Source organism: Corvus cornix, chromosome 1A (genome assembly GCF_000738735.6).
Source record: "Corvus cornix cornix isolate S_Up_H32 chromosome 1A, ASM73873v5, whole genome shotgun sequence".
NCBI lineage: Eukaryota > Metazoa > Chordata > Aves > Passeriformes > Corvidae > Corvus > Corvus cornix.
This window is the reverse complement of record NC_047057.1, coordinates 21842287-22130644: the sequence shown is the minus strand read 5'-3', so window position 1 is coordinate 22130644 and position 288358 is coordinate 21842287. Positions and strand designations below refer to the sequence as shown.

Here is a 288358-nt window from a genome sequence, read left to right as displayed (position 1 = left end):
TGGCAGCATATTCCTGCTCTCAAACAGGTGGTGTTGCAGAAGTTTTTAAGTAATTTCTCTCTTGATTTAGAGAAGTAAGTCCCAAAGAAACCAGTGGCCTCTCAAAAGGGTGCTCTATTGCTGCCTGCCACTTTTGGGGGCCTGTATGACCACTTGTGCTGGTGTCCATAGCAAGAATAGCTGCTAAAAGTGGGAAGAAGCAAGTCCTGATGACAGTAGTTTGCTGATTGCTGTGGTAACTAGGGGCAATATTTTGTCTATAAATGGTCAAGGTGTAGGTTGCCATCCAGTGCTCCTCAGAGCAATGTTCTTATCATAACCATAACAGGAATTATCTAGCACATCCCAGAATCAGACACATTATCATAGACAACAAATGTGGGGTAGAATTAGACACGTCCATGCTGTATTCCAGACACATTCCAGAACATGTGCCCTCAGCCTATCCCCTAGGAGCTTTTGCTGCCCCTGGTGAAACATTTCTAGCATTTCCACCACTGCTGACTTGCTGCAGCTTCTACACCCTGTTACTTTAACTTGCTGTTGCAATTGAGGGTTTGTACTCAGCACTGCAGCTCAGTGCCTACCACAATCCCTCTGTGCTGTTGTAACATGCTCTGATTTATGATACTGAGGACATTATGAGGGAAAAAATGCATTTTGTTTTGAGAGGAAAAATATGCTATTTCCATTAAAACAAAGACCAAAATTGTTACTAGCAGATGATGAAAGAAGGCAACCAAAACCAAATTTCTAACTTTTCTATTAAACTATATAATGAAACAAGAAACATTTCTGATCCTTTGAATTTAAGACTGCTACTGTTTGCATATAGCTATGGACACTTATTTCTAAACATCCTCATGGATTCTAGAACTTCTCTAATAGAATTTTTAAAAATAGCTGAATGAGGGGAAAGAAAATGTCTCTAATCTATACAAAAAAATGAAGATGTGTAGTGGTTTTTGCAGGACAAATTAGATAAAGCATGAGAAAATTACCCATTGCTCTGAAAGACACATTTGAAATATAAATGTCTTATTATGTTATGAGTAAGTTCTGGGAGGTATTGAGTAATACTATTAGTATTGAGTAATAGTAATAACAAATCAGGTTTGGGGTGGGATAAAGCCTTCCATAGTGATGTCAAGTTAGATGAACCTTCTTCAACATGTTGTTTAAATAAACACTGGCAAATTGGCAGTATCATAGTAGTCTGGAACAACTAAGAAAACATACTCCAATGCAAGTGAAGGAAGGTAGTAGCAAGCAAAACATACTTGAGTTAACTGCTGAATTTGGTCCCTCTACAAGGGTAAGAGGTTTGAACATTATGGGCAGTCGTTTTTACCTTTTTTAGTTTTTTCCAAACAAGATTCTAGATTAATTTAACAGAGATACAGAAAGTTTTTTACAATGCTGTTCCATTTTAGTTTGCAGGGAAATTCAGTATGTTGAATTATCAGTGACTGGATGTTGGCACAAAGAAAGATGAAATAAATTATTCATAACAGCATAGAAGTGTAAAATTTCACAGGAGGGATTAAACTGGAGTGACTCATTCAATCTATCTTGCTGTTTACGGAGGTTTCAATAACCTACTGAGGGTGGAAAAATTTGCCATGAGACTCAGGTCTCAGGTCAGGTAAAGAGATGTTTTGAACGAGTTAATTGTGAAAGCTGTGTTTGAGTAATGTGTTGTCTAAAATAGGGTTGAAAGGTACTAACAGCTTCCATGCAGTGGGTCTTTGGCTAAATACAGAATAACAGGCTCATTCACAGATGGTGGAAGTGTTAGGTCAACGGAACTAGCAATCAAGTCTGTCCACAGAGAGTAACTCAAAACACCACTCAAAGTAATGGGATCACAATCAGAAGCTAGGACACGACACTGCTGGATATCCATACGCATTTGAAGCTGAAGGCAATGGTACAATCCTTCAGAAAATAAAAAGATTTCAAGAAGCAGCAAAAAATTAGAGTTTCTCTGTCCCAGAACTGACAGAAGATTCAGATGTGGCATTTGAAAGCAAAGAAATTTCCCGTTTAATATATGCAAGAAAACACCTTCATGTACATCCCCTGTAAACAAGCAGAACTTCAACAAAACAAATCCAGGTCTTGACATTTGTCCCTCTACCACAATTAATCTCACAAGTGCCTGATCATGAACTAATAACTCTGATTAATGGGGCAATATATATTCAGAAGCAAAAAGATAAGAAAGACGGCATTTTTATAGTTCCATAAGGTCTTAAACATGTGTCTGTATCTGACCATGATAGTTTGAGGTCCTTTCCGAGGTCATCTAATATATTTCTGTGACATCACAGATTTTTTTAGAAGAATTTGAAAGGATGGTGAGATTTTGACTGGAAGATCGTTGTGAAAGAACATTCTGGCACAAACATCAAGCTGAAGAATAAAGTTAAAAGAGAATTCGTATGACTAGGAGGCTATAGCAGGATGAAACTGCTAGTAAGTATTTGCAATTTGTCATGGGGCTTGAAGAGAATTCTCCCTGGAGCTGTGAAAATGTTCATAGTTAAAGCTCAGACTAAGTAAGATGTGACAAGAAAAATTCAATTTCTCTGTAAACATATGCCCATGATTTGAATAAGCATGATTAGTTGGAAGGATGTTTTGTGCAAGACAAATGTTTTGGCCCAATTCTTCAAAACCTAGCAGGTAATTTAAAATTAGTTGAATGTCTATGCTGTATCCTCAGTACTCACTCGTCTTGGATGATTCCTGATGCTTGCAATGATGTTGAACTGTCAGTTTTATAAATAACAGCAGAGTAGCAGTCTCTGTGTAAGCAGGTCTATTTGGCACAGTATTTGCAGGTCTCGAAGTATGGTGAGATTCAGGTAAAATCTCCCAAGGCATGATTTTGCTATGAAGGGCAACAGTCAGAGGAAAACTTTGATGGATAACAAGTTAATGGTTGACAAGACAGGGCCAAGTTCAGGTATTCAGCACCAATTCTGAGAGCCCAGCAGCCTGCTGGGATTTTTTACCAGGATATTAACAGAAATAACTGCCATTTTTGGTTATCAGACTACCTCAAAAACCCCTTAGTTGATTCTGATAACGAGAAAAATTACAAGGAAGTTTGTTTAGTAATGTTTTCACTAACTTCATTTCTGCTCCACCTGCAGTCTGCAGAATCACAGACAGTCAAAATTTCTGGGAAGAAGCTTCAGGATTTAATAAGTGCAATAATTTTTAAGACTGGTTTCCTTGGTGTCTCCTGACCTTTTCTTTTACAGAATCATTTTAGTATCTTTTAAGAATTTCTGCATATCTTTGTGCAAAAAGTGAGACTCACAAATGGACATATATCTGATTTTCCAAAGAAGCTTGATTTCTATGACATGGAAGGATTATTCATTTCTATGGTCTTCTATATAAGCCCTACCTTTCTGTGAATTATTTCAACAACTACTGTCTTTCTCAGTTTGATGGTTCAAGTTGTGACCTCATGAATCAGTATTTTGCTGTTACTTATTTAGTAAGACAGTGCTGTTTTATGAACACACGATGCCCATGTAACTATACTTGTGTTTCCACACTATTTAAAAATAAGAAAACAAAAAAATGCTTCAAATACAGTACAAGCACTTTAATCTTATAAATGAAGGAGAACAAGAAAAGAAGCACAACTGTGATGGGAGAACAGAATAGAAGTAAAAAATCATTAAGATGCATTAGCCTCTGATTTCAGTAAGGATCATGATGTTAAAAACAGAATCATTAAATATTTGCAGTTGAAATGCACCTCCAGAGGTCATCGTCCACTGTTCACTCCCTGCTCCACCTACTCAAAGCAAATCGAATCAGAGCAAATTGCTCAGGGCCATGTTTTCTTGATTCTTGAGCATCTCCAAGGATGAAGAGTACACAGCAACTCTGACCAACCAGTTTTGGACCAACCTCATATTTAAAAAATAATAACATTGTATTGCTGTGTTACAACGAATCACAATTTGCCATGTTCCAACTTGTTTTCCTCTGTTCCTAGGGACAAAGGTAATCTAGTCATTGGAGATGAGGATATGAACATGGAAATAATCATAATTAAGAAGGAAACAAAGGGGCTAATGATCTGAAGATTGTTATTTAATTAAGGTGAGTAGAAACTCATCTAATAGTTTGGAACACTGTGAGTCATGCCGAAGAAGGAATTGTTGAGATTAGTAACAAAGGCTTCTAAAGATAATCACTGGCAGTGTGTTCTTAACGTTTACATTAATAATCTGGGCAGCAAAACAGCACTTTGTTAATGTAATTTGCTGACAACATAAACTTGGAAGATAAGAACAGTACAGAGAGAAATCAGAACTGTGTAGACACATAAATAGATAACCTTAACCTGAACAAAAAGCATAAATGCATCAGATTTAATAATATAAAATGCACATAAATAACGCAGCCATATGCGTCTCCCAAGTTCACACTTTTTGACACATCTGTGGGTCTTGGGCTAAGGCTCAGCCCACTCCCTTGGTTAGGGTTAGGAGAGAGACAAATTTTAGAAAACTGACAAACCATCGTGATCAAAATAATGCCTAGGCCATTTATAGCTGTTCGGGAGCAAGGTTCAGTCCAAGACTAAGGTTCGTGCTAGATTTTGGGGTTAGTGTTCAAAGACACAAAGGTTAGAGCGTCTCTCATAATCTGTTTTTAATTAGAAGTACCACTGCAGTGGGCATGTGTGACAAGGTTTAGGTTGTGGGGTGGGTAAGGGGTGGCTTCTGTGAGAAGTTGCCAGAAGTTTTCCTCATGTCCAGCAGAGCCAATGTCAGCCAGCTCCAGGATGGATCTGCCTTTGGCTAAGGCCAAGCCCATCAGTGATGATGGGATAACAGATACAAGAAATGGAAAATCTGCTGTGTAACAGTGGAGTGGAGTGGAGAGAGGAGTGAAACTACATAGAGAAACAGAAGTGTGTGAGGACTCCTCCTGAGGGGGAAGGAGCAGCAGAGGCAATGTATGATGAGCAGGTCACAGCCCCCATCCCCCACCCCCTACCCCTCTGCATCACTGTGGGAAGGAGATAGAGAATTTGGGAGTCAGGTTGAGCACAGGAAGAAGGAAAAGATGGGGGAAAGGTGTTCTGAAATTTGGGGGTTTTTCTCATTTTCTTGTTCTGATTTGATTGGCAATAGATTCAAATAATTTCTTCAAGCTGAGTCTGTTTTGCCTGTGATAGTAATTGGCGCGTGATCTTCCCTGTCATTATCCCAAACCAAAAGACTTTCATTATTTTTTTTTCCCCTGAGGAGGGGAGTGGTAGAGCAGCTCTGATGGGCACCTGGTGTCCTACCAGGGTCAATCTACCACAACCACTAAACAATTTCTAAGCATTTTCTGAAGTGAGGAAACAAACCTTACTCTCCAGACCAGTGGGTTCATCCAGCCATGAAAGCACTAGTCCTAACATAATTAATATCTGTCACAGCAAATATAGTCTACAAGGGAACAATACAGCTTTTAATTTCCTCCGTACACTATTTGTCTCATCCTGGTGTCAAACATTATCTTGCTCAAATACCACAGAAGAAAATGAAACCTATGTACGGCTAGTTTTGAGCATTCAGCATTGGATTGTACTGATGTGTGAACATAAGAACTGATACTAGTATGTATTAACAGTTTGAGGACTTATTTAAATCTCTTAGCACTGCTGAATTGAATTCACTTATATATATGAGTCTCCTTTTGCTGTACACGCAGGTTCTCCCGACACCCTTGTATGAAGAGCTGAAATATTGAAAGTAGGATCAGGGTAGTGCCAGAAATGTCATGTGATAGTGAAGTCACTTGTCTGAAAAAGGCTACAGCAGAAGCAGGATGGGTAGAAAAGGCTTCTAATAGCATCCAGATTGAATGGATTATTGAGTGCACACTGTGGAAATGGAACTAATTAAGAGGTTGCATAGTATGCTTCTAACATCTATAATCTGATAAGGGACCCTCGCTACTTATTTTCTTTCAGCCATGTAAACAGAGAAAATGAGGTTTGGGAAGATTTTTGAAGAGCACATTACCAGTGTGCAGAAGGGATAATTTCAGTGGTGACTGGGGAATGTCCTGCTCACTTGTACACTTTCGGTGTCTGGGAGTCCTGAATGCACTATTCAGCTTTGACTCCCCTGGGGTCCTACGCTGTCTTACAGTAGAAATGCACACACACGAAATATTAACCTCATTAATTAGGTTAATTAATAACTTAATTAACTCTCTTGTTAGTAATGTGCTAAGTAGTGCAGAGCAGTTTAGATATTGGAAGGTACAGAATAATATTATTGTTCTAGTTATTAAGGGTCACGGCATTCTTACTATTAAAAATCCAGTTTAATACAAATAAATCATGTCATCTGGCTCATGAGATTGGAGAGAAACAGAATTTTTCCCACTGCTGAAGGACTCCCTTAATCAGTTACAGAGAAGTTGTGTACCTGAATATTTTATCAGAGAGCCTTACTCCCTCAGATATTCCTGGCAAGAGGAGAACAGCTGAGAAAGAAAGGGTGTTAAAGTGCCTCAGCACTGCTCAGTGTTAGAGGATAAGGAGGTGGCTTTTTGATATTGCTTACCTGTGTCCTCTTCTCACCTAACACTTCAACCGTACCCCTACGTGCACACTGTCATCACGTTGTGTAGGCAATTCACCTGGCTGCGAACTTCTGTTCATATGAAAAATTAGTCTCTGGTAATTATGAATATGTTGGGAAAGTCAACACTGCTTTCCAGCTCTCAAGGTTATGTGTACCTGTAGGAAGATTTTCACCAGAACTTCATGGGCACATTCACAAGAATAAGTGAACTGCTAATTGTAATTATTTTTCCCGAAGAACTGGGATGCAGGAGTTTTTTCAGGTTAAAATGACACATTATAATTTTCTTTTCTTTTTGGAAACAACTGGATCACTGAACTTGAAATTACAACAAATTGCTTTAGGTTACCATCAGGCCTGGACATATGCTTAAATACTTCAGATTTGGCAACTGAAGAAAGCAAAAGCAGTAGTGTGAATTACAGGCATCATTAAGAGTGTTGCCTGTAGTAAAATAGGACTGTTCATTAAACTATAGTTCTTAGCCAGTTAGACCTTTAAATATGGTGTATTATAAAAATTATAGCAATCACCATAATAATTAAATGAGTCATCTATGATTACACCTGTGCTTAATGTCATGCTTAAGGCAAGAGTGGACAGGCTTTAAAATGTTAATTGACCTTTAGGAAAGAAGAATTAGATTGATGCAATATGAAGGACTACATGGTACGTTGTTCCTAAGTAATAGAGTGTGGGATAATAGGAACCTTCCCTATGTTTCTCCGCGACCTCCTTGGACTTCCATGAAGAAATTTTACCTGCAGGCCTAAAAATTAATTGATTTTAAGACTTTTTGTATTAAGCAAGACAATTGTTCCTCTCTTTTTTGCTCAAATTTTAAAGAATTTAAACATTTTATTAATACTGTTATTAAGAAGAACTTTGTTAGTGGACAGTCCTGCAGACATCATCCATTATTGACTGGCATTTGAACCTGTGGTATTTAACATTTTAAGTTCGCAGTAAAACCAAGTGAATAAAACACTGAGCTTTCAGGAAACATCTGATACTAGCTAGTACTTGGGAGTGACATAGTATTCCTGCATTATACAGGTTGTATAGGGTGAGGCTACCTATATTTACAAGGCTTGAACAGGCTGCAGAAGCCTGAAACAGCCTTAACAGGACTCACAAAGCAATTTTCAGACTAACATTGCACTTATCTGCCAATCAAAGGTAACTGAGATGTTTCTTTTCATTTCTCCTCCTTCTGATGGTTCATGACTGCCACAATAACATTACCTCAGTGTTCCATACTCACCACCTGTGACATTCCTATATGTCACTTCCACCTCCTTTTTTCTCTTCAACTCCCTGTGCAGGCAGAACTAATGCTGTGGCTAAAATGACTGTGTTACAACTACAAGTATCTTCACCTATGGAACCTTTCATTCCTTTTTCTGTTTGTCTGCTTATACTTTTCTTTTACTTTTTGTTATTTCACCCTAAAAATCAGATTGAAATAAAGTCTTTGGTCTCAGCCCTGAGTGAAGATGCAAGAGCTAAAAGAATTCTGATTTTTGTCAGAGAGCTCTGTAAATCTATAACCAAATAAAAGAAACTAATAAAACTAATTTACATGAGGGACTCCCCTATGCTCTCTGCCCTGGGAGTAGGAAGATGACAAACTCCATTAGTTTGCCATCAGATGCCCATTCCAATAAAAATCAAAAGCTATTTGAGATGCTCTATGGTATCTCACATTGCCACTAGCCAGTGATCCAGAAAGGCATGGGCCTTTCACAGGTTTTCAGCAGCTGTGTTTTGTTCAGTCTATTAAGCACCTCTCATCTGTTCCAGAGACAAGTATGTTACTGGTAATTTCAGGTTAAAATCTGTGTTAGTTTTTTCCTCATGCACTCATTTGCTTCTCTGATGGCAGAGAAATTCTGTGCTTCTGTGATGAGACCAGAATTTCCCTAAGAACTCCCTTAAAATAGGACCTGCTGCCATACCCCTCAGGGGCATCTGAATAGGTCTGCTCCAAAATGCAGTCTTCTTCCTACAGAATGAGGTGGGGACAGTACAGGGTTAGTGTTTGTAGGATTAGGAATCTTCAGAAATGTGAATATGCTTCCCTACCTCTGGAAAAGGCTATTTAGATCTATATTGTCTGAGGACCCAAATGAAGGCATTAATACTCAGATGACCCCAGAAAACTTGGAATCTAGATGAAAACCCTCTGCCAAGCGGAACTAAAGATTGCTCCCACATCCCCCTGTTTTACGTGGGGAATTCTGTTAGACAATGCCCTCATTTTAAGCCCAGCTGGAGATGAAACACCACACAGCAATTCAGTGGGATTGGGGAGAAAATTGGAAGATGAGGGGTACATTTGGAGTGATGCAATTACAAAGAGACAGGATACCTATACGGTTGGCAACCCTGAACATCTCACAAATGAATCACCATTTTAGCACCCATTTCCTTTCTATGATTTTTTTGGTTTGTAATTTAAGTAGCTCTTTAGGAAAGACTTCAGGCTCACAAAGGCGGGTCACTCAAGGGGATGTCCTCTAGGTTTACTCCCCGGCTTACTCTGAGCCAAAGTTACTTTGTACACTAGTGTTGTTCTATGTTTCCCCCGGACACAAAAAAAAAAAAAAAAAAAAGAACAAAAAAACCCCAAAAACCAACAAACAAACAAACCCACAAAAAAAATAAACCCAAACCGAAAAACCAAAAACAACCCAAAACAAAACCAAACCAAAACAAAAAAAACCAAAAAAAAATCCAAAAAAGCATAGTCAAAGAGGCAGAACATTAGTAAAAGAGAGATGGCTGACAAAACCCCTTTGGCAGACACTCTCCTGGTATCCACAGAAGTTTGTGGACTAAGAAAGTGACAGCAGCGTTCACATTAGGTGCTTTCAGGGTCAGGAAGGTTAGACAACTGATAAACAACACAAACATGGGTAATTTAGTCTGCACAGCATGAGCCAGAACCTCTGGGGAACAATAAAGCTAAACACGAATTTGTTCTCTGCTTCTAAGACATGCTACAAGTAGGCATGCACAAGACTATGACTATTTTTGCCTTCAGTCTTCAGACCCTTTGTCTTACCTCTCTTAGGATCCCTGATCCTATACAATCAATGATGATCTGAAACTGTGATTATGTAGGAGCCAAGAAAAACACATGGCACATAACAGTGGAAGGTACAAAGGTCCACTTTAGCATCCTGATACAAGACTGTATCATAATACAAACATCAGCTCTCACTGAGGCCATTTGGAAGCTGCTCACGGGTAAAGTTAAGTGAGGAAACACATTTTCTGTGTTTCCTCGCTTAACTTTCCTTTTGTTTCCCTGTTACAATCTCTTGAGGGAATATAACCGGTTAATAGATCGGCTGCCTCAGTTTCTGCCTCTTTCTTTCTTTTCTCCCATGGATTTCTGGTCTCAGAAACCCAACATGCTGTACAGTACAGGCTACAACGCTCTGTAAGCCCCACATCTGATTCTGGTGCCTTGACAGTCACAGAAACATTGTTGTCACAGCTCACAAGGCTGGACTAGTGCCAGCTAAATATAGTTTTAATAGGACCGCACTCCCTGGTGACTGAGGAGGCTTAACTGCCATATGGTCTCTTCAGGATTCTTTCCCACTATGACCACGAAAGTGAATTGCCCTTCCACAAGCTGTACAAGGGGAGATCAAGAAGTAATATTAAGAGAGAGAATATGAAAGTACAAGGTGTCTGGCAGTTTTATAGGCTAGCATAGGAGTAATTCATCATGCAGACTAAGTCCTACTGAAAGGATGGCAGCAAATAAAGGGACAGAAGACACAAAATTCACTCTCCTATAGCACATTTTGCTTCTAATGTGGAAGGTTATTTATCTGTGTTTCTTCAGCGTTTTCAAAACTTCTAAGAACCAAACCTTCAATATAACAGAAATGATCCAGCAGTTTTCAGAGAGCAAGCTTTGGCAATTTCCACAGGAATACAGGGGAAAATAATACCAGCAAGGAGCAGGGATGTCCTGATGAAAGTAGCTATTGACTTTTCATCAAATCCTTGAACTGATAATTAAACGAAGTGAGATAAAGAACAAAGTAGGTGGTATTAAAATGTAATCAGTGATAAATGCAAATGTCAATAATCTAATTAGTGCTATTCTTCCTTGAGAGGCAGTAAATAATAAAACCACAGAGGATTACAGTCTAAGATTAAGACTACACTTAAGGACTTCCTGCTGTATAGCAGAAACTCTATTGCAAAACTAGTTAAGCATTCATACTTGTCCTTCCATCAGCATGGCTATTTCTTCATGGGAGACATAGTTTTACTCTACCAATCCAGAGCTTACAAAGTACTGAGGCTACTAGACAAATGAACTGGCAAACACCTTCATGACTTCACACTAATGTTAGATTTACCCTGACTTCACAAACACAGTCCGAGCAATTGAGTGCCTCAGTTTTACTTCTTTGTTGTTCAGAGTCAGTATCCATACATCAGAGTTCTTTCTAGCTGATGTCCCTGAGGGAAGCACAGGCACTCCCTCAAGAAAGCTGATTTCCCTTGTTGAGACAGACACACCAACAAACCACCATAGCTTAGTGATGTTATCTTTGCCAGTGAAAGCACTCCTCCATCAGCCTGTTTCCACCTACATAAGCAATTTTGCCGGCATAAAGATGTAAAACAGAAGACATGATTTGTTCACACTCCTATGATGGCAGTATGTAGTACCACTGAACTCTCTCAGCTTACATTGAAGACCCTAACCCAAAAGCATGTAAGTTCTAGCCAGGACAGCAAGTGTTGGCTAAGCCAGCATCCCCCCTAGGCGATTTGGTTACATCACCAAATTCCCCTCATAGACCTGTCAAATGAAGAGTGGGCGTTTTCTGAATTTTGTTTAGCTCTTTCAGGCAAACTGTGTGGGCTGCTTGGTCAGGAAAACCCCCTCGTGCTGCTGCTCCTCTTGGCGTCTCCACGAGAGGGCTCTGCTGGCATGCCGACATAGGCACGGCTCCGTGGGACGGGGCACCTCCCGCAGGCTCCCCTGAGCCCTCGGGACTGCCGGCTCTCTCCGGGGCAGGCCCTAGAGAGACAATTCAGTCAGATTGGCTGAAAAAAATTTAATACACAAAACTCAAATCTGGGAAGAAAAAAAGAAAGAGAGAAAGAGAGAGAGAGAAAGAGAGAGAGAAAGAGAGAAAGAGAGAGAGAAAGAGAGAGAGAAAGAGAGAGAGAAAGAGAGAGAGAAAGAGAGAAAGAATGAAAGAGAGAAAGAATGAAAGAGAGAAAGAATGAAAGAGAGAGAGAAAGAGAGAGAGAAAGAGAGAGAGAGAGAGAGAGAAAGAGAGAACAGCAAAATCAAATGTCCACCATTTTTCAGCCAAAAATATTGGTCTTGACCCAATAAGGAGGTGTGCCATGGGGCCTCTTTACAAAATAAGGGCCAAAGTTTGCGGTGAAAAGTCAAAACCTGCCATAGAAAAAACCCACAAATAATATGTCACTAACTTTATTCTCCAATGACTTTGGTTTCTCTTATGTCTGAGAGCTTCATTAGGGTTGATCCTCACTCCATGGCTGCTGTGTCTCCTTCAGCAGTGTAAATCCAGGTGAACAATGTCCATCTCTCTCCTGTCCAAGGGCGTGTAGTGTTTACTTACTTCACAGGAGAAGCTAAATAGTGAGATCACTTTGTTTCTTGTTTGTCCCTGTACAAGTGGCCTCATATTCCCTCATAAGTGAAAAGTACAATCTGTGTAACTGAGCATAGGTGAAAGGAAAACTGAGGCAAGGGCTTTCATCAGTGTACTCTGCATAAAATCTTTCTGCACTGAATAATGAGATTCTGAAACAGAAGTCAACTGTGATGCGCACAGCATCAGGAAAGCTGAACTAGGTCACTGTCATGTCTAGAAATATATTGTATGCTTCACCATAGCAAGGGGTTGGCTTTATATATTGGAAAGTTGTAGAATATTATTAGTTTTCTAAAAATATAAGTAATTCTTACTTTTCTCTCGAATAATTACAGAGGTTTTGCGTGCCTAAAGGTGACTACATGTGAGGTTTTTTTCTATTTTTGTATATATATGAAATAGTGCTGTACTCTGCAAACAGCTTTCAAGATATTCTTATAAAAACAGCTTCAGCAACCTGAAATAACTGTAAACCTAATATCAAAATAACTGTAAGCCTAATGTTACCTTTTCTCAATGTGTCTTATGAATTTGAGACCTCTGGAAATTTATTAAATCTCACAGACATCACTCAGGTGAAGAAAACTGTGACATTCCTGCAGGGATTAGGAGCAATAATGAATGTAAAAGATTCAACCCTGGTCAAGCTCACTACAATCATCTTAGTTCATAGCCTGAGCTGTCAAGTGAGCACAGAGCCCACACACCTGCTCACACTCTGACTCACATCTGGAATGAGACAACTGACTTTCCAGGCAAGAAAACTCATGCCCAGGCTAGATCTGTCTCACACACTGCTTTTGCCCTGGTAGGCAGAATGGGTGCATCCATCTTAAGCCCTAACCCAGCAGACAGAGTCAGAATGAAATGAAATTTGGTAACCACCAAATGTCTCTTATGCTTTAAGTACAGAGGGGAACAAAGCTGTGTATGTGCCAGTCTGTGTCATCCTGGTGCAATGGCAGCATTGTGCTTTGAACTGAATTTGAAAACACAACCAGAAATTTTAGCTGGTTCAAATGCAGAAGGCAGCTGCCTACTGCCTGCTCAGCACATCTCCAATGATGTGCAGCACAGAGCACCATGCAGAGCACCCTGGCTCCCCGGTCATCTGTAACCTATGGCCAGCTGTAGCTCGTGGAGTAACACTTGCCTTTGTCTTTGGCAGAGAATATTTTGCTACTTGCTCTGAGGGTAACAGTGAAGCTCATTTTGGCATCACTGGTAGAATAATAGTTCTGAAAGAATAACTGCTACATGAACTCAAACGGTGGTACAAAAGTCTCACATAAAATTGGATCAAAAGTCTAGAACTCCTTTAAACTACACACTCCACCCCCCTCCCCACCTACATATGCCATTTTGGACTCTATCACAACTACTGAATTCACCTGAGAGCCCTAATTGAACCCTACCTCAGCTGAAATGCCTGAATCTTAGTGGCAGAGTGGTCTCAAGGAAGGGCATTTAACTAACACTTGCATTAACCCATGGTGAGTGGCCTGCAGCTCTTAATTTCCAGACCATGCTGAAACACCTTCCAGTTAATTTGGCTTCTGGTGAAGAACGTTGATGATGAAGAGCAGCATTTTGGACAAAAAGATGTTAAAATCTGATGTTTGGCTTTTTGAATTTTATGTTGTGTCGTTCTGGGTTTGATTGACTTTTAATATGTGTTTCATCCCAAATGCTAAGAGACATAATTTAATGAACTGGAAAATAAAATTGTTGATTTTCAGCATGACTGCTTAGAGATTGGAGTGCTTAGTCATTCTTGAGTCTATGACATTTTTAAATGTTGCACAAGGTTTTCATCACATCCATTCTGCTACAATCCTATCAAATCAGAAACCTTACCTCTCCCCTCTCAGCAACTGATAGGAGGAGAACAGTCATTAGAATCAAAAGACCATGCAGTAGGCTGGAAAGGTAGTGCATAAAGGTTTTTTAGAAAACCTAGAATGGATTAAAATCTTGGTAGTCAGTCTGAAACTGTGAAGTATTTTCCATTTGGCAGGCAACATTCCAGCACATTTGCAGCTAGAAGTGAGTCTAGTCAAGGTATCTATCAGTCCAGGTGTATGTTTTGATTACTTCTGGTGCAAGGGGAATACATGGTATGGAGTAAACCCTATCTTGGTATCCATATAGTTATTTTAAAAATAAAGGAGATAAGCAGAAGAAGAAATGTCAGCATCCATGGCAGTCAAGCACACTACACTCTCTTCTGAGTAAGCAGTCTATGCATCCAGGGGCAGACCCAATGCTGACTCAAATGGAAGCTCTGCTGCTACAAGGATGGTCTGTGGCAAACACCAAGTTGTGGCTTACCTAACCCTTATTCCTTTCCTTAAAATACTAGGCAGGAATTGCAACAGTTGTCGCAAAAGCACAATATATACCTGTAGGGTATGCCCAGCCACTGCCCTGGAGGGATGCCTGCTGAGATAAGGAGGTTACTCAATCTCCCACCAGAACTTCCCTGGAAAGGCAACAACTTTGCAGTTACGGCAAGAAGAAGACAAACCCAGAATCCTCTGGGAGACCCTGTGCAGAACCTTTGTAGCCCATTGGCCTTTACCCTCTGATACCCACCCTCTGTATCCCTATAACCTAGCCCCCTGCCCCTGCGAGGGCAGAGAGATGCTTGTCCCTGGCTCCCCTTCGCCAGACCAATAAAGCCACCTCGTGTGGAACAGCTACACGGGCCTCTCGTCTCTCCCTAGTCTGGCTTGGAGGCTGCCCTGCAGAGCTGAGCTGGAATCATGAGATGACAATCACTAAAGAGCTGACAGCCTCTGCAAGGGCCCTCCTGCCATCAGCTGAGGGAAGACACCGGGCCTCGGGAAGACGATCTCTTTTGGGACCATCTCTCCGGACCGGTCACCTCTTCCTCGGTCAGAGCTACTAACCCTACACCAGCTGCCATATATACCTATTCCCTTTTTGTTCGAAAATGCAATCTGAGGTCCATTTTTTCAATATTTCAAATTCGAAACAGCTTTCTACAACCAGATTCACTAGAGCAGTGTCCTTTGTTTTGAAAATACTATCATGTGGGGAGTTGCCTGCTCTCTGAAATTCCTAGGATAATTCTGCTATGGGTGTTGCTACAAAATTCAGTGTTGAGGATTGTGTTCCATTGTCTTAATGACATGCTTTTCATATTCTTCTGCACCTAATTAGATTCAGATCAAATGAAGTTGTAAGTGCCTGGGGATAAAGAAAAACTCTTAAAGGGCAATTGGCTCAGTCAATGCAAGCCTCTAAGGGGAGTTTGAAGCAGATGCAGTGATTAATTGGTTATTTGAACTTCTTGGGATGAACTGTTCTGACAGGACAGGTATTTTCATGCTGCCTGACTCAATTGCAAAAGCTGTTTGTGTAAGAAAAGTGCAACATCGAAGAGATAATCATTTAATGTGCACATGGGGACTGTATCATCAAAATAACTATATGGAAGCTGTGAATATGTAGTAATTAGTGTGGAGAGGCCAAGAGCCTATTTCTAAGATCTAGGATATGCTGAATAACTCCTCCAAAAGAGGTGATGTTAGTAATGGTATGACAAGTAATAAATATTTAGCTGAAATAAACGGACATCAGTAATTTAGAAGCAACTCTTGGAAAATGTAAATTCTTCTGTATTATTGTGTAGTCTTAGGTAACATGCACCAAGCCAGCACGGCAATGGCTGGGAACAAATGAAAGATTCATAATTGAGAATCCATGCCCTAGCACTGGTACCTGTTGCCTCCAATTCTTCTTGGGAATGACAGGGTTAGGATAACCTTCTAAAATTTCAGTCTGACCCTATTAGCTGGTGTTGAAAAGAAACTTCATACCCTACAGGTTCCAATCAGTCTAACAATGCAAACCCTCAACTTCTGTTTAATTTACTAATTTGGGAGCAAAACACCTTCAGCAAGAGAAGGGATTTCACAACTTTGGCTAAGGGAGTTCAGGGTGTTCAGCCTGGAGAAGAGGAGGCTCAGGGGTGACCTATCTCTACAACTCCCTGAAAGGAGGTTGTAGCCAGGTAGACATTGGCCTCTTCTCTCAGGCAACCAATCAGGATGACAGGACATAGTCTCAAGCAGCACCAGGGGAGATTTTGGAGGAATTTATTTACAGAAAGAATGATTGAACACTGGAATGGTCTGCCCAGGGAGGTGGTGGAGTCACTGTCCCTGGAGGTGTTTAAGTAAAGACTGGATGTGGCACTTTGTGCCATGGTCTAGTTGACATGGTGGTGTTCAGTCATAGGTTGGACTTTACGACCTCAGAAGTCTTTTCCAACCTAATTGATTCTGTCACTCAGTAACTTGGTCCCTTCCAGGCTGTAACTGTACATCATCTTCTCTGGTATAACTTTGACCTTCCATGTCTGTTATTTGGGTCACGTCGTTAAAGTACAGATTGTTTGGAGCTAAGCGACTACCAATCACCTTTGGAGTCTCTCTGGGCTCTGGTATTGGAAGTACTTGCATAAGAGACTGTCTTGTAACTGACCTTTCCCCATCATCCCTCTTATGGCCTCATCTTTTTTACAGTCTGACTTACATCCTGGCATCAGTTCCTTCACCTTTCCTTGTTTTCTTCATTGCTCTCACTTTATTTTCATTTTTCTTTGCCATCCCTTTTCCCTACTGTATGTACTCTGTACAGACACATGCCCTCCCACCCTACACTGGGTTTTGTTCTATTTTTATCTCAATTTTTTTTTTCTTTTTAACAAAACACACACAGAGGCATGTACGATGCTCAAACTAGTAAGACTCCTGAAGCAAAAGAAAAAGAAACACATTGGAACATTATGTTTTGGTCTTGCTTCCCTTTGTTCTTCCCATTTTTTTGATATTTGGCTTGATCTCTTGTGAATAATCAGGCTACATAAATACTTTGCAGTAGGAACTGTATCTTTTATCGGTACCTAACACACTTCTGGATGATATGTAAAAGCTACAATCTGTGGTTAAAAATACTTGCCTTAAGAACTCAGTGATACAGGTACTTAACATTCAGACTAGATTATCTTCCTTTTGTTAGGCAACTGGCTCTGAAATAAGAAGAGCAATAGCAACATAAGGAATTAGTCAGCTTGTATCAGTCAAGGGACTGCACTTGGTCCATTTATATCATGTTTGCATGGAAAAAAAAACCAAGGTACCTTTACTGCGTCTATAACTTCTGTCTGAGAAAAGAATACTCCTACACTCAAGGTAATACTTAATTTAGAGAGGAAGATGAACAAAGGATTTTAAGGTGCAAATATTGCTCAAATTGCATTCTATAACATGGTTCAGTGCTTTGAATTGTCCTGTTTTAAGATAAGATTTTACTGCTATGCACACCGAGTGATAAGTTACAGGAGTGTCCCAGTCACCAGATCGCTTCCCAGACAATCCCGTTACATTCACAGGGCTTGTGCTCCCTTTTAGCATTTCACCTGCTCAGCACGGGAGACACCAGCTCTGTCCACAACTCAGTGGTTAGCCAAATTGTCCAGGATGTTTGTTATGCGGGTCTGAGCCTGTGGCAGGCCTGAAAGACAAGTTTTTTGCCATGCTTGCCAGGGTGCTGTGACCACTCGAGTATTTGCAAGGCATGAACGGTGTTACAGAGACAGGAATGAGGCACTGAATTGTGCTGAGAGGAAAATCAGAGCCCATACAACTGCAGTTTCTAGTGTATACAAAAGAGAGGCAGAACTTAAAGCATAAGTTTCCCTCTGTCTTTTCATATGCTATCCACCTACCTTACAGCAGCTAAATCTTGATTTCTCTACCACTAGCTCTCCTTTCATTGCGCATAAAATTCAGACAGGACTAAACACTGCCAAAAGAACTAGATACCTAAGTGTTAGCATGGCAAAATCAGAATCCTTGAAGCAGACCTGTAACTTTGTAACTGGAACAATTAGGCAGTGCATTAGAAAATTCAGAACGATTTCTTTGATTAGTTGTCAGCTAATAATGGCTTATTTCAATTATTTTTTAATTAAAAATATTAAGGTGCTAGAATAAACAAACCTGATCTTTTAATTTTGTTTCATACTTTTAACGTGTATGTTTTAAGAATGTTCAGTGCAAAATTAGCTTTAATGCATAACCTTTGCAGCATTATGAATAATGCTACCTTATTAAAAGTGAATAAGTCTGAAAAAAACCCCAGTATTGCACTCTTGCTCCTGGCAATGTTTTAGTATTTTATTCATCTGTTGTGATGAGCATAGACCTTCAGGTTATCATTTTCTTCACTCTGGTCTTACATTTCATATTGCAGACAGGATCAAGTTTTAGCAAGCACTGAAGGGAATGTGGTTAAACTCCCTTTTACTATTTTTTCAATACAATTGAAACATGTAAATGAACTTACAGCTCTGTCATTTTTTTCTGATGCTAGACAACAGAGCAAATCTAGGAAAAAGAACCATCTCCTCCTCAGATATGAGGGCTTTGGATCTAAAATTGGGTCATGAAACTTTTCAATTAGGTTGATGCTCCAAGAGTGCTTCAGGACAGGACAGGTTAGCCATGATACCAAATACCTGTACTACAGCACCTCTCTCACTGTGTTACTGTGGAGTGAATACACAGGGTCGGGGAATCCAGCTGATTAGAACCAAAGTAGAAACAAACAATCCAAATAATCAAACAAAACCCCATCTTTCTATGTCGTGTGTCCCACTCATCCCCCCTGACACACACGCCACCACAACCCTACCACATAATCCCCCCCTCCCCAAGCAAACAGTGTGTACAAAATCCTAGTTAGTTTTAATCCAGTTCAGCCATCACATAGCAACATAGGAGAGGTTTCAATTTAGGCTCCTAAATGCACTTGTCTCCAGTGTTAAAATTTAAAGGTGAACCCCTCACAGGGTGTCTGACCCTCCACTACATCCAAGAGAGATGTAGGCAAGAATTCAGGGGGTATCAGCTAATATCCCAGATGCCCTAGGTTATCTAAGGTACTTCCACAGAGCTGGCCTGTCTCTTGGAAGATCTAAGGGACACCTATGCCCTTCCAGGTGGGTAGCTGGACAGCAGGTTAGTTCGTGTAGGGACATGCACAGCATTAGATACTAATTTATGATTAGCCAATTGAATATGAATGTAGACATTTAAAAAATCCACCTGAGTTACTCTCAAGCTGAATCCCAACCCTAAACTCACTTAACCTAAAGCACACTCACAAACATGCCAACCAAGGAGAAAGGCAGTGCAGGATGTAGGTATTGCTCAAATGCAGCAGAAGTGAAAACCTTTCTTACAGCAAAAATACTTTCTTTTGAATGGAAATCTCTTGTGTACTAGAACACAGTTTTTATAATTACCATGTTATTAGTAAAAGCAACAGCAATAATCTTTTACTTTTGCAATAGAAGAGGCCATTAATTCCCCTTTACCCCTACAAAGACCTCTCAGGAAAGAGGTCCAGCTCAAGATGCATCTTCTCTTGACCTGTAATCTCTATCTGAAAGCATATTAACTTATCCTGGAGTATTTTCTGTAATTAATTTGTATTCCTTTGTCCACAGGTTAGAGATCAGCTCAAAGTGCTTCTGGACTCAGCCTGGGGTGAGCACAGCCCTGAAGGCTTAGGATCCACTGGGGCCATTCTGTCTGGTGGTGGAGTGAACTCTGATGAACCAGACAGGAAGAAAGTTGAGGTGAAGTCCCCTCCAATTTAAAGTTCTAAAATAGCAGAAGTTTAAATATGTGTGATCAAGGAAGAACACTGTATTTCAAGGATAAAAACAGTTGCTGCAACCAAGTAAGTGGATAACATGAGCTGAGCAAGAATGAGAAGTCTAATTCCCCTGAAATTCATGAGTTTAACCTCAATGCATTTTTCTGCTAATTTGATCTGATTTCCTCACCTACTCTTCTGTAATATATGTGGGCAATACCTTTGATATGAATATTTCACTTCTAATGAAAACTAGTTTTCATATATCTTCCTGCTTAGGTGGGATTTCTGTGAGCACCTCCCTACCATGGAGAAAGGGGAAAAAACTGTTCATTCTCTATTGCCATTTGGACCTTTCTTTTTCAGAGGTTACTGCCTTTCCCTCTTATCATTCCCCTGAATAGACATTAAAAAAGGAGGCAAACTGAAAAAAAAAAAGAACCAAAGAACATTTAGGGAACACAAAACCCTCCTTCAATATTAAATTTACCAGTAAATCTCATTGCTTAATTTTTACATATATGAATACATACATAGAGCAGCATGTGACAGAGGAGAAACATCATGAAGAGAGATCATCATTACTTAGAGAGATGGATTCAGGAGTTGGGAACAGCCAGCCCATCTCAGCTGGCATGGGAAGAACTTCCTTGGAAAAGTTGTTCCAGCTCAGAAAGTCTACGACTCGGCTAAAACTAAACCTGGAAGCAAGGACGTGCCTGCAGGGAGACCTCTAGGGTAGAACAAAAATTGGATGTAACTCCCTTTTTTTTATTCTATTCTTCTTGACCCATTCATTTTGTATTTTCTCTGTGTAGAAAATTAGATTTACTTGTGTAATAAATACTGCCTTTTATATTTGAAAGTCCCTTTGGTCTTCTTTGGGAAAGTTCAAGTCAAGTTTCCACCCATATTTTGCTGTAGCTACAGAAATTTGCTGAACCTGAAAATTCTTACTATGAGGAAAAGCTCTAGGTTTATTTTAAAGTAGGAAAAGAAAACTTGAAAGGATGAACCTTAATGCTATGGAAGAGCTTGCAAGCCTAAGCATTAATACTCTGACAAGAGATTACAGCATTAAAACATGTTTCTAAGTCAATGCTCAATTTATTTCCTTGGAGCCCTTTATGTTCATGTCTAGAAGTGGACTTAGCTCATGATTTCTAATGTTAGTTCGACAGCACCCAGTGATTATGTTAAACTTGGCATTAAAAGGACCACTTTTAAAATAAATCAAATACTTAGTGCATATGTGAAGACAGAATAGGATTTAAGGAAATCAAGAATGAACACTTGAATGCTGCCAATCAGTCAGAAAACTCTTAAAAGGCCCTTATTCTTCAGATATTTCCTTTGCTTAGTTTGATTAGTCATGTTGAAAGTAACAGGACCTTTTGTGTGCATCGGTGTCTGAAAGACATGCTACAAAATTGGCAGGAGCTACCATATATCTATTCTTAGTTAAATAGGCTGAAAAACTCAAATTCTTCTTTGAATCCTTGACGGTTTAAATTTTTTTTTTCCTCTTTACAGGTAGCTCAGTTCTCTGCTAATTCAGTTGTTTTGGTTGGTTGTCTCTGCCAAATGGAAAACAGCAATTTTCCTTAATCTGCAGCTTTTAAAATGTATTTTCCATTATTATCTGATGTATGGTATTCCTTCCTGCAGTATCTGCTTTGTAATTTGCAATGGATTTCTAGCTTCTTTAGAGTGATCTGCAATAGCAATCCATTAAAATATTTTTGATGAATCTCCATGAATATCTGATTTGATAGTAAGGCTATAGATTTTTTCAAGAAAATGTATCTGACCATAATCAATTCTATATTACTTCTTTATTATATTATTTTAGCTCTATCTTTCATGGACAACTTATACCTGCAGCAGTTACATGTCTTCCTCTAGAAATATTTTTGAAAACCAATACATTGAAGTATCACAAAGAGGAAAATGCATCACAATATTCTAGATTTCTAACTAGTAAAAATTCAGTAGTTTACAAAGGCTCTGTAATAAACTGGTTCTATTTCCAGATGGAAATCAAAGCAATATGTGTTAGGGAATCTAACAAAATTCCTGAGAGAAAGGTTTCAGCCTGACAATATCCAGCTACTTTACACCATCACTTTTCTACATTTGGAGGAGCTTAACTTCATTGTATACCTCATTATTTAGCACAAAATCTCTTAGATGCTCTAATACCTGCTCCTGGAGGGGGAATGCTTATTTTACACCTGAAGCTCTACTGCCTGCTAGTTTGTTCATTCAGATGGGCAGCATTTAAGTCCTGACAGCAGCCTGGAAAGTTAGTTGTGCTCAAAGCTATGAGCTGTCTTCTCCTGACCTGCTGCTGCTCTTTTCCTTTTCACCACCTATCTTTATCAAGATCACAGAATCATCAAGGCTGCAAGAGACCTTCAAGATCATATAGTCCAACCATCAACCTGGCACCACCATAATTACCCCTAAACCATATTCCCAAATGCCATATCCAGACATCTCTTGAACATTAACAGAGATGGTGATTCCACCACCTCTCTGGGCAATTTATTCCAATGCCTAACCACTCTTTCAGTGAAAAGTTATTTTCTAATATCTAATCTGAATTTTCCTTGGTGCAATTTAAGGCTATTTGTCTCAACTTTAAAGAGGACTGCTGATGGGTGAATACAAAACCAAGGCGGAAGATAAGGTTAGGCATGTTCCTGAAGCATCATCCAGTCTTTCCTTTTCTTTTGCTCCCAGAAGCTTAGTCCTCAGCTTTGACCAAGGGAGGTAGGATGCCCTAATTTTTAGACCATGGAATGCCATGAATCCAGGCATTCTTAGAGGATCCATACTTTTTAGACTGGGCGAGCACAGACCCATCACCTAACTCACCCTCTCTTCTGAGCAGTTTTGTTAATAACAAGGCTATTACACTGAAGATAACAATCAGTGCTACCACAAAGCTCTGTTAAAGTTACCAGCCTCAAAAGAGCAGGGGTAGACTGCAACATGAGTGACAGAAAATATCAGCAATCTGAATCGTCCCTTAAACTTGCCTACAGATTCAGAGAGAATTACTTTAATTAAGCATACAGCATTCAACCAGCATGGAATTCATGTAACTTTTTTAATGGCATAGATTCTGAACCTGGAGGAAGCAAGTTCCCATTTGGCCATGGAATAACAGAATTTACTAAGAAAGAACTGAAATGCCTATGTTGCAATACACATCATGATAAAACTATTCTTGTGATAGTGAGAAATGAGGTAACTTATCCCAATGAAAAGATACTTTTTGGATACCTGTTGTTCTTTGGGTGTAGGAACCCAGAGTGCCAAGAATATTTCTCTGCCTGTTTTTAAGGGTTCTTACCCCCCTGAACAACACTGTTTTAGCCTCCAACCTTGGAAAAAATTACCAACGATCAGACAGGAACTAGAAAATACAGTGGTGTGAATTAGGTGATAGACTACTATGTAAGATTGTCACAGGGTGAAAATTTAGAGGTTTTGGGCTTCTCTTTGTAGTAAATAGATAAGAGTAAAAAATATCAAAATGGAGGATTGTTGTTGTTCTCTAAACCTTCTTCTCCTTCTTCTACTACTCCATGTTCTGCAGTAAAAGTAGCTTGGAATGACTGGATAGAGAATTCCGCAGTTCCTGGCCATGTTACTGTATAATTGGTAGGGAAGTAAAAATAATATATGTTTTTAGTAACTATTGGTTAAATTAACTTTAAAAGGCCATGTGAATCTTGATAATTAGAGACTTCTCTCCTGCTTTCTGTGCTCTGTGCTGTACCTGGGTCACACTAGTGGCTCTGTTCCTCTGATAAGACTTAATAAACAACTATCCGGCAGCATTGAAACTCCAGGAAAGGTCTCGGTTTATCTTTGAAACTCCTTGCAAGGACTTTCAGAAAATTCTCTCCCATCAGGAGGGATTTGATTTATGGCATGGTTCAGTGTCATTCGGGCATCATTTTATCTTGATTTTCTACATCTTCTTGCCTTCCTTTCAATTAAGACAGAGAAGAAGAAAGCATCACAACTGTTGTGGCTTGGCTTAACTCCATGGCTAACATGATTACAACAACATAGTTGTAATCTAGAAGTTCTCTGATGTTTGACCTGCAAATGGTGGGTATCACTCTGATTACGGTGCTACTAATCTCGTAGAAATGGAGCTGAATAGATTGTGAGAAGCTCAGGCATCTATTTGGACAACACAGCCTATAACTGGATTTCATTAGTGCTGCACTAATAACTCAGTGCATTAGCAAAAAGAAAATCATATAGGAAACAGGATAGAAGCTGTTATCAGGGTACCTGTATGTTTCCACTCTGGTGCAACAGAGCACAAGAGTTGATGTCTCAGTTAGTGAAGCTGATGTGCAAGAGTAAAACAGCAAATAAATTCAAACCTTTCTTTTTTCCTGATTCATGATGAAAGTATATTAATCCGTTTTTGAATTCTGCAAAGCTATGCATTGTCCACTCACTCAGTGTAGATAAGTGAACAAAATGGAACCTGATTCATGTTATTTGCAAAATTACATTTTTACGTTGAAGCTAGAATGCCATGAAATGCAGGACTAGTCATGATTGTCATGACAAAATAATTTCCTTTTCTCTTAAAAGGTAGGTAACAGGAAAGAAAGAAGGAAAGAAATTATTTTACAAGAAGGATTTTTCAAACAGCCACAGGGCTTACTGTTGCATGCTCTCACTCTGAGTGGCCCCTTTACTTTAATAGAAAGATTATGGAAAAATGCAAGAGAAGTTTACTCACTGGTGGATCCTTCTCGTGTTTTGGGTTTTCTTGTTTTTTTTGTTTCTTTTTACTCTTCTTAATGCTCTTTGCTCATGCAAAGATAATGGGGAAAATTGGTACAGCTGTGGCTGGACTGTTGCGGGGACAATGTTAATTCAGTGAAAAGGAAACCTGTTCTTTGCAGATGCAAAAAGTTCACTTGGCCTCTAGGGGAGAGACAAGCACTTGAAGAGAGGTCTGTTACAGACTACAAAATCTACTCAGGGAGCCTCCTGGACTAAAGATGGTCAGAGGCCAAGGATGCCAGGAGAAGGGTATAGTTCTGCCTTATAATTAGGCAGAAGATCAGAAAAAATGTGGGTATCTCTAACAAATACTCGAAATTCATTTACAAAAAAATGTCAGTTAAACAAATTTTAACTCTAAAAAACTTATTAAGGAAGTCTTCCTCATCTCTGACTTTAACATTGCAATATGTGCCTACATATCTGAAAGTCAGTTCCCTCCTAAAACATTTTCCCCTAGAAAGTTTCATGTATTCCTTTTGTTTTCACTACAGAGATTTCAGAAGCTCAGTTACGTACTTACCGCGTGAAACAATTAAGCAGTTATACGTACAGTTATACGAGCATTAACAACTAAAACTACTACATTCATTTTGTATACAACCTTTTCTATAGCGTGTGAGTGGTCAAAATTGTAATGCTTTGCAAATGAATATGAATAGTCAGCAGAGAGACTGGGCTGTTACATCACACCCAGAGAATTATAATTTAGTATGTACATAATATTTTCATCCTGAAAGAGTTTCATGAGCAGCCACACATTCATCTCCTAAAGATGCCTCAAGCAAAGCAGGTAAATATACCATATCTATTTCTAAACATGAAAGACCAAAAGACAGAAAGGGTAAGGAAGCTAAGTGACTCACCCAAAGGCAATCAATAACAGAAAGTCAGTCATTATCAGAGACATAATTATAAGCCAAGCACACCTAATTATATCTAGAATACATTTAGAGGAGGAGCCGGAGGCCATGCAAGTCAACATGCTTTTGTCAGCATTTCAAACATGAGGTTGTGGTGACCTTTGGAAAAAGCCAGAGTAAGAACTTCTAGATAATATTATCCCTTAGTGCAGCATGCCTGATCCAAACACCTCTATAAATAATTTCAGAAATGTTTCCACCACTTCTTGCAGTATAAAGAACATGCATAGAATTATTCTGAGATATCTCACCAACTCTGCCCTATCAGTGAGTGGAATTTGTTGACAAAATAAAAACTTCTGCTGTCAGCAGTATGGCTTGATCAGATCAGTTAATAATGCAGAGCATGCTGGGCTGAACTTGGTAATTTCCTATCCTGAAAGCATAACGTGGGTGTGGATGCCACCTCTAGTGCTCATAATTCAACTATAAGACTCCATTTTCCCATCCCTGCTCCTTTTATCCTGTCACTTTCATCATTTGGAATCTCTCTCGAAAGTGCAGTCTTTCTTTGAAGCTCACTCTTCCCTGCCCACCCCACAGAAAAAAAACCCCTTTTGCTCATGACCTTATGAAGTGTGGTTTTGACTGTTGCCTATTGACTGTTCCTCATGATGAGGGGGATTCATCTTATTCTCTTAACACTATTCTCATCTCTTATCTCTAGTCCCCATTCACTTCATCACACAAAATTTTTGTAGGCGTTGTACATTTTTCACAGTCCTTCTGTATAGCAACACAGTTCTACCTCATGTCTCTCAAACTTCACTAGCCAATTTTTTTAACTTTTTCTATGCCTTCTATCTCCAATCACACCTGTCCACTTACATTGCCTCTCTCTTCTTTTTACACACACTTTTCTACAGAACAGCTAAAAAAAGTCTTAGTTTCTCCTTTCAGCCTCATTCGTTACACGCAAACCCTCTACATTCCAACAAAACTTCCTTCTCAGTACTATTTCCCTGCTCACCAAAAGCTAAATCCGCACCAAGGATATTAGCATAATTGAGCAACTCAGATGACTGAAACCAGCTGAAGATTTGGGGTTTTGAAAAAACCTGACCCTATTCTGTTTTCTCCGAACCTCAGCCCATCGTCCTCCACCCACATATGAACAACTCCTCAATGATTTAGATCCTTGGTTTTTACATATATCAAACAACATAAGCTGGACTGCTGATGCTATAGAGCAGAGTGCTTGCCTTACTTATTTTTTTAGCACAGTCATTGACTACACAAATAAGAGGTGCACCATCCTTTATAATTCTGTTCCTTTTAATTTACCATCCAAAGGTGGTAGAGTCCAGAGCATCCAGTGAACTAAGTGAAGGAAGGATCTCCTTACCTTGTGGACAAATATACGGAGCTTAGGAATCTCTTTTCTACAGGCAAGAAACACAAGGATTACTAAGCTGTGCCAGGTTACTTATTCACATAAAAACATAAGATTTCAGATTCTATTTCTTCTGTTTTTCTGTACTTGTAGTCAGTACATGTACAACAGTGCACAAATTTACAGTCATCCTCTTTAACCATTAGCAAGCACATTTTAATTAATTTATACTGGGGAGTTTATGGAAAAAATTACAAAGTAAGCTTAAACGGTTGAATTCTCTAGTCTTCAGAAGCACTCTGGTTTTGTTTGCTCTTCCTTTATTGTATAGCTTCTCCTTTTTTAGTTAATGAGGAATAGTGCAGACTGGAAAGCTGAGCTTATCTTTGCTTTCAATGAGGAAACCTTGTCAGTAGAATTTCTTGATGATTGAAAAAAGTGAGCCCACAGAGACCAACTGGTGGGATTATTTTCTGAGATGAATCTTTTCTGTTTGCAGATATTTGCAACAGTTAAAAGAATTCAGTACTGAGAGCCAGTCTGAATGGCTGAAAAACACTTTGCAACCCTTCAGAAATATACAGGAGACAGTATCTCTAGTATTGTAAATGAATGTATCACTCTCAACTTCAAAGGAACTAAGATGTTTCACACCAGATGAAAACCCAATCCCATCGGAATTTCCTGTTGTGCCAGAGTTTGGTTGCTGTTGCATGTCTGGGTTCGGTTGATCTGGATCAAAAAGGTTCCTAGTCCCATGTGCTTCTCACTCTATTCTCTGCAGGTTAACTCCCCTGTTTCCCAAGCTCCCCCTCTGATAAGTGTACATAATTGTTCTCTAACCCTATTCAATCAAAATGAAACAGGTTAGGAAAAAAACCCTACTATTTAAAGTGTATGAGCTAACCTGGATCATTTTGACTGAACTGGGTCAGGGAGTGATTATACGTGCCATTCTACCAGCTGAATAAAAAGGAAGAGAGAAAATCTATTTGCTTGGCTTAGTCAAAACAAGCCATAGGACTGCAGCTTTGTATAAACTTTTATGGTATAAACTGGCATGTGGTCTAAGAGATGTCTCACCAGGCACAGCAACCTTCCTTTTGATGTGGTTTCTGCATAACTGAAATGCCCCAACAAATCCTCTTGAAACCATAGTGGGCAGGTCAAGTGAGCATTTCAGGTCTCCCAACATGCTGATGCCTTGGGAAGTTCTGCCATACACTAAGTACTGGCAAAACCCAGCAACCAAAATGGACAGTGCTGAGGGAGATTCAGGGCAAGAGCTAACATGTATGTCTTTTGAAATTGGCCTGATGGTTTCTTTCTGACAGATAGAGGCAGCCCTCTTCTATTTACTCTGAAAAGAAGAAAGGATTTGCTATCACTATCAACATGCAAATGTTACTGCACCCTGTCTAACAGATTTAAGCATTCTTCAAGTGAAGACATTTAATGTCGACATTTGGGCTTAACAGTCTTTGTCAACAGCTCACTTTATGTAATAAGCCTGTACTCTGCCTGATCTTTTGTTGAGCAGAAGGGAAAACCATAGCAGACTCTACGTGGCCTTGGATGTGTGCTTTTTGGACACACAGAAAGCTCAGTCTTTCCAGTGCTGGGGCCAGTATTATTACTCTGAAGCCTATTCCCTCCTTAAAAGAAAAACAAACCAAAAACCCTCAAATTTTTTAGCTTGTTTGGTCTGCTACACAGTGAAATTCTTCACTACAACTCCTCTTTCTCAGTTCTCCAACTGCTGGCAGGAGTACAATAGCACAGGAAACACTGTCCAAAATAAAATGACCCTCTAGGAACCATCCACTTAACCACAAAGTTCACCCTGGTGTCCCCACCTTTTTTATAGGATCCCATTAAGTACTGGTAGGCTGTGCTAAGGTCTTCCTGGAGCCCTCTCTTCTTCAGGCTGAACAACCCCAGTTCTTTCACCCTGTCTTCATAGGAGAGGCGCTCCAGCCCTCTGATCACCTTTATGGCCTCCTCTGGACTCACTCCAACAGGCTCACATCCTTCTTATGTTGCAGACCCCAGCGGTAAAGCAATACTGGAAATGGGGCCTCATAAAAGCAGAGGAGAAGGACGGAATCACCTCCCTCAACCTGCTGGTCATGCTGCCTTTGATGCAGCCTAGGCTGCAGGTATACATTGCTGTTGTATGTCCAGCTCTTTATTCACCAGTATCCCCTAATCCTTCTCAGCAGGGTTGCTCTCAACCCTTTCACCCCTGCCACCTGTATCACCTGGGTTGCCCCAACCCAGGTGCAGGACCTTGCACTTGGCCTTGTTAAACCTTATGGAGTTCACATGGGCCCCACTTCTCATGGTCTCAGGTGTACGAAGAGGCTGAACTACAACCTTTAGTACTGATGCCCAGAAAATATTAGTAAACATTAAGGGCAGCTGTCAGTTAGTAGTATTTGAAAATCCCGTCTAAGAGCTGTGGTTCACAATACTCTCAAATTCAACACCTCTTCAGAAATGAGGGTTAACTCCAGTTGATGGTGGGTACAACTCTGCCAGAAGCAGACACGCTGCATGCTGTACCCACTCTGCAGTGGGTTGTTAATCTTCCCCACAGGAAAAGGGTGGACAGCTGGAGGCAGTAACCTCTTTTGCCATTGTAGTTAAATCCATCAGAGACTGTGAATCAGAGATCATATTATTTTCCACATGAGTGTTTTCCATTTATGCTCTGATGAAATGATGCATTCAACAGAAAACAAAATGAAGTGTTGAAACCATTAAATTCTTTAACAGTAGGAGACACTGCAAATTTTTGTCATTAATCTGCCATAATTAGGAACTACTGTTAATGTCTTTCATAGTAAATAATATTGAAATGTTATTACTGAAAATGTTACCATGGCATGATATGGTGGGATGCGTAATTTCATCTACACCCAATTTTTCATTGCTGATGGAGAATGATAGTGTGGTGGATTAATATAGGAATAACACAAACATAAACTTAAAGCAATATGATCTGAAATTAAAACTTATCTTAGAGAATTCTCGTGGGCTTTTTCCCCAAAAGAAAATTTTCAAAATATAGAAGGTGTGAGGGGAAGAGCACCTGTTTAACCAATACAGAAACAAAGCCTGGTTTAACTCCAAATTGAGATGAAGTGAGATTTCAAAGCTCATCACAAGCCAAAACTTTGGAGTTTCAGCTGCTCTTGAAATCACAGAAGAAAAGGGATGGGAAATGTGATATCTTTAAATGGAAAGAGGATGTGATTTTCAGGTAACCTGATTTTAGGCCCTACAAGCTGGACAGACTTGTCTATCTCTATCACTACAAACAATTTATTTAGAGAGTCAAGAACAACAACACAATAAAGAGAAGTAATATATAGACGTTAAATATACGTATATAGTACGTTTATTGTCTGTAGGATAGACAGTAAAAGATCTCTTCTTTGCAGAGTCTGTTATATTTAACAGGAAAATGCAAAGCCAATCCTGATTTGCACAGGGATTAATTTTTTTTTTTCAATCCAGTCTGAAGAGAATGCCAATAAACCTCCCCAATATTTTTCATGATTTCAAAAAAAACCCCACCACACAGCACTTAAAAACAAAACTATTTCTCATTTTCTACATATAGGGTCAAATTGAAAGGCCAAGAAATCTGACTTTCCCTTCTTTTCCCTTACCAACAGAAGCTGCTGGCTCCTTTTGGAGCCATGATATTCAAATTCCCTCCCATACACACAAGAAACAGACAAAGGAGAGGTAGGAAGGGCACTGAGGTTTCCCTTCTTCCTGCTAAGTCTGCCTGTGGGTTACCAAGTGGAAGACTCTTTTCAGCTCTGTTTTATTACTGGGTAAAAGCACAAGTGGCAAGGTCCTGCCAGACTGAAAGCTGTGACTTTAGTTTTCTGAGATGAAAATATTGATGATTATGCAAAAGAATGAAAAATTTCTTTTTACCCTATTTCTGTTTACCCTATTGCAACTGGTTTTCATATGTGTCACAAGAAATGGGACTAGTAAATACTGTGAGGAGAGGAAACAAAGTGAACACAATCTCATGGTTATTTGAAATTTTGCACATCTTGATATTTCCTTTCAAGCTGATTTTTAAATGGCAAATTCAAGTTTCTTCTTGTAGACAGAGTGGAAGTAGCATTAGGCGTATGTTATCTTCTATTTTATTGCAAGATCTGTTTCATTCTGCAAGAAAATAAGACCATTCACAACTAATTATCCTGTAAAATCACATTCAAGCACAGAACCTGGCAGCCACAGCAAAACTCTGGGAGATTGTCATTTGTCATTTTTATTATGGAAGCCTTTGGTATTCTTGGCACCGTACGAAACAGAAAAAGCCAGAAACCTCTTTCCTATGGAGTCTACAACCTGTGGGTTATGCTGTGCAATTTAAGACTAGCCTGAGTCTAGAGCAGTGAAGAACTGCACCATGTCCTGGTGTGGGAGCACGCCAGCTACCTACTCTTCTTGCAAAGATAAAGTTTGCACATCTGTATGCTAAGCCAGCTTTGCTCTTTGCTTTGATGCAGTACCATCCCCAGGGATGCTATAAAAATGTGGGATCCAGCAAACCTTTGAGTGAGAAGCAAAGCCACCTGAGGCACAGGTTTTGTGGACAGTTGTCAAGAGCAGCAGATTGCTAGTCTTGCAAAATGGTCAAGATTTTGTCTACTGTGTGCAGGGCAGTCTAGGTTTGGTGCTGCTGGTACCATTGCTCAGAAAGGGGTCAAGGTGGGTGAAGTAATAGTTGCTGCAATGTGAAGCAACTCCAGCGCAACAACTTTTTCCAAATCATTCATTCCAGCAGCAGTGTTGGCCTGTCTCTGGCCACCCACCTTCTGAACAAGAAAACTTGTATTTCCCTAAGATGGCCCAGAAATGGAGAGTACTCTATATATCTGTACAATTTATGCAGTGCTGTGTAGAGAGCTCCTCACCAGGGCTAGATAAACAAATATATTTGAATAGTACAGTGCACTGTCTTGCAGAGATATTAGCTTGGCTCCCAGAAGCATTAATTAATAGTTTTACACTGGGGCAAGTTGGGATGATGCATCGTTCTGACACTGCTATAACCCTGGCAGTTTTTGAGTCAGTTCATTTGCAGACAGTTTGGATATGCTGCACTGCCTGATGTGGATTTATCCTTTGTGATCTCCCTGCCCTCACAGCCTCAGTACTCAAGTAATGACCCACCCCAGGCAGGTCCTAATTTTGCTAGAGCAGTCCAGACAATGAATATACTGAGTAAGCAGATGGTGTACTCAACTCAGAATGCTTTAGATGTCATTTTGTGATTAAAAACTGTGTAGTGAGCATAATTCTTGCGTCAGGCTACTCCAGGTAGGCCTTTATAAAACTGAATATAAGGAGAAGATGTAATGCATGTGGGTGGTCACTAGTGATAGGTAACCTTGGAGGATATGGGAAGACAGACTGGGAGATCGTGTGTCACTTAGAACTGGCATCAAATGGTGGAAGAGTAGGCAGTGATAAAGGATTTGCACACAGAATGAGGAATCTGATGAGTACTCAGAACAGGTTTGAATGTGTAGTTAGTGTAGGAATTTAGATCTTTCAAAGAGGGAGGGAGGACATCTGCCCCTGATGAGAATGCTGCTATGACTTGTCCACTCTACCAGAGATGATTTGGTCACACACTTCCTGGATTTGTTTGCTAAGAAGGTAGACAGCAGAAAAGAAGCCAAAATAATTTTGTGTTTATTACTTTTCCTAAAAGATACAATGTTAAGTAATTTTTAATAGTTTTTTGACAAAAAATTCATGGAGAGAGAAAAAATAGTCTTGTTCTGCATATTTAGCATGTTTTTTTCCATTCTTCCTACTGGAGAAATAGAGGACTAAAGAGGGAAAACAGGATTCTTCCACACTCGTCCCATCCTTGCTGGCACAGATCACATTCCCAGCCATACAACGGGGAACCGCAGCAGCAGCACGTGTGTCCTCACTACCTCTTCTCCTCAACTTTCTGGAGCAAGCCATCAGTCTCCTCTCCCAGCCAAGAAGGAGAAGCTATCAGTTAATCAATTGGAAGGGAAGATTTGAAGTTACCCTGTTACTGGTGTTTTAACTGCTGCATATTGACTGCGTGGGAAACAGGTAGATTCTTCCCTATAGCAACAGAGAGCATGGGAAGATACCTACTTTTGTCATATTGAAGTAGTCCCACACATACAGCTATATATCCCATGCTGCATACTGCACAGAAAGAGTTGTTCAGCATCTATCTAGCTCGTGTTTTATACAGAAGTTTATCAAACTCAAAAACCCCACTGGTCTTTCAGGAGCTGCGTAGGGGAAACTGGATCAACAGTAATGGTTCACACTACACATATGTTTATATGTACTGATACATATCTTGCCCTATCCTCATGAAATTTTATTTTATTTATAGGAAATCATAGTAAATAGAAACAACAAAGTCCAATGTCTCAGTCCCTGTGAGGACGTGCCAGCTTTCTACACATGACAAGGTGTTATGGCAAAGAGAAATTCTGTCTCAGTTCCTAGATTCTTCAGTGACTCAGAGTATCTAAGCTGGAACCTCCAGGAGCTCAGCTTTTTCTGAAAGATGAAATTCAACCTAAAACTGACATAGCCTTAATCTCTAAGAAGTTCTCAAAATATCCTTGGTCTTTATTTTCTCTGCTTTCAGAATGTTTTGATAAGTGTCCTCTAATAAAGGTATCCTTCAGGATCCTCTCCACAGTGAGCACACCTAAAGTAGACATTATTCAAACAAATGCATAATTAGTATCATTTAATATGCCTTGGGCTGCCCTATATAGATATATCTCATTTTTCAGGGACTCATCTACAGATGTTTTATATTTCCCTTGCCTTGAGAGCTGTCAAAACTACAGAGCCCAGTTCCAAGAAAAGGGCCATGAGACTACTAGCATCTTTCATCCTTTTTTATTTGAAGAAGGAGTATTAAAGAAAAAATATAAATTTTAGGATGAGAGAAGATAGGAAGTCAAATTCTGTACAGTTTTCTTCATACAAAAAAATTCAATAAATCAAAGAAACAAACAAGATTATTTAAGGAATTTTGATGTTGAAAATTCATTAGTATATGTAAAAATCATACTACCATTAATTATGTAACTGTCTCAGAGATGCTGGATTTTTCTTCATACAATGAAATTCAATAAATCAGAGAAACAAACAAGATTATTTAAGGAATTCTGCTGTTGAAAATTCATTAGTATATGTAAAAATCTTACTACCATTAATTATGTAACTGTCTCAGATGCTGTTTTAGAGCAGCAGAGATGCTCATTACTTTCATGTGTTTTCTCTTTCATATTCACTACAGAAATTATTATTAAATCGTATGCTGATGAATGAGCACAAAACTATTAATGGCACATAATTTGCAGTGTACATGTCCACTGGAGTATTTAGCAATCCATGCAGATCTTATAGTATGCCCTGTGTGCTTTGATTTTCTCTGTTAGATGATTGAAAAATATTCATTAAGAGATTTCTCTAATGAGCTGTGTTCAAGCATAAAATAGGCCATTCCTTTTATAATTTAAGTGTGGTTTTTGGAATATAAATATCCTCCAATTCCCTATAGGTACCGACTTCAAATAGTAGTTTTGTCTTAACACAGATTTCAGGATCTTTGAAGGGTCTTTGAAGTTTATAATTGAGTCCAAGCTGAAATGTGATGTCATTCACTCAAACATTGGCATTTGCACTGCTTATGTTTGGTAGAAAACATAAACTTTATTTTTTTGAGATATATGCCCAAAATTCTTTGCATAAATACTTAGGTAGAAACCTGAGAGTATATTCACATTATAAAGTCAGTACAACACCCCTGATCCTCTGCTCAGTTAATCCTGGATCCCATTCATACAGTTACATCTGACTTACTCTTTTTGGTTTCCATTAAGCTATTAGAGAGAAAGCTTTTTTGTGCTTTAATTTAGTGTTTTCATTTGCAAGGAACTGAGAATGCTTAGGCAGTGAAATAGGCAGCTTTTAAGAATGCATATAAAGGCCAAATATTATGAAAACCAAAATAGTGTTTTCTCATCCATACAGGTGAAAAGCACAGAGTGGAACTGCCCTCTGAAATAATGAATGTATTGCTGTTGTGCCTGTCCAAAGACTGTTAAAAGTAAGAAGCTTTGTAACATGTCCTGAGATTGTAAACAGATCTGAACTTCTGGCCTCCTGGGGAGGTAAGCCTAGCTGAGGACATCACTTGTCAGAAGTGGCATTTTTGAGCTGGATGAGCTCACTGCGATTTGTTGTCCCTTGAAGAGTTGAACAGTGGCAGACCAGGAGCATTCTGATTCAGTGAAGTTAAATAGCTAGTTATGCGATGAAGTGAGGGGACTGAAGCTCCTTTCCTTTGCTATTTCCTCTTTAGTCATGTACAGTTCATAGCTGGTGCTAAACTGAAAATTCACTTTATCTTCAAGCTCCACCACAGATATTCAACTAGACTTCAAGCTGTATTGCTGCACTCATCCCTGCTTTGGCTTTGTCAAATAGAGACAAAGAAGCCTTCACATGTTGGCAAATAAAAAAAAAACCCAGCCAAACAAAAACCAGACACAAAGACTGGACTTTTTCACAGAAGTCTGGCAGATGTGACACTGGGTGATGGTGCATTATAAGCAAAAAAACCAAATTAGAACAAACAACACTTTGTAACCTGCTGTGTCTATCAGGAATAAGCACAGAACAAGGGTCCCATCGGAAATAGACTGTAATTTTGGAATGAGTGGAAGGTAGATACACTGTCCACTCCAGCTACCAAGACACCTAACAGAGCTAAAGAGAATCTGGTTTCAGGATAAGGATTGCTCTTGAGGAACAAGTGCCTAAGGGCTCTGCTCCCATAGGAGTACTCCGAGCATTAGGTTATAATTGCATTTCTTCATGCCTCATCTTCCTTGGTTCTGTGATCACTGGTGTCCAGGTGCACATTCTCAGCCTCCTCTTATATATGGACGTATGAGTTCAAACTACTCTTCAGCTCAGAAGTCAGAGCAAGATTTCTTCCTTCTCAGGCAAGCACCTGAGAAGGTAGACTTTATGTTAAAGAATAAAACTGCTGTCACCAAATTCGAGTCAGCAATGATTCCAGGTAGCCACCTAAATGAGAAAGAAAAATACCCCCACATTTCTGTAATACGTGCAAGGTTTCAAGATGATTGAAGTCTAGTATCAAGCTCGGTAATTTTCTTCTTTTTCTCAGCTGAAAGACTCTGGGGACACTGAATGTACTGCCACATCATAATTTAATCACTTCTTCCTTTTCCTTTCCTGAAAAGTCATTTTGGAGGTTGTCATCTGTGCTAAATGCTACACAATCAAAACCCCATTCGTTATACTGTCAACATGAAATTCACTAAACTTCCCAACCAAACGAAGGCAATTGTTCTTCAATGTCACTGGTGTGGTCAAAATACTTTTTCAATTAATTTTCACTAAGGAAAAATTTCAGGGTTGGGACTGAGCAGTAAATTCTGCTCCTGTAAGTCATATTTGTTTTTTCATTGCCTCAGTTTATTGTAAAGGTTCAAAGACATAGTTTTCAAATGCTGTAAAGTGGCAGTCTGTTCACTGAGACATATGAATACATCAGGCAATTAGGCTAATCTCAACAGGCATAAATCATTTGTGCCTTTAAACCTGAAATCATGAAAGCTTGCTCCTCGGACCAGAATTCAGAGAAACAAAACAGCCATTTACAATGTGATAACCGGCTCATTTCCTTTTGAAGACACTTTTGATGACTGCCTTCTATTTTTCTCACATCACTGAAAACATGCATGAATTCGGTGCTCCTACCTTAATAAAACTGACAGCTTTACAGCCTGACTAATCCACAGCCGTTCCCAAGATAAGCAGCAATTTTAAAGATGTAGTTTGCTGCAGTAAATACCATGGTGACTGAACTTCTGCTTGTTCTTTAATTCTCATCACTCAGCCAGGGCTTTCCAGTTCCTGCTCACAGACCTGTGTGGTTTACCAACATCCACCATTCATTGTGAAAAATTCAGTGTACTTTAGCCATTGTTCATCCTGGCAGAGATTTATGCTTTGAGAATACTCCATGAATAATCCACTTGGATACAAGCCTTTCTATGGCTGAAAGATACTGATTAAATGAGTACTTCTAACTGAAGAGACCTAAACATTTTTTGAGCTTTTCCAATGCTTGAGAAACCATGCTGCAAATAATTTTTTACAAATATCTGTCTAATATAGAAATAATGGCATTTGGCAGCATTATCACATAAGCCTTATATCACAAGTGTTAGATGGAGGAACAAAACTGTGGAGTGTGATTGGACAAATATGCCATAAAAGAAGCAGCAGCCTGTGTTTGAGGGCTCCTTTTAGCTGTTACACCTATGATCAAGAGAGATATGAACTCAAGTCACTACTAATCAGCCACTGTCAGTTTATATCTCAATAGGAAGAAGCACATGCAACAAGGTTAGAAGGATTCAGTCCTCCTCTAGTTATAAGGATTTTATATATATGCTGTTGAACCGATGGCTTGGGGTTAATACATGAAGAGTAGATAAAACCAATGTGTGAAAGGATGACTGGGGAGCCCATGGAAAGATGGCTGGGAATAAAATTAGAAGAAATTGAGATGTTATATTCACATCCTAACAGAAGTTATAAGGGTATGGAAATAATAGGGTAAAATAGAGTTGCTGCTCCCTCAATGGAATGCAGTTGACATGCAACACAGTGATTCCCCACACAACCGTGAGCACCTGCTAAGGGAGATGGAATGGAGTTGAGTGAGTGTGGCCTGGCTCTGTTTAAATCTGTGTAGGAGGGGAACTCGATGGTACTTTGCAGCTGAGAAACCACATAACACCTGGAGAGAGGGGAAGATGTCCTGCTGCTGAGCCAACAACTGTGGTGAAATCATTCTCCTCAAGTGAACTTGGTTCATTAAAGCCATTCCTTAATGGTAATATAAACACACCCCTCCATCCCAAAGTTACCCATCTCCAATGTACAACCACCCCTCACCGGGCATGTGCTCTATATTCTTTTTGACTGTATGTTTAAAAGTGAAGGGAAAGAATTTTCCACCAATCAGTAACAAAGGAATGCATGACTGGAGTCACTCAAGCTCCACCTAAACAAAAAGAAATAGTATGAAAGAAAGTCAAGAATGGGGGGGAAAGGTCAGGGAAGACCCCATCATAACTGCTGAATCAGTCGATGGGCTGAACCTGTCTTCCCCCACAGGGATGCCTGTCGGGTGAGACCCATACTCTATGTGTGCTGAATACTCTTACTGGGGATTAAAGCTTCTCTGTATATTGTTTTGAATATGTTTTTGCAGTCAGATACTATCACTGACAATCCTCAAACCTTAACCTGTCACAATTTTATATTAATAAAGGGTGCTTTTCCATAAACCACTGGTGTGAGTCCTTCACAAGCGCTGGCAATTGCTGGCAGCAGAAAACATAATTAAAGAGGAAGACCTTCTGAGGGGTCATAAAGTGAGAAGATCCACTGAAAGGTCTCCCTTATGCTGTTGGTGCATTTCCCTGAACGAGTCAGTCAAGCCACCCTCTAATACAGCAGGACTGCTCAGTGAAGGGTCAGACAGGCTGGTCAGGCACAAGGGTCTTCGCTTTCCTGAGGCACTGACAGACAAATCAAATATTAAGGGTGGAGGAAATCTCCCCTTTTCACATGACAGTTCTCCCTTTTGATAACTTTTGATACCATAGTGAATTACTGAATTACTAAGATGTCATGTCTCTGTACTGGCTGAATTGGGTTTATATGGTTTCTGCCCCAAACATGAGAATCTTATCCATTTTTTGAGGCTTTCAAGTCTGGCTAATCTTTCTCCAGCAATGATTAAGCGTCTCTGGCACGTCTACACATTTTTTCCATTCTCCTCAGAACTCAAAGACAGTTCACAAGACAAGTGGTATGGGGTTGCACCTCCTAATGAATCAGCAGAATTTATTGCTTACCACAGGGAGTGTACTTAGTGCTTCTTAGTGCCTAAAAGCTGCCCAAGCTCTTCTGCTCAAGCCTATGACTTGACTGACAACACTGTCACTGTGCTACTTACTCTCTTTTGAAGACAATTTTTTATCTGTGGCTGACGATAAAGTCACACAGAATCACGGAATGCTAAAGGTTGGACCTAAATATGGGACCATATTCACAAGTGTAAACCATGTCCTACACACCTAAATCAGGGACAAGAGAAGGTTCCTAAAGGTATGTGAAGTCCAGTGTTGAATCAGGACATGGGAACTTCCCCTCAGTCTCATGTAGGTGTGAAGAGCTGTTAAAAATGATGTGGTTGGTAAAGATCTTCCTGTGACAAATTCAGTAAGAGCAGGGCTTGGTAGAGTTAGTCCAAATTGGGAAGTAAAGAGATTTGAGGTATGATAAGGGATTTTCTGATCCAAATGTGGGAGGGGTTTAATGGTTTTCATCTGTGTACAGCAATTCTATGGGCAGGAGCAGACCACTAGGGAAAATACACAAATTCGAATAGTGTATCAAGTAACTTCAGCTCCTGCAGGCTCTTTCCTTCTCACCAGCTGTGGAGAATTACCAACTGATGGGCAAATTGCACAAGGACTATAGAGAGGCTTCAGCTGCAGTCAGACACGCACACTCTCCATTGGACCTCACCAGTCAATGAGTCTATTGCTCCCTGAGAACTGGACAGGGTCCATTGTGTTCCCCTGCTGCTGGATAATAAAGATTTCTGTTGGGCTGGCAGTGCAAAGGTAGTGTATGTACTGCAGCTATGTGCTGTGTAGATGCTCTGTGATCTGAAATGACCTGGAAAATGCATTTTGCTTTTCAGATATGTTCTGGCATGCTCCAAAGCATATACAGTCTCTCTCGCAAACTGGAAGGTGTTCTGGCGTACCACTTCAAACAAGCTTATCAAAGAAATACCTGTGGTAGATAGGTCTCTGTGAAAAACACCCACAGTACAGACAATTAAAGTAATGACCATCCTCTGCATTCCCATGTACTTTATACCTCCTTGGAGTTCACAGTGTTTTAGGAATTCTGAGTCGTTAACACTCAAGCAAGACAGGGAAGTATTATTCTCTACTTTGATAGATGAAGAAGCTGAAGCTCAGAGTGACCTGATGACTCACCAGTGTACCTAGGAGTACAACACATCCCTAAAGTTAGTGAGATGAGTTACAAAGCAAGCCTAAAAAGAGTTTCATATACACATATAAGGTGTATCCTGCCAGTCACTTCCACCTGAAAGAACATTTCTCCTTTCGCCCTTTTTATTGTCATTCATCCAGTACTTTTTCTGTACGAATTGTTCAAACCAGATATTTGCCAGTTTTGTCACACATAATATTTTGTACCTGAGGAATCCCAGTTGAATTCACAGCTGAATCTTGTTGTAGATAGTCTCGCAGAGGGCATCTCATAAATTCTTCTACTCTTCTATTGCAAAGAAGCCAAGTACACTAGGAAAACCTAGGTTTCTGGTTCTTTCATATTCTGTGTGGGATTCTCCCTGAATAGTCTACCAGTCCAACTGTTTTCAAAGAAATGCTGTGTTATGGATCTATTTCATTTACAGCTTCCTGAACACCTTTGTGGCTAAGCAGAATACAAAACCTGTATCTTGATTCATTAAAATTTCCCATGGCAGTCCAGCTCTGAAAAAAACCTTTTTTTTAAAGGCTAATACAATACATTAAGTGTCCAAAGAGTTCAATGCTGTTGCCTTTGGATACCACATAATATGGTTACGAAAATATGAGAAAGATATAGAACCAGAAATCTTGCACAGAGATGCACTAATTAGATCATTGCTTATTCAAGAGAAGAGATCTTTCATCTCCAGGAACTCAAGCAATTAGGTGAGGTCTGTCACAGTACACCACAGGGGCAGCCAGCTGATACTAATGAGTTCTGTGCTGTAGTTGAGTAAACAACTGGTCATCACAGTCTCATTAGGGCTCTTCCATTTCCACGTTTTCTTCCCATTTGCTGGGCTCTGTGGTCGGGTAATGTGTTAAGGCCCTGTCATTACTTTGTGTCTGCATGTATTACTGCTGCTTGTTCCTCCTACTCTCTGTCCACACTGTTTTGTCTGCAGTGTGGGACTGGTGCTGACCCTGCCCACTCAGGCCTCACCCCATCCGTATCATTTATTTCATGTCCTAATACAGCTGCCACTGGATGCTCTGACCTGCTGAGATATGTGCCTCCTTTTTGAGGTTAATTTACTAGTAATGAAAATTCCAGTTACAGAGAATAATTCTATCCATTCTGGTCAGGACAGCAGTTGTCACAACAGGATGAGTTTTAGTCTATCTTATAATTATCATTTACAACAAAATATCAAGTTTTTAAGTTACCCTGACAGGACTGTAGCTTCAAGCTATTCAAATACTGCAACATAACTAATTTTCTTTATACCCCTTGAAAGTCTTGATTTTTAAAATATATTAATTAATAATTTATCAATATATAAATAAAATTATCTGCACACGAGAAATAACTAAAGTCTGAATATAAATCAGCTTTGACATTTGCATTCGTAGAGATAGTAAAGACTGGCTAGTAAAGACTGGCTTTAAAAGTAGATACACAAAGTAATTTGTGGACTCTTGGCAGACTGCTCTCCCCAGAGTATATCAACTGTAACTTTATATTCAAGGCAATGAAAACAGACATGTGGTCTGAGAAGCTGTAAGAAGCCAGAAACTGAAAAGTAGAGCTTTTGGGTAGCAGTCAAAAGCCACTCAGAGACTGATGGAATCACCCATTCTGCTGAAATCTAAGACCATGTCAAACTGGATCAGTGTCACTTGTATTTTATTTCCAAATAAACTAGACTACATTGATTATATAATTCCTTAATCAGAATATGACAACATAGCTTCCTTTATGTAGAAAGAGATTCCATCACTTAAACAGAGGTAGCTATTGTCATTTGAGATGCACTGGCTACCAGCTGCTGCTGCAGATAGGACTCCCACAGTTTTGTGTACAATAAATATTACATAGGCAAACAGATATAGTTACAAATATATGCATCAGATGCTTGTATTTAGGTGACTAAATCCCAGCAGCAGTGATTGTCAATAAGTGGGTTTAATGAGTGGATACATTTCAGCATCAGGGTTAACATCCTTATACTTCCCTTGCAATTAAAGATAAAAACAAATTTTCATGTTTTTTGATCCTTGAACTTACCCCATAACATCTTTCTTAAAACACATTTGCTCCACCTTCTGTATTTACTGCTCACTCTGGTACTTCTTGAGCTGTAGTGCATAATATTCTATTGTTTTTAATCAAGAAAAATTTATTTTCACAAACAGGTATCTATAATATCTGTCCTTGTAGACTTCTTTTGTGATTGCTTACCTTAAAAAGAATCCAAATTAACACATTATTCCAAGAGGAAAGTGTTTTGGAAGTAGGTAATGCCAGGAAAATGTGCTGTCTTTCTGTGTAGGTCTGTGCTTACACTTAGACTGAATTCATTTGTCCTGAAAAGATTTTTTTTTTTTAATTACTTTTTATATAATAGATCTATAGAGACATATAGATGTGTATGTGCATCCTATCTCAAACCAGGGCAGTTTTAAGATGCATGCAAAGCCTTAGAAATTTGCACTTAGTTATATGCAACAAGCTTTTTCTTGTCAAATTCTTTTCTTTCCCAACCTTTTCTTACCTGAAGTAACCTAACCCTTTCCAAACAGAAGCCTGCCAGACCACAGACTTTGTTGTCGCAGAGAGAACCCTGGGGTATCACTGAATAGGCACAAAGAACCTAACAGTGCCCAAAAAGTAAAGTATGCTTTATTTAAGCATATTTAAGCAGCAGAACCTGTCTCACCTCTCAGCTTGAACATATTTCACAATAACTGCAGAAAAACTTGAAAGGGTGGGAAAAGAAAATACTGCCTGTTTTAATGCCTTCTGAAATGGTAATCTGCTATGAAATTAACATGAAGGTGAACAGAGATACTCACAAATTGCATGGTAAAAGTACTGAACCACCAAAGTTTTTAAAAAGAGGGGGTTTTGGATTATATATATTCTTTTAATGAAAGATGGGCCTCATGAAGTGGAGCAAAATTATGAATTTTGAATGCAGATTAAGCTCATAACTTAAGTTTCTGCTTTACCAGGAGCTTTTTAAATAATTAGAGAAGTCACCCAGGGACTAAACCCATATGAGGCCTTTAAATTGACCCTGAGGCTTCTGTAACCCATGGATGTGTGCTGAATGTTGATGCAGGTCTCGTGGCTGCAGATGCACAGAGGAGATTCCCGGGTCTCTCTCTCTGAAGAGATGGATCCTGGAGGATCAATTAAAGCAGGCCTGGACTTGACTAACAAATGAAACCCATTATAAAGTGCTGAACTAGCTGATTTCTGGCATGGGAACTCCCAGTCAGCTGAACTCCTCTGCACTTACAATGTGTAACCACACACAGAGAAAGGGATGGATGACTACATGGCTGCATCACCATCCTTGGCTCATATCATCTCTGTAGCCAAAAGTGTTATACTCAGTGCTACACTCATGAACTAGGAGTTTTCTATGCCAGTTTTAACAGAGTACACACTGCAATGTCAGAGTCAAGCTACTCTTCTGTATGTGACTGAGACCACCAATTAATTTTTCCCAGATAATCAAAAATCTGTTGTGGTAAAGATATGCTGTTTCCTACTGAGCAGGGCTACCACAAAAATCACTGACCTGGAACTGGGATAGCCACACAGCTTTATTCATCCTTAGATAAATCATGTGGGTTTAACATATCTTTTCCTAAATAGTAACCAGGAGTTGATATTCAGTTTTTGAAAATCGTTAAATATAATTCCATTCTCATTTACACCAGTGTGAATAAGACTATTGAAGAATCTGATCCACAAAGTAATGATAAATATTTTCTCTGACATGAACACAAAACATTCTTATGTTATGTAATTTGAACTGACTTTTAGCTTTGTCTTTCTTTGTGTTTATTTTTTTGGTTTTTTTTTTCCTATAACTTTAACATGAAAAAGAAAGGGAATTATGGTCAATATAGATATTCCCAAGAGGGAGAGAGAAATTTAATGTTGTGGGTCAGCTAGTACATAAAAAAGTGTTCTCTTTCTGTTCTTTGTCTTTTGGATATTTTTGGGTTTGCCTGTGGTTTAAAAATGAGCTCTTTTTTCTTCAGTGGAAAAGGTCATTGTTCTCCTGTAATTTTCATGCCACATTTATGAAGCACATCCATTTTCTTATATCCAGTCACCCTTAACCCAAGCACCAAAAATTTAAAATACAGCACTGCCTTATGCTTATGTGGAACACAATGAGAAACAATCTAACTACACTCTGAGAATACTGATGTCACAATGGCAAGAAACTTACATATTAATTAGAATAAATGTATTCAAGAAGGACATTTAGATTCTTTAGCTTATATAAAGGAAAATACTTATCCAATTACAGTTAAGATACTATTACAATCATGTGGCTTCCTTAAGAGCCTTGTTTGGCATGCAATGTCTAAATAGACATTGTAACTTTCTATTGAATAGCACTCTAAGATGAAACATGGAATAAAATAAAACCCCACTGTCTTTTTAATAGAAAAAGACCTACAAAGAAAAAAAGACATTTTACAGTGAATATTCCACCTATAAACATTCTTTGAAATGCCACCATTTCTTTAGCTATACTTAAGTTTCCAAAGTGATTTACATGTTAACCTCATTCCTAATTGTTTGTAATATTCTGAAATATTCTATTTTCAGACTCAATGCCGCTGTGTTTTGCCTTAAGTAAATAATATAAGGTTTGTCTTCTTTGTGACCTGTTTTCATTGTAATACGTATGTCTCCAAATTCGTTCTTTCTCTTTTCTGAGTTAAGCTGAAGTGAGTATTAGTACTATGACCTAAAATTATATTCAACAACAAATCTTTGTGCAGCAAAACTCTAAATATGTGCACTGACCTTTAAAGATCATACTAACGAATTTTAAACACACCTGCAATGTTCTGTAAGCCACAAATAAAGAGCAGCTTTTATGAAAAACTGTATGCAGTGATGGGTGTACTTCCTCTGTGAAGGCAAAGCCTCTAACTCCAAATATTGTTACAATTGTCAAGCTGAAAAATAATGCTTTTATATATACAGAAGGGAATACTTTCTATATTTCAGGGTTATTACTCTACCTCCCATTCTGGTGTCTGGACCTGCATCTTCTTGGTCCCGTTCTTGGGCCTTGAGGGCAAATTGCACCATACAGATCATATCTGTACAGTCAAATTATATTTCAATTACTTGCCTCTGTGTCTTTATCTTCTAATATGTCTTTCCAGAAAACAGATTTATCTAGATATGTCTGTGTTCAGAGTTAACTCGTGCTTTGAAAGAGAGTGTAGACCTTCAGGGAAGGATGTGACACTTCTTCCCTGCATGTCTTGGGTACAAGAGAAAAAGACTGTGTAATAGCTCACACCAGCTCCACCTTCCTGTTTGACTCAGCCTGCATATTGTCTGGAGCAAGGATTAAGGTCTTGAATCATCTTTTACCCCCCACTCTCAGACCTGAGTAAATCTTCTCTTATACCAAAAGAATAGCACTGAAGAACATTTGAATCATTTTCTTTCCCTTTTTCATCTTTTTGCCAACTGTTAGTTATCAATGATGTTAAAAATAACTAATCATCAGTATGCAGTAAGCAATGCAGCGACATTTAAATGTGATTCTGAAGGGCCATGAAGCAAATGACTTTTGATTGCTACCATGATATAGTTATGTTCTCATGTAATGTGTTTTTTATAATGGGAAATAAAAAGCATTTTCTATACAATATAACAATTGCTGCCACTAGAATTAATGTCCAAAGCTACATAGACTTAACTCTAGGGGTAGGAGGAAAACAAAACCTTCTTCCCTAGAGTCTCTAATGGAGGTCTGATTCTGAAATTTTTGCACCAACATCAATCACCTTACACAACGTATTTTCTGGCTTTATTCTTCCCTGATTGTAGTACTGGATAAGTGAGATTGGTTTGGTGTTGTTCTCATAAATCAGAATTTATACTTTTCTGCCTAGATAACTCAGGAGTCCTCAAGCATCAAAATCTACCAATGTATTTTCATGGCTCAGTGTGGAATGTTGCCATCACATAGAATTGCAACCTGGGAACAATTCCTTTAATTAGATAATATATCAATGTTAAACGTAGGTCATGAGTGCTCTTAAGCTTTCTTGGTATAAAGAGAAGGAAGCATTTTGCTATTCCTTATCCAAGATTCCCACTCTGGGTTTATTATCAGTAAGCAGATACAAGACTTTACAGTGTTCCCAAAAAATAAATATATATCCCATGTATTGGAAGCATTCACAGATCTAGAAAAAATAATAACACATCTGTCAGAATCCCCCCACCTGGGTTGCCTTCTGTTCAACACTCATTCAATATGCTTTAGTGTCCTCTGAGGAAACCAAGATCTTTCATGATTAATGTGCAAGCTCCCGCCACACTCATGGCCTCTTTCCTACTCTCAAGCAAGGAATGGTATTTCTTCTCTGGATTCTCTCACCTGCTGTGGCTAACTACATGAGTGCAGTTTAGTGATGTGATATAAACTTTGGGGATTGAAAATTTACTAATGGCAAACTCACCTGAAGCATATCTGGCTGCACTATCAGGGGTTTTATAAAAGCATCTTATGAATCACTTCAGTGGGAGCTGCAAAACCTGAATCAGAGAAAGAAATTAAATCCACGCAGTTCATGCTGCATGAGAATGATTTTGAATACAACAGTAGGCATAAATTTGTGTTGTAAGAATTCATGCCCTTCCCTGCTGTCCAGCATTCCTCTGTCAGTGTTAGTGTTCCTCTTGTTCACCACTTTTCACTTATGGTAGTTATCAGTGGCAGCTGTTCTGCCCTTGGAGAAATCCAGCAGTCTCAAATGCTGGTTTGCTGCAGAGCAGTTAGAGATAAGATATTTTTCTCTTTAATTCATCTATCTCAGGCCAAAGAGTTTTCTTTTATCTATATGACCAACCCTTTGGGTACTGCTCTGGTACATAAGCAGAAAAAGACTCACATTCAAGCCAAGGTTCAGTCTGGACATGGCACACATGGGTAGTCCCAAATTCACATCAATGTTATGATCTGCATTTAGACATGGTTCTTATGTGTGGATTAGCATATGATTATAGTTTTTAGATACTTTAACACAGCAGTTTCTTCTGAATAATTAAATGCAAGGTGTTTTCATTACAATAAACACAGACAGTGATTGTTTTCCTATTTATCACAAGATTTATGACAAGACCTCTTGATAACCACATTCAATTTATTTCTTTGAGAAACAGTAAGGAAGTGTAACCCTGTTACATTCTTTTCCAAAATTTTTCACAATACACCAACATTCCTATTAACACCTTTGCTATCAACTACCACTCTATGATTTTTCATACATATAAGCCTTTTCTGTCTGTTTCTGTGATAGACAGCCCTTTTTTTAAAGAAATTAATAATGTGAAACTCTGCACTGGTTTTAGAATATCTGTTAAAAAACTCCATTGCCCATGTGTCTAGATTAGGTCACAGGCAGCTACGTAGATGTGGCTGTGAGTTTCTAACTCATCATAGATTCATTTGCCAAATATGGAAATCTTTTTCAATTTCTTCATTTCATTTTACCATGGTTTAAAGATTTGTTTCTATCAGAAAACAAAAATTGGAATTGTCAATTTTGCCACCATTTTGTATCAAACTGTTTGCTGAATTATAATTACTTCACATATAGACATCAAATTCTTCACAGGTATTATAGCATTATAGTTGAATTGCTCAGGGAGTCATCTGGGAGGAATGGGAAAAACCACAAAAATAACAGGGTTTCATGTATTTCCATTTATACATCAAAAATCATCAGCTTCCCTTTCAGAAAATACTAGTTGACTTCTTCTTATTGGCTTCTATTGACGTTACTTTAAAAAAATGTAGTGGGGATTTTTAAGGCAGATTTTTTATGTTCTTACTTAATCTTCTACATTACTATATTCTACTGCAAAACTGGTTAAGAACAGTAGATATGCCCATACTGAGGAAATACAGTCTCACTGGCAGGAAGGACTTACAGCATCCTCTGTGGTAGTTTTATACTAGAAGGTAATTAGAGACAGGTTGAAAACTGTCATTTAACATCTATTTTTTTTAGTAAACATGCCAATTCTGTGTGATGAAAGGCAGTCCAGCTATTAGAAACACAATACAAAAATAGGTCAGTGTTGGATTACTGCGATGCTGTGGGAGAGCACGGGTTTGCAAATATCAGTCTTTATGGGTCCTTTGAGAAGGTAGCATGAGAGTGATTTTCTGAGCCAAACTGGACACACAGATTTTCTCGATTCAATGTTTTATAGTAAACATACCCCAGAAACAGCAGCAATTAATCTGAGTGACTAAAGTCCACATGAATGTAATGTACTGGCAGCTTCTTTCACTGCTGTCTTTCACTGGTTTTGGCTGAATCCAGGTGCAAGAACTGAACAATGATGCACATGCACTATTTTACATATTTATTAAAAATGTCAGATTGAAGATGGTTTGCCTAATTTTTCTTTTATTTATTTCCTGTTACAGTGGATTTCCCACTGGATACAGTTTCAAACAAGAATGACCAGTTAAACTATGGATTTCTAACGAAGAATTAGCACATACATGTATGTTTTTCTCCTTGTGAAAAAGTTATTTCTATGTTTTACTCATTCAGCTTGGGCAAGAAGAGAACATCACATGATAAGCATGTTCTAGCACTGCTCAGATTTAGTATATTCCTGCCAGCAGTCTACATATAAAAATTATTTACAAGAAGTATCTGATGAATAAATTTGAATTGCAAAAAGCTTTCATTTTAAATTTAAAATAGAAAAAAAGGCTCACGAATCATTTTTGGGTGATTTGACCATAAGAAAAAGCTAAAATAACCAAATTATTAACTCAGGAATACCTACTCAGATTTATCTGAGATATTTTTATAAGTAATTCTCAGTCGGACTGCAGTTCACTTTTTGTAGATTTCACAGACTGTCACTGGAAAAAGTCCATATTTGCATATTGTCAAATGATGGCATTGATTGGTTTCCCAACAAAATACAAGTGTGTAAGTAAAACTAAAATCTTGTTGCACTGTTTTAGGTACTTACACCTTTACTATGAGGATGATCACTTTACAGAAGTCAATGTTTGTATTAAAAGGTAAATAATTGCTTATAAGACCTGTTGGGAGGACAGGGTTAAAATCAGAAAATTTGGTGAGGAGGAGGGAAAAGTTTTGCTCAAAGTGCCATTGCAGCTGGGAACGCTAAAAACGTTGGTGTGGGGAAACTGCATTTTTTATGCCTCCTGTTTGGAGGAGAAAAATTCCTGCGGAGAGATAACAAACACACTCTCACAGATCGTGTGAAGCCTTTTGCTATGGTGAGGTGGCAGGGAGCCCTCCCTGCTGCCCGCTAGGATAGACTGAGGGGAACAGAGCCTGTGTCCCCCCCTTGTGGTTCTGCCACCTGGCATTTCTAGCAAGGTAATGAAATAAATCTACTCTTAGCATTTTGGCTGTGGTTTGATGGTTGCCCTCGCTTACCTGTATGTGCCAATTCACACAAGATCCTTTCCTACAAGACAATTGCTTTTTTTGTGTAAGCCCAGGCAGGCTATACTGATAAACAGCACACCCGTAACTTGCCCAAGCAACTTTCTTGTTTTGCTTCTATAGGATGAGCAACAGGTTTTCCTGGGTTGGGCTGGTTGTGTTTCAGCCTGTCCTGTATAAAGAGTTGATTTCTGTCTCACATAATGTGCTTGAGTGGTTCTTTTTCTCCAACATGCAAATCTTGCAATACCACACGATAAACCAGCTGATCAAAATTAGTAATTCATATCACAACTTGTATAGCGTGAAATGTTACAGCTGTGGTACTTTTATGAATTATTTGAAACACTTTACTAGTCACTATGAAAGAAAATATATTTCTTCTTTGAAAACTGTACTGCTTGTACCTGGGATAGATTTCATTCTTTTCTTAGTAGCTGGTGCAGTGCTTTGTTTTGGATTTAGTATGAGAATAATGCTAATAATGCACTGATGTTATTAACATCAATGCTAAGTGATCATCCTAAATAGTTTCCTGTGCTCTGCCAGTGAGGAGCTGCACAAGAAGCTGGGAGGTAACACAGCCAGGACAGCTGACCAGAAATGGCCAAAGAGATGTTCCACACCATACAACATAATGTCCAGTATATAAATTGGGGGGAGTGGGCCAGGACCCACATTTTTTCCTTTACTTATCCTCCTTCCCATTGGGGGAATACAGGGTAGTGAACAAACTGGTATTCACTCACCATCTGGGGTTAAACCATGACAAAACCCTCACTTTTCTTACTTCTGTGGGGTTTATGGATAATTATTCCAACCAGTAACAATTTATCTCTTCCTTTCTAGAAATGACTCTCAAATCTTTCCAGAATCTGATCATATTTCAGTGCAGTGACTGTCTTGTGTTTTGCCCTCCTTTCACCCAATAATATGGCCCTGCTGTAAAATTTCAGCAATGTTTGACACTGAACACAGGTAATACTAAGAAAGCATTAAAGTAGTGTTAGCTGCCTTTTCAAATTTTTCAGAGAATGAAAAAAAAGTCATTAACTCAAATGAGCACTCATACAGAAATGTACATTCATTTTCAGCATTCAGAAAAAATTCCAGTAATATACTTTACTCTATGCATGCACACTTAGGAAGGGAGTGACACCAGTGTAAGCTTTCTGGCCCAAGCATTCAATATGTTCTCTTAGCTGAGGCCTTGCTATTTTTTCACAGTGTCTCTCAGCATTCATGTAGGATTATTGGCCTTGATTACTTGAATGCTTCCAAGAAAAAATTGAGAGTTAACTCTCCTAATTTCGCATATTTAAATATTATATGTGCAGTGAGTATAGCACATGTATAACACACATATAGACGTCATATTATGAATGAATGAATCCCACCCAAGATATTTAAATATTAAATATCAAAAAAATAAATATTTAAAATGAACATTTTAAATATGTGCTATAAACACATATAGACATGTAATCCAAATTTGTCTGAAGAGATCACTGAATGAGTCTAAACAGGACTCCAGCTGTTGAATACTTGTGCAAGTGACATCTTAAAACAGTTTGTTTTCAATACAGAAATACACTATCTGTCTTAATGGTGCCTATTTCACTCCATTCCTCTTTAAAAATGTGCTAACTTGCTTCTGAAAATTAAGATTTGTCTCCCTTAACTAGAAACACAGTCTAAACAAACTTCTGCTAGCACTGATTGTCAGGATCTTAGAGGTCAAATAATTTGCTCTAACTTCCATGCCTAGGGCCATTTGAGACTCTTTGGTATGTATGAGAGTATATATATATAGCTTGGCAGATGTGGCACAGGATCGATGAGAAACTTTCTGGAGCTGCAGCTGGGAGCCAGGCAGGGCATCTTTGGGCAGCTCAGATGGCAGAAGACAGTAGAACCAAGATCTTGACTTTTACACATATATATAAATATGTGAGAAGAACTCATCCTAAATGTGATTGCTGATTTGAGTCCATCATTTAGTTTTACATTATTTTGTGGCATCTAACACTTGCACAGGGTAAAACCATTGGCTTAGCACGTTAAATTGACTGACTGTTGGATTGTAGGACCTTGGTGGCACCTGTGGCAGCCTGGACATCATCATGTTCTAACGCTGTGAGTTACTTGCATCCTCTCAGAAAACAAAATATTTAAAGATGCTTCTTTAATGGTAAACAACTCCTGATGGAAGTGCCATTAAAACCACTAAAACTTGGATACCTTTAGTATGTACCACCTATATCTTAAGACTGCTACCACAAGGAAAAGATTTTTCATCTTTTTCTCTCTTTTTTTTTTTTTTTGGAGGGGGGGGCAGATGTGTGTTTGTTTGTTTTTGTTTTTGTTTTTTAATTATGCAAGATTGGTTCCCTTTTCAGTTTTCAGGTGTCTGAAAGTGGAGTGTAAGGAGGAACAGAGAAATATAAATTGATGTGGACTTCCTAGGCCTGCTGCAGCCAGCTTTTTTTTGCAGTCATGAAGTATATGTATTGACATATATGAAGAAGAAGACTGGAAGGCACATCTGTGAGCATACATGCGCATCTTCACTTTGAAATGCAACACACAAGAGAAGAGTTGCTGCACTGTCTCAGAAAAAAAAAAAGTTCAGCTGAGGATTGCACTGGTCCTCTTGCTTTTTCAGGAATAAACCCCAAATGGTTTGCAGAGCCTCTGAATAAAATCCATGATCACAGGTCCTCACAATTACCACTCCCCTTAATTGTTGTTATCTTCTCCCTTCTCTGTCTCACACACCTTCTCACCTCACAGCCTATGTTTTTAGCTCTGAAAAAGAACAAATAAAAATATTTAACCACATTAGCTTGATGAAGTTATCATCAAGTTGAATAAGGAAAAAAAGCATCTTCTCTACGTTGGTGCATGTGTAATCATTCTTATATGCAGTGAAGAGCAAGAAGAGGTAACATGCTGGAGACTTTATATTTGGAAAGTGTTTTGTTAGTTTTCACATAGGTTACACTGTTGCTGCCTGTTCCGAGCTTCCCTTCCCCCTCCCCAAGACAAGCCAGGACTTGCCTCTGCCATGTGCTCCTCAACTCCTTCATTCCAAGCAGGGGCAAAACCAAATGTAACTCAAACTCTTTAGCAGTGTCTGATTGGCCGGTCACCCCGGGTCCGCCCCCAGTCCTCCCCTTTCCCCTTCTCCTAATAAAAGAAGGGCCCAAGAGCGTGCCCGCCCTCTTTGGCTTTGCAATCCTTCTGAGAGCATCTGTGTGCTTCTGTCTCTGTTTGAAAGCTTCTAATTGCAGGAATTGGGCAACCAAAAGCTATGTTTCTCCCTCTTTGCTTCTACTGGTGGTATTAGCTTTGCAGCTACCATTTGCCGCTTTCAGAGCTACTGAAATGCTGGATTGCCTGTGCTACCTCTAGGCTGCGCGAGGCTTTTGAAGGCATTGAACTACGAGCCTAGCCGGTAAAAAGCTGTGAGTATATTTCCACATTACACCTCATGTGATTTGGTGGAATTACTTTCCCTCTTTCCCTTTCCATTCTGGGTAACAGTAAAGATTTCAACACTATAAAACATACATGCTACAGCAAGTAGGTTAGAGGAATTCTCTGGTTATAGGAGTTCAACTAACTTTTCTCTTTAATTCATTTTCAAAGCTTTTCAACAACCACTGCTGGCTTGTAAATTCTTATTTACCCTGCCCTACATTAAAACCTGCAGTATTTGTAGACACTCTTAATATACTCGGCTTCTGTCCCATCTCAGCTGAATGAGTCTCTTGCCAGCGATTTTGGTGGAGCTGTCCTTCTTTCAAGCCAGTGAATAGAAATCAAACCTTTGTATACGGGATATTTGAACAAAAGTCCATACATGAGAGAACAGGGCAATGCATTAACAGCTGATAGCTTTCTAGTACTTTTGCTTTCCCATTGATCACAGTGACAGCAAAGCAGATGGACATCTTGTTCAGGTATACTTGTTGCAAGGCTGGAAGGTTCTGGAGTGGGTAGAAATGGAGCTCTGATACACAACCTGGTCCAGATATTTCCTCCTACACACTTGAGTTACAGTCTTCAGCACAGAGATTTAAAAAGAAATGTTTTTATTTTGGTGCTTTATCATAGTTACCTGAATTTAGAATTACACATTAGCGTAATTTTCTTACCTGTATGGATAAAGGATTTTCCTGATTCCCAGGTATTCTTCTAACTAAAGATCCTTTTTCTCCCCCTCAGTGTCCCTGCGCTGTTGTTTATTTTAATATAAAATAACAGTAAAGTATTCCTTTTGTAAACAGGCATCTCTAGCATGTATATTACTTATCTTTTTATAGTTGGATTTCTTTACTAGCACTAAAATTTGCTAAAAATAATACAAGCATTCATCTTATCAGCATCTTTATACTCAAAGCTTTTTAGAGAGGTGAGGACCTCAATTTTCAAGCAAAAGACAGATTTTCATGTCATTTCAAGCTTAGCACTTCTGCTTACCAACCTCTTACCTGAAGCCTCCACTTAACTTTAAGCCATGAAACATGCTTTGGGAAATTCTAGTGCATTCAAAAAACTTTTACCTTTACAGAGCATCTGAAATAGGATATCTGAATTACTTTCTAAAGGTTTGTTTCCAAAGAATCTGGGTTTTGTACTAGTACAAAATAGATTGTGTACCTAGCACAATCTATTTTTAACACTAAAGTTACCTGCTACAAAGCTGAAGCCCCAGGCTCTCAGGAAATCATATTTGTCATCAATAAACAGCTTTAGGATGCCAAATTTGGCAAAGGGCAGTTTTAGCCCACCAAGACAGTTTCTCAACCCAGCCAAATTCTAATCTGAGGCAGGGGGTAGCAGTTTTCCCTGAAATCACTCACCAAGATGACCAGTGAGCCACCAGGCTCATTTAATGCAGTTTTGGTGCATATCCATGAGAAAATTTAATAGCTTTTCCAGCACAGAAAGGGACATACAACCAACATTTGCAGAAAGCCAGAGGCTATGTGGCTTTTGGAGTAGCAGGGAGAAGTTAAATAGACTGGGAGCTGGCTGTAGAAAGAGAGATCGGTTCTTGGATATTGGGATGAAAGGCTCAGAGCTGGCACGAGAAACTATATGTTTCTGGCACAGGGGTCTATAACAGCCATGAAAGAGCCTTGTGGGTGGCCCACTAAAAAGAGGGGCTACAGCTGTGTCTGAAGGAGGCTGGCAGAAGACTGTTCCTGGCTGTTAAATTTGCCAGCCTGTGTATGCTTGCAGCAAGGCAATGACCTAGAGGGAGTTGTCTGGACAAACTCCATGTCTATACCCAGCGGGTACTGCGATGTCTTTAGGGCTGAATGAAGCATGATGATCTTACATTGGTTGCTAACTATTTGTATACACAGAACATGAAAAGAATTTTCCTCAGAAACAAAGGTTGAGAAAGGATACCTTCATTACAACATGATCAAGTGAACAGGGAGAATTCTTCAGAAATGTTTATCTAAACACACCTGTAATCCTCTAGGTATTAAAATTGCACAATGACTATACACTATCTTTTCTAATTCTTTACTCACCTTAAAATTCTAAAGTATTTCCAAAAAAAAGAAAAAAAAAGGAGTAAGTTAATCTATTTACTTTTTGCCCTACCTTCTGTGGACTTGGAGTGCAAACCAGAATTATTCGGCTAAAAAAACAAATCAACACAGAGAACTGTTAGATGATTGGAAGGCTTTTCATGTCCTTTCTCCCTTGTTTAGTTTGCTCATATGTGTGCTAAATATGACCATATCTTTCCAAACTTTTTATGGGTCCTCTTTTATAAAATTCTTTTTTTTTTCCTGGCTTTCTCTAGATTTTCTTCAAGCCCATCTTTCTTAAAATATGATGGCCCACCTAAATATAATATTCCAGGTAAGTCCTCACCAGTGGCAGACACAGCAGAACAGTGACCTTCCTGGCAACACAAAATGATACGTCTTTTTACAACAGCGTGTTACAGTTGATCCAGAACTAGCCTATTAAGCCTTCTAACTTCTAGGCCCTTACTGTTACTGCTGCCAATCAGTTAATGCTCTTTTCTGCATGAAAACCCTGCAATATATTGAATTTCACCTTTATTGAATTTCTCTTTTTTACATGAAATGATTCTTCAACTGGTCAAGATCATATTCAGTGAACCTTGCCTACCATCTTCCCTCATTCAGTTTTTAATGAAAGTTCTTTCCAAACTATCTAAAAACTATTCATCCAAGCTGTTAAAAAATACTGAAGAATTCTGAGCACAGGACAGAGCCCTAGGGAGTGTGACATAATAAGAAATGGTTGACAAATAGCTCTAGAGCAGATGTGTGCTTTTAGCTGTGAACCTGCCAAAGCCATCATGTATACATGACTTCCTTCAGAGAAAGTGCCATATGGAAAGACCTCAAAAGCCAAAAGTCAAGGCATATCCTGCTGTTGCCCCTTTTTCTGTATCTGACATGATTTTCTCTGGAGAAGAAAGAAACTGCAGTGGATTAATGTTTAATTATTTAAAAATCAGTTGTCTTTTTTCTCATTTCATAGTATCCTTTAAATACTCAAAAACTGCTTTTAATAATTTGATTCTGATTCTTCCAGGCATGTTTTTATAATTCTACCATTCTACCCTTTTCAAAATTGGAAATATCTTTGCCATCAGGTTTCCTTGGATGCTGTGATTTCTGGAAGAAAATCACTGCAGGTTTGGGAGTCGCTATAATACACTTCATCAGGAGCTCCCAAATTTGAGAATAACTAAATAATTCTCAAGGGTTTTTGAGCCTAGATTTTTACATCTGTTTTTCATTTTACTTATTTTAACCATATAGAAGAACTAATTTTTTGTGATACCTGAAATAAAAAAACCCTGAATTTCTCTACTCATTACTTCCTTCCCTTTCCTGGTAAGTACACAGCAAATTCTTTCATTTTCCTTTCACTTACTCCTAAGATATAATTTAAGGGTTTTCTTCTTGTCTGTTTTCTCATGTTAGTCACCTAAAGTTAAGCATTCCATTGTATACTCTGAATCAGTTGGTTTTTAAGAACAATTTTTAACAGTAATAATGTGTCTCAGCTAGCTCAGCCTCCTGGCTCAATTGCATCATTACAGCTTGCTTCTACTTTTATCCATCCCCATGGACTTTCAGTAGATTGGCCTTCGGTTTCTTGGAAGCCAACACATTAAGCCTATTCATTTTTGATATATCACATTGTTATATATTATGTGTTTTCAGACTTTACTATTTAGCCTGTTGCTCAGGTATTTACATGAACAAGGTCAGGAGAGCAGGAGATTCTTGTGTCATAAGAAGGTGGTCTCATAGATTATAGTGATTAATCATAAATATCATAAGCATCCTGAAAATGAAAATCAAAAATGTGTACTGCTTTGCAACTTGCTCCTCATATGAAAAGAGAAGCTATCTTGAACATCTCTTGGCACACGCTGGAGAATTACTTTCACTGTAAGCTAAAGTAACTTCCTCCACAGTGAACTGGTCCTCTTTCTCTTCTGTTGAGATTTCCATTCCCATGAGGAAGGAAAGCTGAGTGTCTTTTGTATTCTCCTGTTCCCTGAACAGAAAGCCTAAGGTCTTGCCTGGCATAAAGGAATTGAAATAAGTAGACCGTGTATGCAATGGTGGCCTCTGGGAACGGTTTCAGGACTTTGTATTTCCTAGTGATTTTGTGCTTTTTTGTCAAAGGGTAAACATTTTGAGCTAAATTATTCAGACGGGATTTAGGAGGTGTTTTCTTTAAGTTCTGTGGAATACAAATGTGTGGAGAGAAAGAAAAATCAAGCATTCTGCTTTGGTTTTGTGTTTTTGTTCACTGGTTACACTGAGATCTTTGAGGAGAAGGATTGTATAGATGTCTGGGGTAATCCAGTTCCCCCTCTTCCTGAGTAGGGCTTTCATAGGAAGCCACTCCAAACCACTACTGGAAGAAGTCTATCTCAAGCCTAGTAAAGGAGAGAAAAGAAAAATCCTGGCAAATGAGGAGCCATGATAAAATCTGAGAGGACTTTGCTACCAAGACCAGTGCGTTAGTGGTATTGGTCCAGATAAGAGAAGACACTGAGTACTTTCGAGGAGATGGCATTATGGAAATGTATGGCATATTTTAGCAGTGCAATACCAACACAAGGCCTCAGAGTGCAGAGTGAATTCACTTTACTGAAAAAAATACCTTCTTTACATGAAGGTGGAGGAATATAACTCCTTAAAGGTAGAAATTGAGGTAGAAGCTGTCTGCTTCTGAATTATCACACTGACAATACTATATTTTCATACACATTGATGTTTGTTATTCAAATAAAAACAGGTAATTACTAGAACCGTGGTATGCCCCAGTACGCATAATCTGCATGAAGCCAGAAAAAAATTGTTTGACCCCAATATAGCGAAGCCTCCCCCAAGGACTGCTGGAAATGCCATTTTCCAGACTTCTGCTTCCTGTAGTACACAGCAGCAGATGGCCAGTCAGCACCCTGGGATATGACTGACTATAAAACAGTGCCTTGACTTTATTCTGTTATTTTAAAGACTCAAAATTTTAAATGCATGCATTTTGACAAAGTTGTGAGACTGCTTATATGGGAGGTAAGAGAGGAATAAAAGTTGTTTCTTTGCAAGATATTGTGCTCTCTAGAGAAACTAGGAGCTTCAGGCTTGTTTATGCTAAATAACCTGCTGAGCCCATGTGTCTTGGTTAGGTTAAATAACACTGAATGGCCTCAGTGGGGTGACCATCTTTCTTCAATGTTCCCACAGTGTAGTTTTAGTAGTGAAAGAAACAGTAACCCCAGAAAGCTCTGACCCTCATGGCATACTGTCCCCAGGAGAGCAGAGGCTGCCTCTTCTGAGACTGGGAATTTTGGTACTCTGGCATCCATCCATGTCGAGCATTATTCCACTTATCTGTTGTTATGGATTTGGCCTAATTCTGTGTGATACAGGAACATGTATTCATATTTAAATATTATGCTGACTGAAGTACAATTACTCTTAATAACTGATCCCAGAACAACAACTCTATTTCAAAGCATTGCTCCAGATACTTTTATAATGATATTGTTTCATGGTCCACAAAGTTGTTGGTGACAAGGTGCGGGCAAGGTACCAGAAGTTGTGAAGGCACTGACTTCCTATACATGAGGTCCAAGGGTACATCCTTGTCCTCTGTCCTCTGTCTCAGCATGATCTGTGACATTTTGTGGAACATTTTTCAAGCTAGGACATCTATTTCTGTGTAGGTTTCAGCTACATAAGTGTGAGAGACTAGTTTGAAACCTTTTTGACATTAACTCTATGAAAATAAAGTACTGCAAGGTAGCACTACTCTTCTTGGGCTTAAAATTGAGTACTTGCTTAAGAATCTCACTTACCTGGAGCTTGTGAACAAGGGTCCTCCAAACCCAAATTAACAGTAAAGTACTTATGACAGAGCTCCAAGACAAAACATGGCATTGAAATATAAGGATGAACTTGGTGTATAGAGATGTAAATACATTTAATTCTGTTTATGATACAACATTTGTATGTTTTTATCGTAGGCTTGACATGCTGTAGCAACGTTGAAAAAACTGGAAGAATGTTAGGGATGTCCTCAACAAAGCAATGAATTCCTAATTTTCATAGAAAGGGATGAAGGTAAGGAGAGAGGAAGACCCTGCTGCTATGCATGACTTTTGAACCTTGAAATTCTTCTCCAGAAGTCAGTGGGGAGGGATATGAGATATGAAAGCTTGGTTGGAGGTGAGTTAGTATCACATTTTGCTGTTTCACTTTTTACCTTTGACATTTTTTTTCCAACCATGATATTAAGAATTTAAGATTTTCTTTTGCTCAAATAAGCTTGCATTAATCTTCCCCATCATCTTTCCAGTGCTGCAGTTGAGGCCAAGGGAAGGTGGCTCACATTCTGTCTCTGGAGGTAAAGTCTACAAGCATCAGTCTAATACTCCCCCCATGAGGTGCACTCTGACGGTGCTAAATGCTCTCAGCCAGGCTGGAAGTGTCAGCCAGGGCCTGGGAGTGCCAAGCTCTCTATTGAAAAAGTTGTTCCTGGCAGACACAGAGAACACCCCTTCTTCCAGGATCAGGTAACAAAGAAATACCCCTCACAGCAGACTCCTGGGGAACCTTTCAAATCAGTCCATGGTTTCAAGGGGAAATGTAGCAGCTTCCAGCACAGGAGAGAGGGCTGAAACTAAATTAACCAAGAGAAAATATTGGATAGTACTGATTTGTGAGAGTATGTTTGAAAAAAATATTTATAAACATTTTCTGCAAAGTTGCTACTACCGTAAAATATGCAATAGAAGGTGTCTTCATGAGAATTAAGAAAAGAGGCAGCTCTTTTCATCTAATAAATTCCAGGAAATCAGTTCTCTAGTCAATCCTCTGACCTGAGATGCTGTAAAATACTGGTTTATTCTACCTATTCTGAAAGGTATTGGGAGTTATCTAGTAGTTTCCTCACTCCTGTAGGCATTGCAACTATGCTGTTTTTATCACTTCAGTCCATAAGGCTTCTCTCTGTGCCATCAGGCTCATGCCTCAGGAAAGTCACTGGCAAAAACTACTTGAACCTCTGCTTATAGCCCAGACTCAGGCTTTGGAGAAGCTCATTAATGCTAAGAAGCTGGCTACCAGGGTAAAATGTTTTCATGGAGATTTCATGGAGACTGCAGTCTAAAACCTGATACTCATTCTTTGCAGAGTTAAAAGCTAAACAGGATGTGGGGAGAGTTTCTATTTTATCATCCAAAATAATTGACAACTGCATTGATGTTATTTTATAGCTATTGTTGGATTCTTTTTTTTAGGTTGATAATAAAATAACAGATGCAAAAAATAAGAACATACTGGTAGAGACTGATACAGGGGTGCATATCTCCTCACATTCCCATGTCCTTAAAAATGTTTGTATTCACTCTAATAGGGAGTAAATGTAAAGGAGAGTGCATTTCATTACAAATAACTCAAAGGAACTGTCAGGGTATTCAGTCCCAAGTCAGTGTTAAAATAGAAACATGAACTCTATATTTTCTAAATGTAATGATATGAAATGTTTTCATTTAGGGTGGTCATAAACCAGATATCACCAATACTAGCAAAAGGAGATTCTCTTTATGAGCTTATCTGATATTTTGTGTGGTACTATGAAAAAGTGCACATTGTGCAGTAAGATAAACACTATTGCCATTCTAATTCATGGGGACAAAAGTGGAAACCAGGCTGCAGAAAACTGCAGAGTGCATTGAAAGTACTTTTAAGTAAAGCCTTTCAGAGATTCTGAGAACTGCCAAAACAAGCAACCCAACTTCATTTAGAAGAAACGGAAAGCAACTGTGCAGAAAGAAAACCCATGCTATGTAGAAGAGATTTGAGTGCAGAACACAGATCCAAAGTGATGGTAATTCCATCTTGGAATGGTAAATATCACAAATGAAAAGGCTTAGCTAAAAACAATAGTTCTCCAGGTACAGGTCTTCCAAAAGGTCCTAATTAAGCAAAAGAGATTGCCCAAGAATATTAGCATCAGAAAACAACTCCAGTAACCTGAGGACCCTGGCAATGTAATTGATAAAATATTAAACTGATATTTTTAATCCAGCAGCATCCCAGGCTAAGTCATGAACTAGTGAGTTAAGCATGTGTTAATGAAACATCAGAAGCTAAGTTTTTACTCATGAAATATACACTCACAGAGAGGTTATCATCCACAGAGAAGGCACACACCTACTGAAAGTAGGCAGCCGTGCATGCAAAATTACCTCCTGTCTGTGCAGCGGAAAGGAGCTACTTAGAGCCCTTCTGTGTCTATTAATGGGGCTCAAAGGAGAGACAGCTTGGATACTGTGTATTGCTAATAACTGCAAAAGGTGCACTGGAGCCTGCATAAATAACTGTAACATAAAGGGTTATAGCAATGCCTGTGAGGAATACAGAAACAAAAAGAGAACACTGAGCTGTGAAAAATAGTTCATACCCCACTTCTTTAAGGCTTTTTTGTAAAATCCTAATTACACGTGTGCAAATAATTCATTTATCAGTTTGGTGGCTGAACATAAAAAATACTTTCTAATATGTTTCAGATCAACCTGAACTGATTTCTTTTCTTTTTGCTAACACAAAAAGCAGCATTAACAATATTTAGTGTTCAAGCGCTTCTACATTTACAAAAATTATTTTGTAGCTGCATTTTTGTTGCTATTTTGTTTATTTGGTTTTTCTCTTAATAAATGAAGGAGAATTTGACTTCTGCAAGGAATGATCAATAAATTTTTATTTAAAAAAATAATTGAAATTTGATCCTAAAGTTCACGAATTACTTTGGTAGACCTAAAACTTTTCTTCTCATACAAAATTCTATTTTGAATGCAGGCACAATCTCCATTATTGAAAGCCTTTACTTTTTTTCCTCCTAATTTCACATCAGTAGAATTAATTCTTCTCTCATATAAGTGGGGCAATGTAGCTCTCACAGCCACAGGGTCCTGAATCAGTAAAGAACCTGATAAGGAATAATGATAAGGAACCTGAGAAGATATTTGTATTTCTGCTTGAAAATTAGGTCAACTTAAAAAAAATTAAATTTGCTAAACATCATTTCAGCAGCTTACTCCTGCCTCCTTTTTCCTCTTATAACTGTGCAGTAGCTTCCATATTTTCCCAAAATCCTCTCTGTCCTGTTGAGATTCCCTTAACACACACTGAAGGAGAAGCAATTGAGGGCAGTCTGTAAACTCCCAATCCACACTGCTGGCTCCTAAACTGAGAAGTCCTCAGGCTGCTTCTGATCTCCAAGGCCTAGACTGATGCTTTTGCCACAAGCTCTTTTTATCTTAGGCTTATCCCTGGCTGTCTAGAGCTCTCCCCACACTAATTATTGTGTGCATGAGATCCAGCAATATGGGCTAGATGAGACCCAAGGAGGACTTCGGTGAAGCTTGTAGCTCCTCTAGCTGGGTGAACCAGGATTTCTGAGCATTTCCATAGTGCAAACCTGCAGTTTGAGGAGTTGTGGACCATTCACATCCCACCACCACCCCAGTAGTTAACTCCCTACCAAAAAGTAACTACAGGAGATACATAATAAGACAGTGATTGATGGTGTCAACAATTGAGGAAAATTGACTTTGTCACTTGGGCAAAATGTATTAACTGGAGAACAGGAAGAAAAAAGTATATAAAATAAATAGTTCCTTAGCAATCTTGGCTGCCACTGGTATCAACAGTTCCCAGGACTTTTAAAAAGGGATCGTGATTGCCATACTGCTTCAAGCTGTCCAAATTACTTTATATTCTTCCAGTTTCTTTACATTTTCCTGATTTGAATTGCACATTAATTGTAGCTAAAGACAAGAGTAAAAACGTTTCCCTTTACTTAGGGTGTGCTGGAGGAACCTCGGTTCAGGACATTGAAATCACAGCCAGATCCAGAGTCCTTTGTTAAAACCTGTTTTGGGAGAATCCTGTCCCCTGCTGCTGCCTCTTTTATGTGCTGTTGCCTCTTTTCTGTGCTGTTGCTCTTGGCAAACTGGGCCTTCTCTCCCATTCAGAGGGATACTCATCATATTCAATCTGGGAAATTCCTGTTCCTGGGAAAGGGAGGATGCAGTCCTTGCTATTTGCTCTGCCAGCTCTGTGGGTAGTTCCTATTTCTCCTCTCTGTCCATTCAAGTTCAGGTATAGAAGACCCTTCTAAGCAGAGATGGTTCCTGCCTAAGTGCAGGTCAGTTTAAAACCACTCTAGTCTCTAGAGCTGTTGACTGAAATTTCACTGACTCTTTTGGGAGCTTCAACACCTAGCAAAGTTTTTTACATGTGAACACACAGGTTTAAGTGTCTTAATCTGAGAGTTGTGACTTGACCTTATGAATCTATGGCCTGTTATTTCACAACAGCTTTACTCTGGCAGGTAGGACAGCCCAAGCATTTAGACCCTGTGACTGAAACTACTTTGCACCTGGAATTTAGAGCCATATAGGCTTAGATCTGAAGACTAGCTAGTTTAGGTACGAATCTAGACATTATTTCTGGATGCTACAAAATCTAAAATTGTGTATTAGAGTTATAGTAAGTAGGATCAGATGAGTTTAGGGCAAACAGAGCTGTCTGTGAGACTTCTGACTGAGCAAAAGTCTGGGTGCCAACATTCAACTGAAGTTTCTTGCAGAGATAAAAAGACTTGTATTTGTATCAAAGCCACTCATTCAAAACTACCCCATGCTGCCATGGCCATTCGGTAGTGCCCATGTATAATGATCCCAGTCTAGCTGCTGCACAAGGAGGTTCTATCACTGCAAAGGAGCCATTCAGCTTTCTCACACATAGTTTTTGAAAGGATGTCCAAGAGACACCTGTCACTGATGCTTTTACTCACCCTTGCAAGTAAGGTCTGAGTTACATTCACCAGAGATTGTGTGAGGACAACAAATTGTATCTTTCCAAGGTGTTTAATACATTTCTCCAACTTCTAGATTATCAGTCTGATAATCTTCACTGGAAAATCAATGCACATAAAATGAATACATGCAGAAATGGCAGCAGCATTAAAAGAAACAGAGTGAAAAGACTTTGAAAGAAATAGTACATTATATCTGACAAAAACATCTGTGAGTTCTAAAATGACATTTGAAAAGACATCAGAGGGGCAGGGAAAATGAGGTCTTTTCTGTCTGTTCTGACTACAACTCTAGTGAGAAAATTTTCCCTAACACATAATAATCCTAGCAAAAAATCAGCTCTACAGAGCTGATCAGCCGCACCTTGAATTCCTTCAGTATGATGGCAAGCATTTTTTGCAGGTGAAGATGCAAGTTAGAAAGGTAAAGACCTTTAGTATGAAAACCTGTGGCTTGTTGCAAACAGACTGACATTTTGGTGGGAGAAAAGTATAATTAAGTTGCAAGATTCTTTTCCAAAAGAGAAAGATCTTATTCTAAAAGTGAAATTTACATAAACCAAGTGGTTCATCATGTTACCTTTTAAATCAACTATCAGTAAATTCAACTCCCACTCCCTCCTCAAAGAGTTTAAATCTGAAAAATAAAGAACTGAAACTAACACACAAAAAAACTGTGGTAGGAAAAAGGGCAGCGTCATTACAAGGGTAAATGAAACCATGCAAATCATCAATGAAATCCAGTGTCCTAAATTTACCTAGACTGTTGTACAAGATTTGGGGAGTTCACTGTAGGGCAGGCTTAGCCTCGTGCTGTCCGCCAGAGTGAGGAGGTAACTGCTGATGTTCAAGGCCTGCTGAGAGCAGTGGCAGCACCTACACAAGCTTGGACTCCAGGATTCCAGGTGGTGATGGCCCAGGCTAATTGCTGCCAGACGCCCCCATCCGGAGTCTGTGTCTGCCAGAAAGGATCCCCCTGGTCCAGAAGAGATCCTCTGCACTGAAGCAGTCAGAAGTTTTGAGCTCCAGGGAAAAAATGCAAGGGTGACAAAAGGATTTAAAAATTTTAATGAAAGTACATCTATGAGCCAGGCAAAGTGCAGAGGAGAAAGGAGTTGGGAGAAGAATGATAATGGATAATGAGTAATAAAGAAGAGACAATTTAACTGCACAATACTAAAAGACAAGCATCAACTTAAGAGGAAAAAGACACTTTGAGGACAGGAACATTCCTGCAAGTCATGGGTCAGTGCTGCATGTGACAGGAAAGAAGAATGATTCTTGTTTTGAAACCTTGTTCTTGCCCCTGTCTGAGTCCTCTTCACAGCATAACAGTAGGAAAAAGTTGTTAAATGTTCAAAACAGCTGCTGCTGAGCTCTCCGCTGTCTCACAGCATCCTCTGATCACTAAAATATATAAGCAGAAGCCCAGGTTCATTGCTAAGCAACAGACTGCTTAAACATATACCGAAATTCAAGCATGTAACAAAATTCTGTTCGTGTTAGTATCACAGAGGCTTGTAACTCAGTTTTAAATTCACATGAGTGTCTTGCTGAAGAGCAGTGGGGTACGAGGGTGTTGTGTCCTTCCTGTGCTGGGGACCCCAGAGCTGAACGCAGTACAGTTCTTCAGCTCTCCCTCTTCTGTAAGAAATGGGACACAATTTTTATATATAAGTATATATGTATGTGTGTATGTATACAAGTAACATATGCCATGTATACACAAATGTATGCATTTACACAGCTACTTACTTTTGAACAAGACACCTGAGAAAAGGAAAATTAAGGGATCTTGCTGCTGTAGGACTTACTCTTCCTTACCCAGTGTTCTCCCTACTATTTGTTACGTTCAATTCTCACCAGACCATGAAAATGAGTTTGTAAGCATTTGGAACCTGACAAGTGTGGTTCTGTTCAATCTCTCAAATGAATAAATAGTTTTTGTTGATGCTGAGAATCTGCAAAGAAATTAGTTGCTATAACAGACACTGACACTGTGTTAGAAATTTTGGGAGAAACTGATTCATGATATAAAAGTATCACATGCATTCGAAGTTATTCTGTTCATGTGTACTAAAGTCTACTAAGGAAATTTATAAAAAATCTCAAGAGCCAGTAAAATGATGGCAGTGACAACCAGCTGGCCTCTGGGCAAACACCTTGATGACTGAGAGTGGCACCAAGGCTTTGCCAGCTCCTCTGCAAGAGACAGGAAGAACAGCAAGAAATACAAAATTTCCCACAGATGGGTTCCTCTGCACCTCACTTCAGATGTCTGTAATGTAAATGCCTAAGTTTGAGGTAGCCATCCCCAGGTAATTTTACCTGGAGGTAAGACATCTTTCCATTGCCAGATCTAGGGATCAGCCTGACTCATCAGATGCAAGCAATGTGTAATTATATAGCCTAATTGTGGTTGCAGTTTTTCTGGTTTAACTTTGTTGTTTTAAAGTTTGGAGATCAGTTCACTTGAACCACACCTGCTCAAGGTGCAGTTTTAAAATTTTTCCTCATGCTTTTATTTATTGACATAATGGTTATAATTATCACCCCACTTCAGTTAGCAATGGTTTTGATGTGGCTTCTGAGGGCTCAAAGTTGAGTGTACAGGGAACAATAATCTTTCCAAAAAAATGCTGATTTTGGCTTATGTAAAATATTTCACACAAACATGAATGTCTTTCTGGAATAATCACTCTCTTCTCGTCTTGCAAGTAAAAGATACATCCAAGGAACCTCAATAAGAACAACAGTGTAGCTCTGATCAAAGCTAATCACAATGTAGTAGAAGTGATTAATTTTTTCCCTCTATTTTCAGTGCAATTCCAAAATTATCTAATACTCACTTCAACAGATCTGAAATATATTTCATCTTGATCAAAGGCAAAAAAAAAAAAAAAAGCATTTTCATGTCATCATTTCAATTGTTATCTTATACTAAATATTAATGTGTATTCTATCATAAAGTCCAATCATTTGGTTTTATTAGTAGACATAGCATAGGAATTAGCAGTTTAACCTTATCCACACAAATCATTTCCCATGTATAAAGATGAAACATCTAAAGGAGATCAATTCAAATTTTTCTTTTTTCAAGAATTCTGAAATATTTGGCTTCTTATCCCATTTCATCTCTCAGAATTCCTTGAGAAATGGAAATTCAGATCAAGCCTGGTGAAGTTTTATGAGGGAAAGTAATATTCAGGTTCTCTGAAGTCTACTGAAATTCAGCTACAATCATTTGGATGAATCATGAAGAATTATTCTTTCTAAAAACTGGATGAATTTTTTAAGTTTTGTGACTGTGTCACTCCACTAAAAAATCCATATGATTCAAAATAAACAAACTCCTTGAATAATTGTTTCTTCTGAGAAGGTGTAAAAATGCAGTGTTATTTGCACAGAAGTAAAGGAAGTGATGATGCTTCATTCACATCTTCCATCTGAGTGTCTCAATATGACTTGGAAAGATAATAAATTTAAGTCTCAGAAAGATCAACCCATTATTCGTATTTTCAGTAATTTTAGAAAATGGGAGTGAAAAATCAGTTAAAGGGAAGCACTCAGAACAAAGTACTTAGATGTTATCTCAGACACCAATTACAAAGACCAAAGAGCAAAACCTTCCAGCTATCATTAGCACCACATGAGATCTTTTTACTAAGCTCATTTAAAACATACACGTGCACCTAAATCCCTTCTCATGAAAAACATCTTCTTCTGCCTAAAATTTCCCTGAAGTATAGATGTTGAGGCACTGGTGTGCAAATGGAGCAATTAAAAGGAAGATTAAAAGAAATTTAAAGAATATATTTCCTTCATAGCTACTCATAACTATTCTGAAGTTCCTCAGAGTCTCATTTAATTTCCCCAATGGATTTTTAGTCTTTTTCTAGTATCAATATCAGTCACAATCTCTCCCTGCAGAGTAACACGTCTGTTCTCAGGGAAAAGAAGGGCAGATGGATACAGAGTTTCTTCTAAATCAAGCCAGAACTCGTTATGCATTTTGTTTTCCTTCTTTCATTCCCACAGCCATAGGAAAGACATAGCAGGTAAAGAAGTACTCACTATGGAGAAGAAAATTACCAAGATTTTAAACTACAGTGAAGCTGCGTAGTTCTCATGAAAGTCTGGTGTATGTAAATAGCAGAACTCACATTTACTGGGGGAAAAAAAATACTTTTTTCCAATGGTAATTTAGGACTTTGCCTTTTTTTCACTGAAAGTAGCAAAATAAATAATTGCTTTTAAGATTGAAGTGATCCCAAGCAGCCTACAGAGTTAGGGAATTTTGCAGAAGCAAAAGTTTTATGAAGAAAAATAGCTTTATATGCCCAAAAGAATGGCTTTATTTATTTGAAAATGTAATGGCTTTAATCCTTGAGGGGTTACCTGAGCTCTCACCTCCCTAAAAAGCAAGCTATATGCAAGAAACCCAGAACTGATCTATTTTTACTTTAAAGTTCTTTACAGCTGCTGAAACAGCTTGATCAATATGATCTCTACAGTTGTCTCAAATACAAGTTGCAGCTAATGGAAATAAAAGAGTCAACAGTTAGGATTTTACTGCGAAAAGCTTTCCCAGCTGGATTAGCCAATAATAAAAGGTAGCACAACACTTTCTACCATCTTTGCTGGACAAACCTCTACATCCTACCTCCTAGAAAAAGATACAGTCACAGCCATACTTGTTTGATTTCTCCTACTTGGGTCCAGATGCTGAGGCAAAGTGAAACCTTCACCTCACGTGGGGTGCAGAAACTCATGTCTCACAGGTGCAAATTTTGAGAACACCTGAGGTTCAAGACTTAGAATCTGTAGTTGTGTCCCTTCACTTAAAGACATACTGATACTGTGGGATGCCAAATATTTGATTTGTATTCAGCAGCCTTATTTAATTGCCTTTAACAACTCCTATATGAGCAATTGTATAGTCATTCTCCTCTTAGACAATGCAACGTATGGTGCCTAGGGAGTGCAGGGGAAAAGAGAGTTCTCCAGCTGTGAACCAGCAAAAGAGAAAGAGAAAGAAATATAAGGAAAAAACCAGACCATTCTTGGAATAGACTACAAAATGTGTGTAAAATACTTAACAGGATTTAAGAAATAAGGAAAAGACTGGAAAAATAAACTACAGAATAATGTACAAAAACCTTTCCAAGAAAAAACCCAGAGAAGCAAAGATCAGTTTACCATTGACACTGCTAAGAAATCCATGGCTGGAACATGGAGTGAAATCACTTTATCCCTTTGTCGCTTCTTGAATTGCTACACTTCAACTTATGCTTGCTAACCTGCTACTCTTCATCAAAAGGTTACAAAACATTGTCTTACCTGACTTGGAACTCAAAATTAGTCCGTGCAGTTTGAAAATTTGGGAGCCTGTTTTCTGCCCAAAAGTAAGCGATATAATGATGGTTATCTTGCTAAGTATATGGTACCTTTCATGTACCAGAAAGAAAGAAAAGTAGAAGAGGCATTTACCCCAAATTGCTGGATGAAAAATTGACCTCAACACTGTTTTAGTTTCAAGACTGGACTAAATCACATTTTATGCTCTCCTACCTTCTATATAGTTTATTTAAAACTTTCAAGAGTTTGTACTTTGTTTCCAAGATCTTAAAGTTCCAAACTGCAGCTGTATGAATGGAGTGCACCTCTTTACTGAGCTGTACTTCTGTCCCATTGCCATCTGTAGATGGAGCAATAGGCGGTTTCTTCTCAGGCACTTCTAACTGCTCAGGATGGGAGAAGAGAAATACCATGCTCATGATAACATTGTTGTGAATAGTAGTAATTTGCAAGGTGAAACATGACATCTTGTATGTCCTTCACTTCAAGTCGTTTGTGGGTTTCTGGATACTGCTTAGCACCAGACCTGACGGTTTTGGGTTTTAAGCAGTCCATTCAGATGACTGTATTGCTTTAACCTTTGAAGGAAGCACTCAAGGTAGGTGGCTTCATGTCCTGGATAATAACTTCCAGTTACAGTAAGCTGAAAATGAAGGTGATGTGGTTAACATTTACAGAGCTCATAATAAGGGCATTCTCTAAGAGTCATTATGAGACACTGATATAATCCTCCCTCTTTCCCAATCAGCAGCACAGCTCTCAACCATCCAGCTTTCACTAGCTCCCCATTGTTCTTCTGACATTGTAGCTCATGCTCTCAGTATACATGGCTCAGTCAGTTTCCCCATTTAAGTTCCATGGAACAAAAAATTCTCACTTCCTTTTCAGAGCAAAAATCCAGGTAAATTTGGATTTCAGGGTACACAACCAGCAAATGAAATGAGACATATCTTAATCATTACCACTACTCGGGAGCAATCTTCAGAAAGTATGTCTTCTTTCCTGTACTCCACTCCTGCATCTTGGCATCATAGAATCACAGAAGGACCTGACTTGGAAGGGACATCAAAGACCATCTCGTTCCAATATATTCCAGTATAATATAATGGATGATATATAATCCCTTACTCTAGAACCAAGAGAGACAACAGATCACTAACCCCTCTGTAGTGAACAGATCTGTCTCAAGCATACCACCAAGGCTTAAAGTTTGAGTCAGGCATCATTTCCTTAGGAGTCTTGTTCCAACTAGCACATAAAAATGTTAAAAATTTATACCCTCTACCTAATTATCTGGTTTCACTTCTAGACACTGCCTTTGCCTGCTACTTTTTTGTATACATATATATGTTTATATTTATATAAATATCTAAGTTGTATCTTGATTTTCTTTTGATCATGTAAATAAATTATGGACAAGTCCTTCACTGTAACATATGAACACTTCATAAATTCTTACTTTTTTGATAAGAGGTGGCAAGTGCAATCTGCTTTAATGTAATGTCTTCACTGTGAGAAAATAAAAATAGAAGTATCATACCCTATTCATTGCAATGAAAGTTTTAGTGTTTACATCTAGCTTAACTGGTAGCAATTAAAACTCTAGAAAACAGCCCTTAATAGCATTAAAAAGATCTTTTTAGTTTCATTCCTTCAAATGTACATCAAACCCTCCAACTCCCTGTATAGTGCTGTTAAGCTGCTCTATAAACATGTGCTCTGTTGTCTGACAGTAAGGAAGGAAGAATTTTAGGCCAAATAAAAGTTGAGCTGCAATGTGACCATTGCAAAACACAGTACTGTGTGTATGGGAAGGAGAAAGTTTTACTGTGAAGGCATCATGAAACTCAGCTGAAGCAAATCAGCTGAAGAATCACCATCCTGGTTTTAACAAGTCAGGTATCCAAACACGTCTTTTGACCCATAGAATATGAGCATGAAAACTTATCCCACAGTTTAGCAGCCCAAAAAAGCCTCCCACAATGTCACCTAAAAGCAGAATTGGATCATATTTCTGCTCATAACTGTTGGAGACAGTCAGATCTGTCAAGTAACAAAGACCGCACTGCTCTTCTAGTCCATGGAGATCCTGTGAACCTCTTTTTGAACCTACCTACATCCCCTGAAAGGCTGGACTTACAGTGAAGTGCAGATCTGAAAGGGAGAATTTTTGCTGGTTCTTCTACTTAAAAGGAAGTATTATTTCCATGTTGCTTGATCTTTAGCTGTGGCCTCTTCAGGATTTGAGACATACTGACTTCATTAAATCCATAAGATTTATGTAAAACTTGAGTGAGGTAAAACATAGATGCTATTATTCTCTAAAAGAACATGAAATAGGAGTACACATTGCCCTGGTCAGGCAGTTTGAACTGCCTGGTGCATGAAGGGCAATAAATAATTCTGCACTTGACATACCTTTTCCAAAGAGCACAGAATATCTCGTGTTAAACAAGCAATGGCAAATTATGCTGTACTACACTACACACAGATATGAACAGATGGTTTCATACATTAAAACAAAGGACAATTAGTTGTTTGCATAAATTAAGATTTCATCTGGAGACATTACCTTCATTCCTTTTTCTTTCCAAGCACCACCATGATATACCAACTCCTATCACTTGAGGAAAAACAGATTGTTAAAGACTAACATAACATTGTTTCAGACCTCAGCAGAAGCTTAATCACACAATCAGCTTGGAGGTGCCTTTCCCTTTATGGGTAAATCAGCTCATGGATTTCTACATTCTTTGAGCAGCTGTATAGAACTTTGAAACTACTGGTCATTACCAAAGTTTTAATTTATTTGAATGTAATTTATGAGGTGCATACCAATATCTAGATATCCAAATAGTATCTTTCTCTCTAGTGGAGTAAGAGAACAACTGGCTACAGGGTGTATAACCCTTTCGTTGCAAATTGAAAAGCATCTGAGAGCAGGAAAAAAGGGCAAACTCAACTGACCTCTGGACTCCAGACACTGGATTAGAAATATCAAATATCCTAATCTATGTCTCTGTTGTCCTGACTAGTTATTGCCACAGAATTTAACATATCATGCAAGAACTCCCAAAGAAATGAAGTCTTCTGTGATCTGAAGAGTTTTTTCTCCTTTCTCATATACTACATTGCAAAGAAGAATTAGGGATTATTATCATGAGGTCTTCACAGTGTATAGCTCCAATAGCAAAATGCACCCTTCAGCACAATATAAAAGCCCAGGATAGATTGTTTCCTGTAAAGCTGGAAGGAATTATCATTGCTTAAGGTAAAATCTTCAGAAGTGCCTAAATTAGGCTGTTGAAGTCCCATTTTGAAAAATGACATAAGTACTTAGAAACATACTCCAATTGAAGCCTTATGATTACTGTAGCCTAATAGTTACTTCATTGCAGGTGAGCAGCAATAACTGCTACACTTAACCTGCTAAGCTCTGCAAATGAGGCTTAGGTGGCTCTTCCTTTTGCAGGTTAAGTACAGTCAAATTTTTATTACTTCCCATGTAGCATGCATGCTGCCTGTTATGAAGGCCTACTTGACATGTGGCAGAAGATTAAGTTATAGTAATTCACCATTAGCAAATGAAATCATGGGACTTCAGAGCTTATGAATATGTAAATTCAGCTCATGAGAGGCTTTTACTCATAGCCTAAACAGAGCTTCACCCAGAAGTTCCTCCAACAATCCCACAGCAGCTCACTGAATAGATATCTGAATGCATTCTCTTGAAAGCTTGCTTTATCCTGAAAAATAGCTACAGATTTTTCAATTCTCTGAAATATTATTCCAAATGTTCTTACACACAGGCATGTATTTTAATATACTTCCAAAGAGTATATTTACTGTGAGCCTGTGATTCTTTGTATTCCTTCATTTCTTCTACCTATGTCAGGCTACCCAAGTTTTCAAGTAGCTGTGTCTCTTCTTTGTGTGCATGCACACACACGTGTGTGTGTGTTAAAGCTACAAATTGTGAAGAGTGCACAAAGAAAAGACACATTAATGGGTTAATCATCCATCTAGAACCGTGTGTGGGTGGCTAAACAATTCATTTGAAATATAGCTCACTTCTCACCCACTCACAAAGGTGTTACTGAAGGCATGAATTCTCTTTCATATTTGGGAACAAAACAAGGCGTATTTTTTGGCTTTAATAAGAAATGCTAAAACCAGTGTGAGAACCCATCTTCTCAAATACACACAGAGTTCCCACAAGCATTTATGCAACATCTGCTGCTGTGGGCTGGGCTAGTAAACAGCAATGTTAATATGAACTAAAAATATAGTATTGTTAATAATACAAAGTAATAATGTGTTTCTACTGCTTAGGGCATCACAAGTCTATAACCTAAGGCAAAGGCTGGTTTTCATCTGGAGATGCAGAAAGAAGATAGCCACCTTTCTACAGCAGTAAATGTCATGCTTTGTAGAATTTTGGCTTCTCTGCTGCAGTGTGATTTTGTAAGTATGATGTATTCATTTGTTCTACATATACTGCTCTACACCTCAGAATGGATGCTGTGATCCAAAAGACATGTGGGAAGAATCACTGGACTGATTGCAGAATCACATTACTTAAGTGAGAATATGCTGGGTGTAAAGACTTGGTTTTCATTAACATGGTGAGCTTTTCTGAAAAACTAGCTGCAACTGAATATCCTGCTTTAATAAGAAGTACACAGTATTCTCTATTTACAGAATTTAATTGTTTCCAAATTGCTGCTGCTAGATAACAAAAGCTTATGAATCTTTTCTACTCCTCTGTAGTAAAGTTCTCATTCAAACAGGCTTGAAAGGGAGCATCTTATATTGGTTTTGCTTTTCAGGTAAATATATATCACATATGATATAAAGCATGATTATCATCCTTTTTTTTTTCCACCCTCTTTTATGGTTTTTAGGTATTTTTAGTTTTAAAAAAGCCATGATATTCAGAAAATACAGAAAATTTTCAGAAAAGAATTCTAAACCTGGTGGTTTTACCATTTGCATTGATAAATTAAGGAGAATACTTCTGACACAGGGGAGGTATGCTTAGCCTTCAAAGTCAGGGAAGTACTGATTTAACTACATGGAGAAGCAACCCTAAGGCATTCTTTTTCAACAAGACACTGTCTTCCTGGAAGTCACCGCATGATAAAAACAAGCTCAAAGTGGTTTTGTGCACAAGGGTTGACATAATACAACTCTCCTCTATACTTTATTATGGTATCTTGATCATCTGTTCATAAAGTGGATACTGTGCACAACAGCAAAACTGTCTTTCAGGAAATCTTTTCTGGTTGACTCTTTCTTTACTCAGACATTCAGTTCTCCCCTACCTATGCTAATAAACAAGGAAACCCACTGAAACTATGTATCTAAATGCAGCCCTGACCCTTCATTTTTATAAGTCCATCTACAGCACAGATCCAGTTCAAATTCAACTGGATTGAAAGGGAGTCTTTCCACTCTGATTTAGATCAGGGTATGTATCCTGGCTTGGACACCTCATCTTTCTGTATAAAAGCCCTTCCAATTCCTTTCAAGTTTCCCTCTAAAAACATCTTTCTCTTCTATGAGAAGATATTCTGAAATATTCTCATTTTCTTCACGCTGCGAAATTACAGTATGTGGTCTTTATGAGCAGTGCATGATGCAACTGGCAAGTGTTAAATAGCTGGCCACCCACTGTGGAGTAATAGTGGATGGTAGCAAAAGCACAGTAAAAGTCCATCAAATAAAGGGCCAGAATTCCTTAGACAACAGTTAAAACCCCAGGGATAAAGCAGTCGAGCATCACTTCCTGCTTAAGATAGATGACATTAGTGTCCAATGAAAACAGGCCGAGACACATGGGGAAAATGCAGACCAGATCCTGAGATCTAGATGTGAAGGCACCCCACGAGCTGCACTTGTTATCTGTCCACAAAACAATACATAAATCTGTAGTGCCGCCTGTTTGGGGGGGAAAAAAAAGCACTATATAAAGCAGTTTATAATTTTTTACAGTTCCTCATTGCAGCTGGCGATTGCTAAAATAGATGATCTCATAGTCTGCTGTGTGGCTGCCAGATAGCTTGCATGCAGATAGATCCCTTTGTGCTGCAGACCATAGAAACCTGCATAAAATTGGCCTTCTTTCCTTAATAGAGCTGCATGAACAAAGATGAGTTTGTTGCTGACCAAGAACTGAAAGCTTTGTTTTATAAGACTCTCTGAATGTATTGCACTTTGCCAAAGGAAAAGGTTCTCTATCAAAAAGGAGAAAGAAAGGGGGGAGAGAGAAGGAAAGAGAGAAAGAGAGAAGGAAGGAAAGTAAGAGATAGAAAGAAAGAAAGAAAGGAGAAAGAAAAAGATAAAAAGCAGAAACCAGACAAAGAAACACAGAAGTGTGCACTTCTGTGATGAATATTTGTGAGTAAAATGGGCTGAAACCTTTTTTTTTTTTTTGAATAGTGGTCACATTTCTTGAGCTGAATAAAAATGAAAGCAAAAGGAACTTTAATTAATGGGATGCCTTTTGATTTGTAGAGCAAAACTGCCAGAGCAGATGTACCAGCAAAGAGGATTAGATTGTCCCTTCTCTGACACACTGAAAATTTCTTTTTCCCCTTGTAGTAACCCCCATTGAGGAGAGGCTCTCTTTAGTGTCTAAAATTCAGCACTGCTAAAGAAACTGTTGTATTTGGGTACAATGGGCAGCTCTCACAAGACTAGACAGAATATGTGAGGAGAGAGCTAATATTCCTTTAAATCCAAGGTTGATTCCACTTCAGTATTTAGAAAAGCCTAAATAAAAGAGAATTTCTAAGTCTGAGTTCTTTCAAACCTCATCAAATATGTATTAAAGTGAACACTGAAGCAGTCATGATGAACGTTCATCCTTTTTAAAGGCTGAAGTAAGTTAAAGAAAGAATCTTGAACGTTTTTGTTTTTAATTTATATTAGTCTGTCAATTCACCTACTTCTGAGATCTTTGGCTGAAGTTCACCTTTAAGCAAGGTGGAATGATGAAGCATGAATGTAAGTGATGAATTTTATACACACAGATTAGGCCTGATTAACAAATTCCTTAGGTATTTGATTTTTAAATGTTTAAAATGGTGTATTTAAAACTCTAGTTTGAAGAAAAGCAGACCTCCACTTTACTTCTATTTATTTAACTTCCTTTGCACTAGCTGTGAGATAAGGTGTATATTAAAAATCTTTTTATATAGTGCTTGCTTAGGTTCGTTTTGAATTTCTTCTGCATTGAGAAAAAGCAAAAAAATCCAAACAGATTGCATTGGAAATACATAAGTGGCTCAGCAGTTGACATGCTAAGGTGGTGCATGTACAAAAGCCTAATTTATCCAAAGAGAAGCTAAATGGCTGCAGGAATCAAAATAAATACTTTTTTTTTTTCATATATTATATTCCACCTATAAATAACACTCGTTTAGTAAAGCAAATGTGTGCACAAGAAAGAGGGGCAATTACGCATTTTTCAGGCTACAGAGCTTATTTCTCGTCTTTTTGTATCACTCCTGAAATGGAACAGGCACACAGGCCTTCAGTTTACATTTTTCTTCCTTTCCAAGGATAGTAACTCTGGCCTACATCTATTCCTGCCTTAGTCAAAAGCTAACCTTGATGCAACCTTTTGTGAGGATGTGTCCCAAGTCATGATCTTATTGCTTACTGGTTCAGTAAGTGATAAAAATTACCATTTCCATCATGTTTACTTGCCCAGAACAATTTCTATTGCCAAATATCAAACAAAAATCAAAGCCCCAGTGTTTCCTTTTGTTAAAAAAGGCTTCTTCTGGTGCAGAACTTGGCCATGCATTGCTCTCCCACTGGGTAAGTTACTACATTGTTTAGGCTATGATCCTGACAAGTTCAAGTCCTAAGGAAACATTTTAAATGTGTTTTTTCTTCTTGCAAATCACAGCATAGATTATACTTGGCATAACACTCCTGCTGCTAATGTAGTGTCAGAAGCTTTATATTGGCATCAGAAGTATGTACAGCACCAGAGACCTATACCTCAACAGTGCGCTTATCATTGCCAAGGAATCAGGACTTTTATTTAGCTAACTGTAAATCTTGTAGAACACAAATCAAAACTCAATAAAGTAAACTGGCAAATCAAGTCACCAACTTTATAAAGGTATTAAGTTCTTTTACCAAATTCTCCCACATCAAGCCTCTGGATGGGATCCTGTGATGGTATGACCAGCATAACATTAGACAGCTTACCTCAAGGAAAGGGTTTACCAACATCAGCTGTTTCCCCTGTGTGCCTAGTTAATCTACAGTCCTTTTTTCCACACGTATTTTATATAAAAACAGTGGGTAAAAATAAGAACGTGGCTATTTACCAGGGGTGCACTGCTCTTCCCTTCCCAGCAGGAAATTGCTTGGTTGTGTATTCAACTGTTGACCCTTACACCCACCTTTGATATGCAGGGGAAAAAAAAAGGTGGGGGGGAGGTGGGGCAGGACCTTAACAGTGTTACCTTTCAGAAAAAAAAAGATGGGTATTCTATGAAATTTTTATGTCCTCTGGACAACTGGTCCCTAAACTGTCCATTCTAAAACTAATCAGGTCATTACAGCACAGACATTTCACCACCCTGTAACAAAAATCCAAGATTGGCAGAGATAGGGATTGCAGTTCATATAGCACACAGAAGCAAAGAACTAATATGTAGACTCATTTTATGTTAATAGCATTGCAATTAGCAACAAAATTGTGGTTGTGAAGTGATGGTGTACTAAAACTGTGATAATGATGAGAAGCAGAAGGTTCAGGCAGGGACTAAATTTTCTTTTTCCATAGATTTTGCTAGGTGTCACTAAGATTCTCTTCTAGTTTATTCCTCTTTCATTTTCAGCATGAATTTTCATGTACAATTTTATGGTGGATGCTTCAAATTTTATTTTAATGCAGTACAATTCACGGACATAGATTGGCTATAAAATCATGCTTTTGTTTGTTTAACTCTAAGTATAATATTTATTAGGAAGGACAATATAGCTTTTTAATATCCAGCTACTGAAAGACCGACAAAACATGTCCTCCTTTATACTGGTTTTGTTATATGTGCAGTGACAGAACTAAACCCAGTATTTTGGGCTTGTGCATGGAAATTTAATTAGAAACAGAATGTAATGTGAACGAGTTTATCACAGTCAGATTTCCATAACAGCATTACAAACACTTTACTTGCACTTGCTGTGTAATTAAATTCATGATTCAGCCTGTTTCGTTAAATTGCATTCATGTCTTCATATGCAAAGACCTGATTCTTTTCCTTTTTTTTTAAATTCAGGGGCAGGGTTAAGATGGAGCCAGTTAAATCAATGCTTACCTGTGAAGAATGACACTAATTTTTTTTCCTTGTACTTTTTACTTTTTTAACTGTATCTTCCTTGGTTTGTAATAAATACACTTCTATACTCCAATACCTTAGCTTCACTACCATGATTTTTTTAAATTTTTTTTTTAATGTATGGCATTATTGGCTATATTTAGAGAAGGTGAGATAAGGTAATGAATTATCTTTCTACTGATAAACTAATGCAGTATCTACTGATAGAGTAATGCAGCCCCTTTACGTTCCCATGTGTGTTTCTCCAATTAATGTTGCTCACTTGTTGTAGTCTAAGTACTAAGCAAGATTTCTTCTCCTTTAAATATCCCTCAAAAACTTGCCTTATTTGGTTTCTTTATATTCAGCCTCATCCCAGCCTTTAATAGAGATGCCAGCACATCTCTATTAAACAAATTCCAGGGATTTCAATTCACTCTTAAGTCCAAACCCCATACAGTTGTAGTTCCACCATTTATCTAAACTTCAGAATATTCTAATTGATTCTGAAATTATTCATTCTGCAATTCATACCGTAGCTGCTAAAATATACTTTTTCTGTGATATATCCTATTGTTTTTCTTTTGATGCTCCCATCAAACACAGCTTTGCAGGTTTTGTGTTTATAGCCTGGGAACTAAGAGGGAGGCAATTTGTGTGTTACATTATTTGATTCTATCCTTGATAACTCATGTGTCATGCCAGGAATCAGAAAAACGTTGACCATTAGACCTGTACCAGAGGTGTTCTTGCCTCCTTACTCATGTGTGACATGAGAATGATTAGCAAACTAAGACTACCCCTCTCCAGCTGCATAGTCTCAGCATGACCGCTGGTAAGTGAAGAGACATCAAACAGACATGGAAATGTGCATTCATGGAAAAAATTCGCAGTGGCTCTGGCTATGACTTTCAAATCAATTTGCAAAGCACAGAGCTGGGTTGTTAGTCAAATGTTATCCCATGAACAGCAAGGTATCTGAGGCAGGGCTACAAAAGCAGCTCTTGAAGGCTGCTGTCCTCAGTTGCTTAGGGTGAGTAGGACAAACAACAAGTGTTCTATCAAGAAGAAGAGAAGAAGTGGGCAGAAATTCCCAGGTAAAGGCTGAGGCAGAAGTAATGAGTGAGAGAGTGAAGGTGTTTTCCCTCAAGAAAGATAAACAAAGCAGATGGGAGAAAGATCAGAGATCCACTTGTGTGGCTATGAGATGGCAAGACACAGAGGAAGAGCGTGTAGCCCTTTGCCATGCACAGCTCCTCTCAAATACTGCAATATGAGGGCTAATATACTGTTTGCATACAGAATGTATTCCATTCTCCCTTTTAATGGACAACAAACCTAATTGAGGCATGTAATTCAAGAATAGATCCACTCCACTTTGGGCACCTGCCAACAGTAGAAGGGAAGAGAAGAGGAACTCCTGAAAGGGGAAGGGTTCTGTCCCTCTACCCAGAGAACTTCATTTTCGCTTGCGTTCTGCACACTGCACAGCCCTTTGCACCGTGCACCCTCAAGGGAGCAGAGTACACTGGTATCCAGGACACCACAGCACTGGGGGGCTGGTCGCCCTGCAATAGGGTCTGAATGAAATCAAATCTTCCTCAGATAGAGAAGACCTGGATGCAGGGTTTCCTGTTTCCAAGAATAAATGGCAGTGTATGATACAGACTGCTGGTGGGAAATAGTTGTCTGTCACCTCAGCATGAGGGTAAGTGAGTGTCAAGAAGGTTTTTACAAGCTTTCCTTCGATGACATGTCTATGAAGATCAGTGTAAGGCTCTAGGTAGCTAGCTAAGCTGAAAAGATGTTACCCTGTTTCATCTGTCTTTCACAAATAAAGTTTTATTTCTATTTATCACAAGAGCCAATTCTGACAACTTAAGCATCATTGAATAAGCACCTCGAATTGTGAACAAATCCATCAAAATCAACTGAATTTTCTCACATGATGAGGTTGAATTCAATATAACCCAGAGTAACAGAGTCATGATCTTCAAGAAAATGAGTCAGTGTTACCCCCCTCCCAAATAAAAACAAACAAACAAACAAAACCAAAACAAATAAACCCCACTTATCAAAGACTTTCTGTTATTGAATCTTCCTCTTTTTAAGGGTCAATTATTCCGTAAAATGTGTCTTAAAAGAACTCTGCCATTTTCAAAATTTGCAGTTGCCATAAGCATACTTTATACCCCCGCATGAAAGGTCAGGACAGATTCTAAATTGGTATCAACTGGCAAAAATCCATGTGCTTCCATGGAGCTGAATCTATTTACATCAAATGCTTTCCTGGCCTTTTGAGAACAAGATTTTATTGTTGTTATTATTATTACCATTTTAAAGGCTACCAAGACAGCAACATTTACACTATTTGTTTCCTGAAACTTGCATTTGTAAAAAGAAAGCACCCTACTTTCTCTTCAGTAATTTTCTAATTAAATCCACTTGGAGATAATTGCCACTTTAAGAATAATTGAGTATATATTCTTGTTCTTGGAAGCATGAAAAATTTTTCAGTAAATACGATGCAATGAAATGTCCTTTATTACAGGCTCAGTGGCTCTCACAACTAATTGTGACATTATATCATAGGGAAAAGTCCATAATGCTCCTCCAGCAGTGAATCAAAGAAACAAACATATTAATATATACACAAAACTCATCCTCAAGCTGAACCCCTGCCTCGTGATCAGAGCCTGAATTTGCTGCTATGCCCACGTTGAAAGGAACAGAATTCAGAGTAGCGTTACAACATCCATTCTGGAATGGATCAGGAGCATGTATTGTGTTTCCTTGGCTCCCACATATAGAGATTTTGGGATTTACCCCTGCACTGCAGCCTCATGGTGAGCAGTAAAATGCCATTTACTCTGTCCAGGTGACCCTGCCTGTGGAGTGAGGAGACCCTCACTGCCATGGCCAAGTTCCTCCTGATAACAAACAAGTGTCTTGCTCTTGGGTTGAATTCCCATGTCTGCTCCTGCCCAAAAGCAGGACAAATTAACACTGGTCTGCAATTGCAGGTGCTCAGTTTTACACAGGCTACCTGTTTCCAGGCAACACAGTGACCCTTTTTGTTCAGGGGTATTGCTTTGTTAGGTGTAATTGTATATACTGTCTCCACTTTAATCAGAGACACCTAGTAAATTATACAGGGAAGCATTTCACAGAGAGGAACACTGGCACCCTGAGAAACGCCAGCTGTTACTCAGCAATATTTATTATTCATATGCCATCCCTGTTTTTTGTATGGGGCACTTCACATTGCAACAAAGCAGAAAGAAAAGATGCTATCAGCTGACACCTTGCAACTCTGGATATAAAAGTTTAACTGTTCAATCCCATGCCCTTCAGACAGGTTGCTCTTGGCTTAATGGTGTTTTTGCTGCCTGGTGAATAGTTTACAATACAGGATTAAATGAGCACAAGAAATTCTCTAGTCTAATATTAGGCTACATTTTTCTAATGGATAGCATAACACCTACGCAGTAAATTCTCCCTTGTTCTAGAAAAGGGTATATGAGGTCGAGAAGAGTGTTACTTTCCATTGACAGCCAAAAGCAGGTACCCATGTGTCTGATCCAGTTGTGTTGTTAACTGAGGGTATTGGCAGGAGAAATGGGAGATCATTACAGCTCACTGCTTTTTTTGTACATGCAGCAAGCATGGAGAGAACAATAACACAAAGGTAGAAGAATGAGGGAAAAAAAAAATCAAATTCCCCTTTCTTTCATTCTCATCTCTGGCTGACTTCTGCTCTGGGTGCTGTGGTACTAGAGAAAAGCTTGAAAGCCCAGAGACAGATCAACCCATCCACCTGCCCACAGCACCCTGATATCACAGGTTTTAAACAGAAAAATAGATAGACAGAAATATGAGCCCAGGTGACCTCCAGCCGGTTTGATTTCATGGCACAGCATATTGAATGAACATTCCCAGCCCAGTTAAATCATCTCTGATATTTTTCTAGGATATGCTTTATTGAAAACTGCACTTTTCGAAGATTGCACATTTGGTGACATCTTTTTGCCCACTGATAAGAGCTCTGCAGTCCAGGTAAGGATGGGTGTAAAGAGGAATATTTCCCACCTGCTGCAGAAAATGAGTAATGATTGATTAAATATAATTTGCATCACTTTAATTAAGCCTTCAGGTCTGTGGAATAAAACCATTGAATTCATGATTAATGGCCAAAACACATAACATTCTCTTCAAAGAACAAAGTGATGTACTATTCTGTGGAACACTGTGGATATAAGAGTGGGCAGGGCTGTGGTAAGTAAGTGAGAATTACAGTGCCATATGGCAGCAAAGCCCACACAGAAACAGCAGCTGCAAATCCACAACAGCTGCAGCAGCTGCTGGAAGGGTCTGAGGAATATAAGGAATACCCTTATAAAAGCCCTAGAATAGAAATACATTATGATGTTGGGAGGGCCCACGCAGCTATAATTCTTCCTAGAGTTCTGAACATGGATTAATCATTCCTGCAGTGGAGTGCTGCAGGGTTGTAGTAGCAGTTTCCTAGTTAGGACTCTTTTGACCCACAAGAACCTCTCATCTCTCTTGGCCATGCTTCTGTCCTCTGCCCATCCATCCTTCTTAAGATGTCTCCTGTGCTCTTATGACAGGAAAATAACCTTGTAAAACCAGTTCTGTACTTAATCTGAAAGTTCCCTATATAGCTCTGCAATTAGGAGGTGGTTTAGGTGTGGCATACAACCAGCGGTAGAGCAAAGGAGCCTTGAGTCAGCTCTCAACCTCCACTCTTCAGTCTCTCCTGGCTGCACCTACTTGTGGTGAAGAGGAAAGAGAGATACATGCAGATCAAACATTAAAGAACATCATTTTACCAGAGAATTGTTCAACCCAAATAAAAGTTGCAATAGCTTCTGTTATAAGTACATAAAAACCTATTACATTTCTAGCACCATAGAAGGAAAAAACCAGAAGGAAACACTACAGTAATTAAAACACAACCCTTTACAAAAGGAGCATTTTAGATATGGTTTCCTATCTGTACATTTCCAAACCTTTTAGAAAAGGAGCTTAACTTCAAGAAAATTCCCATCAAAGGCAAATCCATTGAAACACTGAATAACTTGTTCCTCTGCATAATTAGCCTCATCATAATATGCTAATCAATAGTAAATAATTGGTTTTTAATGGTTACCACTCTATAAAGCCTTTAATCATCCACAAACTTCCTATAAATCATCACCATCTCCAACCAAGCAGTAATATACTCAGCTCTAAAGCTTCATAAAAATCTTTGGTGATTTGAGCATCTAATCCAAGAAGCTCAACCCTGTCCCACCAAAGTCAGGTACTCAAAGCCTATTAGCATATTTGGATAATCAGTGTAGAGATGGGGATAAAGGCAGGTTTCACCCAAATTTACCAGCAGAGTTTGTCTTTTACATAGTTGTTTTTTTCTTTTGCTTAAAAAACACATTTCATTTGTGTTGAAAAAATTTATATCCCCATTTCATTTTGTATGTAGTACATAGGAGAAAAGGGTTCCATGTGGCAGCAGTGATCTTAACAGATGCTCCCCTTTGGGCAAATGGGCTTTTAATGGAAAAAGTGCTGAGCAAGATGCCAGTACCTTGTTTTGATGGAGCAAAATCATTCTGAAATGAAAGTTTAGTTTGTCTCCAGTGTACCTTATTTATGATGTCAGCTGTTAAACATTATCCTGCATAACGAGCAATGTTTAATTTTAAATATTCATATCAGATACAAAAACAGAAAACTGGAACTTAAATCAGTTAATAAGTACAGTCCATTAAATTGCCAGCCTAACCCATGAAACAGCAGATTATGACTGCAGCTTATTCTTCATCTGTCACTCATTTCTCTTAAGGGAAATGATGGTTGCTTTCTACATGGAGTCATCAGTCAGACTCATGGGTGCCTGATGAACTGTGATGATTTGAACCTAGGAAACATAAAGAGCCAAGTCATTCATTACTTTCTCTTGTACACCACTTGTAGACAAGGTGCCAGCTGCAGGAAAATCTCTCTCTGCCCCACACTTGAGTTGCAATAGGCCTATTATTCAATGCCAGGCTATGGTCTCCTAACTTTTCCGGCATCAGCTTAATAGTAGCGTCAGCTGGGCATCATGCCATGTACATCAGCTATGCCTCATTTACCCTCCTGCTCCCAATTAGCTTGATCATGATGATAAAACCAGGAGAAAGACCTTTGGATAGAAGGCACATATTTATTTGGCCAACAGTCTAGTAAAAGGAAGGAAGGATGGGAAACTCATAAAGGGGAGGAAGCGTGGACTGTGATCTTGGCTGTTCAGCAAATGCTCTGCGTGACTGCCACTTCTCTCAGCCTTCTCTTATTCTTCCTCCCACAACTGGGATTATTTCTTTGCTTTGCTCATGGGAGTTTTCTGAGCCACTCAGAGAGCACAGTGGCAAGACACAGAAATGACTATAAATAAAGGAGTTCAAGAACTTTAAATAACCCTGGTGTTCACAGATCTACAGTTGCATGCTGATGTCTCTTAATCAAAAATCTTTGCTGAATTTCACGTGATCAGCAGCCATCTCAGCTGTAATCCAAAAAGCTGAATGTGGTTATTTTGGATAAAGGAGAGAAGCCTTCTACTTTAAGACCTTTGTGCTAGATAGAAGCCACAGCAATATAGCTGTGAGAGAGAAAGCTCTTTGATTCACCCAGCAAGTAGTGTTTGTGCTAGTACACAGGAGCAGATACCCCTTCATCTGGGATGCAAGCAGGGTTTACTATATGCTGGACAGGAAAGGAGAATTTGCAATTCTGTGCTGTTGACTCCATGGCATTATCTGGCAGAGGAAGAACAGATCTTTTAAATTAGAAGATCCTATGTCTCCCTGTGATCCCAGTTCCAAGGCAGACAAATTGAGGAAGAGATGCTAAATACCTCTCCAACAACTACAAAGAAAATCTTCACCTAGAAAACTCTGTAAAGTTTAAGATTTCCTTCATTTTGGTCTTTTGGCCCATTTTCTTTAAGGTGTTTCCCATCCTCTAAAAAATACTTTCACCTACATGATTCATAGTCTTCTGAAGTGAGATGTTCTTTTTGAAGACAATGGAATTGAATTAATAATGTGTGAAGTTGTTCAGGAAATCTGTACCCAGTATAGCTGTGATGAACATTCAAGGCTAGCATAAGCACTCTGGAAATGCCAGCACCCAACACAGGAGATATTGCAGCCTCAGAGTATGGAGACACAGGAAGAGACAAGGTAAAAGTCCTGTCAAGATCAAATGTCAGAACATTATAGGTCAGGGAAGGAGTGAAAGTCAGCTGCTTATCCCATCTATCAGGTATAGTTCCTGTCTCTTCCCACCATCATGAAAATGGTCAAGTTCAGACCTGAAACAAGTCTTGTTTCCTCATTTGGGCCTCAGGCATTTGTCATGTGTGTGTCATTTTGGCTGTGACCCTCTATTCATCAAAATGAGTGACAGCGGAAGTGAAAGAGAATAAGAGAGAGATCAACATGTGATGCCATTTCATGCCATCTGGTGCTAAGTATGGGCATGCATACGGGAAAACACTATTTAGAAGGCTTCTTAAAATGTTTGCCTACAAAGATCTACCAGTTCACTGCTGCAATCTTTCCTAGCAAGAATAATTCTCAGAATGATTGTATCTTCTAAAGCTCATGGTAGCATTTACACCTACATTATTTAAAAGCAATGTCCATATTCCACCTAAACAGGCTTTCTGTGGGAGGTACTGAATAGAGTGTAAATTGCTTACAATGCCTACATATTTGTACGTGACTATCATTCTCCTGATTCAAAGACTTTGAATTTGTTGTGCACAGGAAGAAGATATTCTACTGTTTCACTTCACTGAAAATTTTCAGCTATTTCTTAGAGACTAAATGTAAATCAAAATCAAGTCTGTAGAAATTAATTTCATCTGCAATGTAATAAGCATCTTTGCCTATGTTCACTTTCACGTTTCTTTGCAAACTGGAAAAATAACATATTTGTTTCTTTCTAGTAATCATAATTCCAGCCACATTTAAAATTAACCCCTGCTTTCTTTGAGAGTTTTAGGTTCTTATCCAGAAGACTGATTTTTCCTGTTTGGAGAGTGCTTAGAAGCACCCTATCTCATTCTAGGAGTCATGTGATCCCATCCCTCTTTAAAGCAACTATCCAAAATTTATACCCTGTGATGCCTTGAACATGTTCCTAACTTTTCTCGCACAAATTAATAGCATTCACAGTTTATAGAACTGGGCACTGATTTTCTACATGACTACGTAATTTAAGTATATAACCTGCAGCAAACCATGAAAGTGAATAGATTTACTCTGCTAAAGATAAAAAAGACTACTCCTCTTATTAATGTCCCAAATCTTTATTTCACTACTGTGTGTAAGATAGTATGTCAGTGGAAAAAAAAATATTTCAGTTTCACCACTATTTTGAGTGCTTTTCATTTTTCCATCTGTAGACTTTCTACCAGGGCACTGCAGCTCAAGAACTCTGTCATAATTCCTCAAATAATTAACAAGGAGATCATTTAAGCTGAGCAAGTCTCTGAATACACCCATTGCTCTCTAACATGGGAACATCTACAAAATGGGATGGTTGTGCAATGGCATTTGTACACAATATCAAGTAATCTGAAACACCATATGAAGAATATACCAAAAGTCACTGACAGGATGTCTCCTTTGCAGCCAAAAGAAAATGCTCGTTTTCAACTGAAATACAAAATGGAAGAAATGCTTGCTTTCTTAAAAAAAAAAGTACTTTGGTGCCAAATATTTTAGCGATATTGTTGAAGAACAGTCCTTCCTCACATAGAGGTTATCCCTGTGATGCTGCCAAGTTCAGTGCCTGAGTGGATGATGTGCCAAGTAAGTGCCAGTTGTGTAATATATGCTGTAGCAGGCATGGAAGCAGATTTCACTTTCACACTCGCCTTCTGAATTGGCATTCTTTGACTCTTTTGTGCCAATGTTGCTTCTCTTTCCCATTCTGTGCCCCCTTTTTTTCACTGGAATGCCCTTTCCCCTCACATATAAGCTGAATGTCCCATTGTTTGCTACAAAGCAAGAGTTGCTGAAGATGGATTTTATGAAAGTCACTCAGGAAAGACAGACTGTATTAATTTCTACATACCTTATTCACATGGTAACCCTACCAGGAGTACATTATTTTTAAAAACCCACTTATATTTTGTCACATGTAGTTGTCTTCCTTATAAAATGGGGAAAAAAATAGCTCTTCATTCCTCTGGAGTTTTTCTTTATCATACACGCTTTCTGTCTGCATGACTGTCTAAATTTTGCTTCAATTTTTTCTCTCCCAAATCTTGATTGTCTTCATATGTATTCCTCTTAGTCTGCAAATTTGTATGGTTTAGATAAATATTTTCTTACTCTTCAGCTCTTAACCATATGTTTTGAGTCAAGCCTCTTAACAACTCCACACAGAGTTTAAGCACTTCTTTCCAAATGCTGACACGTGTGTCCTCTCAAGTAGTAAAACTGGATTTACCAAAGGCTTTACAATCAAGTCTTAGTAAGCAGGTTTATGCAATCAAATGATAGAAACTGTTGCACAGTATTAGAAAGCTTCTGCAAGTTAAACGCAACTTCTAGCTCAACTGGAGCATGAGATTCCCGTTTTGTATGCTGCTTTAAGTCCAGGTCCACTGTAGATGTTCTTCTTCTTTGCTATGGGAATAGGAAGGATAAGCAGGCTGAACAGGGACATATCTTTAATGTCCTTCACCTACCTGTCAGATGCCAGAGTAGGATATTAGCCTTGCATCCTTTGAAGTCTCAGAGGACTCCTTCCAAGAACCAAGAAGGGACTGGAGGACAATAATCACTCTGAGAGTTTGGATTTGCATAGGGGTTGCATCACCTGCACAGGTCTTCACTTGTCAGTGAAGCAGTTGCATTAGTGAGGATGAGTGCTCTGATCCTGGGGTAATCATTAGGTGTTTCAACTTAGATTGCATCTTTTTCTTTGTGGCCTAATCAAACTCAAGTTTCTTTTCCCTATTATTTCAGGATATGTATATAGGCAACTACTGCCACTCAGCCAGTGCTTGGTCCAATGTTAAATACAATGACATGATGGGTTGTGGCATCTCTGAGTCATAATACCTTTACTGAATGTCTCTAAGCTGGACCATTTAAACTGTTCCCTAGCTCAGGAAAAACCCCAAATGTTAAGTCAACCCAGCAAGTATCAAAGTCTTTTACGTATCTTTTAGCCAGAAGAAACAGAAGGGACCTCACTGTGTAGGACCCATCAAACCTCCAGGGATTGGTGAGATCCAATTAATACATGCTCTCAAGGGTGGCTGAGGCCACTGCAGAGTGACCGCTCAGCAGTCTTATACCTGGCACATGCAGAGTTCTTTGGAATGCAATGAATTGGTCATGAGGAATTCTACTTAGGAGAATTTTTCTTTGGAGGCAAGTATTAGTTACTCATTTATTAATGTCTACTGACAATCAGATGCAACAATAAAGACACCCTGCTGAAAAAAAGGGGGGAAAGACTTATTGAAATGTCTGGACAATGTTCTTTTTTGTTTCTACTGAGAGCAATGGCTTCATCTAAGCGTATGTCAAAGTAAGCTGTAAAGATAAAGTGGTTAACACTCAGTTTAGATTCCCTTTCAAATTTCTCCATTTCAGGGTTCATGAACACACACAAACATAGGAACACCGTGTACAGCATTCATATGGGGAGAGAAGGGGAATTAATTGAATCTCATTATTTTCTTTGGAAATGCTATTAATAAATAGGTCACCTCCTTTAAAAGGGAGGAGAAAGTCTGCAGATGCTAAACTTTGGTGTGCTTTGAATCACACTTTCCGTTGTGAAACACTGATAACTTAAATCAGAAGAATTGCAGATGTAGCCATCTTCTTTTCAGGACTCTAAGAGACAAACAGAGACCTTGCACAAGCTTCCCAATATTACTCTGTAGAATTTGAATGTACAACAGAACATTTAGAAGTTGAACTAGGAGAAAAAAACCAAACCAAACCAAAGCTTACAGGACACATGAGAATGTATTCTTGCCTATGGAAAAATATATTTTATTCTGATATAAAATAAAAGTTTGTGACTCAATTTCTTAGTGAGAGATTTTATTTCTCTAGCTCTTCCTCCAATAAATCAGTTTTTCTTTTTTAATAACCATTGTTTGTTAACTTCTTTACTATTAGAGATTGTAACAGGATGCTCAAATTATTTTATTCTTCCAGAGACTGTACTTAATCAGACACTTCACTGTATCTCGTTATTTCAACAGTTATATTGCTCGATGTATTTAACATCAATATCTAATTTGTTAAAGCGTGGTGTCATGCATTGGTGGTTCTTCATAAGGAAAAAAATAAGAACACAGCCAGATTTGTACATTTTCTTTATTTCTTAAATGAATTTTCCTAAATTCATGGGATGAACTAAAACATAAACGTTTAAGTATTTGTAAAACAGGTTTTTCACTGCTAAGCAATCCATCATCTTTCCTGTAACTTTTCATAGCCAAACTTCATTAGAACAAATAACCAGCTCCTTCTCTCTTCCTCTCTTTCTCTTTCTCTCTCTTTCTATCTCTTTCTTTTCCTCTTCCTTGTTCGTGCTATTATCCTCACCATCTTCCTTGTTCTTGTCCTCATCACCCTCTTTCTCTCCCTCTCCCTCTTTGACATCTCCCTTGCCTTCTTTTCTCAACACAGGTTAGACTCAGTTTATGTCTAGGACCCATGAAGTTCTCCCAGATCTTTAAGGAGCCAAAAAGAGACTCAACCTGAGCCAAATTATGCAATAGGCTAAATGACACAAAAGGAGGTAACTCTCCACAAGGCTTCTGTGTGCTGACTCTTTCAATGCTACAGCCCATGCCTGGAGATGACACTGACTTCCATCTTACTACATGCCAATACTGAAAGGGAAACTGCGCTTGCAGCTGGACTATTATTCTCAAAACCAGAAGAAAATTATGATAGGATAAATCTAGGTTTTTCTCCACCTAATAAGTGCAATGATTTTTTTTAGGAGTTTGAAAGTCACATAAAGTAAAATTAACTGGGATGTTAAATACAGAAGAAAAATTTTAGAAAAATTATGAGAAAAACTATTTGATCTAATGCTTGCTGTTGTTGCAGCTGTGCTGTAAGTAGCTTTCTTCATAAAAAGAAGAATTTATTTTTGCATGCCTGGAGTCTGCTCATGTTATTATCTGAAATGCAATAGTTGAAGCATAGGGGAGTGCAAATGTGAGGTGAAAAACTCCTAATACAATTCGTTAGAGTATCTAAGCAACCAAGTGGAGGACTGGATGTGCTGTCTCATGGCCTTCTGAAACTTTATAGTACCTGCCACTCACCAGTGTGGCCCACTCTGACAACAGGTGAAAAAATAGAAAGTTGATAAATCTAACTTCAGTACAAGCAATACAATTAAGCTGTGCTTTAGCAAAATAGACCCATCATATAAAGTATTCATAAGAACGGCTACAGGCTGAGAAGAATAAACTTTCCATCTCTGCTTCGTTCACCAAGATGTGCCTCTCACTGCTTTCTTCTCTTCTTCACCCCTAATTTCCCCTCCTCCTTCCCTTTTCAACTCCTAATTCTTTCACTGCTTCCCATTCAGGCCTTGCCCTCTGCATTCAGTTTCTGCTTCTCATTCCCCTTTGCCCACTACCCGCCCTGCCTGGTTCTTTTTGGGTTCAGTTCTTCTTACTTCAGGCTTTTATTTCTCTGAGGGATTTGAATAATCACTCCTTCTTTTTTGATCTCATTGTCGTCTCAAAAGGTTTTGCTGCCTTCCACCCTCTCCTCAAAAGGTAGGTTTCCAAAGAATGTATTCACTCCAGAAAGGAGGAAAGGGACCTCTGAAACTTACTGACCCTTCCTAAATTGGGTGCCCCATTGTGTATCACAAAATTAGGAATTTTTCTATTGTATGACAGTGTTAACTTTGTTAGAGAATTTCTTTTTTAATGAGCACATTAAAATCCTCCTTAGCCTTAAAAAGACATAGCTCTGTCTACTAGTCTATCATGATTAATTTCTGTGTCCACTCGGCTGAGGGTCAGCTTTAACAAGGCCAATTTAGTCATACATTAAATTTTATGTAAAACATCAGGTGAAGGAGTAGTCTTACTAAAGGCCAAATAAATACTTTTTTAGTATGGGGACTGGGAATCCAAAACAAGGCTGATACATAGTTTATACCCTTGACTATGTTTTTAAAATGCCCCTCAAATCTAAAATCTGCAACCAAATGCCCTCAAATGCAACTATGCACAGCTGAGCATCTGATCACACTGCTTGAGCAGAGAAGTCTTTCATATATGTGCTTGTTCTTTGTAATAGGTCAGACCAAAGAACCAGACACAAACATCAGGTATTCCAGGAAAAAAATTGCTGTGGTACTTCAGAGTCATAACTACTGCAATAAATTAGAGAACAAGTCAAAAAATAAAATAAACAATTTTTTCAGCTACTATCAAACACTGCCTCTTTTCACCATATGTAAAAAAAAGAAATAAAAGAAAATTCTCAGTAACATAGCAAAGGCCACAAAACAAGAAGACCTTGAGTCAAACTTCTTCAAAGGTCAACCACACAGGCTTAATATATTTAGTCAAGATTTTTTCTCCTTATGTATTCTTTCAATGGCAAACCACTGCAAGTTTTCTACAGACCTCGTAGCTAGGCAAGGAAATGTTAAAACATCCCTTTTTTTCCTGCAGCACCCAATCACCAGGGTACTAAACAAGCATTCCAAAATAAAATGAATGCAGAACCATATGGTGAGTTTTGCAGAAAAAGAATCGCTCATGCTTCTGCTCTGTACTACAGATGGTCTGATGGACAGCACATTTTTACTGCCTAGAAAAATGTGAAGACAATTCTGAAAATCTATTTATGGAACACTGTGCTTCTATTAGACACAGGCATAGGTAGCCAGAGGGCACCTTTAAAGAGGTGCCATTTCTATTTTATATTCTGCTGCACATGTATTATCTGATCATGCAAACACCTTAGGAAATGGATAAGATATCTTTTGAACAATGCATTGCTGCGTCCAGTCTTAAGACTACATTTGCTTCTATTACTTGCATCTCAGTTCCCAGAATTCTCATTTCTACCTGCAACACTGAGCCTATTGTTACTTGACCTTTTTGTGCATCAGTATGGCTATTTTGTCTTCTAAACTTGGTAAGCATGACTGCCTGGTCTTTTGAAGCAACAGTGGTCTTTAGTAGTTGCATAGTAGACACTTCTAACTCATCACCATAACTGTGGGATGTTAACTAGACTAAAAAAAAAACAAAAAACAGCAACAAAAGTTAGCCCAAGATCTCTTTTCCTTTACATTTGCAATTTCCATCCATCTCAACAGTTTTCTCGTTAATGGATAATGTAAACCAACAAGTACTTCTAACTTTTAGGTTTTCATTTATAGTTTTTTTAACTACAGGACAGTAATGTCCAAAACGTTAAAACTACAGATACCACAATATTGACAAATAGAATTCTACTGCAAAACATACATATTTAGATAAAATGTCTCAAAATTATCTCTTCACAAAACATAGGAACATTCATTTAACAACATAAAAGAATCACTCTCATGTAATCTGCCTGTGATCATAGTATTATGAATTTCAGTCTGCTCTCCATGAACTCAGAGGAAGAGAAATCCAGCCCATTCTCCCTCCTCCTCCTCCTCTTTGCCCTTTGCAAGAATTTAAATAAGATTTCCATATCTACTTTTACCACTTAAATTCTGTTTCACAAATAAGTGGGTTTGTGTAAATGCAGATAGCACGCAGTCACAGGCATTCCTGTTCTACATTATGTTTCAAATAGTTTGCATAATTTTCTCTTTAGGGATTCTTACAAAAAGAGACAGGGGGATGGAAGTCTGTTTTTTTACTCCTCAGCCATGAATTCCATCTGTTGTCATGGCACTGAATCCAGTGTTGAATAGCAGCCAGCATTGCTTTTGATGTTCTGTAGGATTAGTAGAGATGTCTGAAGTTATTGTTCAACATAATTCATTGGAATAGCTCTACCTGAGCTTTATGCAAATGTTAATTTGCTAAATTAATAAATAAATATGGTATGCCACCAAAGTTGACATTCTGGAGGCAATTCCTTGGACTGGTACTATTTCTGTAATGACTCACATAAATTTTTTTGCAGTTAATCTCATTTCTACAAACACAAGTGAAAAGTCTGTAGCATTTTGTTAGAGGCAGTTCAAAAATAATATGGCCAATGAAATAGAACTGATGATCTGTAGCTGGTGAACTGATGAGGCAAGTTTTAGTTTTGTAATTTTCTAATAAAAATATTTATGATTTGGCTCTGCTTTTTACTCTGATATTTTCTATTGAGCTATTGAGGAAGTTACTATTGATACTATTGAAGTCAAATATTCAATAATTAGAGATATTATTCAATGCTCAGAACATGCAGGTTGTCCTATTTCAGATCTTCAAATCTCTTGACACATATGAGTCAGAACTTCAGAAAAGCCCATAGAGTAGAAGAGTGGTTTTATTTGTTTGTTTTTGTTTTCTTCAAAAGGTAAGTATCAGTGCTGCATAGGAGCTTTTTCTGACATTTCTTTTCCAAAGAAAAACCAAAGGTTGTCAGTCTAACAATACCTTGTCCTGTTATGCACACACTTCGTAAAGATTTCCAAGTTGCAAAATGGAGTTTCTGGTGAAAACAAAGTACATTTCACCTCGGTGTGAATTTGGGAAAAGGACATGTAAACAGCTTTCTGCAACAGATAATTACAAAGGGTAGCATGTGAACAGAACTCTGCTGCTTCTTTTCTGTCTCTAAGAAACCAAGTTTGCTTCTGCTTCTCAGGAAGTGGCCAGGTAATACTGGGCCAGGGCAGTGGCTGGGGAAGAAGAGGTAGCAGTTGTCATCTCCTGTCCTCAATGGTCCTTCCCAGCAGGAGCAGCAAGCCTGTTTACTGTGCTGTTTCCTGAGGAGAAGCAGTCTAGCACTTCATCCTTGGAAAAGAAGCCTTCAGTTTTGCCTCTGCAGGTGAGAGGTTCTATCTCAGCTCTGTCCAGGAGAGTAGCCTGGTGGGTGGGTCTTTCTAACAGAAGTAGAAGATAAAGGTCTAGGATGCAGAGCAGACTGTGTGGATTTGGTGTCCCACTACAAAGGCCAGTACTGCTGGCCAGCGCTACTAACTGTGCTTCAATAAAATGTTTTAGGGAGAGCTATCTTCCAATCTCTGCATCCTGAGAGGACAAATAGGAACTAGATATGCATTTTCTTTTCTAACTTCTGCAATGTTACTGTTTCGAAGCCCCTCAGGTTTATGCTGTTTCTAAACAAAAATAGCTCTTTTTTCCTTAAATTAATTATTTTCATATCAACTGTTTGCACAGACTGTATGGTATCTGAGAGTGGTATTGGACTCTTATGAGTGTTTAGAAATAACCCTGGCTTTTTCACATGAGACCCTCTTTAAATAAAACCATGCAGCCAGCTCAGGTAGTGTTTATGTAGAGTAAATCCACTTATTTCAGTAGTACCATCCTGAAGATACTTCAGTGCAAATTAATATGTTATTAAAGTAATTAATCAGCTTCTTATTTGAAATTCAAATACCTAGTTTTTGGTATTTGGTATGGGTTGGAAAAAGTTAAGGATGACTGGACTTCTTGGGATAGGGGATGGAACACAGAATGACAGTATGCTCTGCTGTGCGGGTGGGTTTCACCTGCAGATGTCTTGCCCTGACCGGTGAGCCAGTAAGGCTAAACTTTGTTAAATTTAGTGAAGTGAGGGAGCTTTAAAACTGCAGCCACAAATACACAAAAAAGCACCTGCTGCAGAGTGAATATAGGCAATTTCTTGTTTATTTTGAGAAAAAAATTAGCATGATTTAGTCTTTTGTGTGTGAACTGGCAGAAAGTGTCTGTTTTAAAAGAAGAAATCATCATGGCTCACAGTATTTTTTCACATTTCTGTAAAGGCTTTCCACCTATATCTTCATTTTAGCCTATTAAATGCATGTTTCTTTTGTATCTGGTGTATCAATGTCTGCACATACGCAGCACAACACAAAAATGATTGGGAGAGGGCTGGACAGTAAATTGGTTTGGAAGAAGCACAGCTTAGCCACTGGTGAGACAGAGTCCAGACAGTTACTTTACCAATACTTAACTCTCATTTCTTTGTGACGCTTCCATCCCCAGCAGCGACAAACTGCAGAAGTTGTGTGTCATGGGAATGGCATCAGCCTGGAAACTCTGCTGAGCATCAGCTGCAGCCCTGTTCACCTCTCTCTTCATCCTCTGGCAGATGCAATATGCTCAAATATTTGCTTTATGGGCTCTGTGTCCCCAGGGCTTGACCATCCTTCAGCAGGACAGAGAGATGACCGTGGCTGGAGAGAGGGGTGTTAACTGCACCCTTGCTTTTCAGTGAGGAAATGCTGGAGCAAACACAAATTACCGTATCTGGAGATGCTCTGCTCTGTTCTGCTGTGGGAGTCCCTTCTGCTGCTCCATAGTATGAAGAGAGTGGTAGAGGACTGACAGTGACAGCATTACAGTGACCCTGGTCCACAGTTAGCCAAGGCTGGTTTTCTGGTTTTCATGCGCACAAAGGAAGGGGAGAAACAAAGAGGCCAAGAATCCAGAGTTCATTTGCATGTTAGATTGAACATCATTGAGGTGAAAAATCTTTTCCTGATATGACAAATACCTGCATTAAGCATTCTGTGCAGAGCATACAATACAGACATATTTCATCTGTAGCCTGTAAAATTAAAGATTGCCTTTTCACTGATAATTTGGTTTATAAAACACATCCATTGTAGGCTCCTGGTGCACAGGTGCAGCATTGCTAGCTGAATTTGAGCCCATGAGCAGCGTGGTAAGGAGGCATGCATATGTATTAGCAGCAGGCTGTATCAGTGAAATTTCTTTCATTTTTCACTGTTGTAGTCCTGTGTGTTATACTGAGCTGCCCTTCAGGAAACAGAATTCTCTTGGTTCCCTTGGTGCCCAAAGGAAAAAGTCTCTAGTAAATAAGTGTCATGCTATTTAGTTGTGTGAATTTTACTCAGTTTCATTTTTTAAGTTATTATTATCTCAGGTATCCATAGATAAGATATCACTGCAGGAGAAACATTAGGTCCAAGGCCAGAATGATCCTTTCTTTTAAGGACCCTCTTTGGCCACTAAAACCTTTATCCTCCTTAAGGAGATCTAAGTCTCTTTGTTGAAAAAACACACAAAAGAGATGTTGAAGCACTATTTTTTCAGGGTTTTAGTAGACTACACTGTATTGTTTGCATTTTATTTGGCTTTACACTGCACTGAGAGTGTCTTCAGAGACAGAAATCTTGTTGATAAAAAGCACAATTGTCTAATCTGTCAGTCATGCTGATGGATGCTGTAGATATCTTGATATCATGGTTCTTACTATTGTCAGATGGAGCTTGAATATCAGCATAAAATTATATTTATAATGAAGTTGGGAGCAAACAGCAATTAATATGTACTATTAACAGGTTTTCAAAAAGTGGCAGGAAGCCTACTGAGCTCTCTTTTCACAATATATCACCAGAAAAAGTTTTATAGATAACCTGTTTTCAAAAGACAGAGAGACAGCAAGACAACGAGACAGATCTATCAAAGAAAAAGCATTTAGGGCAAGATTATGAAGTTGTTGAGCACTTACATGTCAAATCCCATTGACTTCAACTCCTCATTAGCATGAGAATGAGTTGCACAGTTTGGCCTTTAGTGAGACAGTAGGCTTAAAAAATACACATTTGTCAACTTCCAGCTGAAGCATCTCACTAATACTAATTCTATTCAGATTACCCAGCTAAAAGAAAATGGAATAAAATACCTACATGGGAGGTTTTTTCCTATGCATTTGTGTACACAGGAGTGAAATTCTGTTCAATTTATAGAATATAACTTCTACTCTAAGATTTTCAAAAATAGAATCACCATCTGCTGTATTTTACTCCTCAAAAGCTGAACCAATCTTTCTAAAACTCATAACAATTTGGAATCCATTTCTGAAATGTGCACAGATTTCACAGGTATCTTGAAATATTTCTTTCCTGTATAGAGAAACAGTGCAAGTATTACCAACAACTGAATATTCTTGGATGAAAACTGCCTTTAGTAAGTTTGCACTAGGAGAAAAATCTGTTCCTTGACATAAAAATAAATTAGAGAGCGCTTTCCTTTACTTTCTAAGAATTAGTTCTTTCCTAAACTTCTGAGGATTTTAGAATTACATGATGCAGATATGTTTTTTAAAGTTACTCAGGCAGTGAGAGGGAATATGTTGATTCAAGAGCTGCTTTTTTGAGAGAATATCCTTCCTAATATCCTTGAAGCTATTATGTATGTGAGACAAACTAGACACCAAGGCCTGAATGTGTACTGGGGTAGTCAAACATTTCAGGGTAAACTTTCAGGGACCTCATCTCTTTCAGTAATCCTGTGTTTTAATACACGATCCCTGTTCAAGACTATTATTTCCTTTGAGGATTTGCATAAAGGTTTTGGAAGGTCAGCATACACTTCCAGTTGTTTGTAGATAGAATCCAATTGTAGCTAAAGACACAATAATAGAGGCATGGCTTTAGATTAAAACAAACAAACAAAAACCCCACAAACAAAAAAAAACCACAAACAAAAAACCAAACAAACTTTACAGAATTGTTTGTGTATGGTATTTAAGAGATAGTGAAGGAAAAAAACAGGCACATATGGCAGGGGGGGCGTGGGTTAGGTTATGGTTGATGATACACTTTTTAATCATTCCACCAGTGTTTTTCCTAATCTTTCTTGCTTGTCGCTGTTAAGAAAGAACAACATATCCCACTATGTATTATTTCTCTGCATTTACTATTTGCCTTTCTAAAACATTTGTTGCCCACTTGGACTCCAAAGGCAGAAGGAAGTGGCAGCATTTAAAAGCATAAGGACAGCACCTATTCTACTAACAATTTCAAAGCTCAACAGGACTCTCCAAGTACTAAAGAAATTTAACCTGTAGCACACAAATGTATTTTATGAAGTTAGAAGGGGATTAGATTAAACCATGAACTCTTGGAAACAAGGGAGCTGTACCACTGGCTCTACTAGAGGCCAGGCTTTCATCCTCATTGCATCCCATAAAAGATGTATAAATACAATCTGAGCCTGAATTGTCCCTCTGTAAAGACTCAGTATTCTTATTTGAATGGAAATGAAGACAGTTTTGGAGTGGAGAGATGTAGTGCAACAGCACTGTCAATCCCATAACTAAAACTTGTCGTGCATTTTTACAGGTTTACCCTGGGACCAGACAAGGACTGTCTTATCCACACAGCTCCTGCTCTTGTCATTGTCCTACCTGAACCTTGTGAGAGCATTCCTCACAAGGAAATGGGTACATGGGGGTTACGTAGATAATGTAGGAAATATTAGGAAGAGAAAGGTCATCTGTATTTTCAGAGGCCTTCCTATTCCAGGCTCGACCTAGAGAAAGCATTATAAAGCCCATGCCAGAAGGGTAAAACCCATTGCTGGGTTTTACAGCAGCCATCTAGCACTTGTGGAAGAGAGGTATAGGGGCAATGGCATTAGAGCCCAGGCTTTTTAATTTTGCACAGTACAGTTCAGAAAAATCCATCTGTACTGAGGAAGAGTAATTTTTGTGCTTCTCAGTATAATTTTTAGCAGGTCCTAAGGTAGGGCAGGTACAGTCCAATACTACAAGTATGAATAAAATTATGTTTTGAATTTGAACTGGCCAATATTACAAAGGCCATGTGTAGAAGTGCTGCATTTTAAAGCATCACAGTTTATGTTACTGCAGTGCCTCACAGCCAGCCAGCTGACTAGTACAGCAGTCATGTACGCCCTAGAAAAGTGGTGAGGACAAAACAGCTATAAGATGAAAACCCTCCATTATTTAATGCTTTGAGTACAAAGAAACTGAATGCAAAATGTTTCAAATTCAGTCATTTACTTACAGTGTACACCAAGAAAATCTGAAACTTATTTTAGTAAAAAGCCAAGGTGTTTTACAGCTACTGCACCTTTGTTACCTGTGTCAATTGGACTTAATCCAACCCGTCCAGGTGTGAGTTACAAAAATTCATTAATTCTATGACAAATGTGCTTGTCTGTATCATACACTGGTGGTGAGACTTACCTGCATCTTAACAAAAAATATTGGAGGTGTGACCCTGTTTTCTGATATTCTGAGTTCTGGTATCTGCACAATGTAAATTGTGCCTTTTCAGTTGATTTGAGCAGTTTACAGAGTAAACCACAGATTTTATTCCATCTTTGGTTTAACTGGAAGTTTTCAGCACATACTCTGAAAGTATGGAAAAGGGACCTGTTTTCACAGTCATACCTACTCTAGCTATGCAATTTTTCACACTGCAAGTCCTTTAAGGCTACTTCCAACTTCAGGACAGCTAGAAGATAGGGGAAGTATTCTCAAGACTGACTGCCCAGCTCAGCATCCTGCAGGGTGAACTGCAGCGCAAAGGCAGCTCACACCACTCTGGTGACATTGGTCACAGGGGAAGAAATGTTCAATTTTGTCCAAATATTTTAATTTTTTTCCATATTCCTGACTGTTTCTGGAGTCTGAAATCTAGTTTGAGATGACAAAATTCAAAAACAAATAAATAGCGTGGGAGCTTGCTGCACTATGCACACATACACACATGTACACATGCAAACCTCCACCCTTCTCTCCACCCTCCCCAGTTAAAGTAGCTACCTTGCACATCAAAGATTGAAGGGTATTTTTGGTATATTCAAAAATCACTCAGGAGATGAACAAGCTTATTTGTTCCAAATGATGAAAGTTCAAAGTATTTCATTTATGCTAACAGTTCATTAGTGTAGCCACTCATGTGTGCTAATCCCACTTATTAAGCCTCCCTGTCTCCTATTAATAATAATTTAGCTAAATGGGAGATGTTTCAGCAAGAGTATTCCTACACCCATATATAATTATACTAGATACGGGTATAAAATCTTGATAATAATCTTCCTTTTCACAAAACCTTTAATCTAAACAGAGCTTGGAGTTGCCACAAACTACAGTAAGTGCTACACAGGCTACGTTTGTCTGAAACACTGCTACTGAGCTATCTGTAGAGTGCTCATCTCCAAAAATCCCCATGAGAGCAAATTAGCACTGGTATCTTTCCTGAGCAGATAGAAACCTGTACAGCAGAAAAACACTGGAATAGAACCCACAAAACCACTCATGCAGCTTAATGGGTCTCAGGACCTTCAGGCAAACTCTGGCAATGAAAAAGAGGGAGTGAACTTTGCAAAAGCAACCGAGAGAGGACCTGAGTGTCCTGTTACTGCCTTTGTAGGAGCTTCAGCTACTTTACAAAAAGTGGCCATTTCCTTCTTCAGCTGTTTCCAGAAGTGAGCTAATTGTCTGTACCTTGAGAGATGATTTAGACAAGACAGTTAAGCCTTGGCACCCATGGTTGCCAGATCTGTTTTTAGGACCTGCTACACCTTTGTTCACCTCTACTGTAAGTAGACAACTTTATGCTTCTCTGCTCCAAGGCAAAGAATAGCCCGTTTCTTCCTCCTTTTCCATTAAAGTGTGGCATCTTTCCTTTTTCCCCAGCACATTTCTGTCATCTTGTTGACATCTGTTTCCCACTCTCATACAGGGTAGCCCACCTTCACCATATCAATCCTCAAACCACACAGTGCAAAAAGCCTGCCTTTCTCTCCATCCTCCTAAATCAGCCTACATGCTTTCTCTCCCAGCTGTCTCACAAGTGCCCAAATCCTGTTCTGCCAAGCACCACAGCAGGATGATAGATATCTCTGCATCTCCACCGGTGAAGAAGGAGGAGGCCAAAGAGAATAGAACAGAACATGCATGTTCCTAAGCACACAGAAGGACTGTGTCCTTGACTGGTGCATGGGCAACAGTCACTCCTGCAGGGAGGATAGATACTGATCTGGAGAAAGAGGGAATGTCTGCCCATCCCTAACCTCTAAGAGGCACAGAACTTACCTCAGCCCATTAATCTTTCTCCAACAGCCAGATATCTGAAGGCAATGTGGAATGAAACTCAACACCCATGCACTAACACCCCTTTGGAGATTTAGCTCCTAGCAGTTCCCTGAAGGTGACAAACCAGGGAAAAGATTCAGCTTGAAGATGATGCTTGAGCGCATGTACCCATGTATTGGCATCTGGTGACACTCAAGATGAATTAATTTCATGCAACCCCTTACTGCCATAAGTCTCATCAAACTCCTGAGGCAGATCTAACCTCACAGCATGCAGGCCATTGAGGTTCTGAAATAGCACTAAATGCCTATATTTAGGAACTTGAATTGAGCCCTTAAACATCTCCAAGTATGTGAGTTTTCTAAGTTCTCACGGTAAAATCCCAATTGAGGCATGCGATGGCATTCAGAGAGATATTCAACATGTCCTGCAAAGCAGACACTGGTATTTGGTCAGCAAACACTGGCCAGTTCTCCATGACCTATATGGGGGCATAGTCATATTGGAGGCTCTTATATTTACATGTCCTTATTTGCAAACTGTATCCTCCTCATCGAGATAATATAAAACAGAACCAGGAATTTGGCATGGGCTTTTCAAGGATAACCACAAAACAAGGGAGCTTACTGATTCTGGTGAGATGAAATCATGTACTCTGACATTAAGAATTCACTCTAAGTATTTGCCCAATATCATACAATATTTCAAAACACTGAAAGATCACAGTAGAAATTATAATACAGGCAATCACATGGGTCTTCACACACTACTGCTGATTCATAATGTCAGCTGGGAATGTTTCAGTCAGCTTGATTAAAGTAAAAAATACTTATTGACCAACTACCTGCTCACACATGCAAGTCCCTTTATGCTCCTCATCAACATTTTCCCAAGTGTGTTCTCCCATCGTTCTTGATCCTTCCCTTTCTTCTCTGGTCTTCCTCTAGATAATCAACCAACCCTCATTTATTTTTCCCCATTTGTCCCAGTTTTACTAAATACGTATTCAGATTTGGAATTTTTGGTAGTTACCTAGGTAATCTTGACCTTACATGAGTTTACTGATACTGTTACCTAGGCACTGCTCACATTAAGAGTTCCTCTCCCCAAAAGACGCCACTATTGCCCTCCAACTATTGCGAATTTTGGTCAGCCCTCAACTCACGTAACCCTTAACCAGCTGTGAAATACAGCCAACCTTCACAGTACTATTTCTAACTTTTGACAGCTTTCCACTCTGCTATTCATTATGTCCCACAAGAAAATGTCTTGTGCCATGTTCAGTTAGCTGAACCTCAAGCCAGGGCTCTGTCATCTCCCTGCATACCTTTCACTTAATTGGTCCCTAACCTTCACCTTAATGATGAAACTTACTTAAGGATTTAGCTTTCTCCTGAAATTTAGTTCCATGGACATGTTTGCATTTTTTCCAGCTGCATTTTAAAATAAGCAAATGACATTTGATAAAAGCATAACCTAATGGCACACTCATTTATTGCAGGCAGAATTTTTTGATGGTCTGATGGTAAACACCACTGCTACCTTTTTTATCCTGGCACACTTAAATATGCCATAGTTTCTGTCATCAGCCAGCACCATACCTGTCATTGACAAGACCTCTAAATATTTCAGCTGTCTGTGAAGAATGAACCTATAACAATGTAAGCCAAAAGTGTCATTTGGCTCAGAAAAAGCATCCATTATTTCCCCAGTGGTTAACAGGTCCCCACAAAACAGAAAAAGGGGACTGGTACACAATACTTCACCCAAGTAACCTGGAACCACTGACTAATCCTGAGTTCAGATTTACTAAGACTGATGGTACATGTGCATTTAGCAATCTTCTAAACTCTTTTTGGACAGTCCTTGAAGTCTCATAAATACACTGAATCCAGAACACCACTGCCAAGGATTTTCCCAAGCCTGGATCTAATCACAGAAAGAACTTTGGGGTTGGAGTCTTTTCAAACTTGGCTTTGATGCCAGCAGTTCTTCCTGTTGGACAAGACAGCAGTCCCCATCTATGCTCTCCATGGTCTGATCTGGTTCTACAGACCTTGGTCGTGGTATGTTTCTCTTCCAGACTGAGGAATCTCAGACTCTCTTTTTCTTCCTCAAATATATTCCTTCTTGTTCCCTAAACATAGAAGCCATCTCACCTCATCCTTGAGGTGTTCTTTGGAGAAGGTTGTTGATCTTTGGAGAAGAAAATTTTGGTATTTGAAGGTGTGTGGTGAGGAAAAAACCCAAACAAGAGAACCTAAGGAATAATTTTCTTTCGGTCGTAATTAGAAATGTCAAGAAAGGAGAGGATTTATAGAGTGGGATAAGTAATGATATTGTCTATTTTGTTCTCTATTAAGAATTTTTTTGCCATTTTTTGACGTCTACCATGTACTGAGCAAGACTTTTCATTCAACTGTCTATCATAACCCCAAATACCAAATAGTGAGTGGCAAAAGTAATCTCAGACCTCATAATTTTCCTTTAGAATATAGAATTCTTTTCTATACATGCGTCACATATTTCTTTGTATGTATTAAATTTGATATACTTCAGTTACCACAGTTGATAGGCAGCTCTGGAGTTTTAGTAACAAACTAAGATATATCTATGTTTTCTAAATAAGTTTTGTTCAAATTTCAGAAGTTACTCTTTCTAACAGCAGATGTTCTGAAATCTTAAAAGCCTTTACAATGGAATGACTGCCAGAAATTCTTAATTCCTTCTTAGAATTAAGAAGGAACATGGTTTTATTTAGTTATTTCTTTCCCTACTTGGGAAATTTGGGCATTTTGTTTCTATTAGTAATAGTAAATTGGGCACTTACTAGAATCCAACATGTCTGCCTCTATTTTTCCTATCAATGAACCAACAACATGTGGTACTGTCAAAAGAAGGAGGACTTGTGAATTTATTTTGTGGATACCTTGAATGCTGACAAATAGCTGCTATTTTTGATATGAGCTATGGCATATCAGCATACTTTTGTTGTTGTTTTGTTACTGTGTACTTTTATCCCCAGTTGAATAATAGATTTCAAAAATACTTATATATTTAAAAACTATGAGAATAATAGCAGTCATAATATGCAAATTCATTTCCATAATCTAAATAGCTTTTTACTCCAGTTAAGTTGAAACATATATTGTAAATGTGCTACAATTTGCTATAAGAAAAAAAAAAATAAAAAGGGGAAGAAATAAAATTAAAAACATGTATTTAAGAAAAAAAACCCCATACTTCATTTTCCAGCAGTGAAGTATTCCTACCATTCCATATGCATTATTTGAAAACTCCTCTGTGCAGCATCATCAACAATGTTTACCCAAGCATGATGATTATGGTAAATTGTTCCAGGGAGTTCGTATCTATTGTGCTTGTAGGTCAGCACTTGCTGTAAGAAGAATGCCACCAAACTCACAAATAAAAGAGAAAAAAAATTACAAATGTGACCTCAGCATAGGAAAAACTGTTTTATAAGATCTGTGAATGTGCCAAAACAACTTGCTTTTGACTGGAATTGACCTAGTATATCTTGGTTTAATGGCTTGTTCCAGAGAGATGCATTTATTTATTTATTTATTATTTACTATTAAATGGGCTATTGTTAAAGCCTGCTGCATATGTAGGAATGGGGTTTATTCTGCATGACCAACTGTTTGGGTCTATGCATGCCTTTAATCCATAGCTTAAGCATGCACTGCAGTTTTCCATTTTGGATTGATGTTTTTGAAAGTATACATTTTGGTTTTATTTGTCCAAATTTCCTGTCAGGATGTACACTATCTTTAAAAGAAGGCAGGAGAAAAGGAGCCTTTTAATCATCAACACCACTGAAAACAGTGCCTTATTCTGCAGTAACTGACTGAAAGAATTTTCTTCACTGGCACAGAAAATGCCTCTTTGCACTCCTTAATGAGACCTTTACCAGCGGTAAGAGCAGGAGGGGAAGGGGACGTGAAATTGTAGGCACAGCTCACTGCATGGGTGACATGAAAGACAGTAGGTGCCTTATGTGTCTCAAAGGGAAGGACCAAATTCAGTGCCTGGGTAGGCTGCAGAGGAGCTGGGAGTGGCTCTGCATGCCGCCACTGTCCCCAGCAGTAAGGCAGACCTGCTTCCATCTGGCCTTTCATAGAAAGCTGAGCAAAAGTCAAACCTCCCAGGAGGTCACACTACCCTGTGTTTGGAGACTTGGGGGGGGAATTGGACACTAAATAATTCACTCCTGCCCACTCTTCATTTATCATTTCAGGAGTTAGCCTTATCTGCCTCTGCGGGAAACTACTGTGTTGCTAACAGGTAACCAGGCAGTGGGATGATGTGCTAGTGTGGTCAAAGCTGTGCTTTGTGTTCCCAGGTTTACCTTTAATAATCCAAACAGAAATGAACAGGAGTGTTAAACAGGACTATGAAACCTTATTTTCATTTCCTCCTTTCATTTCTTTGCTGCATAGCAGGATGGAAAATAACCATATGCCCCTAGAGGCATATCCATTTGTCTAGAACATAGGAAGGGATTTGCAACTGGAGTAAGAACATTTTACAACATGGTCATGGTTCTCACAGAGATGAAAACATAGTCAGAAACTCAGCCAGTGGTGTATCTTTTTTCACAGAAAGGGTTCATGTAGAAAAAATAGAACCAACCTTCATGAAATATGTTGGAAACACTTGTTCACAACAGGTGCTGAGTAGTAGCAGTGGGTGTCATGTAGTAGTGTTGAGTGCTACATAGCAGAGAGGTAAATTGTGATCAAACAGCCAAAAATAAGTATGAAGGAAATGCAGATAAATTTGACTCAGTGCTCATGCATGTATGAATGTGTGTGTATATATATATACATATAAATATATATATATACATAGATATAGACATATGACATGTTCAAAATTTGCTTTTCAGTCCATCATTGCTTACTTCTCATACTCTATAAGCACTCTGCTCTGGTACATAGTGGGGTTAGAAGATCATTCTTCAGCAGACTTAACGAGGGGCACCTGTTTTGACACTTAAAGAATCAGCTAGGCACAGACTGGTTTTGCCAAAAAAGACAGGGTTGGTAGGGAGATGTGGAGTTTATTTCAGAATCACCTGGTAAAGCTGGGAGAAACAGATATATAAGGTTTCTAGCCCACAAACCTTTCATTTGCTTTGCCAGAAGGCGTGGTGCTGAAGGCTCTTCCACGGCTAGGCCAGACAGCTATCTAAAAAAACAGGTTTAACCCCTGCTTTCTTTAGTGCATCCAACAATTCAGCTTTCTTCAACTGGTTCTTACAGGGAAGTAAAATAAAACCGGATTATGTGAATAGACTTTGTCTCTCACACAGCCCTTCCAAGAGTCTGATGGCACCTGGCTGCTATCAAACTGTCAAGTTTTGATCTTTTTGTGAGAGGAAAACATATACATGTACTGCCATTTGGTTTAGCTTTGAAAATCCATTGGGTTACATCTTCTCTATAGGAAAGGGCCAAAAAAAGAGGTTCAAAGTCATAATTTTCTTGTCTTTTTGTATTCTTGGAGGCAGATGAATTGGGAAAGTAATGCTTCAGACATTTTAAAAAAAGAAAGTAACACTAGATAGAGTGCAAAAAATGGAATTCATTTAAAATATGGAAAAAATATCTTTATTTACCTGCTCATTGGTTTTTAATGATCTTGAAACTCTAACATGCCGAACAAAATTGAGGCAGACAAAAACAGTCAGTTTACTTTCATTTTGTATCTTACTATTACCAAAACAAAAGTTTGAGATCCCTTGCTAACACTTTAGGGGGCATTTAATATTAAGCACCCCTGGGAATAAGTAAATGCTCTGAAGAAAACCAGTATTTTAACCTGGCAGATCTGACACATTTGATTTCAGCATGACTCCTAATGAATTTGGGTTTTGTATGATGTATCTGAATGATATTCCTAATGATGGTAGTGACAGTAATTGCCAGGACGACATGTGTTTTGCACACACCTTTTAAATGTTTTGGGTTTACATGTGGATTTGTCCAGCAAACTAGAAACTAAAGATGGAAGCCCACAAAATTCTACTGTACCATACATATCAAGACATACTGGTGGTGTAGTGAAGGAAAGGGAAGGGAAAGGGAAAGGAAAGAGAGAAGAAAAGAAAAGAAAAGAAAAGAAAAGAAAAGAAAAGAAAAGAAAAGAAAAGAAAAGAAAAGAAAAGAAAAGAAAAGAAAAGAAAAGAAAAGAGAAAAGAAAAGAGAAAAGAAAAGAGAAGAAAAGAGAAGAAAAGAGAAGAAAAGAAAAAAGAAAAGAAAAGAAAAGAAGAAAGAGCTGCATGTAAACGCAAAAATGGATTTGACAAATATGAAAGACATTGAAAATGAAAACAAGAGAAGAAGATAAATGCCACAAGAATTTGACATTATTGTGAAAAAAAACCCATTAAGCACTCAAAGCTAGAAAAAAATTAAAAGCTCACAGAACCATGGAATGAATCACCCTGGAAATTAACAAGGTTGTCACAATACAAAGGGAAATACAGTATCAACACTGAGAAAAAGTTCATTTAGACTGATAAAAAATGTTGCAATTGATAAAAAGAGCAGATTTGAGGAAAATATTTAACATCAGGTGGGAAAAGTAAGCTGAACATAAAAGAAATTTTAAAACAAAAGGAAAGGCTTTTCAAAAGGAGAAAAGTTTTAAACAGTAACTAAACAGGGACCAGTTTCTCATCAAGATTTGCTAATGATTCATAAAAGTACAAGTAGAAACATCGTGTACTGAAAAAAAAGCTTTATGCAAATCCACAAAATATTTACTATACAGTATAGTGAGGAAAGTAAGCCATATTTTCATTGAGAAGTCATCAATAAGAGTAGTAAGCTTTAAAGAAACAGAAATCTGAAACGTTAACTACAAGTCCATTTCACATCTGCTTGCTCCTGTCTCATGTTCTTCATACAGAAGAGAGAGGAAGCAGTAATACAAATCATGATTTGAGCTAGTGAATTGTATTCTTTACACATTTGTTTACTTCCAAATAATTGCTGTGAACTTGGCTTGTCACAGTACAAGCTAAAACATCATGAACATCTTTGCTGAAGGCAAAGATGAAGTGTCACGCTGTCACAGCCAAGTGTTTCCTATATCACAGAAAGCTTTCTCCCCCGCCATTCCTCAGTTCAAGAACCAGAAGGGAATTGTAGCACTTGGCCTCTGTCCTGCGTCTTTTCTAAACACTGACACCTATTCAAAGCAGCTGTAAAGTATTATCACACCAAGATATTATAATTTAATTCTTATTCTGACCAGCTATGCGTATTCACTGAAAGGCCAGAGATGAACCTTCTAATCCATCCTAATTATCTCTGTATTATAGGCAATAAAAAGCAGATGAGTTGCTTAGTGTAGGCATCTGTGGTCATGTTTTAAGGAGACTAAATTTTTGATGTAAAGGTTTGAAATGAAGGAGAGTCTTAACACATTCACTGGTGATCTGTCTTAAATGTTAATCATTCACCTTGTAAAATATTATAGTGTATTACCTACTGAAAGTGAAAGTTAACTATCAGCATAATGGCCATGTCAGTCCAGAGTCTCCCTGTGTAGTAACTACTATGGAAAACTAGGAAATAATAGTCCCCTCTGTGAATGCTGTGCTCACCCTTCAATGTGGATGTGTTCACAATGGGTAACTTATTCGTGGCACAAATAAAAAGGAATTATTAAAGAAACCCTGTAAGAAAGGAATACAGTGACCTATCTAAAGCTTTTCCAGCATGTACCTGGGGCAGTTAATGAGGTTAGCAGCTGTTAAGAGGAGGTCCTTTAGTCTTTTCAGACAGTCACAAACCTTTGGCCACAGCTGAGCACCTGGAGATTAGAAAGTCACCAAACTGCTCAAAAGCTGGTTCCAACACGGATAGAGGAGAAGCCTGGAAGTTGTTGCAAGCTCATGTGTACTTAGAAGCAACACAATTGAGTTATGTCTACCTATCATGTTGAGAGGAAAGCCAAGCAGAGGTACAGCCTGAGAGTCAGGTATCATTGCAGGCTCTGGCTTTACACTGTACATTACAATGATACCTCCATATGTTACAGTAATACCTACACATACTGCTATGCAATATTGTATTATTCTCATTCCTACTGAGAAACTAAGCCATATTAGTTAATATAACACAAATATATTAACTATTTGTATTAGTATCTTGTCTTCCATATGTGTATCAGTGTGTTTGTGCATGCTTGTCTGTGCATGGGTTTGGAAATCACAATCATTTTTTCCTGGTATTTAGGTTCTTTTAATAACATGAAAATCAGCTGACGAAAATCTTTAACATTTCCCCTTAGGATAATCCTAAAATAGTTTTTTATTAGTGAAGCTCAGCATATGGAGCTTGTTTCTTCCCATGATACCAAAAGTCCATTTAACAAGAACTGTCACTCAAGTTAAGCTTTCTCCTAATGAATCAACCTCTATTGTATTTAAACTCTGTAGTACCCTGAAAGATGCTGACCTTGCATGAGAAGACATATCTACAGTCTGCTTTCCAAATACAATTGACAGCTTGAGCATCTTGGCACTCTCTCCTCTAACTTTTGTTCACTCTGGAATTTCTATTTTGCTTAGTGTCAAGATAGCTCATAACATCCCAAACAGCCAGGTAAAGCAGGAGGACATTGAAATGAGAAACACACAGGAGGGGTTTTTGCTTTCTTTGAATGAGAAACTGCAGATGCAGCTCCTGTGCCTGAAGACTGAGAGGCTCAGTAGAGCAGGGTACCTATAAAGCACCAAGTGTTTTTACACTTAAGTTGCCCACCATTAAAAGTCACATCACATCCGTGCAGAATAGACCGTTTCACTCGGATGCAAAGAGTATCACAAACACAGGGACCATTCACACGGCTCCTGGGCTGCACTTCGGCGAGCCTGGGATGAAGCCGAGGACCGTGTGTACCATCCAACGCTCCCAAAATCTCTTACGTTTGTCAGGGGTGTTTCCAGCCCCCACTTATCTTTTCCCATGAGGGCTCAGCTCGGCGTGGGAAGGCAGGCGCTGCCCAGAGGGCAGGATGCCCACTCCCACCGGGTCGGGGTGCGCGCAGGGCAGGGGGAGTTCAGTCGGGGCCCCGCACCGGGCCCACGCGTGCTGCTCTGCATCCCCCGGCACGGTGTCCGCCCCGCCGCCCCGCACTTGCGAATACGCGGGACCTGGTGTTTGTTCGCCTTCATCTTTCACTTCTGATTTGGGTGGTTTGGGTGGGTTTTGCTTTCTTTTTTTCTGGTCTTCTTTTGACTTCCCGCAGAAACGGTGCCAGTGCCTGCGCCCTGACCCACTTCTCCGTCGGATAATTATATTCCGCGGCTCCAGCCCCTTCCCCCGCTGCCACTCCAGTTCCCAGGGAACACGCAACTCCTCCGGTTCCCGGGGCAGGGAGCAGCCGGCAAATGGCACCTCCTTAGAGGCGGCTGCGCTCCCAGCGTCGCCGGTGCCCCGCGCCCGTTCCCACGACTGCCCCCATCGCGGTGCGCGCCCGCAACCGGGCCCCGACCCACGGCAGGGCGCTGGCCCGGGGCGATCGCTTCCAGACGGGGCCCTTCCCCTGGCTGCGGGCCCCGCGTGCCCCAGGTCGCATTGCCCGGCCGCGCACCTCGCTGACCTCGGAGAACCCGACAGCCCCCTCCCCTTCTCCGCCTCGAAATAAACTTTTCTTCCCACGCCGAGGGGAGGCTGGCGGTGTCTGGGGGGCCGCTCCCCCCCCGCCAACGCCGGAGCTGCGTCCCAGTCCTCGACCCCGGGGCTACGCTCTGCCCGCGGCGGCGTGAACCCCTCTCGGTCCCCAGGCCCCCCTTCACTCCCTCCTGCCTTTTGGGAGGGGCGGGGGGGGGTCTGCTCCTCCCGCCCGCGGATGCGCGCCACCGCACTCGCCGCGCACAACGCCCCCCCCCCCACGCATCCCCCACCCCGCACCCCCCCCAGCCACATCCACACTCCCACGCACACCCTCACACGCACACACGCAGCCACCTCACGCACACCCTCACACACACACACTCTCACACGCGCGCACACGTGCGCGCCCGCCCAGCCGAGCGCGGTCTCCGCCCCCCCGCGCGCACACACATACACGGCACACACACACGCACACACACACACGATACGTGCACACACTCGCGACAGACACATCAAGCGGACACCCGCGTACACGCACCCGCCCGGGCACACCGCGCTCCCCCGCAGCCACTCGCAGCCCCCGCCATGCGCTGAGCGGAGCCGCGGCCCCGCAGCTCCCAGCGCCGCTGATCCCGCCCGCCCGCGGCGTGGGGGCGGCCGCCGGGCGCGGCCGCGGCGCGGAGCCGGATTCCCGCGGGGAAGAGGTGCAGCAGCCCGCGGAGGCAGGCGGGCGGGCAGGAGGCTGAGACAGCCGGACAGGCAGGCAGGCAGTCGGAAGGAGGCGAGGAACGATTTGGACATGCTCATTCTCGGGCGCTTGGTTGCCTGCATCCAGCTCATCTGTATCCTCAGAGTGGGTGAGTGATCTCTGCATGAATTCATCTTCGGGCTTCGGAACAACTTTTCTCCCCGGGCTCTGGTGGGTTTTGGTGTCTCTGATCCCTTTTGATTAGGTATTGCAGGCGCAGTCCCTGTCTGTTCCACACTGCGAAAACACGCTGCCAACACCACGGGTGGGAGCGTTTCTCCTACCCTTTTTACCTCAGCCGCCGGCCTCCGAGGATGCGCGGTACCCCACGCCACCCCCGGCACCGGCGGGCTGCTCCGGGCGGGGCTCGCCAGCCCACCTTGCCTCTCTGCTCCCCCAGCGCGCCCCGCCAAGCCCTCTCAGGGGTCCGGCCCCGCTGGGCTGCCTGCACCCGCGGGGGAGGGACCGGGTGTGGGCCGGTGACAGGGGGAGAGAGAAAATCCGTGCCCGGCAATGCTGATATCGAGCTTCTTTGGGGACATGGGATGTGAGATGTTACTTTAGGCTCTCGCATGAGCTGTTCCGAAGAGAAGGGGATGGTGCAAAATTTCACTTCAAAAAAGGATTCGTTCTCCCCGAACGGGTAACGTCAGTGGTTGCCCTAGACCATGCAAAATACCAGTCGTTTATTCACGTGGGACCCCACATACAGAATATGGATTCATATATAGATTTAGTAGGACTGCTTACATAACTAAATTCATTTTCAGCTCATGCAGACCTGTGCAACTGGAGTGCATTCTACAAATCATGCAGTGCCCTGTTACACGAGACGATGTTTATTATAACCAGCGTGAGTCACTTGATGCTGTTAGAAGTGCTCTCTTCAGTACGTCGTCAAATAAATTCTAGCAGCTTACGTGGTAGGGTTCGTATCTTGTTGGATAATCGGTTTGAATTTATAAGCTTTTATCAAATAGATCACTAGAAAATACCAGTTGGCTGCTTGTATTTCAGTATGAGGAACTTGGGAGCCTCACCTCCATGTGTACAAAACCAGTCTTACAATAGGTCTGTGGTGACAAAGTAGTCACTAACCTACATTCGTCACCCAATAGGTGGTGCTGCTTCTGAAACCATGCAGCTCTATAAACAAAGATCGGGGTTAGGTTACTCGCAGTGAAAGCAATTTCGTAGCAAGTTCTACTAGTTAGAGAAAACTACTTTTTAAAATTTTATGAGGAAAAGTATTTTTGCCTCTTTTCAGAAAATACTGTGGAATGATTCAGCTATATACGTGATGAATGTAACTGACCTTCAGTTAAAACGTGTGATCTTTGTAAGGGCATTAATAACATTTTAATGTCACTTTTAAACTAACCTATTCCTAAAAATAGGGTGTTTACTACAATTCTCTTACTTCTAATAATTTTCTTGTACTATGGCAAAGAATGGCCTATTATAAAACTTTTGATAAGTTTTCATAATGTCTTTCTTACATTGCCAACCTGTTTCCTAAAATCAGATGTACTCCCGAGACTATTTAAAGGAAAAAAATTAGCAGATGTTTTTACATTTGTGTGGAGGTATATGAAAATGGTTGAGAACAGATCAAGTATACAGTGATATGATCATAATGTAATACAACTCTATTCAGTTTTGGAAAGAACTTCCCTATTCAGGTGATCCTACCACATTGGAATCAATGAAAGACAAACATAACTTCTGTAACCTTTTGTTTTGTTTTGTTTTAAATAATTTCATCTAGCATCTTACTAGAAGTAAGCTGGTTTTATATAATGTAGCGTTTAGGTACTTGTTGTGCATATGGATGTTATATTCATGAATTTGCGAGATCTGACAGGATGGGAAAAGATTTTCTACTCATACATAAGGTGTAAGTGCATCTACTTTTTGTTTCTCTAGACTGATACACTGTTGTTTTCAAACCTGACCTGAAGAGGACCCCCTTTCTAGATGTGATGGATTGATTTGGTCTCAATGGTGCATCATTCTGAAGACTCATGGGCTAGACTTCTCAGTGTGTTCAACAGTATGATTGTTCCCAAGAATGAATACCCTGTACAAGCTATTAGATAGATTTAATCAGATTTGATTTGAATATGTTCCTGTTTGAGTACCTCTCCACAACAAATATGCTATAATCTGATAGCATTAGTTCATAGAAACAAATACTTAGTCAAAATCCTGATATTATTTTCTTCTGTGGTTTTTGTTTGTTTGGGTTTTTTTTCATAAAAAATAATATCAATTATTGCATACCACCAATGTATGGTTCCAAGGGTTTGGTGAGAGAGAAGAACTGGATGGGACTATCTGGCTCTTACCATTAAATATTTCTGGTGCAGAAGAAACCAGACCCACAGCTCTGTGAATGAATTGGTGCTGGAGAGCATGGCAATCTGCCTCTGTGGAGCCTACGCTTATTAGCGTGAGGCTAGGCAACGTGTAGATCACAGCCTCATTTGCTTGCAGTTTCAAAAAACGTACCAGACCTCAGGTGGTCTGGTACAGAGCTTTTTAAGTGGTCCTTCCTAGTGAATCTGACTGGGATATTTGCTGTTGACTTTGGGAGATTCATCAGGGAAATCTGTCTCATATGTGTCCAAAAAAGAAAAGGCAGCCAAGACACCCTCACTGAGGAATAAACTATTAGAGCAGATGTAGGCAAAAAGTTCTTCTGGGAATGGCAAGACAGCGACAGTTCATTCTCTGTCGAACTGAAGAAATGCTTAGGAGCTTAGTTCTAACTTATCTGCTGAGTTATGAACAGCACCTTCCTTCACAGTGTTACTGAAGCCAAGGAACTTGATTACATCAAGTACTGATGTAATTTTTTATGGAGCAGGGTACTGTGTGAGTAGTCTCAGTGAGTGCCATTCAGTGAAACTTGTGGAGTGAGATGCTCTTCAGTCACAAGTAAGAGCTCGTAAGAAATCCTATGCAATTGTTTGTGAGCACTACCGTGTAGAGATTTCCTATTGAGTTTTTTCTTTTACTAAGATTAAAGGGAAAAAACCCCAACCCTACATGGACAATTCACTTGGATTTTTACATTTTTATTTTAAATGAGAAATTTATGAATCTGTAATCTTCAGCCTGTATATGTCTCAGACTGAAGATATTTGAAAATCTGCCCTGGCTTACTGATGTGTTCCATGTAACCTGAAAGTCAATGGGGTGTGCCCTTTTTGTGCCTTTTGTGGCATTGTTCCTATGGAAATAATATCTGGAGTCTTTTCAATAAGTAGATTATTTATGAATTTGTGTAGGCAAGAAAATGTTCATAGAAAAAGGAACATGTTTTAACAAATTACACTGTAATTGTGGTTAAATTTGAGTCAAAGAAGTGTAAATATTTAGGCAAGAGTTAAAAATATTCCATGCTCTCACTAGAAAAATGTATGGGTAGTTTCCCCAAATAAGGTAAGAAATTTCTCTAGAATTAGCTGATCTGCATCTTACTGCTATCACTGTCTGACCTCAACCAGGCTTTTGTGTTTCAAAATGCAACTAATTAATCTATAAATTTAATTAGTTGTGTCTCAGTTTAATTTCTCACTATCTAGAAAATACCTCTCTCTCGTTTTTAATTTTTTTCTGGCATCCCTGTGCCATGACTTTATTTGCACAAAGCTGGTAACAGTTCCCTAAATATTCTTGTTTTTCTTATACAGCTGACATCAGGACAGTATTTCCAAGCTGTCAGGCAGCATGCACCTCACTATCAACATGAAAGCAACTTCTCTGCACTCTTTACTGGATGGTCACAACTAAAAATAGTGAGAATCTAAAGCACAGCACACTTTGGCCTCCTAGATCCAATCACACTGTGTGTTCATTCTCATGTCCATGTGTTTAGACTCAGTAAGCCCTTAGACTGCTAGAGGACTGTGGGATCAGATCCTTCTTTTTTGCACTAACCTCTTATTTTCACAATGTTTTTGTAGGCCAGTTATTTGGCACGCTTCAAACTGAATTGCATCACAGTAATAGTAATGTATACTACTGCTAATGCTTGAGCACATTTTACATTTAAGATTGTATGTTCCTATGGATGATGATACATAGCTCCTATGGAGAAATTTAATCCTGCCGTATCTAAAACATAAGAGCTAAAAAAAAAAAATAAGAATTTTAGAACTGATTTATTTTATACTTTAACCATCTATATTATGACCATATATATGTTATGCATTTTTGTACCATAGAGATTTATATATATCAAAATGTAAATATACAGTATGGATTTCTTTTAGGTTCAAATACTAGCAGGTATGAAAAGTGATGAAATGAATGGCATTTTAAAATTAATGTCAGTGTAGCCAAGTATTTACTCAGCACACTAGTCGTCTGTAGGACATATCTAAAATAGTTATGTAACTTCCAACATTGAATCAATACAATTCATAAGGAGAGTTTTCTAAACTGCATTTGGCCTTACTTCATCTCTGAATTTACCCTTCTATCTGGATTCCTGGAGAGAAACTAAATACTATATATAAAAATAAGATGGTAATTTGAAAACATTATAATTATAATCTGTCTTGTAAATTAGGATGTTAATTTATTAAAATAGGCACTTGCCCATTTCTAAAGGAAGGCTATTTCCTAGATTTTCAGTGCTCATCATTTAAGTGGCCACTTCCCACTATGAGATCTCTAATTAGGAATTTAAGGGTGAACAGATTCTGTTCTTTCCCTGACAATTTCAATTCCTCTTCAAATGTGCTGTGCTTCTCAGTATTCCCCGTAGGGCCTAGAAGTCTGTGGCAGTTCCGGAGCCCCCAGCTCCCATTTAACAGCTCAGTTCTCACAGCTTCGTGCACCATTTATGTGGCTTTCCTGTTCAAGACATCCTTTGGCTATTCAATAAGCTTCTTTTCCCATAAAGACAAAAGTTACCTTTTTGAATACATGTCAAGCCTTCTGTATTAGAAAGATGAATCTACAGGAAGAAAAGGACTTACAGTATTAAATAAACAAAATCCACTAAATGAAAGATAGCAAATATTTCAAAGAGGCTGGGACTATAAATGAGACTTGGCTCCTGCAGATTGTTGAGGAACTGTTGGCAGCAGAATACTTTGGTAGGAAGGTATGGTGCAGGTTGCTTGTTGAATACAAATTACAAATAGAAATTAGATGTTGGTCCACCAGTTCAGTCTTGAGGCTAAAGTGGAAATAACTGGAGATTTTAGAAACAGGGGGAGGGTTTATTTTGCTTACTTTGCATCACTGGCTAGTAATTGTGGCACTATCTGATAGAGGTGAAATAGTAGACTTTTTAAGTAAAGCAGACACTGTGAAGTGTCACAGCTTATTCTAGATGAGGCATGCCTCTCAAAAGCTCCTATTGCCTTCTACATCTTGCCCATAGGAGACTTTGGTTTCCTTTGATCCACTGGAAGTAGCCTATTTCGCCCTACAAATCAGTATTTTTCATTACTATTTGAAGACCCCAGGAGCTATTGTTTGAGTTAGTTAATTTCAGAAATCATTATTGTGGTGGAAGTCACGAGGATGATGAAAGTCCTATCCTACATCTGATGAGGAAACCTTGGCAATGAAAGTAGGATGCCTGTGGAACTTAGGTGTTTGAACACAAATTTTTAATCAAAAGGTTCCCAGACTCAGCTCGTACTTTGGTGGCTTCCAGGGAAGCTTTCAGGCAGCTATAGTTTCTCTCCTGCATGTGCCCTAACCTGGCCTTATCGTGTGCATCTCAGTGCCTCTTTAAGTCCAAAGTTTCCTTGGATCCAAACCCAAATATCCTTTCAGATGACATTCCTGAGCCTTAAGTCAGTAAGGTTCCCTAAATACATACTGACAGAATCATGATCTGGCTGCTGCTGCTTCTGTTTGGGACAAAGGACAAGAGGGTGGCTGTGCCACCTTCTCATGTTGTAGCCCAGTCACTGAAGCATTTTACCAAGACAGTCTAGAGAGAAGGACTGGTCTGAGATAAAGGGATTTGAACCTCCATCTTCTGTCTCCAAACATTAGGTTTTGTCAAATGAGAAGACTTTTCATACTTCTTGTGTAATATGAAACAATTTAGCTTATTTTTAAAATTTTTGTTAGAACAATATTTTGAGAGGATTCTGGACAGTATCTTGAAAGAGGGTTGCTAAGCAGTTGGAAACCACATCTATTTCAGGAATTTTTGGAGCTGGAAATGGAACCTGGGAGAGTTTGCAAGAAAATTTGCCAGCATGTAAGTTTGCCTTTTTCTCACTGTCCAATTCAGGCTTCTGAAGCAAGGACTCTGAATTAGTAAGATACCACAGCAAGATAGAAAATATGAGGTCTTAGGACTGCTCCTACTCCTATTTCATTATCTACTTGCTGGATACAATGCATAAATCACTACCCCTGCATTTTCTCTGGTTGAGCAGATTTTGCTTGTTTCTTTAATAGTTCCAGATACTTATTTAAAGAAGGGAATTCTAGGTTGCACTTCTGAAAGACTAACCTCTCAAAGGTGGGCAAAGCTCAAATATATTTCCACCAGTTCAGCATTTGACATCAGCTCTCCTGTTCAGCTGAGTACCATTTGGGCAAGCCAGTTGCTTGTTACTGCACTCAGCGGCTTAGATCACCTAAAGACGGGGGAGCAGCCTGAACTTCAGGGCTCTGGAGCCTACTGCTGTTGTGTGACAGGTGGATGATTCTGCTAAAGCCATCTTGCACTTGAGTTTTTTTCTAAGTCAAGGCTATTAAATACATCCTTTGCACCACAGTTTCAGATTCAGCAGCTAAAAAATAGGCTAGATGTGGTTTGGCTACTTGCCGTATAAAAAGCACTATTTCCTTGTCTAGATTTTTACAGCATCCAGTTAGACATACAAGGTGACGTGTTTGGTTTTTTCCTATTCCCCTTTATGTTTCACTAAACATAAAGAATGTAGTTACTTTGAAATTTTCTCTGTGATATTGAAATACTAAAGATCCTACTGTGCAGGTAGCATTCAGCAATTTGTATTTCTCTATGAAGATACTAGGACTTCACTTGAGCAGTGAGAGATTTTATTAAGAGTTTTTGGGAGCAGTATATCCATTAGTAATTTGGCTGTGAATTGTCATCCTCATTGCCAAAAAACTTCTGCTAAATATTGGATTACCTGGAGCCTGAAATACAAAGTAGGTAACATTTGAAAAGGTATCCATCTTCACTGCCTGATTTATCTGTTTGCTGAGATACGATAAGAGTAAAGCAGTGAAGAGGTGGTTAAACGGTGACATGGAAAGGACAAAATAAGAGATGTCCAGAGTACTTTTACTGTGTTAAAATCGTGTTACAAAAATTGGTGTTCAGAATCCTGTAAATTAAGGATGTTGCATAAAAATAAATCACATCAAATATATCTTAGTGAAAGGTATGCTTATGTAAATTCCCTAACAGAATGTGACAAAGAATTCCTGACTCATTTAAAATTTTCTTGGAAGTCATGGTAAGCTCTTTAATGAGGACAGATTTTTTTCTTGGTTTTTGATAAGCTATCCACACCAAATGAAATATTTTCCTGAAGAAAATTGAAGGATTTACTGAATTCATTGAGATTTAGACTGGTTTGTATCATAATTCTTCAGAATACATTTTCCCAAAAATAATGCTATTTTTCAAAGCTGTCAGATCCTTAAAAAAGATAAATCTGTAATGTTCTGCATGGGCAGCATATACCGAAGAAACTAAAAGCTTTTTGAAAGCTAAAGCAAATATTTTGAGGAAAAATGAAGCCTTTAAAATCAGCGTTTAAAAAAAGACTTGATTCTTCAATTGCTTTATATGCTGAACTCCATGATTTCAGCAGAAATTCCCAAAAAGAAAAACATCTGCTTGCTGAGACTAAATAGCTAATGATCAGAGTAACAGCTGGCTTTATAAAAGGGACCTAATATTACTCCAGGCAATTTGTCTTCTGGCTCCATCCCCAAACTGACCAACTGGGTTTGATCTATTTCTAGCCATTTAGAAAAGTCATTTGGTTCCAAGTGTATGCCAGTTATTTCTGTCACTTCCTTTTGTAACTCTTATTCTGATAGGCATGTCTAAGTATGATAACTAAAAAATTTGTCAGGCTGGGACTTCCTGGGAGGCCCAGGAGCCTTCTTCCAGCTTCTTAGAGCATTCCAGCTAGGTGTCTGTGACATGTCATTCTAAATTGGTGCACTCACCACACAACCCATCTGCCTGTCATTTGCACAGAGTTTGGGGCAAGTCTTGTGTGGTCTGTGCCTACCTCCTTCTTTATTAACTTTGAGTTTTGGTCACCACCTTTGCATTTCATGTATCTTGCAATGTTGCAGAAAAACTTGCTTTGGGTTGTTTTGTTGGGTTTTTTTTCTAACACACCTTGGGTTTGTGTTAAAAAAAACCTGTGTATCACTGTAGATCCACAGATCAGAGTAGTTACTTCTGGCTTATGTGCACAAATAAATCCTGGATGAGCACCAAGGGGAAAAAGTTTCAGAAGACCTCTTTAAGTTTTAGGATAGCGCTAACACAAACCCAAATGACTGTAAACTGGCAATGTGCAAATTTATACTGAAAATTCAAAGAAAGTTCCTAACCATTACAACAGTGGAATTCTGAAAAGTGCGTCCAATGTTAACAGTGGGAGCAAAAAGCCAACCTGATTTTTTTTTTTGTAATTGTAGAGTACTATGTTTTTTATGAGAGCCTGTGGCACCTGAAGCAGGAGAGAACCCTGACAGTGATCTAGAAGTTCCTGTCAGTGAGTAGCATGGCACAAACTGTGCTAAATAAGAAAACTGAGCAGTGTGTAGCTGGCTGTGCCAGCCAGCTGCCCACCAAAACCACATAAACCAGTCATTGCTCATGATGGACTGGAGCATTTGTAAGCTGAGGTACTAAGGAGTGAGTGCTTACTTAGCATCTCAAGTACCCCTCAGCATTTCAAAATGCATACAGAAAAAGAAAGAAATTTATAAATAGGAGACTATATATATCATAAATACAATGTAAAGTCATGACACTTAAAAACTTGCATTTTGTGTTTGTTTATTGTATTTTGGGGCTGTTGACCACTTGCTTTTTTAAATAAGATTACTCGCACAGGTACAAGGTAAGAAACCTCCTTTAAAGAAAGGGTTTTGAAATTGTGTTGTATGACTTCAGGGGCTAGTAGTAGAGTTAAAATACTAGCCAACTGAAAATCCTAGGGAACTAGCTATCAGTGTTCTCACTCTCTCACCTGATACAACTGTAGGAGATTTCAATTCATTTTATTTCAGTGTCAAATTTTGCACTGGCTGAATTCTGAAAGTATTCTCTGGATCATCTGCCCATTTCTCATCAAACCTCTCCACGTCCACCTGTCATATTCTCATATAAATGGTTTGGCATCTCTGTCAGCCCCATTTCTCACTACATGCACATTTCTGCAAAGACACAGGCAGTTATGTGGTAGTTTACTCATGTAAAATTACTCCAACTTTGTGAGGGTTCTCATTGATTGGCTTCTGCACTCCTTTTAAAGTGTAATTCATACATATCTGATACAATTATTTCTCCCTGATTGTTCCTCCTCTTTTATTTGGGATGAAGAAAAAGGGATTTGTGTTTTGCTTACTGCTTTATCTGTGTGGTAAAAAATCAAACAAACATAAATCAATATGTATTAGAACGAGCAAAACACTGGGTAAAAAAATGTAAATTCCTTATTTTTTTTCTCTACAGGTTTTATTTTCTGCACTGCTGCCTAATCAATTTCAAAGGTTTATTTTTTGGTATGTCTTGATGAGAGACATAAAATATTTCTGTATTTAGAATATATATATGTATTTGACCAGAGATCAGGACAGTATTACATTCGACATAATTCATTCAGAAATACTTAGACTAGAAATTTTTCTTTTAATCCATTTGTGAAAAATAGATCCATTAAAAATTCCTGAGGATTATGCAAAAATATCCTTTAATCTGAATCTTTTTTTCAGCATTTTCTGGTTTGTGCTATCCACTGTGGGATTTGTCATGCATAAATCAGCAGACAAAGTATGTTTCGATGTGGCAGTAGTCATCTTTGTCTGTATGGGAAGTTCCAAACTTTTTGTGTGAGGTGATAAGATTGTGACACAAAATCTTCTAAAGATTTGTCTGAGCAGTGGCTGTACTCATGAAAAAGGAGGTTTAGATTAGATACTAGAAAGAAATTCTTCACTGAAGGGGTGGTCAGGCATTGAAACAGGCTGCCCAGGGTAGTGGTGGAGTCACTGTTCCTGGAAGTGCTTAAAAAAACCATGTGGAGGTGGCACTTGGGGATATGATAAAGTGGTGGACTTCGTGGTTGGACTTGATGAACTTAGAGGTCTTTTCCAACCTTAAAGATTCTATGATTCCATGAAAAATGACAAAAGGAACAGATATGCCCTGTTGTTAGAAATACGTGCACATCTTTTATGATCCGATTAGCTTTTGCAACTATTTAAGTGTTTACTGTAGAGGAGATTCGTCATAGTAAAACATTTTGCAAGTGCAATTTAGAGCAGATTAAAAATGTCCTTATTGCCCTGCTGAATGGAAGAAGACGGGTTCATCTAAATCTGGTAAAGCTAATAAGGCAGTGATGCATAAAAAATAGTTTCAGGTTACATGCAGTCAAGTGAAATACAGGAAAATGTATATGGAGCAACCAGAAAATCTAGTCCTGTTTTTGGTGAATAAGGTAATATGAGTTAATCAGCTTTTTCTAATATGATCTACTCATTCTATCACAATTGTAAAGAGTGCATTTGAACAAAACTATAATACAGGTTTTCATGGTTTGCTTCATTAGTTAAATAAATCCTTGGATGTGCAAGAGCTTTTTGAAAGACATGTAACCCTGAAATCTGCTGTTCCCTTGAAAGCAACAGGAAATTCAACCTGCTCAGAGCATGATTAAATCAAAGGGGTTTCATCCTCTTTTAGTGGAACTCAGAATGCTGGGTGTGCATAGACTGGGAGTCACAACAGCCAGCATGCCCTGTGCTGGGACATGCAAGCTTGGCTGGTAAAATAAAGATCAGTGTAGATAAAAAAGTGTGAAAAAATAACGAACTGGGACATGCCTCTCAGGGCCACATATTGGACATAACTATGCTGAAACATCTTGTTTAGATGGCTAGACTTGGGAAGTTCAGAATTGTTGATCTTACTAACCCTAAACCAGCTATACAATGCTAATACTGGACACTTCCCATCATCACCTAATAATACAACGTTTGCCAAAGGAGCAGGAGGTGGCAATCCTAAACCTTTCCCCTGTACCGGGGTTTGAACCACAGCTGTGGAGTGCAGTATGATCCACAGTATGACAGAGCACAGCAGCTGAGGATGGGCAACACTGTTAATCTGTACCAGGCTGAAGATGGGAATTGTAGATTGAAATAGAAAACCTAAATATTCAGTCCAATGAGTGGGGTAAGGTGGTTCAGTGCAGCATTTCCAGGTGCTAGACTAGATTTTTGCCCCCTCTTCTTCACTGCACCCCTGCTACCCTGCTCCAGAGCAGCAGCTGCTGCGGTGTGTGAGCAGCAAATCCCTGGTCTCCGCCTTCTGCTGTGGCTTCCTACCACCTTCCCCTGCTACACCCCCACAACACTGTCACTCTGTGGCTGCAGTAGGGATCTCTCTGCTGAGATGGACACAAATGTGCATTTGGCAGCCTGTACTGCTGGAAGGGCCTCTCTGTCTGTGATGGGCAGTGGGCAAGAAAATACGTTCTGTAGGTTGGTTTAAAGCCTTGAGTCAGCAGTTGGACCATACTGGGTTATATCTGTCATAAAAGGAGTGACATGGGATTCCAGTCCTGCTATCCAATGTAAAACACACCAGGATTTCTATTGTCTCCTGTAGTTTTGAAACCTGATGAAGAATGCTGCTCTATCTCCTGGTCTGGTCCATCTAGTGCTTATCTAGGTCTTCTGGGCATCTCTGAATGGTCACCTGCTTACCCTGCACCCATGAAGTCTCTGTATCTTTCAGTCTTTGACCAGTTGCTGATTTTTTTGTGTTGCAGAAGGTGAACCAGTTAGATACAAAAGTGGACTGTAACTCTCCCAGAAAAGTGTGTAGCTGTACCGTTAGTCTGTGTAAAAAATGTGTGCATTTGTATCACGCCTGTTGGAATAGCAGGAGGTTTTCTGCCACAGGCAGGTATGGCAATGGAATGAGCAACTGCTGCAGTGCCCTGGAAGAAAATACAGCATGTGCTCCTTTTTGTAGCAAATCAAATGCTTTAGATGGCATAGAGACAACAGATGAGTTTCCCTGGTGAGTCACTGAGCTTCCCTAAAGCCCTGTATCTCCAAGGCTTTCTGCTGAGGTGAAGCATATTACTCTGCTCCCAGTACAGGCAAGACCTTAAAGGCTTAGTCAGACCTGTAATTAATTAATGCTTGTGTAAGATTTAGAAGATATTTCACTAGATGAGCACTAAGTCTGTTGCTAATGATTTCAAATATACGAAGCAACTTCCTAAAACCCTTTGAAATTGGCAATTATAATGTTCTGTCTTACACGGGAAAGCTTTGATCACTTCAGAGCAGGAAATAAATGCATGACTTAAACTGGAGAGATACAGTGACAGAACAGCAGCAAACTGTGAAATACAGTGGCATGGCAGAGAGCCAGGGGAAGATTTGCTGTTGCTCCTTCCAAAACCGATTTGAAGTCATTTCAGTATTTCTGTCTTGCATAAATGACTGTGAAAGTCCTAGGAGGTCTGCAGTTGCATGTGCTTACAGTCTGAAGATAAGACTTGATTGAAGAATTTTTGCCTTCATGTCCTCTTCATTTTTTTTTTTTTTTTTTTTTTAATTCCTATGCAATTACGAGGGTACGTTCTGCCAGAGCTCTAGAAGCAAACCTAATGAAAATCTGACTAGTTCTATCACAGGTACTTAAATGTGATTCTTTAAAAAAACGTTAAAGTATGTCTGAAAGCTTATTGTTTTCTGTTCAATGGTAGGAATACTTTGCAGAGAAACTAACTAGCTACAGTCTAGAAGCTTCATTTTTGCCACGGTGTTTTCTGAGAGCAAAACGTGTGAAGATATCTTCTGTGCTTGACTAATGCATGTTGTGGGTTTAGCAATGCCATCCACCAAATTGTTTCCCTAACTCATTCAATTTTTCATGAGGTCATTAAAATTAAGAAGGTTCTTAGGTATAAAGCAGTGTGGTATTTGCTTGTGAACTTTTTACAGTTCCTCAAATAACTTTCAGTTATTAATGTGTAGAAGAGAGAAAATAAGAACATTTTAAGAAAATAAAAATGCATTCTAAAAAGACTCTGCTTTTAAGGATGTATTGGGTTTTTTTAAACTATTGTAGTGCTGTCACCTGCATATAATATGCACCTGCTGGAGGCATCTTCAGAAACAGTTATTTGCTTTGATTAATTGCATAATAAATTCTCCCTTGTGGCTGATTAAGTGAAAAATACTAGAAGTTGCTTCTTGAAGGAGCAAATACTATTGTAATGGTTTTATATCTTAATAAAATAAAGTTACATCCAAGTAAAATGAGGGGAAAAAGGTCTCTCTCTCTAATTGTCTATAAGCTTTCCACTGAGGGATTAGATGTTAGCACTGTGCCTATAGATGCAGTTCTAGTACACTTCAGATATTTTACAAAAAATTGGGAAACTTATAACTGGTTACTGGAAATACAACCATTTAAAATACACAATATATTTATTTCATTGTGTACACAGATTAATCCTTTAACTGGCCTTTTACATGTGTTGGATACTTATACAAAAATGAGATCTGAGGTTATACTGACATGTGGAGATGCTGTATAATCAGGGAATCGCTACATTAATTACTTATGTATTGACAACATTTAAGTGCATCTGGCAGTGACCAGGGTTTCATTTTATAAGGTACCATGTGAACACAGAGCAGGAATATGACACCTACTCTACAGAATTTAGAAATAAAATAACATACAGAACGAGAAGCTGATAGGACAGAGAAGGCAGGAGTAAGTGCTAAGAAAAAGTCATATATTAGTCAGTATAAAAAGCAGATGAGTTGGTGAAGCAGCAATTTGTCATATCTTTTCTAGCTATTCCTGTGAGTACCCATTTTCAAAGAGGGATTTAAGAGGTCTGTCTCAGTTCTACATCTGAAAGGTAGAGGTAGTAATACTTCACTCAAAGGTATTTTGTGTGAACAAGAGTACGTTCACATTTCTGAAGCTCTTTCAAGAGTGAAAAGGTTGGCTCCAAGTCATAGGTTATAGGGCAGCGTCGCTCTGTGAGGACATGGTGCAGGGAACCTTTGCAACCTCTGAGGACCCAACCTGTGTGTGAAGGCAGCTCCATTTGCAGTCCCTTGGAGTCCCTGGTGCAGCTCTTTGCATCTCCAGGTAACACTTTGAGATGAGGAGAAACGTTAACCTGGAGACCTGCTGTATCCTGATGATTCAATAGGAAACTGAAATCATGAGACCGTGGAACTGCACCTGGCAGTTTCAGCTCGAGCATGTCATTTTACCTTTGCTTGTTTGCTTCCTGCAAAGCTGAGATGATATACCCATGCTTTCTGACATCAGTTCAGGAACAAAAGTACTACATACACGTGAGGGTGCAGACATATTACAGAGTGCACGTGGGCATGTCAGCAGCTGAGGTGTTCTGCTTTGTGTGAAAAAGGGAGCCCTTTCAGCCTGAGAACAGCCTTCCTAATGCTGTGTGACTTCACTTAGGGTAGACTGCATGTACATTTACACCTGAAAACATGAGTCAAAACAGCTGATCTGAACATTTAGCTTGTGGTGGATCCTCTCTGATCATAATCATAAATGGAGGTTCTCACCCTGTGTGACCCACTGCTACTCAGAAACTATGGGCTGCAACAAGATCTTGTACCTCATGGTCCCTGAATGTCAACATGGAGAAATGTGGCAGTATCAGGTAGGCATTTGGTGTGTAAAACAAAGCTCTAACATCTCACAAAAGGAGTAATTATACTGCATGGGGATACCACTGATGTTATTTTATCTAATTGCTGTAATTTACTGTTCATGTGAGGTGTGGTAGTACAGTCATAACATACTGAAAAGTTAGGTTTTCCTCAGGTGTAGCAGTCAGTAAAGCTTGTGTCCATGTGTCATGTTTGATGATAATAAAAATAATGATACTATTTATCCTGTCTCATTTTTCTTCATTTATCATTCTTCTTCATGCTACAAAGGTAGCATGGGAGCACAGCTATAGGGGTGGTGGCTGTTGGCAGCTGCTTTCCATTAGCTGCTATCTCAGTTCCACAAGGTCTTGCAACACACATTTTCTAGGTGGTCCCTAGTGCTGAATGAATGGGTACAGTTTTTCTGTCTTACGCCCTCCATACTGCCACTTCATGGATCACCCTGCATGCTTCAGTGTTTGCTGCCAGTTACTACTCTGCAGTGTCCTGATCCATTCTTGTCTGCAGTTCTGACTTAAGGGATGTGATGCTCTGTGTCTGTTCATTACTTGTACTTCAGAAATAAGTGTTGATTTCTAAGCTGTGACCATAAGGCCAAGTACTGACATGGACAAAAGTTCTAAATTTCACAGGTGCAGTGGATAAAACCCTATATTGCTTTGTGTTCTCTCTTTAAAAAAGTAGCAAACATTAAAAAATTAATTGAAGGACCATTCCAGATTTCTGTTGTCTCCTGGCAAGTGATAACTTATGGGGGAAAAACAGTAAGGAAAGTGGTGGGCCCTGCTAACAAGAGGAAGAGACTTAATGGTAGTTTCCAGAGTCCTTGCTCTAGAGTTCATAGAAGTCCCAGAGAGATTGAGAAAGTAAATGAAAGACAAGAACAGCAAAAAAAAAGAAAGGGAGAAACAGGAAGGAGGGAGTGAAGAAGGGAGGGAGAAAGGAAGGAGTAAGTTTACAAATGAGACACATTTGCCACTTGTGCATCTTCTGTTTCTCTTGTGTTCTTTAATTGTGGTGCTGCTGCATTCTGCAACTACTCATCATTTTTGACTACTAGAAAAGGAGACTGGGGGAGTCCAATTACGCCTGCTGTGCCTTGTACAGCCATCACATCACCAAACCCAGAGTGAAATGAAATGACATAAGTGAACCCAAGATTTCAATCTCAGGTTTTTTCCACAACTCTTTTCCAGGTAGTGAGGAAGATGAAGAGGGTAATGCTACCAATTTCTTCTTCTTTTTTAATGAATGCATACAAGTGGAGTTTACTACAGAGCAATTTCTGAGGTGCTCATTCATCACAACAGAGAAAAAAAGTTCAGAGCAAGAGCTGAGGAGTCTTGATTTGCTTCTAGCAGGAACTGTTTATGTAACTTCCTCAGCATCATCACCACAGTGATCTCTAAAGACATGTAGGTGTGTAATACTTCCAGCCAGCATATGATGAATGAATTATAAAAGATGCTTGTTGACATTTGCAAGGAGAGACTAAGTGATGAAACAAGAGCAGTGATGGATTTGGGGAAGAAAGAGACACCACCCCCTGCCCCCTTACCCACACTTCCACACTGCCTTGGCCTTTGAGGGTGACCTTCAACCCCTCCTCCTTTCTCCCTCCTCATAGGGAACCTTATGCACTCCCCTTCCTTCTCTTTCTGAGCCCCACATCTGGATGTTAAGCAGATTCCCTTCAGAAAGTCCTACTCATCTAGAAGCATGAACTGTTCTTGTTTTAGGGTAGGAGGGAGTACTGCAAAGCAGATTCTGGCTAATTGTCACTCACTGCCTGTGGCAAGCATCCGTATCTGAGATTATCATATAAATTCTATTTGTACAACATACAGTCTCAATGCAGCTCAAATTCTATGGATTTGTTGGCAGTACTACAAGTAAATCATTATAATAGTTGCTAAAAAGTGAGCATTGACAGTGATATTCAGGCTGTAATGACCACTGTAACCTAAAAAACTGCAAGGAGCTTTATTGTTTTCAAAAGGGAAATGTATGTTCTTAGCTTGAAATGTAATTTGGTTGGAATAGTACATTTCCTTTATAATGAATACATCCCAAACTAATGCTGCCTCCTTGAACAATTTGCAAACCCAGGATTTGATGGTAAAACTCACTGCTCCTAAGCATGGCACACTGCTGCCTCTATGGAGTGGAAATAGGTGTGTGTTACAGATTAAACAGGGACGCTGGTTTTCACCAAAATGTACAGACATTTGGTAGTAACTCTTTGTGAGGAAATATTTGAAGGGCAGTTAAAAAGCCTTGGACGTGTAAGGACCATGGCAGTAAGTTCTGTAAGTTTAAGTTTTTTTCAGGGAAACAATATTTAGAAATAAGTTTCAGCTAAATTTCACAATTATTTTAATTGGAGAAAACAACTCTGAATTCTTTTTGATGCAATAACTATAATGAATACTATTTTAAGAATCCACCCAAGGCTCTAGTCATGAAAGAATATGTGCTTGACTGAGTTGCATTCACTCTATAAAATAAAACTGATGTTCTGCTTGCAGCTCTAAAGAGAAGATCTCCATTCTTTTACCTCCATGCCAGAATTCCACGATGGGTGTGATGAGTATCCTAGTTTTCTGTGGGAAAAAAAATCTAAAGAGAAGCAAGCTGTAATTTCCTATGGAAAAACAAAAATAAGTAAAGAAAGAAATTGACAGGGAAAAAAAGGCATACTAGTGCAAACCTTTATCAAAAAAGAAAATTCTTCTGCTCAGTTCTAAAGTGTGTCCATAACATTTTTGATGTACATCTACTAGGCGTTACACTTTTCTAGTGTACATTGTACAACAAGTAAGTTTCTAAGAGCAGGGTAATATTAGGGTGTTGTGGTTTAACCCCAGCCAGCACTAAGCCCCATGCAGCCACTTGCTCACTTCCCCCATCAGCAGGATCATGGAGAGAATCAGAAGGATGAAAGTGAGAAAACTCATGGGTTGAGATAAAGACAGTTTAATAAGGAAAGCAAAAGCCCCAAACACAAGCAAGTGAAAACAAGGAATTTTTCCTGCCTTTCCTGTGGGCGGGCATATGTTCGGCCATCCCCAGGAGAGCAGGACTCCATCACACATAAAGGTAACTTGGGAAAACAAATGCCATCACTCCAAATATTCCTCCCTTCTTTCCTCATCCCTCCACTTTGTATACAGAGCATGATGTCATAGGGTCTGGAATATCCCTTGGTCAGTTGGGATCACCTGCTCTGACTGTCTCTTCCCAGCCTCCCATGCCCCCCCAACTTCCTTACCAGCCTGGAAGTACAAATAGCAGAAGAGGCCTTGGTTCTGCACAAGCCCTGCCCAGCAACAACAAAAACATCTTTGTATTATCAAACCTGTGTTCAGCACAAATCCAAAACACAGCCCCATACCAGCCACTGTGAAGAAAATTAACTCTACCCCAGCCAAAACCAGGACATAGGGTAGGAACTAGTATCCAAGAGCTACTTCTGCATTTAAGTGGCTCGCATGCTCAGAAAGAAATCAGAAAAAAGTTATTTCTAATGCAAGTGACCATATAGCAAACTAAATTTCAAGAAGAGGATTGATTCCAATTACATATGGTCATCTGCTTTCTTTGATATATCCAAAACACTGCAAAAACTGTGGAGTAGTCAGCCCTTGCATGAGAATGACCTATTCAGCATACACCAGTGTAGCCTCTCAAGAACCATAAACATAAAAGTAGATATTAAGATACCAATAAAATAAAAAAACCCTTTTTTCCTACAATTATATTCTGTCATTGCCTTTCCTTTGAGTGCTAATACGGAGTTCATAAGAAACTAGACACATTTTACTGAACTAATAAAATTTAATCCTAACATAAATGTACTAGTATATTGCCTATATAAGAGCAGTGAGCCAATTGTTTGGCAATAAGCCAGGCACTGCTGGATAAATTGAAATGCAACCCTTTCATCACTGCTTGATTTAGCAATTAGTTGACATCAAACTAGGAAACATGCACTAGACAGAAAGTACAGAATGTGATTTCTCCATAGTAATATTCTAAACTCTTTTATTGCATATCTATGTAGTAGGCAGAATTAATACTGATGGGATTTCCTCTGTTTACTAAAAAAAAAAAAAAATCCCTAGTTATCTTAAACTGTTATTTTGCAGTTACCTGGCACTCAGCATAGATAAAATATTCCTTCAACTTTCATCTAATTATGATGCTATTAATAATGACAAGCCTTGAGAAAATAAGTGCATGACAATTAATAAAAAAAGTGGGTTAGATATGAGGGAATTTGTGTTTCTGATGATGACAGGGCTCAGCCTATAAATCACCAGTATAGGAGGAGCATGCTGAGAAAAGACAACCATAAAGGTAAATTACGAAATCTAAATGAGACCCTGGGGACTAGGAAGATAATGATGTAAACCGAATCCGAGATGTGGGTTGAGGCACAAATGCATAGGTGAAAAGCAGAGCTTCAGTTTGATACAAGAAAAAGGAAATGTTTGAGAAATTATCTGTGTGTTATATGTGGCCTCAGAGAACAATTAATCCATCATTCAGCTAACTGCTGACAGCTTGCTTTCGCTGGGGAGTTAATTTGATGGCAACCGCCTGCCTTTAGCTGTCATTCTTATAGGAGCTGAGAAGCTTATTCCTGTCACAATCGGGCTTATTGAGCTCACCTAACACCCAGCATGCACACCAATAGGGGTCTGCCACTCTGAGACAGAGAGAGCCATCAAGAGTGGACCACAGAAATCAATGTGGCCATTAAAGAGGCTCTTGGTCAGCTCCCAAGATGGCCCTGGGAAGGGGATCTGAATGCTTTGACAGCTGAGCCACTGCTAGCATCGATTTGTCAGTGACACAGGAGCTTGCGCTAGTGGCATGTGGAGGGATGGGCCCCTGCACCGGGCTGGCCTTTGTGTGGTAAGTGTATGGGAACAGGTTATATAGAGCAATTAAAACATTAGAAATCTGGAAATAGGTGCATATGAAGTGAAAGTTGGCCGGAAGGCTAAATGGACAGCTTAAACTTTCCAGCTGTAAAATAAAGCAAAATGAAAAGGAAAAATTAGGAATGAAAGGAAGGAAAGAAGAAGGGAAATAAACTAGAAGACAGCAGAGTGAAGTTTGGGTCCTATCCTGAATTAACAAAGAACTTCTTCCAGAAGACTTTGGGGGTTTTTTTCAAAAGCTCTGGGGGTTTTTTGCACTTTGAGCTTCACATACATGCTATAGTTTTGATTCCCTCTTCTCTGGAAAGAGATATGAAACACTTGTGTCATGTTTTGGAAAGGTATGATGCTTTTGTTTTGGTCTTCAGCCAGGAAGTAAGCTTTACCAATGAAGAAATAAAAATGACCGGATACACACTCTCTGGTCTTCTGCATGTTGGCCTCAAAAGTGAATGGGTTCAGGTATTCATAAAAAGCCACGATCCTTTCACAATGCTACAATCTCTTATGAAAGCCTAGACACATTTACATAAAATTTGGAATTTACAGTAGAAGAATAGACCATTCTTTTTTTTTTTCTTTCTAATCTCAGTTGTATGATGTGTTTGATTGATTCTGCCATGGGCCCTTTCCCCTGTTGCACCTCAGAGTACAAAAAAGGGGAGAGTTAATGCTGATCTGCATATTCTAACCATTCAAGGACCAAAGATGCTCCTTTGGGATGAAGATTAGAACTTTTTTCTAATGCAGACTTTGATACGGCTATCTATTTCTTGTTGAATTCAATTACCTATAACACATGCCTCCTGAGAATTTTAAAAAGGCACTGTTTGCACAAGTTGTGTGTAGCCAGCACAGCCCCAAGAGATGTGCCTTACTGTTCTAGAGAGAGCATTTACTTCCTGCTACTTTCATATGCCAGTGTCTTTAAGTGGGTGGGGAGTGGGGGAAGTTTAATTTCTCATTTTCTTTTCAAAACCCATGCTTTGGAAAGAGACAGTACACTTCATCACAGATTATATATAACTTCAAATAATCAACATTTGGAGCTTGGAAAATTTGCATTTCCTATAAATGAAACTATATATAATTTATATAATGCTTTTTCACAGAAAAACTATTTTCTTTCTATGGAAAGACTTACTTTGATGTAAGTACCTTGAAGCTCATGGTAAAACTGAAGTAACAAGTTAATGAAATGAAGTATCAGGGAATACTGTGTGAAGTACTGAATGCTGAATTGCAGAAAGCTATGTGGATATATGAAATATATTTATTATTATTGATATGGTATTTATGGACTGAAGAAAAATTTTTTCATTTTCTTCTCACAATTATCGTCTATTCTGTTCATGTCCTTGCACAACAATCACTGAGAAACTCAGTACTTAGGTCTTTTTCAGATGAGTGTCAAGATACTTGATTTCTTTCCAAATTCGTTTTCAGAGTAGAACTTAAGGTACAAGTTCAAGATTACCTTTGAAGTCCCAGACAGAGGTTACCACATTACATGCACATATGATTATTGATGTCAGTTTCAGAATTCTAGAATTCTCTCATACACAGAATAAATTGTTGAACAATATACTTAGAATAACCGATGGCTCTTACTAAATTCATTATTTTCCTTTACTAATAAATGTATTTTATCATTTGGAAATCATTCTTAAACCCTGTACTGGGATGAGCAGATAATTTAGAGCATAAGAGGTACTTTGCTTTAAAGGAGAATAGGGTAAGAGAAAAATGTCTTTCAGTTCATTTGTGGAAATTGTCTTCAATTCCAATATGTTGAACACATTTTAGATAATGAATTTTTTGTACTCTCAGATCGTACCTGAACTTAATGATCTCATCAAAATCAGTGGCAACACTTCCTGTTTCTTTAATGAAGCTACAGTTTCTTGTGGAGAGGCTTGGGTGTGTAAGGGAGACAAGAAGGAACTTTACAGTTAAAACTATTATATGGTAGTCTGACTTAAAAGTAATTCAGGCCTTGTCAAAGAAACCAGCAATCAGCTGTGAGCTCTGTAAAATTTCTGCCCTTAAGTATAAAAGAGAGAGCTCTTCGGTTTGTAATTATCTTTATGGGCTATAAAAAATAGGGTCCAGAGAAAGAAAAGCATTTACTTTCATTAAACCTTATGAGTACTGTTAGATGGACAGGGTTTAACTATGAAAATATCAGTCAACTTAAAATCTCAGTGTGATTCTCACAGATACGTATTTCATTACTGAAAATTCCTCCACTTGTACACAGCAGAGTCATAGGGAAGGTTTTGTAGGAGCAGAGGCTGATGAATAAGATTTGGAAACCAGCAGAGGGAGGGTTTTGCGGAGGGAAGACATGATGTCAATTAGCCATAGATGGACTCAGAGGGGTGGAAGACTGATAATTAGATGACAATAAACTCAGAAATATAAACTGAAGCATTTTGGACAGACTGTGCATTGCTCAGTGCCTTTGGAGTAAGAGATTGTTCAGGTAAGACACTGACCTTCATGCTGTAACATACCCTTGACCAGAAGGTTAGCCCACCAGGACTAATCCAGATTCCTCATAAAGATCTGGTTTTCTCTTCCAGTGGCATGTGGTACCAGCAGTTGTATTCCTGCTTCTCAGGGAAACGTTTTGAAAAGGATTCATGGCATTTAGGTGCACAATATCCTACAGTAGGAGCATTTTAATTTGGAAGTATTGAATGTCCCAAGGCCTTTTTCTTAAAATTAATTCCTTGTTATGATATATAAACATAGTTACAGTAAATTGAGTAGCTGGGAGACCTTTTCCTGGCCTCTCCTCTGATTTCAGAGTCCTTGAATGCAAAATTGCAGTGATGTCTTATAAACTGATTTCAGCGATATATTTCAAACAAAAAAAATGGGACTGAGGAGAACAGAAATACCCTCTTTATGTTTGTAAGTCTAGTCATGGCAAGGTCAGCAAAGCCAGACTGCGTTGAGTTAGTCAAGTGAAGGTATTACATGTTCGTTTTATTTTATGTGTGACAGATGGACTCCTGTGACTTGCAGAGTAACTTTTTGACATAAAAAGTTCACTATTATGGTATAGCAGAGTGGCATTTTTATTGCACATAGGATATTCCCAAACTGTTTTAATTTTGCAGCTACTTAGTCTAAGGTAGTTGGATAGTGACTATTTATTTTAAAAGATCATTTCAAACTGTTACCTAAAATATTTTTTCCTTGCTGTTTAACTAATTGGCAGTTTTTTTACTCTAAACTGTATTTTAGGAGGAAAAAGTATGTTTGAAACGTTCATTGCAATAGCCATGTCAGTGAAAGCTTGGCTGCCTGTTTTCTCTGCAGACTTATGTAAATTTTCAGGGACCTTGTGTGAATGGAAGGAGTCTGAATTTGTGTCCATGGTAATCTGTTCAATGTGTAGAGGAAGTTACAATGGCCTTAACCCATGAAAAGGATCAGTTGTTTTCATGGAAAGCAGTCAAGACATGCTTTGAATTCAGATAGTCAACTTAATCAGAGCTGGACTTTGTTTTGTAAGGGTTTCTCTTTGAAAAAGCTGAATGCTGGTCACCTGCTACAATCAAAATACATCATTCATCTGTAAAGGGGCATAAAAATTTAACAGTTAGCTGAAGAATGGATACATCCCTGAAACAAAGGAAAAAACGTCCTGCAGTTATTTACAATCTCTGCTTGGACATGTAGAAGCATGAAAATGCCACAGTCATCCGGGCTCATTACCTGCCTTCAGCCATGGGCAGCTGAGTTAGTTCATACTGTGCTTCTTTAGGACTGGGAATTCAGCAGCACTTGTCCTCGCTGCCTTCCTGCGTGTGGTGAAAGTCCTGCCTGGGCAGGAGTGGTCAGCACACCTGATAGGCAAGACACAGATGGGTTTGAGCAAATGTGGGAATTCAGAGTCGTGTGTCAGCCATCAGAGGACATAAAAAGAATTCAAGTCTAGTCCTCCGCCTCATCTTGATTTTCCTCAGACAAAATGGTTTTGCTGGTACAGCTTATAGCCCTGGTAAGAATAAAGTGATTGAAACTATATTCTTCTTTTGTCTTTACTAAAAGAAATCATATATAGCATTTGGGGTTTTTTTCCTGCATTTAAATGAAACTACAGTACAAATATTAGGAGAAGTATTGTTAGGCAACCTATGTTTATTTGGCTATTCAGCAGAGATTTAATTTGGAAGACTGAATAATCCTTGTCTCAGTTTAATCTGTTTCAACTAGTGAAAGTAAAGATCTTTCTGCTCCATATCTTAATAAATCTGTTGCAGAATATTTCCAGAGATTAATGGTAGATTTGTATTAGGGATGGCTCGCTTTCAATGATAAGGATGACAGAGTTAAAAATAGTAAATACAATAATGGAAGAAAATAAACAGTTCAGTGTATATAATTCATGCAAGGTTTTTATTTTGCAGTATCTATCAAGTGCTGCTTGAACATTTTTCACATTACCAGTGTTAGCTAAATAAATTTGCCCTATTGTTGCATGAAGCTGCATTTAGAGAGCATTGTAACTACATTTCTTGGCCTTCCTTGAAAATGGCATTACCCAACAACTTCACAGTGGGAAGAGGCAGATCTTTCAATGCAGAGCACTGAATTAAGACAGCAAGGATAGCTGGTACTTACCCCTTATCAATTTAAGAGCTGTAAATTCCTGGAATTATTCTTATAAGAACTACTGTGCCCTGTGCTTGTCCACCAGTGGAGATGTTTGGACATAAAACCTGTAATGGGAAACTTGGTAACTGCTCAAGGCATAAGAGAGAAGACTATTGGTGGACAATCACAGTGTAAGCAACAACAAAATCTCATCCAGGCAGAGGAAAAACACTTAAGTACTGTAGTGGCTGGCATTCTTACTGGACATTTAAGTTTTCTTTCTCCACGGGAGCAGACAGTAGCAACAAGGATTTCCTTAAAAATTGCAACAAAAGATAAGAGCATAGGCAGAGCTACACTGTTAGGGAATATCTCAGATGTCTTTACAGGAGGCATAGGGATCAATGGCCAGATCAAGCTATTCTCTTGCTTCTCCATGTCAAACACAATTGGATAAAGCAGAACGTCTATAAATTGTTCAGGGGAAAAAGCAATATTAACAATAGTAGTCACTTAAATAAAACTTCGTAGAGTAATTGGGTTTTGAGAATGAACTGTACAGTGAGGAATCATGGAATTGGAGCATTTGAAAATGCTATTGCCCACAATATAAAGGGTGTACTCTGCAGTGTTGGGTTAGGCCAAAATCTGCTCTACCCTACTCTCTTACAAGGGCAGTGAAAGACAGTATTGTCTAAAACCAGCATTTGCTCCTTGAACAAGGTGGATATTGCAACACAAAAGTAAGCGTCATGTGATCCCGGTTCTATAAGGTAGCTGCAACTGATGGATCTGAGATTTTTCCTTTTATTAGGAATATCACTTCACAGTCATGTTTTGTGTCCCTGATGGAATTTCAGAGTCCTAAGGGGGACATTGCTTAACAGCATCTGGGGGACACACTCCTGTGAATTGAAGCAAGGGAAGAGTCAGTCATATCGCTTTCTCCCGCCGGCTTCTCAAAGGTAACTTCGTTGTTTACCTGGATATAAAAGTAGAATAGTAAGTGATATTTATTTTAAGTTTAAATAGTAGTTGTGTTTCATCTAGGACAAATGCTGCCACTGTTTCAAACACCATGGATCATTCACGTGCAGTATGCAAGTAGTAGGAATAGCCATGTTGGGTCATCCCTGAATTCAGTATTGTGTGACAGGCTAGTGCAGATATTTCAGTAAAATGGGTATGATATCATACAGTAGGTAGAAGTGAAAAACTCCCCAATCTTTTCTTGTATTTCTCATCTATGCCAAGTACCTTTCAAAATGTACTGTGATAAGACCAAGTATTCCTGATATCCTTATAGTTATTTCAGTCTTCATTTAGCTGTTATTCTGAACAGTTTCTTGCAGTGATAATTGCCTAGACAGATGTGAATAAAGTGAATCCTTTCACTGCTTTTCTTACTTTCAGCCTCCTCATTAATGCCCCCAGGTGTTCTTGTTCTTCCAAAGAGATGGGAACAAAAGTTCACAGTCTTCATCTTAGCAACATTCATTATTCTTTATAATTGTTTTCTTACCAAAACAAGCATTCTTAACTTATTCCATCTCCTTGATCTAGAACTTTTCCATGGCCACTTTCATCAATGTTCCCTCTCACCCATGTTATTGTGCTTAATTGTTTTCAAGAAGGCAAGTTCAGTACAGAATGCAGTTTTCCAGATGAAGCTACACTGCTGATTTGTTCTAAAGGGGCAATAATATTTTTTCGTCACCATTTCTCAAATATTTCCAAATTTCTGCTTGGACTTCAGCTATACACTGAATTAAGATTGGTTTCACTGTCCAGGGATGCCCTGGTCTATGCTATCAGCTGATAAAGTTAATTGGAAACCCCACAAAGTAAAAGCAGGGGTTTTTTTCAGTGACTTTTTTTCAATTACTTTTTGCTGCTACATCTGTCAAAGCTAATCATCATTTGGCCTTATTACACATTTACCTTGCCTGTTACAGCTCTTTGAACTTCTTGAAACCATAGTTTTACCCAATCTGATTAAATTGCAAAAAATTTAATTAAAATTGATTAAATGTTGTGCATCACAACATTTTGCCATATCCTCTTGGATCTTGTAACTGTTTCTCTTTCTGGAAAATTATTAGACATTTCAAAGAAATGTTGTATTGCTATTTTGGAGAACTTTTTAAAAAGCTTGTGCTTTTAATTACTAAAGGTAGGTGTCAATATACTATTTTGCCGCCCTTGCTGTCCCTTGAACGTTAATTCGAATTTTGGTGCCATCATCACCCTTTAATGGCTCATCTGCTGTTCACTGGGTGACTTGTGTGCTGTACATATTAGAATAAAAGCCTTGGCTTGTTTGTGTTCAAGAGGTACTTTTCAGATTTGCAACATCAGTGTTACTCTAAGCTTTGTCCTGCTGGGCCATTTGCCCATTTTACGTAGGCCCATTGAGGTCGTACTGGTTTGTTACATTGTGCTGGTTATTTCATCCTGCTCCCCCTTAGGAATTCAATTTGCTTTTCTTTGCTAGCCTTTGTGACATAGTCACATGTATGCATAGTTATATATAAAATATATATTTCTATTTATATGTATTTTATGTAAATATGTATATAGTATATCTATTATTAGGGCTCCAGTTTGTTCTTATAGAGTCATGCTCCTCTCCTCTCAGCAGTTTTATTTTCCCCTAGGCAGTCTCCAGTGCCTAGAAGTTTAAACCTTCCTTGCTCACTCAAAGAAGTGAGTTTTAGCACTCTGTTCGTTTTGTCTGTTTGGGCCTGCACCCTCAAATTGAAGCATTTATAAGAAAAGAGGCAGTGAGAGAGCTTCTTCTAAGACCATATGTAAACTTCCAGGCCGTTCCCTATTCATAACTCTGCATTACTAGGCATGATATGTAAGTCAGGCTTCCTCCCTAGCACAATGGCAGAAGTGTCTAAATGGCTCCAGGACAAAGCGCCCTAATTATGTGCCCAGCGAGTATTCACAGAAGACATTCTGAATCCAGCCTATTGAAGTTTTTCCCCGTACCATAAAACCTTTATATAAATATTCATAAGAGAGAGGGGGACAGGCAGACAGGCTTCACAAGCTGCTAATTAATGCCTTTACCCACGGTTTTATTGCTCTACACCTAAACTAAGGACAGGCTGTGTTTATGAAGGGCTTTGAGGATTTGGGGAGCCTGCAGTGGGAGTTCAGTGTTAAAATTCCTTTCTGGTCCTAATTGTTATCCCTGAAGAGCCAAAACTTCTTACCTCTGTTGGAAGTCGAGATCTGACCCAGCAAAGAGTTTAGGCAGGTGAATTCCCAATGTGGGAATGACTTTATCAGTCCTGGTGTAAATTCACAAGCTGCTTTAGTGCATTGAAACCTAAGTACAAGATTCAAGCATGCTCATGCTACTAACTTACTATTCCTTTTTAGAAAATGTTTTCCTGATTCTCGTTGCTGTTAATTAATGGAGCAATTAATTAATTCATTAGTTGGCTATAAAAATAATTCAATCCTGGTACATGAGTCATTGCAAGTTTTTCTAGTTAGGTACATTGTATTTTATTTCCTCATGTTTCAGTGTTTAGTTTGTAATACAAATTTGCCTATGAATCACAGTAACATTTCCAGGCTAACAGATTTTCATTTCAAAGATTCAATTTCTCACTATTAGAAAGTCGCAGTCAATTTGCAGTTGGTTATTGAGTGTTGACAGCTGACTGCCACAAATATGAACTTTCAGTTGTATTGAACTAATGGGAGCCTAGGAGGAGTGCTGCAACAGGATTCTCAGTTCAGGCTACGTTACACACTCAGTGTAGGATTGCAAGTAATAAGAGGTCAGAACCTCCATTTTGTGGTTCAGTGCACGAATTAAGGCTTTTCATGGAGTGCCACCACCACCTGACACCTGTGAAAATGCTTTTTACTGCCTTAGCTAAAGATTGGATTATATGGGAAAATGGTTATTGCAGGAAGGTGAAATTTCATGTTTACAGTGATTTTTCAAACCATGTTTCTGTCATCTTATGGGGCTATTATTTCCACATTTTGGGTCAAATCTTGCTCAACTCAGTTTATCTCCCCTGACAGAATTCAACAGGCATTAAAACTGAAAGAATTTAAACTAACAATGTTGTGGGTTTGTTTTTCTGAAATCACGAATCTGCATCGTCTGCTATTACTGTTATGTGAAATGGGCGTAAAGTAGACATTAGGAGGATGGGTAGGTGATGGTTGTGTGCCACTGTATAGTAGTTTTGTGCTCTGTCTGCATTCATGTGGGCCTTATATAGCTTCCCAGTAAGATTTACCACCCCACCCCAAGGTGAAGAGCATATTGATTAAATACAAATGAGCAAGATACATGACTATGTAGATCACGCAAAACATCTGATCAAAACATCTCATTCTCTACTTCCAAATATTATTAGTATCTGAATTCCAAAATTGTCATTGAAGTTCCAGTTTTGTGGATGATTGGTACAGGACTAGGATGAGATTCCTGTTTCCTTCCTGGTGCTTTCTTGGACATACATAAACCATGAGACAGACTTTGGCCCTAAGACTATATCAAATGGTAGCTACAGAGTAGAAAACAAGTTACTGAAGAGAATTAAAAACGAAATCAAGAAAAGAAATGTGAAGAAAATAGATTTTTAATCGACCTGACCTTATTTTGTTTGATATCAGCCCCCCCCTTTTTTTTTTCAATTAAATCAGTATCAGAAGAGAAAAAAATCAAGTGTCAATATTGCTGTAGTTAGCTACAATAAACAATCACCTCCAGGAACAATCACCTCCAGGAACACCATGTTGTTTTCAGCAGTCTGTGAAAGTAAAAATATTGTTCTGTAGGACAATACAGCGTATTTGTGTATGTTTGATGAAGTAGAGGACCAGATACTGAGCATTTGCTTTTTAAAACATGAGTAAAACATGCTGGTCAGCAAAAGTCTAGTGTGAGCTCTAAGTGCCTGGATTGTATGAAAATACAGCAGTGGTGTGGCACTCTACCTACACGGTGCAGGAGATGGCCTAACAGAAGACAGCTTAGATCATCCTCTGGAATTTCAAGCTATGCCCCTTTTTTGGTACTCTTTTATTTTTATTTGACTTCCCAAAGTAATAAAAAGAGTCTAAACCAATGTCATTTAATCTGTCCATATTGACTTACAAATTTTTGAAATTAACTTCTGAATAGCTGAAGTGAAATGATAAAATGATATCCCACCAAAACTTATTTAAACTTGGGACTGTGTGTCCTTGGTAGCTCTAAGATCTGGACAAGGATTATGGGAACCTCAGCCCCATCCAACTGCACCAGACCCTCATCAAACAGTCAGCCCCTTCCAGCTGCCACTTTCTCTGAGCAAAGCTCAAGGATCTGGGAAAAATTCTTGCTGAGTGCACTAAATTTTTTTCTGACCTATGTGACATGTACTTCTTTTTCCAGTAATTTCCTGGGTTTTGTGGTGCCATAGAGGTTAAATTCAATATACATTTCAAATACACTATGTGTAATCTCACTTAGAGATTGTACTTAGACTGTACTTAGAGTCAACAGGTAGGGTTTGGCCTATTCAGCAGTGAGTTTCCAAAGGCTTTTGTAATTTTATACAGCAGGAGTCAGACTGAAAAGTGCCTCTTAGGCAAAAGACAGACACCCAAGTCCAAAGTTACCCAAGTCCTGAAAACGCTGAGAAATAGATGCCTGACTTTACAGATACTTCACTTCTTCCCCTGAAAGTCTCCTGAATGCTTAAAATTCTGCTTTAGAGTTTGCTGAGAATTTCTTAGTCTGGATAGCATGGAGCAGCCTGGAGTTTAGTTCATGTCTAACACATATTTCTAATTTTAAAAATTAATGATGTTTCAGAAATCCTTTACAAATTAAACGTTATCAGAATAGGTTAAAAGACACATTTGTAGTGTTAAGCTCCATGTAAGGTATTACTGACACTAAATCTCCTTTTCACTACATCCTACTGGCTTGAAAACTCCATGAACATCAGGAGACAGGTTCTTCTTCCTCTTACTGGGGAGAGGTGAATCTATGGGGCAATTGCTCCTTAAGACCACCCAAAAGGCACCTGCAGGGACAGAGGGAAGGTACTGCCCTGTGCTCATGGCGAGGGGAACAGAGGTCCTGTGGGGTAAAAGGCAGCATAGATTTTGGTTCCTCACCTCGGTGTATTGTTAAATACAATATTGTGAATGAGTTTTAAAGTAATTGCATTATTGTGATTATTTTCTCTGTGATCTCCCTTATTCCACTATATTAATAATTCTGCTGCATTCTAGTAAAAAAAGAAAATTATTAAAAAATCATAACACAAACCCATAAATTGTATGTCTTTGTTTTGACTTTGGTTTGTGTTTCTAGTATGCCAGTGTTTGCCACATTTTTCTCTGTTGTCTCTATCGGTCATGAGACACTGTTTTCTTTTGCAAATGATGTGTTTCTGTGATGAGTTGCAATAAGGAAATGGCTAAAGGAAAAGAATAAACACGAAATTTAAAACATGATGTTGTCGTGAGGAAGAGCAGTATGTGTGCGTATGTATTTATTTACCCCTTTTTGACAAATCCTTATAGATATATCCAGACATACTGGTGCACGTATATAATATAACTGTTAGGATTTTTCAAAAAATGGCAGGTTGTGTATTTGATTACGTGTTTTGTTTTATTTTCATTATGTTCATATATTTGTTATGAAGTAGAGACAGATAATTTTAGACATATGCAGTTGCTACTGGGTTTTCATGATGGGCTTTGGGATTTTTCAGTCTCCATGTTGCGGTGTGTAGTTTCCTAAAGGGAGTAGAATGATGCTGGTGTTGTTTTATAACAGGTATGTGGCATTATCCCTAGACTTATTTGAGTACTTATAAGAAAATCATCCAGGGCAACATCTCTCTTCTCATTTCATTGAGACTGTAATATGACTGGAGGGATGAGGGTTGAGTAGAATTTGCAAATCCAACATGAAATAAATGGGAAAAGAAAATATGTAATAATTAAAGACTTCCTCCTGTAAAGAATATCTTTCTCTTAATACTCCCTCCACCAACATCTTCAAAGGGTCCAGTCTAAGGCTGTTCATTCAGGTCCCCAAGATGATTTTAGCTATTTAAATATTCTGCAAAAGACAAAATTTCTAACAGTTTGACTTCACAGTCATTTGGTTCAGTAAATGCTCCTTTGAGGTGATTTGCGTAAGGTCTACTCTCAAGAGTTTTAAATAAATATTGCCAAAGATTTAGAGATTTACTGGTTAGTAGCTGCTAATATTAACAGGCAGAGAGGCATTGAAGAAATGTAGTAATATAAAAAAAACAACTTTCCAAAAGCCAGTTAAATGTGAACCCTGGGATTTTGGATATAGGAGTTAAATTTGTTTTATTTTTCATTGCACTTTTATTGCAATGTTTCTTGTCTTCTGTAAAGGGAATTGTGAATGTTTTTACACTTTGGTGTGAAATGTAAGAAGCAAAGCACATATTCTTCATCCCTAATTATATTTATTGCAGTACTTGACACGTAATTTTCTTAGATATTGGGATCATTGAAGTTATTGGAATACCTAGAATGTTGAAGAGGATTATGCAAATACAATTAATTTACCTTTGCTATTTATGTTTAAACAAAGTTCAGTTATATTTATCTCTTTCTTTCTTCTCTGGTACTGCTATAAGAGAAATAAATTAATTTTGAAATCAAATGCTTATAGTTTCCCTGACTTGATTCAATTCTTGTTTGTTCATGTCTGGTCTGGATTTTCTTTTTATTTGTATGATTCCATGAATTTACATGTGTTGCACTAAAAGACTCTCTAGGTATGGGGAAAAGAATCTGGGTAGCAGCCGACTTATAGAAAAGTGTGTCTTAGGAATCACTCCTTGGTACCTGCTTTTTTTGAATATCATTTCCAATTTCTATCATAAACACCACCTTGCCTCAGCTCATACATGGGACAATGGTGTAACACTTCTGCGGGAATTACAGTCCTCTTAAGTCCTTCCTGGTTTTGGCTTTGGACATGTTTTTAGGTGCTTCAGCAGCAATCAGTTCCTGTAGTTTTGCAGTGCTATCTCATTCTGTAGGTCCTTAAATTATTGATAAATGTTTGTGTTTAGCCCAAGGGCTTCACAGGCACTTAATTTCACTCACGTGTGCCTGTTCAAAGATAAACACTCGTAAGTACCACTCTCCCATCTAAAAGCTGTCCTCTTACCCTGGTCTCAGTGGGCAGACGCTTGAATGCTACATCAGTGATGAGAGAAGCCTTAAAGCTTGCTGTAGATAATGCCTCAGCTGTTGGCCAATGGCTATGTGGGAGGCTGAACGCTGTCAGACCGTTTGGGTGTACAAGATCCCAAGTGGAAGGACGCATCTGACATTTCCTACTACTTTGCCTGTAGTCAGAGTGAAGGTGGCAGTCCATAATTTAACCATGTTGAATCATACCCTAGAGTATCCCTCCCAATTTCCACTGACTGATTAGGAATTTCAGGGCCCCTCTAAACCTCAGCAAGTAAAATTCCAGAGGAGTAGAACCTAAATTGGTCAAACTGGAGTCCTTGTTATGTTTGCATATAGAAATGCACTGGAAAATTGTGATTAAATGTGATTTATAAACCTTAGTGGATGCCATAGGTATTATATTTGTAATTTCTGGCAGTATTCACTGTAAAGCTGTGACAGGTGAAGTAAGCAGTGTGTCTATTAATACTCTGGTGCTTAATAATAGCTACTTTTAAATTAAAACAGTCAATCTTTTTCTTCTAATTTTTTTTTTTAATTACAATTTGTGTTAGTAAATAAACACAACAATGGCCAAGTTGTAAGAAGAGTTTTATTTTGGCTTTATATTGAGTGCAGGAAAAGTCTCACTTGTCAATCTGTTTTGGAATGAACAGCCTACACTCAAGTGTGACGGAGGGGACTGACTCTCTTTATGTATACCCAATCATGTACCAAAGCCTGAAATAAGCCTACAAAGAAGAAACTGTGGGTAAAAAAAGATTTTTAAATTTCACTAAGGGCGTGAGAGTTCTCAGGCAGGTCTTGACAGAAGACTTAGACACTTTGACATTCAGGGAGAAAGAATATGTGAAATTGTAGAGGTGGGTTATTAAAGTATTTTTTGTGTTTTTAAGAATTTTGCAAATGGCTTTAGAGAATTAAATACATTCATAAGAAGAGACCTTACTCAGGCAAATGTAGATCATTCTGTTAAAGGGATTTATAGTTAGCTACTGTCTTTTAAAACATCAAGACTGTTAACAGGTTGTGCTCTGAATCTTTTCATTTCCTCTGTCAGTATAAATCAAGAGTTATTTCAGTTGAGGCAATGAAGCTACACCATCATGAGATCAATGAAAGATACAGAAGTGGATCCTGTGACCTTCCTGTCAATGAAAGAGGCTAAAATAAGTAAATTAAAATTGTTGAAGAAGCAATCCATTTATCACCAGATGTGATTTTGCAGTTTTGCTCTGTTTAACATTCTCAGAAGCAGAACATGTATAATGAAACCCTATCCAATCGTTTTAATTGTATTCTTTTCATATTTGACAAGCACCGAGCATCTCTTTTGTTAATTACATGTAGCTTCTTTTTTAAAATTTATTGTTATGCCACTTTTGCAGTTTGTCTTCCTTTCTTTGATGTCTTTGCAGCAATTTTGTCTGGTGTCCCCCTTCTTAACCACTAGCCATGCAGAGATTCTCTTTCAGCTACCCTGTATAAGCATTGCTATTACTGTACCATTTCAGTTTGTTCTACAATTCCTAATTCTTCTCCAGTGAAGATGTGTGTATCTTAATCTACAAATAAGCCACTTGCCTGGTAACCTGTCTGATAATAACCAATGCCAACTGATGAGGCAAGTGGATTAAAAGAGGGCAAATATGCAATGAGAACTTCCCAGTATAATCCTCCCAATTTCAGCAATGGACTTAGTGAGCCAAAAGTGGTGTCACTGGGTTTAAGAAGTGTTTGTGGATTTCTCCTTCACAGATTTTTAAATCATTTCCAAACCTGTGTAATCCTGTGTAATTCATAGCTTCCCTCTCTGCAGTCAGTAATACCAGTGTACATAGCTGAGCTCTCATGAGACACAATTTGCTTGAAACAAGAACTCCTGTATTTCTCAAAGAGAAAATTATCACGTTTTTCAGTGACTGCTCATCCTGGCTGGTATTCTGAGAATTCCTGTGCACTTCCTTGGCCTAAGAACCATGCATTGAATCTTCCCCATGTAAATTGGAATTTTAATAACAACAAAACCTTTATCTCCATGACTGTAATACATTGCTATTATCCACTTATACAGATGAATGCTTATACTTTAGAATCTGTCCTCTTTGCTCTCAAATTAGATTTTAGGAGGAAAGTATTGAATGGACAATGTATTCCAGGACCAAATCGTGTTTGTAATCTAAATGCATAGTTGATAGTGTCTACACATACTGTACATGCAGAACATCAATGTCCCATTTGTAGATCTCACTAATGCTGACATTACTTAATGTGTCCCAGTTCCCATAAATAAGTCATTCTGGTGTCAGAATCTCATAAATGCCAGCTCCACTGCAGGTGCAACTCACAAGTTCAGGCTGAGTGGAGGTAAAACCACAAGAAGGTCGTCTCTTTTTCCTCTTGAGTCTGGCAGCTGGTATGTCTTGACACTACTGTGGCACAAAGGACATAAGGGGTAAAATTGCAGCATCCTGGTACAAATCTCAGTCCCAGATTATGCCTGAGCTTGTGTCCTTTGTAGCAAAGCAGCACGTTGAGTGCAGCATCCCCAGTCTCTTGAGCACTGTCCTTGAAAAGCCCTTTTTACCAAGGCTTAGGAGAGGGATCTCTAGTGGATACGTGGGGCTTGTTGCCTCAGCATCTCTGAGAGGAATTTCCCCAACAGCATTCAGAGGTTTAAGGTCCCATTTCCTCTTCTCTGACTCATTTTTCTGGCACAGAGTGTCAAATCAAGAGGATCTCCCTCACAGACAATTCTTTCTGTTAATCATTAAAGGTATTAATTTTTCACCTTTAGATAAGCATAAAAATATTGAGGATTAGAATGTTTCATTCACAGCACTAAATCAAAAGCAACTCAACTGAGGCCAGTAAGTACAAAAGGAGTATCAGACTCACGTCAGAAAGAAAATCTGGTTATTTATATGTTTTAAACAGGAAAACGTATCTACAAGATCTTATTACTCCTAGCACTATGCTTTAACCAGAGATCATGTTCTCTCTTTGCCCTTGAGACTGAGCATGAGACAGGGTTAGACACAAATCAGTCAGTCCTGCTACCCATGAATAGCAGGGAAGCATTTGCTGCCATTATTTCTGATTTCATGGGCCTTGAGCACTGGGGCACATACTGTTTCAACTGAATATAAAAAAGAAACAAGTCTTACAGCCTCACACAGAAACATTTGACTTTGAAGGAGGGTAGTAAAAGGGGGGTGTGGGGGGGAAGCACTTAATGATATCTTGCATGTCTCCTTAATAGGCATAGAAAGATAACCATAAAACTGTTTAAAACCTGATCCTGAAACCAAGCTGCCCTGTTCTGTGGATAAATCAACAATTTATGGAAACATTTTCAATCGCTTCTTGGAAAAAAAAGAATATTTAGTATTTTTTGCTTCACAAAGCAGCACCTCATCCAATAAAATTCAAACTATTTTAGGCACTGTCTGGAGATGTCAGGCAGTGTCTCAGGAGTCATGCAGACTGTCAAGCTGATCAAGCTCAATCACTATCATAGATTTATCTATAAAACCACAAACTTGACGTCAGTTTTGCCTTCTTTTTTTTGTGAAGATGCTCTTCCCATCTTCATTTAAATTAAATGCAAGAAATTTAAATACAGTATTTAAACAGAAGTACCTGCTGTCATATATCATCAGCAAAAAGGATGTAAATTTGTTAACTTTAAACAAAATAAAACAAACTAAAAAATAAAATCATTTCTTTCCAGCTGGTCTCTACACTGTTAGCTGTTTAGCACTGACAGTTTACACAGCAGTGGAATGCATGGTTGTGTTTCCCAGGGCAATTTACACCAGCAGCTCAAGGAACAATTGCTGCATGGCTTGTCCTCACACTCACACAGCACTTTCCTCTGCCACTCATGCTAGCTACGATTCTTCAGTCATTTCCCAGATGAAATTTGGTTTTCTTCCCCAGTTTTGCCACATATTTAAAGTGTAAAGAGACAAGACCAAAACCACAGAGAGTCCCTGCAGATGCAAGAAGGTTCATGGCTGTGAGTGTGCTGTGGAGGGGCTGTGGGCAGACGGTTGGCAAATAACAGAGGAAAGAAGGTGTATGAACACCTCCTGGAATCTTTAAAGATTTTCTGTAAGATTTTCTGGGTCTATAAGTGTGTAATGCACCAAACAAAGTGAACCTTGCCCTATTTTTTTTCTTCTCCATTGAAACCATCACTCTTTGTTCATCAGAATTCCCTGTGAAATTTAAAAAGCAGTGGGAAGTTCTCTTGCGCAGCCCCTGCTTAGTTTGCATGTGAGTGATCAACTGATTGTGGGAAGTAACAATTAGGAGGACAATGGATAAAGGAGGAAACTGGAGATGTCAACTAACAGCTGTGAATCACAGCTTACACAGCTTTCTTTTCCATAATTAATTGAAGGAGCAGGCACAATGCACATTGACTTGGAAATGTGGTCCGAATACAACTTTGGTGCATATAAGTCCTTTTCCACTGCCCTTACCTGTGAGGTTTGCTCTTAGTCATGAGTGAATCTTGTGAATTGTTACAAGGGATAGTTCAGGGGGTTTTGGCAGGGAGGGAGAAGGAGAAGAGAAAAATATTAAAGGGCAGTCACATAACATGGAGGAGGCAGAAGTCTGGTGAAGTTTATGAAACATGGACTTCAGATAGGTAGCAGAAAGTCACTGTAAGACACACAAACACGTGTAAACTTGCAAATAACAATTATGATTTAACATCCTGTAATCAGTACTACCTTTCTGCATGAAATGAAAAGAAATGGATATTATGTAACTGTTTCATTAAATTATTTATTGCAGAGTATGAGCAGAATTCTATGGCATTTTCTCAAGGAAGCAATCCATATATGTGTTTAACATGCTCGAGGGCAAATACTTCTTGGATAGTTTGTATTGTACTTCTCTAGAACAGTAATGAGGTTGGTTAACATTATGGCTCTTGAAATGACAGCCTCAAAAAACCTGTATCTGCAATTTACATGCTTTAGTGATTATTCGGGGGAATAGTCATCTATTTGCCCATATCACTGTGTTGCTAGAATTGCCCTAGAACTGGCATAAAAAGAATAACAGTGAAGGTTATTCAGTAGTCAGTCAGTGACCATTTATACAGTTAGATATTTCTTTCTAGAAAAATATAACATCATTTAAAAGTAACTAGTATCTAACCTTCTCTCTCCATCAAATTTATGGACATATAAGTAATCTCAATTACTTTATCTATAATTATGCCAATGATAGAGCACAATGAAATGATATTTTAGAATATTTTCTTCATTATCTTTATCATTTATCTTGTATCAGCAGTATGAAGTTACAGAAAACATGTAAAGTCATGACCACACTGAAGCAAAAGTTTAACTCTCATTGACATCCTAGTTATCTAGAAAGGTTCTTTCTAAAGGACATCACGAAAGAGGATTTCTTTGTGGGAGAGTTGCATTAATTTTAAAAGAGGAGGAATGGCTGTAGGAAGGAATTTGGAAGGAAGGAAGGAAGGAAGGAATTCGGAAGGAAGGAATTCGGAAGGAAGGAAGGAAGGAAGGAAGGAAGGAAGGAAGGAAGGAAGGAAGGAAGGAACGAAGGAACGAAGGATTGGAAATCCTCTGTTTGCTTTGCTTGTGTCCTTAATATGCTACAGTGTTAATGATATTTATATTTTGTGTAACGAGTATTTATCATTTGAGGTCCAAGATAAAGACAAAGTAAATTATTAATTGGTAATTAAAACAGTGATTATCTTGTTGGAGGGGGGTGTGTCATCAACACTTCAAGGTCCTGTCAGGCTTCTGGTTTTAATACTGTAATTTCATTACTATTTTGCAGATTTGGTGTACGGATACTACAGACAACAGCGGAAATTGATTGAAGAGATTGATTGGTCATATACAGGTAAGCAGAACTGTCTATTGAATAACTTAAATTTGATATTTTCATATTCGTTGTTGCAACTTTAAGAGCCTCATGTGTCTGTGTACTGCTTACCATATGCCTAAACAATTGCTAAAGTGCAGGAAATGGAATATTAAAAATACGGGAACTTTACAATAGGAGAGTACTTTCATCTATTTAGATTAGTATTTTAATCTACTTAGGAATAGATTACATCCATTACTTTTGGAAAGAGAAAGTCCTCATCATTAAAACCTCAACCTGAGACCTGACTTATTTGAAGGCTGTGCCAGTAAATTGTTAGGTGCTCATTTGTCATCTGAACATTACTGTTCTAGCAAACCTGAAAAGTAGACAGAGGCTGAAACAAGGCACTGCACATTATGTGGGAAAGAACCTATCCATATACTGCATGTGAACTTCTACTCTGTGCTTCTGAGCACTTGAGCATCCTTTCCAAGTCCCACCCTGACTCTCCTAAAAACTCAGTCACTTGGTCTCTCTTATTTGCATGAGTAAGAAAGATATACCCTGAAATTCTGCATGACCGTTGCCTCATTAAAGAAGAACAATGGGAAATTCACAATTAGCCTCTTACATTCTTATATGTAAGTCGAGTACTTTCAGTAATACTGAAAAAGGTAATTTTGTCGTAGGTGTCTTTTGCCCAGCATGTAGGAAGTGAGTTCTTATGGATGTGTGTAGACACATTTTAAATTGCTTAACTGTTAAGTTTCAAAAACACCAAACTATGAAAAATAAGGACTGTCAAATTTCAGTCTTTCATAAATTGGATTCAATACATGTTCCTGTAGTTAAGGAAAATTAAACTATTCTTTTTATTTCTCTCACTCTCTTTCTCATTTTCAAGACAGTTTTTATCTTCTAGTGTAAAGCATATCTAACAAGTTTTAAGCCTAGAGAGAATTGAAACAGGCTAGTCATAAACCCTTCAAAATGAGATTTATAATGAAAACTCTCACTTACACAGATTGTAGTGACAAAATTCAAGCATAAGATCAATCAATACAGTATTTCATGTTTAAAATTGATCCATTTTTTAATATTGTAGTTAGAGGACTGCAGGGATAAACATCCTGAATTCCTGGTTACCAGAGGGCAATCTTTAAATGATAGCAAATGGGGTCTGTTTAGGATATCAGAGGATATAGCTCTTCCCTAGGTTGCACAGAGCACCCATGCACTTTACAGCTGCTGCAGCATCCACAGGTCACCCTTGATGGATATTTTGTATGGAAAAATAGCACAGACTTGGCATGTCAGATGGTCCATACCTGTTGTTTCTCTCCCTTAACATGTGAGATACCTGTGTGTAGTCATCTCAATTCATGTGCTTTGATCTAATCACTCCACTGTTGGCAAAGCCCTTCTTCCTATTCAGACCCATACAGGAGCCCTGCTTAGCACTGTGAGCCCTGCCCAGCATCCTGCTGCTCCTGCAGCCTCCTGCCCAAGGTGCATCCTGCCCTGCTCCTGCTGCCTCACCAGGCCCTCTGCTGCATAAGCTCTGTGTGCCCCCAGCATTCTTAACACAGCTGACTCCATTCCTGGCCCAAAGCTTTTGGGGAAGGCTGCATGTAAATCAGGCACTCAGAGCTTAGGGCTAGCAACTGTGTGGCAAGCTGAGTGTTATGGGATGCTTTGCTGAAGTACCAGGTAATTGGTTCATGGCATAAGGCAGAATACACAAACTCAGCTCTCACTAATAAAAAGACAGTCTTCCAGAATGTGAATAAAAATTACAGATTTTAACATTGTGTTTTGGAGGCATAGAAGTCTAGAGACTGAAGCACATAGGTTTTGATCTCCTTCATTTATAATAAATTATTTTATTCCTGAGGCAGGCAGTGTGAGGTACTGCATGCATAACCTCCATACCTAGCGCAGGCTTATGGTTGTGAGGCACAGACCAACAAGCACATTTCTGAATGGATGAACTACACTTTGCCAGTACATTTTTCCTCAGACACCAGTTACATTCTTCTGTCTTACAACCTGCTCACTGAAAGACTGAATGTGAAAAATTTCACTGAAAGTGAAAAATTAGACTCAATGTGCCAATGAAGTGTTTTGAATGAGCCTGGGGATCCTGCAACCATAGAGTCTAATCCACCATGGGTAAGAGTAATCCTACTGGCTTGGTAAATTAAACTGAGTTTGCGCAGATGTAATTCTCTATATCAAATAAGAAATTTCAGATACCTTAGCCACAGGGGGTCAATACACTCCTTTGCTGGGATGGTGCTGTGAGATCAAACTAAAATGGAACTAGAGAGTCTTACCTGTTAAAATCATCCAATTTCTTAGGGTGAAGTTTCATAATAAAGCAATTTCACGCACTGGAAATTAATGTGAGTCATCATCAGATTTTGACTCTTGGGTGAACATATAATGAAATCATAAATGCTACTGGAAATGTTTTGTAATACTTCTAAGGGCTCTGTTTTAAGCCATGGACAAAGCCTGCATTTGCAAGCATTAATTTAAGTTTTTGTGTCCTGACTTTGCATGTATTTGCATAAACAAATACAATGTTTAAGAACTGGAAGGTGGAAGTTCTTGTTACAGATGCATCCATTTTTTTCTGGAACAAGGGGATCCTGAAGCTAGCCTATTTGTAAAAATTATTTTAAGAACCTTTCATTGTATTTTTCATTAAAACAGTCATAGAAATTTTTATAAATATCATGAATATTTTCAAAGGATGTCATATGGCAAAAAGTGAATCCAGCCATTTTTTGTTGTACAAAAACCCAGTGTACTGTGAAATTTTGATTTCCTTAAATCAGTTACATACTAATTGATAAGCAAAGGTCATTTAGACAGTATTTAACAGTACCAATAAGTTTGGTAATTCACATATTATTTCAAAGCATAAAGCAAGTAATAGGAGCTTCAGTTCCTTTCTGTCATAGAGGTGAAAGTTTGATTTTTTTTTTTTGACGCTTTGCTTATCTGCATTGGTTTTGGCAGAAGGAATGATACAATGCTCTTTTCTGGTTCTGATGTTTGTTTTTGTTTTTAACATGGCTGTTTGATAGTAGTCTCTGCAAGGTCCAAGTCTAAAAGCTCACATGTAAAACTGGCAAGTGATACCACAAATTAAGATTTTGGTTTTTTCCCCAGTGAAATGTTTTTCTGCTGGGTTTCACTCTTGGGATTTTGGTTCTCGTTCACAACAAACAAGTTATGTGCTTTAGGGGAAAAAAACCACAGCTGAAATTTGTTAAAAGCAAGAGATTCTAAACAGTCTTCCAGGAATTACCAAAGCCAAGGGTTTTAAACATTTTTAAAAATTGAATGTACTACGTAAATGAATACCATAGTTGGATCAGTGTTCTTTGTCTCACCATGTAGGAGTGTTATGTTCAGCCTGTGCTGCCATTTATTATGTGATACACTGTTACACAATTGCCTTGTAAATATTGGCAACTCTCATCTTGAGGAAAGGGTAATTTTGGTATAAACTGATTGGTCTCCAGGTATTCAAAGAACATTTTTTTATGTGCAAGCAACATCTGAATAATATTTCCTTTTTCTCTGGGGAGAAGCATCATGAATCACAGAATCACAGTATAATTTAGGTTTGAAGGGGCCCTTGGAGATCATGTGGTTCCAGCCTCAGCTCAGAGAGGAACGAACTTCACAACTGAAACGGGGGAAGTATTCAAAATCTCCAAAGAAGGAGATGCTGCAATTTGGTCAATGTGTTCCACTGTTACTTTGAAGACATTTTTTATTTAGTCAGCTGCAATATGTCTTATTGCAACTTGTGGCCATTGCCTCTCATCCTTTCCTTGAGCACTCTTCTGTAGATTGCCTTTGCACAGCAGGAGAACTTCAACTAAGTTCCCTCTCTCAGCTTAAGCTTCAGCAAACTCAGGTGCCTCAGCCTCTCCTCATACATGATGTACTCCAGCCCCCAGACCATCTCAGCGGCCCTTAGTTTGTAAATATCCATCTCATACTGGGTTCAGGAGGAAACCAAAACTGGACTCTGCATTCTCGATGTCACCTCACTGGTGTGCCATAGAGGGAAAAAGTCACTTCCCTCATCCTGCTGGCTGCACTCTTGCTAAGGTAGCCCAGGACAACGTTTGTCTTCCTGACTGCAAAGGCACCCTGCTGACACACACACAACTCATTGCCCATCAGGATTATTAATTATGATATTCCCAGGTAATTTTTACTATCTGGTGTTTCTCCGCAGTAATGTATAGTTATGATGCTCTTCTGGTGCTTGCACCAATACTTCCTTCAGTAACAATGCCTAAATGTAATGATTTCTTTGTTTTGTTCCCCTGTTGAACTAACTGAACTAATCTTGTTAAACCTGAAATTGTTACATTTTTGTGCCTGTTTCAACAGCTTCCTGGGGATATTCCCCTACTTTATGGTTCCCATTACTATTGCTACACAGACAAAATTTCAGTTGTTTTTTGAAAGGCTGGGTTTGCCACTCCAAGTGCCGTAAATTTGTGGTGATTGCTTTAAATCTTCATGCCTGTAGTTTGGCTCAGAAATTAAAATGGCCTTTGTTTTCAGTGCAGGTACTGAGAAAATGCAATTTTCTTTCTTGCCTAAACAAGATCTAATATTTTAATTTTAAATGTTCTATCATATTTAAATACTGAGGAGATTCTTTTTCAAAGTCACTGCTCATGAAGTTTATGGAAAAGTATGTTGTTGCTTATATCTGTAACAACGTATGTGTGTATTTCGGTTTTCACTCAGCCTAAAAAGTGAGGAAGAATCTGCACCATCTCAGCTGTGGCTCAACAGAATGATTTTAACATTGATAGCTAATTCTGCTTATTCTATAAAATGTCTGCTGCTTCTGCTACCCCCCAGTTTGGTCCAGGTAAAGTGAAAAATTTGAGGCTTTCCCCTCATCCTCCCCATGTCTCCATGTTCAGCAGCCATCTGCTGGGAGCATGGACAAGGTCAGGCGTGCAGGTGCTGCTCCCTGCCCTGCAGCTACAGTGAAGGAGAGGCTGTGCTGATGAGTTTGTGTGAGTGTGGGCATGGTGCATGCTCCTGTGAGACTGCTCCAGGAAAAGGGCAAAGGGAGTCAGGAGGGAAGGGCAGGGGTCTGGGTCCTGGCCATCACCTTCCAGGGTGCAGCATGATAGGTGAGCCATTTTGTGAGCCAAATCCTGACAGTCGGCCTGTGTGGGAGAGTGGGATGTACCAGCAGGAGCCTGCTGGAGGTGGGATCCAGGAGCTGCCTGCTGAACCAACTGCTTTAATGGACAGTTCTACGAGACCAGACTAAAACGTCTCCAACAGAGGCTGGGCCAAGAGCTGATTAAACCTTCTGCTTTCAGTGGCTTGATAAAACTGTGTTCTGGGGAGATGCTGCACACCAAATGAAGTTCAGTTTTTTCCTTGCTAAGTAATTACCAGGGCAGTATCAGCATAACTTCGTGAGAAGATCCAGTCTTTTTATGACCTCCTGCAAAATACATGGTTTTGTGCTTTGTATATATAACCAGGTATAATCATGACTGATGTGCTGTACCCATTGTGGCTAATAAAGAAAAGCCTATGATCTTGGGCTGTGTGGATTCCTTCAATAAAAGGTGCAGCATAAGAAATGAAAATAACATTCTTTTATTAATTCATAAAAGTAGTTCTGCAGAGGGTTTAATAGACCTTATGCTTCAGAGGATGTCATACCTTTTCTTGCATGATAGCTCATTACATGTATTTATAACCCCCAGATCACACAGTCACTCGTGCTTCCAGTCTTTTGTCACTAAATTCATAGGACTGCTAATTAAAAAGCCTATTACACTGTTATTGTTTTTGGAAGCTGATGATTCCACAGCAGAAATGACATAGTTAAGCATCTGTTTGCATCAAAGGGACAAGGTGTCCTCAAGTGAAAAGCCACATGCTGGCATTTCTGGCCATCAAGAAATTTCTTTTAAGATATCTCAGTGTACTGAATCAACAGCACAAAGCACGTTATTCAACACAAAGATGTCTATTCAGTATATTTGTGGATTTTGAATTCATATAAGATTATATGGTTCAGAAGTCTGTTTACAAGAAGCTTTCTTTTCAATGAAGAAAGCTGATCTTTGAGCAGTAGAAAGCTATTAGCAGCAAAGTGGAATTCATTTCACTTTCATTCAGTAATATTTCCAGGATAAACTGAGTGGAAAACTTCTCAAGGGATTTTAGGGGAGGAAGTAGGGCCCCAAATTCACGGAATTTTCAAAGTTGGATGCTTGTAGGACAGGTGTGAAGAACTGCATATTGGTATTCATATTTGCCTCATCACTGCTAAATTATAGCATTTTTTATTTTACTTAATACTGAAGTATCACTTTGACAAAGTTTCCTAGTAAGAAACTCAGATAAGACTGTTCCTTCCTCCATCTCAATCCTTTAATGGTATAAACAAAGGAAACCACTGGGTCATTTTCACAGAGTGCAAAGCAACTTTTTCTGAGCATCATCTAGATTTTTCAAACACAAGGTTGGTTTCTGAAGTACAGAAGTCATAAGTGTGAGGTATTTGCATAGTGTGGCACTGCTGTTATGCCAAGGTCTGTCCAGGGGTCAGAAAGATGTAGAAACTTCCCATTAAGTAAATGCATTTGGAAATGAAAAGCTTTTTCAGGACTGCTGTCTTTGGGAATATACCAAAGTAAAATGGAAAAAGCAAATTTTGAATATCTCACAGTAGACTGCAGCCTCTGGCTAAGCCTCTTTGCCCTTCAAAATGATTGTAAAAGTATCCTTATGCACATACTACCGAATTATTTCTCATTTACAAGTGCATTCAATCTATGCTGCAGTAGGAAGGTTATGTTCTTGGGGACTACCTGCTTACCAAATGCACAGATGATTACTTTGAGATCATCACCTCCATATCAAGATGATCTATGGATTTGTGAAGTTTAGAGTCAGCAAATAATTCTCACATTGCTTACGTTTACAGAAGGCCTTGTTTAATTATCTGCTACCTGCAGTTTGTTTAGGACTTCCTTCCTGACATTTTTACTCAAAGGCTATTCTGCTGTATTTATAACAGGTTTTGGTTTTTTCCTGATGAATTCAAACCCCACTCATTTCAGCATGCACAGTCTGATAATACCTAATAAATAATTCTTTGCCATTTACTGAAAAATTTGAAGCCATTCCTGACCTTGCCATATCTCATTAATTCAACAGATATCAAACCCTTCTAGATAGATTTTCCATGTAATGTTCTTTAACCCATAAGCATTAAAGCAGTCCCCCAAAAGGCTTGTTTAGACAGGTCTGTGAGAGAAGGAAGATGAAGTGGACAAGGAAGGATCCTGAGCAGGAGGGGCAGTGCAGTTTGACTTCTCTCTTGACACCACAAGGACCTCCTGTAGGCTCAGGTGCCCTGAGCACTGGAACGGGCTCCTCAGGGAAGTGGTCACAGCACCAAGCCTGTCTGAATTTGAGAAGCATCTGGACAACACTCTCGGGCACATGATGTGATTCTTGAGGTGTCCTGCACAGTGCAAGGATTTGGTCTCAATGATCCTGATGGGTCCCTTCCAACTCAGCATATTCTATGGTTCTCTGAATCCACAGCCTCCACAAGCTCAGGGAGTGATGTGGGCTTGGCATGTTGCAAGTGTACTTGATGTAGCTGAGGGAAGCATAGGAGGAGCAGAACATTCTATTTCAGTTTCTAAATTTTGAATGCTAAATTACTGCAAATTACTGTTAACAAACTTAAATTTTTCTGCTGTACTATGGAATTTCATATTCAAATGTTAAAACTTTTTTCCCACAAAAAAAAAGAAAAATTCCAAAACTTTTCAATTTGGGAAACTAGGGACACCTATCAGCATTTCTGTCTTGGAAAATTCTGCATTTGCCACTAGATTTATCAGCTGAACTGTTCCTTCAGTCATTCAATTGCCAAGATCACAGAATTTCAGTTCTGAGCATCTCTTCCAGCTGAGAAAAATGCACAAGTCCTTTTTGTGAGAAGCCAGGTCTCTCTGCATACATATTTAGCTATGCTTCAACAGTTGTGCTTGCAACAAACTCCATAAACAAGCTGTGGTGGCCTCTTTCTGCTCTCTTCCAAGAGCTTTCTATCTAAGAGAGTAAACTGTGGCTGGATCTGATATTGCCTGGCGTTGATCCTGTTTTAGGAGCCACAGAAACAGTTGACTGTCTTCTTTCATCCTTAATCATAGATGCTGCATTTGAAACCTAAGCTGTTTTCCCTCTGTCAGTGGCTCCTCTGTCAGTGCACTTTATCTGATGAAAACTGTGTTAACAAGAGGCATTTTCAAAGGGTAGTTAAGAAAATTAAGGTATTAAAAATGTAAAAGCAAAGAGAGGGATAATGTGTTGAATGCTAGGAAGAAGAATCATTTACATGTAAGGACTTGAAAGTTTGTTTCCCAGCTTCTGGCATTTCCCTAGCTGTGTAAGGAGTCAATTCAGGGTTTGGGTGCGTGGCTATAGCCTGATTATAATTATTTTTACTGGGTTAGTGGCATAAACAACTCCACAACAACAAATACACAATTTTATATTACCCTGCATGATTAACTGAAAGGAAAAACTGAAAAAAATACTGTTGCTGGAGTATTTAGGAATATTGGGTCTATGATTCATAAATTCTTTTCTCCTGTTCCAGAACAGAGTGGATTTTCTGCCTGCTTGTACATGTTTTGACCACTTTGCATATACACAGCACAGTATGATCAAGTTCTGTTACATTTTTTCCTGTTGTTTTTCAGGAAAGCAAATATTTATGGCCGGAGTTCTAGTCAGTGAAAAATCACAACTAAGAGGTTTTTTATTATTATTATTATTCAAATGTAATTTCTTGAATGCTAGCTTTACAGTAGGGCTATGGTGTGTGTGAACAGAGGAACACTAGCACAATACCTGTTTAATCTGTATTTCACTTGCTTTCTGAGTATCCAAAACAGATGGATGGTGACCAGCACAAACAAGCAATAGATATTGTGTAACATACATTCTTAAGGAGCAGGAACATACTTTCAAAACGGCAAGCATTCATTTTTTTCAGCTGTAAGTACCCACTTCAAACAGATTCAGTACATTATCGTGGCTAAGCTTTACCAACACATTTAGCCACCAAGATGAGACCTGTACACCTGCCAGTCCTAATGTGATGTGTATCTGATCAAAATGAGAGCAGTACTTGTTCTCCTCTGTGTGAAAGCTACTGATGATAATCCGTTGCAGTGGCTTGATCACACACCTGAAACTCCCTTTGAAATCATTTGTTTTTTTCTTAGAGAAGCTGTGGAGCATGTGCTAAAAAGAGCTTTTCTGGATGACTTCCTGTGTCTCCTCACTTCATCCCATTCTCAAAAAAAATCTTCCTATCCTTTCCATTTGACACTTTTTGTCATATTGCTTTATTTCTTCTCTTTGAGTGCAGCCATGACTTGTTTCCCTTTTGCAGAATAAAATTCATCTTTTTCCCGCTGTCAAATAATCATGTAGGGTTTTGTTGCCTACTTCTCCCTGGCGTTCTTAATGGCTCCATGAAGTAACTGTCAGTTTGCCACTTTGTCTCCTGTGTTTCTGAAAAAAGTTTTCTCCCAAGTAACTAATGGAGAAAGAGCTGGCTGAGTGTTTCCATGGCTATCTTGCAGTCTCTCCAAGCCGCCTTTTCCTAGATGCCAGAGCCACCCTCCAGCGTGGTTACCGTGGTGCGTTCAGCCGGCACGCCTGCAGGGCTTCAGCAGAGCCTGCACACCCACTGCACGTTTTATAGGAACATACAAGGAGCGAAGGCTCTTACCTGCTGTGTCACAGTTAAATAGAACATATCAAACAGTACTTCTTGGTGCATATTCTGTGTAAGACTTGCTTCAATTTAGCAGCATACAATCCATTCAGTCAATTAAGGATATTCTCTTTGCCCCTCCATTTGTGACAGTAGTGGTACATCTATAGATGTGTTACAAGTCACTTACATAAACCTGCTGGTGAGCTTGCCAGCTCAACAGGTCATAAATGTAGGTGCCGATGGAAAACAGTGAAGTTTATACTGTGCTGTATTCATTAACTACCTTCTATAAGAAGATTTTAAGGTGTTTTCTCTTTCCTTATAATTTATCATTCAATCTGAAATACTGTTATTAGCAAAAGAAACTTTTCATCAATATGGTTTCCTGATACGAAAGTCAATATAAATAAAGTACATCCTGCATCCATCCATTGGAAAACATGATTTTTTAAACCTCAGGTTTTCACCTAGTAATCTGTAGATAGATTTGTAGCTGAAATAATAAAATCCTTTTTAAAATGCCAACAGATATTAAAGTTTACCTTGAAATTCCATGCAACTGAGCAATAATGTTGTTTCTAAAATACATCATTGACTTCAATAACAGGTTTCAAACATAAATATGAATAAATGCCTTTGTTCCAAATAATAAGTTACTAGTAAGTTTTGTTCCAGCCAGTCACTTGTTTCAGGTTAAGTTGGTCATATTCTCTTAAACAAATGGTTAGGTAGACTGTAAACACATTGCAGCAGATTCAGTGATCATACAAAGAGCTCTGAACTACAGTGTACTTTGATCTGTCTTCTTGATAAATGTTTTATATAAACAAAATATTCTTCTCCCAGTTGCACAGCTTTATGCTCAGCGAATGAAGTGTGATTAGCTCCTTTAATTGAATGTTCAGGTTTTTGTTATTGGTACCATGTATGAACTCCCCAACTCCAACACTCCTGCTACAGGCAATCATGTCATCTAACTCTTCCATAAAATTAATTGAAATCTTTTTTTAAAATAGGTGAAATATTTTGCTTCATAGTTTCACTGAAAGACTATCTCAGAAACCCCTTCTTGACTTTTCATGGAATCATAGAACCAGTTAGATTGGAAAAGTCCTTTAAGATCATTGAGACCAGCTATTAACCTAACACTGCCAAGTCCCCCACTAAACCATGTCCCTAAGCGACACATCTTTTAAATACGTCCAGGAGTGGTAACACAGCCACTTCCCTGGATAGCCTTTCCCAGCACTTGAAGTTTTTTCTAATACCCGATCTGAACCTCCCCTGATGCAACTTGAGGCCATTTCATCTTGTCCTGTCACTTGTTACCTCAGAGAAGAGACTGACCCCCACCTGGCTACAACCTCCTTTCAGGGACTTGTAGAGTGGTAAGTTCTACCTTCAGCCTCCTTTTCTTCAGAATAAACATGCCCAGCTCCCTCAACCCCTTCTCATCAGACTTGTGCTCCAGACCCTTTAGCAGCTTTGTCGCCCTTCTCTGGAGGCACTCCAGCACCTCAATGATTTTTTTGTAGTGAGGGGCCCAAAACTGGACACAGGATTCAAGGTGTGGCCTCTCCAGTGTCCAGTACAGGGGGCCACTCCTTCCCCTGGTCCTGGCTACATTATTTCTGATATAGGCCAAGATTCCATTGCCCTTCTTGGCCACCTGGGCGCAGGCTGGATCACGTTCGGATGGCTGTCAGCACCCCCAGGTCCTTTTCCACTGGGCCACTGTCCAGCCACTCTTCTCCCAAGCTGGAACATTGCATGGGGTTGTTGTGACCCAAGGGCAGGACTTGGCACTTTGCCTTGTTGAACCTCATCCAGTTGCCCTTGGCCCATTGGTGCAGCCTGTCCAGATCCCTCTGCAGAACCTTCCTGCCCCTCAGCAGATCGACAGTCTGGCCCAGCTTGGTGTCATCTGCAAACTGACTGAGGGTGCACTTGATCCCTTCATTCAGATGATCGGTTAAGATATTAAACACTGAACTGAACCCTGGGGAACCCCACTTGTGACTGGCTGCCAACTGGGTTTTACTCCTTTCACCACCACTCTTTGCACTTGGCCATCCAGCCAAACTGATTTGGATTTCCAAGCTAGCTGTATTAGTGAACCACTGAGATAATCTGGTTCTTCTGGTAGAATTGATTGGTTGGTTGGTTTTTTGTTCTTTAGGGAGTTTTTTTCTATTGGCAAAATTTACCTGCACTGATACCCCTTTCCTGTTAGTTTTTTAAGTTAAATCACAATAATCTGGTCTCTTGTCCCCCTTTGATCATTGCACTAGCTTTATCTGCTCATTCAGGTTTCAGCTAAAATTATTTTGTCTTCAGCAGGGTGACTAGCATCTCATCCACTTATCCTAGATGAACTGTCTGCAGGACTTTTTGCAGAGACATTAGTACATTATTATCTTTATTAGGAGTTGCATGGTTAGAGCTTCAGTACACACTTGCCCTTCTGTCATACTGTTTACAGCCCTCTGAGACTGTCAGACATGGTCTGATTCTCCTCCTCCCCCATGCTTTTCCTATGTTGAGATTCTTATTAGTAACAAAAACTCCCACTACTGGTCTAAATATATCATTTTACAAATTGCATTGTTGAATTTCATGTCATATTTAATGCTGTTTTTCCCATATGTTATGGTGTGTTTTCACATGTCGTGTCATCAGTAGGTGAAATTAGCAGAACTGAGAATCTCCAGAGCTTCCTGCACACACACAGCCTAGTACTTTCTGTTTAGTGCTGCTTACTGTTTTTCTTCTTTTCTCATAGGGAAAGTACTGAGTTATTAGTACTGGGTGGTAACAATAACAAGACACTATGGTAACAATTTGGTGTATTTACTGATCTGTTCAGCACAATTAAAGAATTACAGATTTTCTGGTTTTGCAGACACTTTTAGTTATCCCTCCTTTCCTTCCTTCCTTCCTTCCTTCCTTCCTTCCTTCCTTCCTTCCTTCCTTCCTTCCTTCCTTCCTTCCTTCCTTCCTTCCTTCCTTCCTTCCTTCCTTCCTTCCTTCCTTCCTGCCTTCCTTCCTGCCTTCCTTCCTTCCTGCCTTCCTTCCTGCCTTCCTTCCCTTTCTTTATTTCCTTTCTTTCTTCCATGATATCTCCATTTAGAAATCACCTAAATAGTCATCTGTGTTCTCATTCAAATTCTACAGGAAAATTCAGCCTCACTCTAGCTCCACCACCTTTATGATCATGAGCCAATATAAAGAAGTTGGCTTATAAATGTTCTATATCCTAGGTGAAATATCACTTATGTTGTAAGTTTATTTCCTGTTTAAGCATCATTAGTTGCAATGATTTATACTCTAAAAAAAAGTATCCACTTAGTAGCTTTATTATCCTATCACCCATAGATAAATCTCTTTGATAAATTCCTGTGTAAATTATGTTTAAATTGTTGCTATGTAAGTACACAATTTTACAACTGCTACTAATTAGGTATAGTGTAATTTCAAACTTCAGTCTTACAACTTGAACTAAAGCCAACTGAAATCAGTGAAAAATATATCCTTTAACTTAAAATTAAACTTCAAATCAGTCCTACCTTATAGTTATGACCAATTTATATCACATTAACAGTGGAGTGTGTTTCTAAACAAAATTTATATGTGTGGCTCTTAGCAGTGATGGAGCAGGCAGGAAAAATACTGAGAAATGGAGTGCAAATATTTATTCTACTTTCCATGTGTAAAAATTATCGAATTACTTTAAAAATTATCACAGCAAAACTAGGAGTATTTGGCAGTTAGGTGAGGAATTGCTCCATAATACGAATGGCAATTAGCTGTTGCCATGCAGATTCCTCATTATTTTGCATTCTAAGAGAAATTACAAGCATATTCGCTTTATTCTGCAAAGTTGATTATCAGTGACAATTAATGTTGATGTTTAATTGTCATTCAACTTCATATTTAATACTTCTCTAAGATGAATGGCTAACTTTATACTTTCCAGAGCTACTGTTTGAGTCTATGGCAGTACCAGATTCAAATTAATGCAAGCAAATACAGCTTTTTCTACACAAAGAATGATGGAGATTTTTACAAAATTAATGGTAATGTGAGAATAGAAAATAGTTTCATAAAGTCTTTCAAAACATGTGCAAGAAACATCCCTAAATGTGATACTAGATGTGATATTCTTCACTATTTTCATTAGTATCTCAGATAACAGAAGGGAGGGCATTTGCAAATTCATGGAAGACACCATGTTGGAAGTTGCGAGAATTTTGGGTGACATAGTAAGAATTCAAAATTAACTTGAGAAATGTTCTGAAATTAATCACAAAGAATTTGTAAATAAAATGGTAACAGCAAGCACAAATTAATCCCACCAGGAAAGAAAATCAAACATGTAAATGCAAAATGGGTACTGGCTGGTTAGGTGGCTGTATGACAGTTAGCCATAATTGTGTCTGAATTAACAATATGTTGTCGTTGCAGAAAAGGCAGTCCCATTTTGAGGTGAATTAACAGGAATGATGTATAAGGCATGGGAGGCAATTATTCTGCTCTACTTGTCACTAGAAAGATCTCAGCTGTACTTTGTGTTTATCCTTGGGCTGCACACTTGTAGAAAAGACAGTGACAAATTGAGAGAAGGTGCAGAGAAGAACCAGAAAGAATGATTGGTGTCTAAGAAAGCCCAAAGTCCTTGGAAGATAACTGAAGGAAATACGTTAGTGTAGAAAAGGGGGTTAGGATAATATTTTTCAAATATTTAAAAGTTGTCAGTTGCTCTCAATTCTACTGAAGTGACAAGGTTGAATCAGTTTAATCTGTAGATGAAAAGGCCAAGGTGCAATAATAGGAAAATCTAACTCTGAGAATAACTGTTCAGGCTGCTTAGGAAGGCTGTGGAATCGCTCTTATTGAAGTTCTTTCAAAAAAATGGGAAAGTCAAGCATTAGTGAGAGATTATTAAATCTGATTATACTTGATCCTGTAATGAAGGAAAGGACTCAGATGACCTTTCAGTCTTGCACATCTGTGATGCTTTGGGGCAATGTAAGACCCAATTTAATCATCTTTCAAACAGCACCTCTTGTATATGTCGTTGCTTAGACAAAGAGAATACTACCAACCATTCCTGAAATTACCCATATTTTTAAACCTTCACTACTTTGTTAATCATTAAACATTTGTCTGAGAAAATTATTTTCTATGCTAAGTCATTTCCTCAATTTTGACATTTTGAGGCTGTGGGAGGAAGGACTGCAGGGAGCATTCCAGACAAAAATATGGGGTTTTTATAAGGAGACGCAGAAAAATGTGCAAGTTCTCACTTCTGGGGGAAAAAAGGCACAAAATTTTCTCTGAAAGCCTGATATGTCCTTATTTTGGATCTAGACTCTGGAAGGATGAGGTAGCTTTTGTTTTATCAACTCGGTTTCTGTATAAGGCAAGTGTTTCTTGGGCGAGCTTTTGACACTCTGCCCTTACGTGAAATATTTGTTGAAATAATTTAATGTTATCTGAGTGATTTAGATTACTGTAATTATTTTGAATGGAATTGCAGTAGGATCCAGGAGGATGGAAACCTCTGTCTGAGAAATTAAATTCTTAAGTCACTCTGACTTGTTTCTGGGGCTTGTCTGATTTGCATACAGTTCAAATTTAACACTGAAGATTTCTTCTAAGTTCATAACTTTTTGTGGGTTTTATCAATCACTTACTCTTCCAAAACTTCTGGATGCCTTTTTAAAATCCAAAATAATTTGCTTTTCTTTGGACATTTGTTGCAGACAATTTGAGATTGAATTGATTTAATTTAATTTGATTTCATTTTCTATCTCTTGGACTACTGCAAGCCTGCAGTCAGAACGCTGAAGTCAGGCAGCATTTTCTTTCTTGTGCCACTGAGCAGCTCAGATCGTCTGGACTGTCAGCAGCTGGAATATACTGACTTCACTGTCAGAGGAGCCCAAGGGTTGACTAGTCTGCATTTGCAATGCTTTTATCCTGTTCTGCATTCATGGGCTCTGTGGACTAGCAGGGCCCTAGTCCACAGAGCCCACAGATAGTTGAGTCAACTATTCACTCAGCTAGAAGTTTCTAGTGGCTGCTTTGTATTTGTTCTAGCACTCACATTTTATGTTAATGAGATAATATCAGAAATCAGCTTTTCCAGCCTGCTGTCTCAGAACACCTCCAACAGCTTCCTTCAGCAGCATTGCTGTGCATCACTGGTGCTCACACATTTGTTGTTGATGAATCACTTTCTTTTATGTCACACTTTTTTCCTTTCTGCCTAGCTGAAACAATCCTTACAATATTCCCCGAAGTAACTGCACTGTGGCATATAATGAATCCATATCCCTATGAGGATAATGCTAGGTTTCTTTTTTGTGTCATAATGATACCACATAATGGAGCCAGAACCTATGCCTAGAGATGGAACAGTTAAAAACAAAACCCACCCAACAATGGCAGATCTCGAAAAAACAATTGTAGTCACTTTTTAAAATGTCAGGCTTGCATCCACCTATCCTCACAAACTTTTTGTATATGTTCTTTAAAAACACAAACTACTTTCTGTTTTCTGAGCAGCCCAGATCAGTAACGTGACCCTGTAAACTTTTTGCATGTTTTTATTGTATATTATAAGAGTACGTTTAAGCAGATGCTCTTTTAGCCTAAGATACATTTATACACGCATTTAGGATCTGATTCTAGCTATGCAGTCCCTTGGGGTTACTGGAAATTTGAGACACTGCAAGTTACAGACCTATGCACTTTGCTGATTTGAAGGCAGAGGTGAAGTCAGGAAAAAAATTTATCTGTCACTTCTAAAACATCTTTCTTCTTCTCTCTGACATATTTCTATAACCCATGGAGTGACTATTCTAGCTGTCAGGAACCACTGGGGTATTTTCTGGCAGCAGAGCACAGAAGTGCTGGTGTGTATGAGGAGCAGGGCTGTCTATCTCTGCATAAGGGCATCATGTTCATCAGGCTCAAGTATCACTTGTCCTCTTTTTTATTTTCAAACGAAGCATCCACTGGTATTAATTAGTTAAAGCGAAATTAAATACACAATCAAGCAGTACTTTTCCATTAAAAATGCCCTTTGGGGATACATTCAGTTTTCTTTTCACGTTTGTGCTCTCCATGTTACACATTCCACATAAATTTGCAGCTTAGAGTCTACAGAGTTGCCAGCTCTTACATGGACTGTATCTAGTCTTATCTAACCTTGTACAGCTCCTTTCTTCTTCCCACTGTATGCTGAAATTTTCCTGCAAATTAGCACAGCTCACTGGAATCGAGGTTCCAGATGAAGCTTCCCCACCTCTCAGATTAGATTATGTCTGAGTAAAAGGCAAAAACAAGACCTAAAAGGAGAGACAAAACTTCAGACTTTTCCCTTGTCCTCCGTTCCCTACCCTAAATGCTGAAACCACAAGGTGAAGTCAGGCTTCTTTTCACCTTGAGACCCGAGGTCTCTTGCTGCCCAGAGGCTACAGCAGCCCAGCCTTTTTGGAAAGGATGGACACTTCTCTCTTTTACTCGTTAGGCCTTTTCTCAGTATCTTGGTGTAACTCTTTCAGGAGGAATAAACCCGAGAATTCAAATCACTGCTTCCTCAGCCAGTGCTCTAATAACTAGTGCAGATGCAGTGGAATATGATCTGTGGCCACCATCCCCACTGCCATTAAGAGAAAATTGGTTGGACATTTTGGACTGACCTTTAAAAGGTGCCAGCCTTCAATATAGCCAGTGAAGAGAAAAAGGCAATTAATTTATGAACACTGGCTGTCCCCCTTCAAGTCCTTTTGCCTTCGGCTGCGTAGCGTATTTTGCCAGATGCATTAGATATATTGCATTGAGCCTGTGCACTGCTGCAGAAAGATGGCCAGAAACTTCTGTACATGTTCCCCCTCAGTTTCTTCTTTTTGTTTGAGTAAAACAATGTCATATGGGTGTTCATGAGAAAGCATCCTCTAAAAATAGACAATGTGATGTCGAATGATTTTCTTGAAAATGACTGACCAGCTTTTGTTTTGGCAATGAGCATCCTTTAAATTATATGCAGGGCAGCAAACCTGCAGTTTAAAAGCCAAAATCTTAAGCAGAAATGCAGCTTAAGAAATGTTTAAATTACTAAATATTTCTCAAAAGTTATTTATATATCCACTTTTTGGTTTTCCTTCTCTGCTGCAGTAAAGGTTGTTTTTACATTCCACAGCTCACATAGGAGGCTACGCAAGAAGTTAGTAATAAAATATTGATGTTGTCGTCCCACAGGACATATTGTTTATACCATCACAGATGCAGTTAACATCTCAGATCAATAGAGCAATTTAAAAAAAACCTCTTTTTAAAGCAGCAATTGGAGTATGATTATAGTTGTCCACAGTAGTTATATCATACGGCAAATTAGGAAATATATGTCAGGACCCATTATTCTAATGGGAGTCTTGTAAGATTTTTAAACAATATAAGTAGATGCAGATTTGCAAACTGATGACCCTTTTTGAAAAAATACCCTCAGTGGGGAGGAGAGAACAAAAATATTGTTGGCTTGAACATGGCTGTCAAGTTAATACTTCACAGGAACCCACAATACTAATCACCGTTCTTGAATGCAAGTTCTTCCTTTCTTTAGCTCCCTCATAAGTTATCTCTTAAGCACTCATTAGACCACTGCAGCTGAAAATTGGGAAATTTGCTTTCAATGTCAGCTACCACCATTTCAGTCCTTTCAAGATACAAAAGAGACAACAGTATACTGTCAATGACACTTTGTTTCCTGCAGTATTTGTAAAGAAGCATTTTGTTTTCAAAACCAATTAAAATGGAGTAAGATCTTACATATTTATGCTCCAGAAAATGCCCAGTGTGTACAGGGGTTAGAACTATTAAAATTATAAAGCACAGGATTGGAAATTCTCTATCCTAAATGGCCATTTAAGTAGCACATCTGGAGAAAGACAACTGCCAAATTTTTAGCAATCAGCAGCAGCATCATTAACAAGGCAACCATTGCGATATGTGTAATGGCAATATTTATTTTATGCAACTAAGAGTTTGTCCTAATATCAAATTGAATTATGTACTATATTTAAGGTAAGATCAAGCTTTACAGTCTTCTAATGGGCTCTACTTATTATCAAAGAGGGAGTTGTCAGACCTAATCTGAAGGAGTGAGTTTATGCAGACATACAGCTGCAGTCAAGTCAAAGGACATGGGAATGCAGAGTGGGCAAGGGCAGGGAGTAAAGCTCCCTTAGTGCTCTGTGACTGCAAGCTGAGGATTATTTGAACAGTCATCAAGTGTTCTCAGGAGATGTATTTTAATTAAATTCTGCTCAGCTAAGAAGTTGGACAAGGACACAATTGTCAACAAAAATCCCTCCATGATGAGAGACTGAATGCCAGCATCATGACACCCTCACAGTGTCCCTCAGTATTTCACTTTGGTGGAATAGCAGTAATATTACAGGTATTAATTAATATTACAGGTATTGCAGAAGCAAGAACAATACGTGCCTACTGATGTTGCCAATGTGCTCATGGAATATGATTTTCCAAGCTGTGGAGTCGTGTGCTTGACTCATCTCACAAATGAGAGGGGCCCAGGATGGCCATGTAGAATACTTGTAATACCTCAGGAGCTCTTAGCTCTGATAGAGTTTATGTAGTTCTGGTGAAGACATTTTCTTTCTGACTTGATTTAACAAGTCCATGTAATTTTTTTCTTTACAAGGTTCAGCATAATGGGAAAAGACTAATGCTGTCTATCTTTGTCAGTGATTTAGAAGATGGGGCAGAGTGGACCCTCAGCAAGATTGCTGATGTTGTAAAACTCTGAGGAGTGCTGAGGGACCTCATCGGACTAGAGAAATGGGCTGACAGGAACCTCATGAAGTTGAACACAGGAAGTGCAAAGTCCTGCAGATGGGAAGGAAGATCCTCAGGCATCAGCATGTGCTGGGGGACAACCAGCTGGAAAGCAGCTTTGCAGAAAAGGACGTGGGAGTCCTGGTGGTCATGAGTCAACAATGTGCCCTTGCAGAAAAAAAAAGGTTAATGTTGACCTGGGCTGCATCAGGAAGAGTGATGCCAGCAGGAAGGGGGAGGTGATCCTTCCCCTGTACTCATCCCTGGTGAGGCCACACCTGGAGTACTGTTCTGGACTCCTCAGTAGAGGAGTCATAGAGGTATTGATGGTGCTCTGAGCAATGTGGTCTAGTGAAAGGTGCCCCAGCCCATAGCAGAGGGGTTGGAACTAGATGATTCTGAGGTTCCTTCTAACCCAAGCCACTCTGTGATTCCGTGATTAGAGAAAGTCCAGAGAAGACAACAGGCAGAAGCTGAAACACAGGAGGTTCCCTTTAAACTTTGGGAAACACTTTTTTCCTGTGACAGGGACTGAGCACTGGCACAGATTGTCCAGAATTGTGGAGTCTCCATGCCTGAAGATATTCAAAAGCCATCTGGATATGGTCCTGGGTAACTGGCTTTAGATGACTTGGTTTAAGCAGGGGAGTTGTACAATGAGCCCCCAAGATCCATGCCACCCTCAACCATTCTGTGGTTCTGTGATTCCAAGTGAGACTCTCACACAAAAGACAGATCATTATTAAACCAGAGAAGGAAGGAAGTAGAAGAACATGGCAAGCTAAGAGATGATAAGGGTGAGTGAGTTTCAATACAAGTTTGCAATGGTAAATCTCCACAGAATAAGGGTTTCAAAGACAACAGTGAGTCAAGGAACTCTTTATCAGAACTGCAGTGTGACAGGATATTAGCAAAAGTACAGGCAATATAGAAAAGAAATCATTTTCAGCTGATCTCCTGTGACTCACAGTCAGAAACTGGCAGTATTTTCTGGGAAGTCAAAAACATATTTTCTTTGCAGAAACTCCACTCACTGAGTCTTCTAGATTTGATGTTACCCCTCAGGGAGGTAGGCTGTACTGAAAACAAAAGATTCTGGGTATTATTCCAAGATAGAGCTTGTTCTCATGAAAGGAAAAGTTGTTGTTGCTTACAGCAGAGAGAAATTATTTTCAAAGACTTCACAATTACATATGCAAGAATCTGTCTCTGCATTTTCTCACAAACTTTCATTTACATAGTTCTTTTGCCTTGCTTTCCCACCCCCAAGCTCCCACCTTCTTCTAAGGTGATATGTTATTCACTATTTTAGAATTGATGCAGAAGAATCATATAATTTACCTATAGGGTTTTCGGTAAGTCCCTCAGACTGAAATCTCTGTGTAAATGTTGTGCAAGTTGTTCAAGAATGAGATTAACCTTTTCATATCTTCAAAATTCAGCACTTTGGCTTTACTATGTCTTGCCTGTGTGATATGTCTTAGCTAGAAACTCAGGTCTTTTATCTTGCTTTAAAGATTATAACCTTTTTGCCACATTTTCAACCTCAATTGTAATCAATGCCTACATTAGTCATCCACAGCTACCCTAATTAGGGAGAAGTCATACACAGGTCCTCAAAGAGTTAGAGAGAGGAGAAACTGATATACTGTGGTGTAGAGTACACATGGTAAGCAAAAGAGAAATTCTTACAGAAAAATAGTATTTCAAAACAGTAAGTGGTTGGCTTACACTTTGCATAAACTGTTTGAGGTTTCTTCTCTGATTTTCCTGGTTATTTTTCATGTGTCCTGGTTTTGGCTTGGATGCAGTTAATTTTCTGCTTAGTAGCTGCTACAGTGCTGTGTTTTGAATTTATTATGAGAGTACTGTTAATAACACACTGATGTTTTAGTTGTTGCAGAGTAGTGCTTACCTTAAGTCAAGGGTTTTTCAATTTCCCGTGCTCTGCCAGTGAGGAGGTGCAAAGAAGCTGTGAGGAAGCACAGCTAGGAGAGGTGACCCAAACTGGCCAAAGTGGTATTCCCTACCACAGACCATCAGGCTCAGTCTATAAGCTATGGGGAGTTGGCTGGGAGACAATTGCTGCTGGGGAACAGGGTCAGTGGGTGATAGCAGGTTTATTGTGCATCATTTGTTTCTCTTGGCTTTTGTTCCTCTCTTTCTCTCCTTTTTCATTACTATTATCATTAGTATTATTAATATTACTCTTGCAATTTACCATAATTTCCAATTAAACTGTTCATATCTCAACTCATGAGTTTTACTGTTTTTCTGATTATCTTTTCCATCCCACTGGGGTGTGGCAAGTGAACAAACATCTGCGTGGTATTTAGTTGTTGGTTGGGGTTAAATCATGACAATGCAATCTGAGTTTCTTGTTTGAGAATATAGTAATTAGGCATCATAATCTGATGCAGACTTAGGTCAATAGAGATTTTGTGACTTTGATCACAAAGAGGAAAATTTTTCTACAATGAAAACAGTCAGAAATGAAATAATGTCCCCAGGGAAGTGGTGGATTTCCCATCATGGACACTTGTAAGATTCAGTTGGACAGGGTGCTGGACCATCTTTTCTAGACTGTGCTTTTGCTAAGAAAAGTTGAACCAGATGATCACTGAGGTCCCTTCAAACCTAACATTCTATGGTTCTATGATTAAATAGTTATGGAACTATGTCAGAAAGCTCTAAATGCATGCAGTGCTATTTGTTGCCATATTAAATGCACTAGCCATTGAGCTGCAATAGCAAATGTAAACCAGCTAGAAACTGATTATACTTAATAATTTTTAACAATTACCTGCACTAATTGCTTTAGTAATAGTGGAGTTTGATTTGCTACAGACATATGATCTATTTATATGAACAGACTAATGATTCACAAGGTGTTTTGTGGCCATCAGTATGTTCTGTGACCACAGCAGCTGAATGTGCACATCGATCTGGTTGTGGGGCTGAGACCTAATTCAAATGGGAACCAAAACACCAGAGAAATACTACAGAAGAAATAGACTCTGATTTAGGGGTTATATGTGCCAGTGGAAGGTACATGAGGAATTTTGCAGTAAGTTGCTTCAGATTTCTTAAGTGCACAAAGGTTTAATATGTCCCATTGTAATAGTGCTGATGGTAGGGAAGATATATCTTCTTTAAGTTCACAATTCAAGGTTAGGCACCTACATTAGGCACATAAATAGCACAAGGGGGAGTTATTTCCTTCAGAATACACCAGTTAGCAGAAAGGTGCCTGCCTCAGCCCATTTGTGTCATCCCTGCTCTTTCCCTGCTGAATGCTCCTGCTGCTGGGATACAAAATCAGCCATCCCTCTCCTTATCTTCTTAAGGCCCAATGACGCTTGAATTTTTAGCCTTACCATGTCGTAGCACTGGCAGAATGAGTAAAGATGACTTGCTCTCCTTCCCTTTTAACTATTTTCAGGCCTTGTCATGGAAAATGGAAAATGGAAAATATGGATGGTGAATAATTTTCTTTTGGCTGAGGAGCGTACTCAACCTACATTGTGCCAAATACGCTGCCTGGCTGTAACTGCTGGGATATTGTATTAAAATGGGCATCGCCTTGAATGTCCTTGAAGGGCAGGAGGTGCAGCTGCAGGACTTTGCTTTCCTCTTGGTGCTGTTGGCTGTGTGCTCTGAGGGTCACTAGGCCCATACCAGCTGGATCTGTGCCTTGGGAGACTGTGGCAAGGGATGATGAGTCTGTGTATCCAAAATGGGCTTTGATTTTGGTTCCTCAGCTTAGTCAAATTGGCAGTGTCTTAGGGCACAAACAGTAATAGAATATTTAGGGGAGCTTTTGGTGAAATTTGGATATCTATGAACTCTAATGTGACTTGGTCTCTTGAGCTTTATTACCTGCAATTCAGTTACGTGCACAGTAGACATCTACTGGGGAGATTTTGTCCTAACAGCTTACAGACCTGCCTCAGTTGTGGCTGTCCAACTCTTTGCAGACTGAATGGACAAGATTCTTGTCTGAAAATTTGTAGTCTGGAGTAATTCAGTATATGTAAATGTGTTTTCAAAATATCATTTACATTCAAGATAACGTGTTTCAGGTAGTATAATTTTTTTCCTGAGTGTAAAATTGATACTTTCCAACAAGAGTGAAAATGAAAGGACAAGCAACACTAGATAAAATTTCATTAAAATTTAATCTGCCCCTACAAATCAAGAAGTGTTTGGATTCTTCAGTATGGGGGATTACTTGGTACTGAAGTCACCTGTGTGCATTCAGTCCCCTCTGAGGACTTGCTAATATCCTTTATGTGAGTGATAGCATAATTCTGTGCAGAAGAAAATTACTGCTCTGCACTGGGGAGACACTTTATGATTAGTTGATGTTAGTCAGGAGTACCTCGTGTTACTCATGCCATAGTAACTTCTTGGTTAAAGTATATAAAGGGACCAAGAACCATTCCATTAATTTATTCCACTGTGATAAAGTATGCTAGATCTCTCCCTGCTTAAACGGTTTATTTAGGAAAAAGAAAAAAATGCAATATTTTCAGGGGTAAAAAGTGTGCTCTATATTCCTGGCTAATAATGTGACAAAAATAAGAAACGTGATCTTTAGATCGTCTTCTACTTTCCTATGTGTGTATATGAAAAAATATTTTCTTTCTCCATGGAAAAATGACAAAGAAAAATTATTATACCAATCTTCATGGAAGAAGATTGTATATTAGATTGTCTAATTATGTGTATTATCTGTGGATTTAAAAAAAAGTACTAAACTGTTTAAGAGTTTAGTGAATTTAAATTTAATATTGATCTGAAAACTTCCCCACTCTGAACTTTTCTCTTAGGTGGAGTAGGTAGGCAAGAGTTTGTATTTGTTTCTCAACACAAGCAATGCAATGAATTCTTCATTTCAGAAAATAGGAAGTAAAAAGCTCTGCTCCTAAGAGCAGAAAGACGTTTTAAGCAAGTTTTATCACAATGAGGTTAAGAAGGTACAAGAACTTACAGGCTGATTGAGATAGAAGTGAGACTGCAACTGCCCAAAGATGCATGAATTGTGTACCTCTGTCACAGTCAATGCTGCTTCCATCCTCATTTCAAACATTTTCCATTATAGGAGAGAATGGAAAAGCTGTAAAGGAAAATCCTGCCAATGGCAGCAAGTTCCCAGTCTGAGGTGGATTGCACCTACTGCTCAATAGCTTTTAGCTCTGTGCTCTTGAGAATAACTACTCAGCATTGAAAGTGACTTTGAGAGTTCTTAATACTGAAAGGTTTTAAAAGCTGGTTAGGATTTTTTATACATTTGTGAAGGAAAAAGAGAGATTTGCACAACTTGTTTTTGCAAAAAGTACTTGAAAGAAATACTTACTGTGTAATTTACATAATGCTGTTATCATGTCAAGACAGGGTAAAACATCTCTCAGTGGAAGAGTGTTTTTGAGGATATGATAATCTCAAAAAAGTCTTATCAGATAATAGTATTATTTAAACTTAACATGGAATATTACCAGAGCAACAGTTATGTACATCCACTGACATTGCTATGGCAGTTCTGAAAGTATCTATTACAAAGTTTTTGAACAAAATGTAAACATAATGGTAATGCTGAAATTATACTCAGTCCAAATAAAATAATGCCGTTAGTGAGGGAAGGTTTGTGTAATGTTAGGAGGGGGTTATTTCTTAACATTTTTCTAAGGATTTTCTTTTATTTTGGGGAGATAAGGGAAAGAGAATTAAAGTTTTTAGCTATTGTAGTCAAAAATCCTTGGCAAAAGGGCATTTTATGAACTAGAATTGTCTTTCCAAAATAGAGAATAAAATATGATAAGCAATTGTGTAGATAAGCACACATAAGCTATGGCTCTGTGTAAGAAATCCATATGGCTCAATATAATATTGTATAACACATTCCTGCCCATCATCTCCTCTTATCCTTACCATTATGCAAACAGAATGTGTATTGAAATTCCCACAGAAGTGTGATACAAAATCCTGCTAAAATATGCTAAAAGTAATCCAAATTTCCTATGGTATTGTGTTCTTCTGGAGACATGTAGGAGCTTCATTTTATAAAAATTGAAACTCTGTGAAAATGAGAACCTGGGGAGCAAAAAATCAGAGTTACTGGTATGTCCTTTTGGACATTAGGGAAATTTGTCTTCAGGCAGCCTCTGGGGCTCACTGGCCAGTGATGTAATCCAGTAGTCTTTTATACTTACATTTGTCTTGCTTTGGTTTATATCTATCTAGTCCTTGCTTTTTATGATCTTTATGTTATTCTTTACAGTTGAAATAAATGCCTTTTTGCTATTCACAGTTAAATGCTGATCTTTTTCATAGCTATTTGTGGGACTTCTGCATTCAAAGTTCCACTACTGTTGTTCAATACTGATTTTTTATATATTCACAGCTAATCTGATTCAAAGCCCAGAGAACCTGCTTCTGGATTATTTATATAATTCAGCAGGCTTTGGATCGGAATTCATGACTGTGGCCTTTATGAAATGTATTATTCTTCTGACAGGCTAGTGCTGACGAAAGTTATTTTCCTAGGTAATAGCAACATAGTAATCCATGTGTTTGATAACAGGAAAAAGTGTCCCTATGCTATACCACAACAGGACTTCTCATGGAACTAAACAGACTGCCTGCTAACATTTAATGGTCCAAGAGGGAGGGAGAATAGAGGGAAGAAAGCAGGGGAAAGGACAGAAGAAAGAAAGAGAAAAGGAGAGAGGTCATACCACAGTAGAAAAGGAAACTATATTGATTTTCCCAGTGAAAGCCAATATTATTGGATGTGCTGAGTTGAGAAGGAGATTATATACTCTTTCCTAAAATTCACCATTGCTTCTTTACAGAGTGCCTGGTTCTGTCACCCAAGATAATTTCTAAAATACAGTCAAGTCTACTTTGTAGTAATGAGGAGAGAAAAGTGAAGACTGACTTAGCGCCGTAATGCAAGTCATTAGACTTAAATGGTGATCTGTACGCTAGCAAAAATGAGGTTTCTTGCCACTGAAGATGAGTTTCATTGTGCTCATCTCCTGGGACTGCATGAACTATCACTTATCAACAGGTGCTAAATGTTGTACTTGAAGTAGATTATAGCTTTCTCTTTCTTTGCTCCAGCTGAGAGTCCTTTAAAGTGCTTTTTTTTTTTTTTGTCCTGTTTAAAATTGGTGCTACCTTTGCATCTACACAATTTCTTTCATATGCAGCCATTCCACTTCTCATAAAATGGTACTTGCATGATATGGGGAAGAGGGAGATACCACCATAAGCTTCGTTTATGCCCATGTTCACCAACAAAAAGACAATAAACATCCACTTGTTCTATGCACAGTAGTCATATGTTTGGGAGTAAGCTCTGCTTCTAGGAAGTACAGATGAACTGCTCATGCACCATGTTTGAAAAATGTTGCTTTTATGTTGCAAATCAGGGGTGGCTTTAAGGGACAAAGCCTGTGACTGCCCCATTTTATTTTTCCTTCCCTGCTAGCAGCATGTGAAACAGCTGAAAAACAGGTGGGGAGTCCTATTCTTGTGGGAGACCAGACACTCTCAGGTGGGAGACCAAACGTTGCCATGACACATTGACAGCTAATTAAAATATGTGTACATTATATGAAAATAAGCCATAGGCCATGTTTCTTGGTACTTATTTCTTAGTCTAAAAATGAGTCAGCCATGTATTCCAGTTCTGTTCTCAGCTCTGGTTATTTGTGATCTTGGAATGATCTTTGTCACTCAACACTGTTGTATTCAGTTTCATGCTTTAAAGTATTACTGAAATTTCAGTAACTTTAAAGTTACTGAAGGTAAAGGAAGTAACTGCTACAACCTGAATTCCTTGGAACAAGGTTTGAAGTATTCAGGACTTCCAATTAGGGCTTCATAAATTGTCAAGAATTAAATAAACCAGGAAGAATAATGTGTTACTTTTTATTGGACATTTTCTCATTTGGCACTGTACCAAACTTCCTTCCTTAATACCTAGTTGAAAAATATTGCTTAGATCATAACACTACAGTAATTATAAAAAATTATGTGGCAAGTTTTCGTTATATATAACTACATGATTCTCTGTATGCAGATTCAGCAGCAATGAGATGAGAATAATGGAAAAGAGTTACCTTAAAAAGCTAACTGAATTTCTCCCATAATCCTTTTCTTAGTCTGGACAGCTATCCTATTGAGTTCCCTGCAGATGGAGCATCTCTGATAATCTGTATTTCTCTAGCACCGAAGTATTTGATCGTGTATTTTCTAACTAGCTTGAAATGGCCATATCTTTTACGCAATGAAAGAAGAGGAACAGCAAACAGTTTCTATTATGAAAGAAAGCTGTCCACTGGCATTCATCCTCCTATGCATTATGCTCAGTAATTCACTTAGTCTGACTATGAATCATCAGACTGACTCCCAGGAAGAAAAAATACCAAATAGCCACTGTATTAATACTGATTACAGTTTTCCACTGTATTTCAACAACTATTGCTTATTCTATCTGGGGATAAAGTGAAAAAAACAAAACATTTTTTCTCACTTGGTTGTTTTTTGACTACTTTATTGAGCAATGTCTCCATGACTGTAGATATGAAGAAAGCATAAATTTTATATTCAAAAAATAAGCAAACAAAAAATGGAAGAAAGAGCCATAGTCTGAAGATAGCAAAATGTTTCATCAGTATTTTTCTGACACATCTCCTATGACAGATTTTAATAAGAGGTGAGTGGTCTAGGACATTTTAAATGAGGAACAGGAAAGATTAACATAATAGGGCTCAGCTGAATACAGGTTAGTGCTGTGCGATCTTTCAGGTATTCTCGTAGATAATCCATGTTTGTATGTACGTAGGCACAATGCACAAAATACAGTTTAGGTAAGCTGATATTTAGATACAAAAATGACAAATAAGGTGTTAAATGGAATAATAGATTAGATGTTTTGGCTTACATGAATGCATCTGGTTGCAAAGCAGCTAGAATTTTCTGTTGGTTCTGCTTGCTTTATTTGAGATATTACACCCCACACTAAGAATATATGTTGAATTAATTTGTCACTGTATGAGTGCCAGAAAGGTCCATGGGATAAATATTATTTGACTTGTGCTCATTTAAAAGCAAGTTACTTTATTCGTGTTGAATTTTGAGGGTTTAAGTACTATTAAATGCTTCTGGATTTATTCTGTGGGCTGCCTCTCTTTAACCAAACCAGTACAATTTTATTTTTGAAAACTTGACCAAGATGTTGGCAAGAAATCCAGTCTTGGAAAACCTCCAAGCAGCTACATCACTGAGACAGGCATAATAAATGGCTAAGCCCAAACCTGGAAGCCAAAACTCCTTCTTTGTAGTTACAAATCTGTCTGGACAAGTAATTTCATCCATTAAATTCAGGGCTTTTCCAATCTTAAGAATTTTTATAAAATTACAAGACTGATTGTGGTCAGGGCCTTGGAGGATTAGAGACTGAGTTGTGCAACTTTTGGTATAATAACTGAGACATCTGTATTTTAAAGTTCAGAGCAATATTGATTCGGCATCTAATTTTAAACTTTGTCCAGTACGAGTATGCATATCTTTTTGTGGCCTTATTTCTGGTTTTTCATATCTTAGCTAAAATATGTTTGCTAAAAAAAATAATGGAAATCACTTAACACTTAGAAGTGATAAGTCAATAACATTTTTTGATAAGGCAAATCCATTATAAACAGTCCACACAGAAAGGTTATCTTTAATCTCCTATGTGTGTCCAATCTATGTTTATAGAAGTAATTTTAACATCATGAAAGCATAAGATGATGAAAAATGGAGAGGAAGAAATTGAGGTGAAGAATCCATCTCTCTTTTCTGCTTTCTTTCATCTATAAAATAAACCCTAGGATTCACATCAATTTAATTAAAGGTCTTCCTTGACCTTCTTTTCTCCAGGCTAAACAGTCCCACCTCCCTCAGCTGCTCCTAGTAAGACTTGGACTCCAGACCCTTCACCGGCTCTGTTGCCCTTCTCTGGACACACTCCAGTACCTCTATTTCTTTCTTTCAGGGAGAGCTGAAGCGGAAGCCGAAAGGAGAACTGGATGCTTGTTGTAGGGATGGGATCATAGGGACCAAGGTTGAGGAGCAGAGTTAGATGTGAACATTTCCTAGAAAGAAAGGCTAGGAAAATTTTCTTCAGATATTCTGCCCTGGACAAGAGTGGTAAAGGTTATGGTATAGGCAGGCCTCCATTTAACATACTTTGTTCAGGCTTATTTCCATTCTTTGTGAATTGCCAGTTACTTCTTCAGATCTGACACCTTTGACAAACGTTCTTCCTCTGTGCACTCTTCAAGATTCATTGTGCATATTTTTGTTCTCCTCAGATTTCCAAAGCACAGTTTCGGAGAATTCATTTTCAAACAATATTTTTCAAAATGGTTGGCACAGCTTTGATTTTTGATTTCCATCATAACACCTATAGTAAAACAATCTGCTCTTGTTTAAAAACATTCTGTTCTTTCACTTTTACTTTGGCTTTCAGCAAGATATGTAAAATGCAGCAGTTTCATCACCTGCTGCCTACACCAGGTGAATTTATGTTAACATTTTAGTTCAGATCAGGAGTGGACTTTTGAAGCAAATCTGTCTACACCCCACTTACTAGGCTTTGGTTTGCAAGATAGAGTTGTCTCACAGTGTGTGGCATGGGTTCATCTTAACTGGTACCAAACAGGAGTTGTGTTGCAGGAAAGTACCTTATACCCTTCAGCAGCAATGGGCATTCAGCCCATAGAACCAGACAGAGCTAGACTGAGGTAAAAACCTTCTGAAAAACATATGGTATGGACATCTGGTCCTCAGCCTCAACTGTTTCACTTTATAAAGCCGCTCGTATTGTTCAGCACTGTTTGCTAATATAGACACAACCAGTATCTGCTCCAGCATTTGCAGCATTCATGCACAGACATGTATTTTGCTGCTCAAATGTAATTTGGGTCATCATGAGCAGACTCCAGTTCTCCAGTCCTTCTCAGACTCCATTCCTTATGGGATTCCCCTTGCTCCTGCCCCAGATCAAACCCTGCCATTGATTTCCTGTACATTTTACTCCATAATTTTTATCAATGCTACAACTACATACTGTCTTCTGGGATGAGAAAAGATTATAATTTTTATCACTAAGTGCATGTTAGGACTTTGTTTATTACACACTGAGCCACAGGTAATGACTGTCAAATTGAAGAACTTAAGTTCTGCATAAAAACCAGAAAATACAAAACTATGGAAGTTGGAAGGAGATTATAGTTTCTCTAATTTTAATTTACTTGCTTTTATTGAACATGATCACACATAGTAAAGAATTTAAAGACAAGGAAAAATGCAGTAATGGCATTCATCAAAAGAAGCATGGAAGGAGGTTCCCAAAAGCACTGTAGAGGGAAAAAGAAAAGAGTAGTGTTTTCAGTCAGTTTTCAGTCAGTTCTAATGTCAGTGACGGAAAGAGCAGAATGACAGAAATGCATGTTGGAAAAAGATTTTTGATGGTGTTCTGAAGGAGAGACTGCAGGTGAGCTGGGGGATTGGGTATGTCAGTGGAAAGCATGGAGATTTCTACTGCCTTGGGGCAACTGCAGGAGTCTGGGGAAGTATTTGGCTTTGGCAAAAGGAGAAAAAGAAATAGAGCATGGAGTGGGGAGTGCAGCTTAACTCCAAGGGATGGCCATGGGCAGCCATCTCAGACCAAGCTGGCAGAAACGTGGCAGGGAGAGCTTTAAAGAGTTTACTGCAGCTTGGAAAATCACTGAGCTGTCTAAAGTCAGAGTTGCAAATAGGAGCCTGTTTGCAGTGATGTACAGGCCAAGCTGAGAATTGTTGTTTCTGTGCTTTCTGACCCTGTTTGGAGGCTTTTCTGTTTGAAAGTTAATTATTCTAATTTAGATATTTTTTTCATTGTCTTTCATGGTATTAAAAGCCTTCAATATTTGTCTGAAAATTCACTGTAGAAGATCTGAACAGATTAATCTCCAAGTATTGGTTGACTTGAGCTCAGAATTTCTTAAGGGAAGCTTTTGAAAGAGATGAAATATTAGCCACTCTTTTCTTGTGAAAGTACATTACAAATCAGGATATTGCATTATTTTTCCAGGTGATAAATTATAACTGACAACTAAAGTCCAGGACAAGTCTGACTTGAGGAGATGAAAGCTTACCCAGTGTGCCATTTCCAGTGAGACCAGTGCTTGCTTGGTACAGGGCCCTAGTTCCCACCTGTAGGTTACTCCCATTCATAAGCCTGTGACTTGAACTCACTTTAGGTCGTTTGACTGTTGTGCCTGACAGTTTCTTCTGTTGCTGTTTGCAAGCAGTAAATGTGTTTGTATACCATCTGCAGTAATTCTGATGCAGCAAGGTGATACTGGTAACTCACTTGACTTGTACTTGCTCAATAATTTAGTTCAGGTGTCTTTCTAGCTAGCTGGCTATCCAAGTGAGCATCTCATATTACTGCCTATTGTCATGGTTACAGCACTGGCTGTATATCTTCTCCCCTCTCTGAGTTTTCTGAGTGCAATATGAGAGCTGTCCTTGCCTGGAGTACAAGATAGCAAGTCTTTGCTGACAGACTTGTATGTGCCACACTGGCCTGTAAATGAGTGTTGGTTTATTTCAACATACCTAATAGAATTCAAATATATGCACTGCGTACACTAGTATTAGTTCTTAACTATTAGCAAGTGGGAAGTTAACTGAAGTAATTCCATTTTCTTACATCTGTGCATTTAACTCTTGGTTTTAATTAGCATTTTGAAATGTTACCAGAATTCCCTGTCAGGAAAAAATCTATATTTACAAACACATTAACACACACAAAATATTGTGCTATTTATGTTAGTATGTTATATAAACAAAAGATTGTCATAGCTGCTGCTAATGCATCATACTGATTTGTGGAGTACTTGTTCATTTCTTGAAAGTAATCAAGTCTTTGGTGAAGGATATGCTGTCTGTGTCCCTACTTTGTGGCTGGAGTGGCCCCGGTGAAATGCCACGCAGCCCCTGTGCCCTGGAGAAGGCCCTTGCTGCAGCACAGGAGCTCCTCTCTGCCAGAGGGAGACAGATGGCTGGAGTGGGAGTGCACAGCCCTCCACGGGCACAGGCGGGCCATACAGCCGGGCTCTCAGACACAGCATCACTCATTTTTTTTCCCTTTCCAGAGTAAATTCAGTTTACCCCTCTGTGTAAGGAATTCTTAAAACATCTTACTCCTTCTTTATATTTAAAAACCTTACTGAATAGATGACTTCATTGGGTGAAAGGAACACTAACATTGGTATGATTAAAAGTTATTTGGAAAGGATAGTTTTTCACAATTTCCATAGTTTTTTGCATGCTGATTCCTTTTGTCTAAAAGCTTTTTTTCATTTTATGTACATTGTTCATGAAGGTTTTGTTGTTGTTTTATTCTTTTCTTAGAGATTCATAAGAATGTATGTGTTGATGTCTAGAGTGTTCAGAGTGTGACTTAACTGTTGAAGGTAGGAATCAGTGGTAGGTGTGTTAAATATTGCTACAGACAAAGTCTAAAAGAAGGGCAGGTACTCTGATCTCAGACTGCAAACTGTGTTTTAACATTATCACAATAAAAAATATATGGATGCCAGTTTGGGTTTAAATGTATTTACCCCAAATGTTTTGATTTCTAGGAACTTTGAACCAAAAGAACTGGGGCAAGAAATACTCTGCCTGTAATGGTGCCAAACAATCACCTATTAATATAGACGGAGACCTTACCCAAGTTAATGTGAATCTGAAGAAACTTAAATTCCATGGATGGGAAAAGGAAACTTTGGAAGATACTTTCATTCGCAACACTGGCAAAACAGGTAAAAAAGTCAGATTTCATGTTTGGAGTTAAGAAGTCAGAAAAGTGATATAGGACAAAGAACCAACCAAAGACTTTTGATGGATCGTTTTCATTTCACTTAGCTGGTGCATTCTGAATTTATCTATTAAATAAGTAAGCAACACAAAAGCTATGACAGTAGCTAAATGAAACAGAAATCACACAAACAAAAATTAGGTGCATGTACAGATACAGCCAAAGCAATCACATCGTGACTATCATCCCATCATGGGCACATCATTGAAGGTAAACAGTAAGTTGGCATTTGCTGTGAAATTATGGTAATTATTACTACATATCCAGAGTCTGTACTGGGTAGGCAAAAATTATTTTTTAAAAGTATGAGTAAATTACCCACTCATCTGAAAGCACTTAATGAATGAGTTGAAGTTACAAAAAACTCAGGTTGGGATTCATCTCACCTACATATAGACACATATAATATAGAAATGTTCATCTGACTTACTCACATAGATACCTTCTAACAGTCAAAGAAGAGAAATAGGTGCTTTCGTGGTCTGATTTGTCTTACCAATCTTAGAAATGTATTTTAGAAAGAAGTGATTTATACCTACAAGTGCCCATTTCTCCCAGCCATGAAAAAAGCTAACTGTGTCATCTGAATTGTCAGACAAATCTTTTTACAACCACTTATAAATCCAGGAAAGCAGTAACTAAAAGCTGCTTGTTAGAAGTATAGTACTGTTCCTTGGTTTGGGCATAGGTGTGGGAAGGTATCGCTCAACAACTGTCTTTGACCTTCTACCAGTTCCAGGGGGACCCCTAGATCAGCCTTTTTGGTTTAGTTTAGTTTGGCTTAGTTCAGTTCAGTTCAGTTCAGTTTAGCATCATTGTTCCTAATTTCCGTGCTTAGCTCTGTCATGTACTTCCTGCATACACAGATCACTTACTTCCCTCTTGCCCTACTAGCAGAGATAAATAGTCCTTTGTCTTTTCAAGATGCCCCTGAGAAAACGTTCTTTAAAGTCCTTAAAAGTGAACTGAGCTCTTTCTCATCTGCAGCAATTCAGATATTATATGAGGGACTGCTAAGCTTGTTTAAATGGTCTTTAAGGTTTTGAGGAAAGGAATGCAGTGAAACTGAACTCCATTAGTGCTCTTTTATCAAGAAGTCAAGTTCACAGTCGCTGGAGGTGGGAAAGCCAAAATGTGGGGCTTCAGTCTATTCCACCCTGCTCATTCTCTCCAGAAGACAAATGCTCTGTCCCATCTACAGGTTGTGTATAGCTATGTCTAGCTGAAAACCTGTCATTGCTTTTTCCCATGGGAGACAGCTCCACAGCTAAGGAGTCTTATGTCAGGACAGTCCACCTAGGAACTGGCTGAAATATTCTTCTGTCATGTTGCCTCATGATTTGTATATAGAATTATGGTAGAAATTGGGGGCAGGTGTGTATTTTCCTTTTTGTTAAAAACACAGGTGCTTTCAGGAAAGTATGTATTTCAGGAATTTATTTTCTTAGACAGCCAGTTGGTGTCTAGACCAGCTTTTTAGTGTAGTTCTGTGTTTAGTTTCAGATAACAGGAGACAAGTGCACTTCATTAAATTATTATTTTATAAATTATAGCATGAAATTAAACATACTTCTCCATGCTAGTAGTGAATTACCACACTTACTACTTAGTTTAAGTAATCAATTTCCTGTCAAAATTGCTATGAAATACAGAGAAATAAGTGTATCATGTTTATCTTCTAGCACCTAATACTGAAATATGAGAGTTATAGATGCCTTGGCTGGCTTTTATGTTGACACTCCTTTTTTTTCCCTCTTTCTCAATTTGTTCAGTGGAAATTAATCTGACAAGCGATTATTATGTGAGTGGAGGTGGATTAGACACCATATTCAAAGCAAGCAAGATCACTTTTCACTGGGGAAAATGCAACGCGTCATCAGATGGATCGGAACATAGTTTAGAAGGACAAAAATTTCCTCTTGAGGTAAAGTACAGAATTAATTTTGATGATTTCAACAATTTGGTGTTCTGCAACATTAATACTCTACAAAATTCCTTTGTTTATCTCTTAAGTTTATTTGCAAATATAACCATTCACTTAAATCCAAATTAATAATAAATGATGCATTTTAGAAGAGCAGTTTAAGGTGTTAGTGGCATGTTGAGAATGTCTAAACTGCATTTTTGCACGTCTTCTAAGATGATATTAGATGTCAGTTCTACTAATCTGACAAAGCTCCCACTAAAAGTTAAGCTCCTACAAGTTTGGCCCATTGTATTCCTCATCAGTTCATTGTTTAAGGTGTAGATGGACTTCTCAAAGTCAGGGCTTTGCTGAGAGCCCATGGAAGCTGCTGGGCCTCGCAGAGACGAAGCGTGGCCCATGTTGCTGGGCTGGAAAGAGCTGGCAGTGGTGTGCCAAGAGCCAGGTGAGCAGGTCCTGGGTGCAGCCACACTGACAGGCAGCCAGGCCAGTGTTCCCCTGGCTGGTTTGGCAGAATGGGTTGCAGCAGCATGGGAGTGGGGTGGAGGAGAGGAGCAACTCTTGCTGGGATGCACAAAGGCCAAACTTTCTTCCCTCAACATGGCATTGTTTCATTTTCCAGTTAAAAGGAGGTAGTTGTGGCAGGCAACTGTCCTGTTCCTCATTCCAAGGATTTTTAACTTCTATGTGAAAGCAAAGCAACAGTGCCAGGGCTGGCCTATACATGGGGGAGAGTGGTAAACCAGGAGCAATCCCTGGACAGTGTCATTTCTTTTACCTCATTAGCCACTTAAAAATTCCCAGTCACACTCCATCTGTCCTGACAAGGCATCAGAGAGTACTCTCTTCCATCATCATCTGAGGGAAAGCTAGTAGGAGCAGGTCACTCCCCCATATATGTTGGTCACCCAGCACTGGAGAAGATTTCCCACCCGTATTTGGAGAAAGAGAGAAAGGGGGGCAACAAAATCAATGCTCATGACAGCAGACGGATGTGGGCTCAAAATACCTGGTAATGTTATATTACCAATGCTTCTCCACACTTGCAGCAAGGCAGATGCAGTAGGGACATATTATTCATGTTTTATCACTGATGTCAAGATTCATGTCACCAAGTACTCTAGATCAGGTGTCCCATTATCTCAGCTTACTGTATTATCTATGGAAAGCATTGTGCTCCTTGAAAGGGTAATTGCTGCATCCTTAATAGTTTTCCAGGAGAGATTGTTTTTATGTAGCTAAATGTTGATGAGTTCTGTTCTGTATCCTCAGATAATGCAAATGAGATAGGTAAAAAATCCCTATATTTGTATTCAATTCTTTTGTTTGGATGGGTTTTTTCCTCAAAATGGGAATATAAATAATTGCTTAATTTTTAAAAAATTTTGTATATGTAACATTTGAATATATTTTTAATTGCAGATGCAAATCTACTGCTATGATGCAGATCAGTTTACAGATTTTGAAGAGGCAGTTAAAGGAAGTGGAAAGTTAAGAGCTTTATCAATTTTGTTTGAGGTAAACAAAATATATCTTTGTGTCATTTAATAGCCTTGAAACACATCAGATGTTCAAACTGAATTTAACTGGTTCCAGTATGTGATCACTGAGTTAAAAAATCACATGTATCTTTCTAATTGATTCTTGCAGAAAAGCAAATGGGCAAAATACATTTGTTTGGCTTTAAATAATCCATAATTTTGGTGGTAACTTTCAGTTTTGTTTTTGTGAAGCCTGTACTGTTAAAATATGCAATTTCTTTTTAACAGATTGGACTAGAAGATAATCCAGATTATAATCCAATCATTAATGGAGTAGATAGTGTTAGTCGTTTTGGTAAGTTTGTTTCCATGTTTTATTGTTTACTGATTATTTAAATTCCACTTCAGTGTGATTATGAAACCTTTAAGACATTGAGGAGCATGGTTGTATATTGCTCAGTCATGTCTATTTTGTTAGAAATTATAGAAGTCATCTGGATAGACTGGAGTACTGGAAAATCACCAACCACATGAAATCTAACATAAGCAAGTGCCAGATTCTGCTCCTGGGAAAGGGTAATCCTGGTTATATAAATAAACTGGGGAATGAGAGCCTGAAGAACACAACAACCCTTTAGAAAAAGATTTGGGGTTTGGTTTAATGGGAAATTGAATTTGAGTCAGCAGTGCTCTGGCATCCAGGAGGGCCAGCTGTGTCATGGGGTGCCTCAGGCGCAGCATTGCCAGCTGGGCAAGGGAGGGGATTGTCCCACTCTGCTCTGCACTGGGGCAGCCTCACAGTGAGTGCTGGGGGCAGTTTTGGGTGCCTCCGTGTAAGAAGGACATCAGCCTCTTGGAGTGCATCCAGAGGAGGGCAACCAAGACTGTGAAAGATCTTGAAGACTTATAAGGAGTGTCTGAGGTCACTTTGTTCAGCTTGGAGAAGGGTGCCTCATCACTGTCAATGACTCCTTTAAGTGGGGCAACAGAGAGGCATTTGCTGATCTCTGTGGTGACCAGTGATAGGACATGAAGAAATGGCATGAAGCTGTGCCAGAAGTTCAGACTGGGCATTAGAAAAGGCCCTTCACTGAGAGGGTGATCTGTGACTGGAACAGTCTCCCCAGAGAAGTAAGTGGTCATGACACCAAGCATCTGGATAATGCTCTTAGTCATATCATTTAGTTTTAGGTAGTCCTGTGAGGAGCAAGGAGTTGGACGTGATGATCCTCATACTTATCTTCCAACTTGAGATAGTTCATGTTTCTCTGATTTATTTACCCCAAGACTATTTGTTACAGTGGAAGTGTAAATGAATACATATAACTTACAATGAGAAATTTGTAACTATTTAAATTCTAAATCCAGATAAATCTGATTTATTATGTAAATCTTCTTAATCGTACATCTTAGGATTTTTATATCTGGTTGGAAGCCAGATAAGACTGTTGTAACTATCCAAGAAAGGTGTTAGAAGAGTGAGACTGTCAGGATATCAGTAGACTCAGAGGAGACATATTTTTTTTTCAGTAGGTCCTGTGTAAATCAAAAAAAATCCAAATGTATTTTATTGGTAGTGATTGCTTATCAGGACACATGAAGTTCAGTGTGGTACATGAAGAGATCTGGGCTGTGTTTCTAATCCAGTTTTATGGTGTCTTTGCAGAAGAAAAATATGAATGAGCACTGTCTTGAACAGGGATATGTTCTTACGTCATGTCCATGACTTTAAGGAAACCTTGTCTCAGTTTTCCTTTAAGTAATGGTGCTTGAATTTTGTAAAGCTCCTTTAGATTGGTAGGTTGAAAATGTAAAAAGCTGTTTTAAAAGCTCTCAAAAGTATGACACTAAAATCAATATTTTTTTCCTCTGGAAAACAGGCACTATTCAAAAAATTTAAAAGGGAGCACCTTTCATAAATTAGAAAGAGGAGGTGGAAATATAAAGTAGTAGATTCATTACTTTTGTGTGTCATCTTCTGTGAAACAAAGAGGAGAACTAGTAATACATCAAGACAGATGCTGTCCTACAGCCTTGGAAGGAGCTGTAAAACTGTCAGCAGCAAGATGCAAGATAAAGTCACTACATGGCACTTCAACAATGCTTAGAATACAATTTTCCTGAATAAAATGCAAATGACCTCAGGAAATTCAGGTCATGACTAAATCAAGTTGTTTCTTCTGAAGAAAAGTGAATAGCACACAATCTGTCCTTGTCTGTGATGTACATAAATTGTCCTTGTCAGTCATATCTGTATTGTGCTTATCTGAATCACAGTTGCTGAGTTCCCAAGCTCTGCAGAGGAGCACTCCTGTTCCTTATAGACAAATTTTCTGGTTTTCATCATTCTTTGTAGGTGTTTGATTTTAGAATCTAGGCTGTCAGTCTCATTAAAGGGGATTCTAAAATCCAAAGTTGCAAAATGTATGGCAGGATTCTTGTTATGAATGAGAAGTTTCATGTTCCCAGCCATCTATATAAAATGGATTTCATTTTTACTGAGGGAGGAATGGGTTAACTAGACATACCAGATAGCAACGATAGCTCTGTCTGAAGGTTGATTAACATTTTGACAGGAGAAATGGAAGGAGGTTCTTTGATCAACACTGCTAAATGTTCCCTCGTCATGATACATGAATGAGAGAGAGGGGAAAAGTCAGTTCTTAAACCCTAACTCAGTAGAAAAGTCAACTGTAGAGAAAAGCATCACTCGGAGTAAACTGTTAATGCAATTTGCTGTTCTCACCAAATTTGTAAGGAATTATGAAGACAAAGCCAGGTCAGAAATCTATACAGGGCTGAAGAAGTGAGATACCTGTAAAAGCATAAGTTTATGCACAGTCTGGAAATTTATTAGATATTCAGAAATGAATACTTACCAATTAGGGAGAAACTTGAAATGAGTAACTTTAGACTGAAATAAGGTGTATAAGGATCTACACTATTCCAAGGTGTGAAAGGCAGCATTATTTTGGATGCACCAGACAATAAAGCAGAAAATTGTCACAGACTGAAAAAGTCTGCCTTGCTGAAGTTGTTACCATTTATGCCAATTTTTGTTGCTGGACCCTACTGCCATACCAGCAGACACTTAGCTTTCTGTGGAAGGACTTCCAGCAATCCCACATGCTTCCTTCCAGCTGACAAGGTACCAGGTAAACTGCTGACTGAAAGATGTGATATTATTTTCACAGAACAATAAACAGAGCAGTCATACTCTCTTGGAAGAGGTCTTTGCATTGTTTGCTGATTTGTGTAAAGCTGTTACAGGTTTTCATTATATTATCAGCATTTAAAAAAGAACCCTGATCCACAGAAATTCTGCTTCTGCAATCATGAGTAATATTAACTTTCACATCTAACATGGCAACAGTTCCCCTGGCCGTGATTTTCTGCAGCACTTTGGATCCTGCAAAAAACTCAACAAATTGATTAAATTCAGGGAGAGTTTGAAGCCCTGTCATGAGACCTAGAACAAAGATTTAACTAACTTTTTTTCTTCAAATTTGAGAGTGAGACAAAGGTTTGGCACCTTGCAGGTAAGCTTATGGTGAGAAAATTCTTGTGAACCAATTAAAATTACTCTATTTGTTACTGGAGTAACTCACTACACCTTCCCAAGTAAAGGAAGTTGGGATTGAGCTGTACTTTTTCAAACTAAATAGAAGACTTCATGATTTATTTGTCTGCTAGTCTCTCTGGAGATTAAATTTTGAAAAGCCGCAAAAGTAGCGTGTTCCTATAATGGTAGCTCTTTTGGAGAGTGTGATTTCTATTTATTAATTGCTTCTGTAGTATTTTGACTATCTGACTCTATTTTTCTTTTTTATTTTTTAGGAAAACAGGCCGCCTTAGAACCGTTTATTTTGCTGAATCTTTTGCCGAATGCAACAGACAAATATTACACTTATAATGGGTCTCTATCAGCTCCTCCATGCTCTGAAACAGTTGAATGGATTGTGTTTAAAGATACCATAAGTATTTCTGAAAACCAGGTAATTTGTTTAATGTAGTAAAACAAAAAAATTATATATATACCAAAGGAAAGCATTTGCCATGTATATGGTAGAAGCATTCATTGCCAGCCCAACAACAAAGCTTTTCTTTTATCTAGTTAGAAGTCTTTTGTGATGCCATTAAATTAGAAAACATGTATATTAATTGTGTTATCTTTTTACCTTTTTTTTAGTTTAGTAGTAGAATCTGATCTTGTCTTAAAATAGGGTAAGAACATATTCCAGGCTGTCTGGACTTTGAGCTCAGATAAAGAGGAGTATGAAACACTTTTTGGCTCTTCCCCCAGCCAAATGGTGGTGCTGGGCAGAGCATAGCTCCAACAGCAGAGTGGTTGAAAAACATTTGTGGAGTAAACCATTAGATATGCCGATAGTACAGAAGAACAGAAGTTCAGTGCCATGCAGGATAACTCACCTGTGAGACTTTATCCAACATCTTTTCCCCAGAGTTTTTTCCTGTTAGCAGAATCTGGTCAATTTTTATGACTTCTAATTTCTTTTTTTCATCTCCTCTTCTAGTTAGCTGTATTCTGTGAAGTGCTTACAATGCAGCAGTCTGGCTATGTTATGCTGATGGACTACCTGCAAAACAACTTCAGGGAACAGCAATATAAGTTCTTTGGGCAAGTGTTTTCCTCTTACACTGGACAAGAAGAAATTCATGAAGCAGGTACTTACTGAACAGTCATTCCTTTCTTCACAAGTTAAAAGACGATTTTCAGTAAAAGATTCATCCAAGTATGAAGTTACTCATTTTAAATTGTGTAGAAAGTAGCACACTGTGCTATTAGTCATAAATCTATCACTTCAGAGGAAAAAACAGCAATCATAAAACATGTCAGATTAAATGGAGTGGAAAATTAAATGCTTTGTCTTGACCAAGCATTCAGTGAAGATCACATCAGTTCAAGCTTCCTTAGATTGCCATTTTAATGTGTTTCAGACTTCAACAAAGCTGCCTTTTCAGAGACTGCAAGAGAATTTTGTTTTACAAACCCATTTGGTTCTTTATCATGTAGTGTGGATGCTTTTCCAACAGAGACTGAAGTGATGTCACCAAATTAATTCCGTGTAGTTTGCTTAGGAAGTGATAGATGGAGAGAATTCCAGAAGCCAGATTCTGTTCTTAGTCTTACCTAAAACTTCGGGGAAGTTTGTGGATGTTATGTGACCAAAACAGTACATTGTATAATGGGAAACAAGTTCTAGAACTGAATATGGAAGTAACAATTCCTATACTAACAAGCACAAAGGAATATATAGGAAACATCTAAACTGGAAGCACTATGTTGCTACTTGCATGGGAATTCCTGTAGATTCTTTAACTCAATTGCACTGAACTGTGTTTAATCAGACATAAACAGATGACTTAAGCATGTACTATAGGTGTAGTCCAGATTAGAAGTGTGGTTTCACACACATACTTTTATTTATTTATGCATACACACACGTGTATAGATGCACACAAATGCAACTATAGGATTTGTTTAATGCAGAACATTAGGGAATTGTTTATGTTTTCACCTCCATTTTAAAATAAATTAAATTTAAAAAGCTTAGGAATCATTAAACGGAAATGCTCAGATGTAGGATCTGTAACATGAATGCCAAAGTCTACAGGAGTCAATAGACTTACAGACTTATTCATGTTAAATATTGCATAGTAATCAACAGAAAAAAAGTAATCTTTTTAATCCCTTTAGAGGACACATGAGAAATGCCAAGACTGGTTATTACTCAGGTAGATAACTGAAAAATTATTTTGTGTTGTGAAACCTAGAATCCCAATTTTCTCCCATTGCATTCAGTGTAGATTCTATTAGGCAGTAGGATTAAATGCTTGATTAATTGCTATTGTTGGGACATGACATTCCTTAAGTAGAACTAAGTTTTCTTAGAAAAGCTAGAAGAATCTTTCTATTCCATTATAAACTAATTTCGGCAAAATATTTTCAGGAATTTTCTCACAGTGACATCCCCAACATTTTTGGTGTGCAAACACGGTCCTCTTAAGGGCATGGGAGGTGCTTCATTCCCCATGCCTGCCTAGTAATGTATGTAATTTCCCTATGTGATACGTATGTATCAATTTAAGAAGATTAAAATAGCTAATCCTTACAGCCATACTTGAGGATTCACCTAAAAAAAAGTGTTTTGAAATTGTAATACTTAATCTCACCAACCTCAGCTGGCATGCAAATTCATTTATAATAGAAATCGTTGTTTATTCCTGTAAACCTAAGAACCAAACCTGGCTGCTGGGCACATTGGGTGACTTTCCATCTGCTCCACCCTTCTGGTAAGGCCCTGGGAGTAAGGGCAGAAACCTAACTCTTGTTTATCTTCCTGGATTTAGTAAAGGTATAAGCAATAATGGGTTCTTAAAATTCAAGACTGACAATATATATTGATAAAAAGTATTAGTCAACCTGTTTTCCCATGAGAAATACAACTATGTAAAGTTCAGCAGCTTAGTTAAATTGTCTTGTGAGACATGGGGTCAGGACTTGTGCGTTTGCCCTTTCACATTCTTCAGTCAACATGACTTCATTATAAATTCTCAGATCCTCTGATTCTATCCAGACGTGTGCCTGGGACAGTTCCACTGGCACAGTGTGCAGGGTGCAGGTGCCCAGGCATTGGCAGTGGTGGGTACAGGGGTGGCCTCTGTGAGGAGAGCCCGGGGCTGCCCCGAGTCAGACACAGACGGTTCCAGCTGGCACCAACCCACCCATCTCAGGGCACTGAGAGCCATGGTGGAGACACCTCTGGGAAAGCAAAGCTGCGTAGCAGTGAGAAGTGAGGGAAACCTGTGAGAAACGGCTCTGTGACACCCAGGTGAGAGAAGGAAGAAGGGGAGGAGGTGCTCCACTAGCAGAGCAGATTCCCCTGCAGCCCATGGTGAAACTGTGGTGAAGCAGTCTATCCTGCAGCAGACTATGGAACCCCCATGCAGGAGCAGGTTCCTGTCTGGAGGTGTGGTTTGTGGAGAGGAGCCCATGCAGGAGCAGGTTATCTGTCAGGTCTCTGACCCCGAGAGGACCCACAGTGTAGCAGTCTGTTCCTGAAAGACTGTGCGGAGGCTGGAAAAAGTCATGAAAGACTATCCTGTGGATGGATGCTGGATGGATACACTGGAGCAGAGGAACAGCATGAGGAAGGAGCAGCAGAGTCAAAGTGTTACAAGTTGACCACAACTCCCCTTCCTTATTCTCCTGTACCACTGGGAGTGGAGAGGTGGAAGAGTCAGGAGTGAAGTTCTGCCTGGGAAGAAGGAAAGAGTGGAGAGGTGTTTGTGGTTTTGTTTTTGTTTCTCACTATCCTAATCTATTTTTATTGGTGATAAATTTCCTCAAGTCGAGCCTGTTTTGCCCATGATGGTGGTTGGCAAGAGACCTCTGTCTTTATCTTGACCCATCAGCTTTTCCATCTTACTTTCTTCCACTGCCCTGCTGAGGAGGTGGAGCAGGCGAGTGACTGGGTGGGCACCTGGTGGCCAGCCAAGGTCAGCTCAGCACATGTCTACTGTGCTGCTCCACCTCTATCCCAAAGAGTAGATTGGGAGTATTAAAAAATTGCTTATTGTCACACACTGCCAGTGATGCTCAAAGCCCCTGAATATCCTAATGCAAACGACATGATTTCATGGCTTCAACAATTGAAAAGTTGCATTTAAAATATAATCTCAAACCCAGATTTAGCTAAAAGTAGAAGAAAGCAACAAATGTGGGGGGGGGGAAAGGCCAAATTTGGGCAGCTTGTAAAGGTCTTCTGGTCAAAAAAACAGCCCAGGCAGTTTTTGGCAATGATCTGGGTGATGTACCCCAGTGGTTCTCCATGATGCAATTACCTTTAGTTGAAAATTTCTTAAGTTACATGGGTAGCATTTTATTCCACAGAAGAATAAGCAAAGTTAGGTGCATTACCATGACATATGATATGCAAAACCAGAATCTAAGTATTAACATGGAGAAAGCAAAGACTTGGATTCAAGTCCAGCAGGGGTTTGAGTAGGCCTCTGACTTCCTGTGAATTTTCTGCTATTTTGTATTTTGCTGCTTATTACCTGTAATCCAGTTTAATATTTGTGGCTTCAGACTAGTAACAGACTTAAGAACTCCCTTTCTTGCAGTTTCTTTGCTCAGATTTTCTAAAAGTCAGTATCAAAGCAGAAGTAATTAGGTAAGTTGTCATGTGGTCTCCTTTCTTCTTCTAGTCTCTGGAGTAGGAAAATGGGAAAAGGCAGAAGCAAAGTACTTCTGTGTTACTGACTAGTAGAAAAGAAAAGGGAACAGCAGGATGATTTATGAAGTGACATCAGACGAAGGGCAAAAGACAACATTTTGGGAAGAAATGGAGGTGAAATAATATGTAGATGATTGTCATGTAGCAATATCGTTGGTCATTGCTGAGATGAACATCAAAAGGAGAACAAAAAGGAAGACTATTTTCTTGGGAAAAAATAGAAGAACCATCTGGAAAAGGAAAAAAGAAAACAAAGAAAAAACACTGAAAGCACCAGCCTTGTACCTTTAAAAGTTTTATAATACTGCTCTGTAAGTCTGAATACAGACACAGATTTCAGAACCAAATACACTCATAAGCAAAAAAGATGAAGGGAGGAAAAAGGACTGTAGAGAAGAGTTTGGAATACAGAGAACCTTGGTGCTTATATTATAAAAAAGTGTTTTGACAAGAATTTTAAACACCTTTGAAAAGAAATATCTGAGGAGTCCTTAGGTTCATTGAAAAAGAATGAAATCTGTTTAAATTGTCTCTCTTAATGCTCAGAATTGAGAAGGGAATCATCTTTGCTGGTCTAATGATTTCTTTTTGCCGTCTGGTGGAAATGGGGAGGAATGATCAATTTTTGGAATGGAATGGAATGTACACAACATGAGGGTTTTTTTTTTAATTTGCTCTTCCTTTGCATCAATTAAAATAATTAAGTGTAATTAATAAAATGGTGTACCATTGTATAGCACAATAGATTCAAAACCTGGCAACAGAATTCAACTAAACTACACAGACTAACACTGCCTCTACTATTAGCTTGCTCACACAAACACAAAAATTAAAAAAGCCTTGCTGCTTATTTTCCATTGACTATCTCAGACTGAAGCTGCTCCGAACTGCCCACCTTCCCCGCAGAATGGGAGAAATGCTTTTTACAAATATTTTGGAGGGGCTTGACTTCCCCCTTGTGTTCAAAAGGCAAAATGCAAAGCTACAGGACTTCACTTTCAAAATGCAGCATTGTCCCCCAAAGCATTGAGGCATCTTGGTGTTTGCTTCCTTTTAGAGAACTCCAAAGGATCTGCACTGGTTTTCTTAGTTAGCTAAATAGATTTTTGTTACTTGCTTTGTCTGGATACTCATATCTTGCTCTAAAGAGATTATGAGATACAAAAAATGTCTCCTCATTTATTCCAAATGGGGAATGACTATGTAATTGCTTGTGCAAAAGTCAAGCTAAAAATATAATAACAAGCCTTGAAATATAATAACATGAAATCACTACTGCTTATGTAACAATTAACTTCTTCCTATTTGCCTTTTTTCTCTTCTTTAAGTACTATAAAAGATTCCCTTGAGGGGAAAATTAGGTGTGATAGCTTCACCTTTAACCATTAAAAACAATCTACTATAGATTAGACTATTATAGCTAGTGAGAGAGTATGCAGCTCTTCTACTTTGATAGAGCTATAAAGACAGGATTATTGAGATTTTTTTCTTTCCCAGGACAGATATAAGAATCTTTATGTTTTATCATTTATATTTTATTTCTTAGCAACTGGATAGTAATATTTCACAAAATATGGTATAAGAGGCAGGGAGAGGAGACTCAGTCCTCAAATTTACTTGCTTTTGGAAATCTAGTGTTAAAACACTGGTTCTGTTTATAGTGGCATGGCATCTCAAATATTTTAGTAGACAGCTAAAAATGAGGCACACGAAAGATTTTCATTAGTTTTCCCAGGAGGTAGCTCAAGATTTTAGTAGAGTCACTTGTACCATTTAATAAATACCATATTCTTTCCTCTTTTCTTTCTTCCAGTTTGCAGCTCAGAACCTGAAAATGTTCAATCTGATCCAAAGAATTATACTAGTCTTCTTGTAACATGGGAAAGACCTCGTGTTGTATACGACACCACAATTGAGAGATTTGCTGTCTTTTATCAACAGCTGGATGGAGAAGACCAGACTAAGCACGAGTTTCTGACAGATGGGTATCAGGACTTGGTAACTGTAAACTTTTCAAGTTTCATAAAAAGGGATGGTGGCATAACAACTCACTGTTAATTTTCTTGAGGGACTAAACTGTAGCTGGGACCCAGTTGAAGAGAAATTTTCTCATTTTTTGGCTGTAAAGCCACGAAGACAATTTAAAATAAAATTAAAAGTTTCTCTTGTCCAGAACAGGGAAAAACTCTACAGCTTGCTGCTTTGATTTGCCTGTACGTGCCATGACCATGTCAATCACAGAGCTCCTTGGCCATAAAACCCTTTGTCAGTTAACAGTGATCTGTACTTCATTGCTCATGGATGTGAAAGAATGACCTGCACAAGCAACTAATGAGATTCAATTCAATTATACTGCTATAAATATTAAGTTACTGATTACAGCTTCGTGGTATTTTACTAATGAGATCTGTTCCTCTAACCCTCTTTAAAGACTCATAACTTATCAGACATAATGTTACCTAACTTGTGTCCAGCACTAAATAGTTATTTGGTTTGGTATCCTCCATGTAAAAACTCACTAGATTTTTTTTTTTAAGTTGACTGAAAACCATTTGTGACAGTAAAATATAAAAAGCACACATTATAATACTAGAAGAAAGGAGCTTTATGGTTCATAAGAAAATTGTGTTATGAAAAAATTAACATTTTCAAATACTTGATACTTATTTGCAAGTAAATGGTTAAATGGGTTTTTTTTTTGTTTTAGGGGGCTATTCTAAATAATTTGCTGCCCAATACAAGTTATGTTCTTCAGATAGTTGCTGTTTGCTCTAATGGTCTATATGGAAAATACAGTGACCAAGTCATTGTTGATATGCCTTTAGAGGACACAGGTAAGTGCTCTTTTGAGTTTAACAATCACTTTTAGATAAAAAATCTGTATTTGAAGAAGTAGTTTGTTTGCAAACCAGATAAATGCGTGACTTTCAAATTATGTTAAAATGAAATTTCAAAATCGCTGCAGTTAACCTTCAGCATGTTCCTTGCTAATGATATTTTACATTATGTAATTCCTTGTAAGCATTGCCTATAAAAAACTGCATGTTAATTTGTTTAATTCTAAGAATATTCTGAAAATCACCTACTTGATTTCAAATCTCACAAGTGTATCTTTTAGATATGGAGGGAAACAAAACCATGTTTGGATTATTTCTCTATGGTTCAAGCATCCTCTCAAAATTAATCCACACAGCCAAAATCTTAAGGAATCAAGTAATACAACCACAATATATGATTTATAAGTCTATATTAATGATTTTGAAATTTGATTTCTTATGAATACTTGGAGTTTGATTTCAAAAGACTTGTGATGATGGAATTCCCTTGCTTCTTAATGCTGCCTCGCAAAAAAATCAAAAGACCTAACAAACAAATCTTAATGATTTCACAGCCAGATTTGCTTCTTCTGCCTATGAAATAATTTGAAACTATAGCATGAAGCTTGATCTTGTCCTTAATAATTCCTTAAATTTGGTGTAAGCTTTAGCATCAGATCCAATTCTTATGAAAGTGAGTGAGGGCTGTGTCTTTAATTAAGCGCCCTGTAATTAATCATAGAAAAAATCAAATGCTTTTTGATCATGCTAGGAGCTATTTTTTTATCTAAGGGCCTGGATTTTGTTGTTTGTGTATGTAGTCTGTAAATTCAGTTTTACACTTATGTATGTCTGTTTAGCCACAGCAAGGTCATTAGTGATGTTGTGGTGAACTTGGGAAAACCGGACAGTTTTTCATTTCAAGGGAGCCACATTCCTTTACAGTGAGAGAGAGTGTGATTCTCAACAATCTCTACCACATGAATTCTGGACTAATAAGGGTAATAGGCTTGTAATAGAGTGGGTTTATCTGTAGGAGGACGGCACAGCATCAGGTATAGTACATATACACTTTTAATAAAGATTTAACTTGTCTTTCAAACACAGTGTATTAAGAATAATGGGGTTTGGGGTCTTAGGCTAATATATACCAGAATTTTCCTATTTCTCTTTAGTTTTCTAAAATGTCCACAACAAGGTTCTGACATTCTGCCTGACATTTCACTTTTCTGTCTACCTTTTATCCATCTCTTAGATAGTATATTCTTCCACTTACTTTCCAGAATTTGCTGGATTGCTGTTTGAAGAATTTTCTCAGATGAGAGTTCATCTACACACCCCACATCCATTTCTACATGGAATGACAAATAAGCAGCATAGTGTTATCATCATTAAACAATAGTTCAACAAACCAAGTCAATACAGTGCTGCTATCACAGCTGTAAAACCTCTGAAAATATATTTTGCAGAACAAAACCCAGTATAGGTGATATCCAGAGGACAAACCTCCCTCCTACTGCTACTGCTGTATCCCTGCTGAAAAGATGAGTTGCATATCACCCTTCTGTGTTCCATGACTCCCTTTGGAAGGAACCGTGGGCGCAGAGGCAGGGAGAGAGACAGGAGCACTGGGGCTGGGCAGGCACTGTCAGTGCACCTGTGGTGCAAGCAGATGCTGCTGGGGAACAGGCTCAGCAAGAGGATGATGAGGCATTGGGCAGCCTGGGGTAGGTCAGCAGTGCAGATCCAGCCACCCAGCACAGCATCCCTGCTGTATTTCTGCTGAAGTCATGCAAAACAGGGGCTTTGCATTCATTCTGGTAGAAGGAAGAGTGAGGGAAATACATACTGGAAAATTAATTTCACCTTCCAGTATCAGCAGAAATTTCTCTCATATTCATTTGCTCAGACAAGAGAATTTGGTACAATAAATGCTATAGTTCAGAATGTGTTATATTTGTTATAATAAATATTGTATATCAGACTGAAGGTCTGATACTCTCAAGACTTTTTACACAGAAAAACCATTAATTTCTACTTCAATACTTTAAATTTTAAACAATACAAATAAAAAGAGAGCAAAAGTTTTAAATAAAAATTAAATGCCAAAATGAATATTTGCCTGTTTCACAAAAAACCCCAAAAGTTTCATTGACATGCTTCCTGTCTGAAGCAGACACAAAGTTTTTAAATCTACTTTGGTTCTTTTATTTTGGCACTTCCACAGTGGTACCAATGAAAGCACCGAATAAAGAAAATTCAGGGAAAAATTCCTCTCATGTAATTAGTATGATTCCTAAGAGTGTACATTCCTCTATAAATAAGTTGTTTACCTGCTGTGTCAACTCTGGATACAATTTTAAAATATGCAAAAAACTTACATTAATTTCTAATATTAATGTTTATTTGCATACTTACTTTTACTAATTATTTACTTCTGAATTAACTGTTGCAAATATTTCAAATATTTTCACATTTAATTTTAATATACCTAATATTAAACAACAGACATATGAGAATGTAGATATCTGATAAGAAAGATTTGTTCAGAGCAGCTTGCTGATTACAACTATAACATCAAATTGGTTTTGTGATCTGCTTTATAGATCTTGAGGCAAAAGGGGATTTCTTGGAGCTCCTGCTTGGGAATTTATGAAAGAAAAGTTATCTTCACCGTGAAGACATGAAATAAAGTTGACACACATAAAGCATAAATTAAATCTTTCCTTTTCAAGAATTATGCTGAGTAATCCAGTTTAATTAAGATGAAATTCACTACAGTCACCTCCAGATCAATTAGTCTTCATGTTAAGAACTAAAGCAAGGCATGAGTCATGCAGAGCCATTAGATGGGCCCTTTTCCAGGAAAATTCTATCCTTGGAATGGCCACTTCTAATGAGATCTGGTATTCAAAAAGCTCAAGACCATTGTTTTAGGTTTTCATTTTTGAGATACTCACAAATGTGTCTCTCATGCCTTCTCCCCACCCAGTCTAGTGCCTCCCATATGCAGTTAGTGAGGGCTCTGCAGTCTCTGGTCATCCACAGACCCGAGACTCTTGTTCTCAGCAATACTTTGTAAGAGGAAGGACCTCTTTGGGGCCATGCTCTGCCTCAGTTTGTGGAAGCCTCAGGAGCCGTAGTGTAATGACATTGGGCAGGCTACCATAGTGGAGACCTCTGCTCTTTGGGTTTTTCCTGAACTCTTCAGAATGGCAGCCCTTCACCTTGTAATACAGTGTGTGTGCACACTAAAATTTTTTCCAGTTAGTCTCCACTTAGTAAAAGCAAACAAATGCATGTAGTGATGTAGCTACAAAATCTCCATTGAAAATTTAGGGAATCATGCCCAGAGTACTTTAGTCAGCTTTGATAAAAATCCAACCTTTATTTACAAGTTTTTCACCTGCTGATAGAATTGGATTTCAAATAACTATGTAAATGTGTGCTTTGACTCTCTAGATAACATCTGTATAGAACTGAAGGTTATGCAATACTTTGTTGTGTAGCTAATACTGGTGGTACTTACATGCTTTTGCTGACACAGGAAAGGAAAAATAAGAATATAACTCCCCACTTCTATTCCTTTGTGTAGACTTTAGTTGGTGTTTGTCAAAAAATACCCAATGTGTTGGGATACAGCTCTCAAATGCCGTCTCCTGCCTGGCAGCTCATGCTGTCAGCAATGCTTTGTGAGAGTCTAACTATGCAACTTCTTTGTAAATCGTCTTTGTGATTTTTGTCCTAAAAAAGCACTAAACATATATTAAATGTCTGATCTAGGGATGATTTTTTCTAATTTTTTCTGATAAAAGTAGAAATCTGAAAACTGATTTAATCAAAAGAAACAGGCTTTACTTTTGTTCTTGCCATGCCATTTATTACATAAGTCAGTACAGAAATGAAAAGAGTTTATGCTGTGCACATTATTCTACGATTATAAATCACATTGTTAAAGAGATTTTTCAAATATTTGCATTGAACATCCAAATGTAGGGAAATAGTTACCTTTTCTGTATTTGTTCTATCGTTTCTCCATCTGTCATTAAAATGGACTATGAAAAGACCTCTACAGAACTCTCTAACTAATTATTTAATTATTTTATTTTAAAATGTATACTATAGAATAATCAATATGTGGTTCCAGAAAAAATAAACAAGCTTGTTCATCAACCTACATCAATGGGTTGTTTTTTGGAGGGTGCGGCTCTTCACCTTGGATGGGGGATGTTATTGTATTTCTGTAATCTCCTGTCAAATCAAAAGTTCATCAACAGAATTAACAGAACTCCTGTAAGTGTGTGTCTCTCATACTTTTGACAAATAAATTTTCTATTACCATCCAAATTTAAATAGTCTTTATAAAGTTCCTGAAGATTTACTGTTTTTGTTAATATACAGTTTATATATATATGTGTATATATATGTGTATGTTAATGCCTCTCCATTGAGAAAACAGTAAGAAACTGTAGTTTCCTGCTGGTGGAATTTGAGAGCATATGCCCTTCTGTATACTCTAGCACAATCAGTACAGTTTGTTTTTCTGACTGAGTCTGATTAAAGCTCAACTCAAGAATAGTGACCACAAAAAGAATGGATAGAATTTCTCTGGATTAAAAAAAATTTTCAGAGAAGTCTGTTGAGTACATAGTACATGGTATGGGTCTATTGTGGGAAGGAATTCAAACTAATGTCAATATTTGATTCATATCATTGAGAAGCCAGGGAATATCATTGTCTCATCCACCCCTTCCCCCCCCTCCGCTCCCCTCCCCACCCTGCCCCAGAGCCTCGTAGGCCTCAGAAGTCAGAGGTAAGATAATTTTTTATCTATCTAGCTAATGAAAGGTCAGTTCTGTACTTGGTAATTTATAGATGTTTGTTACTAAAGGAAAATTTGTGAGGATTTTGTGCAGCATTGCTTAGTCAAAATTTGTTTGCATGTATAATCTACAAATACAACTGTGTGAGCTTATTAGTTTGATAAACTTCATCTAGTGTACAGTGCATATAGGACATCTCAATTTGTTTTGGAGGGTAGACATGGACAGACCAAAGAGAATACAAATTTGGATCCACATGTTACACTGCAAAAATGAGAAATGCAGAGATGACATATTTATTTAAGTGTATTGAAGAAACTACATTTGGGAATTGTGGAGGACATGCAGACATGGGGCTGTGTGTGATGCTGTTGTTAGAATCCCTCTCCAGGGTAAGAGATTGGCATTTTGACCTAGTGCAAATCAGCCCTCAGAATATGTGTTAGCACTTGTGTGCAGACAGAGTGCTAGAACATGGCTTAGGAGAAAGCCTTAGAAAGACTCAGAATGGGAATGGGCCTTTTTATGGACCAAAGGAGCGATAAGATGCTCTTAGTGCTGTGGAAGCAGTGTTAGATTTCCTCACTGAAGACCTTTGTCAGTTCCTACCAGAGAGTTGGATGTTTCTTTCAACCTGCTTTGAAGCCTCTCTTGCTGACCACTGTCAGAAGTACGACACTGGATTTGGCCAAAAAGAGAGAAAGAAGGCAAGAGACTACCTCTAAATTTGGAGAGAAGGATTTTCAACTGGGTTGTAGGAGATTCATTTCTTCAACCCAATTCAACTGGTTTTTATTTATGAAAATTGGGAATCCCTCAAAAGCCTCTAGAGCAGTTCTTCACAGAGCATGCAGTACCTATTTATTAGGGACTTTTTCTGGGATGTGATACAACTGGCTTCATGTCTTTACATTAAGTCAAATAGGTTGGTATTTTGAAAAAGGCTGTAAGCACTGGAAGGGTGGGTCTCTTTGGTCTGCCCTGATGGAGGCATGCAGCCTGCTGCATATTGAGTATGATGGCATTGCTGTTGCTCTAGTACCTAAGCCCAAGCCTGGGTGCACAAACAGGGAATTTTCTATATGACAATTATAGAACAGATTGTTTTACAAGTGTATCTTCAGAGCTTTCAGGTTTAATGTAGAGAAATAGTTGATCCCCAACTTACTGTTTTTCTCTCATCTGTGTTTCTGCATTAAACTGTACTTCTCATTGAAAATGTTCTTGTAAACTTGGCTTTCCCCAGCCAACATGTGGCTCCTCCAAAAGTGCAAGTCCTATGGCATCAAAATAGAGCCAGATGAAACTGTTGTGGCTGAATGTGTCCTGTCTAGATGAGTGAGCATTGCTACCCTTATTCCTCAGTCCAGGGGGTTGGCCACTTCTCCAAGCACAATCCTACAAAAAAATCTTAGACATGGTCTCAATAAACATATTAATTAATTAATTAACCAGTTGAGTCATTGCAGAATTAAGAATTCTCTCTGTCTAAAATTGTGGATGATACGGTGTGTATTTTTGTCTTATAGAGGCTGACCTCATTCCTGAACTGAGTGAAGCTGAAGAATATGAGGTATAATAACATTCATTTATTTTTTAAAAGAGCATTTAAAATAAATACATTTCAACTAGATTGAAATTGTATTCTGTGAAAGTTTACAAAACTATGTCACCAATTGAGTGTATTATCTGCATTTATGTATACATATATGTATGTGCATATATAGCTTTTGAGCTATATTCCTCCCTAGATAACTCTGGAGATAGCTCAGTATTTCTCTGGGGCTGGAGATACATGGTGAATAAAGGATATCAGAGAATATTCCTAAATACTTTTTTTAATGGGGCATTAGTTTAAAATCACCTTTCTGTGAAGTCTGACAGAATTGTTCATTTAGCAGAATCAAAGCTGCCATCCAGTGTTAGGCTTTTTAGTTAAAGAGAAGTTTGATTTGTCCTTGCTTGTGATGGTCTTATCATGTAGTAAATTAAAGTAAGGGAGGACGATGGTTGTGCTGGAGAGTGAGATTCAAGGGTGTCTGTTATCAGTGTGCTGTGAACTCAAAAATTCTTGGAGGTTCATTTGCTTCTTGAACTTCAGGTTGAACATTTTGTTAAAGTATAGCTCTGTTTTACAAATTTTTTGATTATTTTATGATAACCTTTGGAGGCTTTATATTCAGTAACTAGGTTTCTGGTGTCCCAGCAAGAAGAGATGTAAACATACCATAATTAAGTTTTTAACAGTCTCTAGTACCAATTTTGCAACATGAACAGTTACTTCAGTAAGACATTTGTCAAGTAATATCAAGTAATCCCCCAGAATTTTTAATTTATAGTTTCATTTTAATTTATGTTTTTAAGTTTTAATTTATAGTCTATGACCGCAATATTCTCACTGCATGACAAGTCCTTTCAGTTAAATAGACAGCCTGTGGTTACCTGTGTATTTACCCTCTCTTGCATTTGTAGACACTGAGTAACCAGTAATACAGTCATTTCTCTGTTGTTGTAAGCTATGTATCTAGATTATGATATTGCATCTGTTAGGTGCCAGTGAATATCAACTGATTTTTACTTGAACCAAGAAAGTTTAAAAGTGCATACATTGCCTTGCAGAAATTAGATCTTTAGAAACAAGGGTCTGTCCAGTCCAGCCCAGGTTTAAAGACACACAGTCTTGTTGCTGCTGTCCCTATATTTTAGGTATCTAGTCCTTAGAAGGAAATCCAAACCTGAGAGTCATGTCTGAAGTACCTTATGTTTTGTGAGTGCTTGAGAGGTTTCTGGTTCAAAGAGGGACTGCAGTGTGAAGCCCAGCTCTAGCCCTTGCTCTGGTGAGACTGGGTAAAAGCTCACAACTCCTGTTTGCTGAGTGCCTCAGTCAATAATGTATTCAGCAGCTCTTTATCTTGGGCATGTTCCTTCAAAGGCTGTTCATTTTTTATATTCTTCTCCCTGCTGTGCCCTGTTCCGTGCAGGAACCTAAACTGTAGTTTATAAACTATAGTGGAAACTGAGGAGTTGTTAGATTGATAACTGTGCCTATCTCCTATCTACTGGGAGTTTTCTCTCAGCATTATGCTTTTGAATAAAAACCAGTGGCATTTCTACCACATCACCAAGCCAGATCTTCAAATAAGGAAAAGAAACTATTTTGCAAGAGGCTCTGTGCTGCTCTGACTCTTAGGGCTATGTGTGCCTGTCAAATCAAGTCCCTTCAGAAACTGAAAGTGTCCCTCAATATAGATTGCAGATTGTGCTGGGACAGGTTCACTTCTGGTGCAGCACTAGATGGGGGAACAGCCCAGAGATGCAGGGGCTGCTGTGTCTAGGTCAAAACAAAAATGCTTGCTGAGCAAGTTAGGTGTTTCAATGTTGTCTTTTGATTTGATGCAGGAAAAGCTGGAGAGGGGACAAAAAGGTTTGACTTTAGATCCTCAAGCACTGCCTAAATCCTGATTGTATTCAGGCATGTAATTTTTTTTTCTTTTGGATACATCCTTAAAAGGCAAAACTCTAACACAGATTTTGCACAAAACATTGTTATTCATCATCATTCATGTTCAGAAAACAAAGGGTCATTTTGTCACAGGACTAGGGAATACGACTCACAACACTTGTGAAACTCTTACAGTCATGCTGAAGATCCTGAAATCTTCTTTTCCGGAAAACTCTGAAGATTCAGCAGCATTGAGGTCATAAAATATATTTTACAAATTCTGTTCTTATTATTACAATTTAATTGCCATCAGGATATTAGTGCAAACTTCTGGGACATTGTGATAGCAAAACTATATTTTCATTGCTGTGTATACAGTACATACTATATATTGCATATACAATTGCATTTTATTAGGAAAGAGTTAGAGCTTTTTTAATAAAGTAAATAAATACTGTGAGCAATTTTTTGTCTGTCAAATACAATTAAAGTTACACAATATTGAAGAAGTTGTTGGGACACAGTATTTTTCTGTTTTTATTGCCAATATGTAATATTTTTCAAGATAGAAGAGGATACCTGTTCTTGCAGTTAATATTTGGGTTTAAGACCAAAGTGTCTTCTCAAGTGTTGTCTTGTTTTATGGATGCAGGAAGGCGTATTATTACAGTTTTAGTTTTCATTCATGTACAGAGTCTATAAACATTTTTAATTGTCTTCGGCAATGATATTTTTTTCAAAGGATGAAGTTGATGAAAAGCAAACAGAGGTGGATGAAGAAACTGCAGTGGTTCCTAGCACTGACAGTACAGTGACCCAGTTGAAGAGAGATTTTCAGGTGATTACATCCAGCTACAGTCAAGAAATAATGGGAACAAAACCCAGTGAAGCTAAAGCAAATAGATACTTAACAAGAGAAGAATTGCATGGTAAGGATAATGTTTTCAAAGCAGTTTATTATGCTACTTCTCCACCTATTGGTGAAATTTCTGAAGAGGAAGATCCTTTTTTGGAATCCCAAACAATTGCTGGAAGTCCTCCTCAACTCATTGACTCTACCAAAGGCAGAGAAGAAGAATATATATATCTTTCTTCAGGCACCGAGCCAACAAGAATAACCACTACTGGCCACAGTGATGAAGATTTCTTATTGTCTCCTTTTAAACCTCATCAGGAATCTGATGACTTTTGGAGTTCAGTTCCTACCACTTCTTCATCACAGCTGGTTACAGAGGAGACCTCCCAAGAAGATGCCCTTCCTTCAGGAAGTCCAGACATAAGTGTGCGTGATGTTCTTTCCCCAGGCTCCATTAAATATGTTTCAGAAGGTGTAGCACCCTCAAGCTCTGATGAGCCTCCAAAGCATACTTCCACTGATGGAAATTTGTGGTTTCGTAAAGCTACAGCTCCAACAACTCAATCTGTTGATGCGTCGCCTAGCAGGCAGTTGTCTCAGACCAGTTACACTGATGCTTATGTAGAGGGATTAAAGCCAACTACAGTTCCCTATTCAAGCAGCCCAGTCGTTTCACGAGACACTTCAGATGCGGATTTAGAATTGCCACATTATTCTACTTTTGCTTTCTCCTCTGCTGAATTATCACCTCACTCTCTCTCTTCAAGCTCTGGAGAATATGGTTCTGCTTCTGCTGCCAGTGAGGTACTCTCTCAGACAACTCAGCCAGTCTATAATGGTGAGATACCTCTTCAACCTTCCTACAGTAGTGAAGTGTTTCCTCTAGTCACCCCTTTATTGTTTGACTCTCAGATGCTCGACACTACCCCTGCTACATCAGATAGTGATGTGACCTTGCATGCCACACCTGTATTTCCCAGTGTTGATGTGTCATTTGAACCCACCCTGTCTTCCTATGATGATGTACCTTTGCTTACATTTTCCTCTGCTTCCTCCAGTAGTAAAATGTTTCACCGTTTGTATACAGTTTCTCAAATGTTTCCACAAAGTGCTACTCCAGCTGTTGCAAGTGATAAGGTGTCCCTGCATGCTTCTTTGACGTTGGCAGAGGGTGATCCATTAATACAGCCAAGCCTTGCTCAATATGCTGATGTGGTGTCACATCAGACCACTCATGCTGCTTCGGAGACACTGATATTTGGTCATGATAGAACTCACATATTTTCTCAAGTTGAACCATCCAGCAGTGATTTAAATATGCATGTACTATCTACAATGTCTGAACTTCCTTATGCTTTGTCTGGTAATGTGGGCTCCCTCCAAAGCTTTACTGTTTCCTATGACTCTGCAGAATTTGTGCATGATTCTGTTGGCATATTTCGTCAAGACCCTTTATTTAGCAGCTATAACAATGTACTGGTGCATAAACTTTCTTCTGTAATATCACAATCTGATACTTTGCTGCAGCCTACGCGCTCTGTATCTAGTGACACGGATTGGTCTGAAGCATACTCTGGTAGTGAGTCCCTTTTGCCTGATACAGATACTTTGACAGTACTTAACGTTTCCTCCTCTGATTCTGTTGATGAGATTCCATATGAATCATCTGGGTTTAGTGATGTTAATAGGATGCTTCAAAAAGGTGATGTTATATATGGAGATGAGAGAGAACTGAAAATTTCCTCCTCTTTAAGTGAAATGGCTTCCAGTGCTGAAAGTAAAGTGATACATGAACTTTCTACATCTGTTTCTAACAATGTTGTAATTGAGCAGAATATGTCTCTGCAAGAAAGCCCACTTCCTGTTTCTAGCACAAAGGGAATCCTTCCAGTCTCTCTTGCTTTTCCCACTACTAAGATATTTGATCATGATATTAGTAAACTTACAGAAAAGCACCTTTCTGTTCAGCCTTTGCATGTTACAACTCCGGCCTTTGATGACACTTTGCTTAAACCTATGCTTAGTGCAAGCTCAGATCAAGCTCTCTCTGCCCCTGCTTATAGCAAAATGTTATCCTCGACTCAGCTGTACTTTTATGAGACCTCAGCTACATTAAATAACGAAGCATTACTGCAGTCCTCCTTCCAATCTTCTGGCTATGGCACTCTGCTTAGCACAGTTGCAGTTGTGCCTAGTGATCCAATATTGGCTGAAAGCTCAAGGGTTCAAAAAGATAGTTCTACATTTGACCAAATATTGCATCAAATGGCACCAGGTTCTGCTACAACTGAAAGCAAGCTGCATTCTACATCTGCACCTTCTGTTGCTGATATGATGTCAAACACTTTTAGTAAGCCCACAGCATCACTTCAAAGTTTATCTGTTTCTTATGGAAGTGAGAAATATGTTTCCTCCAGTTTATTTAACAGTGAAGATGTTGAGAAGGTTATGCCTTCGTTGTACAGTAGCGATGTTTCATTCCAGCTGACCAGTTTAGAAAACACAAATGCCTTCCCCCCCCAGGCAGCAAATGCTGTAACAACTCCCTTCCTAACAGGTGACACATCATCACATGTAGCTACTCCTACAGACAGCCATATGTCTTCAAGTGTTTTTGAAAGAAGTGAGGCTGCCAGTGCCTCTTCAAGTTCCTCACTTGGTTTTGATCCTGTTCATATGCCTGCAGTTGTTTCTGGTTCTGATGTGTCCGTTCATCACACTCTTCCTTTACCAAATATACTTACTTCAGTTACAGCTGTTCCTCCCAAAAGTGAGATCCCTGTAACTTTGCGTAGGTTGCTGGTTCCTTCTAGAGAATCCTCTGGGTTGTCTCCCAGTGTCATGTCCAGTACTGATTTGTGGTCTTCTGTAGTTGAGGATGACTACGATGAATATGATGATGGTTTCCCTGTAAGTAACTGCATCTCATGCAGTTCCCATAGAGAAGATCAGGATATGTCAGTAGAGGATCAAAATACAAAGGTAAACAACGACAAGTCTCAGAGTAACCTAATTATAAGTTCATATTCTGAGAAACCTGAAGAAGAGAAGCTTTCTACTGCTGCATCTGACAGTCAGATAAACCGTGCCATCGACAGACGTAATTATACATCCATGCCAACTTTGACAGCAAGTGTGATACCCAAGAAGCACAACGACCTGAAAATTTTGGAGAACCACATTCAGACTTCTAGCGTCCAATTCCAAAACACATCAGAATCTAAGTCTTGGGCTGTTTTGACAAGTGATGAAGAAAGTGGTTCTGGCCAAGGTACCTCAGATAGCCTTAACGATAATGAAACTTCAACAGATTTCAGTTTTCCTGACCATAACGAGAGAGACACTGAAGGGGCAATTGAAGCAGGTAACTCAGAATTAACTCCTGGATCATCACAGTCATCAACCTCATCTGTTACTAGTGATCACTCATCAGTATTCAACATCTCTGAGGCAGGTTAGTTATGGATAAGATTAATGAATACCATGGGAAGCTGTGAGGGGATACTTTCGTGCCATAGAGAAAAAGCAGGTTTATCTACAGCTAATAAAGGGAGAAAGTAACAGTGCCAATGGGTGTGATTAAGGAAGCATTGGGGAACAGGGGTGCATACTGAGCTGGTTATCTTGTGGATGCTACTTCTGGTTACTTAAAACTGCACCTGAAATACTCTTCATTAAAATGATTGATGCTCTGCTTTTGGATATAGATGCATACTGTCAGCAGAAGTTGAGCGGTGCAAAATCTAAAACCAGAATCAGTACTAATTGTTTAATTTTTGTTTTAAAGGTTTGAGAGAGACTTAGGTTCTCTGTTAAGTTCTCTGTACAAAGACAAGTGCTGCCCTTATGGAAATAACACCAGAGGAAATCATGCCTCTGCCAGAGGAAACATACCCCTGATATTCTCTTTTAAACTTAGAGCAGCACTTTTTTTTGTGTGTTTTCTAAGAGGTTGAACAAGGAAGAAGATGCTGCTTTGATTCTGATTCATATGTACTTATAAAAACATTAATTTTTATTCTGTGTATGCCACTTTCAGATGCAGAACTTTTGTGCCAGATTTGCATATTCCCAAAGTAAAGCCAGATTCTCCTCTACCTGTTTATATTTAATGCTGTTTTCCTATTTATTCCTCTTAAAGTCAGTGAGAGTATTTGTGACGCATGATTCCAAGGATGAAGTCAGAAATCAGAATTGATAACCCATTTCCTTTGTATTTGAAAATGCACTGTGGAAAATCTGAAGTATTTAGACACATAATCTTCATTGCTTCTTGTGTTAAAGAATTAAAATCAAAGAATCAAGTCAAAAATAATCTATGATCTTTGGGAAAAAAAAAAAACCAAACAAACAACAAACAAGGTTGAATTGGTATTTTAGAAAATAAATTGAACTTCTGTTATGTACTTGCAGCATCTGTAGAGGGCAGTATCATTCAACTAAACCCACTAAGGAATGGAATCCACAAAGCATGGGAAGGTTTCGGCCCAGTCCTACAAATAAATACACAGTTGAATTATATAAGGTTGTATACCTCATGAGTAACAGAATACTAATATGAAAAGGTGGTAAATTGGCACTCAGTATAGTTTGGGCTAGTAGAATGTGAAAAATAGAAAATAAAAATTAAAAGAAAATAGAAAACATTGAAATTACTAGGAGTCCTAACAAGGTAGGTGTTACAAAATTGGATCAGTAAGTCGATTAGTTCACTGGTAAGTAGTTACCACTTTGTGTAAAATACATAAAATTCCTTCAAAAATAAGCAAAAATAACATTAATATTTCAAAACCTATCTTCTTGGTAGGAATAAGTGTTGCCATAAGATACAAGAGTTTATGTAATGGGTGTCATTCGAATTTTTACCAATAGTAATTCAAAAAGGATTATAGAGTACTGGAGAAGGAGGAGTACAACAGACTTAGTTTGTCTTCTAGATATTATTGAAAGACACTCTATAGTATCATTTCATGTGCATTATTTTTTTTCCAACACATGATGCTAAATACTGGCTTTTAATAAACTGAAAATTCAATTTCAACATGTCTGACATGGACTCCTGTAAATCAAAGACATATTTGCTAAATTAAATTATAAACAAATGAAACAAAAAAAAATAATCTCTCACCTGAGAACTTACTTATACATTGCAGTGGATTTTGCAGAAATTGGTGAAATATCTTCTTGCTGTGACCATTACAGAAAAAAATCATCATTTAAACTTTTCCCAGTCTTGTAGTTGTTGATGCATAATTATGCTTGTTCTGAACTAGGATTTTCTCCTTAAGACCTCTATGACTACCTAAGCCTTTCAGCGTCTTTTGAGAAACTAAGGCAAATTAATAGAAAGAAATACGCGAAGAATTCAAACACATCAGTTATTAGAAATCAAAGAAATCTACTATAGCTGAGACTGCCTCTTCAGCTGCCATCATTGGAGTGATGGCCAAGTAGGCAAGAAACCTCCTGTTACAGAAGTCTTGCACTTCATTCCCCATAGGAGGAATCCTAATAGAATATGGTCATGAAGTTTGAAGGAGCCCTGTCATCACACAGCTAGCATTGGATTTTATGCTGTGGATTAGTCCAGAGTTGGATAAGCAAGTCTGACTGTTTCAAAGGGATCATACTGTGTTTTCTCATGCATACACATAGTTTTTCTCTGAAATCAATAGGTAGTATCAACCAAGAGAAACTTGGAGATTTTTCAGGAGCAACTTTGTGCCTTCAATTACTTTGCCCATTGAGCTGCAGAATTTAAAGCAAAGTGATTGATATGGGTGTTAAAGAGTATTTTGAATTAAAACCAAGAAGACATCTGCAAAATCAGAGCCTAGACCTTTTCGCACATAAAGTTCTGAAAGCCTCTAAACTTAAGAAAATGGAAGCAAATAGAGCTGCCTAGAAATCTGTACTGTGTGAAGCCATTTGTTTTTTGACATCTTATTTAGAGCATGTAATTTGCTGTCTTTTTTCCTTTCCAGATCCAACTCCATTCCTTCCTTTCTTTGTGTACAAGTTTTTTTTTCATGTAGAATTGGTCTCTTGAAATCCCAATGGAGTGCAGATGTTTTCTATACAGCAAAATTCTGCTCTTACACAGAAAATTCACTGAAGTAGGACTGTTCACAAAAGCAGAAAACATTCTAGGGGTTTCATTCTAACAAGTGCGAAAGTGCTTATTTCTGCATTTTAACTCAATTAAAGCTCACAGGAGACTGCACAGACTGAAATAAATCCATTTTTTATGTTAACATCACAGCTTTAAAATGTTTACTTCTTGAGGTACAACCAAAGCTAAAAATACAGTGTTGATGTTGTCCACCATTGTGTTTCCTTCTTTAATAAAATTAGAAAATATATTGTTTTAATTTTCATACAGATTCCTATGTCTAAATATTTCTGTCATCTAGCATTATATGACTCACAGAAATACGAAACTAAAGCAATATCTAAATAATAATTTGATCACCTGTAAAGATGGAGGTGGGAAATTTAACTGTGGCTCCAGTAGAGTTGAGAGAGGCAATTGGATTCAAAGGAAGCAGAATGTATCCATAAAGCAATTTATAGAATGGGCAATGGATAAAAATACAGAAAGCTAAACTGCAATACAGCAAGCACATAAGGACTGTTGCAAGATAGTTTTCATATTAACCTGTTAGCCAGAGAAGTGATTTGCATTATATGACTAGCAGTTTAATATCAATTCCAGTGCACATTCCAATATTATGTATTCAGATTTCTTAACTCATTTGGCTTTCAGCTAATAAAACAGATTAAAATAAAAAAAACTTTCTTCTGAATTTTAACAACAGTCTGCTATTCTTACAAAGAGAAGTCTCCACTGCTGGAAGGCTGAGTCACATAAGCTTGAACACTTTGCTTTACCCTCTATCTGCTTATCTTCTGTAAGCTGGTTTGCAAATGTATAAACTTTCTGCAGTACATAGTAAAAAATAGAGGTAAGTGATATTAAGTAGGCCCATTATAAGACACATTCACTTGTGCTGTGCATTTCTCAGAATTTAAACATGGACTGTTTCAATTTTCTCTGACTGCAGAGGCAAGTAATATTAGCCATGAGTCTCGTATTGGTCTAGCTGAGAGTCTGGAATCAGAGAAGAAGACAGTTATACCACTTGTGGTCGTATCAGCCCTGACTTTTATCTGTCTAGTGATTCTTGTGGGTATTCTCATTTACTGGAGGTAAGTTGTTTTTTGGTTGACCTTTTTTTCAGTTCTAAAGAGCTCTGATTTCAAAAATGTGATTGGCATTATTGAGCTAGTTTAGGAAGGAGACTGGATCTTGTCTCTTACCATGTCTTCATATTGCTCTGTGTCATAAAGAGGACAAAATGAGGTGATTTCTGTCCAAAATACTCAACTGCAATTTTTTTTTTTTGGTGAGAGTTTAACCACTTCAAATAGTTTATATTGGGAGACTGTAGTAAACAATAACTTGTGATTGATGCCTAGAAACCAAGTAACTCAACAGAGCACTGGGAAATGCAAGAGGGAGAAGGAAAATAAATATCATGGCATGGGGCAATTTACTATCTTTCCAATCCTTTAACCATTGAAAAAGGTAGATACCAATTTAGAATGAGAATCTATGGTCCTCAACAGGAGTATGTAGATAAGCAATTCATATGGCACTGTAGGAGTGTGCTGTAGCTGACACTGTGTAGAAGACAGAAAGGGGATGATGATACTGTAATAGTGCAACTGTTTGAAGGTCACTTACTGAGTAGCTCTTAGGATGTCCTGTGGTTAAAAAGTCATTCTCCTTTGTGATTCTGCCAAACCAAAATTAGCCCTCCAGCCTTTCAAAGCTTTAGTGGATAACTATGGATGTGTTTCATGTGCACACATGTGCTGAGGTTTCCTCATGGACATGTTTCTCTGTGGCTTGATAAATTGATAAGCCAGTAAAAATATACTATAAAGAGAATTGATGGTTAAAAGAAGCCATAATAACATAATCAGGAAGAGCAAAAAACTGTATCCACACTGTGCAATAAAACAAACCAGCTAGCATGGCACAGGTAGCTTCCATACAGCTGAAGTCACTTCTCTCACAGAGGATAAAAACAGAGTAGCTGCATTCACATCGCTTACTGGGGATGGCCTCTGCCCTGTGCTAACCCCAAACTGTGTCAAGCGTTGTGTGAAATACTGCAAGTTGGCCTGAACTAAAAATGTACCAGGAACCTCGTCAGCCACATGACAGTATGTGGCAATGCTCAAGGCTTTGTCACTCTTCCACTGGTTCTGGTTAAAGACAGTCTTCCTAGGGGCATGCCTGCTCTCAAAACCTTTGCACAGTCCTAAGACTTTCTCAAGTGTGCAGGTTGTCAGGGAGGAAATGCTGTGGTGGGCCGGAAACGCTGTGTGGGGAAATAAGCTGCAAAAACTTCTGCTGCTTTAGTGATTGGCTGGAAGCTGATCCTGCTTCTGCTGTGCTAACACATAAACTAGCAGCCAGAAACAGGACCTTGCTCTTACAGGGACTGTATAAAGAAGTGGGAAGTCTTCCAAACATCTCCTTCCAGATGCCTCCAGAGCCTGTTTCTTCTTCCTTCAGCCCAAATAATCCTGCTTAATCTAAAATGAAAAAAAGCTAGAGAACCAGTAACTTTGGCCCTTTCCAAACTACTGACTACTGTTATCTCTAGGCTGTAGTGTCAGGGTTGTGCTTACTGACTTTTCTTCTAGTCTCCTGACACTGGTTTTCTGTCAGCCTATGAGGGTGTGTTCCACATGGGTACAGAACACATTCCATCCCTGAGCAGACTAGGCTGGAGAATTTGAGTTCAAGCTTCTTTGGTTTCAGGCAAGTGTGCTAGTGAGTTAGACAGCCTTTGCCATGGCTAAAGACACTTGAACAATGAACCTTGAGAAAGATTTCTTCTGCTTTTCAAAGTAGTAGTTAATTGCCACAATAATTGCACAACTCATTTCTTAGTTTATGCTTAGTTGTATAACTATATTCTCCATCCCAGGATTTCCAGCTAACCACTTGCATACTGAGAATCTTTCCCTGTCATTCATGTTATGCAACATGATTGTTCATATTCATCTTCCAAAGGGTTTCATCCCTGATGCTGAACAGCATTTGAAATCTCTTCTATCTGCCAAAGAAGGCCATGCATTTAAAGACCCAGATTGTACAATGCAGTTCTAGTAATCCTACATGTTACAAGCTTGTTTTTGTCAAATAACATTGTGTTCATTTTGTATTCTTTCTCTGGGAATGAACAATTCTGTAAAACAAGTCTTTCAAAATAAAACAAAAATCCCGTTAGCAATAATATCTTCTTGACTTGAATCTAATCTTTTGTGTATTTCTTGTGCACTACAAAATAAAATATGGAGCTCTTTTATTGTTAATCCTCAAAATTCTCTTGGCATTATGATAACACCAGTAACTATTTCTTACTTCAGAGGAATGCAACATAAAGACTATGCATTGTAGGTAGGACTTTGAAGCCCTCTCTCAAAGTTGACAAAACACACACCTCTTTTTAAAGTCTGGAAAAAAATCAGAATATTAACTTCATTGCTATGCAGATTTTATTAAGCCTGGGAAATACTAGTAGAAAGTCTGTAAGATTTTTCTAATAGTTTGTTTTGAAATAATTGCTGTTAGATGTTAATGTTTCTTTTTATAATGCACCTTTTTTTTTCCTAATTTGGGCCAGTTATTTTCATTTATTAAAGTTCATATAAACATTTGGGTTTATGAGGAGTTATTCTATATTCCTTTTGCAACAGAAGTCCACAAAAAGCATTGGTCATAGCTGGTCATTTGAGTGTATAGTATTTAGGGTTGTTTCCACTATTAGCTCTTTATTTGAATGTGCAAAAGTTGTGTTATTTGGTTGAAAACCAAATGACTACCAAGAGCAACAAGTTCCAGTCTCCCAAGGTTAAAGAAAGGCAAAATTATTTATTTCTTCATTTTAACGACTTGTATCAGAAAAATAATTCTGTACCATCTGTTGTTTGGGTTTGGGTTTTGGGGGTTTTTTTTAAATGAAATTGTTAATCAGCACTTGAGGAAATTCCTCAATCTCTTCACTATCTCATTAGGCATAATTTCAATCTTTTTTTGATAGGTATTTATTTCTCTGACAAGGATGAAAACTTCTAATGGCAATATTGTCTAAAGATTGAATAATTACCAGTAGGAAAAATGCACAATTTTTAACTACTCTGGTTTCATGTATCTTTTGTAATTCAAGCAATTTTCAAGCAATGTCATTTTCCTTTCATTTCTTCAGCGGAATTAAGATTACAGTAGAATAAACAAGGAGATTCTTTGCCCTGTTTAGTGGCCTTGCTGTCCAGATAGACTTTTTTTAATAGCTTTAGAGAGAATTTTCTGTCCAAATCTAGAGTCTATCCATTGCTTTCAGTATCTGTCTACTTTCCAAGTTCTTGCAGCAGAGATGTGGCAGGAATACCTGAATGTGCTTTCTCTGTTCTTTTCTTGGTGGCTCCATTATTACCATTTTGCTTAATTATTCGTGTTTGTGCAGATCAATTTTTACAATGTTTATTGTAAGAAGAGCACGGAGAATAGTGGCATGGTAAGAGTTATCAGTAGGAGTTGTACCATTCAAAATTCTTTCTCAACAAACATCATAGTAAATCGTAGTAAAAGACCATAATAACATGAACCACAAACTGCTAATGCACTTGCAGGTCCATTTGCATCTACAGACATACTGAGTATCAGCTGCCTGTCATGCAGCCTGTTAGACATTTCATGATAGCAACACTTCAGAAGTTACCAACCTGATGACAGACAACACCCTAGCAGTTATTTGAATTTTAGTTTTCCTCTACTACCCTATATCTTTGAAACATACCTGTCAGAGAATGCTCATTTTCTTATCCAAGATTTGAGCTCATGCCTTGAGTCCTGTGATAAGTTTATAGAAACAGAGTTGAGAATCCTCTCTAAGGATCATTAAACTTGCACATGCAGAAACATTAAAACCAGATTTCAATATACAGAGGCCACACTCATCCATCTGTAAAGGAGAAACTTCTCAACAGTGTGGCATCTCATAAATAAAAGTTTTAATAAAATCTGGCAATTAAAATTCCAGTTGACAAACACATAAAGATCAATTGCAGATATTTAAAAATTGAATAATTGGCGTCCATTAAGGATCCACTTAAAGATCATTTGGTTCCATCAGATCTTTAAATTATCTGAACATTAAAAAAAAAAATCTAATAAGTGTTTGAGACCTACTGGCAGATAATGCTGTGAGCTCAAAAGAACTGAAGTTCTCAGAGAAAGATGGAATCATGCCTCTAAGACCATTCTGCATGAGCAGCAGAAGTGCAAACACATCCTCTCACAGATGCCTCTGCCTTTCAGAGTTCAGCTCCCTTCCTGAGTCCCTGGGGCAGGAGCACTGCACACACGCACAGTCCCATGTGCACGGGGCTCTTTGCCTGCCTCGGTGACAGTCCCAGCCAAGCTCTGAGCTGTGCCTGCCCCAGGGCAGAAGTAAGCACACATTCTCAGCCAAGGTTCAGGGCCTGAATGATAGAAAATCTATGTCCCCCACAGTCTGAGGCTTAGTCTTGTAGTCCCAAGTCGCTCCCATTGAAGTGTTCATTCAGGTCTAGTATCCCTCCTGTCAGACAGAAGTGCTGCTGCTGTGCAGATCCAGACACTGTAATTAATTCAGTGGTTTAGCACTGCCCCCATATATAAAGTGTGTTTTTGAACAAGTGCAGTGTCTAAATTACAAATTACAGTTTTAGGTTGGAGATCTAAATGCTGTGATGAAAGGTGTAAATTAAATAATCAGGTTATTGAGTGATGGGACCTTTGTCTGGAAGTTTGAAATAGTCATCACTTTTTTCATTAACAACAAGTGATAATTAACAAGATGTGAGTATTAACATTAGATTTAGTCATGAAGGCTTTCAGTGCTGATGCAGAAGCAGATGGAGTGCCTATTTATGAGTCTCAGTACAGGTTAAGTCAACTGCTATGAATTTGTCTCCCAAATGCACTAAGGGTGTAATTTATTTTGAGCCATAATTAACTTGTTAAAGATTAAAAATACATTGGCTCAGTGAGGGATAATGAGTGTATGGCATAATATGAGGACATTTTAAGTACAGCTTTAGATGTGAAAGTCATTATGCTAATTCTTTATAGCTCAATCTTTTCTCACGCAAATAGGTGACAACATTAGTCCATAAACCTTGTGTATGATGGGTGTTCACAAGCAGTAGACATTTGGGGGGAGGACACTTTTTGGGTTTGGAGCTTTAGCATCAGACTGGTTGGCATGTTTGGTTGGTGCACTTTTTAATAAACACAATACAGCATTCACTGTGCCCAGCAGACAGGGCCAGACTTTCCAAAGTATGTAATGATTTGAAGACTTTGGTACCTGCCTGTCTCAGAAACATTTCACACAGAGTTCTGATACTAACTCTTGAGTCTTATGCTAGCATTGAGACAGCCTCTCTCACCTCAGCAGCCACTAATTCTAATGCTAGAGATGCCTTAAAATTCAGCAGGGTGTTCCCAGGTACCTTGGTGTCCTTGGTCTGCATCTGAAATTGCCATTTCTAAGTAAAACCAAGTACATAACAGATAGTATTGCTGCAAATTTCTCTTGCAAAGCCAAAGCTTCTCTGTGAACATCACAAATACGCTTTTAGAGAATTCTAGCTGGACTTCAGGTTTAATTGTCATGTGAATCACTGGAACTATTTTGCATGCCTCAGTTTTCCGTTTTAGGCAGCTGTCTGCTTTTTCTTGTGTTTTAAGTGAATCTGTATTGTACACTGATAGAAAATTCCCAACACATTCTGAGAATATGGGCATGTTTCCCAGAGGCTTAATTCAAATAAGCTTACCAAAGTCTTTATTATCTATATTAATGGTTCTGGAAAGAATGACAACAGCCACATATTCCCTATATATTTCTCAAAGTATCTTCAGATTTTATTTCTGCTTATAACAATTATATGAGGGGTTTTATGACTGCAGTGATACAGGAATGCTACAGAATTTATAGTAACAGTGATTATACAAAGTAGCAAACAATCATACAATAGTTTCAGCCAACAGCTTTGAAGAAGCAGAATCTTGTAAATATAAAATGAGATTAGTATTTTCATGGTGCATATATTTCTTTTTGAATTTAATGACAAGCAAATAATAATATCTATATATATAATATATATATAATATATACATATTATATAATAATCTTAACAAAGTTAAGATTGTTATTAGCATGTCTAATCATATGGAGATTTTTTAATTAAAGAGGCTTTGCAATGCTTACAGCAACAGTTGGTTATTCATTCCTTTGAATAGCTTGGATTTTTAACAGATGCTATTCCTATAATCTTCACATCTGGATTACAGCACAGATACAAATAACATTGTGGGTCATAGTTAAGATTGATTCCATTTGTATTCATACTTCAATGTTTTTGCAACAAAGCTGGCATGTCCTGGAGTTAGAAATTCCCCTGTTTGGGTCTGTCAGCTTTGGGAAGCCCTCCTTAGTTAAGGTGTCCCTCAGTGTTGTGATTATATTATGGAAAGTTGTTTAGCCCCAGTCATAGTAGTTCTAGAGCCACTGTTTTGGCTGTTACAGGGCGTGTTGTCTTTTATTGCTCTTCCGTGTCTGTGGTAGCATCTATTGATGAATTTCCAGATCTGGTCTCCTACACTGCTCCATTTTCAGGCTAGCATCATTACATGAAAGGGAACAGTAATTATTTAAGTGAATTTAGATAAGTAAGGAAGAAAGTCGCATTTTTTGTACTTGTAGCTGTGCAGCATCTACAGTAGCTCCTGGTGCAGAGTTTCTCTTTCAGCTGTCACTATGATGTGTGCTCTATCTTCTGCTTCTGGTATAGGTAAAGATGCATGAACTGTAATTTGCTGAGGTAATGTAGTATCTTCCTGTTGTATGCATAATTTGGTGATGTGCTGGGGGAATATTTATATTATAGCAGTAGTATTAGACATTCCATGAAAATTGGTTTTCAAAATCATGATTTTGCTTTCTGACTCAATAATGCCAGAATTCTAAATCATCTCAGAAAATGTTTTGGTGGGGTTTTGTTGTTTCTTTTTTATTTTCTTTTTTTTTTCAATATTTTTTTATTTTTATTCCTCTCTAGGAAATGTTTCCAGACTGCTCATTTTTATTTAGAAGATAATACATCACCTCGAGTGATTTCTGCTCCCCCAGCTCCAATCTTCCCAGTCTCAGGTATTTCTGGCAACTGTTCTGTGGATTGGTGTTAGCTGTTGGAAGATGCTGCTTTATATGTGTCAATATGAATTCTTCATATATTGTAACATCTGTAAACCAGAGATTTGTAACCTCTTGTACAAGTCTGTGTAAACAGGTACACCTGACATTGGCAGACTGATGTTATTAATAATCTCTTCTGTAGGTAACACAGAAGACAAATATCCTCAGCTTACAGAGTTGCCTCAAGGATACTCTGCCTTGTAACCATTTGAAGTGTAGCCTCACTAGAGTGGCTGCTCATGTAGCCATCTGAGCCACCCTAAATAGCTCTAGAGGATAACACCAGCAACATATTCTGTTGTGTTTCTGCCTTTAATTGGATTTGTCACCTGTGTATAGAACATGTCCTATTCTTTTTACCAGGGGGATGAGGATATGCCTCATCTGTCTGCATTTCACTTGCAATTACAGCGTGTTCTTACACTTATGTATTTTACTAGCATAATTACGATGGTAAAGTTCTGTGAACCTCTCATGAAAATAATACAGAAGTTCAGAATATTATTAGCATCTTCTGATTCTATATCCACCACCTTTATTTGGAGAAACTGTTTCCTTTCTTTCCTCAAAGAGTATCAGAGGAGCACGTGCAGCCTCACAGCTTTTTCAGTCGGTGTAGAATGAAATAGATTAATTTCATTCATCTATTTAAACCCTAAATAGATTTATCCTGAAGCAGATCCTAAGTCACATTCTCACCTATGAGACAAGGATATCTTGTTCCACAAGTAATGTTTTTGCAAACTGTGCTATTACACATGGAGATGGATTTCCATGGAATGACTAAAGGAAGAAAATCAGCCCTTGTGTGAATAACTAGTAAACAGATCTAGTTAAATAAATCCCAAACATTAGGCTTCCATTGTAACTGAATTGTAGATATCTTCAAATGCATCTTGTATGGGTTGCTGTTGTTAGGAGATGCATAAACTTTAACTAAATGGTTGAAAAGCAGAGATTTCAGCTTGATTTCAGAAAACATGATTATATATGAATGTCAAACAATCATTATAGGAAATGTCTGCTTTAATTCTCCATCATTAACTATATTGCATTACAACTGCATAATTTTCTTACAATTTTTCCTGACCATCTCACCTCAGGGAGAAAGTGTTTTCCATTGTCATAATTGCACTTACAGTTTTTCTGAGTGCCTAAAATACATGTTTTGAAGCTGGAGGTTTTCCTTCCGAAATGCTGATAAATATTAAAGAGAAATTTTTTTCTAAGTGACTGAAAATACACAAAATATTTTATGGAAAAAGCTGCAAGCACTGAGGAAATAGTTTTATTTTGCGTGCAACAGATGTCAAGTGAACAGTCACTATGTTTTCTATTGCACAAGTGTTTCAACAGTGTAATTTTACAATTGCATCTAATTACAATGTAATACTAGAAAAGACTGTAGGGCAGGAAGAGTGTTTTGCAACTGCTAAGTTCAATTCTTATGGCTATGACCAAAAGCACACTCCACAGATCTCATTATATATTAAGTTTTCCTTCCATGGAGTTTCATTGGCAGAGATAGGAGAGCCGCAGTTATTCACAGAAAATGCCATGGCACTTCACAGCACAATTCAAAGATGCATTCAAATAATAATGAATTAGAGGGTAGTATTCAGATCCACTATCAAACTCTCAGTAGTTTGAAGTGATACCTGACATCCAGATATAAAATACATTCCTGGATTCAGAAGTGATTGAATTGGGAGATTTGCATGGGCAAAGAAACAGAACCTGTTTCTCCATTATTGTGCTCACTCTTTGGGTCATTTGCTTTCCCTTCTGGTTTTGCATTTGCATATCATTAGGATAAACCCTTCATGCAAGGTTTCATTTCCAAAGTGTGACGATTGTGTTACACATTTGTTCAGCTTCTCTTAGGCTTGACTGGATAAATTCACTTTTTGTATTCAGATCCAGTCATGTAAGTGGAAGATCAGCTGGATCTTGGTACAAATCAACAAATTCTTGGTAACTGAAAGATAAAATTATTAGGTAGGATAAATGCTGAACATCTGTTGATGTGAATAACAGGTCCTTGTTCAATGTTTCTGACGTTTTGTTCGCATATGAAATAGTGATGAAATTACAGATTGTGAAATAAACATATTTTTAAACCATGAAAGGCTTTAAAAAAAAACCCAACAAAATTATTTTTCAGTACCAAAACTAAGTGAAATCATGCCATCCTTTAGCAGATAATTAGCAAACAGATGACTTTGTTTACACAGCATATTTGCAGTAAAGAGAAGACTGAAAGTCCCAAAGGTTTTTGATGTGATTCCTGATGCATATTCTACACAAGCGGTTTTTTGTATTTGTCTAAAGTAAAATGGAGATGTTACATTAATCACACTTATTCCTTGAGAATGTAGATTTGTTCTTTTTGGGCAGCCAAGAAGTGTTAAACATAAATCTTGCATTTAAAACTTGAAATATGAAGCCTGATGTGAAAATCTGCGGTCAGTACTGCCATGATCAGACATAAGATTATTATCAATTTGTAATCATAGAATCATAAGGAGAACAGGGAGAAATTTCTGTACTGAAGGTAGTCACTAATGCAGTAAAAGATGAAAATTATTGCTGTTTACTTTGGATGCCAGTGCAAACATGCAACTGTAAATTAATATGAAACTACTGGCATAATGCTGTTTTAATTTAGCAGGCTTGGGACTATGCATCTTGTCCATGTACTGCATCTGAGTTCCAGTGCAACACTAATCAGTGTGAAGTACCCAGACAACTCTGCCTAATCATTCCTACTTTATCAGTATTATTCAGAGCTCTGCTCTCTGCCTTTGAGAGCAAAGAGCTAATCCTCCCATATCTCCATGACTTCACAGGGAATTTTGTATGTTCTTCTATTTAACAGAAAAACTCAGCATCTTGCAGAATCAGCACCTTGATTTGGGGAGCTTACAGACAGAGCAAAACCTAGCAAGGCATTTTCTTTATCTTCTTTCCAAATAATAATTTAGAAATGTTCAAGTGTTAGGCAACTATTTTAGAAATGTTAATGGCATAAAAGAATGTTGTAATTTTTTGGGAGTTGTATATCCAAAGTTCATGCCAAGAATTTTATTTCAGGATGTTTTGTGGATTGCCTACATATAAACTTCATTATATGTCACTGGTTTTTTATTCTACATAAATATACTTTTTGTCTTTTCCCACCCCTAAGATGATGTTGGAGCAATTCCAATAAAGCATTTTCCAAAACATGTTGCAGATTTACATGCAAGTAATGGTTTTTCTGAAGAATTTGAGGTATGGCTCTATGATGTCGTCTTTTACTTAGCATGTACAAATAATGTTAAGTTTAAATGCCTGGAAACAAAAATGGGGGCATTACATTCTGACTTGGGCACCAATTTCATGAATGCATGAAATAACACCATAAATGTGAGTGCTTTGAGACCAGTATGGAGTTTATGCATAAAGCCTAGGGAGATTCCTAAAAGCTACCAGGACTGGTACAAATGGGAATGTTTATTATTGTGCTAAAATACTGAACAATTGTGTGAATAAACTATGCAAAGATAATGCAATGTATATGGTTTATCAGACACAGTGATAGATCTAAAGCTTTTCCAATACTAATGACAATTGAATTTTGCAGAAGCTACCCACATTTGCTTGTTCCATTTACAGAGAAAATAAAAGGGAAGTAATAATGAGTACACGTGGCAAGACTTCTGATTAACAGGGGAGCTAATGTAGTCTTCCTATGTGGTAGTGAAAGCTTTACAGTTCCTTTCCTAAAGTATATGGTGCATAAGAGGTATTTGAAAATGTTGAAACATATGCTCTAATCATGTAATGTTACTATCACCATATGTAACTAATGATCTTCATTGTTTTTCACACTCATGTATTGCAATCAGTTTAAAGATGGATATGTTCTAACTTAATTGACATAAACATTAAAACCCCAAATACCGTAATGAAAGCTGTACCATCAGCAATTTTACAAGAGATTTGAAACAAAATCAGTCAGTTGGGATGGGAACAAGTTTTTTAACTGGTCTGTGTTAATTTAAAATACAATTGTAATATTCCTGTTGCAAAAACAATAACGAAAGTAAAAAAATCAGAGTTTTGCATCTTTAGGTTTTGCTTTTGTTTCCGCAGCCAATGTATTGTGATCTAGTTGACCAAAAATTCCATGTCCTTCACATAACCTTCTTCATCAGCATTTTTTCTTCAATTCATTTAACATTCAGAATATCCATTTGATTGTGGGACCAAATTTGTAAATACTTGCGAATGTCCAGTATATATTCATATACTACACATGTGCATATGCACTGATGGGACTGGGCTCCAGCTCAGCTAGCTATGAATAAGAGCAGGTCTTGAAGGACTGTGTGTAAATACAATGGATACAAAGTTCTGTCACCATTAGTGAGTACAGCAATACAGAAATCAGATTGTTCATTCTAAATTGATCTTGTCCTACAATTTTACTTTTCCTTAATTACAGAAGTGATCTAAAGACAAAATATAGTGCGTGTCACCGAACTACAGCAGCACCATCTGACATATTTCATGCTAGTTTTAACTATTGCAAAGAAAAGTCAGTGTCCTCATCATTTCTTGGTGATCCTTTTTCTGCTTTGTGGACTACTCCAGAATTAGTGTCCAGTTCTTTTCTCTACTGATAGAAAACTTAGAAGATTGGGAAAAACTGAAATACAGTAATTGTCTTTGCAGAGTTAGCATACATTTGAAGAGTACAAAGGCGGTTCAGATTTTTTGGGGGGGGGAGGGTAGCAAGTTTTTTTATATTACTACAAAATAACATTTAAAATCTAATTTTTAGACTGACAACCACTTTTTATACATATATTTAAGTAGATTAAGGTCACTGACATTAAAATGAATTACAAAAAGTGTTGGGAAGCATCATTAGTACTTTTAGTGATGGCAATATATTTGCTATTTAACAGTGTGGGACTTATAAATGCTTGAGTTTCCTGTCAACTAAAGTAATCAATAAAATGAATTAATTTTGTGAGTCTTAGAGAGTTTGTGCCTGTCTTCTCAAGCCTGTCTCTCTTTATAAAATCGTTGAAATTGCTGGCAGCCAGAGTGAGGGCTGTAACTCTGTCTTTCCCCAGAGTGCTCTGAGGCTGGCTGGACAACACACAGTCCTGCTTCAGTGGAGGTTTTGCAGCTGAATGCAAAGAGAGCAAAAGCATTCCCCAGAGAAACTGATGCATTTATAAGGACCAATAAAAATTCCAATGAACTGTTAAATTTACAGATAATCTGGCTAAAGTCTGTAGTGTTGCTCATATGTACAAGCTTTCACTGGCCTAAGATCTAACATTAAAGATAGGAAAAGAGATGCCATAATTTTAACTGGGAAAATTACCTGTTGTTTCCTTTAGGAGTTTTGTCAAAATACACAGTTTTGTTGTTATTATGGATATATTGCATGACCATAACTGTTTTCCATATAGTAATTGTAATTTATATAAACACTTATCCATTTGTTCTGTGCTGTGGAATTTGATTTTTTTTACTTTTTTTGCATTCATTCCCTCATTAGACACTGAAAGAGTTTTATCAGGTAAGGAATTATTTCACTGCATTTTTTTTTAGCAATGAAGTAGTTGTAAAATATCATAGATAATTGGGTGTAAGGTTGTGGTTCTTTTCATGCTTACTTACTGTATTTAAAGACATTTTATGTATGTTAATACTTACTAAAGAATGGCATACTTTTTTTTCAGGAAATCCAGAGCTGTACTGTAGATCTAGGTATTACATCAGACAGCTCTAATCACCCTGACAACAAGAATAAGAATAGATACATAAACATTGTTGCTTGTAAGTAAAAGTATCACTTGTTGTTTTGTGCAAGAAATAATTACAGACAAGTATAGATTTATATGTTATTAGTGGGAGCAAAAATACTTCTACACTGAAACCTCCAGCTACTGTTCAGCAAAGTGCTCCTTGGAGAGGAGTTAGCATGAGATTCCACATCTCTTCAAGTTAGGCCTCTGACATTCTGCTGCTTTGATGAGCATGTGTCAGCAAGACATATTCGTGTCTTCTGCGATGACCCAAAGGGAGTTGGGAGATTTCATTATAATGCCATTAGAAAGCCTAAGAAGCTGTGTTTTGATTGTCAAAATTAATCCATCTTTGATTTGGAGTAATGGTGATTTATTGTCTCTATGAGCTTCAAAATCCCTGGATATATTTACTGTCACATATAAACATGAATGTTCTGGTTTTATGTGCCTGGCAACAATGTAGTACAGCATCTTCATTAGCCAGTACACTTGTTTTCCCACTGCATCACTCTCCCAGATTTTTCTGCTCTGAAACACTATTCAGTTTTGTTAATATCTCTTTCAAGCTATTGCCTCTGGGTTTTTGATCATTTGTTGGCGCAATACTTTTTTTAACTCTCCATAGCATTTCGACTTTGTTCTGATTACAAGAAAGCTCTAAATAAATCTAAATCTTCGGCATTCAGCATCACTAAAGCTTAATAGAAAAAGTGACAGAGTCAGCTGTCTGGCAGAAGACAATGTAAACCAGCAACAGGAAATGACAATCCCCCTGGCTAAAGATGTCTCTAAAGGGACAAAAACTCAGGGATTTTCCTCTGTCACTCTGTGTTTGTAGCTGGTCATACGAAATGTGCCAGCCCAGGGGCTGTTTGATTAAAGAGCAGTACAGAGGCAGCTTAGGGCAGCTGAAGTAGCAAGAATCCTCTGTAAGCGACTCGAGTGTAGTTCTTGCAATTGGTGCAGCCTACAGAACGCTTCAGCTCACCCTGATGTAGCCACTGCTGATGCTTCAGATGACCAGCACTTTCAAAGTCTCATTGCTCTCCAGTGTTCTTTTAACTTGGAATTAAAGTTCCTCAACAACGGTGCCTGCTGTCATTTTGAGACATCCCACTGTGCAGATCTGGCAGTCATGACACAGGACTTATGGAAGACCCGTACACATTTACAAGCAGCAGCTAGAGGCCATAGGGGAAATATGTCATAGTGCCTAAAATGATCCGAGGTGCTGCTACTCAGGCCACTAGATTCTGAATCCCTTCAAACTTTGGAGTCATTACTTTATTTTTCTGCAAATTAGAATTTTGAATCTGATTCATACCTAAGGAAAGGATGTTGGCATATGTGATTGTATTGGTCTTATGCATTGTAAAAATACACCTCATTATTTTTACAAGAAAGAATATATTTCTTACCAAAAATTGCTTATTTTCTCCCTTGTTTTACTGCAGATGATCATACTAGGGTTAAATTAGCCCAGCTTGCAGAAAAGGATGGAAAAGTGACTGATTACATTAACGCCAACTATGTCGATGTAAGTGCCTTTTCCTATCTACTGGCCTATTGATCTGTCAGTCTTTTCTGTAAAAAAAAATATGAATGGACATGAATAGGTTTAATGCAAAAGAAGTATCACAATATTACAGATTTTGTTAAAAAAACTTTCGTGGTCTAAGTTAAGCCTACAAAGTTAAAGCAAAGGTAAAATGCCAATTCTTTCTTGGAATCCATCTTCATATTGTAGCAACTGCAGCTTAATGAAGGGCATTTTTTAAGAAAAAATATCCTGTCACATCTGAGTCATTTTAGAGGTATATCTCATCTGAGTGGTTAATTCTTCCCTCTGAGGTAATCTCATGAGAGGAAGAGTCTATTTAGCTGAGAGCCTCACCAAGGCACCATTACCGGTTTTCATTACATAGTTATTTACACATGAGTGATCATGATTCATTTTTTAAACCACTTCTGTAACACATCTCATAATCACTATCATATCAATGTTCTTCCTGAACACGGGCATTTGAACATACATATCCTATTTGCTGGAATGACAAATATTGACATAACAGTTGTATTCATATGTTATCTGATACCACAGGGTTTCTGCAATTTCAATAGTTAAAAACATAAAAGTGCTTAAAAGGTTTTCAAAGTCTTTAAAAATAAATACATTAAATGTCATGTACACCTCCCAACCTCCTTTTGCTCATGGACAGTGATTTGACAAGTGTCATTTCTTATATTTCAATTTAGGGCTACAACAAGCCAAAAGCCTACATTGCAGCTCAAGGGCCACTAAAATCAACAGCAGAAGATTTCTGGAGAATGATATGGGAACATAACGTAGAAGTTATTGTGATGATAACTAATCTCATTGAGAAAGGAAGGGTATGAGTACCTTTGTCTGTTTTTTATTTCTCTGATGTTGGTAGATCTACCTGTAGCAAACTCCTGTCTTTTAAAAATCCGGTTTTGTCATTTATTGAACAAAAATCAATAGTTTGTAGTAGTTGCTTGTACTAGGACTGGCTACAGAAGTATAAAGTTGAGGATTTGTAGAATGAAACTAAAGAAAATATTCAATAAGTCTTGAAAATACCATGTTCTAACCACAAAAAAAATCTTATCCTGAAAAAAAGACTTCTTCTATATAATAGAAGTGGACAGACTGTGGACCTTGTGCCACATTCTGCTACCAGTCTGCTTGCCATCATGCTCTTTGTCAGGGTTGCCTTTGACCATGGAAAGGAGAAGAACATATTTCAGGTGAACTTTTCTGGATATTCACTGTCTGCTCCCTGTTAACATCCTGTACTCCCAGTTCCTTTCCTACTACATGACTAGACACACATTTGTCCAGTGAGACAAAAAGAGGTCAAACCCCATCACAGGGTGTGTGTTTCTCTGATTATGTGGTGCAAGTATACATGTACCCTGGGGTCACATGAGGACACATTGCATCACACTTGCTGCACACTGTGCAGCAGTGCCTAAAATGAATGTAAATCTTACCATACAACCTAAAAAGCATCTCTCAGATGATACAGACACAGCAATTGCAGATGAGGGCTGCCCTAGGAGTACCACTTCATTCGTAACACCATGCTATAAACAAACACTCTTCTAATACTCTTAGAGAAGGCTATATGACTACCCAGCCAAAAGGCTGGACACATCACAGCTCTCTGCTGTACATTCTAGCCATACACAGGCTCACTCTTACCCTGGCTACCAGTTATAAATATTCTCTGCCCATACTACAAACTAATCAAAAGCCACATACAATTCTACTAACTTGGATGTATTCGTATTTTTCCTATAGATCGTGTTGTTTTCTTTAGTTTTTAGAGTGTCTATAGAATGGAAAGTTCCACAACATTAGACCCCTTCAACTCTGATAGTATGATTTAAACCTCTTTTTTGGAGTATTCCAAATGAAGAGCATCTTTGCACAGCCAAAATAACTGTTACTTGTTCTCCTGCACAGAAGATCATGTCTATTTATAAACTGGGTATATTGACAGTCGCTGTACAGTTTTGTGCTTTACTATGCTCTTAAATGTGAATATTTTGGCTTACTAGTTTGACATTTTAGGAGGTTTTTTCCTCTATTTTTTATTTTCTTTTTAACAGAGAAAATGTGACCAGTACTGGCCTGCCGAAGGTAGTGAAGAATATGGGAACTTCTTGGTTACTCAGAAGAGTGTTCATGTACTTGCCTATTACACTGTGAGGAATTTTACTCTTAGAAACACCAAGATCAAAAAGGTTTGTAGCATCCTGAAAACAGAGGTGGGCAAAAGGAAGAGTTAAAAGATGCTCAGAATATTTTTAAAGCAGTTGACAACTCTTTCTGCTGTATATGTAAAGCCGAATCCTGTAGGTCTCAGCCAGCCAAGATGCTTGTCAACTTCAGTTAATTTGACCAGATGAATAAACTCAGAAAACTGTAGGACCATCAGAGAAAAAGCACTGACCACATTGGAGAGCTGACGTGGATTTTGCCTGCCTGGGTAGCAGGACGATACATTTTCAGAAAGAGAGCAACTTGAAGAAAACATGGTATGAGTTAAATTATCCACCTCAGCTCTCCATTTTCCTTTCTAAAGACAGGTGAATCCACACTTACTTTATTGTAACCAGAACCAGCATGCTCTCTCAGCAGGGTGATGTTAGTTACTTTGAGGAGGATTCTGAAAACTTAATTTATTCCAGCCACATAAATGTCCGAGACATCTAGTCTCTCACCCTCCCTGCATAATTAATACATAACGTGCAGCATTTACTCTCAATTAATTTATTCTGCCTATTTTAGGAATGAATCTTTGAATGAGATTACCTGCTTTCTGAAGGAATCCCTGCCTCTGTGTTGCCATGGAGGAAGGGAGCTTAGAAAAGCAGCCTAGACAAGGCTACTTACCTTGTAGACCACTAAAGCTGGGTGAGATGAATCCTACTCTTTCTGTTCACTCAACAGAGGAGCAGAGTGGCAGGAAGAGCTGGTGACTCTTGAGAGCAGTTGTAATATGTTATCTCTCCAGTGCTTGTAGTCTTTCTCTATGGCTTCCTAAGAGACAGTGTCAGGTCATTTTTCCACTCAGTGGGCAACCTGGTGAGACAGAAGCACTGGCCCTTCCCCTTCTCTTTGAAGGCTGGAATATTCAGAGCCAGTTCAACAGCTATTAGGTACAGAAAGAAAATAAAGGAAGATATGGGCTGCTTACATGTGGAATTATGTTTCTGTTGCAGGGTTCCCAGAAGGGGAGGTCTAGTGGACGCATAGTGACTCAGTACCATTATACCCAGTGGCCTGACATGGGTGTTCCAGAATACACACTGCCCGTTCTCACCTTTGTGCGGAAGGCATCGCATGCGAAGCGCCACGCTGTTGGGCCTGTTGTGGTTCATTGCAGGTGTGGTTTTTAGTCCTGTAAGGTTCACTCCACTTTTGTTTTGCAGAAAAAAATAATTTCTCGGTGGGTTAAGCAAAATTTCACTCTTGCATTTAACAATTCCTGATGGAATAAGATTAATTTCTTAGCTGATATTCTTATCTGATATTTCTCTCCTTCGTAAGGCCAACTAATCAACTGTCTGTGCCACTTCTGTAAATCCGTCAATCTCCATAAACAAGATGATGCTGCTCTGCACTATGTTCTTTTTCTTTTTTTGCAAAAGTGCTTTTACTTCTTTTTTTTTTCCCACATTTCTGTACTGCTCTCCTGAATGCTATGAGCTTACCAGATACATGTGTGGGGATAAATGTTTCATTTCTGCAAATATATCATTAGGATGCTTTTGGCTCATGCTTTCTTTGGTGCAGGGATACTCTGTAATCCTAAGAGGAGCTCTGTGCACAAGAGAAGACTCACTCTATTCCTGGCTGAACTACAACTCTGCTGTTTTTAACATTACTCTGGGCTCTAGCAGTCATTTGCAACGGAGGAGCATTCTGGGGAACGGTTGAGGTCTGCATGTGCCGCAGTGTGCAGGCAGGTGTTCTGTCAGTGCTCACTAAAACTGGCAGTTCAGGGAAAATTGGTTAAAAAGGGCTTGTAGGACCTGGAATGACTTCACAATGCCCATGAAGGACTGGGTTGTTGTAAAATATATAAGCAGGTTCTGGTTTTCCGCTGTAGTACCTCACCTTTGATGGAACATTTGGAAAGAGAACCTCCTCATGAATTCTGTCCTTCTGGAGCTGACTCTGAGAAAGCGAACAGGTAAAGTCACCTCACAAATGCTGCAAATGAAGATATTTTATTTGTGGGATGATCTAATCTGACTGACATCTGTTTTTAGCTTGGAAAATGAAAATGCCGTATCTTATTGTTCTGCTGCTATTTACATCCTGCCTGTTCTTGGGAAATTCAAAATGTCAAGCCTGAGATTGCTGAGATATCAGCAATACATTAGGAGTCAATTCAGTTGAGTTTTTAAAAAGTGAGTAGTGGTAAGTCATGTGGCTTCAGTCAGACCTCTCCCTTGGGTCATAGGTATTAACTCACCTCTGTCTGTAGGCAGTTTTGTACATTTTTTAGCTAACCTGACCCCATGCACTATGGAATTTCAAAGGAATCATCTCATGTTGGAAATGTAACTTTTATTTATATTTACAGGCTATATGGAAGACACAAATGATGAGATGTATGAAACTTATTTTAGCTATTTTTATTTGGTACTTTTCATGTTTTTTCTTTCATAACAAGTACAGATGGCGTCTGGTAATCTTTGGACTTCTTTGTGTCTAACAGAGTGTTAACAACCTGGACCTTTGAATTTCATATCATACTTATTTAGACAGTTTATTACAGCAATCTAAGCTCACACTACCTATGCTCTGTGCCCTCTCTGTGGCAGAAATGAGATGACTGAATTAGCATGTATGGACTGAGCTGGATCTGCCCAGAGGGGACCATGCAGGCCCAGCACGGTGCTGCTCTCAAATTACATGTACAGTACACATAATGTTCCTTCATATCTTAGAGGGGAACTACAAGGGACTATTTTATAAAAGAGATTTTTTCTTTAATTTTGTGATACAACTGGTTTTATACTACATTAATCAGAGTTCATAACAGGAATGAGCTGATTAACCCTTACTTCTCCATTTTCTATTTTTAAAAAGGTTTTCAACAATTGCTTGCCATCTTAGCTTTGTTTAAAGAGTGCTAAGCTTTTTTCTCTTACAGATATACTCTCAAGAGTTCTGCCATTTCCTGGGGTTTATCTTTGAAATCTCCTATAATGTAGTGGGTGGAATAATGCAACTTTTGCTTTAAAGTGCCGTTTTGACATAGAGGAATTTGAACACATTAAGTGTGCCCAAATGCTGACATATACCACCTTTTCTAGATATACTTGGCAAAGTATCCTAAGGAATATCAGAAGCCTGAAAATGGCAGACCTGCAGGAAACCCCTTAGTTCTATTTCAGCCAATAGTTTAAAAATCATTTGAGAAAATAGTGTTTAGGTCTATTCTTGCACAAAGAAAAAGATTACTATCAGCCTCAAACCTTTAGCAAAGTATATTGTATAATAAATTCATTTGCAGAGGGAAATATTCCCTATGCAGCAGTTTGTTGAAAAAACTGTGTATGGAACAGTTCTTTCCATTAGCGTTTTACTTCAGGCTCAAGACTGTTTTTTTGTTTTATAGTGCTGGTGTTGGAAGGACAGGCACATACATAGTGTTAGACAGCATGCTACAGCAAATTCAGCATGAAGGGACAGTCAACATATTTGGATTCTTAAAACACATACGTACCCAAAGGAACTACTTGGTGCAGACTGAGGTAAGAATAAAATATAAATAGCATGAGACTATTACAAACTATTTCTGATTGCAGGAGGAGAGATGATGCAGTGCTCTTTTTGGCACCACCAGACAGACAGAAACCAGTCACCAGACTGGGTGGGATTTTCCCTTTTGCTTGCCTTGGTTTTATAGAGACATCCTTCTAGGCATGCTTAGAGCAGTGCACTAGAAATTACCTTTCTGTGGGCTCTTGTCTGTTTATTAAGGAGGACTCAGAAGGAAACCTGTATAAATCATGTTTCCCACAGTAGGGCTTTCTTGGCAGGACTTGTATTTTTGTCACGGAGCTTTTTGAGGAAGCACCATTATCAGGTGTTCAGATCTTCACTGAACCTCATCAAACAGTTTATATTAGGCAATAAAATATGGGGAAAAAAGCTGTTTCAGACAGAAAATTAGATATAGATGCTTTAAACTGAAGATTATATATAAAATATTGAAAGACCAAGAGAAAACAGTAAGGGCAACAGCAGGGCATTTGAAAGTCTATTTCAGGTTTCAGGAACAGGTGTTTAGATTCCCCAGTGCCTTTCAACAGAAAAGAAGTTAATCAACAGCTAGGGCACTTGTTCCAAAGGATATGAGGGAGAAAATAGAGGATAGCAGTAAGAACTAGAGGCAGGACTGGCTTGAAAATTTGACTTAAGGCTGTGCTTGCATTTTTAACTCTATTCTGTTAATGTGAGATATCACAAGTAGTGAGGATTTGGTATTATATTATATATATATGTGTATGTATGTATTGCAAGTATAATTGTCAATTGTGCTTGTAAATGCGTACTGTCACTGCAGAGGGACAGCCTTTGTTGTAGAAGATCACATTTGAGAAAACCTCTGAAAAAATACTGACCACATCAGAAGTGGCAGCTTAACCAGAGGTATCTAGGGGAATCTGAAAATCATGAGAGCTCAGAGGTTTGGTTTTGTTTTCCTAGGAGCAATACATCTTCATTCATGATGCACTGGTCGAAGCAATACTCAGTAAAGAAACAGAAGTCCTTGAGACTCACATTCATGCCTATGTTAATGCTCTCTTGATACCTGGACCAACAGGAAAGACCAGACTGGAGAAACAATTCAAGGTGAGCTCTCGGAGATAGTAGTGTGAAAATCTTTAGGTTTTTAAGCCCTGAATGAATTAAAAGTATCTCAACATAACTTTCATCAGCTTTCTCTACCTAAAATTTAACTGCTGAGCCTAAATTCAGATTAAACGTACTGAACGAATGCAGTCAGTTGGGACAAAAGAATTATTTTCATATTCTTAAACAAGGGATCCAGCAAAAAAAATCCACAAAAAAGAGATCATGAGAAATAGGACAGTAAATAGATTTTGGAAACTCTTAACTGCATGCCTTTGAAGAAAGATCTCAAAGGTACAAATGTCTGGAAAGATACTATTCTGGCAAATACATCATGAACTATATTGATCAATCAGTGTACTCCCCTCAGTGTACAGCACTGGCTAGATGACAGACTTCACCTTCAAAGATATGCTTATTGATCTAGGATTCAAGAATAATTTGAACTGCTAAGAACAGTGAAGAAAAAATATTCTGGTGACTTGCTAAGTAGTTTAGACAGATAACTAGATAACTACAGTTAAGGGAGACAGCAAACCTGCAATATATGCACCCTTCTGTTTAATGCAGCTTATGAAGGAATGGCTTTTCTACAGTTACCTGACTTTTTTTTAACTTCATTGTTTCAGTTGCTGAGCCAGTCTAACACACAGCAGTGTGATTATTCGACTGCACTCAAACAGTGTAACAGAGAAAAGAACCGAACCTCATCTATCATTCCTGGTAAGCTTGATCAAATCCTCATCAAGAACTGAAGGCATCTGCATTGGTTTGGAGCAATGTTTTGTAAAGTATTTGTAGTGAAGAAGTGCTTTAAGAATTATGCACAGGAAAATAAAATAGATGGCTGGATAGCACTTTATTCTGATTGATAGAGCTCAGGGTTATCATTACTGTGAGATGTGAGATAATTGCTATAGTATTATAAGAGTCATTGCAACATGTTTATGAATTCATAATTTTTTACAGTGGAAAGATCTAGAGTGGGTATCTCATCACTATCTGGTGAAGGCACAGACTACATCAATGCTTCCTATATTATGGTAAGTCAGTTAATATACTGGTGAAAAACAATGCACAGCTGTTTCCAGAGCTGCCATGCAGCCGAGTTAGGGTGGCACAATCCTGATTTTGAAAGCTGCTTTCTTCCACTATTCACTCTGCCTGAAAGAGTTACTTCCCCCAGGAAGTACTATTGCCATTATTACTGGTCTTAAATTTGGTAAAAGTGCATTGCATTTTAACAATCTGTAGAAACATAAATCACATCATAGTTTCAAAAACTGTTAAAGCTAAATGCCACTTACGGGAAGATCTTTTGAGATGAACTGTGTTAAATAACTAGTTAGTTTTCAATGTCTGTACTGTGGTTTGCCTTCCTACCTGCTCATCCTACAGAGCTTTTGCAACTGGCATAGCCTTGGATACCACAGTTCATCAGCTTTCCATTATCTTTTTGTTCTCTGGGTTTTGTTCAACTCTTTCCCCCTTCAATAGCTGAGAGGGAGGAGTAAATGCCTCCTGGACATTCAGGAAAGAAATGGGAAAGCTCTCTGCCATGATATGTGTACATGATCTTTCAGGTACGTTACTGCATAGGAACTCTCTTTTCTGGTAGGAGTTTGATCTGAGATATCTGTGTAAATTAAGAAACTGCTTGGGATTTTTGCAGCTCTTTCAAGTATTCTTTTATTTGGTTCAGGTAGTCAGTCATTTTTATTATGAGTTGCCTCTTTGAGTCTTCTCTGATCTCTTTTGTCCTTTTTTTATCATTTTTTTTTTAAGTTTCAAAAATTGTTTCAGTGTAATTGAATTTATTCTTTTCCCATGGAAAATACTTCCATGGAAGTTTTATATTTTTCTAATATTTGCAGGAAACTAAAGAAGGAACAAGTGTGCAATGTATTTTCTAGGTTCTCGCGTTGTCCACTAGAAGCTTCCTTTAAGCATTAATACTTGGGTAGCAATTCTGAGTCTGTCTTTTTTTTTTTTTTTGTAGGGCTATTATCAAAGTAATGAATTCATTATTACTCAGCATCCCTTACTACACACTATCAAGGATTTCTGGAGAATGATATGGGACCATAACGCCCAGTTAATAGTCATGCTTCCTGATAGCCAGAATATGGTGAGTTCTGTGTCTGATTGTTATGGGTTTATGTATGAATTTTATTAGTGTTACCATTTTGAAATATGCAGGATATGAGAAAATATCTTGCATTCTGCAAAACACAGTTAAAAATTAATAACACCAAACTGAGTGTAAAATCCCCAAGTCATCTAGCAGAAATCTAGAAATCCTTGTCTAGACAGATTGTGATTGGATTGAAAAAGTATTAAATCAGTCCTGTACAATTTATAAAAGGAGCCAAACAGCACAAGTAACCATTATGCAAGGTTAGGTTTTGCTCCACAACTTAGTTGTAATATGGCTTCTTAGCCATTATTAGGTAAGGGCAGAAGTGTGAGGTTGTTTCTCGCAGGACAGCAGCTGGTGGGACCTGGGCAGGGCCAGGACCACCAGTGGCCAAGCATTTCTCACATGTGAAAGAAGCCCTTGGGGTGCACAAGTGGCCAGGAGCACTGCCAGCAGGGTGGGCACACAGGGCATGGGGCAGCAGTTCCTGCAGAAGGGTGGGCAGGAAGGGCACTGAAGGGCTGCCAGCTTGACCAGGGAGCAGTAGCACCCACCCAGCAGACAGCCATGGCCTCTCTGCGCTCTGCATCCACCACAACCGGAACCCACCCCAATTTCCCTGCAACACACACAATAGGCAGACGGGATACATGACAAGGAGCATTCCCTATCCATCTGACCATTTTGGTTATTCAAACTATTAGAGGATTTTCTTTAAAAAGCCCATCTCTCTTTGTTTCTGTTGTCAAACAGAAAGGATGCTTCCATGAGAACCTTTTTCTGCACTTTCAGATAGTCCCAGGACCACACATACATTACAACACACCAGTTAAGTTTATCCTGTGACCATGGACTATGCGCAGCACAGCACAGCCTGAAGGCCAGGCTGGATGTGTGGCACAAGGTAGCACTGCAGGTTCCTTGCTGTATGGGTCCACAGGGTACATTGGTCTTCTGGTCAGGATCACTGCAGAGGTGTTTGAAAACCATCATTTTGCCATTGTTAAACCACTCAAAATTTGATTTGTCAATTTAAATCTAGATGGCTGGATTGATTATATACGTGACACATTATTTATTATATTAGATTTTGTGTTGTAAGAGCTCAACATTACTTACTTTTATGACTTCATTTTTTTTTCCTGGAGGCTGAAGATGAATTTGTGTACTGGCCAAACAAAGATGAGCCTATAAACTGTGAGAGTTTCAAAGTCACTATGATTGCTGAAGAACACAAATGTCTGTCTAACGAGGAGAAGCTCATAATCCAAGACTTCATTTTAGAAGCTACACAGGTAACACTGTCATAAATGTGACTCAGGACTTGATTTGTTAAAGGTAATGCCCACATCTTCTTACATTTTTGATGTTAAATGACAGATAAAAAATCCATACTCTAGAAACATCCATGGAGGGAGTAACGTCTATAAGGTAATATGATGACAAAGGGAATAGTCCAACCTCCACTGCAGTGGGGTTCTGCATCTGGAGACTGGAGCTGGAACAAGGTGACGGAAAAGAATAAAGAAAGTCAATCTTTTACAAAATTGACTTACGGAGGTTTTTGTTTGGTTTTTTTTAATCATTTAGGATGACTATGTACTTGAAGTGAGGCATTTTCAGTGTCCAAAATGGCCAAATCCTGATAGTCCTATAAGTAAAACTTTTGAACTGATCAGCATCATCAAAGAGGAAGCTTCCAACCGTGATGGGCCCATGATTGTACATGATGAGTAAGAACTGCACTTTCCTGTTTGTTTTGATGCTTTTCTGTAGAACCATCCTTTCACTGAGTAAAAGCTGCTGAAACAAGGCACAGTCTGCACTTAACAATAGTGGTAATGCTTCTGTTCCAGCTGCATCAACAAGAGAAACATTTTTATTTTATCATACTTCATTTCAGTTTTATCATTTTGATACTCTGGATGGTTATCAGATAGGTCACTGGAGAGGTAATCAGTTAAGACTCCATTGTCTTTTACTGAAAGAATTAACAGTTTAGATGAGGCACCTTTCCCTTCTCCAGCTGTCCAATAATGGCAAAAAATAACAAAATCTTGAAACACTGAAGGTCCCAAGGCCTTCAGGATTTGGTTAGTAGAGGGTTGTAGAGAAATAACTCTAAGAAGCTGTAGCCAGGTGCCGTGAAAGTTGTTTTAAGCCAGTGCTGGGCAGACCAGCATGACAGAAATTCATCTTACCAGTTTGCCCCAGAATTTGTAATTTCTCCAGCTGTAAAACCTGACCCAGTTTCTAGAGCTTTGTTTTGTTTTACTTTACAAAGGCATGGAGGGGTGACAGCAGGCACTTTCTGTGCATTAACAACTCTGATGCATCAACTGGAAAATGAGAATTCAGTGGATGTTTACCACGTGGCAAAGATGATAAATCTGATGAGGCCTGGAGTCTTTACCGACATTGTAAGTAATAATGTGCACCTTTTTTTCCTATGTGTGACATTATTAGCATGCTTGGATCCTAGGGCAACATTACTGAACTATTCACATCTTAATTTCTGCATGAATTAATGAAAATTGTCTTCCAGGGGTGCTGTAGAAAAAGAAATCTTCTGGATTCTGGAAAGAATTCAGATGAAGAAAAAGAAGAAGAAAAAAGCCAGCAGACAAACAGCAACCCTAATCCTGTCCCCAAATTTGCAATTGAATTTAACAAGGATCAGATTCAGCATGTATTTCTTTTAAAATACAGCTTTCTATCCTACCTGTACTGTGGTCCCTAATGACATGCTTTACATTGTATACAGGGGGAGCCATTAGTCAGAAAATAATAAAGCTGCTAAGTAATGCAATAAATCCTGGAGCACAGTAGATTAACAGACTGACACATCAGCTGTTAATTAATTTTGAGTAACAGTGTCACAAGATAACTCTTTCTGCCAACATCCTGAGTGTATTCTCTTTTCTTCTCCAGGAACAGTACCAGTTTCTCTACAAAGCTATTCTCAGCCTTGTCAGCACAAGACAAGAAGAAAACCCCTCAGCATCTATGGACAGTAATGGCTCAGCTTTACCTGATGGAAATGCAGCTGAAAGTTTAGAATCTTTAGTTTAATTAACACATCAGATTAAACATAAACATCACTGCATCACACCAATCACACCTGGAGTTTTACCATTATTATTTTCAGTTTTATACCTTGGGTGGGAAAAATCTGTCCAGTCAGTATATATATAATCAGATCCCAACCATTGGTCAAACCAAGTTATTTCTGTTATATATGACTTTACCGTGGAACTTTTATCATCAACAATGCGTGCCTTTTCTCGAAAGATTTATTGTAATACGTTGTTACATCTGGACTAACTTGATTGACTTTTACAGTGTTTCTAATAATTGAATTGTGGTATTTTTTTCAGTATTAGTTTTTTTGATTTATCTGGCTTTACTTTTAACTTAAAATTACCATATTTATAGATGTTAGGGAATCCTCAATTACAAACATGTCATGGGTTTAGTATTTGGTTTATTTGCTGTATTTATAACAATTTACATTTGCTAGAAATGCAACTTTTAATATAGTAGAATGTAAATAAAATCCTGCTCTACATAACATTCAACATTTTAAGACTCCAATTAGACATTTAGAATAGTAATCTGATACTTACTGTAAATACTGCTACTTCTGTAGTGATCCATGGACCAAATTTATATTTATAATTGTAGATTTTTATATTTTACTACAGAGTCAGTTTTCTAGTTCTGTGTAATTGCCTTGTTAAAATGATGTAGTCAGTATGGTTTTATTTTAACAAAGACTTCTGATATATAACTGTGCATCTTAAGTAATTTACCTTCATATAGCTGCATGTGATTTTAACTTTTGTGGGAACTAGAAATCATTTGTTTTGAAATGAAAAGTTTTTATGAGAATAACACTGTACTTGGCATTGTTAAATTGTTTTTACCCTGGTATTGCAAAAATAAATATAAATATTCCAGTCTGTGCTTAGTATTCTTCCACATACAGTATACAGTCTTCACTGCCATGCAGGAGAGCTTTTACTTACAAGAGCAAGGACTTAAGGCTGATCTGCAGACAGCTGCTCTTCCCATGGAATCTGCAAGTTCAGGAGACACTTATAGAAAACTTTTCTGTTTTTTAATCTCTGCTCCACTCCTACCCATACCTATAGCGTCCACATTAGCTCCTTTTTTAGTGTCTCCTCCCACATCTTGCAGTCTGGTCACCCACGGGTTAATGGGCTGTTGCAGGTGTCCCAATTGCCTTAGCTGGCCCCTCCCAAGACACCTCCCTGCTGGCTTGGCTTCAGATCATTGATTCGGCTGCTGAGCTCTTTGCTGCTGCCTCCTTTGGCAAGGCAACAGCCAAACTTTGGGAAGCAATAAAGCAAGCAATCTCTGCAGAAACGAAAGCAAATTGTTTCAAGTTGGCCTCAATCATTTTCTGTAACCTTCAGAACTGGCAAGAAAAGAGACTGCTTGTACTGAAGATTGCACCATGAGGGGCTGGAGGAGCCCGGAACAGAGTAAGACACTTGTTTAAAACTAGCATGGGCAGTGAGACCAACTATTTTCTCACTTTATACAGTTTATACAGTAGCTATGTAGAAATATTGAGAGCAGAAATACTGTTCTGGAGTAAAATGTACAGAAAATAATGGACCTTTTCTGAGATGAAAACTAAGCATGGAAAAAGACAGGCCTGATGTGGGCTTGGAGATTTTAGCTGATTGATTCCTAGAGTAGGCATGTGTAAGGGAGCTCAGTGTGTCAGCAGATGGATCTAGACCCCCTCAGCAGTGTGTGATTGAGGATAGGTGGAGCTGCAACAAAGCCAAAATGAATTTAGATTTGGAAGAATCTAAAGAGCAGAATCTTTAAAGAATCCTCATACTGTTGATACATGAGTGTGAAGGTCCTAGACAAGGAGACAGACTGGCACAGAATGTCAAAATAGGTAGCAGTAAGGCAGACTTTTTCATGCTCTTGTCCTCTTTCATTACAAGAAAAATAATCATATAGACAAAACAATGTATCACAGAACCGCAGGGATGGTGTAAGTTTGGAAGGAACCACTGGAGGTCATCTAGCCCATGTAACATAGGGAGGTTTTGTAAAACTGTGTTATAATATTAATGTGATTAAATTCTCTTTTACTTTTGACACTTTCTAACCACAGTTCAGTCCAAGAGGTTAGGGAGTGGTTGAATCCATTGGACTTGGGACCCTCGACATTTCCCCTTCCCCATCCACTGCATGCAGGATGATTCTCCTGTAAGCCCAAAGGCCTTGTGCAGGTCCAGCCAGGGAATATGCAGTGCCCATGTACCACACAGGGAGACACGTGCATACATGCACACAGGATGGTAGAAATAGGATTCATGACACAGAGAATAGGACTAGGATTTTAAAAGGAGGCAGGACAGAGGGCCATGGTCAGGCACAGGGCATGAATGGGTAAAGGGACTGGCCAGCAGCCAGCACATATATGTAAGCACCTTTTACCCCTCTTCTCTCCTTGTTCCTGTGCTTAGAACGGCTCTCCTTAGTGCCTCTGTTTCTCCAACCTTTTCTATCCCTTTGCAGATGAAAAAAGTTCTTACCTAATTACTCTCATGGGTCTTAACTTTGTTACGCCATACCCAAGTGTGAAACCTCAGATGCTGCTGCTTAGATATCTCAGCTATAATGGTGTTATCAAGTTCCCTGGTATTTCTCACTTCACAAGCTTTTCTTTCCAAAAGGTCTCTAATACTGTCTCTGTCCCAGCTCCGTGGGGTCCCGCGTGCCCCCACAGCCGCACGGGTGGGTTCAGTGTTACAGTCGGTAGCACAGAGCCGAGAAGGGCATTTGTGTGCGTTCTGCCAGGAGCATTTATTGCTGCTACACTGCCGAAGGGTGCAGAGGCAAATACCAACATGATCCCAAAACTCACAGTTTTATCTGGGGGTGGGGAAAAGGTGGGACCAGGGAACGGGGACCAATGGGGAAGCTCTGGGGAGTGACGAGGGGTAGAGGCTGACAGCCAACGGGAATTCAAACTGGGATAGATTAACAGAACAGAACACGCATCCTGGGAGAAGCCTTTTTGGTCACCCTAACATAAAGTGGTTCTTGTGGTGCTAGGGACTTGTCTTACTGAAAATTCTCTGTCCCTTGTAATGTATGTTCACCGGCCACCACAGGTCTCCACCAGAGCTTGGCCTTCCCTCACATAACTCCCCTTTAACTGCCTGTGTAGCACCACAAGACTTTATGGCCCTCTTCCTCATTCCTGTTAGCTGCTCACTCTTGCTCCCTCCAGCAAGTTTCTCAGAATTTGTGCAGGTAGTTTAGCCTTGGGCCAGGGGTGCCAGCCATGTGCCCGTAGATACAAGTATTCATCTCTAGTTCAAAGCCATAATTAGTTCATTAAATAATTCAGAGGCAACCTACTTTTCTGGGCCAAAACATCTTTATTCAGGTTTTGCACCTTTTTTTTTTTTTTTTTTAATCCTGTGGTCCTTGCCATGGTTGCATATTGGCTACTACTGAAGTTCAGGAAGAACAGGACTGAGATAGGACTCCTAAGTGCAAGCAAACATGCAATGTATCCTTGGTGGAGTTAAATGCCTTCAAGAATAGGATCTAGAACTATTTTCTTATTACATTTGTGGAGTTGGGGGGTTGACAGGAGTTAAAAATGTACATAACGGGCTCATTGCCCCAGGTGATGCACATTTTTGTAAGAATTGCACATACATATTTTTCGGAGTGTTCAGGCACAAATTTGGTGCATACAAATGTGTGTAATGGTTGTGCTTTGAGAAAGGGATTATCCTCTTTTTCAGGTGGCCTGAGGGTTCCTTACTACTTCCTCTGAAGCACTCAGATTTGCTGACAACGCTCCATTTGCACATCTAGGCTAATAAGGACAGCAATATTATATACTTCCCCCTTCTCATTCAAAAAATTATAGAAACAGTTTTTGATATCCTAATCTCTAGGGGGGTACATACCAGAGAGGTTAACTGTGATCTTATGGCCATTTGCAAACCATATTCCATAACCTTATTATATACTTCTGCACTTCACCCTATTAGCACAACAAGAGAAACTGTAGTGCTCATGTGCTACTTATTCAGCCTTTTCTTCTGGAAAACTGGCTTGTTGCCTCACATATCAAATAAAAAGCATGAAGGTGACTTCTGCTAATATATTTACAGGTTCATATAGTTGTAGATACAAAGTAATTTTTAGGCTAATTAATTCTGTTTTTTCAAGCATCTGTGGACCAAAAGCAAAAATGGAATCCCTCCTTTCTAAATTCCCATCTTGATATAACTGTTCCTTTCAACCTAAATGTTTTGCAGACATTTTAGAATTGTAATCCAAGGAATCAGCTGTCATTCAAGGTTTCTTCCAGAGATGTTTGTAATCACATTCATCATCTTAGCATGCTGACAAGTTATTTAAAACATAAGTGCTTAAGATAATCTCTTTACTCACACATATTGGTTCTGATCTAGAAAAAAAATAAGAATCATAAAAAAAATATTCTATAATCTTCAACTGTGATGGATTACAGATTTTAATAAATGCGTGTCAGTTCCTCTCAGACAAAGTCCATATTCTAATTAATTTTTTTCTTGTAATCCAAGCTACAGACTCAAAAGACATATAGCCTGCCTTTTCAAACTGGGTCAAGTGTGGAGAAGATGTTATGTATCTCTGGCAAGAAGTAAGATATTAATAAACAACATCAGGTTAAGCTTTTCTCTTTACATAGCTGTAAGTTATGTGTGACAAGGAAAACTTCATTAGTGATCTTCCTCCTAAGAAATCAGAAAAGAGTTGAGAGTTTAAAAAAAAGAAGAAAACAAGTAATTTACTATCACCAACTTTTTAGTGATTGTGATGTGGAGATTTAATACCTATGGAAAAGCTTTACAAAAATCAGCAGTAAGCAAGGAACAAAAGTCATAAAAACTCATCACTATCAGCACCACAACAAATTAGCTCAAGACCTTAGTATGGACTTCAAAAATCAGTTGACAAAACTTGTTAGCAATGTTTTATCACAGTGCTTTACCTAGCTTTACAGTTCTTTGCTATATCCTAGGATAATGTGTGTAATTTCAGAAAGGTTGAAATTCTCTGTGGTAAATGCTTACTTCAAGATGAGTTTAGCAAAGTTAAACGCATTTCTCTCTCATTCTGGAGCATAAACAAAGCAGGGCTGGGGATGAGAGGAGCACTGTTGTCTTGTTGGGGTTAAAAACAGAAATAAAGGCCCCACTGCTACCCTGAGTCTGAGGTATCATAGGTTACAGTCCTGGTTTTCACTCCCTCCCTGCAGCAAGGGGTGATGTCTGACCATCCACTTGTCACAGGTTTGTGCTTTGGTGGATTAGGATTTCAAAGGGACAAGAAAGAAGGGAAGTCTCTCTCACAATATTTGGCCACATTATGTCTGACTCCCCTCCATTTCCAAATTGAATTCTTTCCTTTCGAAGCCAAAACAAGTGAGGGGAGAAAAAAAACCCTTCTTATGGAATGGAATTCTTATGGCTTATGGAATTAATTCCTTTGTTTCAGGAAAGTCACAACCTGTGCACAGTAGTTTAGAAAGAATATATTTGAGATGGTATGATTTGCCTTGATAAATTCTGCTAGACACTCATAGCTAAATTTCTTTTTTTCTCCCCCTCCTGTTTGTAGTTTTCCAGCCTAATCACAACCACTAGAGTCCATTTTTTTCCCCCCTTAAACAGCTATTTTGCTATGAGCTTACACCCTTTTCTGGCAGTGTCACTTTTGTACTCCAGTCCCTCCAAGGGATATAATTCTCACTTGTAGGAATATCTGGGGCTGAGAGCGTGCAAAACACAGAGGCAGAGAAGCCAGTCTGAGTGTAATGGGGCTCAAGCACCTCCATCTCAGAAAGACACTGTGATCTTACATGTCATGAAGGTCTGTCAATAGCATAAATTCCAAAATGAAAAAATGAGAGACACCCAGTGAAACACTCTGTTCCTTGAAGCCCCGTGTGAACAAAAAGTTTAAGAGCCTGTCAGCACAGGCAGTGGTAGCAGAAGCCATGTATTCAGCTGACCAAAGTCCTCAAGCTGAGACAGGCTGTGAGACACCAAGGTTTCATGCCTTCCTGAGGCACAGGAGATATCATACATCTGCTATTCTGTAGCTTACCACTTCAGTAGTTGTCCTTGTGCCCAAGAAAAAAAAAGTGCTAAAAAACCACAAATCTCTTAAGATTATAGCTGAAAATTATCTAGATACAGATATACAGATATACAGATAGATAGATAGATAGATAGATAGATAGATATGGGCATGTTTAAACAATCCTTGAAGTCCTCTCCTGTGAGTCTAGCAAGCAGTATGCAAAGGTATTTCATGCACATAGAAAAGTCCATGTGTAGGCATCCTTTCAATATAACCATCTATGCCAAATCCCATTCAGGTACATCTTATTATTGGACTGTAAAGATGACGTGACAACAAAACAGAGGATTTCAGATTTATTTTTCAAGCAATATTGTGTATAAGATACAATTATCTTTCCAGTAATATGCAAAGAGAACTGAGAAGTATAATCTTCATAAAAAAAGATAGGCAATAAACTCATTTAAGTCTAAACATAGAAAACAAAATGCAGCATTGCACTGGGAAATAGAAATGTATTCCAATATAAAGTGTTTCAAAAATAGTACCAGTGTTTCTTGAAGAAAACACTGCACTGCTCATTCTTTAATGGTCAAAAAATATTAGATACTTTTTTAAAATTCTGATTTTCATCTCATACTGCATTTCCAAGGCAGAAAAGCAAGTATGGTGCATGCATATATACAGAGCCACAACTCCGTGGTTGTGTATTTGTGGGCTAAGGAAGGGAACAGAGAATTCCCAAGTAAAATCCTGGTCTCACCAAACACTGTACTGGAAGGAACCAGCAGAGACAAGTATAACTTTAAACCTTAGTTGCAGGCCATTAATGTACCTGGAGAAGGAGGAGGCAGCAGAGAGCAGAACATTCATTGCAGGCTCCATCCTTACCCCAGCTGCATATACCAGCCAGACAACAGACCAACAGCCTGTAAGGTCAGTGGGAAGCAAAACAACTTGGTGGAGACAGGATTTTGTGTGATATATGCATGGCACTGTAACAGAATCCAAATTTGGCATTACATTACAAAAGCAGTGGTTCAGTACAAAAAGTCCTTCTCTTTCACAGTAACATTCTCCCTTCATTCTCCATTCTCCCTTTGGCTCCTTTCACTTAACTCTGTTGCAGTTGCTACTTCATTGCATGTGCACAAAGAAAATCCAAATCCTGAGTAGCAAAACTTCGAGATCAAAACTTGAATTATTGTTATGGCTGCTTTTCCTACCATGCAAAACGACACCTGGAATTCCAGCCTCTCAGAACTGTGATTACAGCACTGGTTCTCAGGAAGGAAAAGGCTGTGCGTTTATCAGCAAAGTGCACTTGTGAGCAAAGCTGAAAGCAGACAGCTTCCTGCATCAGTATTCAGCTTTAGAAAAGGGAAGCTCTAGGCAGCTGCACAGGTACCAGTGCAAATACAACCTGCCCACAGCATTACACCTCACAGACCTGACTGGTGAAGTCTAAGCCATGCTTTAATTGAAAGTTAGTGCAGAAATCCCTAAGCAAAAGCCAGAGAAGCAGCCCTGAAACGAAAGGAGGCAGCTGGTGCTATGTTGCAGAGAAGCTGCACTAGGGCTGAAGTTCAGTTCTGGACTGATGTGGCTAAACTGCAGCTAGAGCAGGGCTGACACATCTGTCAGCACAGCACTCAGCAGCAAATGAGCTGTTATACTCCATCAGTCTAAAGTGGCACTGTACTGAGTAGTAGGCATAGGTTCCCAAGTGAATGCTTCAAAACCTTGAAGCTAACTCAAAAAGTAGCAATTTAAACCTCTAAACCTAGTGCATTTCAAAGCTGCATATACTACACAATGTATTCCCTTTGTAACAGTACTTAAACTGGATGAGGCATGGAGTAGAAGTGGGAAGAGTAAACATGTCATTTGGAGCATCTTCTAGGCACATTAACTGTGTTGTATTTCAGATTGCCCTTCCTAGCTGCAGAGCTCAATGCTAATGTGCTCTCTCCACAGCACAAGGCAACATGTAACAGCAGGTATTTCAATATATTGCAACCAGCTTCCACTCTGTAATAAGAAAGGGTGTGGGGGGAAGCTTGCTCTAATCTTCCTCCCTCCTCCAATTAATTTAAATTTACATTCATTATAAAGTGATTAAAAAATATTAAGATCTAGGTTTCAAATGTTTAAGAACTGAACATTTTCAAGATTTAAAAGGATCTTATTTGTTAGTAGTGCAGAATTTCTAAACTATTTTTTGCATATTGTTATTGTGAAAACGCTCATTAATATTGCTAAAGTGAAAGGGACGACCAGACTTAAATTTTAAGTATCATTTTCATCTCCATTTTTTGGAAAAATTATTTTTACCACATGAACAATCAAACTTCATCAATAGAGTTCATTACCCAGACTTTTCCACCACAAAATAATCCACTATTAGATTTTTTTCAGCTTAAATTTGTCACAATAATAACCCTATACACTTAGAAGATAAACTCTAATAACAAAAAAAAAGCCCTTCTGAGATATTTTAGAAAAAATAAAAGGAAAGATCCGATTGATGCTGAAACATGTACATGAAAGATTAACAACTCTAAGAGGAAAACATCACCATTTGTGAGTATCTATGGTTTCTACATTAAAGCCGGGTGGCAGGTTTTATGGAAGGCAACATTTGCATATGAAATGGCAAGTGCTGCCTTTAGCTGGTCCAAACTGAGATTCCAGAAGGAGGTGGGGGAACCAAAAAAAGCCAAAACTTGATTAAATCCACTGCTTTCAGTTACTGTCTGATAACGCTGTGAGTACTGTACAGAATGCCTTCTGCCCGAACACGTTCAAGTATTGGCCCATAAACATTCTTTGTCAGAGGTATGACCATGCCTTTGGCAGTTATTTCACCTGAAATAAAGGTATTAAAAAACAGTGTTAGTGCTCCACTGGGTTTATTGGAATGGCTTTGGTAGCTGCACAGTGGGGCTTCTGTGGGCAAGGTGGGAGCTGCTGTGCTGGACACGGCCAGATCCAGGCACAGGGAACCAATGAGTTCCTCAGCCACGGGTGGGGCACCTCAGGGAATATTTATTTAAGAAAGGGCAAGGTGCTGAACAGCAGTGAGGAAAGAAGTATGAGAAACAGCCCTGCAACACCACTCTCAGAGAAGGGGAGGGTGGAAGTGCATCAGGCACTGGGGCAGAGATTTCCCTGCAGCCCCTGGTGGAGATCCAGCTGGAGGAGAGGAAAAGCATGAGGAAGGAGCAGCAGAGAGACTGATCCCAGGCCCCTGTTGCCCAGCCCCCTGGGCTGCTCAGGAGAGAGGCAAGAGGCTGAGAAGTGAACAGAGAGTGAATTTGAGCCTGGGAGAGCAAAGCAGGGAGAAGGATGTTGGTTTAGTTTATCTCTTTTTTTGCATTATTCAAACCTGTTTTAATTGCAAATAAAGTAAAATAATTTTTCTTTCAAGCTGAGCCTGTTTTGCCTATTACAGTAACTGGTGAGTGATCTCCCTATCTTTATCTCAAATTAGGAGCTTTTACATCTTGTTTTCTCCCCCTGTTGAGGAGGAGTGAAAGAATAGCTGAGTGGACATCTGGCAACCAGCCAAGGGGAACCCAGAACAAATGCAAAGATCAATATGCAAATTATATAAATTTTCATTTTAAAAAATTTTTGCATATATTTACACATGCAGATTTAAAAATCCTGGCATTGTGTTCTCACACAGCATCAGTACTGTATCAAAGAATATGGAAAACAAGTTTGAAACACATAGTGGTATACACAGCTTGAACTTAATTCACAGAACTGTGAAACTGCAGTTTGATGAAAAGTATCTAAACTTCAAAAGTGTGAGTTGTTTTTTTTTTAAAAAGAACAACAACAAAAAAAACCCCAAAGTTTTGCTCATTTCAGTTAGCCAGGAGAAGAAAGTTCTAAAGATTAAGAGCAAGGAAGGGGAAATCACAGTATTTCTTTCAACAGTGATGACTAGGAGGAGTTTGACTGCTTATAACAACATGCTTAGGTAATATGCCCCAAACCTCAAATTTCATCAATCCAGAAAGTAGCAGTGGAAGTTGCTAGTTTATTCAGCACAGGTATATGTTCACTGTAGCATAATCAATTATAATTTATCATGCTAAAGGTTTCCTCTACACTAGTGTAACATTTAATATTAAATGACTTTACAATCTTTGTGGATTAAGCAGTAAATTAAGAGTTGTCACTGAACATCTGAACATCCAAACATGCAGATTAAAAATTCCTGTAAAGAAGACAGTCAGAGTCTGACAAATTTTTAAAAATATACATAAATATACTTCAGAAACACTACATATTTACTTTCTAGAAGCAGGAAGATACAGAGGATTGAAATACAGTTACTGAAGTTGGAATAGCCACTTACCATCTAGAACCATTTTAGCAGCAATAGCCGCAGGGTATCCTACTGTTTTAGCCATTGCAGAATATCCTTTGTTATCCCCATAGACAACCAGATCAATAAATTTGTCTTCCAAATGACCAGAAGGATGCCTGAGACCTATTTCACTTCTCATAACAATCATATCTCTCTCTCCAGTGCCTAAGAGAAAAGCACACAAACTATTCGTTACTTGTATTTCAGCCACATCAAGACAAGGTTCCTGAGGAGCCAGGCACTACACATTCACAGCATGGATATCAGGGAAGTGACTGAAGGCAAGGACTATTAAGGAGCACAAAATACTAGGATCAAACTAAAAGTGTAACAGGGAAAGAAAAGGATAGATTGGGGAAGTAGGGGACATCACAATACATTAAAAAATGTATCATGAAGGTTTATTAATGAAGGTGAGCAAACAAATCCAATTAAAGCTTATAAAAGATATTGCCTTGTTCCATTCAAACCCATGAAAAAGAACACATACCAAAGGGCAGCTTCATCTCCATGTGCTTTGCAAGAGCCCCTACAATGGAATCTGCTGCTGGAACCGGTTCATCTCCCAATAAACCTAACCTGGCAGAAGAAATGAGAAAGTCTTTTATCATTGCCTATCAACAGTTTCATCATAGTTTTTTTAATTTCCACTTGTTCAGCATAACAGTTTAACAGTCTCAACATGAACCAAAATGGCTGGAATTGCAAACATTTCTTCTTTTTTTAACTTTAAAAATCATTGGAACATTTTACCATTCCACTGCTTCCAGCTGATTTTTGTCCTTTTCCAGTTTGCTAAATACAGCTTCTTTAAGAACATGGTGCTCAGCAGGTGACTTAATTCCAACCAGTTTGCACATGAGCTCTTTCTGTGTTAAAACAAAAAAGGTTCATGAAGGCCTGACATCTGTTCCCACTCCATCTCATTCAAGGCTGTTGAGAACCAGCTGCTCCACTCAGATCTGTTAAAATTCAGGACTTCAGAGAAGACAGGTTATGTGTACAGGGAAAGTGAGAAAGTTTGAGAATTTTAATCACAGCAGGTGAAAATAGGGCTCATCTTTTCCTAAAAGACTTTGTACCCCACCCCTCAGCTGCTTCCCCCTACGTTTTAGTTTTATCCCTTCCTCTGGAAGCAAAGAAAGAACATAGAAACCTGCATAAACAAGGGACACTAGGAGAATGTTAGGATGAAAGAGAAGCCACCTGGAGACTGACAGAGTCAAAAACTTAAGAGATTGGATATCTTTCAGTTGGTCTACAAATGGAGAATGTCCCTTTCAGAAGGAAGGAAACAGACTGATGAGATGAACAAGTCTCTAGCAATCCTGGGAGTATTACCAAAGAACTTTCTCATTATATTTGTGCATATGTGAAGGCCATTTTGTGCTACCTAGATGCTAATTATTTCTTGCTTCATTCACAGCAAAGTGGATAATAAAGAGAACTACAAGCAAGATATGAAACAAGCAAGAACTCCAGAGTCCATTTGGAGCTCAGGTTAGCCCATATCTTCTACTTTCCTGGCAGAGTTGATAAAGGGAAAATAAAAAGATGTAAAAATATCACTAACAAAATCTTTGCTGTGAGAATAATACATTTATAGCTATTTCTACAGATTACCTAACACTGTATACTTATCACTGAGGCTTGAAGAACTGGAAATTCCAGCCATCTTTACAAAGAAAACTTGAAAATATCAACCCTAAAATTGAAAGTAGACCAAAATAATCTCAAAAGAAAAAGAAAAAAAAAAAAAAAAAAAAAAAAAAAAGTAATTCCCATATGGCCACCCAAAAACTCCTGGAGTTTGCTCATCTTCCCAATACTGTATGTTAGTCAGAGACAAGCAAGACTGTGCCCTCTTCACCTTCTAGCTTCTTGGCTCTGAGAATACTCAAGACACTCTTAACTGGAAATAATGACATCATCAGAAAAATACTGTGTTGTTCTCAGACCATCACACAGCACAAGCCTGCTGGTTTTCTCCAGATAAATGCTTAAAAAAAGCACAAATATGAAGACAGATCTGAATTTTGCTCATCTGAGTAATAAACAGTTATTCTCTCATTCTTCCCTTTTGTGTTTGCAAAAGGGAAGAAAATTTTCTCAGAAGACAGAGAAACAGACCTGACAAGTAATAAGTCATTTGTCACTGCAGCTCTGTTCACCCCATACTGAAATATGAAATTCCCTGTTGTCCACAGAGACAACCAAAATGTCGATTGTCAAATGTAACATCAGTCATGCCTTGGCTGAGATAAAGTGAGGCACACAAAATCAAGACAGAAAAGCAACATAATAGAAGATCAAAAAAATGCTTGTACAGAATTTTAATAGAAAAAAGATTTTAATATGCACAATCTCTTACTTCTTGATGCCCTAAAAAAAAACTTTTACACTGAAGATCATGAGACAGCAGCAATATGGACACTGCAAACTCAGAGCACTGAGTTGACTGTGACTAACAAAAAATGTAAGACAATTCATAAAAATATGGCCATGGCTTTGTCTGAGTCCTGAAAGCGTCCAGTGACAAACACTCCAGAATCTATCAGGGAACCTGTTCCAGCACCTTATTACAACCCTGCTGAAGAAAACTTGCCTAATTTCCAGGGGAAAAAAATCAAAGATCAGGATGCAAAACAAGATTCCCATTGCTAAGTACAGCCAAGTCTAGCAATAAGAAAACCATCAATAAAACAGAGGAAAGAAGGCAGAGTAATCAGAGTAACTCACCCAGGTTAGAGGTGGTGTAGTTGACCTTAGTAAAGGATAAGGATCTGGGTTAATTAACCCTAGTTTTACAAAGCCTCCCATAGTTCTGGAGTATCCCTGAAATAAAAGAATAACACCATTAAATACAATAATCACTTGAAACTGAGGTATTTTTCCTTGGTTTGAATGTAGTGATAGACACAACCATGGCAGTTTTAAGTCTTACTCTCTTGGGAAGTCAGCCACAATAACCTGATGCCAGTGAGGTGCCACAGAGTGGTGTCTTCCCCAGCCCCTCTCCACCCCTTCACTACTTTTCAATCTTTTTTAATGGCTTATTCTCTTATCAATACTTCCATGGCAAGTACCATTGGTTCCTGAGATCAAAGGGCTCAGCTGGCCAGCAGTAGTTGACACCCCAGCCCATCACTACAGACAGGGCTGTATCAGCCAGCGGGCCCATAAACGAACCACTGAATACAGACAGCACAAAGCAGAACTCTGCTCACCCAGTTTCACACCATTGGGATTGCGTGGACATCACATTTGCTGATTTTAAAGATAAGAACCCCGGGTGTTTGATTCTCATCTTCAGGAATATCAGACAGACAAATAGCGGTAAAATGGTATTTAAAAGTAACTGCAAAGCTTGCACAACAAAAGAAGTCTCAACTGATTTCTGCTTACTTTGGTTTGTATCCCATTAACATTCCCACACAGCTGCTGGACACCTGAGAGCACTTACATGCAAAGTGACTAGAAACATTAAAAAAGCAGAATGGAGGAAATAAAGCACCCTGAAAGAAGACTAATTAAATTAGGAGTCACTTCCACAAGCACTAGGTTATCAGCTCAGATGGCCTTGCAGTGAGATTCTTCTGGGTGATACCTCTTTTTAAACTGACTCCATTAGCTATCTAAACTTAATCTCCAAAAAGGCACTTTCAGGAGATGACTGCCTCCTCAGTGAACAGAATTGCTTTCTGGTCTGCAGCACAGCAGCATGTGCAAAGGGCCAACACTAACTTCTGCCCTGCTCAGCACTCTGTGCTGGCATGGCAAACCCTGCCCAACAACCCTACCAACATCACCCCAGCCCAAAGTGCTGGCCCTGCTTTGGGGGTTAAGAAAACAGCACTAACCACAGAAACAGCATTCTTGCAGCACACTGACAACCCCTTGGCTTGTCACCCTGACCTTTTGCAGTTCCTTGTGTTAACACATACAAAACAAGAAAGTTTTACCAGGCATCAAATGGAAGAATAGATATTGTCATATTAAGATTTCATGATGAGATAGACGCCTCCCACATGTTTCTACATTCTGAAAAAGAGATTGTATCTAGACTGACAAAAAGAGAGCTATTACAGCTTATAACCCTTTTCCCCCCATCTGGCCCTCCATCTTCTTCCATGCTTTCATCTAAGCAAGCCTCCCTCCCTCCCAGAAATAGACAAAAAATTCTGTTGTATTGCAACAGAGGAATTAAGACAAAAAGGACATACACTTCCTCAAGTTATGGATAAATAACAATAACTTAAACCCTGACATAAACTTAACAGACATAATACAACATCCATAAAAGCTTTTTCAAGCCTTCAATATGGTTTTAGGTTTATTACTCCTTAATGCATATTGACTGAAAAAATAAAAGAAAAGAAAATTTGAAAGAAAAAAATGTTTTGTTTTGATTCTGCTTTGTACACCTAACGAAAGGAAAAGAGTTGATCAGTTAGAAGGAAAACACATTTATCTCTTAACATTTTACTTAGCTGACCAAAATTATAAAGCTTCTCAAATTAAAGATTTCTAGTTACTTAATGAGAAACAGATTGATGGAAAATAATAATTTTCTGTAAAATTTTTACATTATGTTTTTCACGGGAATATAAGAAAATGGAATTATTTCATTTTTAAAAATCCTCTATTGATCTGACACCAGGTACAGAGCCAGAATAAAAAGAAGAAACAATGCAAGAAACAATGAAGAAACTATGCAAGACAACTGGCCAACTGTCTAAAAACAAATAAAAGTCTTCTTCCATTTTGCAACAAAAACCTGTTAAATACAGCAAGTAAAGCTACATTTAAAAATAATTAGATAAGTGCTTTCTGTTATCTCTCAGCTGGGATAACGGGGAGCTCATAAATAGCAAGTGCAGAGCCATAAAAGGCTGAGATTTAAATACACAGTTTTCTGGAATTTTACAACATTCATCTCTTGAGGAAAACAATAATTACTAATGATAAAGCCAAGAACTTACTTTGTATCTTAAGGTGCCCCTCAGTAAAGTGCGAGCTGTCTGAATACCATATGGCTCAGCATATTTTGTGCTGTCTCTGTTAGGAAAACCTTCAAGGTTTAACCCTGGGAAAAAGTCCATTGGAGTAACAGAATCCAGTAACGCTCCTCCAGGTGGAATATTGATAATCTAAAGTTTGTGAAAGAACAGCAAATATTATTTTGGTGCAGTCTTATTCAACTTATTTCAGAACAGAAAAGATAAAGTATGCTCAAAACCAGGAAAAACATGTTTGGTCTTGCAAGTGCAAATAAAGACCCAATCTAAATAAAGCAGTTGCCCAAGCCATTTAATCATATGTGTGCAGGAAGAGCATGCATTGTGTCAGCCATTATTAATCAAAGGTCTAAAGCCATGTTCTTCTCACACACACTGTTAATTCCTGTTGCACTTATATTAAAGTGGCAGGTTCCCATTTCATTTACATTAATGTCATTTTGGAGCATGCCCCAAACTCCACCAGTGTGAAGCGAGATTCTGCCCATGAGCTCCCTGCATTTTTGTCAAATTATTTATTACCTTGTTTAGGTTTTGCTTGGGTTTTTATATATGGGAGAGAAGGAAAACAAAAACAGAACAATGGGTGTTTGTTCATTCTTTTAAAAATTAAAATAAATCAAGTTATATTACACAGATATAACATTACTGCCCATGTGTATCTTTACTTGAGGCTACAAAGCACAGAGAGAATTCACCACCGAAGGAAAACAAAAAAATGGGTGACTAGTTCTATTATCACTCCCAGCCACAGCCTTGAACCCTGCTTCCTTCAAGCAGCTAAAGCCCAGATCTGCTATGCAGCATCAATACAAACTCATTTTCTGATTTCTAAGCAAGGGGAAGAGGTTTACTTATAGAAGAAATACTAAAGCAGTGAAGCCTGCAGAAATGCCGAAAGGCAAGACATTGTATGAAAGAATCCTACACAATGGTCAAAGACATAAATATTTAGTGGCAAGGAGGAAAAATTGCAGAATTTACTGACCAGCTCACCTAGTCCTCTCATAATAAATCATTCATATGCATGCTCTAGTTTTTCGTAGCAATGGCTGATCCAGCTCAGAATTAAGTAAGAAATATTTTAACATTTTCCAAGAACACTTTTCATCTGAAACTTTGCTGCTTTTTAAGTAAAATTCCTGAATTTCTCCTTTCTTACTTCCATAAGAACAGTAGAGCACCAAAATGTCATGACAAAATATTTTGGAAGATTACATTTCAAAAGATTTCTAAGTTTTGGAGATCAAAGAGTTTTAGGTAATTACCTAAACTTTACAGTGGTTATACAAGGCAGTCTCCTTGATAATTGCAGTAACTACTCTGAGCAAGTTAGAGTGGAAATAGATAGGAAAGAAGAAACGTGATGGTGGCTTGCAATAGCCTTGCACAAATCAATTATAAAGTTTCCATAAAACAGAAGCAGTGACATTTGTGAGGTTAAGCCTAATGACTCGTGCACAAACAGCAAAACAGAGCTTGTATAAAATACACCAAAAAGCATTTCATAAAACCCACTCAGTGGGTTACTGGTATTACACACTTCTCCAAAAGAAAAAGGAATCAAGGGTTCTGCTATGCACTGTGCAAGTACAAAATGAAGCTATTTGGGTTATGAACACAACTAGATAGAAAAGCACTCTCACCTTTGTTTCACAGGGCCAAAGACAGGGCAATCAAGTGGCAAAAGCAACACCCAAGGAATGGAAACTGAACCCAGAAAAATCAACTCCAATCCAGTGCTTTAGCCATTAGAACAAATTCCTTCCTGACAATCAGTTTCCACACAGTAAGTAAGAATTAAGGTGGCAGTGACCAGGGATCATCATGCTCCAAACATAGGACTAAGTGATTTATGCAGCTGGCTTAGGCAACTGACTGCCACTGGCTTGAAAGTAAACACAGCATCTTACAAGTCCCAACTCCTTCCTTAGCCAAATACCACCTTTTTGTCCGGTTTTAAATGAAAATGTTCGCATTACTTCACCTCTCCATCTTTTAAATACGTAGCAGGCTGAACTGTATTCAGCAACACTCCTTGTGGACTCCAGCTGAACTTGTATCTCAGAGGATTGTCAGAGTGCTCTGGAGCTGGTAGGCCACCGCAGAAAGAAGTGTACGATATAACCTGTTCGATTTATCCACAGGAAAGAAACAGTGAAGAGAAGACAGATCAGGATGCATACAGATCTACCCTGCAGAATCCCCATCAGTTCTGAAAATTTCTGTTGACATTATCCCCCAGATAATGGGGGCCAGATCAGAAGAAACTACAGGGGAGAGGGGAAAACTACAGGCACTGCCTGTAAAGGAAAGGAAACCAAAAGATACACTGGGGCAAGGCCATCTTAGTTGGTCTCACCAAGTGAATCAGTAGCTATGAAACTCAGTGCATCAGAAAAAGTAAGATGTCCAGAGTCTGTTATGCATCAGTGATGTGCTCAGTACCTGCATGGTGTTAAAAGAACAACTTTACTAATATAATCTTGGCAGAACTACACACTACCAGCTAACCTTACCGTAGCACCAACTTCCTTCGCCTTGTCAATACATTCCATTGCCAACATATGGTCAAGACCAGGATCCAAACCCATTTCACTGACCACTGTAATACCAGCAGCTTCTACACTAAAAATAACAGAAATACAGAGCCATCAGAATATCCACTATTACTGGCCTTTTATTCTGTAAATCTGTCCAACAAAGGCCCAGTGAACCTTCCCCAACACAGTAAATTCTGAGATCTGCCCGCAGCTTGTGGGAAAAAAGAAACAGAAGCAGATGTTAAAACCTGGACAGTGACAACGGACTAATAGCCTTTTAACCTTTGTTTCTCTTATTTCTCTGCAACACCTAGATGCTGGTGGAAAACAAAATTTCTACCAGATACTCCATATCCCACAATCTCCTGGACAGCATTATAAAGCACGAAGGTAGTAATGCAGAGGGCAGCACAGAGCTAGTCATAACTGCCCTAAAGAGCTCCTACAAGGAAGAGAGATTAAAAGGTCTACTTCCCCAATTACAAGTATTTGGAGGGGTTTTTTTCCTAATAGTTGCCTACAGTACCAGAGAAGTTCACTTATCAACACAAATTTATTTTATTTTCAAAATCAGTTTGTCTTTTGACAAATGAGAAGTGCCCTTTCAAAATTTCTTTTTTCCTGAGAAAAAATTACCTCAGTAAGAATGGTAGGAGAGGCCCCCAAATATCCCTCACTTTCTGCAACACTGTTTCTCTACCTGTCTAGCTTTTTCTGTTTTATATTTTGTAAAGACACAGCATGTACAATTCTCACTTCACTTGAATGCACTTCAGATTTTCCAGTACTGTGACTGAGAGGAGCACCTAGATGAAGCTCCATGCTCAAAACAACTTCCAAGCATATAATAAGTACAACAACAGAAACATTAGAGTAGTTAGAGTTGTTATCTGAAAATAATACAGTGGGCATATCCAAAAGAAAGAGCATGAAGGAGGAGATTACTGTAGATCCAACAAGCCAAGAATAAGTTTTTATTAGGGAAAGGCACGGGATGACAAACAAGCTTGCTGGTAGAGTAGGACAGCCCAACTTGAAATCAGCTTGAAATCAGCCCAGATCAAACATCTTAACAGGTGTGAGGGAAAAGGAAAAGGCACATTTACATCAAGTAGTTGGATGCAGGCAGAAAAATACATTCCATTATTTAGAGCATTAGTCTCACCAGGAATGCACTCATTCCTCCACTCTGCCACATGCACCTTTGGGAAAGTTACTTGGTCCTCCGTCACAGAAAGGGAAGCAGAAGGAATGCAGACAGCAGTAATTCACAATAAGTGTTGCAGGTGTAACAGACTGAAAAATATTCAGATAATGCACTAAAGAAGGAAGCAACACCAGGGAGATGCTACTTTCACACCTACCTCTCCTGAAGTTCTTTCATGGCTGGTGTTAAGTAGCTGGCTGTTACCAAGTTCACTTTGTTGTCAATACATTTCTTAGCAACAAAAGGATGTGCTGAATAAGGCAGCAAACTACAAATGAAGGAGAATCACGCAACATCAAAATACAACCAGTTACTTATCCTGTCACTGGGAAGATGCTCAAACGTTTGTTGAATGCCTACAAAAGAGCTCAAGTAATAGCTCAAAACCACAGTCATACCTGCCTTGCCCTGAGCAGTTTCATACCTATGAAAGTGAAACACTACCCTATCGGGACAGCATTGTTGTATGCACTCAGAAAAGGGCACTGAACAATAGGGGAGTCATTCTTGAGACAGCATCTTTTGTCACACTTCCCTGTAAACCACAAACCACTGACCTCTTTCCAAAGACATCTAAACAAGCATGCTAGAGGTTTAGAAGATGCAAAACTGCAAAACCATCCTTGAGAAAGCTTGCATTACAAAGATCTTGGTGAAGTACTTTGTGAAAAGCATGCTCTACCTGGAACGGAAACAACATTCATAATAGCCGTGGCAAAAGAAACAAAATGGCAAAGACTATGAAGTTCCTTCCCTGTATCAGTATCTGGAATGAGTTCTTTCTTAATGGGATATTCAGGAGAAAATACCAAGATGTCAGAATTTTGCCTCCTCTTGTGAACATGCAAATTTGACCCCAAGGACACATATGTTTGTGGATGCAACTGACCCTTCACACTAACAAGGGAGTCCATTTAACTGGTAAAGACTTCTGAAGAAATCAAAATCCCTTTTAAAGTTCTGATGCCCCACTACATGAGAAGGCAGTAGCCAGTTACAACTACTTACATGTACAAATATGACCCCACTTCTTGGCCATTAGAAAAAAAGTTACCATGTAATCAACTAGGAGAAAGAAGCAGCATGATTTAGGGTTGAGCCTTGTAGGAACCCAGAGTCCCGAGAATATTTCTCTGCCTGTTTTTAAGGGTTCTTACCCCCCTGAACAACACTGTTTTAGCTTCAAACCTTGGAAAAAATTACCAACGATCAGACAGGAACTATAAAATACAGTGGCGTGAATTAGGTGATAGACTACTGTGTAAGATTGTCACAGGGTGAAAAAATTAGAGGTTTTGGGCTTCTCTTTGTAGTAAATAGATAAGAGTAAAAGGTATCAAAATGGAGGATTGTTGTTGTTCTCTAAACCTTCTTCTCCTTCTTCTACTACTCCATGTTCTGCAGTAAAAGTAGTTTGGAATGACTGGATAGAGAATTCCGCAGTTCCTGGCCATGTTACTGTATAATTGGTAGGGAAGTGAAAATAATGTACATTTTTAGTAACCATTGGTTAAATTATCTTTAAAAGGCTGTGTAAATCTTGATAATTAGAGACTTCTCTCCTGCTTTCTGTGCTCTGTGCTGTACCTGGGTCACGCTAGTGGCTCTGTTCCTCTGATAAGACTTAATAAACAACTATCCAGCAACACTGAAACTCCAGGAAAAGTCTTGGTTTATCTTTGAAACTCCTTGCAAGGACTTTTAGAAAATTCTCTCCCATCAGGAGGGATTTGATTTATGGCACGGTTCAGTGTCAAGCCTATCATGTTTTACACAGAATTCTGACCTGATCACAAGGTTGTGTTTCTTCACCAAAGAGGACAGCTCTTCCTCATTCTTAAGGACATCCATATGAACTGGAGTAATATTTCTGTACTTTTTTGTCAGTTGTTCAAGTTGCTCCTTCATGACAGATACTGTTTTAAAAGTAAAACAATAAACTGTTACCTAAAGATGAAGCTAAGTCCAAAGCACACCCCTGTATAATTGTGCTATATTTCCCAAAGAGAAACAGTTGCACGCATGTTTTCCTTCACTAACAGTTGAGAAAAAATCAGGCATTTAGTAAACAAACATGTTCAAAAAAACTTACTTGATCCCTCATTCCACACAGCTATGCATTTATAGATAAATCTGGTTTAAAAAGAAATATTTCAAAACTCAGTACACTTTAACAGAATTCCTATTTACAGTCAAGAACAGCTTAATAGTTTAAAGCAAAACCAATTCACAGCAACCACCATTTTTAACATGACAATGATAGAAACATTAAGCTTTAACTTAGGTCAAGTGTAAAAGGTCCAGATTCAAGCAGACTAGTTTCAATATTTACCTATGGCTTAGTCCTACCAATCTCAAATATGATATTATAACTAAAAGGGATAAACCCAGTCTCTGCCTGCCTTCACTTCACTTCCATTGTAAAGAAAACAGGACTGAAAAAGACCCATGAGAACACAACCAGTATTTACCACCTCTGACTGGTTTCCTGTCCCAGCTCACCATGCTGCCAGCACAAGCCACAGAGAACAAAAAAGGAGTGGCCAAAGAAGACAGCAGGTGGGGCACAGACTTCTGGGGAATTAAAAGCCATCTGCACTTACCATTATAAGGAAAGCAGAACTGAAAAAGAGAACCACAGTAATACAACCAGTATTTGCTACATCTGACTAATTTCCTTTCCCAGCTCACCATGCTGCCAGCACAAACCAGAGAACACAGCCAGGAAAAAGGAATGGTCGAAGAAGGCAGCAGGTGGGGCACAAGCTTATGGAGAATTAAAAGCATCTGTGCCTCTAAGTTAGGGCCTTATTTCCTTATGCCCTTTCCACAGTCAGTGGGAAATAAACATTACCAGAGGGTGATTATACCCTACTAATCAAAGTGTACTGAGGGAAAGGGGCTAGGCAAAATCATCTACAAATTCAAACTAAAAAAAGTTGATTGCATTAAGGTTTCCCAATTTAAATTTTCATCGTTTGGATTTAAAGTGATGTAGCCTAAAAGTAGGAAACCAAGCATGGCACAGTGTTTTGTGTTTTCACACACGCTTTGTGTTTTCTGCACCTACTTGCCTGCTGTCAAATATCAAACAAGTAATATCTTCATGTCTCTTTCCTTCTGTGGTATTTGTGTGTGTGTGCTGTAGAAACTGCATGTTTTTAAGCTACCCAGATAAGAGGCAATGTTTGCTCAGTGCACGGCAACACAGATCTTCCAGTTCACCTGGTTTCCCTTCCTGCCACTGCACTGCAGGGAGTGGAGGCAACCTCTGTAGTAATGAGGGGATGGGCACTGCATATTGTTGTAATCCTTCTCTCTTCACTACTCCAGGCAGTGCTCACAACAAGGGTGCAGCTTTCCTAGATTTCCCCTCTTCTTCATAGTAAATCTTTTTTCCAGGGGTTAAAAATACTATGGTTATCACCATGAAGGGTAGCAAAAGCAGCCAAGTATGAAAGTAGCATGAAGGAAAAAAAAAAAAATCGAAGCAATAACAACAACAATCAACAGCAATAAAACTGTAAGTTTTAAGGGAAACCACCTCCCGCAATGTATCTTTCAGGCAATAAGGCAATACAGCCTGAGTTTTAAATCTGAAGTCACAGAATCAGGGTAAAGTCATCATTAAGGGTACAGAAAAGGATTACTGAGATGCCCAACCTGAAATATGCTACAGATAAAACCAAAAGAGAGGAATAAACAAGTAAGAATTTAGTGCTTATGGAAGAATCAGGGTCTGAAGTTTTATTACAATGACACTGGTTATAAGAACAGCTGTTACTTCACTCATACAGATGTCTATAAAAACATTTTCATCTTTTTGTTGTGTGAGGCTGAAAACAGAGCAAAATACCAAGAAAGTGACTGACTATCTACAAAACCAATCCCCAGCCCAAAGCAGGTTAGAAGGAAAAATACTTCTTATTTCCCTACAGGTTACACATGCAAACATTTAACTTTTAACATGGCTATGTCCTTTTCAAATCAATTATATAAATTCAAAATGCTCACAAAGCTACAAAATCCTTTTCTGCTGTGGATAATAACAAAGATTTTCTTTATCTGTTCTCAAAACCACATCCATTTAATATTTATGAGAAAGGTTCTGCCACAGACATAATATTGAAATTACAATAAACAAATTCTTACATACCAACTGTGATGTCAATGTTGGAATCTCTAGTGAGATATTCAAGCACAGGCCCAGAAACATAGCCAGATCCAAGCAACAAAACCCTCTTCTCATCACCCATCTTCAGTGACTGAGCCTGTTCCCTAGAAGGTGTTACAGGCAAAATTTAAAATGACACAGAAGGAAACTGTAAGCAGCCAAGGTTAACAGAAGAAGTATTATTTTAGTAAGTCTACAAACCAAGAGCTCTATTCAGACCAAGAGTCAAGTTCCTAGCTATCTGATCCAGGACTGTCTAGCACTGCTTCCATTCTTCTGCTGCTTAATTTCCAGCTTGTTTCGTCTAACATAAACACAACCAAGTCCATCGACACTCCCACTGCTTCTCCAATTGCTTCTAGCTGTTCATCAAAACTTTCCTCAGTTGTATTTTTCCCAATGGCCAAATTACTGTAACCTGACCACTTGAGGACTACCAATGTCATGTCAGGCTGTCAGAAAGGGATTCCAGGCTCTGCCTTGCTCCCTTTCCATCACAGGTAACTGCTAAAGTACACAAAATCATGCTGGTGAAAGCATATTTTGTGTAAGTTATACTAGGTTCATACTAGTCCATCACAGGAATGTGATAGTCAATAAAAGTCAAATAAATTTAATGCCCAACTAAGAAACCAACATTGCAGACAAGGACTCAGATTTCAAAACCATCACAGAGTGTTTCAACCTAACTACTACTACTCTCATAAATAAATTTAAGTAGATCTTCTGTTGACTTTCAATACAAAATGCATTCATATCAGATCCTGCATTTCTTTCTGCCAACCAGAATAATGCACTTAACAGTTGTTGAAATATGCCCTCAGAAATGCATAAATTATAGTAGGAATGCACATTTTGGTTGTTTATAGTTATTTTTCCTTTTAGCTTAAATTTGCATTAAGTTGTAAAGTCAGAATTGTGAAACTCTAACATATGATGACCACATAGATAAAAACTATTTAGCAAATGTTCTGGTTGGGCAAATTTAGAAATATATCCTCTGAGAGAAGGCACAACCACCCCTCCCCCACCAGGTTCGGGAAAAAATAAATTTTCCTCGAAGGAAAGTGAAAGAGATAAAAACTATTTATTTAACAAACACATGGGAAAAGGAAAATAATGCTAAATAATAAAATCTCTCGCTGTGGAGAAAAAACCTGGGAAAAAGTGTCAGAGTCCTCCCTTTGGTCTCCTGGGAGCTGGGGCTTGGCCCAGGGCCAGGCCCTCTGTGCCCGGTGGAAAGTCCTCCTGATGTGCTCTGAGGTTGAAGCAGTCCAGTAGAAAAGGGAGAAAATCCGAAATTCCAGGGAAGGAAAAGCAAAGTCCAACTCTCAGTCTCTCTCCAGAGAAAAGGAAACTGAAACAACTGGCCAAAAGCTGACTGGAAAGCAGCAAGCCGGGTGCTTCCTCGCTCCCCTGCTGCAGCTGGGAAAAACTGCTATCTCTGTGTGACCTTGAACAAGCTGCAAACTGCTTTGAAAAAGTTTTGCTCAGTTTTTCCTTCCCCCTCTCAGGCTCAGTTTAGAGGCATAGAAAGGCACAAAGTTAATTTCTGGGCATAGAGCAGCGACATGGGATACACATCATAAAGTCACCCCAGGACAGCAAATAAAAAGAATTCTTAGAGTACTTCTTATTTTTGAAGAAAGCTGTTCACTGCCCTATCATTTAATTTAATTAATGGAGAATGAGGTTTGGCTTTATTTATCCCATACCCTGAAAATAAATTTCAATAAATAGATAGGACTTTCAAAGATACAGTCTCATGGGAATCTTCATAAACATATAAGCAAGATCCTCGTTTCCCCTTTGTCCACTAAGAGTTTATACCAGCATTGCAGATTATGCCTCAGAAAGAATCCTGACCTCTAGCTGATAAGAGGATGTCCACTCTGCTGAAACCTGCTGACCTTAGAAGAGGACCAACCATATGTCTGCTAAATAATATTTGGTTCAAATGTTTTCGAGGCTTCTCATGGCATCCAAAAGTCAATGTTGTGTTTTTTCATTTCAAAAATTGCCATAACAATGATAGACAATGTTGAAGCTTCCCAGGGCAATCCCTAACAGCAAGACAAGACCGCTGTTGTCCAACCTAAAGCATGGCAGGAAGTATCTGAGTACATTTAGGGGCACAAGGCCTCGAACAATAGCACTGAAAGACTACTCTGAATGAAGAGAGTTAAATCAATACCAAATACATCTGTATCACCTGTCTGAAGCACATTCCAGCCTACTGTATCAGTACTGTCAAGTTTGAATTAAATCCCAAAAATTTCAGATGTTCCATCCTCCTTCCCTCCTATTTGAGAGACTTTTTTAAAAGTCATTCTTTTCAGATCATTAAATCTGTATTGTATGTATCAATGTATCAACTCTCCAATCAAAATTATTACTATAGATTACTGGAAATTTTTACTTTCATAAAAACTTTACAGATCTGATTTTTTAAAAAAATTAAATCATTATTTAACACAGTCACAGAAAGCCTTCTAAGCCCATCATATACTTTCATATGGCAACCCCAAGGACTTTCCTCCTCCTCCTATCAATTCTAATAGAACACCTTCCACAGCTGTACCTTTATGGGCAGGGGAAGAGAAGAATTCCTCTCCATGCTTTAGGGAGCAGAAGAGGTAGGGAGTGTTGATGAAGGGAAGATTCCTATATGAAAGCAAGCTGGATTTTGCAATCCAACTTGTAGTATTTATTAAAAACTTTTCTAGTGTCTAGAATGAAGTCACGCTTGAATCAAACACAGCATGTTTACTCTAGGACAAGCAAAAACATGAGGTGCCAAATGACCCATCAAGTATGGGAACAGAATCTACACAGCTCCAGATTATGCCTATTCTCTATAAATGAGTTTAAATAATTCAGTTATGTTAATCTATGTACAAATAACAATAACATTGTTAATGTGATGTGCCTTTGCAGCTGTGGGTGAGAAAGCAGTAGTAGCCAAGAAGCCAGTAAGGGTGCAAAGATGTAGATGAGTTTGTTTGGTAAATCTAATGGCACCCAAGACAGAACAGCCAGACTGTATGAGCTGAACTATGTCTGAAGTACTCACAGACTTGAAGGACTATTGGCAATTAGTCTAAGTAGAACCCTCCGAAACTAAACTGGACACCGCACAGTACTTTGTTAGAGTGAAAACAAGCCACATTACTCCTACAGGCTCTCAACAAGAGCTAAACCATCACACCCTAAGCAGTAAAACCCTGCTTTCATTTGCATCACCTCTGAAGGTGGCAAAATAAAGGAGGGTATTAATAGCAGGTTCTGCTTTTCTGACAGCTAAGTGAACACCACCAATGGACAAATGAATATCACACGCAACACACAGATCTGCAGAAGTATCAAAAATCTACCCACAAAAACACCCTTGGGAATGAAGTCTCCAGATTCTCATGGTGGTTCACACAAGACCATGCAAGTGATTATGGAGGAAGCTAAAAAAAAAATCAGATCATCACACTGTGTGAGGAAAAAAAAAATTTGTTATTGAAATGGCCTCTTGAGGGGGTCTATCAAAGAGCACAGAACAAAAATCACTACGAGCTGGAGCTTCTGAGAAGCAAATAGAACATTACTTAGTGCGGAAAATGCACCCATAGTTCATCATGCACAAGTTCATAACCAGAAGTCCCAAAGTTCCCAAAGGAAATTGGAGGGGTTTGAGATGCTGAAGTTAACACACTATGTTTTTAGTGCATAGTCCATGCAGTGCTTATGGTCAGACCAATTTAAGTTTTTATATGATATACAGTGCAGCTGTCACTGACCATGAACCTGAACCCACTTATTGTGAAATTAGCATTTTTCATATGTAAACTATAGATGCTTGTTAATAGTAAGGGGCAAGGGGAAGGGAAAGGATTTCCAAGTTATTTATACTTTTGTTAGCTTAATTCACTCAAGTCTACCACTGGCACGTAACTGCTGTGACAGGGTGTGGATGAAGTGGTAGCTGAAGCTGTAGGTACATGAATATAACAAAAATCTGAGAGTCTCAGAGTCTCCCCAATACATCCAGTCACAGAACAGTGCTACCCAGCACAGTACTTGAGCCATACAAGAAGTAACTAGATTCAAGGTATATTCAAGAGCCTTTGCTTTCAGCCATTCCTTTCAAATGACTGTATATTACATCCATTTCAAAAGGGCAAGGAGTAACAGAGTAATACGAGCATGTGGCTGTTTTCTGCCTCTGGTAAAACAGTTTTCATAATGCAAGAAAGAGAAAAATGATCACTTTCTCAGCTTCAATATAAGTTACTAACATGTTAATGATTTAGGCAATGTGCAATAAAGAAATAAGGAGATCATCAAGCTAGAAGACACTTAGACACAGTGCAATATAGATGCATTCCAGCAAGACACAACAATAAATGAATGCAAAAGGGGAGACAGAATGCAGACAGGGTGACTTTTTAAATCCTGAACCAAATAAACTTTAAGAACCTATATTACCTGCTCTCTCTCAGTTTCTGGATATATTGATACTTAGGTGTCAGTGCGCCATTGGATGCAATCACAGCCTGGAAACATATGAAACAAATTTTGAGGGCTTTATGTATCTCTATGTTTCAAAGCAGGGGAAGACAAGAAGAGTGCCAAACTGCAAAACTTACATCTCGAACAACAGGTGAGTAATTCTGTTTTTCAAGAGGTTCTGAGCCTTCTGATAGCAGCTGTAGAGACGAGTTACTTCAAATCAGGTCATTTTATTACCAAATATTTTTCAAAGTAAAATGTTAAGATTTTAAGTAACATTTAAATGCATGCAACAATGCCAATAACTTGTACATTTGAAATACTTCTGGCCGCAACCAGCATCTCTTGACTTTTAGGAAAATACAGGCATTCAAACAGGAGTCTGACTGTGAGGGATTGTTGAGTGCCCAAGAAAATCAGACGTATACATGTACTGCAGGGTCCAGAAGCAATGAACTACCTGCCAGAGCCTGTTTCCTGCCTACAGAAAGTGTCCTTGACAAATCTCTAAGACATCCAGGTCACTCATGTCTCATTCACATGTTGCCTTTTCAGAGGATTGCCTCAAGACTTCAAAAGCTTTTTTCTTGTTTTGAAGTACAAAGTCAGTTATGTTCTACAGCAGATTCCTTTTGAATGTATACAGGAGACCAGAAAAGCAATAAACAAGCACACCAAATTCTGAGCCTTTTACCTTCTTGTCAGATACATAAGACCTTACCATCTCTTCAATATAAGGGAAAAGCATATCCCCAAAATACTCTGTTGCTTCTATAGGAAGCTGAGCTGGCAGATTGTCAATGGAACACATCAGAATCCCTGAGCCTTCAACACTGAAAGAGAGAAAATAGCTTTTCTCAACTACTTCTTAATACCTGAAAGGTAGCACCTTTCAGAAGTGTTTTAAGTGCATGATTTTTTCAATATAACATTTCACTCTAAAAGTTACAATGGAAAACAATAAAAAGTAAGGGCTCTCCCACCTGTCATGAGTAATATGCTGGTCAGCGTCATACATACAAAATGGGTTGTCAATTGTTGTACACTCAGTCATAAATTCTATAGATCCTCCAGTATCTGCCGAAATGTCACATATGGCCAGAAGTCTAAAGCAATTAAAATAAAAAGACTGTGGAACAGAGCATTATACAAATTACTAAGAAACACAGGTATAAAAGGACAAAAGTGAACAGGAAATAAAAGAAATGTGAGAAGATCTATCCGACTTGTAGCCTCCTTCATCTCAACCCATTTAGAAGTCAACAAAACACAAACAATGGTATCCAGAAATACAGTGGAAATCTGGTGCTAGGTTTGCATTCATATCAACAGCATCCAGCTTCATGGAGAGAAAGACTGACAGAATCCATTCACCCATGATCTTTTTTCTCCATCCCATGTGCTGCTAACACCTCCCGTTCATTTTCCATCTACCAATTCCCTCAAGCTGTGCCTGGGGAGTCCTGCATGAAACTAACTTCCCCATCATAAAGGGAAGCCTGAAGAAGTAGCTGCCTCCTACCAGTTCAGAGACAGCAGGCACAGGTGGAGCATTCGTTAGCCTAATGCACAACCTCTGGCTCCACTGAAGGTTAACTCTTCAATTCGTTATTTGTCATGTGAGAGAAAGAAAGATGTCAAGAGCCAGCAGAGAAGAGACCTGATTCCTCACCAGGATACATTTTCATGTCGTCCTCAAATCTCTGACAGGGCTATTAGAGAAAGGGTGGCTCCCACCCACACTGAGAGGAGACTAACCCTTGATTTGCACCCCACATTCTATCCTTAAAACTATTTAGGGTTGTGAAGCATTTCCACTACTTGCTGCGGAAATAAGAGGTGCTAAGGAACAGTTACTGAATTTGTACAAGCCAAATGGCAGGGTAGGAAGAAGTTTCCCATAAACTCTGCTCAGGCATAGAAACTTCTACCAATACTGGTGCTGTAGGTACATTCCCAGATATCACACTTTTGTTTGTATTGGATTCTGTATGAAGATCAGTGGCAGAACTACCTCTGCAGAAAGACAGCTGATTCCTATCAGTCATTTGTACTGAGATGTTTTCAAAAACTACAAACTGTGAAAACAAGACTGCAAAGCACAAAACAACAAGAGCAAAATCAACGGGGCACTGTAAAACATGCAAGAAGGAGCAATGTAAAAGAAACAGAATCATTTACTAGATACTGTGGTGAAACTGCCTAACATTACACGTTAATCATGGTGCTGCAAAATTGTTACAAGTGAAGTGAGGTGTCTTATCTTACTTGTGTGGTAGTTCAGGACAGCCGTCCGTTGCAGCAGCAGCAGATTTAACTGGCACCAGCAGCTTCTGAGTGTCCTGCCGACTCAGTAAGCGAGGAGTATTCTGTTCCCAGTATATGCCATTAATTAAACAAGTTGTGTAGGGTGCAACCTGCAAAGAAAGTAACAGATGCCTGATGTTCTCACCTAGAACTTTAAGAAGCTGAAAGCACCTGGTCTAGCATTTTAAGTTAATGCCCTCTCAGTGAATATGCAAAAGTGTAGTGACTACAAACACTCTGTGGAAAACCTTTCATAAAAGAACAGAAGAAATGCTCACATCAATGTGAAAGCGAGAGATGTAATTTTCTGGATTTTTATCATAGTCCGCTGGATCATACAGTCCATCACGTTTCCTTACAAGATGATGGTGACGACTTAACACTGTTCCATAGACTTTCCTGAGGTCTGAAGTTAAAAAAAAAAAAAAAAAAAAAAAAAAAAAAAAAAAAAAAAAAAAAAATTAGCTCTTATACTTCAACAAAAAGGGTTCCAATGTTTTCAATCACTATTGCCACTGCATACCTCCAGATCTGGAAACTTCCTTTAACTCATGTGGTTCCACAAACTCACATGGGAGAGCACTGAACATTTCTTGAGCACCCTAAAACCATGAAGTAGGATTTAGAATAAGTAGACCATAAATGGAATGTAACACTGCTCATTTGGTGTTTGAAAACAAATATAAAAATGCCACAAACAATCTGACAGCCCTGCCAGAGAACATCTTCAGAGATGTACACACTATTTCACACATACTCCTGCTTACCCAAAACTAAGCTGCCTGAGCATTATGTGCAAGGAATTTACATCATTCCCCACTACTGCAGAATGCCTAAACCACAATCCGATGCCTGGTTCTTATTTCTAATGGCTGAGCTGGAAGGCCTCAACTCAGCCACAATAGAGAGTTTTGCTGCCACTCTGAGCAGCTTCTCTTTAGGAAAGATCCCTGAAGCCACTCCTCATCAACCAGGCTGTTCTAAAGGCCAAGAACTAGAAGATTACTTCCCCAATGAGCTGTGATCACAACCAAAAGCTTTTCAGACACACAATCCTTTTGGCTAGAAAGAACATATTTATGCAGGCAATGATTTCACTTTATAGCTGGAGCCTTGTTAACTGATCTTTGTTGCCTAAAACAGGGGTAAGTCTTTTCCCTGTGTCACAGAAAATAGCCCTGAAGTCCACTACTTGTAAGCCAAGACAATTCTATACAGATATAAAAACTCAGCAAGTGTTGGAAAAAATTATTCTTTCCCCCATGCTTTAATGAAATGATTCAACATACCTTGTGAGCACAGAGCCAAGAGGGGGGAGAGAATGGGACAGAAATCATGCAGGTTGGAAAGGAGACAGGAACAGTAAGATTTAATCCATGTTTCATGATAAGAAGTTACCATGTCAGCCTTGGCAGGCATGATCTCATATTAAACATTTTAGTTTATGGTACTTAAAAATAGTTACTGGCAAAGGAAAATGTGAAGTCCAGGCAAACAAAATGAAACCATCAACCCATTTAACCTGATACAGATCAAATGCCAAGAATTTCTATTAACAATAATATAACATTTCATCTTGAAGACAATTCTTACCTTAGAAACATTACCAGTGCCTGTAAACACAAATGTTAAGGGCCCCACTGACTTTGGCATCAGTCCCAGTGAAATTTCATACCCGGCATCCCGTACTGCCTGCACAGCCTGACTGCTATTCCTGTAGTTATGTGCCATCCCAATGTGCTGAAATCAAAGGCACAGAACCATCAAGATATTTTCCATATTCAAATACAGATAATTAGCAGATGCCAAAAGGTTATTTAGCTAAAGAAAAATACATACACACATACTCTTACCATGAAAGGAGTGTGATGACCCAGGGCTAAAAATCGTAAACCCAACCCATGCAGAATGTTGATCATTCCTGTTGTTAAAAAAAAAAAAAATCGGACCATCAGTCTTAACTACAAATATGCACAGTTAGAAACTGCAGAGACAGACTGAAGCCTCAAATCATCCCGGATATTTTTTCCCATGTTTTTATATCAATACTTTACTTCTAAAGAAAATCTACATAAAACCAGAGAAGGAGAAACTTAATAGCAGTCCATGACCTTAAACTTGCTCTTGGCCCATTATGCATTTAAGCAGTATTTAACATTCAGATATCCTTTTATGAGGTGTATCCACATCACCAGATTCCAAAGAAGGAAATAGAAGAGTCTCCTGAAGAAACAGCATTGAAGCTCAGTAGAAAGAAATGAGAGCCACGCCTCACAAAAAAGAGATTTAATGCATAACAGTGACAAACAGATGTTGTTCAAGCTCTCGGGATGGACAGCAGCCCTTTTTTTTTATCAAAAGCCTAATCAGTTGATCTCTTGATCTTTAGTCTGCTCCAGATTAGTTCAATGGACAAACAGGACTTCAAGACGACAACAAAAAATATTAGATTTGTCAGGAATCCACATGACTGTTTGACATGCCATCTCATAAAAGTAGGAGGCACAAACTGGAATGGAAAAAGGCTGTTAAAAGCAATAATTAAAAATGCAGTTAAAAACACATCGCAAGCCTCAACTTTCAGGAAGCACAGACAACCAGAAGTATTACAGGAAGTCACTTGTTGGAAGCCTGCCTTTACTTTATACACTATACCTGCTACACCAGCCCACTTTCCAAAGGCCACAACTCGCATTCCTTTATGATCAACCATTTTTTCATAGTCAAACAGTCGAATTTCCTGAAAATACACAGCAAACTGAGTATTAACATTTTCAGTGGATGCAGTTTGTGGCACGTTGTTCTCCCAGGAGCTACCTTTTCACGCGCCTTTGTCATTCTTCATGATAGAGTCTGATGGATAAGATAAGATAGGCAAATATATCATAACAGGAGTTAAGTATAAAAACATAACAGTTGCACTGAATTCTTGTTTTGAAGACTCTCTGCACTGCCCATGCCCTCTTTGCACAGAGCTCCCCAGCGTGCCACTCCAGCAGCTGCAGGCCCATTCACGTCCTCTGCCAAAAGTTGCTCATTTCTGAGTGAACTGGCTGCCTTCCTCTGAAATGACCAATATGCACTCCAGCTTAGTAACTTTCCAAGAACTCCTCATGCTCAGAGAGAAAGAGCCTTTCTTGAGCACACCATGCTCACAATTCGTCTGCCTTACACACATGAAGAGAATAACACTGCAAACACAAGATCCTCTGAGCAAGAAATACTCAGTTTCAGGAAAGGGTACTGGAAACTGTCCTCATCAGCCATCCACAAGTACGTTTGCTGGAAATAACTATGCTAGGCAGCAAGCTTTTGATCACACTTAAGCATTCAGTTTCCACCCAATGTTAACTGACAATGGCCTTCAAAATGACACAATTTACCTGTCTTAAAATCTCATCCAAAAGGGGCATGTTTGCCTCTTGGGCTTTAATAGTGTGAGAGAAGAAGGCATAGTTCTTTTTGGGGATTAATTTGTCCTCCGGAGGTCTCTTCACACCTATTATCAGAGAAGCCTCAGAAATATCTTCTTGAATAATGGCACCTGCTTTGATGTACTCCTATGAAATAGAAAAATCAAAGAAAATTTCTCTGTGTTTTTTCACATTCAGATCTCAGCATATTAGCAACTAGAACAGAGGAAAATTACATAATTCTTCCAAGCAGAAACAAGTTACTGCATGTGATACATTCACAAAATTCTTCGATAAAGAGGTATCAAGTATTAAATTGAATTACCATGCTATTATCCTATTATACGAGGCCAAATTATAATTATGTGTTAGTAAAATACTTCATCTTAAATTTACAGACTACAAAAAGGATATTTTACTAAATTTAAAGTACCCTGTAGTATTGCAATAATGAACAGTCCTTTGTAAGGTGTTCAAATACTTGGAAATACATTTAGAGAAATATGAAAAATTCAAAAATATGAAGACTGATGACATGTGATTTTATAAAATTGTATAAGCCTAAATCCAAGCTGAAGAATGATTTCTAAGGAAATATGTTTACATAGGATGATCTGTGCTCTGATGAAAAAAGCACTGTGCCTTAATTAAAAGGTGGTATGTGCAAGTAATCACTAATTCCCCATTTTTGTTTCAATTTCTGTTTTATCAGTTATCTTACAGCACAGCATTAATGCTGCTACAAGAACAGTAAAAGCTCTCTGTCCTGAAACTCACAGAATTAAAGAAAAAAAATCTCTCTTCATTTCACATGAGGAAAGGGATTGAAGCAAGAGTGGAATTCACCAGATTTGTCTTTCCTGTTCTTTTAAGAAATACAGGGGGTTTTTAGAGCTCTTGCCTTCATACAAACAGAAGACAAAAACAACAATGTTAAAGGAATTCCCAAGTTTCCACTTCAAGAGAACCTAGAACTTCTAGGGAGAGTAATGACAGGACAAGAAATAAAAACAACTCCAAAAACCCACCATGGTGCCAACATTACGTTAAAAGGCTAAACAAACTATTCTTTTTCCTTTCCACTAGCAAATGACTCCTTATTTAGCAACAAAATTTAATGTTTCTGGGAGGTTTTTTTTATTATGTTTTCTCATAAATAGCCTTTGAATATTATTTCTCCTATGTACTGTGGTTAACAACTGAACTATGGTTTTGCTTTTGTCTCTCAAAATGGGACCTTACCCTTTCATGGATGGCTCTCCGGTTTGACGGCTGCACCAAGACCTTGTATCCCATCTTTGTCAACTCCTTAACATGCTTTGGTGCTAGAGGTGCTCTTCTTTCCCATGCATTGACATCTTCCCTCCTGATTGCCAGCACAGACTTACGATGATGCCAACACTTAGCATGGTGGAACACACACCTACCATTCGTGTGACTAAAGGCTCGGAGCATGGTAAAGCCTGATGGCAGCAAAGACAAAGTAATAAAATAATACAGGTACATGTACAATTCAGACAATGTTTGTGCAAAAGTTCTGGTCTCCTTTGGCATCTGCTGTAAAACACAATCCGGATACTTCATACTCTAGTTACACCTTACTTTTGTGAGACATTAATTCAATTTCCATTAACTTTGTTGCATCTTGATCTGATGAGGTGTCCTTACAAATTTTCAATTTTACTAGTTGTTTTGATTACTGAAAAGGAAGGCTTTTAATGTGTCCTATTCAGCAAATTTTTAACTACAAGGCTTTAAAAGAATTCTGGAAACTTAAAATTACCAATTATATTCATTTGCCACCATAAACATGCAAAGACCATCACAACTTGCATCAAGAACAGTCAGAAGTAACAAACACACAGAAAAAAAGCAGAATACAGGCTATATGGCAAGCAGTTGATTAAAAGAGAAAGCCCAACACTAAGTATTTTTACACAGCTAATTCTTACACAGGCAAAAAATGGAAGATAAGGCCAAGACCTTAACTACCGCCTAGCAGTCAGCATATGTGTGGCCAGGAACAACAGGTTTCTCCCTAATACAAATTTTCTGCAAAGTGGAAAAGCTTCACTTGGACAGATTCCTAGGACCTGCAGAGGAAAACCCCTTTATTTTCTATCTCATCCTCTTCACTCCCAGTGAAGCCTACTGTTTACTTCTGCGGGGACGCTGTCAGGTCCAGCATCAAGCACCCAGGAGCCTAAGGCCTTCAGATACTTATGCAATTAAAAGATGTGAATCTCAGAGATAAGCTTCAGAGATGTGAACTTTGTTTCCAACACAATTTTAATTGATAATACATGAATCTCTGTATCTGAATCACTTGGAAAATCCTGTTTGTCCTCATGCCTCAAACTTGTAGTATCTCTATACACCTAAAGACTCCAGAGGTCCTGTTTAACTCCAGGCTTGCTGAAACAGAGGGACTAGCACATGAAGGAAAGCATGAACAGAAGCACACAGTCATCTACAATAGCTCGAAGTGTGGTCTTCCTACCATTGCTACATTTTTCCACCAGCAGAGGTTACTGTACTGAAGTTGGAGGTATTTTGTGACACTTCTCTTCAGCATGCTAAGAGGGTTCTCAAAGAGCATGATGATGCCACTCAGAAAAGAAGCCTTGTCACACTATCTCACTATCTCTGCAAGCTAAAATATAACCATGAGAGCAGTTCATACTAAAACACTGCACCTCATACCCAAGCCTGCAGTGAAGCTAATTTCCCTCTCACAGAAGACTTGCACAAGGAGAGAAGTGACGCCTTCCAGCAGAAGTGCACTGCCCTGCACTGGGATCGTGGGAGTCCGGGCAAGGAGCAAACAGTCGGGTGACCTCTGGCAGGCTAGAAGTTGGTCTGTATGCCTCGCTGTGTATGCTGAGGCTCAGCCACAGAGATATCCATATCCCCTTGTAAAAGTGAAACTAGCTTTAGCATTGCAAGCCTGCAGAGCTGGGAACCCTTCCCGGCCTCCCCAACACGTCGAGTGACCGCGGGGCCGCACCGCGCCGGTCCCTGCTGGCCCGTGCTGGGAGCGGGTGACCGCACCCCGAGCATCACCGGGGCTAAGACAGTGCCAAGCAGCACAGCAAGGGGCCTTCCGCAAGCAGGGGCGACGCGCGGGAGGGGAAAAAATCCCTGGGGAGCGTCAGGGAAAGGCTGAGAGGCGGCGGGCAGGGGGAGAAGCGGTGTGAGCGGGGGCGGAGGGCACCGGGCAGTGCTTGCTGGCACCCGGAGCGCCGGGCAGCGCCGAACCTACCTCGGGCAGCGGGGCGGCGGCAGGCACGGCCGGGCGGCCCGGTCCCTCCTCGGCCGATGTCCGGCGGCGCCGCCGCCCCGCGCCGCAGCCAACCGCGAGCCGGGCGCGGGATACACCTCCCTGGCCGCCAATGGCGCGGCCCCGGCACGCCCGCCCGCGCCCCCCGCTCCGGGAAGGCCAGCTTCTAGGAAATGCACGGAGGAACCTATTTATGGGAACTGGGCAGGAAACATCCCGGCAAGCCAGCGGAGCGAGCTAGGAGGAGGCACTTGCCTGAACTTAATGCTGTTCGGAGAGGACTTCCTTCACCAAGAGCTGTCAGCTGTGAATATTCCCTGGGAGTTTGAAACTTTTACTAGGACACAAGCCTTTCCAATGGACATGTTACACAGATAACATACGTGCCCCTGTGTTGCCTCCTATGTGGTATGTTCTGCTTTGGCCACGAGCCAAATGCTTAGAGCACTACTCAAAAATTGAGAGCTGTCTTCCAAGTTGCAGGGTCATTTGAAACGCTGACTGAAAAACGTGTTGGAAGCATAAGCATGAGCAAATTGGGGTTTCTATGGAAAGTCTCCTTCAGCTTTTTACATTGGAAGATACTATCTGTAAATTACTCCTTATATCTGAAGGGTCTCATATCTGAGCCACCACTGAATGCTCTAACTACTGTGATCGTGATGAAAAACTTTTAAAAAGTTACCACTGTCCTTTGTGAGGCCTGTGACATTATCTAGACATCTACAGGATTGACTCCTGTAGATGAGAAGGATAGGTTGATTCCTAATTATAGAGTGTTGCTTGGATATATGCGGCGTTGCAGCTCCGGTCAGCTCTGCAAACACAGAACTGGATTTTACAAAACAGTGGCTAAAACCATTTTTTAACACCAAAGCATTTCACTTTCAACATATTTCTGTTTGCAAGAACATTTAGAGACTCCTTCATGTGTATATAAAAGAGACTTTGCTTTAAGCTAAAACTCTATACGCATGACTTTGCTTGGGGTCAAAGTATTTTTTGTGTCATTTGAAAATTAATGAGGTTTGTACATTTTGGGTTACTGATGCTTTTGAATGTTCTTCTAGGGTAAGGAAGTTCCAGGCTGGGCCAAAACAGTCAGCAAACCAAAGATCATCCTTCTTTAGTCACAGAGATATACTTGGTGACTCTGGCTTTATCCAGCAGCAAAACTCTAAGCGCAAACAGGAAGAGCAGAACAAGTAAGGACGTGACTGAGATACTGCCAAAAAATGCCATTTGGAGAGTTGATTTCTGCCACATATTTGCCATCCCTCTGAAGGGAGATTGAAAATTTTATCAGCACCATTTGAGTCTCTTCCTGCATCCAAAACAGACCAGGAGAACTGCACTCCAAAAGTGCCCATTATGTTTCAAAGAGAAAAAGGCAGCCTAAGCAAAGAGCATGAACTCATGCTGTTGCAATGTAAAGCCAGGTAAGGGGAATTCCACTGGCGCTGTACTGTGCTCTGGATAGGGAAGATGGAATGGCTTAAAAGGAATAAAACAAATCTGAAACTCAGACTTTACAAAAACATGCTAATATGGAATTAGAGCTGTTTTCTGTAATAAATACCTTCTGGTCTGTGTAGATTGTGATTCCATCTGTCTGAAAAACCCTAATTATAAGGTCTAATTCTTACTCAGCTGGAATGCTTTTTACCCAGCACTGTGGGGGAAGTGCTGACTTCCATTATGGTAACAATAAACTCCCAGAACACACAGAGAGATGTGGACTTCATAGATTTTATTCTTAAACTGTCAAGTATAAATCTTGAATCTCTTGAAGTCAATGAAAAACTCACACCAACTTCTGCTGGGATAGGGTTTCTCCCCAGGTCTCAAGTGAACAGGGGATTTGATGTCCTGAAGAGATTATTGCAGACTGTGTATCTACCTCTCAAACTCTTGTTTCTCCTTTAATTCTGGTTTTATACTGCAGAGATCAAGAAGTTCCAAGAAGCTTTCAGGCTTTCAGTCAGAATGAGGCTATTGAAAAACATGACCTTTTATTCAAAAGCCACTACCTGCAGTGGCTGTTGACTGCCACTGTGAATACTGACCTCACAGCAGAGTACTAGACATCACTGAACAGCACAGTGTTGTGTTCTCTACAATCATGTAGAGGGTATTTTTACATTCCTATTGCCCAGTGGGGAAAACTGCCTTCTCAGCATCCCCAAAGAAAGACCTTCTAATTTTAGTAACACCTAAGATGTAGGATGTATCTGTTCACGTTCACAAACACTAGAATTCACAGTAGCATCATTTATATTCCTGTTCACTTTAAAGCTTTGCCTTTCGCATTCATACTGCATACTGAGATTGCTGCATCAAATTGAGATGCCTTTTTAAGTCATTCTCATAATCCTTAAGACATCATGTAAGTATTTTTAAATGGCTGTGTAAATAAACCTAAATACAGAAAATAACAGCCTGTGATATCAGGTTAGTCAGTAAATTAGTGAATTGACTCATTAGAAGACAACTACCAGGTTCATTGCAAGAAACCACAGCAGCTCAGCTAAAATAATCTGACATACTTTCATAAAAATCTTCATTGAGTCTATTAATTAGATTTACCAATGCTCACGCCAGTAGGGCTTTCAAGTCAATAACAATCTACCACTAAGTATGGATCCATGGCATGAATAAAATCAAAACTGGGACCCCATTTTGAGAGAATCAGGGGTTACTGCTTAAAGAGTCCATTAAAGCAGTTGTGCTGTAGCTGCATTAAAAGTGCCACCTTGCTCTTGGGCTCCTTCAGCAAATAATGGCAGTCACTGCCTTAGCTCCTGCAAGTGAGGTTTGTTAGGAAGACCTGAACTTCTTCTGAAAAAAAATTGCAACAAAACTCAACACTTTTTTCTATTTCTGTGCCATTAGTGTCTTTCTTTATCTGTTTGGCAGTAGGAGAATGTATATTGTTCACATTTTAATGCTGATAAAAATGGCACAAAATTGTGGTCCAGCCCACAATTCACATTCAGATCAGTGCCAGACCAGATGTCCAAGACTTCTTCACTAATACTTTTTTGCAAGATTTCTTGATTCTTTATGGACCTTTAAAATTAGAGATATAAAAGTTATTTTAACAAAACCATTAAAACAGTAGGAAGTATGTACATGTATAGTGACAGGTTCTAGACCAGCACAACTATCTTTAAACCAAGAAATAAAAGAGAACTACTCTGTCTAAAAACAAAAAATAGCTATTTCTTTCATAAGGCTGCTTCTCACTCTTCAGTACAAGTCAGCAGACTTAAACAACTGGTGGAGTGTGCAGGCACAAGACCGAAGTGGGACGGGGACAGGAAGAGGAAAAGGAGATGTCTGCTTAGGCCAAAATTGCTGATGAAAAAAAAAAAAAAAGGAAAAAAAAAAAAAAAAAAAAAAAAAAAAAAAAAAAAAAAAAAGCATGTTAGTCTCAGTATGGTGGGTTTTGAAATCCATTGAGAAGGATGTCCCAAACTAGATTCTCAATGTACTCCTGCATGTGATCAGAGTATATCCAAGGGCCAGCTGGCTTTCAAATCACTTCTGGGTGACTTCTGGGTGTGATAATAATGTTCTGGGCATTATAATAGCAATGACATGATTGTTAACTGTAAACTAATATACACTAGGGATCCTGAATAGTCATGTAAGTGCGACAAAGCTTGCCTTGCCTTCCCATCAATGTATCTATACAGATTCCTTTCACTCCACCAACTGGAAGAGTGCAGTGGAGATGAAAAACAGCCTTCCATAGAGGGAATAAGAGGGCCATAAACAGGAACTATACTAAAAAATATAATGCCATGAAGATTTTCCTACCTTGGTAACCCACCTGTTTTACTACATGAATTTTACAACCTTGCAGCCAATTCCACCTGCCCAGGAATCTGCCCAGGAGCCTGAGACAAAAACTGCTTCTTTTGTGCTACCCTTTAAAAATTACTTTTGTATGACATAAATACATCATAAACCACACCATTAACCAAGGGACATTATCTTTCTATGCATTTTCAGTATTTAGATCTTAAATCTGGTGTGGACAAAAACACTATAGAAAAAAGAATAAACCCACCACACGACTGTATGCAAACACATTTATATGCACATACAACCACATGCATTTATACACACTCAGTGTCTTCATCTTCTTTGGGAAAACATTTAAACTACAACCAGTGGACACATTTGAGAATAAAAAATGTACTGAAAGCTAGTGTGCAACTTAAGTTCTTTAGTATGAATGAAAGAATTAAAAGCTTTATATTGTGTTTATAAAATCAAATCTTTGTATCTTGGCTCTGTACATCCCATATCACAAGATAACAGCTAGGTCCATAGCAATAAAAGTCTACCATTAAAACATTACCTTGATTTCAATTCCTGGACAGAATAACAATAACAAAAGCAAAAACAAAAACAAAAGCAAAAACAAAACAAGAAAAAAACCCAGCCCTTGAGGTAGTAGCAATGACTTAAATAGGTTGGTTCTGAGTAGCTCTTTCACAAGAAAATGTAAATACTTATCATTTTATCATTTAAAATAAGGGTATGATAGTGAATCAAATAAGGCTGCCTTTGAGTTCCCAAATTAAATATTGTTTATGCAATTATAAAATCTTTGACTGACCTTAGAAATTTTTAGTGATCGGGGTATTGTTTCAGTATTGATATAGAATTCAAATTACTAATGTCTCTGACTTTATTTGGCAAAATAGAAGAAAACATTCATCTATTAGGAAAATCAAGATGGAGAAGAGAAGCATGAATTAACTGACTTAAAAGGAAATGGTTTTGCCACTAAAAGAGATTCTACCAAACCATCAAAATCAAGGTGCAGGATGCAACTCCACTTGTAAATGGACAATAACAAAGCAATAAAAATCTCAAGAATCTTTTTCTCTCTCTCTTTCAAATATTAGAAACCAAACGACATTTCCAAAGAATTAAACAGCAAACTCCATGATCCTTTTAACAAGAGTGCATTGTTCTTCTGATGTGAGGACTTACAGTTTACGTATATATTACAGTATGCATAAAAAGACCCTACAGGCTTTCCTTTCAGCAATGTTCCTGGAGACTTCAAATCCGTAAGACACTGAAGGAGAGGATATATAACAGAGTTAAACATACTTCATATGAGCTCTTTGAAGCATTTAACCATGTCCTATCTTCTCTTTTTCCTGAAATACCTAAAGACATACTATAGTTAGTCTCTCCTCCAGATACGACACTCAAAAATTGTTAAGTAAATCAGGGTTTCAAGTACAGTCATACTGTTCCCTTGAGATCCAAGGGACCCAATTCTCAGTTATATCTGCATCCTTTTAACCACTTTGCAATGTAGTGGGCTTCTAAAACCCTTCAAATATATAGAAACAGCCCTCTGAAAATAACCTTTCTTTAAGGAGTTTCCTTTTCTGATACATTACTGCAATAGGGCTCCAGAGCATCCCTCTCCCCAGAGCCCTGTGCCAGGAGACAGAGCAGCAGGTGGTAGCTGGCACAGGAGCATGCCAGGATCTTATTTGGCATCTGGTGATCTAGAACTCTGCTCTGGTCCAGGCCTCATGCAGAGTGCTTTATACATTTACCTAATGTTGATGGAGAATTTGTTCATTTCTCCATAGTGATCATGGAGGGAAAAAAAAAGCAGGAGCCAAATCTTACGGTGACAAAAGCATCCGTGATACCTTATTCATCAGTGGGACCCTTTCACTATGTACCTGAAGGAATGAAAACGTGGCATGACACACTAGAATTTGTTTTCCAAAACAGAGTATAATATAGCATTTTGGTCTGCATCTGACTGAATATTATAATGCTTTAGGAGAGTACTTTGCCAGACTTGAGAAACTGTGGAGAGAACTTTTTTTATAAACACGTGCATATGTGTAGATATGTATAGTGTGTGCATACAGAGAGACCATCTTCTGAATTTGATTAAAGTAACACAACCCAATTTTGCTTTCCTGGAGGAAATCATGGTAGTTGATAACAGAATCAAAGAATCAGTTGGTTGGAAAAGACCATTAAGATCTTCAAATTCATCATAAATGCATTATACTCTATATGTGATAACTGCCAAGAGTGGTTGTCAGAGTCCTGAATATAACAGAAAGAACATACTTTGGTGTAATAACTGTTCAGAAATGGAAAGGAAAAAAAGAAATTACCAAAGTGAAGTGTTTCCCAATATTTTTTTCCAATGTTTCTCAACAAAATAGTTCAAAGATTTTGATCATTCAATTTGGAATAATATTGCATCAGCAAAAATTAATCTTGAATTATTTTGAATTATTATTACCTTTCCAAAATAAAATTACTTAATTTGATAAATAAAAGGTTATGGAATAAGAAACATCTAAATGTTTGGGTTTTGAAAAATTTGGGATAGCCATGGAAAAACTCAGTCAAAATAACAGTTATTCAGGTTAATCCAAACATCTTAATATTGAAAAGGGAGTCTCCAGAGGGCAGGAAATGTACTATTTAAGTGACAGGTCTCAGAAACCTCCAACTGTGATGAACTGAAGTTTATTCCATGCAATTCCTCCCTAACATAAAGCCAAGGGATTTAACTGACATTCAGTGAACAAGCAGCTGAGGCAGTGTCAAGCATTACCCATCTCCAAGGGGTGTTATGCTCTGCCAGCTCTAGTGTGAAAGCAGGATATTCCCAGAACAGTGGTAAAACACGAAGGACCACTGCAAGGAAACTTGTCAGAGTGAGTTTCAATTCTGTCAGGTTATCCGTCTTAAAAAAAAAAAAAATTGCTTGAGAAATTTAGAAATACAAAGGAATGTGATTTTTAATCCCCTCACATTGGAACAAATTCAATGCATAGCATTGGCTGCTGTCTGGCTCTGGTGAAGACCTCCCTCAGAGGTCCTCAGAGGAATGAGGATCTGGCAATAGGCAAAATTCTTGCCAGCAGCACACAGCTATATCGCCAGCAGGGTAATTACAAAACCAGAGAGGAATAGTCTTTAGTGACAGCCATAAATGAGATTCGTCAAAAATCAAGAAATTTTTGCCATGTGTAAGAAAGAAGGATGCTCATTCTCAAAACATGTGAACAGATGAGATTTCTTGCCAGTTTTCAAACAGGAAATAATGTGTGTGATGGGGAAAACATTTCCATTGCAATAGTTTAAAGTTCTGGTATGTATATCTAATGAAATCTATGTGCTGCCACTTTGCCAGCTCTTCTCAGCAATACTGAATACTTCCACTTGATGGCACCAAATTTTTTTTTTTTTTTAACCTTAGCTCAAAATAATTCTCTAACGAGATTCTGAATTCTGAGGAGATAATCAGGAAAAAATATTTATTTTATGCTTTCTTCTGAGCACATTTCTTTTCTTAAAAATCTGGACTTGTTTGTAAGAATTGCAGAGAATTTCTTACATTGTCTTTGTCTCTTCTATTTGACCATGACAGTTATTCAAACTACCTATTTTTTTTTCCCAGTGCTTAGAGAGTATCTTCTTTAAGTGACGAAAAGGTTACGTTATCATATTGTTATGAGCCAGCTCCTGAATGTGGATGAAAGATGTATTTTAAGATAAATTTTGTTTCTGGCCCTATCCTGGAAGCTCCATATGCATTTGCTTGTTTTAAAAAAGAAAGACACCGATACAGATCATATCAAAATAAGAGGCGATTTTTTAAGGGCTGAGTACCAACTTTGATTCTTAACTAAATTACCTGTTTATTACCTATTAATTACTGACTAGTGATTCTCCAATAGCTTTAAGTACTTTAAAAACAACTTTTAGACACTGCTTTGTTGTTCTGTTTAGGCACTAGGAGTGTAAACAAACAAAACTGTAGTTTCGATAGTTGTCCAGTTATTGGGGATTTCACAAGCTTCAGACAATGTCGGAATCATGTACAATGTACCAGATAATAATAGATGGGATACTGGATAACATTAGGTTACAGTAAACATCCATTTCTTGTTCCTCATCTCCTCTTGTGACAGTAAGGTGGGTATGGCAGGGCTGAGTCCTGTGTCTGTGCAACACCTGCATGGGGAGGGGAGGATGACGTGGTTCATGACTAAACCTCCCAGGTACTACAGTGACATGAGTGATGTACAGAACCATCCATTCCGGTTCTACAACTGCAAACAAGCATTTTAGCCACATATAATGATATCTCTAATGTTTCTGTCTATGAAACAGAGAATGTGGTGCAGCATTGGGGTTTGGAAGGATGAGGGGCACAGTTCTCTATAGGGAGAGGATTGGGAAGCAGGGACAGAACAGCTTTGTGCATGTCTTCATCCAAAATTAGGGTACTAGTTAAGGGGTTTCTAGGCAAAAGGTAATACCAGAATTCTTCTTCCAGAGGCTGTATTTTTAGGTCTTGTAGGAATAGACTCTGCAATGTGTGGTCTGCACAGACATTGTGTACATGTGCAGTAGAAGAGCCCTTAGGATGTGCTGTATTTATTGTGCAGGTGCAAATCAGCTGCTTAGTGTGTAAAGCAGGGCTGACACTTGCCAGATACATCTGATTCACCGAGTGCCAGTGGCAGAGCTTCTCTGTGCATACACACGTATGTACTGTCACTTAGATGTTCAGACACACAGCATGATTGAAGCCACTGTCACTGCCATGAACAGGCTGCTAGATATCCAAAGTTATCCTTAACTTATAGGAAAGAGTGCTTCTATGTAAAAGCCTGGGTAGAGGTTGCTTTCATCTACAAATCTCCCTTCCCTTCTGCCACCTGTTTTCTTTCCCTGCTCTCAAGGCCCAAACTTCTCACCTGAGTCCCGAGTCAGCCTCTAAAGGACTCTTCTGATCTATAAGATTTAAAGGATTATCCAATACTACTTGTTTATCTACTGCCAGTTCACAAATCTATAATGAGACTAATTTCTTATTTTCTTTGGAAGTATCTTTCAACTCTAATTTCCACAAGATTTCTTTCTCTACTGTGAGAAAGTAAGCCACTTGCCCAGTCCTGGATGTTAAGATTTCCACACAATCTTAGCTCCATTTGAGACCTACTTTTGAGGTCAAACCCCTGTCTTTGAGGATATGAACATTTCAACTAACTGGGGTTCTTGGACCAGGAACTGAACCCAGTCACTAAAACAGGTATCTGTCATGGGCTGGTTTTCCTCCTTTCCATTCTAGAAGAACAGTATGGAAGAAAGCTCAGTCCTACAAACATGTAAGAGCAGCACTATTCATAACATTCAGTTATTATTTTAAGCAAGTGATCTTTCGTTATTTCTGTCTAATGACATCAGTCATTGCAACTAACTATAAAAAACCCCAAGCTTTTCACTTTTTCATTTTACTTCATGCTCTTCTGTCATTTCTTACCTGCACATTACTGTTATTCAATTACTACATGATATTTCTAGTGTTTCATATTCTGTTAGAGCCTGAAAAAAATTGGTGAGGAAATCCAAGAGCCTGTGAAAAGAGCACAAGCCTCCTTTCTGGCTCTGGAAAATACAAAGAGTAATCATTACTA

At 38.6% G+C, this 288358-nt stretch overlaps 2 protein-coding genes and 1 long non-coding RNA gene across 11 annotated transcripts in view; 2 read left to right on the top strand and 1 right to left on the bottom strand.

The window, feature by feature from the left end:
- LOC120412000 overlaps window positions 1-20766 on the top strand; it is a 21314-nt gene extending 548 nt beyond the window's left edge. Inside the window, exons 2-4 of the long non-coding RNA XR_005604632.1 lie at window positions 2334-2478; window positions 4025-4131; window positions 19839-20766. This is a non-coding gene — a long non-coding RNA (uncharacterized LOC120412000). The remainder of the gene's footprint in view (window positions 1-2333; window positions 2479-4024; window positions 4132-19838) is intronic.
- A 91182-nt stretch (window positions 20767-111948) lies between these two features.
- PTPRZ1 (protein tyrosine phosphatase receptor type Z1) lies at window positions 111949-242847 on the top strand. Of its 7 annotated transcripts, none has more exons than XM_039571310.1 (31): window positions 111949-112478; window positions 150958-151023; window positions 184369-184548; window positions 186377-186528; window positions 187951-188046; window positions 188298-188364; window positions 191847-192004; window positions 192545-192695; window positions 198084-198268; window positions 198978-199104; window positions 205439-205482; window positions 208094-211571; window positions 215272-215416; window positions 222395-222486; window positions 225719-225804; window positions 228092-228112; window positions 228276-228372; window positions 229799-229881; window positions 230601-230735; window positions 231981-232115; window positions 233097-233260; window positions 233987-234070; window positions 235508-235643; window positions 236602-236748; window positions 237378-237471; window positions 237718-237791; window positions 238748-238876; window positions 240034-240180; window positions 240476-240618; window positions 241170-241305; window positions 241817-242847. In XM_039571310.1, the coding sequence occupies exons 1-31, from the start codon at window positions 112421-112423 to the stop codon at window positions 241955-241957; spliced, it is 6951 nt and encodes a 2316-aa protein (XP_039427244.1). In that variant the 5' UTR covers window positions 111949-112420; the 3' UTR covers window positions 241958-242847. The 7 variants fall into 7 exon arrangements, with proteins under 7 accessions (XP_039427244.1, XP_039427240.1, XP_039427246.1 ...); XM_039571306.1 differs by having other exon boundaries at window positions 208094-211661; XM_039571312.1 differs by lacking the exon at window positions 233987-234070 and having other exon boundaries at window positions 208094-209045.
- A 5526-nt stretch (window positions 242848-248373) lies between these two features.
- AASS (aminoadipate-semialdehyde synthase) lies at window positions 248374-278899 on the bottom strand. 3 transcript variants are annotated; one of them, XM_010395489.4, is made up of 24 exons: window positions 278841-278899; window positions 276821-277041; window positions 275549-275725; window positions 274821-274905; window positions 274019-274086; window positions 273759-273905; window positions 272689-272767; window positions 272444-272571; window positions 272127-272275; window positions 270842-270964; window positions 270580-270691; window positions 269996-270055; window positions 269835-269902; window positions 265341-265462; window positions 262971-263100; window positions 261342-261452; window positions 259954-260062; window positions 259422-259562; window positions 257399-257566; window positions 255156-255251; window positions 253170-253285; window positions 252907-252995; window positions 252405-252581; window positions 248374-250900 (listed from the first exon to the last, which is right to left on the bottom strand). In XM_010395489.4, exons 2-24 carry the CDS (start codon window positions 277031-277033, stop codon window positions 250782-250784), a joined length of 2787 nt encoding a protein of 928 aa, XP_010393791.1. In that variant the 5' UTR covers window positions 277034-277041; window positions 278841-278899; the 3' UTR covers window positions 248374-250781. The 3 variants fall into 3 exon arrangements, with proteins under 3 accessions (XP_010393791.1, XP_019139194.1, XP_019139195.1); XM_019283649.3 differs by lacking the exon at window positions 278841-278899 and having other exon boundaries at window positions 276821-278670; XM_019283650.3 differs by lacking the exons at window positions 274821-274905; window positions 276821-277041; window positions 278841-278899 and having other exon boundaries at window positions 275549-275607.
- Between the last annotated feature and the right edge of the window lie 9459 nt (window positions 278900-288358).

Bases quoted from the DNA above. Each gene is read 5' to 3' on its own strand.
- PTPRZ1 (XM_039571306.1), top strand. From the start codon at position 112,421: ATGCTCATTCTCGGGCGCTTGGTTGCCTGCATCCAGCTCATCTGTATC. The intron at 188,365-191,846 runs GTAAGTTTGTTT...TTTATTTTTTAG, and splicing joins AGATAGTGTTAGTCGTTTTG to GAAAACAGGCCGCCTTAGAA. The intron at 228,373-229,798 runs GTAAGTAAAAGT...GTTTTACTGCAG, and splicing joins ATACATAAACATTGTTGCTT to ATGATCATACTAGGGTTAAA.
- AASS (XM_019283649.3), bottom strand. From the start codon at position 277,162: ATGAAGTATCCGGATTGTGTTTTACAGCAGATGCCAAAGGAGACCAGA. The intron at 261,453-262,970 runs GTCAGAATTCTG...CTTCATTTGTAG, and splicing joins AAACACAACCTTGTGATCAG to TTTGCTGCCTTATTCAGCAC. The intron at 259,563-259,953 runs GTAAGGTTAGCT...TAAATCGAACAG, and splicing joins CGAAGGAAGTTGGTGCTACG to GTTATATCGTACACTTCTTT.